The following is a 288,358-nucleotide window of genomic DNA, read 5'->3' as shown; positions in this document are numbered from 1 at the left end:
GGGTCCCCCCTCCCTCCAGGCATTGCGCCCGCTGGGGAACAGGAGGGAGAAGAGTGATATGATCATGGCCCTTGTGGAGCTGACACCATGGGCAGAGAGAAAAGGCAAAGGTGCTAGATGGAATTGAGGGCGGGTCATGGAGAAAGTGGTGATTTCTCTAAAACATCATTTTAAATTACTGTGTAGTACTCCATTCTACGGATGAACATGTAACAATTTATTTAGTTAAGTTGTCCCTCCGTCTTTGGAGGTTTGGGCTTTTTCTATCTGGGGGGGCAGCTGATGGCTGTTCTTTATGCTCCTGGTGGCTTGCCAAGGGGATACACTCTCCCGGGCCATCCCATTATGGGGCACAGGGGCCCCGCATGGACCAAAGGGGAGCAGGGTGTGGAGCTACCTCCCTGCCCAGGCAGACTCAGCCCAGGTCGGCCCCTGATGTCATGGAACTCTCTCCAGCAGCCGCTGACTCGCCCATGAACTTCTGCTCCAACATTGAGTTTCAGCCTTACCAGGAGGTGTGCAACCACCACATGGGTCCATTTATGGTTTTAAGTAAGACAAAATGTGTATAGCTTTTAGGACTCCCCCCTTTGACTGGCTGTTTTGATTTTCTAAGAAGCTCAACACAGATGGTATTGGGTGAGGCTTCTCTTCTCGGAAGACTTCTCCATACTATGCACCTCCTGTGTGCCACACACTAGGTGCTTTCTATGTGGTACCTATACACCTTCCAGTTAATTATTATTCACTCCATTAGGTATAGAATACATGGGGATGATCCTGGTGGGGTTGCTTCCACGTCTTTCCCCAAGTGTGATGGACAGTGTTCAGCACTGGAGAACAAGAGGTTGCGTGGGAACCCCTGGTCTCCCACCCAACCACTGCCTATAGGACCTTAGGCAGCCTCTTTCTCTCTCTGGCCTTGGAAGTCTCCAGGGGAAATAGAGGGTTTGTACTTGTCATAGTTATCAACTGCTGCATAACAAAATGCCCCTTAAAAACAAGGTGGCTTAAAACAACAACCCTATTACCTCACAGTTTTGAGGGTCAGGAATCCAGTCATGGCATTGCTGGTCCTCTGGCACAGGGTTTCCCCCGGGGCTGCCATCAAGGTGTCATCCAGGACCGTGGTTATTCAAGACTCAACTGAGGAAGGATCCACTTTCAAGTTCATACACACGGATGTTGGCAGGACTCAGTTCCTCTTGGCTGCTGGGCAGAGACCACACGCCTTCAGTTCCCTATCACACGAGGGGCTTCTTCATGGGGCAACTCACAATATGGCAGCCAGCTTCATCCATGTGAGCAAGTGGCAGACAACAAGAGAGAGCCTAAAGACAGAAGTCACAATCTTCTAATCTCAAAAGTGACATCCAATCACTTTGCTTATTCTTTTCCTTAGTGCAAGTCTTCAATGCAGCCCATGCCAGGGGTTGGGGGCTACATAGGGTGTGACTGCGAGGAGGCTGTCACTTCAGAGACTGCACACCGTGGCACAAGAGCTCTAAGGCGCCTGCCAAGTTCTGGAATTCTTTGACAGCAAGTTCTGCCAAAAGATTGGGTCAGATTGATTGAAGTCCCATGGAAAGATCTGGTTGATGAGTGAAGACATACATCCCAGGAATGCCTCCTCCCTGGCTCTACCATCTTCTGTGAGCAGTGGGCTGTGCTTGTCCTTGCTGCCCCCGGCCTCTGCAGGGTCCCTATTCCCTCCGTCCAGAAAAGGCCACAGGATGCAAGTAACTGGTGGTGGGGGCACAGGCTTGGCGGACCTGCTGCCATCTCGTGAGTGGCAGAAACTAGGAAATGTCTCTATAGTGAATTATTTCAAAGGAAAGAGGGGTAAAGCCAAGATGGATCATTCAAATGTCAAAACTGAAGAGAAAAAGCAAAGAAAAGAAGAAAGAAGCCACCTAAAAATCTATTGGTAAAGAAGCACCAGTCAGGACGTTGCACAGAAAATTGAGTCCCCAAGAGCCAATAACTCAGTGGCTTCTGATCATGTGCAGCACGTACCTGCTGATGGATGTGCATGGGACAGAGCGACCCTGTCGCCCTGTCAAGGACCCTGGGTAACATCCTGCTGCTCTCTCTGACTCTCGGCTCTTCCAGGAGCCATGTCTACACAGCCATTCAAAGAAAAGAACCAGGTAAGGTCTGGTGATCTTAAAGTAGACTTGCAGGTGACACTGGCCCAGGCACGTGAAAATGCCTACAGTGAAAATGAACGCAGCCACCAAGAATGCCTACACGCTTTGGGGCGTCTGGGCGGCTCAGTCAGTAGAGTGACCGACTCTTGATTTCAGCTTGGGTCATGATCTCAGGGTTGTGGGATCGAGCCCAGCATTGGACTCCATGCTCAGTGAGGAGTCTGCTTGAGGATTCTTTCTCTTTCTCCCTCTCCCCTCTCTCTGTGTGTTCTCTCTCTCTCTCTCTCCATCTTGTGAGTAAATAATCTTTTTTTAAAAAAGAATGCAGGGGATCCCTGGGTGGCTCAGCGGTTTAGCACCTGCCTTTGGCCCAGGGCGCGATCCTGGAGTCCCGGGATCGAGTCCCATGTCGGGCTCCCTGCATGGAGCCTGCTTCTCCCTCTGCCTGTGTCTCTGCCTCTCTGCCTCTCTCTCTCATATGGGAGGTAATAAGTAAAAATCCCCTGAAAGTTAGCATTGCTATGTATTTATATGCCCCACAATTCACAAACATTTTAAGGTGATTGCTTCATAGGAAGCCTCTGGCTCCAGTGAGCCTGGCTAGTGACGATCAGAACTTGTACCTGTACCTCCTAAGCCAGACTCCACAATAAAGGGCCCACCCCATCTTGCCTGCACCCTCTACCCACCACTGATCATTTCAGAGCAGCACAACCTGCCTGGACCAATCACAGCTCTCCTGGCCCAACTTCAGAACTGGCCGAGGTGACCACAGAAGGGCAGTTCTGGGCTCTTCCTGGCTGCATGCCTGGGGCAAAGTGGGCATGCAACATCCCTGGGAAATCCCATGCTGCACTGACAAGTCAAGTGCAAGGTGACAAAGGCCTGATGGGGCTGTGGCCATGTGCATCCTTAGGAGTTGGCTCAGGTTCACCGTCCAGTCGGAGGGCTTGATCTAAAGGGGCTTCCCAGTGTGTCCTCTGATTAACCACAAGGTGCTAACCGGAGTGATGGGAGCATGTCACCACCTGAGGGCTGGGCCTTTGTCCTCTTCACTCCTGAATCCCAAGTTATTACCTCTGGCAATAACTCAGTAGCCATGTGTTGAACAACAGAAATGAGAATCTCATAGTCCAGTTGGTAAACGTGCCATAAGTCAGGAGACACAGCTTTCAGGCCTTCTTGGAACCTTCCACATGCCCCTGTGTGCTCTGATGTCTAAGCAGGTGCAGCAGGTACCTTCCAGATTCAGTGGGCCACAGACTCCTTTCAACTGAGAATCTTGTAGAGCATGGGTTCTACAGTCTACAGCCACAACCACATCTCTCTTTTTATCCTCATCTGAGTCCCTCTTGAGAAAAAGAAGACAGACAACGTAGGTTCATGGCTCCAGTTCAGGCAGATTCTCCCCACGTGATGTCAAAGACATCGTGGGGCTCTTCAAATGTACATTCTCCAGGGAGCAATCCCAAAGAAGGAGGGCTGGACAAACCCTGCCCAAGTCCCAGCTAAGGCTCTCATTGGCACATCTCGGATCACATGACCATCCCGGAACCCACACTAGGCTAGAGAATGCAGCGTTCTGATTGAGCAGGCGGGTATGATCACATACCCAGTCTTGGAACCCAAAGTCAGATCCATTTGAACCTCAGGAACCATAGAAAGATTTCAATCCTGTCACCAGAAAAAAAGGGACAGAAGTAATGCAAGGTGGGGAAAAAAGGGAACACCCCCAAACATCTACATTGGTACTGGCCGATGGCCAGGCTGGCCTGGGTTAAGATTCTGGGATGGGGGTTAAAGTTCCCTATCCTACTCCCTCCCTTTCCCCCCACCCCCAAGGATGACCGTGTATGGCGATGAGGATCACAGGCTTGATTTGGGGCTAAAAGTAGAGAAAATGAAAATGACACATCATTGCATTGAACCTTCACATCAGCCCTGAGAATTAGGTACTGAGATTATCCTCATTTTACAGATGTGGAAACTGAGGTTAAGAGAGATGAAGTCTGGGACACCTGGGTGGCTCAGTGGTTGAGCATCTGCCTTTGGCTCAGGGCATGATACAGGAGTCCCAGGATCTAGTCCCACAACAGGTTCCCTGCAGGGAGCCTGCTTTTCCCTCTGCCTGTGTCTCTGCCTCTCTCTGTGTCTCTCATGAATAAATAAATAAAATCTTTAAAAAAAAAAAAGCGAGAGAAAGATGAAGTCATTTGCTCAAGAATGAAGCTGTTATGCAGGATGTGTGTGTGTGTGTGTGTGAGAGAGAGAGAGAGAGAGAGAGAGAGAGAGAGAACACGCTGCAGGGGTAGCAAATCAACAGAAACTCAGGTCTGAGGCTGTGTAGCTTCTAAACCCCAGTGCTCTTTCTGCACTGTGCCCGCAGCTCCTCCCCGGAGAAGAGGGGCGCATCAAGAGAGGCCGGATCCAAACCAGAGCCTGCAAGGGGTGTCTGGAGGCCTCAGGCCCTGCAGCACCACTGCACGTGGGCTGTGACTCAGGGCACCAGCTGCAAAATTGGCAGAACGGAGAAGGGGAAACTCTGCCTCTTTCTGGCCAACCAACCCCTCCTCTACATTGCCCCCTGGGGGTAGGGGTGGGGGCTGGAGCACAAGAGGATGGAAGGCTCTGGAACTCCTGGGGCATCTGCTCGGGGGCACATGGCTATCAGGAGCTGGTGCCCAAGGAGATACAAGAGAGGAGAGAGAGGCACTGACCCTGAGCGAGCACGCGAACAGCCCTGGGCTTGAGTCCCAGCTCGGCCCTTACTGTCAGGGTGACCTTAAAGATATTCCTTAGCTTCTCTATGCTTCGGTGATGGTGTCATTGGTAAAATGGAGATAATAGTACTACCTCTGGTGCAGAGTTCTTAACAAATATGATCCTGAATGTAATGTGCTTCACATATACTGAATGTCTTTTCAATTCCCCCCTGAATCACCTGAGAACATATGAAGCATCTTTCAGAGGGTTTAGAAACTTCCATGGTCCTTTGCCAGGAAGACCACTTTGGGACAGGTTCCTTAGCTGGCCCCTTGACCAAATGGCCTCTTGCCGGGCATCAAACATGAGTTCCCAGAGGGTTCCCAAAGCGACTCCCTCTCATGGGCTACAGTTTCTCCCCTATACTCAATAGAGGGGTTGGCCTTGGCCAACCACCCTGCTGGGTTTGTACCCCTCTCCTGCCCCAGGTCTCCGAGGCACTGAGAGGGCAGCCGGCCTGGGGCACAGGGTCAGAGCACATCCTATCTCAGGGACTGGCTGTGCTTAGAGGCTCTGTGAAGACGCTTCCATTCCTTCCTCATGACTGGGAAGTGGGGCACCAGGGCAGGACCTCGCCTTCCCGATGCTCATCTTAATGTCCAGTAGCCTGGCAGCTCTGAGGCAGGGCTGGGTGGGCCAGGAGGGTGTGGGAAGGGGTCCCTGAGGTGTCGCCTTGGCCTCCTGCCAGGCGCAGGCACCGCAGAATGACAGCAGCAGCTCCTCCTCTTGCTCCTTCTGGGGAGTGGGGAGCCCAGTTCCGCCACCCCCCCCGCCCCGCTCCCAGCCTGCCTGCGTGTGGTAAACGCTTGTGCAACTTGGCAAGGAGGTCCCAGCCAGCGAGGTTCCCAGGGTGGGATCTGACTCTTGGAACAGGCGAACCCCCGCCAAGAAAGTGAGCTTCGCAGTGCAGCGTGGCCAAAAGCAGGAGGTCGGGGAGGGGCTGAACTCCATCCAGGGAGTGCTCCCCACCCTTGGCTGGTCCCAGAACACCAGCACGGTGGAGAGGGGACTTCCAGCCAGTCAGGGCCACAGCTTCCCCCCACCCACACCCTGGATGGGATTTCAAAGCCAAACCCAAGAGGGGGGTCCAGGGAGGGGGACTCGCGCCTTCCACCAGGATTGCTTCATTAGTGGTTTTGCATTGTTAGAAATCTCTTCACTGGAGGCCTGGATTGCAGCAACATGGGGCTTTAATCTGGGCTGGGCACGGGGACTTGTGGTCAGGAACCCCAAAAGGAGAACAATTAATATCACCAAAGCTGGTTCTTCTGTCAGGCTCCATTTCCCCTTGAGCCCCCATCAGCTCATGTTCTGGAAGGCTCAGGAAGAGACATTTCTCTCCATTTCTGCCACCCTCTCTCTTGGCCTCCGTCACATGCAGAATCATGAGCTTTCCGTCACATGCTGAGAGCGAACAGAACCCAGATTTGCTCACTTGACAAGACCTAGAAACCATGGTGCTAAAATGTGGCCTTCAGCCTGTCAGCCCCAAAGAAATCACTGTTCTGGGCCTTGGTTTCCTCACCTATAAATGAAGGGGCTAGAGTCATGCAGTTTCTTTTTTTGGATTTTGAGCCATGGCTACTTTGACCAGGTGACAACTTATAAGAAGGTTGGACCTATGGTGGCTGGACCAGTGGGCCAAACCTATGCTCCCACCTCCTGGAAATGCTTCCTCTCCTTCTGTATCAGGCCATCACCTGGACCCCGGTTTCCCTCAGCCTCACTGGCTGCCCTTCTTTGGGTCTGCTCTGCCCACTTCCCTTCATCCAAACTCATCCCTAACCTGCAGTCTGATGCCTTCAGACCTCTCAAAGCAGTCCATCTGGTCTTCCAAAAACCATACAGCTGATCGTGAACCTCACCTACTTCTAGGAACTGAATTGTGTTCCCCCAAACTTCGTATGTGAAGCCCTATCCCCAAAATGATGGTTTGGGAGGGCAGGCCTTCAGGAGGTAATTCGGTTTAGAAGAGGTCATGAGTTGGGTCCTTCATGAAGGGATTGGTGCCCCATGAGACACCAGAGAGCTGGCTGTCTCTCTGTGTCTCTACCACATAAGGTCACAGCGAGAAGGTGGCCATCTGCACACCAGGAAGAGAGCCCTCCCCAGGAACTGAATCTGCCACCACCTTAATCTCGGACTCCCCAGCCTCCAGACCTGTGAGAAATAACTGTCTGTTGTTTAAGCCGCCAGCCCACGGCATTCTGTTATGACAGCCTGAGCTAAAACACCGCTGAGAAAGCTTCAGCCACTGTCTAAACTCTCCACGCCCCCCCCATTCTCCCCTGCACATTCTTGGTCCCAACTTTGTGGGTATGTATGCTCCAGCCAAACACCCCAGTCTTGCATCCCAGGCAGGGAAGGTGTTTCTAAAGTGACTCCCAGTGATCAGGGGTCACTACTTCTGGGGACTCAGGGCCTATGGAGTCCCCACCCCTTGACAGTGGGCTGGACCCAGGACTCCCTTCTAACTCTCTAGGCAGCAAAAGTGGTGGGTGTCACTTCCAAGATCAGGTCATGAAGACACTGGCTTTTGTCTTCTTCTCTTACCTGCACATTCTGATGAAGCCATCTGTCATGTTGTGAGCTGTCCTGTGGGGACACCTACATGGAAAGGAACCAAGAGGGCCAACCTCTAGGGAGGAATTAAGACCCTTGGTCCAACAGCCCAGGAGGAAGTGAATGCTGCAAAAACCCAGTTGAATGAGCATGGAAACAGATCCATGAGCCCTCAGATAAGCCCAACCCCAGCTGTCAGCCTGACAGGACATAGGAGAGACCCAAAGCAGAGGACCAGGCTTGTCATGACCCGATTCCTGACCCTCAGACAATAGATGCTGTTGTTTTAAGCTGCTACTTGGGGATGGGTAGTATTTGTTATGCAGCAGTAGCTAACCAATACACCAGGCTTTGCACATGCTTTGCCTTCTGCCCAGGACACTCCAGCCAGGCTCATCCTCAACAGGATGGCTTAATTTTCACTGGCCATCAGGTGTCACTGTAATCACCACTTTTTTTAGTCCCTCCCCCTCCCTCCAGAGTCCTGTCTGGTTTTCTCTCAATGTTTACCCTACCTGACTGTAACCACTCACCCTTTAGACTGTAGCTCCTTAAAGACAGGGACTCTACCCACCTTGTCTGTTACTGTGTCTCCACAGTCTTGCACAATGTCAAGCTCATAGTACGTGCTTAGTAAACACTAGGGGTATGAATGAGTGAAACAGAAGGAAAGAGATGCCCAGAAAGACCCAGAGATACTGGTCTGGGAAACTCCCAATAAATGCTTGGGTCTCTCCCCAATAATACCACACAAACAATTATATTATTTCACATGGCTTATCCATGAATAATACTTACATAGGCTATGATCATAAAGAATTAAATAATGGATTTTACCAAAGCTTGCAATAAATTACTGAGGGAGGTTGGAAGGAAAGGCTGCCCTGTGTTTGCATGTACATTTATATGTGTGCATAAAAGTTAAACCATCAGGAGATGGACCATGGATTATGAATAAAACAAAAATCAAGAACTTCTAATACAAGCAAATGATTTACAAACATACAAGTAGATTAGAAGCAGCAGCAGAAAGAAATAAAAATGCTTCTGAGAAGCAGAAAGGCGAGGGGCAGGAGATTGCTGGTTTTTGATAAAAGCTCTGACTTTCAAAGCCACATATATCTTTAATAGACATTACATACATCTCAAAAAAGTAAATAATGAAGGAAGAAAGAAGACAATTTCACAATGTCAAAGACAATAAATAACATATAGTGGGTAATGGGACTGACTGGTGTTGGTGGGATGCTTCTGGAGATGGGGTGGCCACTGACAGCCACTTCAAGTTGGCGATCTTTGAACTTAGCCCTACCTGAAAAGGAGTTGGCCACGTAAGGTGTGGGAAGAGCATTCCAGGCAGAGCAAACAGCATGGACAAAGCCTCAGAGATAAGATCACACTTGGTATGTTCAAGGAGCAGAAAACCCAGTGTGTATGCTGTGTGGACAGCAAGGACGGGAGTTGGATTGAATTAGGAGAAGAGAGGGGAGGCCGTATGAGGTGATGTCAAGAGGCGGTCAGGGAGGTGGAGCCTAGAGGAGACACCAGAACTGGAGAAGCTACACAGGATTTTCAAGCTTTCAGACAAGCGTTAAAAGCCATGGGGCCAGAGATCACCAGGCAGTGAGCAAACATCAAGCAAAAAGAAGACATTCAGACAGGGCACCTGGGTGGCTCAGTGGCTGAGCTTCTGCCTTCTGCTCAGAGCATGATCCCAGGGTTCTGGGATCGAGTTCCACATTGGGCTCCGCACAGGGAGCCTGCTTCTCCCTCTGCCTGTGTCTCTGCCTCTCTCTGTGTCTCTCATGAGTAAATTACTTAATTAATTTTTTAAAAAAGAAGAACAAGACATTCCCCTGTTTGTAACCCACGCTGATAAATACTAGAGAGATGAGCCAACAGCCCCTAATGAAGTTTCATAAATCACTTTCCACTGCAAGTTTATCTTACTTTTTAGATTTCCCATCTCCTATCAATTCACTCGCTAGATGAGCAGGTTGGGATCAGAAATACCTTTAGAAACACAACTCATTGGCTAATTATCCACCCTGACCCAGAGCCTCATTAGCTCTTTCCCCAGTGCCCACAGGCTCAGCCTCCCCTGGATCCTGCTCCACCTCTTCACCTCTTGACCTTCTTTAGTTTTACTAATCTATACTCTAGAATTCTCTTTCTTCCACCTTCTTAGGAAACCAGGTGCTTAAGACACCTGTTCCCCCTTGCTTCAACTGCAGGCTCCCACCTCCTGAGATCCAAATCCTGCTTTGGGGGGGGGGGGGTTGATACCCCTCCCACTGAAATCCTAAGCTTAGCATCTGAGTCCTCAGCCCTGTCTGAACCCTGGATGCTGCTTCCCAGGACAGGTCAGCCCTTTTGATAGAAAAAAGTGTACTGGGCAGCCCCGGTGGCGCAGCAGTTTAGTGCCGCCTGCAGCCCGGGGTGTGATCCTGGAGACCCGGGATCGTGTCCCACGTCGGGCTCCCTGCATGGAGCCTGCTTCTCTCTCTGCCTGTGTCTCTGCCTCTCTTTCGCTCTCTCTGAATAAATAAATAAATAAATAAATAAATAAATAAATAAATAAATAAATCTTTAAAAAAAAAAAAAAGAAAAGAAAAAAGTGTACTGAGAGCATAGGCTGGGAGCCAGGTGTAGGTCCTCCTCCATCACCCCCTGGCTATGGGAGCTGTGCCTCCTTCCTCTTCACATTTGGAGGCATATCTTGATCCTGAGGGGCCTATTCCATGGGACAAGCTGCTCTCAGCACCTAGCCTAGGGTTGCCACACAGTAATGGCTCAAAATGCTGTATTAAGTGAATGAATAAAAAAGCCCTATTTTCATCCTACAGTTAGAAATGGGGTACTGGGCACCTGGGTGGCTCAGTGGTTGAGTGTCTGCCTTTGGCTTGGGTCATGATCCTGGGGTCCTGGGATCGAGTTCCACATCAGGCTCCTTGCAGGGAGCCTGCTTCTCCCTCTGCCTGTGTCTGTCATGAATAAATAAATAAAATCTTTTAAAAATGGGGTACCAACTGAATTTTATACTATGGTATGAATAACTGATATGTTAGAGACTTTTTTTGTGTTTTGAGCTATTCTTTAAGGCCCAGCCCTGGGTCTGCCTCCCCTAGAAAGCCGCTTAACCACATCATCCCACAGGGATTTCTTTTTTTCTCTGAATGCAGATCTCCTGAGTGAGCCAGTGTCTACAGTACTCATAGACGGATTTATTCACACACATCCAAAAAACAGACAACAAAAAATACTATGAAACAAGCTTCCTTTTCTCAGCAGGACGGAAATTTCTCAATGGTGGGATTAGATCTTCTACCCTATAAAAATGCCCGGTTGAAAAAGCAGGAGACTTAAGTTCAAATCCCGGCAATACCACACACTACTTTGTGACCTTGGGCAAGCTATTTATCCTCTCTGTGCCTGTTTCCTCATTGATGGAGTGGAGAAGCATTATTAATTTCATGGGCTCTTCTTAGGAATGACTATATAACTGCTTTGTAAACTGTCAAATGCTGAACAGATGTTAATTTACTAATTGTGATGAATAGAGTATTCAGGTTGTTCATAATTTTAAATATTTAAATAAAGAGCTCCCAACCACCATAAGGCTGAGATTTCACCATGGGGCCTGCCCTACCCTCCAACTCATTCACACCACCCAAGGAGGGTGGCCCAGAAGGAGGGAAGAGTTGGGGAAACCAAGGCCCCCAGAGAATATGCTGTTCTTGACCATGGGGCGGAGCTCGGAGCTGTACCCAGACATCCCGACTGCGCAGGCGGGGGGCCAGCAGGGAAACTGCTCCTCTGATGTGGCTTGGGGTATTGTTCAGTTCGGGGATTTTGTTATTTGGTGTTTTGTATTTTTATTGCTGTTGTTCTCTTTCTAATCCTAATAACAGAGGCAAGAGGAAGCCTGGGCAGAGGGAAGGCATTTTTTGGAAACTCTTCGGGAGCTCTAAAAACCCCACCCCACGACTGGCGGGTCACTCTGACTTCTCTTTGGTGGAGACAGGGATGGAGTGGGGGACAGATCTTGGCTGGAAGCCTCCTACAGCATAACCAATCCTCTTGCCCACCCAGGAGAGGCTGGCCTGGGAGGCAGCTGTCTCCAGGGACTTATCGATCATCCATGCCTAAATTGTCAGGATGGAAGGCACCTTCACCAGCTTCCAGTCCAGCACTTTCCAAAATGGGTTCTTCAGGAACCAATTATGCTGGATATTAACATGTGTTGTACAGAAGTAGCATACCAGAGTCAAATGCACTCAAAAAATGCTCACAGTCAAGTGTATCCTTTTTAAGTGCAGGACTTCTCAGAATCTTAACATTTGCACATGTGATGTTCTGACTGTCCAAGAAAGGGGCATAGGGTGTTATTGACCAAAAATTTATTCAATTTGGTTAGTATTATCTTTGTGTGTGAGGATCATCCAGTAGCTTGACTGCTCTAGGTGAGGCAAGCATGCCAAGAATATGTAGTTTATTTCTCTAAAATTACTCTAAATTCCCTTATGAACCTGTGCCCAGTGGGTAGAAGGGAAGAAGAGAGGAACGGAAAGAGAGAGTGAGAAAAGAGGAGAGGAGAGAAGGAAGCTGAGTTTCGTTCAGTCTGGTTTAAAACTCATTCCAATCCAACCATCTTAACACTTAATTAGGATCAACTCACTCACTACTCATTCTTTTCAATTCCTGCTCGACTCTCCCTACTGCCCCCAAAGTAGTGGCTGGGTGTTTGGGGAAGGGGCTTAAAACCTCCTAGCATTTGGGGCTGGACAAAGAACCAGGTCCTTTGGAGGTGGGCCAGCTGATGCCCCCCAAGGTCCTGTCCCACTAAGGGCTGCTCTGGACCTTTTCCATGGTCAGAGCATCACTTCATATTCCCTTTGAACCAACTCACAGTTTATTAACAGAAGTACCTATTTTGACCTTGTCCTAAGCAATAATATCCTCAATATGGCGGGTTCAACACATGAGTTATTTTCTGTTGAGACCCATTTAAATTAATAAATAACAATTTTCTTAAGTTCCCAGAGGTGCCATCCAAACTCATTTCATAAGGCACTAGTGATTCAACCCCTACACTCAGGTCAGCACCGATCTGGACTATTTTTGGTATTCTAGATATACTAGCCAAATAGAAATTTTGGGCCTTCAAATTCTTTCCACAAGGACTGCCTCTGCACAGGTACTTGCCAAAAAGAACTACTAATGCGATCCCAAAACTCTATGATAGCTGATCAAACTTGAGAAGCTTTTCTGCAGGGGTGGCAGTGGAGGGGAATTACATTGCACAGCACTGCAGCAAAATGCACCTAAAATCTTCTTTCTCTACCCTCTTCTCTACTCTACTTCTCTACCCTCCCCCTCGGCCCTCTTCCTGGCAGATGTCAAATTCCTTGTCCAATTCCACCTCCCCCTTCTCCCAAAAATCAGCCTTATTTTTTTTTTTTAATTAAAGCTTTTCAAGGGACACCTTGGTGACTCAGTGGGTTAATCAATTGACTCTTGATTTCGGCTCAGGTCCTGATCTCAAGATTTTGCAATGAGCTCCATGTCAGCTCCAGGCTGGGCAGAGAGCCTGCTTAAGATTCTCTCCGTCTCCCTCTGCCCCTCCCCATTCCCTCCCCCCTCTCGTACACTAAAAAAAAAAAAAATTAAAAATAAGAAAGCTTTTGAAGACTCTCAGCTACACAGCTGCCCTCTGATAGCTCCCCACCATCCCTGGACAGAGCATTTTGGCCAGTCCTCCTTTTATCCACCCTCTATCAGAACTTCACTTGTGGGGGAGCCCCAGAGCATAGGACCCCTACTTGGAGCATAAGAAAAGAAAAGAGGATGGCAAAACTCTTCTTTATTTTCAAATCCTTGTCACTCAGAAGACCAAGCCCCAGAGGAAATAATATGATAACTACAAGGTTAGCCATGAATTGATGGCAAAGCTGGGACTCATTGCTTGACTCTGACTCTCTTCCCCAGCAGAGGTAGCGAGGCTGTCCCAGGCCCGGCAGTGGGGGGAACCTGGGTTTTCCTCTCCAGGAAATGAAATGACCTTCTTTCTTTCCCCACCCCAGTGCTTGCCTGAGCCCTGCTCTAAGCCCCCCACCTAAGAAACAGGATTTACAAGCCAGCTGCTATAATCCCTTTAAAATGAGGTTTGGGGACTATAGGGACTCTTTGGGCGTTTCATTTTTTCAAAACAATATTCCTGGCTCAAAAGCTAAGATTTCACCATTCTCAGGGGAGTCAAGACAAAGGCTGGCCAGGGCAGCCCAGGGCCCAGTCTCCCCTCGGGGGTGAGAGGACACCCCCCGAGTTTCTCCTTGGGGCTCCTGGGGCAGGCCTTGTAAGGGTAGGTGTTATTGCTCCGTGTGAATCCAGACATCTCTTTCCAGTGCCTGCCACCTCATTGCAGAAAATATCTTCCTTACCAAAAACAAATCACCCCTTTCATTCTTAACCATGAAGCTTCAAAAGTGAAGCCCCTGGGAAAGGTATCTCACTTGCTGAAATTAGTTTTTTTTTTTTTTAATTTTTTATTTATTTATGATAGTCACAGAGAGAGAGAGAGAGGCAGAGACACAGGCGGAGGGAGAAGCAGGCTCCATGCACCGGGAGCCTGATGTGGGATTCGATCCCGGGTCTCCAGGATCGCGCCCTGGGCCAAAGGCAGGCGCCAAACCACTGCGCCACCCAGGGATCCCCGCTGAAATTAGTTTTAAGGTTTAACTGATCGCTCATCCTTTCCTGAGAGATTTAGTCTCAATGGGAGCACGGGAGGAGGCAGGCGTGGGCCCAAAAATGGTGGAAACCCACCTAATGTGGAAACGACGAGAGCTGGGCGGGGAGGAGGGGGTGGGGTGAGGCCACCTAAGACAACTATAGTGATGTGTTCCCTCTACAGAATTCTGAAGACCCTGACTCTCTAGAGGTTGTGTGACCTGGGGCAAGTCTCCAACTGAGCAGTGCTCTGGGGTCTAAGCTTCTGCCTGCCAGGCCACCCCTCTGGATAGCTGTTATAATGAGCCACTTACAGTGACTACCTCACACAGGTTTGCCCAGGACTTTCCTGGTTAGTCCCAAGCACACAGGGCAGTTGTTTGCCCTAAACACCACCCACCTCCACTCTAGCCCTACCCTTCGTAGCTGTATTGCCCGGTGAGCCACAAGCTCTGCAGGTTTGGGTGAGGCTCGGGACTCTGCTTTTTTTATTTTTATAATAGATGTTTATTTTTACATTTTTAAATTTTATTTAAATTCAATTAACATATAGTATTTAGTAGTTTTAGAGGTAGAGTTTTTCATCAGTTGCATATGACACCCAGTGCTCATCACATCACGAGCCTCCTTCATGCCCATCACCCAGTTACTCCATCCCTCCACTTCCACCCCTCCAGCAACCTTCAGTGTGTTTTCTATGATTAAGACACTCTTATGGTTTGTCTCTCTCTGATTTCCTCTTGTATTATTTTTCCCTCCTTTCCCCCACGCTTCTCTGTTTTGTGTCTTAAATTCCACATATGAATGAAATTGAAATCATTTGATAATTGTGTTTCTCTGACTGACTTATTTCGCTTAACATAATACCCTCTAGGTCCATCCACGTCGTTGCAAATGGCAAGATTTCATTTTTTTGATGGTTGAGTAATATATATCTCACATCTTTTTCCATTCATCTATTGATGGACATCTAGGCTCTTTCCCTAGTTTGGCTATTGTGGACTTTGCTGCTATAAACATCAGGGTGTAGGTGGTCCTTCAGGTCACCACAGTTGTATCTCTGGGGTAAATACCTAGTAGTGCAATTGCTGGGTCATAGGGTAGCTCTATTTTTAACTTTTTGAGGAACTTCCATATTGTCAAGAAGTCCTAGCTTCAGTAATCAGACAATGAAAAGAAAAAAAGGCATCCAAATCAGCAAAGAAGAAGTCAAATTCTCACTGTTCGCAGATGACATGATACTCTGTGTAGAACACCCAAAACACTTCACCCTCAAATTGCTAGAACTCATATAAGAATTCAGCAAAGTGGCAGGATATAAAATCAGTTGCATTTCTATACACTAATGATGAGACAGAAGAAAGAGAAATTAAGGAATAGATCCCATTTACATTTGAAGCAAAGACTGTGCATTTTTCTCAAGCTCCTCAACCAGGGATTCTTATCTCCAGGCACTTGGGGAGACACTGACTTATAGGAGCCTCTAGCAAGACACAGAATAACAGCCATTTACTGAGCAACCCCTCAGGCATGCATGCCTGGCACTGGGCTGAGTGCTACAACCCTCCACACAACCCGACAAGGTAGATATGGGGCAACTGAGGCTCAGAGAGGTTAAGTTACCTACCCAAGGTCACAGAGCTAGGAAGTGGAGTTCAATTCCAGGGCTTTCTCATTCTGGAGCCCAGGTCATTAGTCTCAGGGATCAGCAAACTTTTTCTATAAAGGGCCAAATAGTTAATATTTCTTAGCTTTGTAGGCCATCAGAGCTTTGTCCCAGCTGCTCTCTCTTTGGTTATAGCCTGAAGGTAGCTAGAGACAATACATAATAGAGTGGACACAACTGTGTTCCAATAAAACTTTACTTATAAAAATAGGCAGCAGGTGGGATTTGGCCCATGAGCCATACTTTGCTGATCACTGAAGTAAAGCTTGCCCACACACCATCACCACCACCACCAGCAAAACCGAAAACAAGAACACAAAGATAATTCTGGTTTGTCTCACATACCTGCCCACCATATCCACAGATACAAACCCCCACTTTCTCCCCGTGGGCCAGAAGGTTTCCTTCTTTGAGGGGTGTAGACCCAGTCCCTGGGGCAGGCACACAAATATGAACGTCTCCCTGCAGAGGCCTGGGTCCTCAAGCCACAGACAATTCTCTCAGTGTCCTGGAGCACGTCATGCTCTGCCCCCAGCACATCTCAAACCCCGAGGGGCTGGATTCTGGATCAGAGTCACCCTGAAGATGCAGAAACCCAGAAAATGATAAACCCTTCGAAAGCTATCATCACAACTTACAGAGAAGGTCTGTGGCTGCTTGCCAGGCCATCTGAGAGGTGAAGGACCAAGCCTCAGAAGCCTCCTGCTTCCCCTGGTTCTACCCGGGACCGCAGTAGCTGGGGCCCATGGCCAAGACTCTGCAATAAAGGCCATGTGACCAACAAAGCGGTGGGGCCTTTTGCCGTGACCATCACCTCCAACTGCCTGCTAAGAAGCCCCTGAGTGGAGAAGTAAGTTGGGTCTAGGGAGTTGCAATCATCCTACTGTGTTGGGACACTGCAGAAGGGAGCATCTGGTCTTCAGGTCCTGGGCCTGGCGCTGGGGAGGGTCGCCTCTCCTGCTGGAACTCATCTTTCACTTGTCTTGCATCCTTGAGGTCTGCCTCAACTAATGCCAACATGGTTCTACTGTTTCTCCGTCCCTGGCAGACACTGGGGCCAGACGAGAACATTCATCCTGCCTGCCACCCACCCCACCTGCCCTCTCCTCTTCTCGCCCCTTCGAAGAGGTCTTGCCAAAAGCCCAGAGGACACGTGGCCCAGTGGAGGTTAGAAGCTGAGACAACAAGGCCTGCTGGGCCCTGGCAGGGCACAGTTGGATCCCTGCCCATGTGCAAGGAAGGTGTGTCTGGTGCTATGCTCCATCTGTGTGTCCAGATGTGTGTGTGTGTGTGTACATGCACCTGTGTGTATCTAGGTACGTATGAACAGCTCATGTATGTGCGTCTGCCTACGGATGGTTAAGTGTGTGAGTGTGTGTGTGTGTTTGTGTGTAGGAGGCAGAGAGAAAGCCGTGTACCCCTGTGTCAGCCCTCATAGAGGAAGGTTTGAGTGAGCAGAAGCTGTGGCTCTGAAGAACCGGGTTCTGACTCCTGACCATCCAGTCTCCTCTTGAAGATTCCTGGCTCACTCATAAAGACTGGGGGAGAGCATCATCTCAGCCATAGCCCTCTGAGCACCCCATTTCCTCCTGCAAACACCCTATGAGTAGAGTGATGGCAATAAATGGCCTCCCTCAACCTCCATCCTCTGCACTGACTTTGTAGCAACTCCCATGCAGAGCGGGGTCTGAATCTCCCCTTGAACCCAGGCTGGCCTGGGACTCTCGCTTTGGCCAATAGACTGTGACAGAAGCGACGTCGTGCCAGTCCGGGGCTAGGCCTCGGGAGGCCTGGCACCTTCCATATGCTCCGGAGGAGCTCAAGGGCAAGAGGCACGGCCTTGCACCCGCGGTGTGTGAGGTGGCACGTGCAGCGTCTGCGTACACATGTGCCTGTGGTGATGCGTGTGGTGGCAGCCGAGACCAGCCCGGCTCTGCTCCCGGTCATCTGCCCACCGAGCACCTGAGGACCCAGCGAAGAGGGGCAGAGCTGCCCGCTCGGCCGCAGGTGACTGCAGACACGTGCCACCAGGACAAGAGCCACCAGCAGAAATGTGGGCTCGCACGAAGTAAAAGTCGTTTGTTTCCAGCCACCGAGTTGGGGTATGACAGCCTCCTGGTGGGGTGGGTATCATTACTCTCCCCTTTTACAGATAAGAAAATCAAGAATAAGAAAAAACTTCCCAAGGTCCCACAGCTTACACGTGAACAGTGGTGGGGTTCAAACCCCTAACATCGGGTTGCCGGGCTCAGGCTGCCCTCAGCAAACACCACGGGCCGGGGGGCTTACACAATGGAAATTCATCTTCTCACAGCGTGGGGACTGGGAGCCTGGTGATCGAGGTGCCATCAAGATAGGTTTCTGAGGATGCCTGGGTGGATCAGTGGTTGAGCGTCTCCCTTTGGCTCAGGGCGTGATCCTGGGGTCCTGGGATCGAGTCCCACATCGGGCTCCCCATGGGGAGCCTGCTTCCCCCTCTGCCTATGTCTCTGCCTCTCTGTGTGTGTCTCCCATGAATAAATAAATAAAATCTTAAAAAAAAAAAAAAAAGATTGGTGTCTGGGGAGGCCTCTCGCCTTGGCTTGCAGAAAAAGAGACAAAGAGAGACAGAGACCTCTAGGGTCTCTTCCTTTCCTTTTTTATTTATTTATTTTTCTCTTCCTTTTCTTGTAAGGACACTAATCCTACTGGTTGAGTGCACGATCCTTATGATCTCACTGAACCTTAGGGTCCTATCTCCAAGTTCAGTCACATTGGGGGGTCAGGGCTTCAGCATATGAATTTGGGGAGCAGGAGACACAGTTCCGTCCATGCGAGGAGCTAGCCACTACACCAGACCACCTCTACAGCCATGGCTCAGGCCACTGGGATGCATGATGACCTCCGCTCTGCAGGCGGAGGGAGCAGAGGGCCCACGGGCTGACCACAGGCTGACCCCGGGCTGCCATGCAGATCAGGAGCCCAGCAAGGGGACCTCCAGCCCTGTATGCTCACAGCAGCCACGCCAGCCCCCAATGTAGAACTGCCCTCTTCTGGATCTCCAGGGGCAGGGACCTCCTTGGGGACAGAGGCCACAGCCCCTCCCCTCTCCATCCCCACATCCTTGTGCTGAGAGTGGAGAAGGAAGGATGGAGTGGGGAGAGGCTCTGACTCCAGAACCTATGGCCTTCCCTGGGGCATGTTCTGCAGGTTCAATACTTAAGCCCCCGTCAGGGCAGGGGTAATCCATTTGCTAATCCGCCCTTGACCGAAGCCCTTCCTCTTCCTGCCTCGCTTCAGACTCTTCAGTTGGCGTTTCCTGGAATCAGCTTCCACATAGACCTTTGGTACTGGGTTCCTTGTCTCTGGGTCAGCTTCTGGGAAGCCTATACTAAAACTGAAAGACCTTCCTACCACTCTGGAAAGAATACCTTTTCCCCTCCGACAGGCTGGCAGGAGTCGGTCCGGACCCTGGTGATTGGCAGAAGCAGGGATACTAGACACAAAAGCATCCTCTAGAAGCTCCGGAGAGACTGACCTCTGCCTAACTGCCTTGACCGAGTCTCCAGACCCCCAGCTTGGGCATAGCTTAATCTTCATCCTGGGTCATTTCCCACATTTTGAGGTGTCTCCCAAGTGGTCACACTCATGGCCAGGAACAAGCAGGACCCAGCTGATGGTGCTGGAGGCCTTGCTTCTTAAGACTTTCCTTTGTGTGTGGAGCTGCTCGTTTACAGAACCATAAATGGTACCACATCCGGCGAGCATCTCCCTTGCCCCACCAGGTCCTGCCAGACAATGGAGCCTGGAGTTTCTCTTCTCGAAGGAGAAAGGAAAGTTTCAAGATCCACTTGTTCTTTTGTCCCCCTGGGGCCCTCCAGGGCCTCCCTGACCATCGCCCAATAAATGAGGACCCTTCTACCTCAGAAAAACCCTCCAAATCTGCAAAATGTCCAGAGTGTACTGACCCTGCACCCATCCTGCTGGGCCCAGCCCTCAGCAGAGTCTGCTCCTGGGAAGGTCTCCCTTCTGTGGTGGCCTGATTTTCTCAGCCCTGCCGGAGACAGCCAGTAGGTTTCTTGTAACTCCATTTCTCAGCCCATGTCCCTTTTTAACATCATAAATTTTTTTTAAAGGCAGGGGGTGGAATAAGGGGGGGGGGGAACAAACGAGCAACTATAAACAAAACATAAAAGTTGTTTAATGGACAGCATAATGAGGCCGCCAGGAAACAGCCTGGCAATGATTTTTCCCTGACATTTCACCTATTAAATTATGAGCTTCTTAAGGAAGAGCTCAGATTTTTTTTCTTCTTATTCAGTCAATTAAGATTCTTTAATGAAGAACAAAGCTGCTATTGTCTGAGCTCTATGTGGACCCAAGTTCCTTGACAGGCAAATGGTGGTGCTTGGGGTCGGGGGTGCTGGAGGTAAAGATGCCTCTTGATTTGGGGGACCTGGTGGTGAAGTCCAGGCCAGAACCCAACCTCATAAGCCTTTCCTCAAGCGTCTGATGCACTGCCTGGGTCTGTCTCTGAAGTCCAGACTGGGGCCTAGGAACAGCAGGGGAACCCCTCAGGTGGGGTTGCATGAGAACATGGAAATATCTAGAGCAATCCAACTGCTTTTGGGAAAGTCTAAGCTGGTAAGCCAAAGGGTCTTGAGCTATAATCCACAAATTCTGATACAAGCCCTATAAAAGGGGGTAGGGGATCCCCATTTAACAGATGAGAAACCTAGGTTCTAAGAGGTCAAGTCACTTGCCTGAGGCCAACCAAACATTGTGATTAGGAGGCAAAGTCAGGATTCTCACCTTGTTCTCAACGTTTTCAAAGCCCACCTTCTCTTTCTTCATCATTTGCGCTGCCCACATTGGCACAATCCTAGGGAACAGCAGGACAATGTGAGTAGCCCGCACTCTGGGGCAGCACCCAATGGAGGAGGCAGCCCCAGCCTCCCTGTGCTAATAATTCTCCCCATTGGTAGGGCTTGAACCCACCTCCTTTCCTACCCAGTACCCCCTCCCCTCCCTCTTTCATTCTCCTTATAAATCTGTTCTCACCTCCTTCATTCACAAAGAGGTGTCAACAGTTATGAACTGAATAAAGTTGAACTCCTCCCAGGAATATTTATATCTTTTTTTAACTTTTTTAAAATAAGATTTTATTTATTTACTCATGAGAGACAGAGAGAGGCAGAGACCTAGGCAGAAGGAGAAGCAGGCTCCTCGTAGGGAGCCTGATGTGGGACTTGATCCCAGGATCCTAGGATCACAACCTGAGCCAAAGGCAAATGCTCAACCGCTGAGCCACCCAGGCACCCCAGAATATTTATATCTTGAAAAGGATAAGGACACCTGGGTGCCTCAGCAGTTGAGCGTCTGCCTTCGGCCCAGGGTACGATCCTCTTCTCTTCTCTTCTCTTCTCTTCTCTTCTCTTCTCTTCTCTCTCTCCTCTTCTCTTCTCTTCTCTCTCTCTCTCTCTCTCTCGTAAATAAATAAAAATCTTTAAAAAAGAAAAAGAAAAGATGAAAGTCTGAGACTTAAGGCACACAGCCATGATAAGAAAGTTCAAACTTGGAGTAGATTGCAAATGGATAACTCCAGAGCTTTTTTGGCTGCTCAGAAAACCCATACGGGTCCTTTCTGTAGGCCAGTCTGGGAGTATCCACCGAGGACAGTTATGGATCCCAGAGGGGACAGCTTACATTAGGCTTCCTGAATCATTGGGGTCCATGTGCCTCTCCGCATGACTTTGACACCTGACTCACCATTGGAGCTGGGACTCCACCCGTTGAAACCTTCTGAGGGACCTGCTTACCCCACCCCACCCCCAGTCAACAGCCTCAAAGGTAGGTACAGCAGGTGGGCTAGGGCCATTCAAACATTTTACCCACCCAAATACAGAAAGACGGTGCCTTCCTACAATCCAGAGACCAAAGTTTGGCCACTTACCCCTTACAAGGCTCCCACCTGGAGCCATAACCTCCAGAAAAGGAGCCACCACATATTGACTGCTGGCCACCTGCCAGCCCCAGAGCCAGGCCCCCTACTCACTTGATAACACTGATGAGGTTGCTGCTGTAAGCTCTTGACTTATAAATGAGGAAACTGAGTCTCAGAGCCATAAAAGAACATGCCCGAGGTCACACAGGGCTGGGATTCATCCCAAGTCTGCGTTGGCTGGAGCCCCCAGACCTCTCCAGAAGCAGCAAAAGACAGGCCTGACCTGCAGTGGGAAGGAGCGGGTGCTCCCTGGGCTTAGCGGAGGGGGCCCCACCCATCCTGAAGACAAGGATCCAGGCGGGAGGAAGTGGGTGCCCCACTGAGGACACCTGCTGTTTTCTGCAGCCCGGTTCTAATTCCTCTGGTGCAGACAGCACCCCACTTCTCCTTCCGGGAACTCCTCATCTTTTAATCCGGGTGGAGCAAGCTGAACAGCCGTCATTGGGCACTTGACCCAGGGCACTTTACCCAGGCCTGGCCAATCAGGACACTTCCTCTTCCCAGGCCCCAGTGATTGGTCCAGGGAAGGGCGTGTGACCCAGTTTGGGCCAATGAGAGTCAGGCCTGAAACTTTTGCTGGAAATATGAGAAGGAGGCAAGCTTTCCCCGGTTGGGTTTCCTAAGCTGTGGGAGAGACAGCCTGGAGCTGCTGGTGGCCACCTTCCCAGCCTTTAGGAACGAAGCAACACCGGAGAAAGCAGAGCCAAGAGATAGAGAAAGACAAATTCCTGCTGATAGAACTAGAGCCCCAAATAGGCTGCAGTCCGAGGATCAGGTTCATCAACCTGAATCAATGAGATCCTCAGACTTCCCTGCCCCTGACCTAATGGTCCCAGATAAAATCTAGGAAATTTGAATTGCAGGCAAATAAATAACTTTTTAGAATAGGACTATCCCAGATATTGTAGGAGACATACTTATACTAAAAAAAAAAAAAAAAAAAAAAAATGTTAATTATCTGAAATTCAGATTTAACGGGGCATCCTATATTTTTATTTGCTGAATCTCACAAACCTTCCCCAGCTCCACAGGTCCACTGTGGAGGAGCCACACTGTCCATCTCCTGCCAAGTCCACTCCGAAGGCCAGGGCATAGCTGTGACCTTTTCCCCCTACCCCTATGCCATGCCAGGCTTTGCTGAGCAAAGTGTACCCCTCTACAGATGAGAAAATTGACAGACAGGTTAGCTACATTTCACAATTACAAGTAAGTGGCAGAGTCCAAATACAGAGTAAATGGGAGAATTACATCACTGATGCTGAGACCAGTGATCTGCCCATTACGTCATGGCTGCCTGAGATCTTGGTCAAGACCTTGACCACTTTCACCCTAGCCCTACCTTATTCATCATCCACAGACACCTTAGCCTCAAGAGGAGGCTCCCAATATCCCCTAAGAGCCAGTGGCATGATGGGACAAGCCATGGGTTGACCACTAGGTTGATTCAGACTTTGCTTTTTAACACTAGAATGATGCCAGACTAATCACTTCTTAGGTGGGCAGCTCTTATTCTGCAGGGGCCCTCTCTATTAGAGCACCCTCATCCCATTCCACAGCTCATGAGGGATGATCTCAGTGCTCAGCTGATCCCTAGATGACGGAGATGGGCACAGGATCCACACCTGCAGACCATGGAACCTCCGCTCTGTAGTCCACAGTGATTGATCCAAGAATTGGGCCTCCGTAGGGCATATCAGAGTCCTTTCGTGAGATTTGGTATATAGATGCTGGAAGAGATCCATATGGGGTACCTCCTTAGGATCCCAAGCTGTCAGCACCATGCATACCTCAGGTTTCCAGAAGTTATCTTTTCCAACACAGGGAGAAAGCCTGCCTGAGAATGAAGACACATAGAGGAAAGCAGGGTCAAGAGGTAGAAGAGAGATAGACATAGAGCCCCTGGATCCAGCCATACCTGAAACCAATGAACCCTGGAATTCCTGATTACAGGTAAGCAGGGCAGTGACTTTGGGGGTTCTGAAACCTAGATCTCGGGAAATCTAAGCCAAAGGCAAGGAATATCAGGACCTGACTACTTTTGGGGATATGTTCTTTGCGGGGGGGGGGGGGAGTAAAATTGTATCTTCTTTATTCTACATACTTTAATTTCAGAACAAAATAAACCAAAAAACCCACAATACATATCCAAGCCCCTTGTCAAATATGGGAAGAGATAGGGCTTAAGGCCTGGGTATCCTTCCTCAGACAAAGACAGGAGGAAAACCCCACTAGACATCAGGAGAGGGAACCAACTGAACTGGGGTCACTCAAGGGCTGCCGGGGAGCCATGGGGACACTATGCAGAGGGCACACATTAGATTAGTAGAAACTAATCTACTTCCACACAAGAGGCATCCTCCTCACCCTCAAGGGGCAGATCTCGTCAGGATCAGCACCACCAGGTTCCTCTGCTGTCACTTCGTCTTCCGCTGTGCCCGGCCTCGTTGGATCATGCAGCATATGTGGTTGTAGTGAGTCTGGACATCCTCAGGTGAGAAGCCAGAGGACAGCAGTGCCATTTCAAACAGCAGCACCACCAGGTCCTTGATGGCCTTGTCCTCGTCCGCTGCCACCTTGGGGCGTCTCTGCAATGGGATGACCAGGATTGATCTCCAGGGGCTTTTTGGCCATCACATAGCCCACTGTCCAGTTGTCCTGAAGCACCTGGGCTCCCATGACCTGCTCCATGTTGGCTATCCAGCCATAGGTGCTGGTCACAATGCAGCAGGGTGAAGACACCAGCCTGCTGGACATTGTCACCTTCTCAACCTTCTTACCCAAGAGGGGAAGTGTTCTTTTAAATAGAACTATGCAATCTTACTTTTCAAGAGATCCACATACTTGTTTTTTACTTTTCCAACTATGAATTTTGTCAAAATATGGGGGTTTTGTTTATTGTTTTAGTTTAGCTGTGCCATAGAGAGCAAGGAATATTTTGAAAGTCAAATATTGAGGTAGAGCCTCTGGATCCATAGGGTCTGGAGATGACGGAGAGAACTACCCCAGGAAGAAAGGGGCACAGTACCCCGGGGCCTGCCCACTGCACATCAGAGGGAGCGGGATGAGGGAGACAGATCCGTGAGGCAGAAGCTATAATGTCCTTTACTCATGATGCCTGGGTAACCAGTGCACCCTTAAGCTTCCTGCAAAACCTTCTCTCAGGAAAGAGCGCATCCCACTTATTTTCACATTTTAATCAAAATAGAACAACCCCAACCCTCTTCCCCAGGAAGCAAGTCTGATCTCCAGCTCTAATAAATGGGTCGGCATGGGGACAAGCAGTGTCAAGTCTCAGATTTGGTCGTGGATTTTTTTTTTTTTTTTTTTTTTTGATAGAGGGAACTTTCCTTGGAATCCTTTGGGGCAGTGTTTCTCAGGGTGTAGCCTGGGGCAACTTGTAGGATAGCTTTCCAGGGAGGCTTTAATTCTGAGGCTGATTCCTGGGCCCTACCTCAAACCCACTGGATCAGAATCTTTCAGGATAGGACCCAGGAATATGCATTCTAAATCGGTGCCCACCCCCCCCACACACACACACCCAGGTGATTCTTTGAATATTTTTGAGACCTGCTAACAAAAGCCAGGATCAGCCACCTCCCTGCCCAGGTCTACACCCTGGCTGAGGTGAATGTGATGATAGAAATAAAACCCGAAGTGACCACATGAGAATGTAATGCCTTGGAACCATGAGGCTGTCCTTCCTTTAGGCCTGGGATCAACAAGGTTCATTCCATAGCACAGTTTCAAGATCCCAATAGAGAGTGTGCTTGATTGGAAAGATCCAGGAATCTGGAACCTGCTCCCTTTGGGAAGGGTCTGAGTTTGGCCCCAGCTCTGACACCAGCTGAATGTGTAATCCTAGGCAAGTCCCTTCCCCTTGTTGGATCTCAGTGTACAGTTTGTCACACAAGGAGGTTGGACTACAGCAGCCATTGTCAAAGTCTTGTTTTAAGCATAGTAAAGCCTGACAGGAGCCCTGATTTGTAAAGAGGACTTAGTCTGATTGAGGCAGGGCTGGAGCTAAATCAGACTTCCTGTTCCTTTCTCTATACATCATCTAATGGCAAGTATTCCAGCTGATTTGATGATTCCCAGTCTCCTTCTGTCTCGTGGCTCTGCCAACCCAAGCCAGCAGGCTTTGTCCTCATGGTCACTACTTGTTGACCATCAGCAAGCCCACATTCCAACCAGTGAAGGGAAGGACACGCCCCTTCTTTTTATGGGCCCCTTCTTATGGCCCATAGTTGTACACATCCTTTCTACTTATGTCCCCTTTCCTCCTCCCTGGCAGGATCTCATTTTATTAGAGGTATATCTACCCCCTCCCTCCGGACAGCCCTGCCTCCAGTTCCCAGGATGTATCCTCAGTGGTCTAAGCCAACCACTGTAGTCCCACCCCCCTGTCGGGATGGGGTCAGACATGGGCCTGTGTCTCTGGCCAAACAGACTGAGGAAAACCCCACTGGGGACCCCTGGGAATGGTTTCTTCAAAGATTTACAAAGCAGAAACAAACAGTTAAGGGATACACTCTTATTCACTGGCCTATGTCCTGTCTGCCTATGGTGCCTGGAATGGCTGGTCACTTTGACCACCATGAGGAGACTTGCCTGGAGGATGCACAACAAAGAGGTCTCACTCACTCCACTGCAAGCACTATGCAACCTCAGGGCATTTGCACACACAGTTCCCTCTGCCAGGAACACTTTCCTCAGATCTCACCGAGGTCATTCCTCTACTTCATTCAGGTCTCTGTTCAAAGGCCAGCTCCTTAGAAGAGCTTCCCTAACTTCTCTCCCCTCTATTACTCTACTCTCTTGTTTGTTTTTTAACAGCTCTTATTTGGTATCATGTTATTCATATAATACATATATGTACACACACAATGTGTACATATAATATACACACTGTGCTGGGTGTATAATACATTTACATATATATAGTTATATATATAGTTTATAGTTATATATAATATGTGGATGTAATCATATGTCACATTATATATATACAGTATATAAGATATACATTGTATGTATGTGTGGTTGGGTGTGTGTGTGCGTGTTTATCATCAGTCTTTCACACAGGAACATAAACTCCAAAAAGACAAGGACTTTGTTTCTCTCCCACCATAACCACAGGGCTCCGGAGAGTGCCTGCCATACAGACGGCACCCAGTAATATCTGATGGTTGACCAGGGGAGGGGAGGAAGGAAAGAAGGTGACCAATGTTCTTGACGATGCTGTGGAGCCCCTAAATTAATCAGTCCTCAGTACTTCTCATGGCTGGTGATAATAAATATTTCTCTTTTTTTAAGATTTTATTTCTAAGTAATCACTGCACCCAACATGGAGCTTGAACTCATGACCCTGAGATCAAGAGTTGCATGCTCTACCAGCCAAGCCAGCCAAGTACCCCAATATTTCTTACTAAGTAAGTTTAAGCCGGTAGATTTGGGGGTTCCTGACATGCAGCTGAAAACTCCCTATTTCATGTATCTGTTCAGGTCCCTCTGTCTTGGATGCCCTTCCCTAGGGAGCCTCCCTGTTGGCCTCCTCCCCTTCCACCGTTCTGCGCCCTTCCCAGAGTGCTACAGTGAAGAGATTCAAAGGAAGAGGGGTGTGTGTGTGGTGTGTGAGCAGCAACATAAGAGTCATATCCCAGTTGAGCCGCTCACCAGCTCATGACCTCTTGCCAGTTACTTGGTTCTCTGACCTTCGGTCCTTTCACCTGCAAGAGGGAGTGGCAGTGATAACAGCCCCCACCTCGTGGACTTGTGGGAAGCATTCAGCGAGGTCATGGGGGCACTTGAAAGTCACCTGGATTTGGGGCGAAGGCCCCTCCTGACCACTCTCTGTCCAGTGGCGTGGCATGGACTTCCCTCTCTGCCTCACACTTCACATCTGTCAGATGGGAACAATAGCAGGACGGATGGATGGAAGTGAATTAAATGGAGCGATGCGCATCAACTGCTTGGCCCAGTGCTCGGCACATAGTAAGTGCTAAGTAAAATGTTATTAGGCGCTCTCAGGTGCAGCCCTAAACGTTCCCTTGGGAGGATGCAGGGACCGCAAAACCCGGCACCTGCCCTCAAGAGGCCACAGAGGATGGGGCTGAAGGGGTAGGAAGGGTCAGCTCTTGGGGAGTGTGCCCAGAATGGTCCCCAGGAGACCTGGAGGGGTTCATTTCTGACTCTCCCCAGGAGATGGCTGCCTCCTTCCCTCCAGGGAAGGAGTTTGCACTGGGAGAGACTCTTACCCAGGTGGGGGGCCCAGGAGCCCCACTTAGCACTGACCTTATGAAATTTCAGTCCCAGGTCAGCCCCCTCCACCACCCACAGGAAGTAGCAGAGGCCATTGGCTCATCCCTCCCCCGGCTGGTTCTAAACTGAAGGCATTAGGTTCGCTAATCGCCTGTAATCACCTTGTTTGAATTAGCATGGCAAGTGCTTCCGACTAACGGGTCTGTTATTCCAAATAACCCTCGGTGGTTTTAATTACGTCCCCTGGAATGCGCGGCCTCCCGGCCCTCCGCTTTATTAGGGAAAGGTCCTGTAAACCCAGGATGGGGCGTGATTCCTGACCTCCCCTGCACAGACCCATAAAGAGAAGCAGGAGAAGGTATTTTACCCGTCCAGATGCATAATGCTCCCTTAAGCTCTATTTTTAAACCCAGCACAGGATGGAGGAGACCCCAACGCCTGTCCCCTGCCCCACTCTTGGATTCCATCTGCTTCCAGCAACCCACAGGCTGCGGCCCGCAGAAAGCCCTCAGTCCATTCATTTCGATTTGGTTCGGGAGCATGCCATCCCATTCTTTTTATCCATACTGGATTTTCTTGCTCTGTTTGATGTATGCCAAGTCTGGACAGTCATTATTAACATCACTTCCTCTTACAGTTGAGGAAGAGACACAGAGAAGTCATGACTAGCTCAGGGGCATGGAGTAGAGCGGCACTTCTCAAACTTGGGTGGGCACCCCAACACCTGGGGGTCTTGTTAAGATGCAGGTTTTGCCTCAGTGGGTCTAGCATAGCAGCCAGGGATTGCTCATCTCCAACCAGCTCCCCAGTTCAAGGAGCACACTTTGAGAAAACAAATTGCCATCACGATGGCTAAAGAGAAGGAAGGGGACACGGTGGCTCCTCTCCTGGCCAGGCACTGTGCTAGGCTCTTTACAGTCTTCACCGCTGTTTCATGCCCTGGTCAATGCCACATGTCACCTCGGGACAGAGGACCGTTTATTCCCACTCCCTCTGCTGAGGGAGCTGAAGATCTGAGAGCTACAGGGTGGTTTTCCAGACTTCCTCCAGTCCCAGGCCTTGGTTGGGAACCTCTGGGGTTGGGATCTTGGTCATCGGTGGGGTGGGGCCAAGGAAGGAAGAACTGATCCCCATTTCCTAAGAGAGGCGGGCTACCAGGATTCAGAGCTCTGACTCTTTCCTAGCCTCCTGACCCCATGTCTCATTCTCCATCCAGTGGTCTTACCTGCTTGGTGGAGGCCCCTTTTCACCAGGGCTCAGCCCTGCAGAAGGGGTGGGAGGAGGAAGAAAATATCCATTCTGTCACCAGATATTCCCCGGGCCCAGGGCCTGGCACATCAGAAGCCTTTAATATGTACTAACTGACTAAAGAAGAGAATGAGAAAGCTCCTCCTCCAGCCGCGACCTCAATAAGATGCTGGAAATACAGCAGTGAGCAGAGTAGACACTGCACCTGCACCTGCCCCCACAGGGCTTACCATCTGGGGAAGTTGGGCAGAGTCTAGGGGCCAGAACTGAAGGTTATATCTGAGCCCTGCGCCTCTTGACTCTCAGGCCTTATCCCATTGCATCCTCACAGCCACCAGGTGAAACGAGTGTTAGTGTCTTCATAATTGAAGAGACTGAGGGTCAGAGAGAGTGAGCCACTTGCTTGGGATCACACAGCCAATGTCTCTGCCATTTGACAATGTTTGAAGCTAGGGCTCTGGACCCACAGGCTCTGTCCTCAATGTAGACACCAGAACCAGGCTGGGGAGGGAAGGCTTCCAAAGTCTTCAGGGTGGAGCCAGCCACAAAGGGATGGTTTTATTTAATGGCATGGGAGTGGGGGACATGTTCTCTGTCCCCACCCTGACACCACAGTGAACCTTGAACTGCTAAATTGAGTGAGATGGGGCAGGGCAAAAGGTGAAGGGAACTTGCTCGCAGCCCACGGGGCTGGGGAAATGAGCTAATTAGGACCTTTCAGCGGTGGGCGGCCCCAGCTGGTTCTGGGTGGACACAGTCCCCCTTGCCCTGAGTTCAGAGGGTCAGCCCTGCCTGGGGACCTGGACTGTCCTGTACCTGCCTGTCTGCTCCCCTGGTCCTCAGGTGCTGGAGCCACAGGAGGAAGCTTGGACCCATGCACCCATTTTCATCCTCTGCTTTGCAGATGCACGGTTAGCTTGGGGCTGGTGATTTCCCTCCAACTCCCTGGTTTTATTTTGACCTTGCCCATGAATCCACTGACCTGGACAGGAAGCTCTGAGGTAGCTGGGACACAGAAATGAATCTGTCCAATTTACCACCGGCTCCCAGGCACCAGCTTGAGGCATAGCAACCAACAATGGGTGTTCAACAAAATTTTCTTTGAATGAATTAAGAAAGAAATTAACTGTGTAAATCACAAGGGTGTGTGCTAACATTTTCTGGGCAGTGTGGGAGTGACTTGGTCTGGTTTTGCTTTGACAGGATTGATTCAATCAGCACTTACTGGTCACTGTCACTGTCTCTGTACTGGGCCCCTGGGAAGTCAAAACTTCAATGAGTCCCTGGGGAACCACCATCCAATGAATGAGACATCACCGGTGCTATTTTCATTTCTCTACATCCGTCATAGAGAATCAAGAAAGGCTTCTCAGAGGAAGTGGCATTGAAACACATCCCTGAAGGAAGACTAGAATGGATCAGATGGAGATGTGGGGTGGCCATCAGACGCCAAGTCCTCAGCAGGAGGAAGGGCTCAGAAATCTTGCAGGTTGCAATCAGGAAAGAACATCCCTGCATGGCTCAGACCATGATATGGACATGAAGTCCCCATCCAGTGGCCTTGGTTGACAGTCCTTGATACAAGGTTTTCAGGGAAACAAGGGAAGTACTCATTTAACTCAGAAAAGGGACCCAAGGGAGATGGAAACTAATGTTTATTAAGTCTCTAGGTAGGCCCTGGTCATGGGTGGGGAGTGAAAACAGACAATGCCCTGGCTCTCTGGGAGCTTCTATTGGGGTAAATTATGTCAACTACTCACACGACACACAGTAGATACAAATGGGGGTGGTGGCTGCAAAGGGGAAGTACAGAGTGGATCACAGAGGGAGCCAACCCAAAGAGAGGTGTAGCTGATGCAACAGCCATAGAATAGCTGGAATGCCCTGATGTTTGAGCTTCTAGACTTCTGGGCCAAGCGCTCAGCCCAACGCCTGGCCCAGCGAAGGTCAACAAATGGTAGCAAGTGCAATGTTACTGAGGCCTCACTTCATCTAGACCATAACTATGCAAGGAAGGCACCATAATGATTCCCATTTCATGGATGAGGAAACTGAGGCTCGGCAGGCCCAATGCAGGTGTGGGACAGGGCTGGGAGGTGAACCACTCTCCTCCACAACACATTGCTTTGTTTCCCCAAACCTAATCTGGGAAGGGGGGCGTGGGGAAACCATGGTGCCTCAGTCTCATTCACAGAGAACCGAAGAGTTTATCAACAAACCCACAAAGTCTTCAAACAAGGCAATGAGCAGCCCAAGCACATGGTGGCTGCCCAACCAAACACAGCTTCACAGCACTTAGAACTGGAAGGGGTCCCACAGAGAAAGTGGTGCAATAATTATTCTTTTCATCCCTCGGAATTTTTTTTACTTTTCTAAGGGAGTGGCTGTTAAAGGGACCAGTAAGAACATAGGTTGATGTAGGAAAAAAAACAGGGTTAATAGTTATTTTAATTATTACTGCTATTATTTACTAAACTCTGTAGGGCTACAGTGTTGCCAAAGTCTCAGTCCCCAAGAAAGTCAGACTGTCTAAATAAGGGGACAAGACAGAAATGTCTGGATGTCCAGAAAGTTAAATAATATAAGCAAGAAGGAACACTTTGATCATAAAAAAAAAAATCAATCCATTAATGATAAATGGAGTGGCTCAGCCTGAACCCCAAGACTGGAGTTATCACCAGTACTGGATAGAGAAAGGCTCCCCATGGAAGGAAGGACATTGCTAGGTTTTGAAGGATGGGGAAATCTTGATGAGGGGGTTGGGTCAGGGGGGCCTTAGGAAGGGGCCCACCTCCTAAGAACAAGGTGTTATTTTTATCAAGGAAAAAAAATCCCTCTTTAGAGGGTCAGTGGACAGAAGAGCAGAGAAAGGCAAGAAGAGAATGCCCTTTGCCTTCCTCATCCATCCAGAACTGACATGCCTGGAGAAAGTGGCCTCCACTAGCAGGAAGGATGAGCAGCTCCTTGGCTGACCATGGCAAGATTTTGTTGTTTTTCTAATGTTCTCCAGAAGGCCTGGTCTCACAGAGGAGAAATGCCGAAACTGGCTCAAAAAAGTAAAAAGTGGGGCTTTCCACTTAGAACAAGTTGAAAAATCTACAATTCGGAGAGCAGCATGGCTCCTCCTGGGATGACTCGATCATGCCCTATCACGTAACACTTACTCAGCTCGTGGCCCTGGCCATGGCTGCAGCCCTGTGCCCTCTGTAAGGCCCTGGGGTCCAGGTCGCCAGGCCCGGAGGGCTTGATTTCTCTCCTTCCAGGCCTCAAGGTCTCACCACAACTCCCCGCATCAGGTGAGAAGCACACACCAGGTCCAAAGACCCCCTGCCTCCCAGCTCCCTGGCCACCCCACAGTCACAGTGGCCTGGGACCAGGGGCTGGGGAGCAGAGATCCGGCCTCTGGCCCTGCCCTGTCCCCCTCCCTGCAGCCAATGGCACCAGCAGGCAGCGAGCGAGGGAAAGAGAAGCGTTTGAGTCAAACCCTTGCGTATCAGTTTTGATTTCAACTGGAATCGCCTCCCTGGGCTGGATTTCAAAAGACAGCGTTACTAATGAGAAACACACAAGTTCTTGAAATGAAGTTAACTTCTTTAAAAAAAAGAAAAAGAAAGAAAGAAAGAAAAAAAAAGGCTTTTCTTTGGCTCTGTTGATATATATTAGAACCACATTGTCTAAGACAAAAAAAAAAAAGAAAGAAAGAAAGAAAGCCGTTCTGCTTCTGAACAGAAATACGGGAGTCCTTACTTTAGAAGATGCCGAGAGGCTGGTGTCCCAGCCCATCATATCTTTCTGGACTCAGAGGGCTATTTTCGGTTTTGTTTTTCTTTTGGGGGGTTCTGGGGATCTACAACTTCAATTTAAAACAGAAAAAGAAGAAGGGATGATACAGAGTGTCTGAAGTGGGCAAAAATGAATGCAAATGGGCAGTTAGGATTTTTTATAAGCACTCCTTAGCTAACTATTTTCCAGAGAAGCATAGGGTCAAGGAGAGACATGAGTTTATGGCCTGGCCTGTCCCTTTCCACTTCCTGGGCCCGTGTGACCTGGGCAAGTCACCTCACTGGGCATATTCTGAATATTCCAGGGGCTCCCTCCTTTCAGAACATGCGAGCAGGCCTCAGTCTAGCCACATCCTGCTCCATCCACATGGGCCCTTCTCCAGAAAAGCAGTGTGGGCTCCCAGAAGGCCCTCCAGTCAGGGTCAGGAGCTCCACTCCAGTTGTCACTAGGGAAGTGCCTTTCCTGCTCTGTGCCTCAGTTTACCCACTTGTACCAGAAGGGAGTTGCATGAGATGACCTCCGGGGTTTCTTCCAGACACGATGGTTTACCAGTCTGAGAAGAGTTAAGATGCCATCTGGCTTTCAGATGCCCGACAGGAGGACTTCTGGAGGCCGGGCATCCCCACTGGACCAGCTCAGAGCCATGGGCATCTTCTGCAACTTTCTCAAGCAACTGGGCTCTGACAAATGCTGAGGTAGTCAGAAAAGGGGTGGCGGGGTCCCCATCCTAGCAGGGCCTACAGGGGTGAAAGAGGCAATTACGCAGCCAACCAGAGCTTCACTCCCAATGAAGTGTGTTCTGTGTGATACTAAAACACACTGCAGGGGGCCCTCCTTTCAGTCTAGAGGGATCAAGGCCAGTCCTGATGAAATCAGGCTCAGAGGAGGGAACAGGGGTCCCAGCACACAATGAGGGGCCTATTTTTGGTTCCACGCAGCTTTGATCTACTCCTTCGGTGTCCCCCTGGGCCTTCGTTCTAAGCAATAGGACCTTTGCCTTCTGTCAAAGTGGCCTGAGGACAAAACACATGCACTCCTCGCCCCTCTGCTCTGCCCCAGCACGCTGCACTCCAGGCAGGCTGGAGCTCTCTCTCGAGGTCTCTGAGCCTTCTGGAGCTTTTGCAGCAACCAGAAGAAAGTGGGGGAGAAGCGGCCGACATCGCAAAGGGCTCCTGATTACCCTGGCATCTGAAATCTGGTCCCAGCCCTGCCCCTCGCTCAGCTGGCTAGTTGGAGGTCCTCCCCTCTCTGAACCTCAGCTCCCCAGCTGTGAGATGAGAATGCCTACCCCACGGGCCATTTTCAAGGACCAGCTCTGTCTGGGAAAGCTGGTTTTCTCTAATGAGAGTGGCCTTTATTCAGACGCTGGTCAGAAGTCGCACACTCTCTGCTGGCCTAGAAATTATCTAGAGGCCAAGTCAGGAGTTGAGTTAGGAGTTGCCCCCAAGAAACCCATCTTGGGCTTCCCATCTTGACAGGCTCTTCTGTTTCTCAGGCCGGGCCCAGCCTGGGTCATCTCTGGGTCAGGCTGCAAACTTTCCAGCAGCACCTCTACCTCCCGGTGCCCAAAGATAGCCCAGATACAGGCGGTAAGGCGGGGTGGGGAAGACCACAGGCAGGACGAGCCTAGTGCATCCAGATGTTCTGGCCCAGGACCTCACAGCTGCCCCATCTCAGGTGTCTGTCCTCAGAGTCAGGGGTCTTCGGAGGTCAGCCGCCCTAAGAGGGTCAGTCAGCTGGGCCAACACCAGCCTCCCCCTCAGCAGCTGTCCCAGGCCTGGCTCCTTCCCATCTGGGGGACTTGTTTTTAGCCACAGCCAGACCCTGACCCAAGCAGCCTCGAAACCTTTCAGTCACCTTGAACGAGGAATGTTTTTTTCATTAGCGTCTCCTTCTCTGCTCCCCTCCCTAGCCCCCCAAAGAGGCCCCCAAGCTTGAGCTTCCTCTCCTGTCTCTGCAACTTCATAATATCCCCAGGCAGCTGGAAGAGAGGAGGGAGTGATCTCAGCCGACAGCCATGCGCAGCAGCCCCCGCCGCCCACCCCGACCCCTCAGCTAACAAGCTGGTGTCCTCCCCTTCGCCCACAGTGGAGACAGCACCGTGCTGCTTCTCTCCTGCGAGGTCTCCCGGGAGCTCCTACCCCAGAGACCAGCTCTGGGGCGGGAAAGGCAAGCACTGTTCCATCTGCCAGGAGTGTTCTCAGACACCCTCCTAGTTAATCCTCCTCGTCCCCATTGAACAGATGAGGAAACTAAGGTGTCCCTTTCTGACTCTTCTCCCAGAGTGCAGAGCTCCCTGGGTGGAGGTGGGGCTGGTCCTGGGCTCTCCAGGGCACCACCTAGAGAGACGTGGCTCTCTGGCTGTCTCTTGAGCCCCGCCAGGCCCTCCCCCTGATGCATGATGTCCCCACCAGCTGTTCTGCGCCTGTGCTGACCCAACACTTCACCCGCCTCTGCTCACCACCTCTGTCTTCCTCTCTCCTTCCTTTGGAAATGCTGACGTTAGATAACAACAGAAACTCTCCTTTGGAGGAAACTGATAGGCATGTGACCTATGGAGTTGGAAGGGAACACATTTTACTTTTTAAGAAAGGTAGAGAGTATATTGAGAGCTCTTTGATATAATTTGTTTAAAAAAGTTTTCGATTTGTTTAAATTATGAAACCACACACTTAAAAACCTAAAATGTGGGTTATTGTTAGAATCTGCAACCTCATTGGCAAATTATTTCAAGTATTTTTCTATAATCACTTTTTCCCCTAAATAAACACACTTTGAAAACAAAAAATAAAAAATAAAAAAGGTAGAGAAGGAAAGAAAGAAAGAAAGAAAGAAAGAAAGAAAGAAAGAAAGAAAGAAAGAAAGAAAGAGGAAGGAAGGGAAGGAAGGAAGGAAGGAAGGAAGGAAGGAAGGAAGGAAGGAAAAGAAAGAAAGAAAGAAAGAAAGAAAGAAAGAAAGAAAGAAAGAAAGAAAGAAAGAAAGAAAGAAAAGAAAAAGAAAAATTTGCTTTGCAAACATTTAGACTTTGGTGCAAATTCTGGCTCGGCCACTTTACCGGCTTCACGATTCTGCACAAGACACTTAATTTCTCTGAGAGCCAGTCCTCTCTTCTGTTAAACAGGTTTCTTAGTAGCTACATCCAAGGATTTGGAGGAGAATTAAGTGAGAATCACAAGTGCTCAGAAAGTATTACCTATGATGATTAAAAAGAAGGAAACCGAGGGAGAGAAGGAGGGGGAGGAGTTCAGGCATTTGAGTCCTACAGCAGACTCAACTCCACTCCGCTGCCCCAAATTTTGCCTCCCCGGCCGACATCAGGGATGGGGGAGAGGCAGCAAAGCGTGATGCTCGACAGCTGCACTGTCCTCCACGGCCGTCAGTCGCCACACAAAATTTTAAAGTTGATTTAACTCAGTTCCTCAGTCACACAAGCCACGTGCCAGGTGCTCGGTAGCCACATGTGGCTGGTGGCTCCAATAGTGTGGCAAAGTCCCAAAGCACAGACCTGGTGCGTAGGCTCTGGATTCAGATCCTGGCTTGCCATGTTATAACCATGTGACTCTGGGTGAGTGGCCTCATTTTCACCTCCTTCGGTCTCCTCATCTGCAAAATGGGGCTGCTACCAGTATGCATCTCCCAGAGTTGTCCTGAAGATCACCTGAATTGATATTTGGAAAGCACGTCAGCAGCACTTGGCACAGAGTAAGGGCTGTTAAATAAAATCATATTACAGAAGGGGCACCTGGGGGCTCAGTGGTTGAGCATCTGCCTTTGGCTCAGGGCGTGATGCCAGGGTCCCGAGATCGAGTTCCACATCGGGCTCCCTGCATGGAGCCTGCTTCTCCCTCTGCCTGTGTCTCTGCCTCTGTCTCTCTGTGTCTCTCATGAATAAATAAATAAAATCTTTTTTTAAAAATAAGATTACAGATCATGAAAGTTGGCATTCTGTGTCCCTACGTATAAATGTCAGAAGTATGACTCTCGCGCATAGACAAACACACCTCAATGCTTACCGTATGCCAAATTCCATACCAAGTAATCATGCATATGTCATATCCCCTTTCATTTTAATGCTTGTGCATAATTTAAGTAACAAATATGAACTAAGAGAAAGGAGGGGGAAATTGTGTCAGAAACCAGAGATCCAGAAGGTATAGCAACTGGCCTAGATCTTACCCAGAGCTTCCTGGTGGCCAAGGTAAAAAGGAAAGCATGATGCATTGCTCTGTTCCTTTTATTTGATGATCAAAAGAGGTTGTGCACTTTCTTTTATACACGACTTCATTCAAAAGGAAATCTTGATGTGTATGTGCATCAATGTAGATTAAAATTCTATGATTAGACCTCTGGGCAAATTCCTAAGTTTTTCAGCTCCCACACAAAACAGAGAGCTCCAAATCCCACAGGTGGGTAGCCTTGTCTCCCCGTATCCTCTGTCCCAAAGAGTATTGGTCAATCCTCCTGTTCCAGAGTATTCTAATAATCTCTGAAGTGTTTCCACCTGGCCCTGACCCTCACCCCCAGGCCCCATCTCATGCAATAAGCACTATGTGCTTCAGCTGAAGCATAAGCTGGCACACATGTGTTCCTAGCACAGCAATCACCATAGAGACTGGGAGGCCTTTTTAGTCATGGGATCCTGTAGTATGGCCCATTGCACATCCAGAGGAAATGGTTTCACAGAGACTCAAATTTCTTGCCCTCGGCACAGAGTGAGTCAGTTGCAGGACCTGTCCTGGATGGCAAGAATGGCCATGGCAGCGTCTCTGAGGTCCAGAGATCGGTGCCAATCCTGGGCCGTGCTCATGCTTCATCTGCCTTCTGCCCAGGAGTGGGCATTGAGCTGTGGGCCGCGGGGGCGGGGAAGAGCCTCGGGAGATGCAGGATGTGGCTGCTAATGAGATTAGCTTCAAACTCATGCCATCCCACCCTGCTCTGTGGGGATGACTGCCAGTCTGCCCGTCTCACTAAATACGGTCTGCCCATCTCCTCCCCGATGCCCCACACCCAGGCCTGGCAGCCTAGCAAGTGGGGAATGGACTGGCATCTGGAAGCCTGTAACGTGGCAGAGTCAGGTTTACAGAGACCCTATAGGAAATGGCTGGGCCCGGGATCAGCCCAGGACTAGCCCAGGTGCTGCTACCACCCCAGGAGCATGGGTGGCTTCTGCAACAGCCAGGCACCTGCCCCGGCCGGTGACCTTCCTTCCTGGGTCGCCGTCCTCCCTGCTGCCCATCCCAGTGGCTTTGGCTAAGCTCTGCTCTTACCTACAAGCTAGCCAGTAAGAGGAGCCTCTGCCCTAGCGATAAGCCTACTTGGAGAGGGAAATTCGTCTTTAAATATGGAAAACTTCATGAATTTGCATGTCATCCCTATGCAGGGGCCATGCCAATCTCCTCTGTGTCTTTCCAATTTTAGTGTGTGCGCTGCCCAAGCGAGCACAAGAGAGGGAACTCTGGAAGCTCAAAACCCTCCAAGGCCTAGAGCAAGGAGACAGGATGCTGAGGGAGGGACAGGGGAGCTGCTTTGGTCCAAGGTCTCCGTAGTGGGCAGTACTACGTCTCTGCAAAAGTCATCTGTTGAAGTCCTAACCCCCATACATCGGAATGTGACTGTATGTGGAGACCTGTCTTTCAGGGGACAGGCAAGGTAACATGAGGCCCTACTGGGTGGGCCTTACATGAGGCAGGCAGGACGCAGCAAGCACAGAGGGAAGACCATGTGTGAAGACGGCCGTCTGCAAGCCACGGAGAGATCAGAAGAAACCCACCCTGCCAAAACCGTGAGAAAACTAATTTCTGTTGTTTAAGCTACCTAGCCCTGGTGTCTGGTTTGAAAGCCCAAGCAAACGGATACGCCCCCTACCTTGTCTCCCAGTAAATTGGACCACACACCCCAAACATGGCCGCCAAGTAAATCTCATCAGTCAGGCTGAAGAGAAAGACCAAGCCCACACTAAACGTGAAGGCCTACGTGTGCCGGCCACATAGACGTGACCTCATTTAACGCCCCCAACCCTGCCGGGCACGGTGTGGGCCTCCTCTCCCCACCAAGGAAACAGAGCCCCTCAGAAGCAAAGCACCTTCCTTCCCCGTCTGAACTCACATCTCTCTGATTTCAAGGCCTGAGTTCTCTTCACCAGTTATGCTGACAGGCAGGGGGCCTCCTGAGTCAGAAGAACAGAAACAGAAGTGGGGACAGCTGGCCGGCCACAGGGTAACAGAGGGGACACCTGGGGCATCTCTCCTCAGGTACTCCTGAGCTCAGGCCCTCAGGCCATCACACTAGGGCAGCCTCCTGCAGCCTCCCCGGGAAAGCCCAAAGCTGTCCCTTCCTTGCAAGGAAAAGATGCCCTAGGAAGAAAGAATAAAAGCAGAGGAAACCAGACAGAGGATTGAAAAAGAGGACACCAAGGTGGGCCAGAACCAGAGGAGAGGGGACCCCTCTGTCCCCAGCTGGGAACACCCCCTTCTACTTCCCACGCACTCCCAAGGGCGGCTGGCAGCACCATCCTGTAGCAACCAACACGTATAAAGCTCCTACTGTGTGTCAGGCACTCTAACCCTCTCTGCTGCTATCCTCTCCAGAGAAGAGGAGAAAGCAAGGTGCAGCGAGGTCATAAGATGCCCAAGGGACCACAGGTAGCCAACAGTAGGATGAGACTTCAGTCCCGGTACCTGGAGCCAGAGTCCTATTTCCAACCATTCCCCTGTATTTTGGGAGAGCCTCTTTTAGCAGTATCACTGTTCTAGCTGTAAAGAGAAAACCAGGTGTCTTGCTGCACAAAGAGGCACTCTAGAAGCTACCAGTCATTTCCAACCTAGCATGAGTGAGAATGTACTCCCTTTAGCAGGGCACACTGGAGAGAGGCAAAAGAGGAGAGTCCAAGGGGAGAGGCAAGCACTCCCAGAGGAGAGAAAAGGGCCCAGTTCTGGGGGGGCCAAAGCCAACTTGCAAGCAAAGCCTAAGGTCTTCCACCATGCAAGTGCCAGCCCTCTGCAGACAATGGGTTGTTTCAGGGCGCTAGTCCCCAGCAAGATTCTGGGGTGCCCCTTCCTGCAAGCAGTGCTGAAGAGCTAAGCTCATCTGCCTAATAAAGGTCTTCTGAAATGAAATCTATGGCATAAAGTGGTAGTCATCGTAGGAAGACCCCCTAGATTCGTCAAGCAAAAACTATGACATAAGAGGGGGTACTGTGGTGTCCACACTACGTTAAAAGTCATCTGTGTGTTATCTGTACATACGTATATATTGATATAGGGAACGTCCGTTCACCCTTCTTTTGGTAACAGGGTCCTGTTTTTCTCTCCGGGAACACCCTCTTCCGCGTGCTCCACCGGGTACTTTTAAAATCTTGGGATATGGGGCGCCTGGGTGGCCCAGTCGGTGAAGCGTCTGCCTTCGGCTGAGGTCGTGATCCCAGAATTTCCAGATCGAGCCCCACATCAGGCTCCCTGATCAGCAGGAAGTCTGCTTCTCTCTCTCTCTCTCTCTCTCTGCCTCTTCTCCCGCTCATGCTCTCGCACACGCTCACTCTCTCTCAAATAAATAAAATCTTTTTAAAAATAAAATACATAAAATGTCGGGATACCTTACAGTGAAGTGTACATCTTCAAGTGTCAATTCAACAGGTGCTTGGGTACATACACACCTGTGTAGGTACCCCCAAGTCAAGATATAGAACATTTCCAGCTCTCCCGGAAGATGCCCTGTGCCCCCTCAGTCAATCCTACCCCCTAATCCCAGAAATAACCCTCCTCCGACTTCGATCACAGGGATGCGGTCCTTGCTGGGCTGGGTGCTCCTCTGCACACTTGCTTCCGAGCCCCGCCCCCCGGGACACGTGACTTGGGCCTGACCAGAGCATCACATTCCTCTAATGGGTGATTGGCTCAGGGGTTGGTACCCACCGGCAGGCCCTGTTTTTCACACTGATGCAGGTGGGAAGAGGGTGTGTAAGTACCTGGGGCTGTAGGTGCCCGGAAATGGCCAGCGGGACAGAGGACAAGGCTGAGAGATGGAGAGAAACTGGGGCTGCTGTTTGAGGCCCTAGATCAAGCTGTCCACCTGAGCCAGTAAAATATTTCGCTTCCCCAAGTCACCCTGCCAAAACACGAGTGGATGCACACGTGCACCAAGACACGATGAGAAAGAATTGATAGCAGGTGCAAATTTGGTCACACTCAATTTTATTTAAAAGAGTATGGCTTCCTTTACTGTTAGGACAAAGTCTCGGCCATGATCTTCACAGACCCCCCCAGATGCCTCTGCTGCCTCTCCATGAACCAGTCACTCTGACAACACTGATTTTTCTCCCTCCTGCCACAGGGCCTTTGCATAGACATTTCTTCTTCCTTGATCACTCTTTCCTCCTATCTTCACATACTTAACAGGTCCCAGACTCCACTGTGACTCCTTCTACAAAGCTTTCCCAAGCCTTCTCATCAAGGTCTCTTTCCCAATTTCGTGCCTTCGTATGTCTCCTTTTAAATGCAAAACACAGTTGAATTTTTACAGTTGTGTGATGATTTCATATCTCTTCTGCACTCAACTATGAGTCCCGGATGATCACAGATGACATCTGTGTTTGTTCACTGTTGCCCTCCCGGTGCCTGGCACTCACTTAGTAGGTCTGAAAACAAGTCAGTATTAACTGAGTCTGCTTGGGGGGAGAACAATATTGAAACACCTTCCCTCTCTAAGTTGTGCATATTTCTATAGTGTTCTACTTCTTTGAGTGTACCTATTATTTTTGTAATCAGAGAACAAATAAAAATTTATTTTTATAGGATGAAAAACAATGGTTCTTCCCCCCCCCCCCCCAAGACCCCATTGGCTGGAGGCATTTGTTCCAGCATCAAAGTATATGAGAAATAATTCTCTTAATCTTTTTCATATTCACACACATAAACAGACACCATGAAACTAATGGACAGAATTAGTTCCCTTTTCAGTTTTGCCCCCATAAATTTTTCTAAACCTTTGGTGCCTGTTGCTATAGGTTTGCTAGAAGCACCTCAGACAATAATATCAACTGAAAAACTCAAAGGCAGGTTAGTGTTCTGTGTCGGGATTTCCCCCTGAGCACTTGTGCTCAGCATCGTGATTTTTACTGCGTGCATCTGGGGAGTCATATCTTCCGCAGCTAAAATGATTCCTGATTCACATGATGGGATTAAAGCTCCATGATCCCTGGAGCTTTTCCATGAGCTTCAGGACGTCCAGGTGCTTGGCCACCTGGTCACAGATGAAATGATGCAAAGCTCTGCCCAAGTCAGGAAGAGTGGGCTGAACATCAGGGAATAGTCCTTGGGCTTGTTGCTCATTCATTCTGTGCTCTTGAGCAAGTGCTTCTACTTCTCTGGGCCTCGTTTACCCACCTGTAAAACAGGAAGGATGGGTGTGATCAGACCAGTACTTCCAAATTTGATTTTGGTTAGAAACTTTTTTTATTTTATTCTATTTTATTTTATTTTAGCTTATTGTTTTTAAAAATTGTTTTTTTATTTTAAGATTTTCTTTATTTATTCATGAGAGAGAGAGGCAGATTACAGGCAGAGGGAGAAGCAGGCTCCATGCAGGGAGCCCAACGTGGGACTTGATCCCGGGACTCCAGGATCATGCCCTGGGCTGAAGGCAGGCGCTAAACTGCTGAGCCACCCAAGGATCCCCAAAATTGTTTTTTTTTAAGTAAGCTCTACATAGGGCTTGAACTCATCATCCCAATATCAAGAGTCACATGTTCTGGGAAGCCTAGGTGGTTCAGTGCTTGAGCGTCTGCCTTCAGCTCAGGGTGTGATCCCCGTATCCCGGGATCAAGTCCCACATAAGGCTCCCTGCGTGGAGCCTGCTTCTTCCTCTGTCTGTGTCTCTGCCTCTCTTTCTCTCTCTGTGTGTCTCTCATGAATAAATAAAGTCTTTAAAAAAAAAAAAAGAGTCACATGTTCTGGGCACTTGGGTGGCTCAGTGGTTGAGTGTGTGCCTTAAGCTCAGCTCATCCTGATCAGCTCAGGATCCCGGGGTCCTGAGATCGAGTCCCGCAACAGGTTCCCCGCAGGGATACTGCTTCTCCCTCTGCCTATGTCTCTGCCTCTCTTTCTGTGTTTCTCATGAATAAATGGATAAAATCTTTAAAAAAAATAAATAAATAAAAGAGCCGCATGTTCTACCGACTGAGCCCGCCAGGCCCCCCAGAGAGCTTATTTCTTCTCTTTTTTTTAATTTAATTTTTTTTGGCTTTCTTTTCAAACAAAAGCAGAAGCCAAAGTTCAATATACAAATGGATAAAAGCAGAATGACTCTGTTTGAAGTAGGAATGTGTCTGACATCCGTCTATTTGCCAGTTTTTTCACCTTCCTGCCCCCCACCCCCAACACTTGCATGCACACCTGCACATACATACCTGAGCCTAGAGTTGCATACATATGCACATGCACACCTGCATATACGTGTGCACACACATGCCCACTCTCATGCACATGCACACCCACTTACATGTATGCAGCAACAACCTGTAGGACACTCCATAGAACCCCCAGGATGTGAGGGCACCTGGTCTATGAGTTACAGACTGGACCATCTCTTTCAGTTCTGATACGCCATAGATTTAATGAGATTTTGCTTATTTTGATAATTAACTGCCTGATTCCCATCTTTCCCCAACTGGATTTTATTTTGCTCTTTCCCACATCAGCTATTTAGGGAGTCAGTGAAAAGGACCACATGGCAGACATTGCACTGGGAAGATGGCAGCTCCCAAGACCAGCATGGTCCTGGAAGGACTGTAATCCTAAACCAGCAATGGCACAGATGGCGTGTGACTGTGACGACAATGCTAGCAAGAGAAACTCCAAGGTGCAAGAGGCCACGTGACCCCAGAGCCCCACTGCGCCGGGGACACATGACCAGCATTCAAGACCTGAAGGAAGAACAAGGAGGCCAAGAGGAGAGGAAGAGCCTCAATGCAGGAGGAAGGAAGGCAGCCTGTGCAAAGGCCCTGAGTCAGAATCTTAGCACATTTGGGAGCAGATAGAGGGCAGAGCCTTGAGAGTGTTGTTAGGAGATTGGTCTTTTTTCTTTTTTTAATTTTTTAAAATATTTTATTTATTTATTCATGAGAGACAGACAGAGAGAGAGAGAGAGGCAGAGACATAGGCAGAGGGAAAAACAGGCTCCATGCAGGGAGCCTCCATGCAGGACTCGATCCCGGGACCCTGGGATCACATCCTGAGTCAAAGGCACTCACAACCACTGAGCCACCCAGGTGCCCCAGGAGGCTGGTCTCAATCCTAAAAGAAATATGAGGCCCTGAATGACATATGAACCTGAGCTGACATACAACCAGACAGCAACATTTCTGGAGCTCCTTCTGTGTGTGGCCACTATTCTACATCCTGGAGGTAAAACAGTTTTTAAAAAAAATTTTTTTAAGATAAAAACTTCTGCCCTCGTGGAGTTTGTATTTTAATGGCAGAGGGAGAGACATAATAAAAAAAATTAAAACAGGTCAGAGGCAGGCAGATCTGGGCTTTTGTGGGGCCTAAAGCTTATACAGTTTGGGGGAAAGGGCAGACTCCTTAAGAATGAAGAATTATAAATATCAATTTTGGTCAGGGCCTTGGAAGCTGCTAGTGCAGGGCTCTGAGGTATAAGCACCACCAGTTTCATGGAAAATCCACCTCTGGTCAGATCAAGGTGATGGAGAAAAATCAAGCCTACAGTGGCGACAGGGGGAATGGGGAATGTTGGAGGAAGGGGCTGCTATTTGAAATGAGGTAGACAGACAAGGTCTCACTGAGAAGGTAACTTCTGGAAAAACTAGAGGAGATGAGGGATCCTTCTGGGGTTTTGAGGGAAGAGCATTCCAGGCAGAAGGAACAGTGCTTGCAAAGGCGCTAAGCCAGAAACCTGCCCGGAAGGAGGCCAGCATGGCCAGAGCAGAAAATCAGAGGGGGGCGGAGGGGGAGATGGTCGGTGAGGTAACTCAGGCCAATGGGGTCAGCCTGGCATTGACCAAAGTCATCCCATGAGGCTCCAAGGCGGGCAGCAGTAGAAACCCAGAGCCCAGGCACCAGGCTCGTTGCAACGGAGAGCCTGGAACAGAGAGACACGGGCACATTTCAAGAGCTACTTGACGGCAGACTCAGGGTGGGGGACACCTCGTGCACTGCTGAGTGGGTGGCTGGGTGGGCAAAAGGAACAGGGAAGCTGCAGAAGAAATCTAGAAGAGCGTGGAGAAAGGGGACAGAAATCTTGCTGCATCATTTGCTCCCACCCCAACCCGGTGAGAAAGGAAACCCAAATGTTTTTTGACAAGTTAAATTGTGTCCTTCCGTCTGCAAACGTGACTCTCTCCTCAAGTGGTTGTTTATCATCTTCAAAGATGCCAGGGCCTTCGCAGGTCAGCCACAAAAGGCCTTCTGTGCTCCCACCCCAGCCGGCCCGGGGCCTGTAAAGCCCCCCTGGGGGCGGGGGGAGCAGCAGATCCTATTTGAAGAAGGCAAAGTAACCCTGACGTGGGCGACGCCGGCGGAACACTGGGGCATTGACCGAGCCCCGGGTTCTCCTCTGCCAGCCCGGGAGGAGGAAGGTGAGGGGCGGAGGGCGGAGGGCGTGTGGCTGTCGTCCTGAGGTCCGCGGTTTGGGTGGCAAAACAGACCCGGGGATTGAGCGGGGCCGGGCGACTTAATCGGTGCGGGGTGGCGGGCAGGCAGCCTGGACACGGCCCCAGGCCTTCTGCTCCTAACAGTTCACCTTTCAGGACCGCCTGCCCCCCTGAACAGGCTGTGACGGCCCAGCCCGGCAAAGCCGCCAGCCATTTACGTCTTCCAAGGCTGGAGACCGCTTGCCGCCTTGGGGGAGGAAGTTGGGGAGGGGGGTCCTCACCCTCCCTGTTCCAGATGGGGAAGGGTTCCTTGGAGATCTGGGTTCACAGACCAACTCCTCAGAGGCTCAGGGGTCCTCGCCTTCGTTGCGACCTGTGCACTAGGACAGTTTACCAGGGGGCCAGAGACCTGGCTTTGGGTCCCAGCTCGGCCACTAGGGACCTTGGGGACTTGACCTCTCTGAGCCTCACTTTCCTGGTCTATAAAATGGGGATAGTACTATAATGCCACCTTCCAGGACATGGGGGAGGATTAAGTAAGGGCCCAGAACAAGAAAGTCGGTAAGTGGAGTCCGGTATTATTATTTACAGACCAAAATTCAAGGCTATTAGGCTGACACTCACAGGGACAATGACCCTGAAGATTTTAGACTATAGCTGGAAACCCGGGACATGTGGGCGCTCTACCAAGGGGCCTCAGCCTCCAGCTGATCCAAAATCTGAAAACCCAAACACTTTGGGAACTCCTTGTGACTAGCAAAGAAAGACTCTTCCAGCCCTTGGAGGATGGAAATGGATTAAGTCAGCTTGGAGGCAGGAGGTGACAGGCCTTGGCGAGAACGGGGAACACCCTTGGGAGGTGACCAAAGGCTCGTGTCCATTGTAGGAAGACCGCTGTGCCCAGAGAGAAGCGCTCCTTCCAGAGCAAGTCAGGGCAGTTCAGGACTCCAGCTCCAACCTCCAATCAGGGAAACAGACTTGCTGTTAAAACTGACAGTAATAACCGAGCGGCCAGTTCCCATCTGGCTTCGAGAAGGGCTCATTGAATGAGCGTGAGGGCCAAGCGCTCCGCTAACTTGGGAAGAACATGATTAATGAGGCATAGCCCTGTCTTTGTAGAGCTCACGAGGCCTAATATATTCTGACCTCCCCCATGAGTTTCTACAAATATTATCCTCTTTAATCTGAAAACCACCTTAGGAAAAGGCATGAGGAAAGGAGTTCAGAGAAGTTGAAGAGCTGCCCCGAGTCACCCAGCAGGCGTGTGCAGATACCTGGCTGCTCCCTCCCACCACAGTGTCTGGGGCCGTCCCACTCTCCTCCTGGCTCTCGCTGCAAGCTTTCCCCACAAACCCCCTCTCCTGTGTCCCCGAAAATCATATCCAGGCATGCTCTGTGATAAGAAGTTTGAGGGAAAGTGAATTCTCTGTCTCCACTTCCCCAGAACCAGTGCCATGCCCCTCCCTTCCACCTCAGCCACTCGCCCTGTGGGCTTGGCCCAGGACCAGCCCCTCCCAGGGGACACCCCAAGTGTCTGTCACTCCGATCCCACGGGGACCCCTGCTCAGGCCTAGCTCAGAGCCCCCGGGCCTCCGCTGCCATCAAGCACGCAAATCAAACCCAACCGTGACCCAAAACCACAGTGATTTTCTGAACCTTGAAATGAACACAAACCTTCCTGGTTTCCAGAAACTCAAACCCAGTCGAAGGTTCACACCTCCTGAAGGCAAAGCCAGCCAACAAACAAAAAACATAACATTCAGAAGGGATCCAAGCCCAAACATTAGCTCCCAGAACAGTGTCAGGCCAAACGCAATGCCCCCAAACTTCTGGTCATGGTTTCCAGCCTTTGAATGTGAGAAGGAGGGTACTGAGGAGTCAGACCAAATGGGGGCTGGGGGGCAGCGCCAGAGACAAGGGTGTGGCAAGGTACAAAGAGGAGGCCTCTCTCAGCCTCAAGGTTGTGTGCTAGAGACTTCCCTTGTCTGTGGGAACAAATGAGGTGAGTCCTTCCCCCAGGAGGTCCCCTCTCACTCCCCACCCAGAGGGGGAGGGAGCAGAGAAGTCGGTGAGGAAGGCTGCCCCTGAGGAGGCATCTTCCTGGCATGGGCTCACCTCACCACGAAGCCCAGGCGATGGGGCTGGACCCGGGTCCTCATCTTGCAACCCCCACTCCTGGTCACCCCAAGCAGCAAAAGGTATGGAGGCGGGGTGGTGGGTACCAGAAGACCTTCATCCCAGGTGACATCAAGGCCCCGCCCTTGAGGACTGCCATCCGTGCCTGAGGAAATACCCCTGGGGAGGCAGGCGAGGGCATGGACTTAAGAAATGGCTGGAGGCTGGCCAGTCGGCACTACCAACACATGAGAGGCTCCCGATGGTGAGCTTTCCCGCCATGTCCTGCTCTGCAGGGACAGACCCAGAGCTTTGGGAGGGAGACAGAAGCAGTGAGCCACTGCAGAGGGATCTTTGCAATGCCGAAGCTAGGAGGCAGAGAGAGAGGCCTGGGACGCACAGAAGCCAGCAGGTACAGAAATCACCAAGCCTAAAAATACGGTGCCGACATCGGGCCAGCAGCCTGAGTTCGTGGTTGGAAGCCGTGTGTCCCTGTTCCCTGACTAGGTGGCTTTCTCAGATCCCCGTGCATGGGAAACCAGACCGCTTACCTCCTGGGCATGAGTGGGGAGGCTGGAGCTGAGTGGGAGGCGAGGCAGGGAGGCTCAGAGGCCATTGAAGGATGAGCTCCTGTGCAGTGAAGGGGGGAAGTGGGAATGCCACCTGCTTCCACAGTGGCTAGAGGGTAAAGGGGGGCTTCCCTCCACGGGGGTCTAGAAATGGGATGGAACCAGCTGTCTTGATGACCAAACACTCTGCCAACTTAGGTTTCCCTCAGTCCAGGCTCAGCCCTTTCCTGAGGGTAGAGAGCCATTCTACTGGTGAGATGACCTTCTGGAAAGTTCCTGGCAGAAAGTAGGTGATATAGGGCAAGCCGTCGGGAGTCAGAATAGGCTGAGTTCGAGCCTTCACTTTTTTTCTGTGTGGTTTGGGCAAGTCACCTAACCTCTCAGTTCCTCCAGAGGCCCCATCTGTAAAATGGGGGTAATCCTGCACTGCAGCCCTGGCCGGAGGACGAAATGAGTTTGCGCATAGAAGGTGCTGGCACATGGTAGGTGCTCTAAGTCTTTTAGGTCACTCCTGGAGAGGTCACTCACCCCCAGAGGCTTTGCATCCCAAAGTGCTTACCGCACCCAAGCACCCATGCAAGAGCGCAGGTTGTCCCCTGGGGCACAGGCTCCGAGCCGGGGCGCTTCGGCCTCAGCCAGTGCCCGACACGGGTTTCAAGAGGGCTCTCACCCAGCCACCAGCTAAGGCTTGTTGAGCCCCTCCACGGAAAAACTTGGATGGGCTGGAAAATCCCAACTACAGTTACATTTTCAAACCTTCTCACAATCCAAATGTCAACACCAATCGAAACAATATGTTTATTTGCAGACCTCCTGCCAGACCGGATTAATTTCTACAGGCTCAAAGCCCATTTTGGAACTGTAATGTCTCAATTTTACAGATGAGAGGAGGGAGGAAAATAAAGCCAAACCCTTCTTTGCCTTCTTGATTTGGGAAGCGCTGGGGGAAGGAGAGCACCAGGGCAGGTTTTGCAGTTGGCCCCGTCCCCCCGTCCCCCGGAAGATCCCGTCGCAGCATCCTGGGTACATCCCTTCTCTCTCCTGACCTCTACCTTGCAACTTCCTTCTCCCTCGGCTCTGCCAGGTTCCCAATTTCTCTGCCCATTGGGGGCCTGGCAGGGTGGCAGGTGGGTGGGGACACTGAGCCAGGGTCAGGAAGACGAAAGCCAAATAGAGGGATGAAATATCTCAGAGCCCCAGGGTTCACGTGGGCCCCAGATGAGCTAGGTCCTGGTGTGTGGCTTTGTAATAAGGGGAAGAATTTCTTGAGTCCAGACACGGGGCCCCACTGGCAGAGGACCCAGCCCTGCCTCAGACGTCCTGGCATGTGCTAGGCATTATGTGGGTGCGTTATACCATCTGGAATGCTCACAGCAGCTTGGCAAGGTGGGTGTGGCCACTGTGCCCATTTTCCTGACAAGGACACTGAGGCTTGCCCAAGATCTCCAGCATGCACATGGCAGAGTCAGGGTTGGAGGCTGGTCTGTCTGAAGATCTTGTCCTTTCCAGCCCTGTAGACAGCAGCAGCAGAGGAGTGGAAGGGAAGTCTCCTGGGGAAAGCTGGGTTTGGGGTGGCTTTCAAGCTCTCCCTGCCTCACAGCTAAACGGGCAACCAGTTTCCCAGGATGAGAGCAGAGGAGGCCGGACAGATTGGACTCTGAGTATTGTTCACTATTGTCCAGCACATTCCACTCTGCTGAATATCCAACTCAACCTGGCTGAAAAATAAGTTTAATTTAACGTTGCCCTCAGCAAAAGTCAGATTCTAAGGCCTTTGTGAGAAATATGTGAAGTCCTATCCGTGGAAGGGCTGTGGACACTGCTAGGGTCTCCTCCCCAACTGCAAGCCCCACCATATCGGCCTTCCTGTCCACCCGTCGAGACACCTCCCCTGCTTCCCCCATGCTTTTACCCCTGGAAAGCATGTCTTTTGTTCTATCTGGTGTCCTATGTAGAGGTTTACACGTCTGACCCCACACAGGGTCAGGTGAGGGACTTGGCCCCCAGGAGGCGCTCAGAAAAATCTGTATTGAAGGCAAGAGTTGAGAATGAAGATATGCCATCACCATGAGGAAGGTGCCACTATTTGCTCCCATTTTAGAGATGAGGAATTCGAGGCTCAGAAAGACAAACTCACGTGCCCCAGGTGCCTCGGCCGGTAAACAACAGTACCAGGTTCATGGCCCGAGTCTACTTGACTCCAGAACTGTGTTCAGAGTCAGAAACAGTCAGGACCCACCCCCAGGACTCCTGCTCCACTGGCCACTGCAGGACTCAGACAAGGCTTCAATCAAGTCAGGCGGGAAAGTCAGCGAGGCGGGCTGGCCTGCCTCTCTGTGTGTCACAGGCACATCCAGAGGGGGCCCCCCCGACAGGTTCCAAGGACCCAGGTCATGGGACTTGGGCTCCCCGAATGAACACCTAAGCAGATTCACTTCAAATGGCTCTCACCCTCATTCCCTGCTGGGGAGGTCAGCCCCCCACCCCCACCCCAGGCCCAGGCCAGCAGAGGGAAGTTTTCTTCCCCACAACGGTGGAGGGCTATGGAGGGAGCAAAAGAAACAATAGGGAAAGCTAGAAAGTGTGTGTAGCACAGCCCTGGAAACTTTATCCTGGCTGGATCCCCCGTCCAGGGGGCCCCCGCAAGGAGTCCTGGAGCCACCCGGCAGAGCCAAATGCAAATCAGCAACGGAGTGGCAGGTCCCAGGCAACAAATGGGAGGTGGTCTGTGCAGACCCCGTGATGGGAGTCCCGGGCCCCCCGCCAGGACGTTAGCCCTCAGAGAACACATTTACACCAGAGGACCAAGGTCCACGTATTCACCCCCTCGCTTATGTGTGCACGCTCCCTTTCATTCATTTTTAGAATTATAAACAGCATGAGCAAAAGGAGACAAAAAGAAAACGAAAACCCACTCATGATCCCGCCTTTTAGAGATAACTGCTGTTACTACTTTGGTGTACATGATTCCAGATTATTTTCTTTTTTTTTTCCAGATTATTTTCTATGCACGTTTGTTTGTTTGTTTGTTTGTTGACCTGATTGTTTTAAAAATGGGATCGTCCTGTTGGAAGCTGCTTTGTAACCTACTCTTTTCACTTTACTGCCTAAAAATGATTGTGTGTGCCCACACGCTTACCCAAGCACACAAAATTTCTGGAAGGATATCCGAGAAACCATTCGCTTGGTTGCTTCCAGAGAGGGAGACTGCAGATCTAGGATGGGAGAGAAAGTTACTTCGAATGTCACATATTTTTATTTAGTAAGCACTTCCGAAGTGTTTAGTACGTGCCAGGCGCTGTTCTTCTAAGCGCTGTGCAAATATTAATCCATTTCATGGACTTTAAAAATACTTCTGTCAGGTTTCCGTTTCTTACCAGGTGTATGTGTTACTTTTGTAATTTAAAATGAGTTTCAGGTGTCAAACTTAGTGAGCTAGTGAGCGTCTCTCCACGTCAAATAATATCTATCAAATAATATCCGTTTACCTATCACCTCTACTCACCAGTGGCAGTTTTCTATGTGGCATTGTCCTGGTCCAGGCCCATTTAAATGACTGGCCCCAAGATGGAGAAGACCAGACTCACCAGCTTCTCTAAAAAAGGACCAGAAACAGAGAGAAAGAACATCACCACCAGCGGACAGCCACGTCTGCACATGCTTTATAAACCGAAACCCTTCTACATCCTTGAGGCAAACAAGGTAGCAGACAAAAGCCAGACAAGCCACGTTGACTTACTGAGCCTCAAACCAAAGTGACCCAAATTCTAATTTTTTAAAACCAATATCAATGGAACCAGAGCTATTTGCCTGGAAGCCCCAGAGAGCTGCTCGAAGCAGGACCAGACCTCGGCCTGTTTGTAAGTATTTTAATTAGACTATTCCTTAAGTCTCGAAGAAAATCTACTTCAGAAGCTCAAGACCCTGCATTTTTCAGCTTTAATGACATTGTGGGGCGTCACTGGCATAGGTTGGGCTCAGGGTTCAGACCTGGAAAGACCTGGGTTCTGGGTGACTTTTTTTTTTTTTAAGATTTTATTAATTTATTCATGAGAGACATAGAGAGAGAAGCAGAGACATGGGCAGGGGGAGAAGTAGGCTCCTTGCAAGGAGTCTGATGCAAGACTCGATCCCAGGACCTGAGCCAAAGGCAGACACTCATCTACTAAGCCACCCAGGTGCCCCTCTGGGTGACCTTAAATGGATTAACAACCATTCTGAGCACCAGAGTCCTGCTCCCAGGGCTGTTATAGGCTTGAATAGCCCTAGGAAGAGGGTCCCCAAGAAGCCGTGGCCCTGGAGTGGACTTTGCCACTCGGTGAAATCCCCAGTCATTCTGAGACTAAGCCCAGACCCAGCCAGAGTAGCTGACGGCACCCCCAAAGCCCTGTCCCACAGGCTTCTTCAAAGCCCTTCGGAAGCCCGGGCTCAGAGCCTGGACGCTACTGCCTCATTCTCAGCCCTAAAGGTCATGGGAGTGGGAGGGAAAACAGTGCCCACCATCCCCAACTGATCCTTCCCTCTGAGGTCACACCTGCCAGCCTTGAGCTGCCCATTCCTGATCGCAGCCTCAGCCTCGTTGACATCAGCACTAGAGGCACTTCTCCACTGGGAAAGAGGCCCCAGCATGACAAAAATGGAGCCTGGGGCTTGGCCTGGGGACCACGGGTAGACCCCAACTACCATACACATGCTCACACACTGCGTGTGTGGAGGGACCATCTCCCGTCACTGAACCCTCCACTGGCAGCCACCATCCAGCTCAGCCAGTGCCCATCTACTGTTGCTCTGCACCAACTTTTGTGCACACACACACACACACCATCCCTAACCAGGAGAAGGAAGGAAGAGGGGTTGAAAATCTGTGCTCTGGTGCCTCTGCACTCCCCTACAGGGAAGCGGCCCAGACCTTCCAGGTGGGAACAGAGTCTTCTAAGGGAGGACGGTTCCCAAAATATGCCCAGGGGGCCACATGAGCGAATCCAGCACCCTGGCATGGAGCCCACCAAGCAGTTCAAGACTCTCAGCCTCTCCTGGAGACCCGCCAGCCAGGGGCTTGGGCAGACCACGAGCAGCACACTCTAAAAAGGTGTTTATTTTTAACAGGCTTCACTAATATCATGAGCCCCAGCACAGCACAGGAAGGCCTCACAACAGAGACCTTTCCCTGGGGGCAAGAGTGTCCCTATACCCTATGAGGGGCAACCAAGTCAAAATCCAGGCCCAGCTGTCTAGCTGTCTGCTTGGAGGGGAGAATAGAAAAAAAAAAAAAAAAAACAGTGCCACAAAAGAAGCCAGCAGCACAGCCCCCTGCACCTCACCTCTCTCGCTCCTGGAGGCCAATCTCTCTGCGTGTTCCCGATCTGTGCTGGGGATTGCTGGCAATTAGACATCAAAATGTGAGCTGACCTCAAGTCAGATCCATCTCCCCAGCCTAGCAGGGAGAGAGGGGTCAGGGCTGGGGTCTGGTCTCAGGCAGCAGGTCCCATCTCCTGGAACTATTGTGACAGCTCAGGAAAAGGCTTTTACCTGAAACATGGTCCCCGACCTCAGGAAAGACTTTGATCACTGTAAACTCCCAGCGAAAACCCTTTTTTATACATCCAGGAGTCTCCATGTCCCCATCAGCCGATAGGAGACAGGCCCTCCAAGGAAGGTTCCGGAACTCAGAATGCTCCCACAGAGCCCTAACTGGGGAATGAGTCCCAGGGAAGCACAGTTCACAATTGCTGAAGGCGTCCAGCGGGGTAACACCGTCCCCAGTCCCCACCCCCACCCATCCCAGCTCAGCCTGCAAATACTTCGAATTCTTCAAAATTAGGAAGGCCAGTCCCCATTTTGACCAAAATGCAATTTAAGACAAAAAACCCCCAGTCTCAAGGAGACACCCACCCCCACCCCAGGCCCCTAGGAAGCTGAAACTCTGGCCTCTCTCTTACCAGCTTCAGTTTGCTGGGGGTGATTAGAGTGCCCCATTAGCAATAATAATAATAATCCGGAAAAACTAATGCTACCTGGACATAGCTTACCAACCTGTAATTTAGGGCTGTTGATTTCTGGGCTAGGCAAACACAAAGAATGCCGCTTTGGCCTCGCCATTAATCTTCACAGCAGATGTGAGTTTTGTTGCTGAACATGAATGAAAAAAAAAAAAGCGCTTCCATATCGAGCCGGGGCTTGGGTCTGCTCTAAAATGCATACACAATTCATAATGATGCATTTGATTAATGGTAAATGAGCATGGAATTCTGAGGGCCGACCCATGTGACGGCCACATTAGCACCAGATGAAACTGTCATGTGGGGCGATGTGACAAAAATAAAAAATAAAAAACCCAGAGCGAGCCACTTCAACGGAGAAACCAGGGCCGCGTGGTGGCCAGAGACCAAATTTTCTGCGAATTCTTTTTTCTTTTTTTTTTTTTCCGGGGGGGCGGTGGGGGGAAAGCAGGAGAATTAAACTGCAAATGAAAGAAGGAAGAAAGAGAAACGATTCCAATTTGCACTGCGAAGGTGCCGCGTAGAGTGAAAAAGGGAGATTCCCATGGAACAGTTTGGATTTCTTTATGTCTCCTATCAACAGGGGTGAGCTCAGAAAGCCAAAGGGGATCAGAGCGGGGGAAAGCGGTGTCTTGTGATCCTCTGATAAGCTCGGTTATGTCACTGATGGCCGGGAAGGCCATTGAAAAGAGGACCGAGCTCTTAAAAGTTTCACACGGTGGTGCCGAGAACCAGAAAGGCGGGCAGGCCCAGCGCAGCGCCCGGGGTCCCCGGCCTTTCCATCGCCTGCGCTCTGCTGGGTGTGGAATGTCTCCAACCTCAGCCCCGGCCAGTCTTATTGAAAACATTCTCTTTTCCATCAATAATACCTCGAAGTTCTTTATTAGCAGACTCCCAGGCAAAAGCTGACATATTTACAGCACGCCGTAAACTTTACGTATCTACAACAATATTGGAGGGGAGAGAGAGAGAGAGCCCCTACTCAGTGACCACGACAAATCATTCAGACTTATTAAAAATGACCAAGTGGGAGGCTAATTGTCCCAAAGAGAAGGACTCCTGACCACTCCCACCCCATCCAGCAGCGAGAGGAGCGTTAACAAAGATGAAAAAAGTATGTTTGAGGATTGGAAACATAAGAATCCATATTTTTAAAAAAGAAGGGGGGGGAGAAAAGAAAAGAAAATCCAACTGATATCACCGTCTAGGCTGAAGGAGAAACCTGATCTTGAATGGAATGGTTAACATTTGGGGCTGTTTGGAAAGAATTGCTCCAAGCTGTTTTTGCTCAAAATGTATAGATTTAAGGTAAGAAGCTCTGTGTAGGTCCCAACCACTCTGGAAACAAGTCCCCCCATTACTTTGCATCTGACAAAGGTAGGGACGAATTTTGTTTTCCCTTTCTTTAAACTGGGTAGCTTCGCTGGTTTTAACTTGGAAGCGCGCTAGAAAAATATTTACTTGTCTCGCTCTTTTTATCCCTCTGCCAACGTGTTCTCCTGTAAGGATCGTGTTTTTCTCTCAGCTCTCTTCACCTCCTTTCCTCCTGCATTCAGGCCAAGGAAGTGTCGACCCAGGGACCCGATGCTATCCCAGCCCGTGCTCCCCTAGAGAAAGTACGCCAACTTTATGGGAATTCATGGAAGGGGAAAATTATATATATATATTTTTATATACCTATATATTTTATATAGAGATATATATATTGAAATCTCAAGGTTCCCAGTGGAGGGCACTGAAAGAGTGCGGGCCCCCCAGTCTCCAAAAGTCCTAGCCACAAAGAAAATTGTTTGTTTTGACGAAAATAGGAAGAGATGCGTATTTATTTGGGAGGAATCCCATCAGTGGTCTTCTGGGAAGTATTTGATTTTTTCGTTGTTATTTGGCAAATCCAAAGAGGGAATTGGGTATTCATCTCAGCTTCTGTTTCCAGCCCTTTTGTTAAATGAGTCTCTCTTCCCCCTTGAACTTTACATTAAACTGTTTTCCTCGAGGAAGCAAGAAAAGGGAGGGAAAAAAAGGAAGAGAACATTTCCAGTGCTAGAAAGCATAAATATTTCTTCAGAAGAAATTATTAAAGTTATCTCAGGGAGGAAATGAAAATAATGGTGTGAGAGAAGGGCGATTTTTAAAAGGTTTTCGGACGCTGCACTTGAACGGAAAGACTTTGGAAACTCGCATTAATAACTGGCTTCCCTAGGGCTGTTCATTTGCAGGAATCTGCTCCTCCGGGCAGCAGGCAGCGTTTTTAAAGCCCTCTTCAAAACAGATGCATAATTTTCTAACTTTCACAAGTGGATCGTCACACACCTTCACGGTTTACAAATAAAAATTAAAAAGTAAAATCGGAAAGCAGGGTTTATTTAAACCAGAAAATTTATCTTCAGGTGAAAGTCTTTGATAAAGAAATCTATATTAAGAGTTCTGTTTTTGAAGGCAGTGGTTGGTGCAGATGAAAATGCAAATGGGCGACAATAAAATGTCATCAGATTCTTAGACTTTCACTGTACAGAACATCATCAAAGTCGCTCCATATGTTAACATGGTTTTTATATATCTTTTGTATGCAGCATCAATTTAATTTTTATCAACAATGACAGTCCCAATCTCCAAATATTTGTGTCAGGGGCAGGAAAGGGATACGCACCCAAAAATATCCTCAAAATTATATACTGATGTCAACACCACTCTTTAGAGCTGTTATGTTTTTGTGGTTTTTCTTCTGTAAAAACATCTCTTCCCCGGGCATTTGGTCCATACCATATCTATAGATGAGTTGGGTTTTTTTTTTGTTTTGTTTTTTGGTTTTTGGGGTTTTTTTGTTGTTGTTTTTTTTTGCCTTGCAGTCATGGGGACCCCAGCCTCTGGCTGCTCCGACAGCAATATCTTTTAATTTGTTCTTTCAACCTCGAGGAAGCCATACTATTCCTTTTTCGCTCGGTCTGTGCTGGAAATGAATTCCACAATTTGCAGAGTCCTCGGCATCCCTTATCCCGTAACAATACAAGATGTGGAAAATGTGCTTAAGATTGAAAATCGCATTTTCAAAATCCAAGCGTTTCTCTTTCTAGACTTTTGCTAAGCAGCTTATTGTACAAATCCAGGTATTGCTTAAATATCTCTAGAGGTTAAAAAAGAGAGAGAGAGAGAGAGAGAGAGCATGATGTACTATTTATTATATTTCATTAGATAAACCTCAAAAAAGTAAACATTTTCTCCCTTCGATTCACCCACTGCCTGTTTCAGATTTTAATGCAATGATATGTTTTTTCAGGATCTTGAATATTTATATTTCAGAACCTAAATATCTTTATTTAAACCATACAGTCTCAATCTCCCAAACCCCGGATTTTTAATATTTTGGCGACTGAAATTTGGCATGTTTGAAGGTTTGCCTCTCTGCAGAAGTCTCTTGTTATCCAAAGTAGAAAAACAAACTAGGGGCAGATTATAAACTGCCCAACGCTGGCTGCTTACACAGCAAAAGCACCACAGCCGACCCCCTTTACGCTCTGCCCCGGGGACAATGACTTTCTTAATAATAAATAAGGAAAATGTAAAATGTTTTCTTTAAATTAAAAATCGAAACGAATTGTTTTAATGAATATCTCTGGTTATGAGGGAAAAGCATGCCTTCGTGTGTACACTTTCTGAAGAAAAATTTCCTGTGTGGTTTTCCCTATGAGATCAAAAGGAACTAATTAACTTTTCTATAAGGTAAACAAAACTTTAACTTGAAATATCCCCATGAAGTATGTGGGAAGTGAGCTTTTGTGTGAGTGAAAGCAAGAGGGAGGGAGAGAGGGAGGGAGGGAAGGAGGGCGGAGGGAGTTGGATTTAATTTTATATTTGAAATTGTCTCATGCTCAGAAGGTATTGGAAACCCCGTGTTGTCCAAGAGTCAGACTTCTTTTTATTGCCCCATTACCAAAATGATATTTAAATCAAAGGCTGAAACGTTGCCAAGTTCAAATCCCCCGAAAGATTAATAGGGCATTGTTCTGTTCAGAGAAAATTGGTTCTTCTTAGAGTCCCTTTAAGAAGAACTGGGTGTGTGAAGGAGCACGAGGAAAGAGTGTGGGAAAAGACGAAATCTGGAAAACCGGCCGTGGCCTGAGTGGGAGGGTGGCATACGGAGAGCATCTTCAAGAGCACGGACAACCACTCACCCCATCCCCAACCAGAAGTCACTGGGGTCAAGGGGACCAGGCCCCCGGCTGGAGCCCCCTTTCCCGGGGACTTGGCTCATTTTCTCAGGTTTCAGGGACAAACAAGAGCAGGAAGCAGCCCTGGGGGGACCAGGAGGGTCTGCAGGGCTGGGCCCCCCTCTGGGTGCTGACCCCTGGGCTGAGAGACCAGAGGGGCCCCTCCCGCCCCTCCCGGGAGGAGCAGCTGCAACCAGGCATTGGGCCCCTCCCAGGACAAAGAGTCCTTGGCTGGCTTCGGGCAGGCCGCCCAGGACCAGGGCCCCCTGGCCGGGCCTCCTCTTTGCCCTTGCCAGCGGAGGGACAGGCGGCCAGCCCAAGGGACAGAGATTGCAGGAGGCAGCCTGTGCTGCCAGAAGGGGCTCCTGCTGGAGGGCTTGGCGAGGCAGGAGACCGTGGGCACCTCCACTGTCTGCCCTCGGCCTCAGAAGCCCCAGAGCAGAGGCGTGGGTGACACACATCCCTCTCACACACACACACTAGACACCCACCTCTGTGCACCAGCCCCGCCAATCGCCCTTTATGGGTGCTTTGTTGATGAGGCTAATCGTTGTCATAACAGCTAATGTTTGTTCCTGAGCTTCCCAGGTGCCAGGCTCTGCGCTCAGTGCTTTACTGGAGAGTTCACAGCAGGAGGTGGGCAGTGCTACCCTCATTGAGCAGATGAGGAAACGAACAGAGAGCTAAAGTGACTCGCCCAGGGGCACCCAGCAACTTACATGCAAGGTCCCTGAGCCTCAAAGCTTAGCGGGATGTGGTTGTGACAAAGCCCAGTCCCCCAACCCCACAACCCCAGCTTAGTGGCCAGGATCTAGGCAAACAGCCTGGTTCTGTTAGGATAGGAAGGGTCCTTGACCAGGCCGTGTGCCTGGACTCTTGGCTGGGGTTAGAAGGGGCGGGGGGCACACCGATGTGAACCCCAGGGACCACCCCCAGGGGACATCTGCACCCCATCCCTGTGGCAGAAGCACGATCCACCTGCATCAGCCCACAGGTGTATGCTGATTGTGTTCCTAGTGTCCAGGGACTCGCTTTAAGTTCCTTTATTCATTCATCCAACACCTAAATCCACAAACCATTTCCTTTTGTGCCAGCTGGCCGGGACTAGAGACCACCCCTACAAACCATCCCTCTCATTCACATCAGGGGAACTCTCCTGAGAGGACAAAGAAAGGTGGGCTTCTTGGGGAGGGGGCGCATCGCCAGAAGCCTATGTTGCCTCTGGTGTAACCCTTGGAAGAGGCCAGAACCAGCATCCTTCCTAATGGCATACCAGAAGAGAGAAAAAAGAATCCCAAGCTTGAATACCCCAAGTGTATCCTTTTTGGCTCTGGAAAATAACTAAATCCTCATAGAAGAAGAGAAAGGGGAGAGGTCAGGCAGGCAGTAACTACAGCCTGGGTTCAACAGCAAGACCAGCAGTGATTTTTCCCTGAGGCCCAGAATGGGAGTTAAATCAGACCACCATTGCCACATCCTGGCTGTGTGACCTTGAGCAAGTTGCTTTACCTCTCTGAACTTCAGCCTCCTCATCTGTGAAATAGAAATCATGCCAGCTACCCATAATGAGATAAAGTGTGTTCAGGCGCGAGTGGTCAGCTTCCCAGACCCTTAAAGAAAGCACTTCCTCTCCTTTCCCCATCCTCACCTGGAAATAATCTCCATCCCCAGACTGCCCTCGTGTATCTAAAATCAATTACTGTTTCAGCTCCAGGCCTTTTAGAAATGTCTAGTTGTTATGGGAAGTAGTGTCCTTGACTGGAGGCCCTGAGTCATTCACTTGTTCAGTGAACACCTGCAGAGCACCGACCGCCATCCCATTTGTGTGCTCGGTGCCCTGGAGCTCAGGTGCAAACAAGTCAGACAAGGGGCCGCTCGTGTCGTGGTGGGCCAGGCCGCAGCAAGCCGGTGGCACGTGGAGTGGGTCCAGTCCCAGACAGGCCGTGAGCCACTTGCCGCTTGTGTAAAGCAGTGGGTCTGCTCTGAGGCGGGTGTGCGCACTCAGGCCTCGCTCCACTGCCTGGCTGCCCACGCCCCCAGGGCAAGCCCCTTCACTCCTCTAAGCCTCCATGTTCCCAGCATTTCATTAAGGGCCTCCCAGGGGGCAGGCCCTGTACTGGGCTCTGGGGGCAGAGCACCCACAGGACCCAATAGCCCCCTTTGGAGTCAAGCAGAGAAGACGGGGTGGATGAATCACTTAGTTATGAGAGGAAGGACGAGAGCACAGCCCTCCTGGCTACCCGCTTCTTCTCCCCCAACCTGTCCCCCAGTGAGCTCTAACTCAGCCACACTGGCCCAGCCCTGTCCTAAAGAGAAGTGCCATCGGGGAGGAGGTGGGGGCCTGTGGAGCACATGGGAGGCCTCTGAAGTGGAGGCTGGTGCTGGGGACCATTCAGTCCCCCTATATCCAGGAGCTGACACTCAGCCTAGAAGGCAGAAACAAGGGGCCATGCACCCCAGATGCTTCACAAGAGGTGCTTCCTCCCATGTCCCCAACTAGATGGAGACAGAGACAGCCCGGGTGTGATTGACCTGAAAGGGGCTTGTGACTCTAATCCTAACTCTGCTCTCCTTAGAGGGAGCCAGAGACCTTCCTCCCTCACCTGCCATCTGCCCCGCGCTGCCCCCTCACTCCCCAGGGTGGCTATGTTCACCTCCAAATTTGGCACATCCCCCAGGCAGGGAGTATGGAGTATATCGTCTTCCCGTGGCAAGGCTCCCACTGCCTGCATCCAGAATCTCGTTGGCTTCTGGTAGAATCAGCTATGTGTGTATATTATTTATGTACAAACACATATTCCTCTCTCTCTGCGCACGCACATTTACATACACACACCCTGCGTAGAGTGAACACTGAGTAAATATTTGCTGGATGGACCTGTTGAAGACATATATGTGTATGCATCTGTGATGAGTAATCTATGCATCCAATGTGCATAAAGAGATAGACACATATGGTTTTATATACAAGGTTAGAGATCAGTTTATATGAGTGTATATACATCCATAACTTTATTTCCAGTTGGCATCAGGCTGTCGGCTGGCATCTGGTATAAACTAACTGTTCATTCATTTGGTACAAGCATGTAATCTGTGTGCGCGCAGAGTGAAAAATACGACGGATTTTTCCCCCCTTCTTCTTCAAAATGTTGAATATACAACTTGTGATGCTTTCAATAGAGCTTACAGAAATATCAAGTTTTAACCTAATTGTTAACTTGGAATTTCCAAAATTAACCATAAAAAATAACATGGGGCCGTCGGTCCCCTCTCCCGGAGCAGCCGGGGAGCCCAGCTCTGAAGAATTACTGTATTTAAACACACTGGAGTCAGATTCCACTGCTGTTTACTGAACCGCTTCAGACTTGTGTACATTATTCCATTTAATCCTCACAACACCCTGAACTAGGTTTTATCCTCACTGGAAGGGTGCTCAGCAAGGCCTGGAGAGGCTATTGACCGGCACAAGGTAACCCCGCTTGGGAGTCCGGGGCCCCTTTGTCCCTTCCCCGGGGGCTGCTATAACAAAGTACCACAACCCGGGTGGCTTCAGACAGCAGAGGTTTGTTCTCTTCCAGTTCTGGAGGCCAGGAGTCCAAAACCAAGGGGCAGCAGGGCCATGCTCCCTCCAAAGACTCTAAGGAAAGAAGCCTTCTCTGCTGCTTCTAGCTTCTGGCGGTTGCCGGCAATCCCTGCTAGTCCTTGGCTTGTTCACGTGTCCCTTCCGCCTCTGCCTCCCCTACGTGCCGTGTCCCCACTTCCCTCCGCTTATAAGGAGGCCGGTGGTGGGGTGAGAGCCCACCCTAATCCAATCTGACCTCATCTTAACTAATCACATCTGCAAAGGCCCTCTAACGATTAAGGCTACATTTGCAAGTTCTGAGCGGACGCGAGTCTGAAGGAGACACTGTTGAACCCAGTCCGGCTGGAAGGCGAACCAGGTCTGTAGGACTGGCACTCGTGCCCTTGCCGGTATAACGGGACCTTAGTGGTCAGTTGCCCAGACCCTTAAAGAAAGCACTTCCTCTCCTTTCCCCATCCTCACCTGGAAATAATCTCCATCCCCAGACTGCCCTCGTGTATCTAAAATCAATTACTGTTTGATGGGGACCCAGGTCTCCCATCTAGCGGGTGGAGGGAGCAGCAGCACCCTCTGGCGGAGCCTTCCGTTGCCCTCTGGGTCGGGGTTATTATACGCAAGCAAGAGCAATACTAGGAAATAGCCTTTCTTGAAAGTGTGGCCTTGTTGGGGGGGCGGGGGCAGGGGGGCGCCTTGTGCATGTGTCTGAGCTCTGGGGCCTGGGTACTGGGGAGGCCAGGGAGGAGGGCACATGGCCCTCGGTGGCAGCTGGCCTCTGAGACTTCTGTCTGCTGCCCCATGGGTCCCATGAAACCAGCTTCCTCCCCATGCCTCCTTCCTGTCCCCTTCCAGCTGCTCCCTACCGTCCCAGACACTTGCTCCCCTCTCCTCTGTACCACATCCGGGAAGCTGCAGTGAAGGCCCGCTGGCTCCAGGAGTCCAGGGGTCAGGGCTGGAGCAAGAGCCAGGATGGGCACCCCCGGTGGACCTGGGCTCATGTAGGGAAAGCGTGTAGCTCCAGCCTCCACTGCCACCTAGGAAAAGCAGAAGTCTGAAAACTAGGCAGGCCTCACGTCCTGGGTAGAGACATGGCTACCTCCTGCCTCTACCACAGACACCAGTAGACTGACAGCCACTGGCCCCTGGAGGGGCCCATGCAACAGTTGCTCTAATTATTTGTGGTGTCGTCACATTGGTATTAGCATCCGTACTAGCCATAGGGAGTGGGTGCCCCAGAGACCAACTGCTGGGGCCTGACTCCTGGGCCTGGCGCTCACTAGCTGGGTGACTTTCAATAAGTTAGCTGATCTCTCTTTGCCTCGGTTTCCTCTTCTGTAAAATGGGCATAACAATAGTATCTACCCCAAAACATGGAGAAAATTGGCAACTTTCTGCACATAGACTGCCTGCTGTAGGGACGCCTGGGTGGCTCAGTGGTTAAGTGTCTGCCTTTGGCTTAGGTCATGACCCTGGGGTCCTGGCATCAAGTCCTACAAAGGGCTCCCTTCGGGGAGCCTGCTTCTCCCTCTGCCTGTGTCTCTCATGAATAAATAAAATCTTAAAAAAAAAAAAAAAGAATGCCTGTTGTAGCAGTTAAGTACACGTAACCCCCTATGGCAGCCACCAGCATCATTATGGTCGCTACCATCACATTATGATTATTATCACCATAACCTGACTGGCAGCGAGACAAGCGAATGGGACAGATATTCTGGTTCACAGAGTCACCATGGTGTCCAGAGGCAGCATTACTCTCACGGGACCAGATTTTTTACAGAGTGGACACGGTTGTAACTCACTCACCCCCAACACCAGTGGTCCCCTCCCGTCCCCAATGAGCTTGGGACTTAGGCAAGTCAGCTGGCCTCTGGGGGCCTCGGCTTTCTCATCTGTAGAGTGGCCTCCTCCCTTCACACACTTGTGTGGAAGGAAGGCGAATGTCTGTCACCGTCGGCCTGTGGGCCTCTTCACCTCAGGTCATTGTGTGCGTGTCCGATTCCTCCCATGTGAAATGGGGTAACAATTCACCCCCACAAGACTGTCAGGAGAGTCAGAGACAGTGGAGGGCCCAACAGGCAGTAAAAACAATGAGCCACGGCAGGTATTATTACTTAGGATCAGGTCACCTTTGAGGTAAACCTGTGGAAGCAGCAGGTCATGGCCTCCAGGGCCAGGAGCTCTGGGTGTCGGAGTTAAGGGGTCACTGTCACACAGCCTGCCTTCCCCTGGGCCCCTAGAACCCTCCAGTCCGCCACACCTACTAGGGGGTCAGGGGTGGAGCATCAAATAGGGAGTTTCAGGCCAGGACCAGGCACTGCCAAGCCTGGGGCTTGGTCCCTGGAAGGCCCTGAGGGGAGGTGGGGGGAGGACGAGGAAGCAGGCCTCTAAGGGGGGGGGGGTGCGCTCATAAATTCATTTGCAAGTAATTTATGGCAACCAAGTGTAACACCTAATACCTGCCAGTGTGAGAGGTTAATGGGAAAGGTTAAGGGGCACAGACCAGCTGATTTATGGTACCGGCCAGGGGCTTTCATCCCGGCCCAGGCTCTGGCTCCAGGGGCTCAGCCCTGGAGGAGAGGCTGAGGGAGGGAGCAGGCCAGACTGAGCGGTTGGTGGGGAGGCCACTGGGCCAGAAGGAGGGTCTGAGGAAGAGTGTGCTGGAAGAGGGGGCGGGGAATGGTATAGAAAAAAAAAAAGCCAGAAGGAAGAAGGAACGAGGTGCCCGGTGGCACGAACCCTGCAAGGCAGCGGTGACAGGCTGTTGCTGGAGGCCCAGAGGCTTGTCTGTGACCTTCACGGGGTGGGTTTCAGAGCACTGCGCGTGCATCGCGTGGCCAGGAAAACGAAGTTTAACCAGTGCGTTCAGGGATGTGAACGGGGGAGCCATTTATGTGCACCGAGAATAGGGCCGCTGACAACTAACTTCATCCACAGAGTATTACAGCCCGGAGCCAAGAGGGACCTGCTGGCTCTGCCACCAGCTGAGAGTTGGGGGTCTTGGTTTCCCTGCCTGTAAGCGGCAGTTGTGGTGTCTACGGTCAAGGACATTATCAACAGATAACCTGGCACCGTAGGTGACCTGGAGAAGGCGAGGTGCAAGAGTTGGGTCTCAGAGGACAACAAGTGCAATTTGTTAACGTTAACAGCAAAAAGAACGACGAGTAGCTGGCATAGCCACCGGTCACCCCCTGGAAGACAGATCACAGGGCACCTGGGCAAGATCCCAGGCTGGACCCCTGAGCCGGTCCCCGGACTGACCTTCTAAAAGAATCAGACTGATGTCAAATTCAAGAAGATGAAATTAAAGGCTGAGAGGATTTTTGAGACCCTGCTGTCCTGAAGGGCAGAGCCAGAATTCATGGAAAGCCAGGGCAGGGTCACCACTGGCAGTTGTTGCAGTAAGAAACCCAGACCCCCACTCGCCCAGCCCCTCGGAGCTCACAGAGCACTTTCCGCCCACCAGCCCATGCAGTCTTCCCTGTGGAAAAACTGGGCTCAGAGAGGCCGAGTGACTTGCCCAAGGTTGCACAGCCTGTCAGTGTGTACGGAGCCATGCTGAGAACCCAAGTTTCTTGAGACCAAGTTTAAGACTTTCTCCTTGTGCCCAGTGCTTTAGTTGCAGAGATCCAGGCACTTGCTGTTGTTTGCCAGAGGGCCCCAGTGCTACTCGCTCTGGGTGGGGGGTTGGAGGAAAGCTAAGGGCAGCCTCAGTGGATGCTCCTCACCACCTCTAGAATCTCCCCCTCTCCCCAAGGTCCACCACCAGTTGCCTGGGTTCTTCTGTCTCTGCTCTCAGCTAAATCCCCATAGAGGCCAATTTGGGTTTTTCTGAGCTGGTCTCCCCCACACCCTGCCCTATCCCATAACAAACTCCAATTCCCCAAAAGTGGAGGTGGGAAGCTTCTCCTGATTCAAGCCTCCCAGATGCTCCTGGGTTATCTGATTCCACTCCCAAGTAGGGGCTATGTTCACAGTTTGGGGCTGAGCAGTGCTGGTACCCACCCCCTAACACACACACACACACACACACACACACACACGTGCACACACACACAACTTCAGTGAGAGCAACCTCCTACATGCATATGAACACACACATGTGCAAACGTATGCACACACATAGAGAACACACCTGCACAGACACCTTAACTCCCTAAAGCTAAGTCATCTCCTAGCCCCTCTAGTCCCAGAACCTCAATCAAAGAAACATTGGCCAGCATCCAAAACCAACTTAAAATCCCCTTAAAATGTTTACTGCAGGCTCACAAGACCGGGGAGATTCTATTCGTAATGCGTAACACCAAGACCATCTGAAAGACCCTCGCTCTCCCCTCAGGGCTCCTAGACCTGGCACCTCCACCCCCCTCACCCCTGTCTCCCTTCTCTCCTGACTGCAGAGTCTCAAAACCCCACTCGCCCACCCCTAGCCTGTCTATGATGTTCCTGCTTCCTATGTCTCTGCAGCCTTTCCCACGTAAGCACGACCACTTTGTCTGGCTTCTTTGCCATTTGTCCTCACTCTGCAATGCCTCTGATCCATGGTGGGTAGGGGTGCGGGTGGGCCAGAAGCTCTGAATACTCAGGCCTTAGCATTTTCCACATGCATGCACAGGGGCACATGCATGCATGCAGTCCCATGAGTCTCCTTGATAGAGGCTCCATCACCCTCTGCCAATTCCTGGCCCTCAGGGCATCCCCACCATGTATTCAGTCATGGACCTCACACCTGCCTTCTGCACCCCTGGTTTCAAGGCTGCAATACTGATTTGGGGGAGAAGAACCAGGTGGGGCATCCCAAACCCTAATCCAGTTTCTGCTTTGCCCCTTTCCTGGCTGTGTGACCCCAGAGAGGTCACTCAGATTCCCTGGGAGGCCATGAGCCTACAAGGCGAGAGGTGCACAGCCTTTCTGGCCAGATCCAGACTTGAATGCCAGCTCTGCCACCACTTCCTTGCTGTGTGTCTTTTGGCACATGGTCAACCTCTCTGAGCTTTGATGCCTTCATTATAGAATGTCCACAATGATCACAGCCTGAACAGATTCTGTGAAAACTAAAGAACACATGATGTTGGTAGGATTGTGAATAGAAATGCTTGGGAAATGTCTCTTCAAATACAAGGGAAACAAATTTCCCTTTTTGACCAGGCCTTATGTTTCCAACTGAATATTCACCTTACAGGAAGCCAGGTGGGCAAGGTTAGGTGGTGTAGGGTAGGACTGTATGGATTTCAGTCGAATATTCCAGAGATGGAATCTCAGGTCCGCCCATCCTGTGTGCCCGTTGTCAAGGCTCCAGGCCAATCCTCTGTGTCATTTGTCTTATCTGAAAAATGAAGATTAGCCATAGTACCTTCCTGTAAGATTGCTCTGAATGAAGGCATCCGTTCATTCCAGTGAAAAATAAAATAATAAAATATTTACCGAGCACCTGTTCTGTGCCGAGCACCTCTCGGCACACTTGGCCCTGGAGTATGAAAAACACCTGAGGTCCCTGGCATTTTAATGTGGAGACAGGGAGTAGACAGGTACACAAATAAATAAGCCACATAGTGACAGCTAGTGATATGTGCTCCAAAGAATTAAAGCAAGGTAAGTGACCATGAGTCCCAGAGGCGGTGAATTTGGTGAATTTGCATTGGGTGCCCCCAGAAGATAGAATCCCTGGGACAAGCTGAGAAATGGGTCTGATTCATCATAGGTGCTCAATAAATGACTCTAACTATTGATTATTATTACTCTGGGTCAGATTCACAGCTTGATCAGGAGATGCTCCTGGGAGTTGATGGAAATTCTCCTGAAAGAGCAGGTCTTGCTGCCCTATTTGGCAAGGGAGAGATGTCTGAGGTATGGCCCAGCTAGGGTAAAGGCCTGACTTGCTCTAGCTGCCATAGTGTTTCTAGAAGGTCCTGTATCATCTCCTCCTCCAGCCCCCACCAGGCTGTCATTCCCTCAGGCAGAGGCTGCACGCCAGCGCCCTGCTGCCAGCCTGGACTTGCACTTCAGAGGCCAGGACCATTTGCAGTGGGTTTCATGGGGTGTAAAGTACTCAGCACCCATTAAAGCTAGAGGGGTTGTAGGCTGGGGGCTAAGATCCTGCCTAAAAGGCTCAGAAACACTTTGGAAAGAGCCAAAGATTTGCAACACTTTGGGAAAAGCCCGAATCTCTGGCTTTGCCCTGGAACTGTTTATCTCAGCTTTTAAATGTCCTGGGCCAGGCTGAGAGTTTTGTCAAAAGGAAAAATGTAGGGGCGCCTAGATGGCTCAGTTGGTGAAACAACCGACTCTTGATTTCAGCTCAGGTCATGATCTCAGGGTCCTAGGATCAAGCCCAGCATCAGGCTCTGCACTCAGTGGGGAGTCTGCTTGGGATTCTCTCTCTCCTTCTCCCTCTCCCTCTGCCCCTCCCCCCCACTCACATGCACAATAAATAAATACATAAATAAATAAAATCTTCTTTTTAAAAAAAAGGAAAGATAGAGCCAGGATGAGTGAGGTATCTCCCTGAGAGGTCCCCAGTATGGGCAATGTAGCTCCCACTCGTCCATCCACCTGTGGCAGCTAATAGGCACCATCTGTGTGTAGGCCCTGGAGAGGCACCCGGAACATCAGGTATAAGGTATCCACTTGTCATCTACTTGGGGTAAGGGAGGAAAGAAAACATATTTATCAAGTGACCCTGACCCTTTGTGTACCACACCTTCCCATCATCTCCTTTCGTCCTCAGAGGCATGTATGAAGGCCAGCATTATCATCCTCATTCATCAGATAGGAACACAGAGGCCCAGAGAGGTTAAGTAACTCACCTGAGGTTGACCAGTGAATAAGTGGCAGAGGAGGATTCAAACCCTTGATGAAAGAACAGTTTTCCTCCACAGAGAAAGTGAAATAAAGCAGCCTGGAAGAGACTACTTCTCCCTTCTGGGGAGGGGTGTGGAGTAGAGGTAGGAGAGGAGGAACAGGACCCCTGCCCAAATTGCCGACCATGCCCAGAGATCTGGGAGTGGCAGGTCGACAGCCAGATCATGTCTCATCCTAAAGAATGAAGATAGAGTACTTACCTATGCCAATCACCCCCAGGAACTTTCTCAAGTAATCCTCTCTCCTCCTCCCCAGGACCCAATTACTAAAGTTACTGCCAGTTTGCAGATGAGAAAACTGAGGTCTCATGCCAGTAGGTGACACAGTGGCAGGGACTCCAGGGTCTGACCCACTCACTACCCATGTGACTCTCAACCACTGAACTGTGTTAAATGCTACCCTCCACGCCATTGTGGCACTCTGCCATTCACAAGCATGTTTTCCATTCATTATCTCCACTGAGAATCTGAGCAAGCCCTGGGGATGGGTCATCCTGGAAACCCAGGCTTTGACCAGTGGCCCCATGGGAAGACAAGCAGAGGGTGCCATGAGGTGCTGAAAAAGAGAGGCTGGAGGCAGGAGACTCCTGGGGAGGCCCCACAGCTAAAGCAGCAGGTATCATCAGGACCCCTAGCCCCAACCTCCAGAAATCAGTCACCACGTCTTGGCAGTTTGGAGTGGCACCTCACCTTTCATTTCCACCTGGAGGCAAAGTAAGGGACCAGAAGGCCTAACTGACCTCTCTTCTGACCTGTGTCTGGGCATAAGACGGTTGGAATACAGCAACTTGGAATGAAAAGGAGGCCAGAGCTGGTTTCCATATGATGTTCAACTATTCAGATCTCTTTTTAAAGCAGAAAATAAGTAACTGCTCCCAAAACAGCTGGTTTTGTGAAGGTAGCTCAGATGTAGTGAAACAGAATTCTCTGGCCGGGCTACTAAATTCATGGATCCATTCATTCATTCATTCATTCGCTCAACATTTTTGCCTGATTGCCTTCCAGCCCCAGATTGTATTACAGGTGGTAAGTGGATAGAATGAATACTTTTCAGGGAGAGTTGTCCAGTGGAGAACAGGTGTGGAGGAAATTCCAGAAAATGAAGCTTCTGTGCCTCCGAAGCTGCTAGAGGGAAGAGAGAAGAGCATTTCAGACAGAACATATGGCCTGGGCAGAGGAGACATTCCAGAAAACCCTCTGGGGACCCAGATTGGACCGACCCCACCAGGGCCTCACCCCAGCTCTCCCTAGAGCTAAGGCCACTGGTGCTTCCTGATAAGGTGTCATGATTTCCCTCCTTCCTTTCCAAGTGTCAGCTCCCCAATTTGTGGGGATTTTATTAAAAACACACAGTGAATGGCTAGGAAGGAGGAGGCATTTCTGCATTCTCTCTTTCCCCACCCTGAGCCCCTATGCTGGCTGGAATGTTGCCATCAAAATAAACATTAAATACGAAATGCTAGAGCTGAGTTATGACTTTTGAGGGTGCTGGGAGAAAAATTTATAGCAACATTACAGTGTTTTGTTAGAAATCTCTTAATGCACCAAAATGGGAAGGTGTGTGTGTTTTTTATTAAAATGTTACACTCTATAAATCCGATCTGCAGGAAGGACACAGGTGACGGCCCAGGGACTCAGCTGAGGGAGCTGTCACTTCTATCTTTGGGGCCATCCTGTTGCCTAGCTCTGAGAATAACTCTCCCCAGCCCTGCCTGATTCCTCTCCACACTGCTCCCCTTGGGGGGGTGGGTAGGGGAGGGAGGGAGAGAAGCTTGTTTCTTCTGTCACCACCCCAGGAGAAGCCACAAAGGAGTGTGAAGATCTTTGTGAGATTTCCCTCAGGGTTTGACTAAAAGTTGCAATTTTCTTAAAAGGCGTCTCTGAGCCAGAGAGCCCCTACAGGGTCTTTATGAAGCTTGTCTGACAGGGCAAAATTTCCTGTTGGTCCATTTTCACAAATTTAGATTCCGGCTGATGCTGCATTTTTCAAGGGCTTCTTTGTCAAAAGGCAAAACCAGTTTCTGTCTCTAGCCTTCTGTTCTGGAATGTTCTCCCTCAAAAGGGTAGATGATATCAAGGGGGCAGAAGAGTGGGTCCGTTTTCTTCTTTTAACCGTGTGTGTAGGGAGGGGGGGTCCCTAAGGGAAACCATGGACACAAGTGTGGCCTCTTTCCCCTTTGCCTTCCTGACAGCGACATCGCAGGATTCCCTTGCGATGAAAGGAATTAAATCAGAGACTCCTGGCCTAAACAGCAGTCTGGGATGCCCTGACATTGTATGCAAAATTGGGTGCGCTGAGTGAAATGGTAGCCCCCAGAAGGTATCTCCAGGTCCTAACCTCTGGTACCTGTGAGTATGACTGTTTTGGGCGGACAAAAAAAAAGATGTTTGAGATAATCCTGGATTCTCCAGGGGGATCCTTATTCCAGTGGCAAGTGTACTTATAAGACACAGAAGAAGAGAAGACACAGGGAAGGTCATGTGAAGATAGAGGTGGAAATGGGAGTTGTGAAGCCACAGGGACCCTGGAGCCATCTGGAGCTGGAAAAGGCAAGGAAGTGTCCTCCCCAGAACATGGCCCTCAGGACTCATTGATTTCAGACGTCTTGCCTCTAGAGTTGTGAGAGAATAAATTTCTGTTCTTCTAAGGCACCAAGTCTGTGGTCATTTGTTATGACAGCCCCAGGAAACCAATGTAACATCTATCTGCATCTTTCTAGAAAGAGGATCCTTTGCTTTCATGCGATTACCACAGCGGCTGCCCTCAAACGGTTAAAAGACACCGCTGTGAAATGTTTGTATGAAACTGTAAATGCAGAGTCCCCAATCCTGCAGAATGACGATGGCACCTGTAATTTGGATGAGCAGGACCAGCAAGCACCTGTTACCTGGGCCTGGTTCTCCAGTGCCCTGTTTCATAATCTCTTACACACACACACACACACACACACACACACACAAACACACACACACCGGTTCCCTGGGTTCTAAAAAACACGCTATTCCCACCTCCTTGGCTCCGCAGTCCCCTGAGATCAACCTTGCAAATCATTTGAGAAACTGAATTTCTTTGAAAGGCATTGAAAAGGGAAGTCGTGGAGGTACAAGGTATGGACTCCTGGCATCTAGTTTGTCTGCCTACTTACAGCTCCATTCTGGTGACAGAACTGAAAAAAGGAAAATATAGGTCCTTTTAAAGTGATGAAAAGGTTTTGGAACTAGACAGAGGTGGTGGTTGTACAACACTTCGAATGTACTATATGCCACTGCAGTTCACTTTAAAACGGCAAATGTAAGAAAATAAATTAATTAAATGGCTAATTTTAGGTTATGTGAATTTCACCTTTTAAAAAAAAAGAGAAAAATAGGCATCCATGTCTACTCTAGGTGCAATAATTAGCAAAGCTCGTTTGGTTCCCTACCTTTATCTCCCAGAAACGGAAACCATGCCAGCGTGGCGAGCGAAAGGGTGAGTCCTGCCAATTATTTTAATTTTAAAAATTTTTTTAAAGATTTTATTTATTATTTATGATAGACATAGAGAGAGAGGGGCAGAGACAAAGGCAGAGGGAGAGGCAGGCTCCATGCCGGACCCATGCAGGACCGTGCCCTGGGCCAAAGGCAGGCGCCAAACCTCTGAGCCACCCAGGGATCCCGCGGCCGATTATTTTAAAGGAGACAAATCCTCAAAGGATTTGACTGGCCACACACGGGGACCAGAAGAGTCCCTAAAGGGCGAGGCACGTGGTCCCAGGACCGGACCGGGGGAGGAGGAAGAGCCCCGGGAACCTGGCGACCAGGTCATCTGAACGCGATTGCACACGAGGTCACTGTAACGGCAAGAGCCGCGTGTTCCTCCAAGCCGGGCAAATCCTGCCACTGTCCCAACTACGAGTAAGAGCTGGAGTGGAGGGAGCCCCCACCCTCGTGGCGTCTTCCCCAGGAAACAGCAAAGAGCACGCCCATTTCACAGCTGGGGACACTGAGGCGCGGAGACAAGTGACCCAAGGCTCCAAGATCGCGCGTCTGCGCGCAGATCGGGGATTAGCAACCAGTTCTGCCCCGGCCCGAGAGCCCGCGCGTTTTCAACCAGCCCCTGAACAACTCGACCCCAGCCTGGAAACGAATTCAACTCAGAGAAAGTAGCGGAGGGGTGCGGCGCCCGCGGGGACCGCAGGGCGGGCGGAGAGCGAGCTCGGCGCCTCACTGCGCAGACGCGGCCGGGACTCTGGCCCCAGGCGGTGCGGCCGCCCCCTCCGCGGGCTCTAAGCTCCCCGGTGTTTGGGGGCGAGGCGGCTCCTCTTCCAGCCCGTTCGGCCTCCTTCAGCTCCAGCCCTGGGGCGAGGACCCAGGGAGAGCGCGTTGCACGGATCCGCGGCTGCGCCCTCGGGGGCCTGAACCGGCATCCAAGAAACTCCGGGAAGGTGCCACCACCGCGGGGCCTCGCCTCCGTCCCCTGGTGGCGGGCCGAACCCGGCGCAACGCCCTAGATGTGCTGTGTCTTTTATCCTGACGCCTGCCCTTTGGGTTTTCCAAGTCCATTCACTCCAGTACCGGGGGCGCGGAGTCGGTGCCGCCCTAGGTTCCCCCTAGGGCTAGGTGTTGGGGAGCCACCCGGCCGCGCTGCAGTTGGGCCCTGTGCTCTCAGCGGTGAAAGCCCCCACATCCCCCTCCCCCCTCCTCCCTGGGCTAGGGGAGGAGAGGTCAACTGGAAGAGAAGTAGTCCCAGTTTGCCCACAGCTGTGCGCGCCCGTTGGGGTGTGCCCGGGGGAGTGCGGTGGCGGCGAGGCCAGCTGTGCGCCCCCAGGTCCCAGGGAGGGAAGGACCGCAGGCAGGGTGGGAATGAGAGGGTCCAGGTCAGGCCTCGGGCGTCCTCAGATACCACCCGACGACTTGAGGACGTAGGGAGGTGGAGAGGCAGCTAGTGAGCGCAGGAGGCGAGAGAAATGGAATAACCACCACCGCGGCCTAAGCACCTACTATGTGCCAGGCACTGTGCCAAGCTCTGTAACCGTCTCTCCTCCTTCTCTGGTTTCTGGGGTTCCTCAAATACTTCTCTCGGCATTCTCCACTGCCCTGCCCTCCCCTCAACCCTTCCTCCCCCTCCTGCCTGCCAATCACAAGCCTTGGGATTATGCGGATCAGAATGTGCGCTCTGGCTGCCTCTTATGACAGGTGCTAGGGCCAGGATCCCTCCCTCTGGAGAGGCCCGAGGCCTGGGGCTGGCCAGTCAGGGGGGGAGGGGTGCAGGGGAGGCATGTAAATGCCAGCTTCCCACCCCCACCCCAGGACGGTGAGGCCTCGGCCCACTCTAACTGCTGGGACAAAGATACCAGGCCAGGAAGCCCAAGGCACTGAGCTTGGGGGTCAGCCTGACCTGTTGTGGGCAATATGACCTTGGGCAAAGGGTGTGACCTCTCTGGGCTTCCACTTCCCTGGCAGTAAACAGGGGCTTACACCCTACCTTACAGGACAGTGGGGAGCTTACAAAAAGAATCAAAGGATGTGAGGGAGCTGCTGCTTGAAGGGCAAGGTGGGGGGGAGGAGCTTGCACTCCCCTTAACTCCCCTTGCGCGCGCGCGCGCGCGCGCGCGCACACACACACACACACACACACACACCACATAATTTCCACCAACCACTGGCACCAACTTCGGAATGGCAGGACTCTGGAAGCTGTGAACTCCTTTGGCCTTTTCACCCCCGGTGCTTTGAGAAGAACCTGACCCATCCATGGAGGAGCTGTGGCCAGAGAGGAGGATGAATATGGCCCATTTCCCCAAAGGTAGAAGGACAGAAACCCCAAATGGCCATTTCTGCTTCTGTAAGGCTGAGCTATGATGTTAAAATAGCAGATTCTCCAATATGGAAAGGAGACGATTACTGTTGTTACTAGAAAATACCTTAACTGAACATGATCTCATTTACTCTGTACAGCCATCCTGTGACGTGGCTGCTGTGATCACCCCCATTATGCAGAAGAGGAAACTGAGACTTCCAAAGGCAGTCACTTGGCCCACATTACGCAGCCAAAAAGGGCAGAACTGGGATTCAAACTTGAATCCGAAGCTGGGCTCTGAACCCCTGATGGAATTGCTGTCCTAGCTCCCTCCTCCCTCCACCTCCCCCTTCTCCAGCCCCAGGGACCTCTCCATCACTACCCGCAGACTCCCCAGCCCAGCTCTGTCTCAGAGAACATCCAGAAGCCTTCTCCCACCATCCTTGAGCATAACACTGGGGGAAGTGGGAAGTGTTGGAATTGGAGTCAACACAGTTGCCACTGGCTGCCCCACAAACTCTTGGGGCTGGCAGAGGGGGTAAGTGGACAAATGAAACCATAGAGGAGGACTTTGGAGGCCAGGGCCCTGGAAATTGAGAAGGAGGAGAAATGGAGTTAGGGACCCTGCTTCCCCTAGTGATAGGAGCAGAGTGAGGCGGGTGGGTGAGGGACTGGGGATGTGCCAGGAGGTTTTGGCAATGGTGGGGAACCAAGGGAAAAGGGGGGGTGGCCCAGGGTGGAACTCCAGGATCCCCAATGGGAGAGAATCAATATGCCAGCTCTTTCCTGCCCCCATAAAAGCCTGCCCCTTTGCCTCTTCTGGCTCCAGTTTGGTTGTCTGTGATGGGGGAGGTAAAGACCACCCTCACTGGACAGGAATCAGTCCGATGCTCCCAGGAGGAGCATGTGGGCCTCTCTGGTGCAGAGTACAGGTCTGAGGACCAGAGAGGACTTTGGGGAAAGCCCAGTTTGGTCCCAGGAGTCAGCTCTGCCCAGACCAGTGGAGTTTAACCTGCTGGGGTTAAGGACTCCTCTGAGACTCTGCTGAAAGTTTTGAACCCTCTCCCCAGAGACAGGTAAGGTACACACAGTGTAAGGGCAGCCTCAGATTCCTCTGGCCATCACCATTGCCACTTCTTTCCCTACATTGCTGAAGCCTCCATTTTCCCATCAGAGAAATGGGCACAGAGTTCCTAGTGCTTTCCCAGAACTCAGGCTGAGCAGGACAGATCCTCTCCTCCCAACAAGCACCTCAAGAAACTGAGGTTTCTGCCTATGAGGTGCTTCAGGATCCCTGTGAATGTGAGGGGAGTGTTTGGGCCTCTGTCTTCCCAGGACCAGTCTTTTCCAGCCACTTTTTGAAACCTTAAGGACTGACTTCCAGGAGAGAAAGGACAGGGAGAAAACAAGGGCCAGGGGGCTTAATCCAAACACCTGGTTGGGGGGTTGGCTAATAATGAGGCTTGAGAGAAGTGTTTGCAGGTTTAAATTAGCCAGGGGTGCATCTTGGGCTGTACCGGGAGCCCAGAGGAAGCCTTCTGGTTCTGACAAGGTCCCCTCCGGATGGGGGATGAAGGCGGTCGGTCGCCCCGGCAGAGTGCAGACCCCCTCTCACCAGCTTTTGAGCCCTATTTTCCGCCTGCTCTGGCCCTCAGAGCTCTCTCCCCCGCCTTGCGCTTGGGAGGAGGAGGGCAGGGAACCGGGCTGCGTCGCGGGGCCTGCGCCTTTCCACGACGGGAACCCAGCCCGCGGGGGCGACGTCGGGGCGCGGGGCGCGGAGAGCGCGGGAGCGCATCTGGGTGGGCAAAGGTGCGCGTCCCGGCTGGAGCAGGCGGCGGGGCGAGTCCTTTGTGAAAACCTCCATCCTTCCCCCTGTTACTTCTTCGACGCCCAAGACCAAGTGTGAGCGACGAGAATTCTAGAACGCCTCGCTTATCCGGCCCCTCGGGAGGGAGTTCGCGCCATTCTCAGATTAATGCAGGACAAGCCCCTGAACGCGGGCTTCCTTTCCACCCCTTGCTCTCCGACCTTATTAAACAAAGTGCAGGAGGTGGGGGAGGTGGTTGCTCTCCAAGACCTCTTCCCGCACCGAATTCCGGCGCGTCCCCAGCCGGGGGTGGAAGGGGCCCCGGGGGCATGGGAAAAAGCGAAGCACTGAAACTCGGGGTACAAAGCCCTGCAGGAAGGAAGGGCAGGCGGGGACCTGGTCCCGCGCCCCTCGGACTAGGTCCTCCCGCGAGCTCAACGCTCCTAGGCCACCCCGCTCCTTCCGCCCGGCAGGCGGGTGCACCTGGGCGCGGACCTGCGGCGTCCTGCGCCCCGCGGCCTGGAGAACCTGGGCGGGGCAGTGCCACCCTCGTGCCGCCGTCCACAGGGTGCAGGTGCCTCCGCGTCCCTCCGCCCTCGGGGAGACTGGGGCGGGGTCTGGGACGCTGGATGCTCGTGGGTCCGCGCGCGCCGTCGCCGTAGGGGCTGCGGATCGCTGCGAGTCCCTCCCAGCCGAGTCCACTCCTATCGCGCACCTTCAGCCCTGGAGAAGTGAGAGCCTCTCTGCGCGCCCTGGAGCCCGGGGGATCGAGAACCATTCGACCCGCCGGTCCCCAGAAATCTCTGAGAACCAGACTTTGGTTACAAAGGTCTCCGACGACAACGAAAAGTGATCAGGAGCATGCGTTCTTTTCTTTTTTTTTTTTTTTTTTAAGATTGTATTTATTTATTTGACAGAGAGAGAGAAAGAGAGCACAAGCAGGGGGAGGAGCAGGCAAAGGGAGAGGGAGAAGCAGGCTCCCCGCTGAGCAGAAAGCCCCAAGCCAGGCTTCATCCCAGGACCCTGGGATCACCACCTGCTGAAGGCAGACACTTAAATGACTGAGCACCCAAATGCCCCAGAGGCATGGGTTCGGATGTAAGATGACCTAGGTTAGAATCAAATCCCCTGCTTTGCTGATGACACTAAGCAATTGCTTCACTTCTCTGTGTTTGGATGTTTTAATCACTGTAAAATAAGAATAATAGTACCACCATGGGGCTATTGTGAGGACTGCAAAGATCTCAATGTGCAAGAACTTACTTAAAACAGTTGTCCAATACATTATTGCCAATACTATGTTATTTCCAGCGTGTGAGGCTTGTGAGCAGGTGTCTGGAGGGACAGGAAGGGATCCTGTGCAAAATTCATAAGATTCTTGCCCTCCCCAATTTATATACTGACTCTTCCTGCCCATTCTCCAGGTGTCCAAAACATCCTTTCATCGGCCCCAAACTTCTGAGCAGTCTTTGTTGCCTCTTGCAATCTGAAGAGGGGCAACTTGGAGCCAAGTAGTCTACACTCTCGCTGAGGTGGGTATGCTCCCTATTTTCCTCAAGCTGGAAGTTGAGGCTAGGGGCAGTCAGGAGAAGTCAATTAGAAGATAAGTTAGTTGGCCACCCAGGGCTAGAGTGCCCGAGCCCTGAGCTCCACTGTTTGTCCAGTAGGGGTGAGAGTGCAAAGGGGGGGGGAGGACGAGCACGGAGGAAAGCTTAGACCAAAGGGGAAGCCTCCACATCTGTCCTTCCCTTTATTTTTTTATTGAAAGGTTGTATTTATTTATTTATTTATTGACACGGAAAGAGAACACAAATGAGCAGAGGGAGTCTAGGCAGAGGGAGATGAGAATTAGGCTCCCCCCTGAGCAGGGAGCCCCAATGACTACAAAGACAACAACCCAACAACCCCTTGTTGTCAGGCAGGCTGGATCCCAGGACTCTGGGATCAAGACCTGAGCAGAAGGCAGACCCTCGACTGAGCATTCCAGAAGTCCCTGTCCTTCTCTTTGAAAGAAAGGTGTGTCTGCGGTGACTTTCCCCAATCCAGGACCTTCTAACCAACTCAGTCTTACATGCCTGATCTCCAGATTTCCAGTCCCACAAGGACTGAGCAGTTGCCCTCTAATGCTGGAGCATGCTCCCCTGCTATTCATTCATTCACTCCTTCAGGCATTCATTCAACAGATATTACTGAGCAGTACTGTGTGCCAGGCACTGTACTTCCTACTGGGGAGAGAGTAGCCATGAACTCACATTCTAGTAGGAAGACAGACAACAAACCAAGTCGATCAACAAATGTGAAAATCATGTCGGATCAGCATAGATATCATGGGAAAAAAATAAACGGGCAGCTGTGACCGAGCAGTAGCTGGGGTAGTGAAGGAAGGTCTCCCAGAGGAGGTGACCCTAGGCACTTGGGCTTGACAAAGAAAGGCTTTTCTTCAGCACTTCCCCTTCCCCAGCTGTGTGTGGAGCCCTCCAAAGGGGGAAGCTGCTTGCAACCCTCAGAGGAGGAGTTTCAAAAGGTAGACTAGAATAAAGGGGACAGGTGAAATGTGCCTGCCAAGGGGTGGGTATGCAGGACTTAAAACAGAGAGCGCTGATGATCTGCATCCTTCCTGGTGTGTAGTGAAATAACTGGAAGCGCAGAGATGTGGCCAAGCCAGGCAAGTTAAGGTAGTCTTCAGAGCTTCAAGACAAAGAGCAAGCAGAGGGAGCATTAGCTGCAGGAGAAATAACCCACCTAGAAGGCAGAAGCTAGGGCCAAAACCTGGCTTCAGTGCCCTCAGAGTTGCCAGATGGCTGGTAACCCTCATAGGGGGAAGTGGGTGGTAGTGGCTTAACTTTTAGCAATGGAGGGAGGGAGGGAGGGAGGGATGGACAGATGGATGGACTGACGGATGAACAAATGATTGAACGCACACAGAAATAACGAGCTACGCTTATCACTGTTCCCTCCTGAAAGGTGTGTTTTCGGAGGGGCTTAGGAGAGGGGGTCACTGGTGGTTTTCAGGAAGCAAACAACACACCCAGCATGTTTTCATCCCGACACAGGCAAACCCACATGCAAGTACATGCTTCCTCACTTACACGCAGGCAAGTACTAACTTCTTCTGAGTCCATCCATAAGATAAGATACAGTGTAGAAAGGTAGAAGGCTCTCATCTTGGTTCCAAGGACGCAGGACCTTGATGCACCAAAGGGATTCTAGTTGAAGGCATCAAATGCTGTGCCCAAGTGCCCAGGGTTTGAGATTCCCCAGGTAGCTGGGGAAAAGTCTGATTAATAAGGCACTAATGAAACAGGTGATAAAAGTGCGGATGGGTAGGTGGTGAGAGGCAGTGCTCAAAGAAAGCTTCCTGGAACTGGGTAGGTTTTTTGCATTGAGAGCTGGCAGCAGCGCAAAGGTTACTGGAGAATATTGTATAATTGCAACCGCACCTGTCTTATACCCATGCATTTCAATGCTCATGGTCTTCCCCTCATGTCTAAGCCTGGAATTGAAGGGGTGGGGGAGAAGTAGAGGGAGGGTTTGCTGCCAGAAGTAAGGTGCTTGCAGGCAGCTTCCGGGTGCATGGAACGGATAGCCTGCTTGCTTGGCACTCCTTGGCAAAAATTCACCCCTAAGCCTCTGGGCCACATGCCGTTTTTTCGTTCATTCATTCAACACACATTTCATGAGGACCTATGCTCTATCAAGTCCCGTAGTGAACAAAACAGGCCTGGTCCCTGTTTTGAGAGAGGTCACTATTCTTGGGCAGCCCCAGAGAGGTTGGCAGCTCTTAATTTTGTCGCTTGATTCCTGAAGGGGGAAGGGAGAGTAACTAGTTGCCAACAGCTCTGGCTTTAATATTTTATTTCACAAATATCTGTGAGGCACCAGGCATGGCATATGCTGCCCTCTAGGAACCTCTGAGTAGTGAGGTCAAGATTCGCCCTGACATGCGCAACCAAGAAAACAACATGATCCACGATAGAGACTCAGCAAATGGGAGCACTAAATACCGCCAGGAGATGAGAGAAGGCTTTCGGGAGAAAGGGACCCTACGCTGGACCCCAAATCATTAACAAGACAAAAGCCCTGAGAATGAAATTGAGGAATTACAGGTAGAGGTAACCCCTAAGCTACAGGCAGAACTTGGCAGGTTCTAAGAACTGAAAGAAGTTGGGTGGACAGGAGCATTTGGGATGATGGGAGGCTTATCCACTTTTTACTATCTGAGGTTGGAAAATCAGATGATTTCTTCGAGTTTCAGTCTATCCATCTGCAAAATGGGTAGGACAAGATGAGCGTTGTCATGTTGTTCTGGGGTGGCAGGCAGAATGATGTTAGGATGGCTTCTGGCACAATGGGTGCTCAATAAATACAAAACTACTTATATCTGTGTGGCTGATGTCTGCGGGCCAGAGAAGCCCGGGTCCCAACGGGCGGCGGGGGAGGGGTTCGGATCTGCACACCCCTGGCCTAGGTTTTCGGAATATCTTTATTAACGAGCACTTCAAGGTAAGCCACGATAGAAACCAGATGTGGGATAGAGCAGTCGGCGGCAGAGCAAGGAGCAGAGATACCAAGGGAGTGGGGTGGGAATGAGGATTAGCCTGGCTGAAGTTCGGGGTAGAAGCACGACCCTCCTGGTATTTTTTTCTTTGGGGGGAACTTAGGCACAGAAGATTAATTTCTGACCCACATCCCTGGGTCCGTAACACTCAGGCCCTCTCTCATTTTACTCTGCCCCTCCACCTCTCACCCCATCCGGCTGCCTCGGAGGTGAGTCCTCAATCCGCAGACTTCCCCTGCAGTTTATCAAAAGCTGCTCTAAGTGGTCTCCTTGAAAGGAGTCATTCCCCAGTGGGAGACCCGCTTCCTCCCTTCTTTGCCTTTTCGCTGTCTCCATCCCCACTGGCATTCCAGGACCGCGGAGGGACTAGCCCCAGCATGGGTTCCCAGGCAGCCCCTGCCAGGTGACCGACCCCTCTGAGCCTCAGTTTGTTCATCTAAAACTGGGGATCCCAACCTCCACCCCTCACAGTTGTTGTGGGGCAGCGCAGTGGATGACCAACCCTGGGGTAAGGGTGGACGCACCCTAAAAGTTCTACTCCCTGGCTGTGGCTGGCCCTACTGCCCTGAGGCGCGCGTTGCCGACGGAAACCACAGCCCATCAAATCCAAGCCATTGGTTTTACAGTCGGAGACAGTGAGTCTAGAGAGAGAAGAGGCTGCCTCACCCTTACCCCAAGCTGTGTGCAGGTGACAGCGCGACGACGAGGCGTGGCCAGCAGGTCTCCAAACTCCTTGTTCTCAACCCCGTCAGTGGAGAATCCCCTGGGCTGGGCGCAGACGTGAGGAAATCATGGCTCTGTCCAAGGAGGGGAGGGAGGGGACCGAGCTCTACAGCTTCCGTAACCTGGCCCATCAAGGTTTTCTCCGGTATTTGAGTGCACACAGGCCCCTCAACACCCTGACCGACCGCCCTTATAGGGGAGGGAAATAGTTAATAAGACAGAAAAGTGGTGGCGCCCAGAACTCCCGCCTCTGAAGTATGCTAAGTTCCTAAAGGGACCGAGAATGGGGACAAGGATTTGGAAGCAGAAGAAGAGGCACCAGTGGGAAGGCCCAAAGCTGTGCTGACAAATTCGAAGGGAAGTGTCCAAAGGACCCACCGGCAAGGGGAGGCTAGCAACCCTTCTGACTTTGAAAGTGAAAACTTGTTAGGTGTTGTTTTTTGTTTGTTTCTTCTCTCTTTTCTTTTCTAATTTCTTTTCATCTGTCGCTAAAGTCTAGCATGCCCTCCTCCCCTAAGGCGAAAGCTTGGACCCGCCAGTTCTCAGCCTGGTCTCAGGAATCCTGGGGGGGGGGGGGGGGGGGGGGGGGGTCGGGGCGACCTCTCCCTCGGGCCTAGAATCTAGAATCGGAAAGGCCCTCCGGCGCCTCCGGGTTTAATCCCCAGCGAGCGAGTTAGTAGCATCTCCTTAAGAGAGAGGGAGGGAGGAGCAGAGGGTGTTAGGAGAGGAGGGAGAGGGGAGTGGGTGGAGGGGAAGAAGGAGAGAAGGAAGGAGAGAGTGTGGGGGGGGCGGGTGAAAAATTCACTCTCCCTCTTTCCCCCCCTCCCACTTTAAAAAATCTTAAGAGGGTTTGGGAGATCTGGTCAACTTTCTGAAACATCTGAATCTTCTTACAGCCCTCCGTTCTTTCCCTGGGCCAGCTGTGGGGAGGGAGAAGGAAGAGAGAGGAGGGGAGAGGAGAGAGGGAGAGAGAGAGAGGAGGAGGAGGAGGAGGAGAGAGAGAGAGAGAGAGAGAGAGAGAGAGAGAGAGAGAGATTGAGACGTGGAGGGGAGGAGGAGGGAGCGCAGCAGCCCGCGCGGCGCGCAAGGCCACCGCCTCCTGCCTCTCCAAACTCCCGGCCGAGGCGCGCGGTGGCGTCCTCGCGCTCTCGCTGGCGCCCGCGCAGGCCAGGCATGAATGCTGAGACTTGTGTCTCTTACTGCGAGTCGCCGGCTGCTGCCATGGACGCCTACTACAGCCCGGTGTCGCAGAGCCGGGAGGGCTCATCGCCTTTTAGGGCATACCCCGGCGGCGATAAGTTCGGCACAACTTTCCTCTCGGCCGCCACCAAAGCGCAGGGCTTCGGAGACGCCAAGAGCCGGGCCCGCTACGGCGGCGCGGGGCAGCAGGACCTGGCGGCCCCCCTGGAGGGCGGCGCCGGGGCGCGGGGCTCCTTTAACAAGTTCCCGCCGCAGCCGCAGCCGCAGCCGCAGCCGCAGCCGCAGCCGCCGGCCCCGCAGCAGCCGCAGCCGCAGCCGCAGCCGCAGCCGCAGCCGCCCGCGCAGCAACCGCATCTCTACTTGCAGCGCGGCGCTTGCAAGACTCCCCCGGACGGCAGCCTCAAACTCCAGGAGGGCAGTGGCGGACACAACGCGGCCTTGCAGGTCCCCTGCTACGGTGAGTGCACGTGCGGCGCGCTCAGGGCCGGGGAGCCCGGGCCCGGGGCTGCGGAGCGCCGCGAGCCCCCTCGGCTTGCGGGAGGCCGGACGCTGCGGGCCGGGGAGGCGCGGGGCCGCGCTGGGGGGCTCCGGGTCGGAAAATAGGAACCGACTGTCCCGAGGGGACCCCGGGGTCCGTCCCGCCGCCGTCATCTCCCTACGCCGGGGGCTCGGAGCGTACGGGCCGTGCAGCTCGACCCCGACCTCGCCGGTTCCCCAACCCGCTGGCTTAGCGCTGCTCACGGGGCCGCCTCCGAAGCGGATGCTTCGCCCGGCTCGCGGCGTGCGGCGGCCGACAGGGGCGGCGCGGGGCTCCGGGGCTGCCGAGGCCTCGCTCCCCGAAGGCCCCGGGGCTCCCCCGGCCGTGCTGCAGGTGGGAGCGTCGCAGGTGCCAGGCCGCTGGGAGCCCGGGGCGCAGTCGGCAGAGCGCGCCCCGGATGCCGCCCGGGCGCGGGGCCCTCGACGCCTGGAGCCGCCGAAGACCCGAGTTCTTCCCTTGCGCACACCCCCTACAAGCCCCGCTCGCGGTGGAGAGCAGGCCCGCGGGCGCTCCCGGCGCGTTTCTCCTCCGCGAACCAGGCTGGCCTCGCAACAATGGTTAAGGACCGACCCGCAACGAGGCAGGGAGCTGCAGAGCTGCAGGCAGCGCAATACTGGGGAAAGAGGGAAGCTTCTGGGTCCTGACTTGGGCCCACAGGGAACCCGAGGCCTAAATGACCTCCAGGCCCCCTTGAGCTTGCAGGCGGGAGGTAGGCCTGCGCCCCTGGAGTTTAGCAACCATGATGGAGGAAAGGGCAGCCTGAGGCCGGAGCAGCTCCGGAGCCTGGGCCTTCTTGCCCATTGAATCAGGATTGACAAGCCCCGAGCTGGCAGACAGAAACCCAGAAAGGAGTAAAATATCTTCTCTGGGCTAGGAGCCCTGAGTACACACTCTCCCTGAGGCGTTGGCATTCAGGCAGGGCCCTGGAGATGAGCTGGTCCTGACACAGCAGTGGCTTTGGCTGTTTTAGTCCAGGAAGGATGGAGAGACACCAAGACTGGGGACAGACATGGGACATGGGACATGGTGGAGGCCTTGGTGGCTAGAATAGGAAAACAGCCCGTGGCAGATACTTGCTAATATTCACACTAGCTTTGCGGAGGCTCAGAACTAGTTCATTAGTGGCTGTTGACACAAATACTTACACAATCATACACTTGACTACTACACACACGCACACGCACAACCTCGTCCTCGTGAACCAACATAGTCACACACCAAATACACTCACTCATGAGGCCTCACACAAAGTCACACACTCCCAAAGCCACAGGACAGGCCTGAGAGCAGATTTAGAAAGATCCAGTGGCCTTTCCCCATTTCCTCCACCTTTCCTCCCCACCTTCCCGTTGAAATGAGATCAGGCACTCAGATCACAGACATTTGCGGCTCCACACAGGTGCTCCTTCCACACTGGCGCAGGCAGGGGTTGTCAGGTCCTGTCAGCAGGCACCTGCCTGCCCATGCTACAGACACAGGCTCCCTCCTCTCTGCTTTACCCAGGCCCCTCCTGGTCCCTGTCACTGGAGACTATTAGGTGGGGGCAAGTCTCGGCCTGGAGGACTCATGGAGGTCTATTGTGCAAAGCCCAGGGCCTCATAGGCTTTCTCTCCTACTATGATGGATTTTCATGTTTGAAAGAAATTCCCCAGTGAGGCTTTTGAAGAGGAAGAGACATTACAGAAGAAGAGGTCTCTAGCTGCTTCCAAACCTCTTGTTTGGAAGATGTTTTCAGGTCTAGGAGGAAGAGGAAAGGGATGGCCCCCTCTGGGCACCCTCTCAGAGCCCTGCTGGGCTCCCACACACCAGCCTGGCCCTTCCTCCACTTGCATTGACCAGTTGAACCAGTGACTCCTCTAAAGCTCCTTTCCTCATAGAGATAACTGGGTAGTCAGTGCCCCCCACCCCCCACACTGTGAGAGCCAACGGCTAGTCTCCTCCAGGTTTCCCCCTAAAAGCCCCTGTGCTGTTGGGGACCTGCGGACGCTCTGAGGACAAGCTCTGGGCAAAGCCACAGGCTGCAGGACAAAAGGCAGCCCAGAATCAGCAACAGGACCCCCAACTCCCCTGCTGCCTGAGATGGAGGCACTGCTCAGGGCAAAGCCACAAACAACAAACAGTTCTGTTTATTCTTCTCCTAGCAGCCGCGGCTTCTCTGGCCAGGAGGAGATTTCTGGCCCTTGCAGAAAGATTAGGCACATGAAGTCCAAGCTGAGAAACCAAGACACCCAGGGGTTGGGCTGCGCCCTTTACAGAGGCAAGGAGGAGGGCCTCTGGAGTTGGCTTTGTCCAAGGCCAGCAAGCAGGGAAACTGAGGCACACTTTGGTGGCAGGTCTCCCCCACACTTGGAGAGTGTGGGGTCAAAAGGGGGTAAATGGAGTTCAAGGAGAAAACCTTAGGGTGTTCCCAGGAGCTCAGGGAATGGGCAGAAGCAGACAAGGCCTCAGCGATAGGCTCCACCGCGGCTGCTGGCGGTCTGATGGCAGGTAGCTTGGACCCTGCAACTTCCCTCGGGACTCTGTTGGTTCCCGGGCTGGGAATCCCAGTTCTCCATCTGCCAAACTGCATCAGCGAGAGGCGAGGCCCCGGAGAGCTCCTCCGGGAGTGTCCAAGCGCCTCTGGCCGAGCGAGGTGTAGGCCTGGGGGGCTGCGCCAGGGCCACGCTGAGAGCGCGCCGGGCGGGGAAGCCGCCTCTCGTCCCCCAGGGCCCGGCCTCCTGCTTCTCGGAGCTCCCCGAAGTGGAGGTGAGAACTCCTCTAAGTCCGCTGGCGTCCCTACTCCTTCCTGGGCCTCCGTTGCCCCATCAGTACTGAAGTGCCGCGAGCCAGCTGAGTCCGCAGTCCGCTCCGGGTGCGGGTGCGGAGATCATTGCAAGTCTACGAATGCGACCCACGGGTGCACGCGCGGCAATCTCGGCCTCGCTGGGCTCCGTCCCGTGCGCACTTCAGCCTTGCGAAGTCCTTGCTGGTCCCGGCCCGTCCTTGGGCCCGTGGGCCCCCAGCAGACACGCCAGGTTGGAGACCCGACTTTTCTCAGCGGCACAACGAGCGTCCTGGTCGCCGGGTGAGAAGTCCCGCGCCTCGCCCCCAGTCCCGGTCGCCGCTGCCGCAGCAGCCGCATCCCCAGGCCCCAGCCCTGTGCCCCGGGAAGCTTCGGGGAGCAGCCCCGCGCCCTCCTCTTTCGCTTTCGATTCGGTGCACGCAGGTTTTCGTTGCTAGCTAGCAGCTGGCTACCTTGCCATCCATCGCGCCCCCCGCCCCCAAGAAAGAAGCGCTCGCAGCTCAAAGGTCTGGAGACCCGGGCCAGGCCGGAGACCCCCGGGGCGTCGCCGAGGGGCGCGTCCCGGTTTACCGAATTAGACGCAATGTGTGAACGCTAAGGGTATTTCTTTCCCCGCACCGGCAGGATCCACACACCACCAAATGTGTCAACGCCGCCAGGGTCGTAGTCAAAGCCAGCCCAAGAATCAGCGTGCGGTTTCGTAGAAGAGAAAGACGAAAATAAGACAGCGAGGAAGGGACAGGGGAGAAGCAGGCAAGAACCTGTGGCGATTGTAGGTTGGTGGAGAGAAAACTTCAGCCTGGGTAGCTGTGCGGTCGCCGACCCTGGTCAATTTTGGAAGAGGGGGCAGAGAAGGAAAATGCTTTTAATGTAGTACTTTGTTGATTTCCATAGCAGTCAGCAACGCGAAAAGTCCGCCGCAAATCACCTTAACTACGAAAAACCAAAGGCCTGGATGAAAGGTTTAGTATTTTAAACCAATCGATTTGTAGTTTTCTTTATTATAATTCACGTTCAGCACAGTACACAGCTAAGGGGAAAGTTCGAAGAATTGTTCCGTATGTGTACACCCGTGTAACTACCGCCGGGATCACGATACAGACACATATATGCAGACGAAAATTTGGGGGGAAATTTTTTTGGTGAGCTGTTTTAAGAAATGTTCAGAAAAAGACTTCAGAGAGCTGGAGACACCTTGAATAGGGTGACCCGATCTGCCGGGACATTTGCACTACCCGGACTGCAAAACGCAAAACGAGGTGGTTTACCAGCTGCCCCACAAAACTGGCTGCAGCGGTTGGGCTGCCCCAGACTCGCCCAAGCCCTGGGCTGTGCAGACTGCAAAACCAAGCCCAGGTAGGAAAACGCGTTAAAATACTGTGCATAACATTTCGCCAAAGTCCCTAAGGACTTTCGTTTTGGAGAGCAGCTGGGCACACTTTTCCGGGGACATACCTTTATCTGGGCCTCAGCCGCTTTCTTCCTGCCGCTGCTCCGCTTACGGGGCTTTGTTTTGATGGAAAATTGAAATACTTAATGGAAGTACGGTGGCCTTTGCAGCAGTGGAGGTGAGGGGAGGCTGGAGTCCGGAGCGAGAGCGCTCCATCTGGGTTCGGGCTCATCCGCAGCCCAGGGTGCCCAAAGCAGCAGGCAGGCAGGCGGCGGGGAAAACTGCCTGCCAGGAGCAGCCCCGAGGCCCCGAGGGCCGGGGTCCGGGAAGGGGGAAGCCAGGCTTGGTGGTACGCGGCATTTTGTTGCAAGGAAATGGGAGTAGGGGAGAGATTCTGTGACAGAGTACTTGGCTCCCCACACCCTAAGCCCGCTCCCACGCTCCCCTACCCCCCACCGAGGCCCAGGCACAGTTTTGGGTGGGGTGGTGGGAGCCCGGTTTTGGGTCTGGATGCAGCCTGCCAGGCGCCATCTGGCCACGTGCTCCTCCCGAAGCTACGGGTTCTCCGGCGTCGCTAAAGTGACAAGCCGGGCCATCAGATTAGGAAACCAAGACAGCTCCGTGCTGATACTGCTCAGTGAATTCAGGGTTTAAGACACCGGGTCCCCTTGCTCAGCAGCCCTGGGCACCACGCGCCTTGGGACTGGTTTGGATTAGACCAGTGAGAAGAGGTCCCTCTTCCAAACTGTGCCCTTTTGCGGAAAGAGGAGGCACCTCTCTCCAGTCAGCAATCCCTCCCAGCCCCAGGCGGGTGCTTATCTGGGATCACAGTTATTCATGGCCGCCAGGGACCTCCCCTCCTGAGCCGAAGCCCCCTAGAGCCATCTCTGGCTAACAAATGTGCAAATGGGCCACACCCCCACCTCCTTGCAAGATTCTCCTTCCTCATCCAGTCAGGGGTCCAGGGAGCCTGGATCGGCAAATGCTCTGTTGCCTGACAGCCGGTCTCCCTACAAAGGCTGACTCAGTGGTGCGATAGAAGCCTCCCCAGTGTCCAACGAAGTGTCCTGGGGACCCCAGACCCGCCCACCGCCCCCCATCATGCCTAGTGCATTCATTACCTTACCAAAGACCATTTTTCTATCCCCATCCTACCCCGCAGGCGCCTCTGCCAGCACCGAGGAGGAGAGGGAGCAGTGGGAAGAGAGTTGAAGTTTGGCGGAGGGGAGGTTCAGAGGAGCAAAAGCCTGGGGATTTGGGTGGCGATCCGTGGCAGCGAGCAGTTTCAGATTTTGGCTGGAGAGACAGATAGAAGGATCACCACGGAGCTCCACTGCACCCGAAGCGCCTTTTTGGAAAGGAAGGTTTTACTGGGAAATACTAGTGAGATGTGTGTGTGTGTGTGTGTGTGTGTGTGAGAGAGAGAGAGAGAGAGAGAGAGAGAGAGAGAGAGACTGAGGCGCTACCACCCGCCAAATACCTGTCTTACCAGGCCACCTCACTGCCAGGGCTCCAGTACGCACCCAGGCTCTGAGCTGCTGGATTCGGGCGCTGCTGCATGTTCCAGAAAGAGGGAGAGTTGCGCGTGCTTCTTTGGATTCTGGAAGCAGGTTGCCTTAGAGCGGATTCTCCCTCCAAACTGGGGACCGCGGAGCGTGGGCGGCAGCCCCAAGGCCTTTGCAGATGGACTGCTGGTGACTCAGGCTGGGGCAAAGCAGCTGGTTCTCTGCACGCTCGGAGGGCCCTGGTGGAGAAGATTGAGAGTCTGTGGAAGGCTTGGGGTTTGGGCGAGGATGCTGAGATCCAGCGTGGCACCCGTGCACAGGGCAGGGCGACAATCGGGTGTAGACCGCCTATGGTCTCCACTGCTGTGCTCTCTACTCCCTGCGTGGCCTTGGGAAAGCCCCTTCCCCAGGCTCTCCTGGGTCCAAATTTGTGAAACGCAGGAGTTTGGGCAATTTCCAAAGGCCCTCTAGGGGTTTCTGGGACAGTACCAGTTCGGGGTGGCCTTCACCCCATTTCCCTGCCCTCCCCTCCCCTTTACATACTTTCTCGGAGGGAGAGATTGGATAGAATGGACAGAAAATGCTTCCCTGGAAGCAGAAACGGGTCTTGAGGGTTCCCAGAGGGGAGCTAAGGGGTGCAGGGGCAAAGTGAGCTGCAGTCCAGGATAAGTGGGCAGGTGGCCCTGAAGGGCCCTGGTTTAATGCAGGTTCTAGACTCTAGGCTTGGGCTAAAAATATGGAGAGGAGCCAACTGGGGAGCGGCTTGGCCCCACAATGGCCAGGCTGCAGGGGAAGCCCTGGGCTCCCCAGCCCCTCCTCCAGCCTGCTCACGTCCCCTATCTCCACTCATCTTCCCTGTCTCCACACTTACTGAGCACCTACTACGTGCCAGACTTTCTCCTAGGACAAAGTGCCTGCCTGTTGTCCGATAGCTTAGGTCCTATCTTTGGGCGTAATCAATGTTTACTGGCTGGAGGGATGATGGGGAACTGGTCTCTCATTCAGAGTGTGCTGGAGCACAGCTATGGGTTTTATGAGCCTGTGCCCAGCGTGACCTCAGCTGGCATGTGTCCCGCCCATAGTCGCTGGGTCTGGGTCCTGCTGTCCACATGTGCTTCAAGGTATGGCCATGTGGACTAACTTATGTGCCCTCCTGTGTGAAAGACGTGCCTGTGCCTGCTGTACCCTGTGCGGGGGAGCTGCATTCATGTTAGGGGGAGCACCTGTGCCTTAGGGGCACCCCTCTAGGCCTCCTGTGGCAGGCATAGAGTCAGCTGCCAGAGTCACTTGTGGGAACACAGCGACTGAGCGCCTGTGCTTCAAGGCCTGTGGCCTGCCCAGCCACTGATCGCAGTCCCCCCCCCAACCCTCCCAGGGAAGGCTGACTCACTGAGTGGCAGGAGAGTCCCCATGTGGCCAGTAGATGCAGAGCCCTGGAGTCTTCCTGGGGCCACGAAGCCCAACCACACCACCAAGAGGCCTCCTCCAACCCCTCACTCTCAAATATACCCTCTGTGTAGCTCACTGTGGAAGAGAAACCACCGTGGATGCCATCTTTATGCACATTGCAGGTCCTGTTTAGCAGATGAGCAAATTGAGACCCAGAGAGAAGTGGAGCCCTGTAAGCAGGTTAGTGGGAAGGCAGAAAGCATAACTGGGTTTCCTTCCTTCCGCTGCTGAGGGGTTGGGTGAGGAAGGGGTTGAGGGAATATCTGCAGGGCTCGCCCACCCTCTCCCTTTGCCGTAACCCCTTCTTCAGTAAGTCACACACTCACTGTGTGAGTCACACATTCACCCCTCAAATAGGGCAGGTGCTTGCAGCCCCACTCCCCTGAGAGAAAAAGGCGGACTCCACCGTGAGAGCCTGTGGAATCAGGGCAACAGTAGAGTACTGTGGAGGTCCCGTGGGATTACAGGGACTCATCCCACCTGTGACTTGGCTGGGACTCCGGATTGATGCAAGGCTCTGTAGGACAAATTTTCTTCCCTGAATGGTGGAAACCATGCATGTGCATGCCTGAAGGAGTTTGGTGAGGCCACATGACCAATGTCCCTCTCTCTCGAAGAGCCACCTGCCCAGCCCGGGGCATTGGTCATGTCCAGGAGCCTTGGTTCCCCCCCACCATATGCAGCGGATCACATTGTTGGGGAGGGTGTCCCACCCAGTGTTGGAAGAGACGCCAGATGTCTGCTGGTTCAAATGTCCTGTTTCACAGACAGGGGGACTGAGATGCTGATTCTACTTATTCATTGCTCTTCAAACTTTGCCTTCACTGCACCAGGCCTTGTGGGGGATTCTGAGAATCACAGGACGTGGCCCCTGCCTGCAGATCTAGAGTAGGAGGAGGATCAGTGACTGGGGCAAGTCCAGTTCACTGGGGCTGGTACTGGGATGGGGAAGCCCCAACTCAGGCAGTGGGGCATGCATGGCAGGAGGGGCTGTACACGTGAGAAGTCCTCCCACCCCACTCCCAGGTGAGCCTAACCTTGCCCAGTTAAGGGAAGGCTCAGAGATGTTGGGGGAAGTCAGAAGTTGTCACGGACTCGCTGGATCTTCTCTGGTAGCTGAACAGCTCCAGGCTGCCTCGTCCTCCTTTTCTCCCTCCAAGCCTTCTCTGGAGAGCAAGAGATCTGAGTTCAAGTCTTGGCTTTGCCCAGAAATGTGCCTTTGGAACTGTCCCCTATCTCCATGGTTTCACTCAGTCTTCTCATTTATAAATTGAGGCCTTTAGGCCTGTCTTTCCTGGGAGGGAGGAGAGTGTGGGGATGTGAGGGTGCAGAGAGGTAGTGTGCCTGCAGGTACATCCTGCATGGTCAAGTTCTCTGCTGGGAAGGGTTGAGAGCCCCACCCCCTCACACTATCCACCCTGGAGGGCACTAGGGTGTGGCAAATGATGGCAGGGAAGTGGGGGGTTCTAATCAGGTTTCAGAATGGGGATGGAAATTCTGGGGCCTCCCAGGTATATGGACCCCTCAGTGTCCATGGATCTCCCTGGCCTGCTCCGTGGCCCCACCATCCAGCCTCATGGGTGGACAACTGAGCTGGAACAACTTCACGCCCCCACTGTCGAGAAGGAGCAGGAAAGACAGGCGCACAGCTCCCCTACATAGGTCCCCATTCAGGGCCTCAGTCTCCCATCTGTAAAACCCCCACATGACACTAGACGATTTCTGAGGCCCTGGCCTTCTGTGCTAGTCCGGGCCTGGGATTAAGGCACCAGGAGAGAGGTGAATGGTTCCTCCAGGATCCTCAGATGGCCTCGGGGCCCCACCACTCTGCCTGATTCATTGTACTGAGAGAGGCCCCTCTGGAAGCAGAAGGGTAGTCCGACCCACCAAAGGGCAAGTCTGGGGTGCCTGGCCTGGCTTCCTGCCTCAGTTTTCTCATCTGCAGGACAGGGATAAGAATGAAGTGAGTCTGGTGGATTGTGAGGCAAAAAGAGGGGCTTGAGTGGTCAGGACAGAACCTCTGTGCTGCTGATACGGTGTGACAACCCACAAGTCCTGAGTGCTCCTGTCCATGCAACAGGCCATGTACCAAATCTTGTGTGTGATTTCATTGAACCCCAGTCGATTGCTGCCCCCATCAGATAGATCCTCCTGCCATCCTTACTTCACGGGTGCAAACAGACTCGGAGGGATCGAGGACCTTGCCCTACGTGAGACTACTAGGAAGGGAGAAAGTAAGTTCTGATGCCCAGAGGCCCCGAGAGCCTGAAAAGCATCCTTTTGTAGCATGATCCTGATTAGAGTTGAGGCTACGCTAACCCTATGAGATTGGAAGACTGGGTTTTACAGATGTGGCCTCCAAAGAGCTCTTCCCTTCTCCACATAGGAGGATGCAGTGGGTGGGGAGGTCAAGGGTGGGCTTGGTGCTCGGCAGGTAAGAGTTCCAGACCTGACTCTGATCATGGGCACAGCTTCTTCACCTGTTCATGTGTCCTGCTGAGCATCGGTGAGAACAGGGGCAGCTGGGGGGTGGGGGGCGGGTAGGGCAGCAGGACACAGGTACACAGGTGCCCCAAACCAGCGTTAGGGATTTCTCATTGAGCTTCCAGAGGCCCCAGGAATGTACCAGAAACTCTGGTCAGGGCAGGGTGGCGCTGAAGACCTTGCAAGGAACCAACAATGAGCCAGTCTTTCTAATTCTCTCTTCATTCCTCCTGCCTTTGAATCCAGACCTGGGATGAAAACCCAACTTCCAGTTCTCTAGCCCCCTGGCGCAAAATAGCCTATTCCCCACAGGGATCCCTGCAGAGCATGGGGTGTGGGAGCAGAGAGGCCTTAGGTAGCCCTATTTTGTAGAAGCCTGGAGTTCTCTCAGACCCCGCAGTTGGAGGGACACCCCCTTGCCCCACTGTTTCCCCTTGGCTGTCACAAGCCAGGGGCCAGGTCTAGAGAGATGAGTACCCTCCCTCCCCACCTGACTCTTGTCCCCAGATCTCCCCATTCTCTGCAATGAGTGCTAGGGCCCTCCTACCTGCGGCCCCACTCCCACCTGCCCCCCATTCTGGGCCCCTTGTCCTCCTAGCCTACACCCCTGCGGGCCTGAGACCCATCCCCCAAACACACGCACACACGCACACACACGCACACACATAAGGGATACAGTTCTCTATTCTGGCCAGGATGCCCTCTTGAGCTCACAGCCCAGACAAGAAAAAGCATTTAGACCTGAGCCTGGGGTGTGGTGTAGTCAGCACTGGGGGGGCAGCCATGATCACAGTGCACCAGGCTCTGCGGGGGTGGGAGGGGGGGCGGGTGGTGTGGACAGAGAGGCCCAGGGCTCCCTCCTCCCCCTTTGTAGAGAGAACTGGGCATAAACACACCGCTGTGGGACGTGTGCTGGCTGCCCCAGGCCTCTCCTGTCCACAAATCCCCACAGGCCTGAGCCTGCGTCAGGGAGGTGTGGGGCATCTGGCAATGAGTGAGCTGACCCCTGACCTCAGGGACCCGGAGGAGCAGGAGCCAGAGTCCCCAGGGAAAGTGTGGAGGGACTGGGGCTCTGTGGGTCTGGATGTTTGAAGTGGCCTTGGGGAGCTCGAAGAGGCGCTCACGCTGAAGGAGCTGGAACTGGCAGCCTCGGCTCAGCAGGCGCAGGGCTTTAGTTGGGAGAGGACCCGAGGTGTTTGGGAAGGAGCGAGCCTGGCCCGTGGGGGCCTCTGGGCATTGCAGCGAGAGGCCCAGAGCCCAGGCTGAGTGTTCTCTGTGCTACTCACATGGCCGTTATAAAAATTCCAAATCTTCCTAATTAAAGGATAGTTTTTTATTGTGGCAAAATAGCACATAAAATTTACCACTGTAACCATTTTAAGCGAACCATTCCGTGATGAGTAGGTGCCTCATGGAAGCGGAATCACACAGTAGCTGTCCTTTTGTGTCTGGCCAGCTGTAGATCTTCGCTGAAGAAATGAGGATTCGGGTCTGTTGCCCATTTTTGGGGTTGAGTTGCTTGTTTATATGTTGTTGAACTGTAGGAGTTCTTTATAGGTTCTGGAGAATAATCCCTCGTCAGATACATGATTCGCAAATATTCTCTCTCATTCTGGGGGTTGTCTCTCACTCTCTGGATGGTGTCCTTCGGATGCACAGAAGATTTTAACTGGATTAAATCCAGTTTATCAATTTTTGTCTTTTGTTGCCTGTGCTTTTGATGTCACATCCAAGAAATCATCGCTAACTCACGTGTCGTGAAGAATTTCCCTGGTGTTTTCTTCTAGGAGCTTTATCGTTTCCGCTCTTACGTTGAGGTCCATTCTGAGTAAGGATCCAACTCTTTATTCTTTCGCAGTTAGATATCCAGTTTCCCCAGCACCATTTGTTGAAAAGACTGTCCTTTCTCTGTGAATGGTCTTGTTGTCCCCTTTGTCATAAATCCTTTAGCCATATATCTGAGAGTTTGTTGCTAGGCTTTCCATTCTGTTCCATTGGTTTGTCTGTCTGTCCCTGGCATGGCCTTCTGAGGTGAAGTCCAGAATCCCAGAATATGGGGAACCTTAAAAGTCATCCTGTTCACCCCCTTTCCTTCAAGCTAATGACTAACCAGCCAAAGAGATCCAGCTCAGGGACACATTTGTTTTCCAGGAACCAGAGTGGGTAAGAAGGGGTGGAGGGCAGAGCCATGGGCAAGAGTGCCAGAATTATGACTTTGGCCTCTGGCTAGGCCCCTGGAAGTTTAGAAGTACCAAGTATGTCAGCTGACCCTCCTGTGAGGACGTAGCCTGAGAAAACTCTCGTGTGCTCTTAGGGTCTACACTCCATTTTGGACTCCTGAGAGCCCCAATCTGGGACTTCTTCATTCAGTAAGAGGATCCCAGTGCCCCCTTCTGGTGGAGCAGGGATGAACTCCCAGAGGGAAGCCAAGCCCCCATCCACCCCAAACCAGCTCCATGCTGTTGGCCCTGTATCTTTAATTATTTTCTGTTTGATTCCCATGAGAAGGATTTGCTAAGGGGGCTCCCTTGTGAGGCCGGGGCCTCTTATCTTGCAGTGCCCCAGCCCTGGTGACTAGACATAGACCTGCTCAAGCCTGGTGTCCCAACTGGGTGCCCCAAGACGGGGAACAGGCACACTCCCTGGTATTCTTGGAATCATGTAGAAACTGTGTGCGGCCCACGACTAGGTTCACAGGCAGCCCGAAGCTTTAGATGCCGTTTGTTTGGGGAAGCTGGTGTGTCAGGACCTGGGAACAGATGTCAGCCTGTACAGCTGAGGGGCCTTGGGCAAATAAGTTGACCTCTCTGCCTCAACTTCTTTATATGTAAAGTGAGGATAAGTCTACTACCTACCTTTTAGGAATACCATGAAAATTAAATAAGATAATATAGGTAAAGAGCTTAGAACAGTCCTTAGAACAGAGTAAGTGCTCAATAAATATGAGCTGTTATTATTGCAAGGATTTTGCTGGAACCCTGACTATGCAAGGCTGATCAGAAACCTTGATAGGTAGTTACAGTTGACTTGGATAAATCAGATTGGAAATTGAACAAATGATTACTGAATCTACACTGGGTGGTTGACAAAATCCTTTAAAATATGGATGAGTGATACAAGGAGTAGAGGCTGGCCGACAGCCTTAGCATGGGGACAGGACAGGGAAGGGTCAAGGAGGGAGAAGAAGGGCACCCCCACGCCCCTCAGAACCTACAACTTGCATCTCCCCAGGTTGCTGTACCTTGTACTCAGGCATCAGGAGCTGGAACATAACTTTCTTTCTTCCGCTTCTGAAAGTCTATTCTCTGTGTTTGTCTGACGGCATCAGACCAGGAGGTCCCCAAGGGTGGGATTCGAGTGTACTCATTTCTGCGTGGGCTCAGGGCTGGACACAGAGAATGTCAGGCTCAGGGCCTGTCAGGGAGGTTCTGCACCTGCTCTGGACCCCAGCTCACCCAGCTGTGAGTAGGGGAGTGGTGGTGAGCATCACCCACGGGCCAAGCCTGTACTGGGCTCTAGCACTCAAACCCCTCAGGAGGTATTAGTACTCCTAATTTACAGATGAAGAGGTGGAAAACCAGCGAGGGCCAGGTGCCCAAGCAGCTCTGCTTGAATTGAACCCAGATCTCCTGAAGCCATAGGGACTTTTTCTCCTCCACTCCTCTGCCCATAAGGTTAATGCTTATGGCCTTGGGGACCTCATGCCCAGGAGCCCGTCGGGCACGATCAGTCATGGGGGAGAGCTCAGTAAATTGTGGAGTGGGGTGTGCCAGGGGCAGGTTTTCAGTATACAGCACAGTCTTCCCCTCACCCACTACAGTGATGACCACAGATCACTGTAGCAGGTGCACAGACCCCATCTCCCTCCTGCTTCCAGAGTCATCCTCAGAACCAGGCCAGCCCAGCTCAAGGCCCCATCTGTGGTAGCAGCTCCGTGGGTGAGGAAGGAGCCAAGCAAACCCCACCCCCAAACTCATGATAACTGACCACATGTGGACCAGCCTCCTTGTTGGTTCAGCATCAATGCCTGGACCAGGGTTGAAGGGAACTGCTGACCTGGAAAAAAGTTTCCTGAGCTGGGGCAGGTGGGTAGACAGTGAGGGCCAGGCTTCCTCCCTGAGGGCAGGCAGCCTACTCTGGCTTTACCTAATGAGCCCCATGGGACTCAGCCCCTCGGAGATCTACAGAAGTCAGCTTTATGCTACACAAAGTACATTCTCACTGTTTTATAGGGTGTTTCATCTCCCAAGAAGTGGTAACAGGTAGAAAAGAGATGAGCTCATCACATACCCTCTGCAGATTAAGGTTTTCTTGGTAGAAGGTGCATGCTATGCATTTTATTTTATTTTTTATTATTTTAAAAAAGATTTTATGTATTTATTGGAGAGAGAGAGAAAGCATGTGAGCACACAAGCAGGGAAGGGCCAGAGACAAGCAGACTCCCCACTGAGCCCAAAGCAGGACTCCATCCCAGGACCCCGAGATCATGACCTGAGCCAAAGGTGGACCCTTAACCACTGAGCCACCCAGGTGCCCCCCTCCATCCATTTTATTTTATTTTATTTTTAATATTTTATTTATTCATGTGAGACACACAGAGAGAGAGGCAGAGACACAGGCAGAGGGAGAAGTAGGCTCCACACAGGGAGCCCGATGTGGGACTCGATCCCAGGACTCCAGGATCATGCCCTGGACCGAAGGCAGGCACCAAATCACTGAGCCACTCAGGGATCCCCCACACCATCCATTTTAAAGCAGAGATGTCTTTGAAAACTTTTTCAGTCCCGATGAGCAGAGGTCAATGAAAGGACCATTCTCCAACCAACACATAAATATTGGAATATTGAGGATTATTGATACTTACCTACTTCCAAATTCCAGCCATTTAGATGGAAACGCTTATCAACAGCTTAGACACCAGTATGTTCTAGAAATTTTGAAATCTTAACCATCTGATAGTTATAAAGGTGGAACTTTTTTTTAAAGATTTTATTTATTTATTCATGAGAGACAGAGAGAGAGAGAGAGGCAGAGACACATGCAGAAGGAGAAGCAGGCTCCATGCAGGGAGCCCGACGTGGGACTCGATCCCAGGTCTCCAGGATCAGGCCCCGAGCCAAAAGCAGCGCTAAACCGCTGAGCCACCAGGCTGCCCAAAGGTGGAACTTTTTGAAGCTGAGATAGAATAATCTTATCCATCTTTATCAATCTCAGAACACTAACTGGCAGGCTTACAATGAATTCAGCCATCAGTTTTCCTTTCTTGCCCAAGGGGAGATAAATCTTCTTGCTTTTTCAGTTTATAAATGATTCTTTAGGTTTGAATAAACACACTTGGAGAAAGAAAACCCTTGATTTTGGTGGAAGAAGCAGTCTCTGCAGGCCCACGTGGTCCTTCCGCTGAAACGTTCATTTGTTTAACAAGATTAATTCAGTGCAACAGGTATTTGCTGGGGGCAGCATGGGTGACAGAGCACAGCCAGATGCCTTCCCTGCCTCTGGTGAGGGTCCCATCCAATGACAGAGGCTGCCCTTCTTCTCTTGCGATGCTTTGTGATGAGCGATTTAATTGGTAGGGGCCCTTAGGGAAGCTCAAAGAAGAGTATGGCAGGGAATTCACGGGGAGGTGGTGATACCAGCCTGGGAAGGTGACTTGGGGCTCACCCAGCTCAAGGGGCCCAACCCCGCCCTGAATTGGCGAGCTCAGTTCTCTGTGACAGCAGCTAGTGGTACATTTCTGGAATGGCCCCTCTTGCCACTGCCCACCCCGGATGCCTTTCGGATGATACAGCGGGTGGAAGGCACTGGATGTTCTCACTGACAAATTCTTGAGCAGTTAAACATTGGGGTGCCCGCCTAGGCAAGTTGTCCAGATGTCACCAAGAGCGTACGGGGGAGTGAGGATTTTATAAGTAGTTTACAACTGACCCGAACTTTGTCATCAAAGCAGTGGTTAAAATTACAATTCTCCTTTCTCCGTTGTGCCTTCACGTTGCAATGTACCTTAGGCTAAAACGTATTTATGGAAGGTCTTTCTTTAAAAAACAAACTATAGTTTTAAGTAAGTATTGAACAAAATAAATCTAACATCTCATTTTTACTGTGGTTTCAAGCGTCTCAGCCCATGGACAGTCTTTGTTATAGATGTGGGAAGTGGGCCCTGATCACAAGGGGACAAGTGCAGGTGGGGTGACTTGGCATGGCTCCTGCAGCTGCCCTGGCCTGACTTGGCCCCAAATAACCACTGTATTAATTTCTCCTGGAGGACTCCCTCTGGTAGAGAGCATGCTGTGTCTCCGGCAGGGATATGCATTCTTGCACTCTGCTTCATTCAAAACTCACAAACGTTCTGGGGTGTGGACAGTATTGGCCCCACTTTACAGGTGAGGAGACCCAGGCACACAGAGGCCAAGTCACACCCTTCAGCAGCAGAGCCACAGCTGGCTTGGGAGCCTTCCCCATAACCTACTAAATTTAGAACTCCCTCCATTTCTTGGGTAGGGAAAACCGACATTTCCTCATCTTTTGTTAAGTGCTAGCAAAGCGTGGCTTCAGGCCATCAAATTGTTGCCTCAAAGCCCCTGCTTTATAGAGATCTGGATTGGCCCCTAAAAATATCCCCCTCCCTTGAGGGCTGCCTGGGTGCCCCAGCTCTGTCCAGCACCCTACGCCGTAATCAGTGCCTCCCTCACGACCGTGGGCCTTTTGAAGGAAGGAGTTCTTAATCAGGCTTTGTATTTCCACCACCGGGAACTTTGCGCAGAGCTGGTCCTCCAGAAATGTTGCTGAGTGAATGAATGAATGAATGAATGAACGAACAAATGAATGCGTGAGTGAGTGAAGCAAATGATTGGCAAAATCAGAAATCAAGTCTGTCCGACTCCAAAGATTTCTCATTCATTTCATTTCTCCTGGGGCAGGATTTAAGCTTCTCCATTTGGCCTGCCTTAGGTCTGAAAAGTGCTATGTCGGTGTCTCCGGTGTCTCCGTCTCCGTGGGGGGTGGCTGGGGATGCAGACTTTCTCCCTGTTGGGGAGGCGGGATGGAGGCTCAGAAGGGCTCTGTGGGAGATGTTGAGGGACAAGCCCCAGGCTGTATGGTTTGGTGGAGGTGGAGAGGAGCAAAACGCAGACAGACCACAGGGCTGATTTGAAGTCGGGAGACAGAGATCTTCCCCTAACAGGCTGTGGGATGGCCCAGAGCCTCCACATCCTCCCAGTAAGGTGTGTGTTTTGTGGGGGGGAGGGCGTGTGGTCTCCAAGCTCTGGGGCTTCTAGCTGGGGTGAGGGGAGGGCTTGGGAGGCTCCTTCTGCTTCTCTGGCAGCGACCCGACCAGCCAGGCCAGCTCCCTGTAAGGTGCCAGGATCTCCTCCAGCCATGGGAGGCCGAGCTTGGGGTTGAGACCAGGGCTGGGCTGGAAGGGAGGAACCAGGAAACTTCAGTGTCCTTGGGAACAGCTAACGGAGCAGGGGGTGAGTTCTGGCTGAGGTCAAGACCCCCACCCCACCATACCAAACATCAAGAGTGTTCATAAGTGGGCTTTTCATGAAATTAGTAGATGGGTTGGTACCACTCAGAGGGATTATATGATTGCTTTTATTATTGTCCCCAGCCCTGGGGGGAGGCTCCCGTCTCAGACTCCTCCATGGTAATTAATTAGGACCTGCCTGGCCTGAGAGTTAGAGGTGTCCTGTTTTACCATAAAATGTAGCATGTCTTTGGTTTTCAACATTCAGTTCAAGGCCACACCATCACTGAAGCCTCCCTGGACCTTTTCAAGCAAAACTGACCATCCTCCTTATAGACCCTGCTGTGTGCAGGATGCAGGGCTCTTGCCCTTGGGCCCCAGGACAATTAACCACTGTTACCCATCTGTCCTCTCCATAAGGCCACGACCAAGGGGAAATGGTCCATAAATGGACACCTGAGTGGACCGAGAGATGAGGGCGTGGCAAACCCAGACACGGTATCAAGAGATGATGAGAAAAGGAATTTGGGGGTGGAAGCTGAGAGGTGGAGGGGACCTAGCCCTAGGTAGAGTGAGCCAAAACCAGCACACAGGCCCTAGGGAACACTGGCTAGGGGACTTATTTTTTTTTTTTTTTTTTTTTCAATTTTTTGATTGTGATGAAAGAGACCTGTAACATAAAATTTACCATCTTAAAACTATTTTTTTAAGATTTTTAAATTTATTTATTCATGAGAGACACACGAAGAGAGGCAGAGACAGAGGCAGGGGAGAAGCAGGCTCCCTGTGGGGGCATGATGTGGGACTTGATCCCAAGGACCCCAGGATCACGACCTGAGCCAAAGGTAGACACTGAGCCACCCAGGTGCCCCATTTTAAAACTATTTTTTAACTGGGGAATAATTAGCACCTGAACTATTTTTAAGTACACAGTTCAGTGGTATTAAATATGTTAATGATATTGTACAACCATCACCACCATTCATCTCCAGAGCTCTTCTCATCCTGGAAAAGCAAAACTCTATACCCACTAACCACTAACTTGCCACCCCCTCCCAGCCCCTGGCAACCACCGTCTATTTTCTCTTGTGAACTTTTTTTTTAAGATTGTATTTATTTATTCATGAGAGACACACAAGAGAGAGAGGCAGAGACATAGAGGGAGAAGCAGGCTTCCTGTGGGGAGCCTGATGCAGGACTCGATCCCAGGACCCCAGGATCACGCCCCGAGCCAAGGGCAGATGCACAACCAGTGAGCCACCCAGGGGCCCCCTCTCTGTGAACTTGACCACCCCAGGTACCTCACAGGAGCAGAGGCTTTTCTGTGACTGGCTTATTTCACTTATCAACCTGTCCTCAAGGTTCATCCATGTTGTGGCATGGATCAGAATTCCCTTCCTTTTTAAGGCTGAATAATATTCCATTGTAGGGAGAGACCACAGTTTGCTTATCCATTCATCTGCCATGCACATATTTTAGCTATTGTCAGAGGCTTTCTTATAATTCCCTTTTCTTCCCTTTTTTTTTTTTTTTGAGACAAGGAAACCTCACTCATTCATATCAGTTGTAAGCAAGGTGAAATTATAATGGCCTCAAAAAATAAAGTACTTCTTTTACTTTTAAGTTCCAACGGTAGCTTGACCTCGGCTAACAAAATATGCCTCCTACAGATCTTAGAAATGCTGCTAGAAAAATCACGTGCTCCGATTGGGTCACCAGGCGCTTCCGTGGAAGTGAGGGTTTTCAGAGGGCTGGAGAAGCAAGGTTCATTCCCAGAGCTGACATCTGCCTTGGGATTTTGCTGTCGGTGTGCAGGCCCATTTGTGAAGGCGGGGATGGCAGTGGCTGCTAAGGACACTCCTTCACACACCCTGTTCAAATCCCTACTGATGCTGCCTTCAGAAAAGAGATTCCTGTGTAAGGTGGTTTCTTCCCATTCACACCCACATCCTTTTTTTTTTTTTTTTTTTTTTGTAGTCCTAATCTTTTTTTAATTTAAATTTTAAATGGAGGTATAATTAACATAGAACATTATATCATTTTCAGGTTTACAACATAATGATTTGATATTTGGATATGTCAAGAAATGATCGCCACAGTAAGTCTAGCTAACACCTGTCACCTTCCGTAGTTGCAATACAGTTTTTTCCTTGGGATGAGAACTCTCGAGATCTACTCTCTTAGCAATTTTCAAATATATAATACAGCATGATCCACATACTTCTTTTTTTAAAAAACTTTTTGTTTGGCCACAGTTTCAGACTAAGAGAAAAGTTAGAAGCAGGGGACAAAGAATTGCGGGTCCCTATTGCGCCAAGTCTTTCTGTATTTGTGTGACCCTCAACCCCTCTTGCAGGCTCTCTGCATATACATGCATGTACTGACTTACACACACACACACACATACATATTGTTTCCTTGCACATTGCTTAAAAGGGAGCTGCACACGCATAACCCCTTCCTCTGAATCCTTCCGTTTTTAGAGGAGAACAAATGGAAACAAGACAGTGTGCTGGGGAAAGGATTGATGGGGTGCAGGCTGGGGGATGGAGGAAACCCCGAAGCCGAGGTCCCAAGAGAAAGGCATGGGTCCCCATTTGAGATCCCAGATGTTCGAAGGAGTTGTCTCAGGGCTGGCGCTGAAGGTGGGTCGGTTGATGAGAGGAGCATCTGAGAGGGGCCGCTTCTTGGGACTCTTGATCTTGTTCTTTCCTCTTGACCTCATCTCCTGGCTGCCCCATCCCAGCCTTGCATGGAGCCTCTGCCCCCCAGAGGCTCTTCTCTGTCCTGCAGAGAAGATGCCCCAGGCAGGAGGTTCAAGCCCTAGCTCTGCCTCTGACCACTTGTAGGTTCTTGGATGAGCCACTAACTCCCACAGGCCGCAGGTTCTGGATGCATTTCACACGGTGGCTGCGTGGTGGTGGCCTGATGGATGATGTCCCAGTCGTGGGTCCAGCACGAGGCCCAGTCACTGGTTTTTCGGGAAAGCACACTGCTAGTTCCTTTTCCTTCTTGGGCCCTGGGAAGCCCCCTTCAGCCTCTGGGCCCCAAGAAGACCAACCCCCAGCCAGTGTGAGAAGGACGAAGAGAGCTTCTGTGTGCGGGTGGCGCAGCGGTCGGGGGCTGCTTCCCCTGCCCCTGTGATGCCTCCCCCCATCCAGGAGAACCCACAGACGAGTTGGCAACAGATCTGCCCACAATGTAGAAAGCCAGCTGGGCGAGAAACCACCAGGCGTGTTGGGGGGCCTTTGCTTGGCTCCTTCACCAGCAGCTAGAGGACCCAGATTCCCCAGGGTCCCCACCAAGGGAGGTGGCTTTAGGAAATAAGCCACCACTCAGTTGCTGGTGACATTCAAGGAGTCCTGTCTCTCTGCGTCTCTGTGGAGTGAGGACGCTCATGAAAGCCCCCGTGTGGGAGTTTTGAGGGGGTTGATTTCAGTTGAGAACATAAGAACCCCCAGAACTGGAGGGGAAATGTGCTCTCTGGGGAAGGGCAGGGACGCATCTCGTTCATCTCTGCTGTGACCCCCTTGTGGTGCCAGGATAGTGGCAGACACATAGTAGGGCCGGAGAGCTGCTTGTTTGGCAAACCCTCTCAGGTGGGGCATTGGTCTTGGAGCAAACTTCCAGAAACCTCCTCAAGGCTTGGGGGGCCCTGGGGACCACCTTCTGCCCCCAAGGAACTTAATTGGGACTGCAGTGCCTCCTGGTGGCAGGAGGAGCAACTGCAGCCTTGATCCTGGCCAGCTGGGAGTGGGGCTCTGGAACCTTCCAGCAGGCAGGGGACCAGGGAACTCGCCTTGTGGTTGAGCGTTGTGTCCCAGGGCCTGGGGACTCCCCTCAGCTGTGACTTCCCAAGGAGAAGTGCCCCCTCCATAACTCCGTCCCCACTCCCTGGCAGGGAGCCAGGCAATATTTGTTGAAATGAGGACACAGAGAAGCCAAAAGGTCTGTGCAGGGCCATAGCAGCAGCAGGGTCACCTTTGGTCCTTTGTGCCCTGCCCTGTGGCTAGGTGGGTTTTTCATCCCACTCTCCTGCCCCCATGCCACAGCCACCCCATAGAGCAGTGTGTGCTGACGGATCAAGGCCCTCCTGGGTCTGCAGCCCAGCCCTGCGGCCTGGGTCCCTCCCCTATGAGTGCCCTTGGTCACCCCCCAGCAGGACGTACAGAACGAGCAAAGGCAGCAGGAGCCCAGGCCTGGGTCAGGACCCAGCGGTGCTTCGGGGAGGCCCTGCTCTGAACTGCTCACACTTGAGTGGGGGGTTCGGAGGGCAGGTACATACACAAGCACTGGAAAGCAAGGAATTAGTATTCAAGAGGTAAGTCCAGTCCAGGGGTCATCCTTGCCCTGAATCTTGGGAGTCCGGTAAAAGCAGTCCACAAAAGAAGGAATCTAACAGAGGAAAGATTTAACTTTGCTAGTAATAAAAATGTAAATTCAATCAAGAGCTCACTTTTTTTTTTTTAAGAGCTCACTTTCATTTATCACACTGGCAAAGATTTTTGAAACACGATGACCGCCACTAGCCCTGAAGCAGGCAGGCATGCAAGTAGCTGAGGAACCGCCGTGGCTCTGAAAGACAGTTTGGCCATGTTTATCAGAGACCTTCCAATGTGAATAGGCTCCAGTTGAGTTTTTCTAGTTCTTGGAGCTTCTTCTAACTTATTCACCATGATGCATGAAAGATTTAACTATGACGATGTTCATCGCAGGCCTGTTATAATTTCAAACAATCAGAAACCCGGTTGCTCAGCAGTAGGGGATTGGCTAAATAGAGCTTGTCTTTCTGGTGGAATAATAGGGAGCCGTTAAAAATGATGTGATGGTAGAAGAATAGAGAACAGCATGGAAAGATGTCCTGGATATTGTGTTAGGTTAAAAAAGGCGTAGGAAAAACTGTGTCCCCTGGGTGTGTGTTTATGTGTGTGTGTTATATGGTTTTTTTTTCTTGGTTTATCTTCACTTAGCTAATTGATTTTTTAACATTTTTCCATATGGAACATGGATAATGATTATATTTGTGTGGTGTTCTGGGGGAGTGAAAGTGGGTCTGTGGGACTAGAATCGAGATGGCGGGTGAGAGGAGGTAAGTCTATACAGCAGGCAAACGTTAGTCCTGTCTGGGCAATCATAAATACCACAGTAAGTCTGATTTGTAAGGTTGGCATATTTAGCAAACAAACAAACAAAAAACTAAACAAGATTTTTTTTAAAAAAGCCCTAACAATAAAACCAAAATGCTCCGTTAAATTTGAATTTCAAAGTAACAAGGACAAATTTTTACTTTCAGTATTTCCCAAGCAGTATTTAGGACATATGTATATTAAAAATCATTCATTGTTTCTCTGAAATTCTAATTTAACTGAACACCCTGTGCTTTATCTGGCAATCCCAGTGAGAGCTCTGGGGGCTAGGGAAAGCCTTTAGAGAAGGTCACAATATAATCAGATGTGTGTGTCTGGTTGTATTTGAGGGTGGTGGGCCTGACAGCAGAGAAACTCATTGGGAGGTGAACGTAAGCCTGTGGTCTGGAAGCCTCCAGTGCCCAAGAAAACTCAAGAGGTTTGGGGCACCCAGTTTGTGAGGACAGCGCCCAATCCCCACCACAAAAGTGGCCTTTCTCTGAAGCATCCCTACCCTTCTCTTCTTCCATCCACCCTTATTGGTGCTCATCTCTCACCTCCCAAAATTTCACGGCAAAGTCCACCACCCTATGAAAGCAATCATGATTTGGGATTCTTCTTGGGGTTTTTTTTTTTAGAGATCTTATTTATTTATTTATTTGACAGAGAGAGAGAGAGAGAGAGAGAGAGAGAACAGACCTCCTGCCAAGCGGGGACCCTGGAATCATGACCTGAGCCAAAGGCAGATGCTTAACCAACTGAGCCACCCAGGCGCCCCTATCATTTGGGATTTTAATTGCTGCTTTCAAATAGTATTTTAAAATGATTAAAGCAATTCTTGTTCATGGTAGGACAAATAGAAAATTAATTCAGACCAGAAAAGATAAAAGGAACATCAACCCATATACCTATATTCCCACCTCAGGAAACTTCTAGAATTTTCTAAGGATAGATACTCCATTCTCCTTTTTTTAAAGATGAGACGTACTTACTATAACAGGAACATTCTGCCAGATGCTAAAATGCTGTTCTTTTAGAACATCGGTTTCATTCATTGGCTCATCAAATGTCTATTGAACACCTACTGCCTACCAGCCACAATTAGTAGGCACTGGACAGGGGTAGACAAAGCAAATATATTCAGATATACTCTCCGTTTTATGGAAGGCAGAGAGAGACAATAAACAAAGGGGAAATATCCCAAATAAATACACAATAATGTGTGCTAGATGCCAAGAAAGAAACAATTTGCAGAATAAATATCAGGAAGGATCTTCTATTTATGAAAATAACATCCTTTGTTTAACCAATCTCCTATTACTGGGCATTTTGGTTATTTTTGGTTTTTCCATATAATGAACCTTCTCTCCAGCTTTGTGCCCTTTGTGCCCATCCATAATTCTTTCTTTAGGATAAATTCTGGAAGTGGGATTTCTGGGTGAAGACATGCAAACTTTTCATTCATTAGGTTTGTTTTGGTTTGGTTTGGTTTGAGTTTTTCTCTGATATACTGAAACACAATTGCATATTTTTCTGTATAGTGTACATGCCTTTCATTTTTACAATAACGTGCTGCAAAATTAAAATCCGGGGGGTGTATAGGTTTTCGAATCTTCACAGATTCCTGTGCGATTCACGTACTTCCCACCACAGCTGGGGTGCAGGATGGGTCCGCACCCCGGCCCTGTGTGGTCAAGCCCTCCTCCCCTCCTCCCCCCCAGCCCCTGGCAACCAGTGATCTGTTCTCTATCTTCAGGCTGTTGTCTTTCCCAGGATGTCATATGATAAATAAGTGGAGTCATACATATGTAAATTTTGAGTCTGGCTTCTTTTACAGACCATAATGCTGCTTTTGAGAGTTACTTCATGCCATTGTCTGGATAATACCTCACTCCTTCTATCTCTGAGTCCTATCCTCTTGCACAGAGGTTCCAAGTTTGCTTATCCATTCACCTGTTAGGGGACATTTAGGTTGTTTCCCGTTTGGGATGATTCTGAGCAAAACTGCTGTAAATATTTGCAGGCAGGTTTGGTGTTTTTCCTCTGAAAATAAGTCTTCGTGTCTCCCGGGCCAATGCCTCGCAGTGGAGTTGCTGGGTCACATGGGGAGCGTGTGTCTAATCGTGTAACTGCTGCTCGGTTTTCCCACCAGTGACATGGGAGTTTCCCTTGCTCCTCAGCCCCGTCATCACCTGGTGCCATCGGGTTTTCCACCTCCTTTGCAGTAGGTGCGTGGTGCTCTCTCCCTGTAGTTTGCATTTCCAGGCTGGATGATAGGTGGAGAGACTTTTCATGCTTTTTTGCCACCTGTATGTCTTCCCGGGTGAAGTGTCTATGTAGATGTTTCATCCACTTTTTTGTGTATCTTTTCCCTTTTCTCTTTTCTGTTAACTAAACCCCACACTTTATTCAGAGGTCACTGGTTTTTTCCTGATGTCCCTTTCCTGGGACCCAATCCAGGACACCACAAGTAGGCCACAAGTCTCCTTACCCTCCCGTGGTCTGTCTGTGACAGTCTCTCGGACCTCCTGTGTTTTAAGAGACATTTTTGGAGCTTGTGTTGGGGAGCAGGGGTTCAGCTACATCACCTGCGGGTGGCTGGCCTGAGCACCTGAGCTCCACCTCCTGCCGTCCTCCGCAGATGGGCAGCTCCCCAAGGGCAGGGACGCGCTGGCTGCCTCTACCCGGTGTTCGTTCCCTGAAATGTCTCCTTGGTTACTGCTGCCCCTTCGGCATTATTTATTGGGCCCGGAGCTAAACCAGGGACGTCCAGGCTGAGCTCCGGATGGAGCCCAGTGGCAGATGAGGTGGGCTGGGGACGTGATCAATGGCTCACCTTTAACCTTCGCCCCTACCCCCACACGACTGTTTGGACAGCAGTGGGTTTAGTCGGTGCCCTTTAAATAGCATGAAAGGGCCTCATGCTGGCCTGTTTTGTTTAAGGAGATTACATCGGCGCTGTGCACTCTGCCACAGGGTGTGCGAGGCCAGCTCACCCGAGAACAGAGCGAGCCGCATGTCCCCCACAAAGCAGATGTTTGGAGGAAAAATAGATGTAATCAAAACCATGGAGGATAAAATTACTCAGACCCCTTAGACATACACTCCATATGCATGGGCCTGTGCGCAACTACACACACACACACACACACACACACACACACACACACCGCTCCTATGTCCATACTCACCTATGTGTGTCTGCAGAGTAACGCTCACTTGCACAAATCCCCCGTACACAGCAGCACACATCCTACTTGTGGGCCTGCTCGCTGCACAGACCCATCTGCAGGCAACCACACATGTGTTCCCCACACCCATTCACAACTGCAGACTGGTGCCACATGCCCGAGGGCACCCATCCTCGCACACAGAACCAAATACACACAAAGAAGCCTCCAGCACCCTCCCCGCTTCAGAAGTACCCTCTCTTGAAATCACAGTCATGAAGAATTCTAAAAATTTAAAAATCACAGTGACTTTCAGAAATCTCTCAAAGGCTTCTGTATCAAAAAAAAAAAAAAAAGGTTAGACGGGACTAGTGTGACATCACCGGGCTGAACCAGAACAAGCAGCAGAGGGTAAAGGGAAGGAAGAGAGGTTTTCCATCTCTTGTATTTCGCGGAGTTCCGGCAGAGGTTGGAGGGACCTTCTGGGGCTCCTGACTAGGACTATATCCTTGAACCAAATGCTTCTACTTCATCAGAAGTGGCTGATGGAAATATGTACCTAGGGCTGTTCGAAGGGCATGCCGCACCATCGTGGCTGCCATTGCATGCAGACCTTGGGCGGGGCAGCCATGGATTCTTCTTGATGTTTTGTGTATGCACATGACTCGATTCCTCTGGGCCGTCTGGGGTTTATATCCACATCGGGACATTCCATTGGGAAGCTGCAGATCGGAATTACATGGTCTTGGGCCCCAGAACAGGACAGAGCCCTCTCAGGAGAGGGGCACCAACATGGTGCCAGGGCCAAGTGCATATGGAAGGAAGGGCGGGGGAAGCCAGACCTGCAGGCAGGTGGCCTGGACCCCGGGGGCTCAGATACTGCTCAGCCTCGTGCAGCACGGTGCTCTCGTCCCTGAAGAAGCCTGGCCCTGAAGCAGGGCAAGCTGAGGGTCTCCCAGGGGCCTTTATCCCACTGTGGCCACGTGGTGAGGATGGAGCTGGCTCCTGGCAGATCTGGGAGCCACTTTGGGACTGGCTTCCCTGGACGTTGAAATTCTAGAGCCTCTTCTGTGAATGCCACCTCTTGCTTCTCCCCCTGTCCCCTGACACCCTTCAGTGTCTGTTGGCCTTCTCCCCCTCCCCTTCAGCCAGTCATCCCCTCCTGCTCCTTCCGCTGCCAGCTGTCCGTGGAGGCATTCGTGATTGCAAACCTCTTTTTCACGTATCCTACCCACCCATCTCCTCCTCGTCTGGCAGGATGAATTGGCTCATTCATTTGTTCCACAGACCCTTTCTGCGTGCAGCCGGCTCACAGTAGCAGATAAAGGTAGCTGGACAGAGTGAGAGCCCGTAGTATTTGGTTGCTAGAGTCATTCACTTATTCTTCAGCAACTTCTCACTGTACATCTGCCATCAGCCCCATCCTGGGCTCAGCCCAGAGTCAGCGACATGAGTTTCCAACCCTTGGGGAACTGAGGTTCTCTAGCAGGAAATGGACACTCGGGGCTTGATTAGATACTAGTCAGAAACCCAGGCAGGAACTGGAGAGGCTGAGCAGAGGATAAAGGGATCCGTAGGGTTGTCGCAGTCTGGGAGGACTTCCTGGAAGAGCTGGCTCTTGCCTGGATCTTGGAGGTCAGCTTGCAAGGAGGGCATTCCAGGCAGGTGGCCGGGGGTGCAGGGGAGGGAGACCAAGGGGGTCCGTGGTGACCTTTAGGGTACTTCCTAAAGTACCCGTGGTCTCAAGGGTACTTCCTCGTGAGTTGTGGGGTCCTCTGTTTTCAGCGGCTGCCTTGTTGAGGAGGGCACTGCAGGGCGACTGGATCCTGACCAAGCACCCAGGCCTGGGGCCACCCGCCTGACTCTCCACCCAGCTCCTCAGGATCATATGGTTGGGGAGCAAAGTGCTGGCTTTGCCCGGGGCCCAGCACCACCCCGCAGCCCATCCCTGGCACCTCCTGTGTCAGTCTTGTTAAATGTGGGGCCGCCTGAGAACAGGAGTCAAAACCACAGCTGTTTAGTCAGGACAGAGGACTCGGGGAGGTGTGGTGGCCATCCCGGGAAGGGCCCTGCAGAGCTGGAGCCGGGACCAGCAAGCCACACTGTCCGAGAGACAGACATGGGCTGGACCTCAGGATGAAAGGCCCGGCTGTCACCGCAGCCCGCGCGGCAGCACCTGCTGGAGATTCTGCAGGTTGGAAAGAGTTTGCAATAGACCCCCTCTTCACCCCGAGTCTGGAATCTTCGAACTGAGCCCCTGAGAGGGCCTTGGCTTGTTATTCTGACCCATCAGGTGGGCCATGAAACCTTGGGGAATTGTTCTTTGTCATTGAAACTAGAGACCCGGCCTCCAGATTTAAAGCAAAATGATCAGTAGTGAAGACTGAGGTGAGGAGGTTCTCTTCCCTCTTCTTTGAGGAGCTGAAGCATCCGTTTGCCAGAATTCCTTCCATCCCTAAGCCTTCCCAATTGGCTGACGTTTGCCTGGATGCAGATAGGTCCCCATACCTGTCCCCTCTTCTCGCCACCCCACACCCTCAGGGAAGGCCCCGGTGGTGGCTTGGGCAGGAGGAACACTCCACTGGGCTGAGGCGGTGCCACAGCCCTGCCACCCCCCGCCCCCCCGGCTCCAGATGGGGCACAGCCGCTGCATTTGCAGAGGAGACTCTGTGATGTGAGAAGAGTCATCCGAGGTGACAAGCACCTCATGGTAGAGCTGGGGCCAAGAGCGGACCTCCAGCTCCTGTTCCGGTGGCCTTTGTGCACACTGTGCTGTCTCCCTGTTTTTCCCCCACTCCTTGGGTCTCAGTGGTATGAGAAACTGGATTCTTACTTCTCGCCATAGAAGACTGGAGGCTCTGCTGTCTGCCCACTGGCTAAGACCAGACCTAGGTCAACGCGGAGCGGCTCCTCTCAGGGGCCGTGTCTTCCCCTCCTCATCCTCAGGCTGGTCCTTCTGCCCCCAAGAGGAGCAGAGCAGGACTCCTCGATTATGGGAGCTCCCTGCATTCCTCTGGCCCTACCCCGTCTCCCCGGGAAAAGGCCCCAAGCCACAGGGTAGGAATAGAGGATGGATCCAGGACCTAGAGGCCGTGCTTTGTCACTTATTAGCACACATTCCCTGCTCTCTCTGGCGTGAGCTTCCCACCAGTTAAAACTAGGAGTTTGGGCTGCTCCCTACAACCCTCGGTTTCTGTAACATGCAGCTCCCCGTGCAGCCCGGGCCCCTGTTGCTGTGCGGGGTGGTCCCCGTCCCAGGCCGGATGCCAGAGGACACTCTGAGGGTCTGTGGGGTCATGGGATGGGGCCTGGAGATCAGTGCAGGAGGGGCAGGGGCTGCCCCCCAGTCTGGCCTCCAGGAAATTGCATAACAGAGATGTTTATTTTTGGTGAGGCTGGGTGGGATTTCTTCTCTTAAAAAAAAAAACCCAAAACATAAAACTTGTTTGTCTGCCAGCAAGATAAATATCTTTGCTGAAAGCTCTTGGCCCCACTGCCAGCTGCAGTTTGCATAATGTTGTCACTAAAGCCGTGGCGGTCTGAGTGTGCCCCAGCTCGCGTGGGTGTCCCCCGCAGGAGGCCTGGGGGCCGTCGCCCTCCCCCTTGGCATCAGCGTGGTTGGTGGCCTCCAGCAGTGGGCTCCAGGCACTCACCTCCACTCCCTTCCTCGGTGCCCTGGAGAGAGAGGTGGGATGCCAGGCTGATGTCCCTCCCACCTCCCCAGCATCAAGAGAGCCCCCAGGGCACACAGAAAGCTACGGAGGAGAGCCAGCCCGAACCCTCAGCCCCCAGGACGTGGACGCTGTCAGGGGACCTGAGCGGGAGGCACAGTCCTGATCCTTCGTGCCCACCGCTTGGACCCCTGCCCCTCAGAGGGGCTCACACCAAACACATGTGCTGGTGTCAGTCGGAGCCTGTACTTGTGCTTCTCAGAGGCTCCCCGGAGGCCTTAACTACTCTGTGCTTGCGCCCTGCACACGACCGCACTCCACGGGAGTCACGGGCCCCGAGAAGGGCTCCCACGCGTCTCCCAGGCCAGCACCTGCACCCGTCTCTGCACACGGATGCTCTGGGGAGGGTCTGCCTGCTGGGAAGGCGTCTCCAGGGCCAGAGCCCCCTGCTGCTCGGAAGTCCATCCCAGAACTGGGGATACTATTACCAGCAGCAACCTACGCAGCCCACACCGCCTGTGCTAAGGGCTTTGCCTGGTGGCCTCCTTAATCCCACACCACCCCAGGAGGGACATCCCACAGGTATCTTCATCCCCATTTTATAGGTGGGGAAACTGAGGCACGAAGCTGATAAGGGAACTGTCCTAGTACACAGCTGGAGTGCAGTATGTATGGGATTCATATCCTTCACTGGCTCCAGAGATCGTGCTCTAACCTTGATTCTTTTTTTTTTTTTTTTTTCAATTCATGAGAGACACAGAGAGAGGCAGAGACACAGGCAGAGAGAGAAGCAGGCTCCCTTCAGGAGCCCGATGCAGGACTCGATCCCAGGACCCCAGGATCACGACCTGAGCCTAAGGCAGACGCTCAACCACTGAGCCCCCCAGGTGTCCCTCTAACCTTGATTCTGAGGCCAGTGTGTCTGCCCAGGGAGCTCACTGGGCCATTTGGACACAGACAAGTTACTCCCGCCCCCACCCCGCACCCCCGCTGGCCTCCACGTCCTCACCCCTGACTTACTTAGATCCACCGCTCCTTTCCAGCGCTGGGCAACTGGGAATCGGCCCGCAGAGCCGCATCCTGGCAGATGGAGTGGCGGTGCGCCCAGGCCGCCAGCTTAGTGTGAATCTGCCGGGGCGCTCGTGTCAGCGTCCCCGGGGATACAGGTGGGGACGCAGGTGCCACCGCCCGGGCTCCTTAGTGAATGCACCACTTGCCTGGAGGAGGCAGGGCCCTGTGTTGGCGGTAGGTGAAGCCCGGGGAGGGGGCGGGACGTGACCCCTGGCGCTGGATCCTTGGGGGCAGGGGGTTCTCCACACTCCTGCTGAGCCTAAGCGGGACCAGGCCAGGACAGGAGGGGCATTCTGCCTCGATGCTGCCTTCCTCCTCGCCGCTGCCCCACCGGGCCAGACGTGGATGCTGAATTAGTTTTCCCTTCCCCCGGAGTCTGAGGCACTGGGTTGGCATTCCCCATATCCAAAGCAAAAGTCCTGGCAAAGGGAATCCTTCTAGAAGGAGGAGCCTAGGGTCAGTGGGGGTGGGGATTCAAGGTCTGAGAGATCAGATTGGCTGACCCAGAGTCATATTATGCTGGTGCTGAAGGGGGTCCACTCTGAGATGATGGCAAAGAGGCTCAGAGATGGAAATGGATCTGCCCAAAGTCACACAGCATGGTAATGGCAAGCCGGGATTATGTATTTTTCTTTATTGGAGTTCGATTTGCCAACCTATAGCATAACACCCAGTGCTTATCCCGTCAAGTGCCCCTCTCAGTGCCCGTCACCCAGTCACCCCATCCCCCCGCCCACCTCCCCTTTCACCACCCCTTGTTCGTTTCCCAGAGTTAGGAGTCTCTCATGTTCTGTCTCCCTCTCTGATATTCCCCACTCATTTTCTCTCCTTTCCCCATTATTCCCTTTCACTATTTTTTATATTCCCCAAATGAACAAGACCGTATAATATTTGTCCTTCTCCGATTGACTTACTTCACTCAGCACGATACCCTCCAGTTCCATCCACGTCGAAGCAAATGGTGGGTATTTGTCATTTCTAATGGCTGAGTGATGTCCCATCGTATACATAGAACCCAGCTTCTTTATCCATTCATCTTTCGATGGACACCGAGGCTCCTTCCACAGTTTGGCTATTGTGGACATTGCTTCTATAAACATCAGGGTGCAGGTGTCCTGCTGTTTCACTGCATCTGTATCTTTGGGGTAAATCCCCAGCAGTGCAATTGCTGGGTCCTTAGGGCAGTTCTACTGTTAACCCTTTGAGGAACCTCCACACAGTTTTCCAGAGTGGCTGCACCAGGTCACATTCCCACCAACAGCGCAAGAGGGTTACCCTTTTTCCACATCCTCTCCAACATTTGTGGTTTCCTGTCTTGTTAATTTTCCCCATTCTCACTGGTGTGAGGTGGGATCTCATTGTGGTTTTGATTTGTATTTCCCTGATGGCAAGTGATGCGGAGCAAGCCGGGATTAGAACCCGGGCCTCCTGACCTCAAATCCAGTGGGACGCTGAGAGGGGAGTGGCTGAGGGAGGGCCCTGCCCCTCCCTTCTCTCTTGCTCAGTTCAGCCACTGGTTTCTGACCTCATTTCCTCCCCCCTCCCCACCCCCAGCCAAAGAGAGCTCCCTGGGTGAGCCAGAGTTGCCGCCCGACTCTGACACCGTGGGGATGGACAGCAGCTACCTCAGTGTGAAGGAGGCTGGAGTGAAGGGGCCCCAGGACCGGGCCAGCGCCGACCTCCCCAGCCCGCTGGAGAAGGCCGACTCTGAGAGCAACAAGGGCAAGAAGCGGAGGAACCGAACGACTTTCACCAGCTACCAGCTGGAGGAGCTGGAGAAGGTCTTCCAGAAGACCCACTACCCCGACGTATACGCCCGGGAGCAGCTGGCCATGAGGACAGACCTCACCGAGGCCCGCGTGCAGGTCAGTGACGGCGCCCGGGGGTGGTGGTGGGAGAGGTGAGGGCCTGCCATCGGGCCAGTGGCCAAAGCTGGGACTACCTGACCGTCCCTCAACTGCACCACCAGGGCTTTCTTTACCCCAGTCCCTGCTCCAACCAGAGCAAGTCTGCTTTTATCTGCCTGAATACCAGGCCTCTTGCTCTGGAGGGAGCAGGGACAGAAGAAGGAGGGCCCCGGGGGAGGTGCAGGAAGCCGTTAGTGTATTTCTGGGCTCTCTGTGGTATGGGCGTTCAGGCCCTTTCACAGAGGAGAAGATAACTCATCTATGCCCTCAAAAGCCTATCTCTTAGGAAGGAAGCAGGATAAACCTAAAAACATCCACTGCAGTCCAATGGACAGAAGCAGAGAACAATCCAGCTCTTCATTTTGCCCAGGATGGCTGCCTCCTCCTCCACCATCATGGCTAAACCAGTAGCCCCCTACCACTATCCAGCCATTGAAACACCCAACACAACACAACCCAAACACCACAGTCAACCCAGCCTGACATGGTTCAATATAATCCAACAGAACCCAACACAACACAACCCAAACAATGCAGTCAACCCAACCCAACACAGCTCAGCACAATCCAACAGAACCCAACCCAACACAACATAACCCAAGCCAACACATTCAACCTAACACAACCCAACTCACCTCAAACCAACACGATACAACACAAGCAAATCAGGTCACCTTCTATCACACTGTCCTGTTTTGTCTTCTTTATAGAATTTATGACTGGCTTAAATTATGTTTGTCTCCTCTCACTACAATGTGAGCTGCTTGAGGACAAGTACTGTCTGATTGTTCATCACTGTATTCCTACCAATTAGAGAAGGCTGAATTCAGAGTAACAAGGGCAAAAGATAAATATCTGTAGATTGGTGGACCTCCTTTGTCCAGAGAGGTGTGTCCTCGCATGAAGCTACAGCAAGAAAAGAACCAGAAAGGAAGCAAAGACCTCTGAGAACCCAAAACTCGGGAGACAAACCCATGCTTTAAAGCTCGGGCTTCAGCTTCACATAAATAAATGCCATGCTCAGTCTACTTTTCCAACCAAGAGCATGTTAGAAATGGCAAATAAAGTGCTTTCAGATAGCAGCTTTTCCCCTCCAGGAGGCTGGGTAAGTCAACAGCTTGAGAGCAAAGAGCAGTTGTTGGTTTTTTGTTTTTTGTTTTTTGTTTTTTTTTAAAGCAACACATCTCAGCTGGGCTGGCCTCAGCTCAGAAGTGGGTTCTGTGCCAGGACAGAGCCTTCCGTTATCCGCAGGCCCCAAGGGCGCCCCCTGCTGCCTCAGTTCACTAGAGAACCTTCAGCAGAGTGTCCCGAAGGGCATCAGTAAAAGGCTCCTCAGTCTCAACCATGTTCTCTGTAACAAGGCAGAGCAACTGTAACATAGTCCAGAGCCGTTTTCTTTCAAAATGGATCATGCAGAAAAGGACCAGCAATAACCATACATACGTGGCCATCCAGAAACTGCAGGTACTACCCAAAGCGAACCGAAGTCGGCTTATTTAGCCAGCCACAAGTTCCTGGGGTCGGGCTACCCCCTTCTTAGTCCTGTCCAGTGCCTGCTGAGTGGTTGGGGAAGAAAGGCAGAGCATCTGAGGCTCAACTGTCATTCCAGAAGCTTCCACACACCAGCTCTGTTACTTGCATCAGGATAAGCCACCATGTGACCTCATGTGCCTCAGAGTCTGGACAGGAACCCCAGAACCTGGAGGCCTCAGCCCAGCCTGTGAATTGGGAGGAACCGAAGGAGACGGTGAAGAAGGGGGCAGCCAGTTGTGGGACATTCCTGTAGGCTCCGGGTTGGCGTGGGATAGACCTCTGCACATCCTCTGCACAGTGCGTGTTCCTTACAAGGGGATGGGAGTGCCCAGGAGTAGAATTCACTTAGTATCAAGAGAAGGATGGCTCTTCTAGTACAAAGCATGGAAACGACGGTCATGTAAAACATTTCTGAGGTGCCATCACACAGCCAAAGCAGAGTGTCCCCTCTGCGTGCATGCACACATACCCATTTATGCCAACTTCCATAAAGGCATTGAGGCAGCTACGATTAAAGACTTAGTTGCATCTGAAAACAAGAACAATGTCATGAAATAGGAAGGTTATTACCTCAGACGTCTAGGCTAAGAATCATCGTTGCCACTGAGCACGAATTTCAACCCCGAGCTTCCCGGCAGCCAAGGCAGAAAGGGAGATGCTGACATGTCGCCTCTCTTATCATCCAAGGAGAGGATCATGAGAGTATAGAGTGTTAGCGCTGGAAAGGATCATCGGGTCCTCTCATTTGATGGTAAGGAGGAAGAAGCCCACAGGTGGGACGTGATCACCTGTGGCCAGGTAACTCAAGAACGGTGACTCCGTGGAGGTGCTGAGACCAGAATCCAGGACTCTTGAGTTCCCGCACAGTGTTTCTTTTCTTTAGTTTGCTGTGCCAGGACATGGGCCATATTGTTCTGAGACTTTTCTTTGTATAAAGGCAGCAGGGTGGGTGGGATCTCCATGTGCGTCAGACCTCTGGATCGAGCCTGGCAGTGCCCTGAGGTTTGGGGGGAGTGATGGTGGAACCCCCTGCCTGCCTCTGCCGAGTTTGTTCGGGGCCCGTGCTCAGCTGGTGGGAAGCCAGGTGCCTGGCGTAGAGTGGCGGTGGGGACAGGGAGGGGGTGGGTGGCTCCAAGATGGACCTTTCCTGGGAAGAAGCTTGGGGTTTGGCCCTGCTCCAGGGGCTGCAGGGGCCTCTCTCTCTGCTGTCTGGGATTCCAATCTCCGCAGCTGGTGTCTGAAGACAATAAGACAGAGGCCTCCCCGCCCTGGGCCACCCCGCCCTGGCCCCAGATGGGCTGCGGTTACTGAAGCCCCCGCCAAGACGGTTGGTTCCTTGGGGAGAGGCCTGTGCTGAGCAGGCCCAGGCCAGGGTGGGCCGGGAGCGGGGTGGTCCTGGGGCGCGACATGCAGACGGGAAGGCTGGACCTCGTGGTCCCCTGTCCCCCTTAGGGGTGTCCCGTGGAGCCAGGCTGGGGCCGCAGAGCCCCGAGGCACAGAGCATCTGTGGGTAGCTCTCGGAGCGCCAGGCTCCAGGGCCCAGGGATGGAAGGACGGCCGCGCCTGACCCCCGAGCCTCCAGCGTGAGCTCAGAGGGGCCTGAGGATGCCCGGCCGCCACGGTGGATGGGCTGATGCCCCAGGAGGCCGCAGAGCCACGGGGCTAACGAAGCTCAGGCCCCGGGGCAGGAGAGCTCCAGGCCTGCGCAGGGAGCAGGGCCCAGAGCTGCAGGCTCAGGAGGAGGGGTTGGGCGCTTCTGCTGCCCCCCCACCTCCCCATCTCTCTGGGTCTTTAACCCTCCTCCACTCCCATCCCAAAGACAGCGCTATCTCTGCGGCCCTCCCCCGCCACTGTCCGCCCAGATAACCCAGCACCCCCACCGCCGCTCCCCCACATTCCATCCCCCCCACTCTGCCCTTCCTCCCACTTCTGGGACCCCTGAACAGCACCCCTGCCCTGTGCTGTGCCCGCCCCCAGCCTGTCCAGAGCCTGAGTGACACCTCCAAGGTCACCCCTCCACCTGCTGCTCTGCCCTCCCCCCCATGGGGCTCCCTGCAAACCCCCCACAGTGGGGGCCACGGCGACTTTTCCTCACCCTCTCTCCACCCTCCCCACCCCCCGGAGAAAGACTGGAGCCATATATCTTGATGCCTCCAGTGGGCTTCACCCCTCCCCCTGGCGTCCCCCCCAGCAAACCCTGGGAGGCTGAGGAAGGAGCGGAAAGACGGAGCTAAGCCTGCAGGAAATTAAACATGAAATGAAAACAAGCTCCTCTGATTCATTCTCTCATCCTGCCCCCTGCCCCCCATTCCAGGCCACTGATAAAGGGGGATCCCGTTTCAGCGGCGCAGAGAGGAGACCCGATCCGCCCTTGGCTCTCGGCAGGCGGCCGGGGGCCCGACCCCAGGAGCCCCTGGAGGGGACAGGCCGGCAGGCTCTGGAGCAGGGGCACTTTCAAGACGGGGAGGCGCAATGACTCTCAAAGCCATGCCAGCTTCTGTGTGTGTGTGTGCGCACGCGCGCATGAGTGGGTGTGCGCACGTGACACTTGTGCCCACACACATGTACCGCTGGGAATAGGGAGGGAAACTGAGGTGCCGCCCCACGCTCCCCCCCGACCCCAGCCTCCCACACTAACACGAGACACACACACCCCAGCTTCTTTGACGTCTTTTAGCAAAAGACAGCAAGAAAGGTCAGGAGCTATAAACAAGTGTGAAGTCCTCTTAAAAGCCCTCGGACAGCATTTCTCACCTCTCACCTGCTGCTCTGTGAGGCACCACCCCTGTGAGGACACCTGTACAGATATCGGCCCCATTTCCCAGATACAGAAACCGAGGCCAGCGGCCATGCAGGAGCTAGGACGGGGCTCTGCTGCCCAGTACAGCAGAAGCCAGACCAGGCGGAGCCAGCTCCTTCTCCCTCTTCTGAGGATGCTCCATGCTCTCGGCAAGGCTGCTGGCGGGGAGCCGTTGGGGTGGGCCCACTTGTCCCTGAGTCCACCGGCAGGTGCACTTCCAGCTGATAGAAGCCCCCATCTGGGGATCTGAGGCCTGCCCTTGACTCAGCCTGAAGCCACTTCTGGTCTGGAAGCTGATCCCTTCCCTTCTCACACCCCAGATCCCAAATCATGGGCAGGGGTGGCAGGCCCCAAGTCCAGCTCTTGCCCACAAAGCTCGGGAAAGTTCTCACCTGCCGGAAATGTTCTTGCACAGGGAAAGGACCCAATGACCCCCACTCCCCATCAAAGACCACGGCTCACACGCCTGGTTCAGGGACCACCGTCCCCCTCCCAGGTCCCCAGTTAAGGCAACGCCACATCTGTCCCTGCTCAGGGACAGGTGGGTCTTCACTCCTCCTCAGTCAGGCCAGATCTCGCCGTGGCCACCCCTACCGAGCACACCATGGGCAAGCCCCTCACCCGGGCATCAAGGCCCTCCACAATCTGACCTCTGCGTCCATCATTCTTCCTCTCCCACCACCCACCAGCAGGGCAGCGCGACCTCCTGGGGTCTCCTGAGTGGGCCCTGCTATTTCTGCAGTCAGGCCCGGCCCAGCCTCCGCCTCCACGAAGTCATCCCTGAGGGCCTCTGCTGCTCGGCTAAACCCCTGTTCCCCACGGGACCTTTAGCACAGGGGACTTGAGGGGGGAGGCTTGCCAACACGAAGGCTGCAGAGAGGACTCAGGCAGGTAGGAATTCTTATTCTGGGCCAATGGACTGGCCCCAGGGAGCTTGTGGAAGATGATAGCAGGGGTGTGTGTGTGTGTGTGTGTGTGTGTGTGTGTGTGTACGCGCACGTATGCGTGAATATCCAGAAAATGACTTTCCAGAGGAGCCATCACAGCTTTTCTCAGGTTCCCCTCAGGTTCCCCTTGGGAGTCTGCAGCCCGAGGCAGGTTGGGCCACATTTTCCGGGGTCGGTTAGGTGACTGCTAGGATGGCCAGCGTCGCGTTGTGTGGGTGTGACACTTGCCTGCTCTGTATTCCGAAGTGTGGAAAGGTGAAGTCTGGCCCAGGGTCCCACTGTGGTTAGTTGGGGGTGAGCTGCCTTCCAGACTCTGCACTGATGATTCTGGATTGTGAGGCTGGAGGCTCAAGGCTGAGGCAGACCCTTTCTGCAGCCCCACGGCCCAGCCCGTGCGGTGGAGGGCAGGGGGCTCCAGGAAGTACCGTGTGCTGCCGACCCTTGTGACAACTGCTTTGTCCTGCAGGTCTGGTTCCAGAACCGGAGGGCCAAGTGGAGGAAGAGGGAACGTTTCGGGCAGATGCAGCAGGTTCGGACCCACTTCTCCACGGCCTATGAGCTGCCCCTCCTCACCCGAGCGGAGAACTATGCCCAGGTGAGGCCCTGCCCCAGCTGCCGCCGCCAGCCCCCAGGCCCTGGGAATGGGCACCTCTGGGCCTAGCCCCCTACCCTTCACCCCGAGATGGGACTCACCAAGCCTGGAACAGGTGTGCACATGTTCGTACCAGAAGGTGGGGTGCTGGGACCGTTTCTACCTAGCCTAGGTAGTGTTGGCCCAGGCTTGGCTGAGCTTCAGGAGGGACATGCTGGGACAGAGAGGGTGGCTTTCTCCTCTGCCATTTTTACCACTTTTGCTGTGGGCCTCAGAACCCAGGCTGCATGAAGACCGGGGCCTCAGGAGCCATTTGGAGTGTCTCCTAGGAAAGCGAAGTCTCGAAAGCTGGGGGGCACAGGGCAAGGCTGTAGTGGCCATGTAGGTCTGGGTCCCCAACGGGCTGGCCTCCGGCCCTTTCCCCAGCCACGCGCCCTCTGAGCCTCGGTTTCTTCCCTGGAAAACTGAACACAATGCAATACCCACCCAGCTCTTTCGTGAGGTGGTCAAAAGGCCGAAATTAGACAACGCAGGAGTACTTTAGGGACCAGACAGTTGGATAAAGGTCGCTCTGCGGCTCTCAGCTTTCTGAAAAGGCGACCGTGTCCCGTCCTGTCAGCCTGTACCCATTCTAGTGGCATTGGGGTCTTCAGTGGGGATGAGAAGTAGTGTGAGGAGCGGCCGATACCCGGGGCACTTGAAGAGGTGTCTTTCTAGCTAAGTCAGCTCCTCACACCCACAACCTGCTTGGCAGAGGTGACCTTTCCCTCTGCTCAGGCCTCTCGGTGGCAGTGGCAGCGTGGCGTCTGCCTTCAGCTGCAAGCCCAGCCGCGCCCAGCACTCAGCCAGCGGCACAGGCCTCCCTGCTTCCTTTAGACCCACTGCCCCAGGGCCCTACTGTCCCGCGGCTCCTGGGCGCCCCACTCAGACCAGCTCTGTCCCCCACCCCCTCCAGGATTCATGGGGCAGGGGCAGAGGTCAGGCCTGGGGTGAGGCTGAGGAATGTGGGGTGTCACACTCATGCACACACACACACACACGCACACACACCTGGTCCTCAGCTCCTGCTGCATATTTTCATCTTTCTTCTGGCTCCAGAGGATGGGCCTCCAGCCTGGCTCCTGGGTCTGGATCTCTGCTGCCCAAGAGGAGGGAGGGGGGCAGAGGACCAACACAGGGTGCGCTCATACCTCCCGCCTGCAGCACCACCTATCATACATGCTGGCCTCTTGATGGAGGGAAAGGGAAAGGCCCCTGATTCCCCAGCACCCCAACTGGGAAGGTGGCCAGGCCAACCCGCAGTGGCAATGCCCTGTGGGAACTGGGGGCAGAGTTCCCGCCTCATTGGGCCTCCAAGTGTCTTTCCTGAGTGGACTACAAACTCTGGGTGGGGAGGGGGAGCAGGCCAGCAGGAGCTGCTTGAGCACCACCAGTAATCACGGCTGAGAGGTCCTGCTCACCCTGCCTGCCTCAGGTGTGCCTCCAGTCCACCCCCACCTGCTGCCTGAGCATCTCCCTCCCTCTCTCTCTCTCTCACACACACACATAAACACACACAGACACACACACACACACACACACAGGCCTGTGGATATCCAGGCTGGCTCTATACACCCACTCACGGCACTTGCCTCATGGCCTCCTGAGGTGGCCCGTGAGCCCCTTCCATTCTGAATAAGTTCTGAAGCCTCAGGAACATGGGCCTTGGAACCTCGGCCACTGGGTCTCACAGCTGGGAGATCAGGCCCCACGGCCCAGCCCTGCCCCCTCCACGCCTCTGCCCACAAGCCCAGAGCTCTCTGAGTTCAGGTCTGCTCCCCTTTCTCAGGTACCTGGGATGCCCCAGGCCCGGTGGGGAGCCACAGGTCAGTAAGACACAGCTGCTGACGTTAAGGGGGCCATGGAGGGGGAGACAGAGTCTGCCCCCCGCACCTGAAATTCAGAAGCCAGCTGGCTGGGGCGGGCCTGCCCTCAGCTGCCGGACCCTTGATGGAGTTTGGAATTCAGTCCTGAAAACAGAATTTCTAACAGCTGGGAACAGAGGAGCCAAAGCCTAGAACCCCAACCGTCCCAGGTCTGGACGGCCACGAAAATTTTGAGAGGCTCCCAGGTGAACAGTCCAGAAGGATGAGGGGCTGGTGAGCGGGGCGAGGTCATCCGGGGTGAGCGCCCCCCTCTGCGCCCCACCCCTGCCAGCCTGTGACAGCTCTCCCTTCGCTCTCCGCAGATTCAGAACCCGTCCTGGATCGGCAACAACGGGGCTGCCTCGCCGGTGCCAGCCTGCGTGGTGCCCTGTGACCCCGTGCCCGCCTGCATGTCCCCTCACACCCACCCCCCTGGCTCGGGGGCCGGCGGCGTCACCGACTTCCTGAGCGTCTCCGGGGCGGGCGGCCACGTGGGCCAGACGCACATGGGAGGCCTGTTTGGAGCAGCGGGCCTCAGCCCGGGCCTCAACGGCTACGAGCTCAACGGGGAGCCGGACCGCAAGACGTCGAGCATCGCGGCCCTCCGCATGAAGGCCAAGGAGCACAGTGCGGCCATCTCCTGGGCCACATGACAGGGCAGCCCCCGGCCCATCCCCACGCCCTCCCCCACCTCGGGGCACCGGCCACGCCCACGCTTTCCAGGCCCCCAGCCTCCCGCCGGACTCTCCTCTTAGGAACCTGGCCTGGGCCAGGGGCCTGGCCCTCAGCACTTTCAGCCACCCCAAGTGTGAGGCCCCGCCGGCCGCTGGGAGGGAGGGGACAGCCGGTCCCGCCCTCCCCGGTACTGAGGCCGAGGCCCCTGCTCCCGGCCCAAGGCGGTGGAGGAGGCCAGGTGGCCGAGGTTTACAGCTTTGCATCCATTATAAGCTGAAGACCCCCTCTCCCCACTGCTGCTCCTCTGCCCCGCCCGGCTTGAGGGTTGAGGCAAGGATCGATCCCCATCCAGGCCCAGCAGCGGCCACGTGCAGCCACGTCCGTCCTTCCCTCTGCTGTGTGGTCCCCTGGTCACCAGGCCAGTGACCTGTTCTTCAGAGTCCTGCAGAGTTGGCCTCCTACCCCTCCCACCCCCTTTCGTCCTCCTAAAAGCCCCCCAGAATCCAACCTCCTGGACCCAAGACACCTGCCTCAGCCTCACCCACCATGCCTGTGCCCAACCTACCTGGAGGGATGGACAGAAAGGACAGGAGCTGGAGCTGAAGAATCCTGCTGTCAGCCAGCGATGCTGGCACCTAGGAGAGCGGACAGTCCCCGAGGGGGCGTGTTTGAGTTCCCTTGCACCCCGAGATTCTGCATCTTGGCAAACGCCGCAAGGGGAGGACACACCGCCCACTGTAAACACAGTGTTGGGAGAAGAGAAGCTTCAAGAGAGAGGAAGAACTTCAGGGAGGTGTCTGGGAAGGGACAGGGGCTCAGGCACACACTTCCACTCTCCTGGCCACCCGACACCCCACAACCAGCAGGATGCCTGTTACAGCAGGCAGGTCTGGGCAGCTTTGTTCTCCAGCCAGCCAGGCCCCTGGAGGAGGACCTGGAGACGCTTGTCCCGTCCCCCATCCACTCTGGTCACTTGCCAGGGCTGCTGAGCAGTGTCCTGGTGTGGAAGGACGTAAACACGTCAGAACACACAAGCGGGGCCTGAAGTCGTGTTGGCAGAGGGGGCAAGAGCAGCGTGCAGAATTTGCTGACGGAGGGGGGCCCACCCTTGGCCCCTCGGCCCTTACACTGCCTCAGACTGCCTGTCCCTCATCAGCCATCCCAGGAGCGGCACCAGATCTGCCCAGAGCCTTCCTCAGTGGGTGCGGGCTCCTGATCTCCCAGGCGAGGCCAGAGAGAGCCTGCTCTTGCACTCCTTCCCTAGGGAATCCCAAAGCTCAGCTCCCCCTCCAGCCTCGAGAGGGCTCTTGGGCTACGCTCCCCTGGTCACTCGCCCTGTTCCAGGTGGGGACAGGGGGCAGGATGCTGTCCAGAAGCAGTTTCCCTGCCTGCAGGAAGGGGCCTCCTTCCGGGGTGGAACTGCACATCTGTCCCATCTGAGATGTGAGGCTTGAGTTTTGGCACCAGATCCACCTAAGCCTGTGGCACAAGTACGTGCCCTCCGGGGAAGCCTTCAGAGGCCGAGAGGCCCCTCCAGGCAGCCGCTGGGGAGAAGTCCTCGCCCTTCCCTACCTTCTCCCTTGATCCTGTCCGGGAAGAGGGTGGAGGCCAGCAGCCTTGGGGGCCTGCACGCAGGACAGCCCGTTGGCTTGGGTGGAGGGTGGGACGCTCAAGGTTTAGGAGGAATCCCAGTCCTCGCCTCTGCCTCGTGTTCTCATGTGCCCTGGAGGCAGGACTGGGGAAGGATCTGGCTTTGGGCGCCCTTGGTCAGAGTCCGACCCCTCTGTGAACCGTAGCTCTAACATCGATCTTCTAGAAGTGAAAAGCATCTTGGACATGGAGTTAAATGTTGGTTTTTAAATGTTCCCTATATCTGAGGATCTTGGAAGGGCGCTTAGGAAGCCTCTTCCAGTTCTGAGGTTCACTGAAATAACTCAGGCTCCCCAAATCTAGGAAGGGGAAGAGAGAAGCATTTAAGGCTGGGAATAGTTCCCAGTTTTCCCCTTCAGGGCGCTGGTGGCTGGCAAGGACAAGGGAGGAACCCTCACCATACGTTGTGTTCACCCAGGAGGGGGTCAGCACAGTGAGGTGGAGACCCCAGGAGAGCCCCGGAGGAGGAGGGGACCTAGAGAACAGGCTCTAGGCGGATTCTTCTGTAAAGGACCCTGGGTGCTCAGTTCCCCTGTCTGACTGCTTTCTGGCTGGGCTAGACCCAAGTCAGATAAATTTCGACAAAAAAGCCTCTAACAGAGGGAAGCCCTGTGGCCCACCACACAGCCAGGTATTTATGATTCAAATGTCGGCATGAACCGTGCTGGATCACCCCCATGGGGAACTGCCTGCCCCAGCCCCCCAGGGCCTGCCCAGTCCTCTGAGAATCCTTGAACCTAGGGCTGGGAGGGACTTGGAGACCCTGTACTTAATAGGATCCCTTCACAATGGAGATGAGCAGGTGCCCGCCCGGGGAGGCCAGAGTGGGGAGGACCACCCGAGGAGTGGGGCGCACAGGTGGTGGGGCCTCATGCAGCATCTCAGCTCTCTGCTCGAGGTCCTCCCTCTCCTTGGCCTTCCCTCGGGTTCCTTCCCAGTGGGTGGCTAGGCCCAGGCCCGGGAGGGCAAGAGGCATCCCTGGAGCACCCCGCAGGCTGTGGGGGCCCCTCCAGGGCTGGCTGGCTTCCTGGGGAGCAAGGTCTCAGGAAGGCGGGCAGGGAGGGGAACCAGGCAGGCCCGTGGCTCAGTGCTAAGCAGATAAGCTACAAGAGGCGAGGCTTCCCTTGGGCTACTTGCCCCAGATCTGCACCGAGACGGAGGTGCGAGCCTGAGGGAGCCAGCCACCCAAGGGCAGCCTCCTCGACCCGGGAGAGCCTTGACCCCAGCTGCGAACTAGGCCGCGCGGCCAGGGCCTGACCCCAAGGTGCTGCTACCGCCCTCAGCTGCCCTCAGTGCTCCCGGGGCATGGGAGGAGAGGGCTCTGGGGGCCACAGAGAGGCTTGTCCCCACGTCTCCAAAGGCACCTGAGGGGACAGGGGCTCTGTAACCTTTCTTGAATCCTTTCTACTATACTTGATTCTTGGCTCTCACCACCGCGCCTCCAGCTCCAAGAAGCACGGTGGCCCGGTCGGTTCAGAGACGCTGCAAGGGGATGGGGACAAAAATCGCGAGGTGGGTCCCCAGCATCCACTGCAGTAGCCACATGGGGCCCAGCTCCAGCGCCACCCCCCCACACACACACACCCTCTTTCTGGCGGGGCAGCCAAGAGGAGCTTTTCCATGAAAGCTACCACGTACCATCCCCAGGTGGCCGCTCTGTCTCCGGGGCCAGGTTGAGGGGAGACCATCTCGCAGGACGCTCTGGGCCCCTGTTCTCCCCGGTGTGTCAGGGGCAAAGGCAAACAAGACTAGCTGGGGGAGGATGGTTGGCAGACTGGCCCCCAGGATAATAATCCACGCCCCTGAAAGAGAAAAATGAGAAGACAACGAGAACCCTACTTGCAAAGTCACAACAACCCCCCTTCGCCGAGGATGCTGGAAGGAGGAAAGGCATTCAGGCGAACCACACGTGGCCTGATCTCGCCCTCCCCTCACCCCCCACCGCCCCCCCCACTTACACACATAGAGCTAGGCCTTTATACTACTGATTTTGAAGGACAGCTTTCAGTGCCTAATAATCTGTTTGGATGTGCAGTGGTTGAAAAGAGAGCTGAGCACTACAAGGAACGTGAACCTCAGCCAACAATGACTGTTCTCATTGTAAGATATTTTAACCCTGTATAAACGCAACTTTTCCTTTAGCTTAACGGCCTGGGGTGGAATATTAAAAATATATATTAAAAATACGTTAAAATTTCAGAAAAATGTATAAAAAAATGAGGTCAGTTCCATAAAGTTTTACTGCCTATACCACCATGTAACTACATTATAGCAAAATATTAAAAGAATCGTTTCTTGCCTTTTTAAAGTAAGTTATTGCACTTACATCTTCTTTGGGAGGGGAGGAATCTTGGCAAGAAGGGGACCTAGGGCCAAGGCATGGGGCCAAACGGCAAGCGGGAGCAACCGGGCACTCCGGAGCACCCTTTGCTGGGCACAGCCCAAACTGTCTGTTTGGTTGGTGTTTGCAATAAACTCCTTCTCCTCCTCTCAACTGGAACCTGTCTGTTTTGTTCCTGACTTGTGACAGATGAAATGTGATCAGAGGGGCCTCTGAAATCTCACATTAATTGAAGTCGGCAAAAAATACTAACAGTGCCCTTTTGAACTGCTGACACAGAACAGAATGGATTACCAGGGCTAGATTAACAACAGGTGGCCAGGGCTCCTGCACGGAGAGGGGGGTGCGTGGCCTGCGAGGGTCTGGGACAGCCCCCCTTCATCCCAGAGGTCCTGCCGGCACAGCCCGCAAGCTGCGAGGGACCAGAGTCCACCTCTCAGGCAGCACAAAGGGTCACAGCAGCTCCTCTGCCCCCCACCATCTCACCCCCACCATGGTTCGGGTGTGCTCAGCCCTGCCCATGCCCGGAGGTCTTCACGGTGGCATAGCCAGCCCCTCGGGCACTGAGCGCCAGTCTGGACTTCCAGGGGCTGTCCTGCAAGCAGAGAGAGCCGGGCCGGGGAGGTCGGGGCAGGGAAGCCTGGCTGCTTGGCCCAGAGCACAGGACAGGCTCTACTCCTCAGCAGCTGAGGGAACGTGCAGGAGATGTGGCCAGATGATTTTTACAGCAAACTCTAGAAGCCAATTACAAAGCAGGGAGGGCCCACAGAGTAGGTGCTTCCTTGCTTTCCGACACGAAGGTGACTCAGGGAAGAGGCAGTTGGCCTCCAAGGGACCCCTGTGTGGGGAGGGGGAGCAGCTCTCACATCGTGGTGGGCAAGAAGCCTGTCCCTGACCAGGTCACCGGCGCGGGGGATACACACAGGCTGTAAGCGGATGTGGTGCAGTGACATAAAGGACGATGATCGTCCCCCAAAGAAAGACATCCCCCTCTGGTTACCAGCTGGGCATCCACCAGGAAGGTCTTTCCCATCCTCTCCTTCCAGCTTTTTAAGTGTTGCTTTCTCAGAGCCACAGCTCAGATCTGGTACCTGCGGTGAATGAGGTCATATTCAGTGTAGACCCAACCTGGTTTTAGGTTGGTCTGGGCTGGGCATTTTTGTTGTTGTTGTTGTTGTTGTTTTAAATATTTAGTTATTTATTCATGACAGACACACAGAGAGGCAGAGACACAGGCAGAGGGAGAAGCAGGCTCCATGCAGGGAGCCCGATGCAGGACTCAATCCTAGGACCCCAGGATCACGCTCTGAGCTAAAGGCAGACGCTCAATCACTGAGCCACCCAGGTGCCCTGGGCTTTTATTTTTGAAGAAGACACCTCTTGGGCTCGGTCAAGGCGGCACTTGGAATCTCCATCCCCAGTCCCTGCCGAGTCCCCGGGCAAGAAGCAGAGAGGGAAGCGCCATGGGCTTGGGTGCTGCCCGGTGCCTCCACTCTTGGCCATGAGAGCTGAGCACCCCGGCCTCCTGGAGTCCAGGTGAGTGCTACGGCCCAAGCGCGGGTGGCTTGACAGGGTCATCCAGGGGACCTGGGGACCCGGGGAGGCGAGGCCAGAGGGCCTTCCTCCAACAGGACCACGGCTCCACCCTTCAGTGCCGCTCACTGTCCCCCACGCCCCGTGGGGCCGGTCAGTTGGCCACATTACCGGATGCACCGTCTATTTAGAATGCCCGCACCCCCACCACCGCCAGCCGCCTGCACCCGGGGAACCCCTGTTGGTTCTCCGAGGCTCCCTCCCAAGGGCGACACACCGTCTGTGAAGCTCTTCCTTAGGTCCCGGCCCCCAGCCCTACCTCCACCCAAGGTCAACTACTGGCCCCTTGGGACTCCCGCAGAGCTGTTGCTAATACTGTTGCAGCACGTAGTCTACACGTTGTCTGACGGCCCCACGGGCCTAAAAAGCTCCAAGGAGAGACAGGCTGGTTCTGTTCACATGTGGATGTCTCAGAATGTCCTCAGTTGAGGAACCGAGAGAATAAATGGGAAGATGGGAAGGAGGTGAAGCTCTGGTTCATGAGGGGGGAAGGGGAAGGTCAGAGAAGGGATTCACATAGAGGTTGCTGGGAGCCGGCTCAGGTCCCCGGAGATCAGCCAGGAGGGGACTCAGAGCCTCCACCTGGCCATGGGCCTTGCCCACCCTGTCTCTCCAGCCGTCGAGCGCCCTCGAGGCTTGCCAAAGCCAGGACAGGGAGCCCAGCCTTTTAGTGTCCCTGGGGTTGAGCCAGCACAAGGCCAGCTCCCCAAGATGGCCCGGGGGTCTCATGTCTGAGGGTGCTCATCTCAGACCTCTTCTGCTGAGGCTTGAGCTCAGCCCCTACTGTTCAAGTCACCCCTGGAGAGTCCTCATGCCCCCTAAGCCCTCCACACCTCCACCTGCCTGGATTGCCACGGCAATCCACACGTGCCCCCCTCGTACCCCCTCCCCCGCCACCCCCCCCCCCCCCGCCGGCAACCCCACAGAAGCTGCTCGCACCTTCAGCTCCTCACACCTTCAGCTCCTCACCCACCCCACTACCCCAGATCATGCCACAGGGAACAGTGCTGCCCTGGGGGCACCGCAGGCTGGCTGTCCATTGATCAGCAGAACCCCCAACGTAGCTGCGGGGGAGCAGGGTGGTGCCGGAGCGGCGGCCCTCCTCCTCCCACAGGCCCAGACTTGCATGCTCAGCTGCCGAGGAACAATAGGCCCTCCACAAACAGCCCGTTCCCCAAAATAGGGCCACTGCAAACTGTCTGTGTACTCAGAAGTAAGATGCATGCCAGCTCCAGAGACAATGGGGTGTGAGAGTTGACATTTTCCCAGGAATTCTGTGATTCCAAACAGATTTTTTTTTTTCCAGCTCAACACAGACCAACAGGCTTGAGGAAGGCAAACTTCCGAAAGGAGCTTCAGTTTATGACCATGTGCACACCATGTGTTAAGGTGTTGCCTTAAGGAGTTGGGAGCAAACCCGCTGTGGGGCCTGCATGAGATCTCCCTGTCGGGGCCCGCTGCAGATGCCACATCCCTGGGGCTTCTCCGTGGTGGCGTCTCAAGCCCCTTCCTCATCCCTTCTCCGTCCTCTACTCGCAGTGGATCTCTGCGACATCCAGGCTCTGCAAGAAAGACAGGAGCTCCTGTTGCTGTGACCGCAGGTCAAGCTATTACTACGAAGAGACAGGAAAGAAGTGCATGGGTGGGCAGGTGCACGGGCAGGACAAGGGACGGGATGTGAGCCGTCATCATCCTGATGAAGGAAGAAACACAAAGTGGCCCGTATCGCCTCTTGAGATAGGTTTGGACGGAAAGCTCTGCTCAGATGAGAGCGTGGGAAGGCACGGGCCTGGAAGCCTTGTGGTAAAGTGAGGCACAGGAGACCCAGGTTTGTTTGTTTGTTTGTTTGTTCTTTAAAGATTCTATCTACTTATTTGACAAAGAGAGAGCACAAGCAGGGGAAGCAGCAGAGGGAGAGGGAGAGGGAGAAGCAAGCTCCCCACCGAGCAGGGAGCCCGACATGGGACTTGATCCCAGGACCCCGGGGTCACGACCTGAGCCCAAGACAGCCATCCAACTGACTGAGCCACCCCAGCGCCCATAAACCCAGACTTAACAACTGATTTTGCGACCTATTAGCTCAGTTATCTCAAGCCCCCTCCAACTTTCCGCTGCTTCACCTGTAAAATGGGAACAACCAGCTCTCTTGCTTTTCTTACAAGGTGGTTATGAAGTCAAAAGAATAAGACATTTGTTTTTGTTTTTGTTTTTTAAGATTTTATTTATTTATTCATGAGAGACACACACACAGAGAGAGAGAGAGAAAGAGAGAGAGAGAGGCAGACACAGGCAGAGGAAGAAGCAGGCTCTGTGCAGGGAGCCCGACGTGGGACTCAATCCCAGGTCTCCAGGATCAGGCCCTGGGCTGAAGGCGTCGCTCAACTGCTGAGCAACCCAGGCTGCCAGAATTAGAGCATTTGAAACTCGTTCAGAGCTAGCTGTCCAGACAGGGGGAGTCATGCACTCAGGTGTCTGGGAAGTTGCCATACTGGGAAGCATAAGAAGCCCCGATATTGGACTGAAAAGGGGGTGCCGGGGAGAGAGCTGGTGGGGAGCAGTGTATGAGTGTGCTCAGGCTGCCAGCACAAGACACCATCACACTGAGTGGCTTAAATCATGGTTCTTTTCTCACAGTTCTGGCGAAGGCGAGAAGTCCACAATCAAGGTGCTGGCACATTTGGTTTCTAGTGAGGCTTTGCTGCCTGGCTCGTACACGGTCACTCTCTCCCTGTGTGCTCACATGGCTTTGTCTCTCCACTCGTGCAGAAGGACTTCTGGTGTCTCTTCCTTTTCTTAGGAAGACCCAGTCCCATGGCATTAAGATCCCACCCTTAGGACCTCACTTAACCCCTATTACTTCCTCATAGGCCCTGTGTCCGAACCCAGTCACGCTGAGGGGTGGGGTGGGGGTTAGGGCTTCAATACAGGAATTTTGCAGGCGGACACAATGCAGTCTCTAACAAGCAGGGTGGCTGGTGTGTGACATAGGAGGGGAAGGCACAGAAATGACGAGGGCTCCTCCTCCCCACACTCATGACCCGGAGGCTCTCAGCAGGTCCCAGCAAGTTCCCAAACGGGCCCAGCAACATCTCAACTCTGAGCCTTGTCGCTTATGTCCCGAAGTGGCCACGTGCCATTCCTAGCCCCTGCTAGGAATGCCCGCTCCATGCCATCGCCAACCCAGACCCCAAAGCGGCTGCCAATGACCAGCCAGCTCTGATCACATCCCTAACCCTAACAGGCAACGGAGAAGCCTCTGCACGGCCTACATGTAGACATTTCAGCTCTTTTATTTAGGCCTAAATGCCTACCCAGCCTCATCTTTTCTAATGCCCCAACCCGGACTCCAGGTTCCTGCAAATCCAAGACATCCATTACACTTTCCCACCTTTTAAAAAAATGATTTTATTTCATAATGATACGTGTGCTCTTTAATCTCCATCCCCTATTTCCCCCACCGACCTCTCCCCCTGGTAATCATCGGTGTGTTCTCTATAGTTAAGAGTCTGTTTCTTGGTTTGCCCCCCACTCCGTTTTTCCCCCTTTGCTCATTTCTTAAATTCCACATGAGTGAAATCACATGGTGTTTGTCTTTCTCTGACTCACTTATTTCACTTAGCATGATACCCTCCAGCTCCATCATTGCAAATGGCAAGATTTCATTCTTTTTAATGGCTGAGTAGTATTCCATCACACACACACACACACACACACACACACACTCCACACCACCTCTTCTTTATCCATTCATCAGTCGATGGACACTTGGGTTGCTTCCATAGTTTGGCTATTGTAGATAATGCTGCAATAAACACAGGGTTGACTGTATTCCTTTGAAATAGTGTCTGCATTTTTTTCTGGATAAATACCCAGTAGTGCAATTCCTCAATTGTAAGACAGTTTTATTTTTAATTTCTTGAGGAACCTCCATACTGTTTTCCACAGTAGCTGCACTAGTTTGCATTCTCACCAACAGTGCAAGAAGGTTCCTTTTTCTCCACATCCTTGCCAACACTAATTGTTTCTTATGTTGTTGGTTTTAGCATGACACTGAGAGGTACGAGGCGGTATCTTATGGTAGCTTTGATATGCATTTCCCTGATGATGAGGGATACTGAGCATCTTTTCATGTGTCTGTCGGCCATCTGTATGTCTTCTTTGGAGAAATGTCTGTTCATGTCTTCTGCACATTTTTTTAAAAAAAATATTTTATTTATTTATTCATGAGAGACACAGAGAGGGAGGAAGGCAGAGACATAGGCAAAGGGAGAAGCAGGCTCCATGCAGGAAGCCTGATGTGGGACTTGATCCCAGGACCCTAGGATGACATCCTGAGCCTAAGGTAGACGCTCAACCACTGAGCTACCCAGGTGCCCCTTCTGCACATTTCTTAATTGGATTATTTGTTTTGGGGTCTTGGGTTGTATCAGTTCATTATATATTTTAGATACTAACCTTTTACCAGATAGGTCATTTGCAAATATCTCCTCCCATTCCATAGGTTGCCTTTTAGTTTTGTTGATCGTTTCCTTTGCTTTGCAGAAGCTTTTCAATTGGGTGTAGCTCCAATAGTTTTTTTCCCCCTTGCCTCCGGTGACATATCCAGAAAACTATTGCTATGGCTGATGTCAGACAGATTACTGCCTGAGCTCTCTTCTAGGATTTTTATGGGTTCAGGTCTTACATTTAGGTCTTCAATCCATCTTGAGTTTATTTTTGTGTATGGTGTAAGAAAGTAGCCCGGTTTCATTCTTTAGCATGTGGCTGTCTAGTTTTCCCAACATCCTATTGTATATTCATTCCTCCTTTGTCGAAGATTTATTGACCATATAATCATGGGTTTTATTTCTGGGTTTTCTATTTTGTTCCATTGATCTATAGGAGTCTATCTTTGTGCTACTACCATACTGTTTTGATTACTACAGCTTTGTAATATAACTTGAAATATGGAATTGTGATGCCTCCAGTTTTTTCTTTTTCAAGATTGCTTTAGGGGCGCCCAGGTGGCTCAGTCAGTTAAGCATCTGTCCTTCAGTTCAGATCATGAACCCGAGGTCCTGGGATAGAGCCCCCCCACTTTAGTCTCTCTGCTCAGCGGGGAGTCTGCTTCTCCCTCTGCCCCTCCCCCCACTCATGCTCTCTCTCTTTTGTGCATGCTCTCTCTCTCTCTCAAATAAATAAAATCTTTAAAAAAAAAAAGATTGCTTTGGCTATTAGAGGTCTTTTGTGGTTCCATACAAATTTTAGGATTACTTGTTCTAGTTCTGTAAAAAGTGTTATTGGTATTTTGATAGGGACTACCTTAAATCTGTAGACTGCTTTAGTTAGTATGGACATGTTAACAATACTCTTCTAATCCATGAGCACAGAGTACCCATTTTTTTGTATCTTCTTAATTTCTTTCATTAATGTCTTGTAGTTTTCAGTATGTGGGTCTTTCACTTTCTTGGATAAATTTATTCCTAGGTGTGTTTTTTGGGTTTTTTTTTTTTTTTTGGTGCAACAATAAAATATAGTCCCATTATAAATTGATTTTGTATCCTGCAACTTAATTGAACTTATCAGTTCTAGTTTTTTTTTGGCAGTCTTTAGGGTCTTCTATATATGGTATCATGTCATCTGCAAACAGTGAAAGTTTTATTTCTTCCTTACCAATTTGGGTGCCTTTTACTTCTTTATGTTGTCATAGCCAACAGAGCCACAGCATAGCCTAGCCAATTGCTGTGGCTAGGACTTCCAGTACTATGTTGAATAAAAAGGGTATGTGTGGACATCTTTGTCTCGTTCCTGACCTTAGGGGAAAAGCTCTCACTTTTTCACCGAGAGTGATGTTGGCTTATGGGTTTCTCATATAAGGCCTTTATTATGTTGAGATACTTTGTTCCCTTTAGATACTCTGCAGAGGGGTTTTATCATGAGTGGAAGTTGTACTTTGTCAAATGCTTTTCCTGCAGCTATTGAAATGATCATATGGTTTTTATTCTTTCTCTTGATGTGACATATCACATTGATTGTTTTGCAAATATTGAACCACCCTTGCATCCTGGGACCAAATTCCACTTGGTCGTGGTCTATGATTTTTTAAAATATATTGTTGGATTTGGTTCACTAATATTTTTTTTTAAGATTTTATTTATTTATTCATGAGAATGCACAGAGGAGAGAGAGAGAGGCAGAGACACAGGCAGAGGGAGAAGCAGGCTCCATGCAGGGAGCCCGACGTGGGACTCGATCCAGGGTCTCCAGGATCACACCCTGGGCGGCAGGCAGCGCTAAACCGCTGAGCCACCGGGGCTGCCCTGGTTCACTAATATTTTGCTGAGGATTTTTGCATCACACTTTCCCATCTTCTTGTTTCCTTTTACTCACCTCAGATCAAAGGGCCTACCCCAACTTATCAACACACCCCTATCCACTTAGTGTCCATCTCCACCTATTAATTCTCCAAAGCCACCTCAAGCGCCACTTCCTTCCTCAAGTCAGAAGTGATTACACTCTCCTTCCCTAACAATTCACCCTTAATTGTGCACTTATATAGTAGATAGGATTATAAGTGACTTATCTCCTGTATTTATTAATTCCACTTGAAGGTAGAGATGGTATCTTCTTCACCTATTTATCTGTATCACCTGGCAAAACATCATAGCTAGCATTTAATGTTAGCTGGATGGCTGGCAAGTCTGCATTCCACATCAAGAACATATCAGAAAACACTAAATTAAAGCAATGTCCTGAGGCCCTAAGCAAACATCCAAGTTAAGAAGAGAAAGGGATACCAGTCCACGACAAAACCAAAGAGCTGTGAAAGGTGACAGTATTTCATCAACACTTTAAAAATAATCTTTTTTTAAAGATTTAATTTATTCATTCATTCATTCATTCGAGACACAGAGAGTGGCAGAGACATAGGCAGAGGGAGAAGCGGGCTCCATGCAGGAAGACTGATGTGGAACTTGATCCTGGGACCCCAGGATCATGCCCTGAGCCAAAGGCAGACGCTGAACCACTGAGCCACCCAGGCATCCCTAAAAAATAACCTTGAGGTATAACTTGCATAATCAATTTTAAGTGTAGAGTTAGATGAGTTTGGACACACACACGTAACCATCACCATATTCCACCAACCCCAAAAAGTTTCCTTGTGCCTCATTCCAGTGAATTCCCAGCCTCAGGCAACCACTGATCTACTCTACCACGGTAGATGAGTTTTAGCTTCATCAAAGTTTTATATATTTATACGTGTAAAAAAACATACTGTATGTACTGTATGTATGTACTCATTTGTGTCTGGCTTTTGTTCACCTATTTTGGAAAATCATCCATGTTGTGTGTCTCAGTCATTTCTTACTTTTATTGCTTAGTTGTATTCCATTGTGTGGATGTACCACAATTTGTCCATCTGTTGAACATTGGAGTAGTTTCCAGTTTTTTGGCTATTCTGAATAAAGTTGCTATAAACATTTGTGTCCATGTCTTTGTGCCTCCTGTTTTTTTAAATACATTATGCAAATTATACTTATTTATTCCTCCCCTATTTTTTTAAAAAAGTTTGTATAAGATTGGTATTATTTCTTCCTTGTTTGATAGAATTTAACAGTAAAACTATGTGGGTTTTTCTTTGAGGGAAGTTTTAAATTGTGGATTTGATTGGTTTAACAGATTTAAGACTATTTCTATTTTCTATTTCTTCTTGAGGTTGTTTTATCCCTTCATGTCTTTCAAGGATTGTGTCCATTTCACCTAAGTTGCAGAATTTATCAGTATAAAGTTGTTCATATGTATTCCCTTTTAATATTTTTAGAATATGTCCTCATTTTGATTCCTGATACTAGTAATTTATCTTTTTTTTTCCCATGAACGGTATAGAGCACTTATTGATTCTTTCAAAGAACCAGTTTTTGTTTGATTTTTCTCCATTGTCCATTTTCCATTTATCTCCACTCTTCCTTCTTTCTTCACTTTGGACTTAATTGGCTCTTCTTTTTCAAGTTTCTTAAGGCAATTTCTTAAGCTTAGATAATTTAGTTTTTCTTTTTCTTTTTTAAAGAAATTTTACTATTTAAGTCACCTCTACACCTAATATGAGACTCAAATTCACAACCTCAAGATCAAGAGCCACATGCTTTTCCAATGGAACCAGCCAAGTGATCTGATTTTAGTTTTTTACCGTGACCATTTCAAACTATAGATCTCCTAATACTCCATCACACACACTTAGATACATTGTGTTTTCATTCTTTTTTTTTTTTTTTAAGATTTTATTTATTCATTCATGGGAGACACAGAGAGAGAGAGAGAGAGGCAGAGACACAGGCAGAGGGAGAAGCAGGCTCCATGCAGGGAGCCCGACGTGGGACTCGATCCCGGGTCTCCAGGATCAGGCCCTGGGCCAAAGGCGGCACTAAACCGCTGAGCCACCGGGGCTGCCCTGTGTTTTCATTTTCATTTAGCCCCAAATATTTCTAATTTCCTTTGTGTCTTTATGAACACATGCATTATTTAGAAATGTTATTTCGACCTATTGAGGACTTCCACAGATACGTTATTCAATTCCAATGTGAACAGAGAACACAGTTTTTGTGTTTTCCTCAAAATTTACTGAGACTTATTTTATGGTGCCATGCATTTGTGGTGCATGTTGCATTTATACTTAAGAATGTGTAATCAGTTATTAGTGAATGAAGTGTTCTGTAACTATTAAGCCAAAATAGTTGATAGTATTATTCAAGTCATCTGTATCTTTCTTTCTTTTTAAGATTTTATTTATTTATTCATGAGAGACACAGAGAGAGAGACAAAGACACAGGCAGAGGGAGAAGTGGGTTCCATGCAGGGAGCCCGATGCAGGACTCGATCCCGGGACTGCGGAACCGCGCCCTGAGCCAAAGGCAAATGCTCAACCACTGAGCCACCCAGGTGTCCCTCATCTGTATCTTTAGGATTTTTCTATCAACTTGTTCTATTAGTTACTAAGACAGTGGGGAGCCTGGATGGCTCAGTTGGTTAAGCATCTACCTTTAGCCCAGGTCATGATCTGAGTTAGATGAGGGGATGGAACCCTGCTTTGAGCCCCGCATCAGGCTCCCTGCTCAGTGGGGAGTCTGTTTCTCCCTCGGCCTCTCCTTCTCCTCTCATATTCTCTAATAAATAGTCTTTTTAAAAAATTATTAATAGAAGAATGTTGGAACATCCAAATATAACTGTAGATTTTCTTTTTTTTTTAAATATTTTTATTTATTCATAGAGACAGAGAGAGAGAGGCAGAGACACAGGCAGAGGGAGAAGCAGGCTCCATGCAGGGAGCCTGACGTGGGACTCGATCCACGGTCTCCAGGACCACGCCCCAGGCTGCAGGCGGCGCTAAACCGCTGCGCCACCGGGGCTGCCCCAACTGTAGATTTTCTTGTTCACTTTCAGTGTTGGTTTTTGCTTTATATATTTTGAAGCATCGTATTTCAGTGCCTAATTTAGGACTACCTGTTTTGTCTTCTTGATGGATTCCTTTATCATTATGAAATATTCCTTTTTCTCCCTAGCAATATTCCTTTTTTGAAGTTAATTTTGTCCTGTATTGATATAATCATCTCCACCTCTCTTACGATTCATGATTGTCTAGTAAACTCTAACTGTATTTTAGTGTTTTCCTTATAGAATTTGTTTTTGCTGTTTAATTCAAAATTATAATCTCTACTCTTTCATTAGAATGTTTACATTTATATTCAATGCAATTACTGATATATTTGGGTTTAAGTCTAGTATTTATTTGTCCTGTTCTTTACTTTTTTTCTTTTTCTGCCTTTTTAATTAAACATTTTTCTGGAGTTTCACCTTCAATATTGGCCTATTAGCTATGCCACTTTTAAAGTTCTTAGTGGTTGCTCTAGGGTTTACAATATGCATCGTTAATTTATCACAGTCCATCTTGCAAATACTTTCCCAGCTTTCTTCCGAACTCACCAGCAACTCTTCAGTCTCCTTTTCTAGGTTTTCCTTTTTTCCTCTATCTATAAATGTTAGAGTGGACCTAGTAACCAGGCCCTGGTCCTTTTCTCTTCTCTACCTATACTGACTCTCTGGGCAATCTCATCTAGTCTCATGGTTTTAAATCCCATCTATATAGTCAGTCTTAACTTTTACCCTGAGCTCTAGATATCTGCTTAAATGACACTACCACTTGGATGTCCAAAAGGCATCTCAAACTTAGCATGTGTGAAGTAAGGCACTTGATTTTCACTCTCAACACTTGAGTGCCCTCACCCCTGCATAGTCGACATAGTCCAGCTAATGGTATCACTCTGGTACTCAGGACAAAAACCCAGGAGTTGGCTGTGAATCCTCTATTGTTTTCTTCTCCTACATTCATCAGGAAGTCCAGTAAGACTGTATTCCCAGTATAACTTCTTACTGACTCTGCTACTACCATCCACGTCTAACTAAGCCACCATCTCTCACTCAGGCTCCCTAAAATAACCTTCTAATTGATTTCCTTTCTTTCATTCTTGTTCCATGTAGCCTACTCTTCACACAGTAGCCAAAATGATCTTTTAGAAAAATACCAGATATCATTGCTTTTGCTTAAAACCTTCCAGTGTCTTCCCATCACACACAAGAGAAATCTAGAATCCTTTTGGCCTCCATGGTCCTAACATAGTCTGGCACTGGCCTACTTTTCTGGTGTCACCTCTACCATGCACTCCACACTAAATACACAGGTGTTCTTGCTGTTCTTAAAAGAAGCTGAGCTTGTTCCTGCCTGAGGGCCTTCGTGCTAGCGCTTCCCTCTGCCTGGTACCCTCATGGTTCACTTCTCAACATTTACATCTGTGCTTAAATGTCACTCTGACCAACACATCTAAAATACCTCCTCCTGCCCAAGCTACTATCTCTCCTTACTTTATTTTCTTCACAGTATTTATGACTATTTGAAATTATATTCCTTTACTTGTTTTGGTTATCTTCTTCTTAGAATGTAAACTTTTAGACAAAAGTGGGCATTCTGTTCTGTTCAATGTAGCATCCTCGCATGAAGAACAGTATCTGGTACATAGTAAGTGCTCAACAAATATGTATTGATTGAATGAATCCATCACATCAGGCTTCTTAGTCTTTTTGCTTTTTGGTGTTTTTAAAGATTTTATTTTATTCATGAGGATACACAGAGAGGAGAGAGAGAGAGGGGGGGGGGGGGGCAGAGACACAGGCAGAGGGAGAAGCAGGCTCCATGCAGGGAGCCTGACGCGGGACTTGATCCCGAGTCCCCAGGGCTGTAGGCGGCACTAAACCACTGAGCCACCGGGGCTGCCCAGGCTTCTTAGTTTTTAAAGGAAGAGAATCTTTAGGAGTCAGCAGACTAAAAATACTTGAGTGAAAATTTACTTTCTCTTGGTCTCTTCTCTGAAAGTGAATTAAATTTTGTTGGCACAATTTTATTCATTAGCAGACTTCAGGTTCAGGTTATGTCTACAAAAAGATTTCTCTACTGACTTACCAGGCTAATCCATCCTGAGGAGCAAATGCTCTTCAGGCCAAGTTCTGATAAAGCTGTGTCCTGCCCATAATCTCACTGGGTACTTTTGATGTGTTGTCAGAGCCTGAAGGAGGCAGAAATCACTCCTTAGGAAGTCCTAACTCAGAAGGTTTCCTAGTTCTCAGACCTAGACACAGCATGTGATACACTGCACTGGACTGCCAGATGTTCCCTTTCTAATCCAATGTTGTCCTAGGTCAACCTCTCCAGTAAGATGGTGTGGCCATGGGACTAAAAGGAGCATCAATCTGATATTCATCCTTATAACTTCTGAAGAAAGGTCAAGATACAATTAGCAAGTGGAAGATGCTATGAGAAGAGATGGGGGAAAAAAAAATCCCTGCAGCTCCCAAGAACTGGAGAAGATGGTGTTAATGGAATCCTCATTTGGCCAAGTTGTCAATACGTTGAACCAAACTGGTGACAAGAATAAAGCTGTTAGAAGTTATTGGGACTATATCCAGAAAAGAAGAACAGAGAGTAGGCACAGGGTAGGCAGAAGGGAAGGGATGAAGTAACCCTTCAGGATCTACTAGAGAAAGACTATTGGAAATCCTATAGGAGCTGCTGCCACCAATGCACAATTTTTGTTAATTACCTCAATTGTGGCTGTTATCCCCTTAATGAGAAACACAACTTTACTTCTAAGCAGGCAGTGAGGCTGGCAGAAAGCTGAAACCTGAAAATCAGCAGATACAGGGCTGCATACAGACCTTACTATTGAAATTAAGCCACATCCAAAACACAGGGGTAGGACTCCAAATAGCTTCAGACAGCAGCCAGCCATGCAGGGCCCTCACCAGGCACCGGATGGACGCTCTCTGGACTCGTCAAGAGGCCCAGATCCCAAGTGCTCATTTCAATAACATAAGAAAATAAACATGGGGCTTATTTATAGCACAGGAAAGGGACTGGGGCAAAAGAACCACTCATTTGGTAATCCACCCTGACGGGGCCAGATAGGATCCAGACCCCCAGGCTCTCTGGTAACAGGGTGAGCAGAAATAGGGGCCGGAAAAGGGTCAGCTGCCAGCATCACCAGGTATAACCTTGTAAAGGCCTTGGTTAAGAGAAGGGGAAAAGATCTCATACGTCATTCCATCTTACCATCCCAGGCCTAAGTGCTCTTGCTACCTTGTTTCTGGTTGAAGAAATGAAGGGACAGGAGTGGACTCTCTCAAGGCCAAGGGAGTCTCAGAGTTCAAGGGAAGGTGCTATGAGAAGAGGAAATGAAAATATCCTTGTATCCTCCAGGGACCAGAGAAGATGGTGTTAACAGTCTTCATTTATAGCTAGGATAAAACGTATGTGTCAAGTCCCAGGCCACTGACAGGCTCCCACCATCTTACACACCTCAAGAACTCCCGCCAGAATTGGAGCGCCTAGAACTCAGAACAGTGTCTTATTCAACTCTCTATTTCCTAGACCTGGCACAGAGTCTAGCAAAAAGTGTATTTTGATGAATGAATGATTAGAAAACCCTAATGAAAAAAAAAAAAAAAAGAAAACCCTAATGACTGAATAAATGGCTCTCTTATCCCACCTGGGTCAGTAACTAGCCAGTTGTCCTTCAGTTGGCATTGCCAGAAAATGAGACGCTCCTTGAGTTTATTCTGGGGCATAGTTTCTAGTGATATATAAGTTGGTGGCTATAAATAAAAGCCCACGTAGACATATTCTGAAGGGAAGACTCTTATGGTAGCTTCCATAGGAAAACCCTCTATACGGAGTGGCTGGTGGTTTGGGGCTAAGACATATGGACTCCAGTCCCTGCTCTGTTGGCAGCTCTCACCCCATGTGCAGCTCCTGAGAGGTTGCAGACAAGATGGAGCTTTGCTGAGAAGCCTCTAGTAGACACAGCTGCCCGAGAGCTCTCGAGAGCCACGCAAGCATCCTTCCCCTTCCTCCTCTTCTGCCTGACAGCTCTGTACCCTTTAGGGGGACTGGGAAGAAATGCAACCAGGGGCCCAACCAGTGGGGAGTAGAAAAAAAAAAAAAGAAAAAACTACCCTGGAAAGGTTGTAAATTTGTGGAAGCAAAATACCAGACACAGATGCTCGGTGACTCAACTGTTTCTTGAGAATGAAAGAGGCCTGGAAAGTTGGGAGCCCCCCCCCCCCCCCCCCCCCCCCCCCCCCCCCCCCCCCCTCCGTCCTGTAACCTTCCCTGTGTCAGCAGCAGTGGTGAGCCTGAAACGAAAAAGCCATGGCACAAAGGTACCTGTGCAGCCCCACAGCCCTCCCTGGGAACCTGGAAGTCACAAAGCCTGAGGCTGAAATCCCTAACAAGTCCATCCAACTTTGACAAAGGTAGATGAGAGGCTGTGGGCTGAATTTAGAATGTTCCCGCCATAAAGGGAAGGCAAAACCTTAAAACTGAGAGGACAGTCCTGCCTAACTTTTCTCCACCAGGTCGATGAAGCCCGTTCACAGATTGTCAGGCCGTGCTTGGTTAGTTGGCACAACGGAGCCACAAGCTGTACCCGATTTTACTCAGACACAGGAAATGGTGGGTATCTAAGCCCTGGAACAGGAGCCCCAGAGCTTAGAACTGAGCAGGGCTGAGGTGAGTAGACCGGCCCCTCGGTTTCATTTGCCTGCAGGCCATGCAGCCAAAAGCTCAAGTTGCTTCCAGAGTCTTCCTGGATGGCAGCTGCCTGCCAATACATTGAGCACTCCTGCCAGAACACCTCCTCAGGAAATGGCCGAAGAGGCTTGGGGCCAGTTTTGCACTCTGTCCCCGCCTCTCTGTACCAGGGCTGCTTGGGGAGCAGCCTGCTGCAGCAGCTTCTGCTGCAACAGGCTACCTGGGCCACAAGAGACGGGAAAGGGAGCCTACCCCAAAAGAAGCTAATAGCCCCAGAGCAAGTGGGACCCATCAGGCTCAGGATGGGTGGCTGATGGGAGACCTCCAATAGCCCAAACCTCTCCCTCCCAGCTGGGCTCCCCTGGGACCCTCCGACTGGCCAGCCATGAAGTGTCACCAGACTTGAGCCACTTTCCAAGTGGCCTCTGCCTTCAGCTACCTCTTAATTCTACTGTCAAAGGGTCTTGAATGTTACCCCAGCAATCACAACTTTAGAATCTGTGGCTAGGAACCTGTACCTCTCAGTGGTAGGAACATTCCTGCCAGGGACCATCCCAGGAGCTGCTGGGGGCACACAATTATTAGTGGCTCCTTCAGCAAATGACAGCAAAGAGGCAGCTTGCCCTTTCCGGCTCCCAGTCCTGGTCAGCACACACCAGTATGATGCTCACTTCCTTTCAAAGACAGCGGAGAAACTAGCCCCCAAAACCACAAGTTGGCAGCACAGCTGGAAGTACATAAGGCCTTGGCAGAGAAGCCAGGTAGTCGGAGTCTTGAACTTCATGACACTGAGTATGGAGAAGAGACAGTATCGCATCATTTGCAGGAAAGAACCAGAGGTGCTGAGAACAGTAGTAGTTATTTTCCTCTAATTTTCCTTGAGAAGGAGGTTCTTGCCTAAACACGTGTAAGGCTTGCTAAATACACGAGATAAGAATATTAAGAACTATGTGATGGCAACCAGTGAAAAAGTGTTTCCAACCTGCATTCCAAGCTGGCTCATCCCAATTAGGTCCCTGGGGGCAAAGGCAAGTGACTCAGTGCACATTTGGGCCAGGGCCAGGGCCAGCTCAGGTTCATCTTCTGTACAGGCCAGCAGGATGCAATTTCTTAAAAAAGATTTCTTAATCTAAAACCAGCTGTTGTCTGTTGTAGGCCAGAACATGACATTTTAATTAGCATTATTGTTCCGCTTCTGAAACCAGGCTCTATGGCATCCCAAGGGCAGATGATCCCAGCCCAAGCTTATGGGTGAGGCTTGCTGGTGAGCAGCTTAGAAATACAGAGAAGGGCGTGGAGTCCCCAGCCCCCTCGGAATCCATGAATCATGACTGCTTGCTATATTCCTGCCCTGAATTTCTCCTTGTGACCTGCACCACCTGTCTGTCCATAGGTAGAAACTTTGAGGTTTCAAGTGCCTGGGATATAAATACTCATTCCATACTGCAAGTCGTTTCATGCTATGTTGCTGGATCTAATCTGCAATACTTCTGGGGGTTGTGAGGTGCCTTACATGGAGTTTTAATGCCCTGAGAAGTCCAGTGACTCCTAAGAAGGTGATAAAGTCATACTAACACAGCTCCCAGGGGCTCCCAATCATCTTGGATTGAAGTGTTCCTCTTCCAAAACCAAAGGGCTAACAGAGTTTTAAAAAAGAAAAGAGAAAGAAAACATTTGTCCTCAGAGAGGGAAACCTGGATTACACACCAGCCACTAAGGCAGTGGATTCAGTGACGTGAAAAAGAGCAGAAAATCTCAGGGGCTGAGGCTGAGGGGACAACACGCATCCAACGTTGGCACGGTTCTCAGCTGCCAGCAGGGATTTAAATGTGAGGACCAACCCCACCACCCACCCTGAATCTTGGAAAACAAGCTAGGGAACCCCAGGAAGGGGGGCAGTACTCACTGTCTGTGACAGCAGAAAGCCCCTTCTCTTGGTTTCTATTCTACCACCCCCAGCCTCAGCCTTATGAATATGAGACTAAGTGCCTTCCCGTGTCCCCCCCCAGCCTTTACCACCCCCACCCCCAGCCTCAGCTTTATGAATATGAGACTAAGTGCCTTCCCGTGTCCCCTCCTGGCCAGAATATAATTATTCAAATCAACAGTATTTATTGGGCACCAGTGTTTGAATGCAACACAATGGACAAATCACAGCTTCCGTGTCCACACCTACAGCCTCAACAGGGAGATGGCACTTCGTCCTTTCTAACACAACAGTCCAGTGTTCTCACATCTCATTGTGAGAGAAGATGAAACTCTCATGATTCCTGTTTTTCAATTCTGCTACTTCTTGAAGTTTGTTTTGACCTCTCAAAGTCTATGGGAACACATCTAAAGTGACTCTTGTTAAAGCTACGAGTTTAAAATCTATAGCATAGTAACTATTCACCTTCGTGTCACTCGAGAACAATGGGTGGTGTATTAGTGACTTCGACTGGCACACAGCTAGGTTTCAGTAATTATAACCATATTCCAAGCAAATTGTTATGTATTTTGTGTTCTGGGGACATATGTTATGGCTAAAGCCCAAACTGTGGCTAATCTTAATATTAGAGCCAGATAAATCTGGTTCGAATCCATAACATCTAACATTTGCCAGAGTAGATTTGTTCATCAACGGGGCTTAAAGAGGTATAATTCACACATGTGCAGTATTACTAAATGCTGAAATTTAACGATTTAAATATACCAGCAACTATTGCAAAGCAGTTGTTATAGTCGCATTTAACATTAGCCAGAACCTCCCTGGCTAACATTAAGTTTACACTGAAAGAATGAGGGAAATTTTGGCATCCCCTTGGGGTGGGGGGTCACAACTCCCTCGACATTTACAACATGGCACCAGCTAGAGCATCAGAGTATGGCTAGGAGAGGCCCTGTGCTTTCCCAGAGAACACCTATAAAAAAATCCACTCATCTAATCAAGAAGCAAACAGATTCCCTTGGGAGGTTTTCGAAGACATCTTCTCTTAAATTGTTTATGGTTTGGGGATGTTCTACTTGATGCACATGACACCAGATATTCATCCTGGCTCCATATCCTCCTAGACACGGACGGTAGACTGGAATTAACCAGAAGATGGAGTTAAATATATTAAAAAAAAAAAAAAAGAAAGAAAGAAAGAAAAAAAAAGTTTCTTGGATTACCAATAATCAGCATTTAAGACATAGTATAAAAAGGAATAAAAAATTATTTTAATCATATCAAAAAGCCAAACCAAAGAGGAATGGTTCATGGAACTTACAAGATCCCAATTCAGTACTCGGTCCTCTGCCTACACATGGGTCCAGTGTCCCAGGACCCAGGGCATATGTCAAATCCCACTAAGATGTTGGGATTTTGCACCAAATTCTTGGTTTGACTTTTCCTCCTAAGAACTCAATTGATTTGAAGTAGCTAAAGGTAAGCTATGTACGTGGCTCCCAAATCTAATATGGCCAGTAGGTTGGTCTTCTCCAGTCTTAGGGGCAGTGACATCTCCTCTAAGATTGTCCTATTGGAATTGCAAACAAAGGGCGCCTGAGATTGAGAGCATGCCACAAAGACTTCCATTTGGCATATTCAACAAGAGCCCACTGGAGGTGATAAAAAACACTAGAACAGGGTGTGCACCACTCAAGGTGCTTAGATGTTCTCTTTAGGTTCCGGTTCTGGTAGAAGCAGGTTAGGTGTCACAAGTCCAGCACATCAGTTGAAGATCCCCCACACCCTGATATCAGAGTGTCGGGGAGGCTGTGCTCTCCTCCGTCCAAGCTTAACATTCAGACCCCCCGCCAGGGGCCTGTTTCATAAGCTGCCGATGTTGGGGAAGCTCTTTAGTTTCTCAGGAAAGTCATCTTTGTACAGGACAGGGTCTGCTCGGTGCTCCACCACCTTAAGAGGCATTGTTCCAAAGACTGAAGCAAACTTGTTGATGCACTCAGACCTGAGGGGTTTGGGGAGGGGAGGCAGGTGATGGATGAGAGGGGAAGGGGGAGGAAAACAGAGAAAACGTTCAAGAGGCTGACAGATGAGAGCAAAACACATCCTATTCAGCATCAACAAAAGACATCCAAGCATCCTCAGGCTGCTCCCAGGTTCTTGTAAAAGGTAGGGAGGGTGTGGGCAGAAGAAGGGATCTGGGGGAGCTGTGACTATTGTTCAGGGGGAGAAAGTGAACCAGGGATGCTGTCTGGAGGACATGGGCCCGCAGAGGTCAGAAGAACTCTTCCCCTCCCCCTCAAATTCCAGTCATTCTTCCCCCTCTGTACAAGCAGGCCTCAAACCAAGGTGGATTAGCTGTCAACCATTCTTAACCCCATCTCCGCCAGCTAAAGAGAAGGCAAAGGCTGGAGAGGAAAAAGGCACCTGGATCTGAGCTTCAGCGAGGACCGTACACCTGGAGCAAGGAAAGGTAAAAGAAAGTAATGGGCAGTGAGCCTCACCTCCAAACAATAAACCCTGCACTCATTCAACCAATTTATTCACGGTGATCCTAGAACTGCTGGCCAGCTGAGAGCTGGCGTCCAGTTCCCTTGTCAGAATGTGTGGGGACATGGGGCTCAGTGATAGAACAGGCCATAGGCTCTGCAGGAGGGGAGCCGAGGGTGCCCCTGCCGCCATACCACTCCCTGAAGCCGGTGAGCAGCCTCCTCCGAGGTGAGCAGGTCAGGCAGGCTGGTGGGAAATGGTTCTGGTCAATCAGGCCAACTGAGTGTGACAGCTGGGAGGACGCTCCAGCATCCAGACCAGAGGGGAAAAACAAGCCTGTAAACATGGCTTTTGAAGTGAAGGGGACCTCCAGGATGGATTTCAGAAGGGTCAGTACTGTCTCCCCTCAAGTTGGGCCCAGGCAGCCGAGAGCTACGGTAAGAACAAACCCATTAGGCAGAACCATTAACCCAAGAGGGGCTGGATTTCAAGACACAGACGGGAAGTCTCCTCTGTCTTGAGATACTGGAAGCCTTGTTTCAAATTATTTTAATCCACAAGTTTTTGAATCTTTGGAGCTTGAGGAAGAAATCAATTAATAAAGAAGCCAGTCATCAATTCTCTTCTCTTGGTCATTATGTTTCTAAAAGAATGTGTTACCGTGTCATTTGAAGCTCTTCTGGCTAATAATACCACTGTCCAGCACCACAAAGCGACAACTACTATGTATCATAGTTCCAGGCTATGTACAAATGCCCTATGTAGATCAGAAACTCACTCCACCAACCAAAAATGCCACAGGGTAGGTCCTATGATCATTCCGACTTTACACTGGGAAGACTGAGACACAGAGAAGCTAAGGAACACGTCCAAAGGTCAGATAACAATAAAAGGCAGAGCCAAAGCCAGGCAGTCTGGCTCCTGAGACTAAAAAATCTTAATTATGAGATGATATAAATAAATGTATTTATGAACATAATTCCAGAGTCCAAATGGAGAGGCTGGAAATTAACCACTGTTGAGTACCTACTATGTGCCAGACAATTTAAAAATATGATTTCATTGATTCTTTAAGGCAGCCCCCTTGAGGTGTCCAAGGGCTGGTTTACAGTAGATTCCTATTAAGGGCCGAGCAGTGAAAGCTGAGGCCCAAGGCCCCAGAGTGAAAATGATGCAAGAGCTGGGTCTCTACACTGGCAGGAGAGCCTTTGTGTTTTCCATCACACTACCATAACTCGCAGGTAAGGGACTTTCCCTCCTGCTGGCAGTCTTGTGAGACTCAGGAGGTGGGCGTCCAAGGGGATCCTGGGAAAGTTGGAGGAATCTCCACAAAGCAGTTACTGAGCAAGCACAGTGACTTCCCTCTCCTCCAAGTAGAGGGTCAAGGTGGCGGCAAAGTCAGTCTCTCCAAGGTCTTACTTTCAGGAGCTGTCCTGCCAATAAACATGTACGGATTCTTCCAGTTTCCGGTCATCACGCCCGTAGACTCTGGCCAGCAAAGCCCAGCCTCACCCAGCACAGGTACCAGTGAGCACACATTAAAGAACCATGGCTCTTGGCAGAGGACAGTGGCTCCACAGCCTGTTGGAGAGTACCAAGGACAATGCCTCCTCTATATCTAGATCTGCCAACAGGGCCGAGCCACAGGCAAGAGGCCACTGGGGGCTCAGGCCAGCTGACTTGTTGACAGCTGCCCCTGGCTAACCCAGGCCTCCTGAGTGCTTCTTTCTCTCCACACAGCCACTGGAGAAGCCGCTGGCCACTGAGTGGTAAAGGTCCTTAACTCTCCTGCCAGGTACTAACAGGGTTTCCCACTCTCTTTTCACACAGGAGATCTAGGCTGGGCAACAGGTTGGGGTAGATGGTGATTTTGGCTGGTTGCTGGAGGCTCACCTGAGTTGTTCCATCAGGGATCCAGCCATCCTGTCAGTAAATGCTCCCTGGGTTGGTTTTCTAATCTAGTATGAACAGGCTCAGAAACGCCAATGTCTACCTCTGAAGTGCTGGAAGTGTCTGTGGGAGAAAGGACTAACGGTTTTCTGTTTTCCTTGTAAACACATACAATTACCTAAAGTAACCTGGAGCCTTTAGGACTAGTGCTGGAGGAAACTGGAAGGAAACTAATGTTGCCCGGCATCATGCTACAGGCTGTCCAATATTATTACTGCATTCATCTCCAGCACATAACACAGTGTTCGGTACAAAGACGCTCAATAGGTATTTGTTGAACCCATGAATGGACACTGTAGTTTGATAGATATTAATATATCTATTTTAGGTGATGAAAAGACCAGAATTCAGGATAAGGCAAATCAGTTTTTCTAAGTCAGACAGCTACTAAATGGCAAACCCATAATTTGAACAAAGATGGGACTGATTCAAAATACAATGTTCCTTTTCTTAAGAGCAGCACTGTCTGTCTGCCATATTGCTTTAGCCTGGTGAAGCTACTAGTCAAAATGAACAGTTACAAAGTCTTCTGGTTTTCTGGTTTGTAAAGAATTAACAGTAGATCCTGGAAATGGATGCTGGGCAGTAAGAGCTACTCTCGGACACAAACGAGATTTCTGCTTCAAGACCCCAAATATGAGAATAAATAAACTTATTAAACCATAAGACCTAACAGAAGGTCATAACTTGCAAAGCGGTTAACTTCTTTCACTGTTTTGTGCAAAATGTGAATTCTGGAAAGTGAACCATTAAAAAAAAAAAAAAAAACCCACAACCCAGCAAATGAACAATTCTTCAGTTGTAACTCCATCTCTTGGTCTACCCAAGATGGCTTAAATCATACCTTCCTCCCTCCAGATTTAAGTGCCTCATTTAATCATTTAGTGATTCAATCTTTAATCCAAACAGTTTTGCTCCCAGTTTCTGATTTCAAGACTGATTTCCTCCGTTCCCTCTCAAATTTCTCCAAAGAGTATTCTACATTCACTAACTCCACTTCCTCACCACAGACTCACACTCCATAACCCTTAAGCCCCATCACTTCCTGGCATTATTTTTTTCAAGGTCACCACTGACCATTCATGTCAAAGACCTTTTCCCAGTCTGCGTGTTCCTTGCTCCTCCCTTGCTTCTGTGCACTGCAGACCGTGGTTCTCTCATGGCCTCACCGTGGCTGCTTCTGTTCTCAGTTACTCGTTCTGTCTCCTAAATGTCAGAGTTTCTCAAGATTCTGTCCTTGCCTTTTCTCCAGTCAATGGCCATCCCTGGGCAGATGTCTCTTCAATATCTACCTTTGTTTTCATCTTCTTCCTGAAGGTCTAGTTCCACATTTCCAAATGCTTGCTCCGTATCTACATCTCCACATCTGCCTTATTGCTCTCCAGCTTCAGCCATGATTCAAATCTCCTCCTGTCCTCATTAATCACACTGCTGAAGGTGCAACCATCCACACCACTTCCTCCCTTAACTGGTGTCTCCTCTGAACTATATCATTCACACTGCTGATGGTACCACCATTCTTCCTGACTTAACATCTATGCTCCCACCATCAATTCTCTCCCCATAACCTCAAGTTCTAGCATATCCTCCTTTGCAGAGAAAAAAAAATCTCTTACAATTCAATCCATCCCTTCCTTCCTACATGCAATTTAGTTCAAGCTTTCCAAATTTGTTTTCTTCAATTCCTTCATCTCCATTCCATTCTGTACACTACTTCCAAATGAATCTCAAAACAATACTCTGATCAAACTCCCCTGTTCAAAAACCTTCAATGGTGTACCAGAGCCTAAAGAAGCAAGTTCAAACTCCTTCACTGGGTAGTTCTTTAGGGTATGGCACCAACAGGCCAGAATTCTACACTCTAGCCAGACTGGACTCCTAACTGTTTGCCACATACACCTTCATCCTGCTGACTGGAACCTTCAAGCACCCATTCTCCCCTGCCTGGGATCTCTTCTTCTTGCCCAGGGATCCTAATGATCTTTAAAGACTGACTTCAAGAGCCATCTTTTACAAAATTATTCCTAGTAACTGCCCTAGCGAGAAGTCATTTCTCTTTCCTCCGATCAATTATAACATTCGGAGCCTCCCTTATGGCACTTATCACATATAGCTTTGGATTGTTACACACACGCACACTTACATGTGTGTGCATATATTTGTCGTTGTTAATTATAAACTCTGACAGAATCCGATTCAAGCCTAACAACATCTGGGTAGTCACCTAATCTATTTTCAAAAGCCTATTCCCAAGAGGAAGCCCCCACCTCTCCCTTAGATACTTTCTTCAATGTTTAATAATAATAATATCTAACTTAAATCTCTCTCACTGCATGTTAAGTCTCTTTACATCTGCTATCTCGGTGGTGCTCCAGAATGGTTTGGCTTTAGCATGAACTTCCAGGCCATTATCAGGCCAACTTTTCTTCCTAAAATTTCTATCTTATACCATATAAGCTCACCATTTTCACTCAGCCCAATCAATTATCCAATTGCTTCATGCTATGAATTCTCCCAAACACAAAGAATGGAGGTAGGTTTAATAATAATTTCAAGTACTTCAATATAACCATAATTGGGGTCTCTTCTAAATGAGCTGTGACAGTTACTATCGCTGCCCTTGGCTATGTAATTCCTATGATACCAGTGACAGATGTTTCCAAAATCACAATAATGTATTATTTCACATGACAGTTGATAAAAGTCATGTCATTTGCGTAAGATATTTATATATGAAAGGGTAAAGGATTATTTAGAGGATAAGAATAAAAAATAAGGAAAAAAAGCATTATAGAAGAACTCAGGCCAAGTGAAACAATTTTTTTGTACAAAAAATCCTCCAGGCATTAAGGACTTTAACATGGCTGATACACTTCAGAAATGGATGCTGCAAGAAGATCCATCTGAGCCTTCTGGAAACCCAAACTAGATATCTTATTCCAAAAGGCTACTCTGACATTCTCTGAGTGCACTCTGGTCCCTTGACAACAGTGCACCTGGATGTCCAAGCTTGCTGTCCCATGTAAGAATTAGGTTTGGTTCAGGAGATGCCAAGCTGGGGGATCTGTGGGATACAACTGAGAACAATTAGGTCTACTATAAGATTATCATGGTCCTGAGGGAAGATGTACACGCCTCTCACTTGTTTTACACTCACCTACAAGGCTCAGTATCACATTCCACAGAAAGGTGTGCTTGATGAGTAACTGACCAAATTGGAATAAAAGGAGTATTTCAGAGCTGCCCTCTTCTTTTCTCTCTCTCTGTAAAGAGCTGTGCTTTCAATTCTGTTCTTGGTAGGTCAGGAAAGGTAACTTGTCTCTGGGTTTGGTTTAATGCTTTCTAATCAAGCTTTTATTGTCACATGGAGATACTATCCAGAAAAACAATCTAGTATTTTCTTCGAATTAACTATCTTCCACTCAAACGACTGTGGATAGTTAAATGCTTAGTCCACATGGAGAATCCGACTTCTGGAGCTTAAGGCCAGCTATATTTTTAAGACTCTTCCAGCCATTACAAATTGAGTGAGTAGCATTCCAAATTAATTCTTTGGGTGACCTGGGCTTGAACTAACCCAATTCCCACAGTGCAAAAGGAGGTGACTATGGCTACCAGCTGCTGTCCTTATATCTCCAACAAGTCCCATAAACAGGACCAAGGCAGGAAATGGGGATCAGAGGCTAGGGCAAACTTCTGGTTAGAGGCTCACTCACCTCTCCACCATGTGCGTCTGGTCAAGTGAAAGCCCATCAATGGCTGTGCACTCAGGACACTTGAATTTTTTTCGTGGTGTTACCTGCCAGAGAAATAAAAAAATATACCTGGTTGTTAGTGCCAAGGACAGTAAAATCATGTTTGTGACACCACTGTGCACAGTGGTGCATCTGCTCTGTAAGCTGAGCTGCTTACTCCTCCCGCACGTGTGCATGCGCATGCGTGTGCGTGCAAGCGCACACAAGCGCGCGCGCACACACACACACACACACACACACACACACCTCTCACCATTCCTCCATTCAATTCTGTCTGGCTTGGCCAACAGCACAACTCACAAGGGCCCAATAAAAAAGGCTTGGAGGGCTTTTGCCTTCTGTAACTGGAAAGAAGTGGTGATGACAAGCTCCTTAATTCCTGTTTAATGACTGTTTTCTCACTGCCAAGGTCCTTGTATAAACACCATTTGTTCTTGCAGCCATAAGGGCGATGAAATACAGCTTCCCATAACTTTCACCGTAACCTTAGTTCCAACAGGCACTCTTTTTCCTTCTTCCAGCTAATGGCAAATGCTATGAACAGTGCCATGCTCTTGAAGATGTCAGGTTATTTTGCAATTCCCTTCGATCAGGAAAAAATCCAATGGTCCCCTCACCCTTGGAATTCTTTTCCCTGACTCTCCCTCTTGCTCTCCCAAACCTTAAACTTCTAATGATTTTCTAAGCAAACCCAGGGAGACTGTTATCCTAACCTAGTGAAGCTAAGTAAACAATAGAGAGGTGGGGGGGGTGGGTGAGGAGAGAAAGCTAGATAACTAAGGCCAGGCTAAGAAGCACACAGATGCTGCAACGACTGTCCGGAGTAAGTAAGCACAGCTAAAAATATCTTGAAGCACATCAAAAAGCAATTCTGGAGATAAGAGGGGTTCCTTTAAAACTTAGTTTCGTGGTTTACATGCTTTACTTTCTCTTGCAGTGACTGCTGACTGAGTTAGAGGGCTGCAGCAGGGTGAGGCCTGGGCCAAGTTTACAGAGCTCAGACAGGGACTCTTCCTCTCTCCCTGGTCACTCCACTTCAGTTTAATTGGGCTTCTCCCATCAGTTCATAGCATGAAAAATCAGTGGGGAATGCCACACCACGCTTCCAATGTAAGCTTCCAGTATGCAAAGATTCCAATACAGAATCTGGCCTAGAAGCACTGCCCATTTTTATATGGAATTCTAATCCAGAAGGAAAAAAGGTTAGGATGATTCTACTCATTAAAAAAAAAAAAAAAAAAGTAAACTCTTTGTTTCTGGGGATCTGGTTTGAGCAAAATCTATGTTTCAGGAATAGACACCCATTTACAGATAAAGAGATACTCATGTGATCCTTTTTTTTTTTTAAGATTTTATTTATTTATTCATGAGAAACACAGAGAGAGGCAGAGACACAGGCAGAGGGAGAAGCAGGCTCCCTGTGGGGAACCCGATGTGGGACTGGATCCCAGGATTCCGGGATCACACCCTGAGCCAAAGGCAGATGCTCAACCACTGAGCCACCCAGGCATTCCCCCTTGTGTGATCCTCATGTACTCTCAGCTTTTAACACATGATGGAAAAGGTGCTTTTAAAAACTGGTGATTGATATTTAAAAACAATGTTTAGAAAAACTACAGTTATAACTGTACAAGGTGTACTATCTTCACAATGTCTTTTTTTTAAGACTTTATTTATTCATGAGGCATAGAGAGAGGCAGAGACATAGGCAAAGGGAGAAGCAGGCTCCTTACGGGGAGCCTGATGTGGGACTGGATCCTGGGATTCTGGGATCACGACCTGAGCCAAAATCAGACTCAACCACTGAGCCACCCAGGTGCCCCTCTTTAGTGTCTTTAAAAAATAAAAATCAGCTACCTTAAGAAAGATGTAAGTTGCATTCTTTAACAGATCTAGATTCCAAATCAGCTTTGAGAATATAATTAAATTTTTAAAACATGATTTGTAGATTGACCATCACAGCCTTTATCTCTGATACTGGAGATTAAAAACTATAACTAAAGAAACCATATAGAAAAAGAAAACATGTTTAAATTATCAAAGCCTAGCTTCAGTGTTAAAATGTGACTACATCAATCATAAAATCTTAAAGCTGGAAGGGAGCTTAAAGTTCATATAATCCAATGCTTCAATTATACTTATCAGAACTTCTCAGGCCCAGAGAAACAGAAATTTGCCAAAGATCACAAAGTTAGTGGCAGAGCCAGACCAGGATGTCTTACCTTGATGACAGCTTTCCCTGTGACGTTAGCCACCAAGAAATTCATGGCAATGTCTTCACAGTTCATATGAGCATCCACCCAGTTCTTGATATCCCCAGGCATTTTGTAGGTATATAGATAATTAAAATACTGTCAGGTGAGACAAAAAGAGGAAAGATTCAAATAGCACTGTCCCATGGTTGATAGTCAAAGGGCAACTTACTCATGGCGTGGAGACAAGCCTTCTCTCCTAGGATTAACACAAGGCTGTAAGAAATATTAGAATGCTTTTGGACAGAAGACAAAGAATCTTTAATACTGTCATTCTTTGAAACGTCACCTATTGTAGAAGAGAGACAGGTTGTGAAGCCCTTATAGAATGCAGGCCCTTCAAGCTCATATATCCTATGTTTGATAAATAAAACATCAGCCAGAGACACACTACACACTGACCTCTACTCAGTTCTTCACCTTGAGCCACTGTACTCCATCTTATGTTCTACTTTCTGTCCACAGATTGCAAATAGAAACAGATAAACTCATGGTAGACTGACACTACAAAGGTGTGCACTTTTTAAAAAAAAATACAAAATAAGGCAATTTTTTTTTTTAAGATTTATTCATTTTAGAGAGAGAGAGTAGGTGTGTGTGTGCACAAGCAGGGGGAAGGGGCAGAGGGAGAGGGCAAGGGAGAAACAAGCAGGCTCCATGCTGAGCACAAAGCCCAACATGGGGCTTGAACCCTGGACTCTGAAATCATGACCTGAGCTGAAATCAAGAGTCAAACGCTCAAATGACTGAACCACCCAGGCGCCCCCAAATGAGGCAGTTTTGAAGCTGCCATAACCTACATGTATGAGATAGTGCAGAAATTCATGGACAGGGGGGAATGTACACAATATATGACCATAAACCCCAAGAATTATAAACTTATTCAATTATTGCTAAGAACAAAACCCATTTCTGGATTGAGAGCCCTGAAAAGTACACAGCAGCAGTGAGAAACCAACATGCAATCAATATAACACGATTCTGTTAAATTAACTACACTGGGCCGGAGAGAGAAGCAGATGTTCTCCTGACATCAGTACCTTGTACAACTGATGACAAGGGACAAGGTATTATAGTCAACTCAACCATACACTCCCAGGAGCACTCTACCATCAAACTGAATATTCTAAAGTCCAAAGCAATTTCAACCTCTCCCTAATAAAAAAAGTAAAAAATATGAAGTGATGATTCTCAGAAGAGAGGAAATACAAAAGATACAAAAGGCATTTCAACCACAGTGGTCAAATCATAGTGAAAAGAGATCCTTTTTCAAGTATCAAACCAGCTCAGTTTGATTTTTTCCCTTTTTTTATATATTTCATGCAAGACGAGTTATGGTAACAGTTTTATATTTTGTTGATGGGAATGTAAATTGGCACAAACAATTCTGAAGAAAACAGACATATATATAATCTTAAAACCTCTACAAAATGTTCATTCCCTTTGATATAATTCCACTTCTAGAAATCTATCATAATGATCACAAGTACAAACAGTTATGAAAATGGATACTGATCACTAAGCATTAGAAATTAAGCATTATCTAAAATAGCCAAAAAAACCCTGAGACAATCTAAATATCCAGTGATAGAAGAATAGTTACACATGATTTATGGATATTAGAATACCATATTAGCAATTATGTTATGAAGGAATGGTGATGTTAAAGGAACTCATAATACATGCAAAAAGCAGGCTAATGAGAATGTTTACACAGAAGTATATGTAAGTAAGTTTTCTCCAAAGGCAAATTGGAGAAAACATTTACACAATAACAATGGTTATCGCTAAGTGATAGGACTACAAAGAACTTTTTTGTATGTGTGCGACTTTTCTTATAAAATTTGTTATGGATTTTCCCTATTTTCTATTATGAGCATGCATTATTTGCATAGTAAGAAAAGTAACAAAAACCACACAACATAGCCTTTCTTTCTTTAACTGAAGTATAGTTGACACCCACTACAACATGGCCTCTGTAAGCTCTCTGAGTAGGACATTTTTTCCTACACTCGGCAGAAATTCAATTGGGCCACGCAGCACAAGTGTCATGCACGCAGTTTTGTCACTTCAGACCCACATGCCCCAGCCTGGCATGCCCCTGCCCCACCCCCAACCTTACCTTGTGATAAAAAGCTGCCCCCGTGAGCACCATGGATACCTCGTTGGTCCACTCAGATTCATACTTCCACTTACTCATCTCGTGGTCCCAGAGATGCAGACGACCTGGGTAACCCACTAAGCGGTCAGGAAACTCCCGCCAGACCTGAGGGGAGAAACACATCCACAATCACTTCCCAGTTCAGACAGTGACCAGGCACAGTGCTACGTTACCCAAACGGTACAGACAGACTCCCCAGAGCCAGATCTTGACCAGCTAAGGCTGAAATGGGCTTCTGAAGATACTGCATTAAACAGGGGCTAGTTACTCTGTCAATATTCAAAGTCAGATGTGGATTCTAATTTCCTCCAAATCCCCCTGCCATTGCTGGGAAATTTCAAGTAATGTAGTAACGGCTCACTAAATTGGGCCAAGGTATGCAATCTCTTAACACATGATTATAGAAACAGGTTCCATTCTTAATGTACGCACATGTGAAGAATACATGGATACATGGACTCCTGCAACTTGACGGTCCTCGGTTGTTGTTTTTTTTTTTTGAAGATTTTATTTATTTATTAGAGAGAGGGAGAAAGAGAACAAGTGCACAGTGGTGGGAGAGGGGCAGAAGAAGAGGGAGAAGCAGACTCCCCACCAAGCAGGGAGCCTAGGACAATGGGATCATGCCAGAGCTGAAGGCAGACACTGAACCAATTAAGCCACCCAGGTGCCCCTTGACTGCCCATATTTGCATTAAATTTGGCCATTGTGAAAACTTAGTCTCTGTTTCTAAAGATTTATTTATTTAGGGAGAGAGACTGAGTGAGTGAGCGAGTAAGCAGTGGAGAGGGGCAGAGGGAGAAAAAGTCTTAAGTGAACACCACACCCAGCGCATAGCCTGACATGAGGCTCAATCCCATGACCCTGAAATCATGACCTGAGCTGAAACCAAGAATCAGACACTTAATTGCACCATCCAGGTGCCCTAGAGAGTCTGTTTCTAAAAAAAACTTTTTTAAAACTCTAATTCCCTAGAGAACACAGCCATCCTTATGACCTTTTAGAAGCCGCATGTAGAAAGAATGTGTCTGATTCTATAATCTATAACATACTGAAAACAAAAACTTGATTTCCATATTTGGGAAGGCTCTTAGATACAGTTTTGTGAAACAGAATCTGGTATACTGGGGATGGGGTACTCCCAATACTTTCCTCATGTATTTCTGTATAATTTAGTTTAACCTTTAAAGAGGAAGTTCATGCCATTAAGAAGTATGGACAACTTAGTAGTTGTTCATGGTGCCACTTCTCAGCAACCACGATTCCTCATCCTTTACCAGGCCCCTAAACAACAGAACTCCTGAGGGTCCAGTCCTGTGCCCTGGTCTCTTCTTTAAACAAGTTGAATCATTTCAGCTAGTTTCAATCATTTTTAACACCTTCTATAATCTACTGATCTCTAAATTCGTTTAGCCCAGAATGTTCCTGAGATAACCAACTACTCAATATCTTCAACTGGATAAACAATAGGCACCTAAAACTTAACATGTCCAGTGCATGCATACTCCTGAGCCCCTATCCCCAGATATGCCATTCTCTTAATCCTCTCCATCTCAATAAATCGTCTACCCAGACCGCCCCAGCCCAAAAGCCACTAGTCAGTCTTTATTCCTCTACTTCTTTCTTCCCCACACCCCATCCATCAGCAAGTTCTGCTGGCTCTACTTCTGACCACCTCTCACCAACTCTCCCAGCCCACTCTTGAGCTCAACCCACCATCATCTCTCACCTAGATTGTTGTTAATAGGCCTCTAACGCCTGTCCTTGCCTCCACTCTCACCCTCCCAAACCATTATTTCCACAATATCTCTAACAGGACTATTCCTAAAAGAATATTAGAATACAGATGGTCCCTAACTGGCAATAGTTCAACTTATGATTTTTCGACTTCACGATGGTAAAAAAGTAATATGCATTCAGTAGAAACCTACTTCAAATTTTTTATCTCTTCCTGGGCCAGCAATATGTAGTATGATCCTCTCTTATGCACCGGGCAGTGGCAGCAAGCTGCAGCTTGTCCGCCACACAATTGCCGACAGTCAACAATCAGTACACTTAAGATCATCCTGTACTCAGACAACTATTCTGTTTTTTCCTTTCAGTATTAAAATAAATTACATGGGATACTCAATACTTTAATATTATAAAATAGGCTTTGTGTTAGATGATTTTGCCCCACTTTAGGTTAATGTAAGTGTTCTGAGCACATTTTTTTTATTAAAGATTTTATGTCTTTGTTTATTTCAAAGACAAAGACGGAGAATGAGCATACAAGCAGGGGGAAGAGCAGAGGGAGAGGGACAAGCAGACTCTGCACAGAGCCAGATGTGGGGCTCAATCTCAACTCTGAGATCATAACCTGAGCTAAAATCAAGAGTCAGATGCTTAATTGACTGAGCCACCCAGGTGCCCCAACTTACAAGTTTACCGGGGAACCCTCTGGTAAGGTGAAAAAGATCTAGTTGAGGGTATCTCAACCAACAGGGTGTGTGTGTGTGTGTGTGTGTGTCTTCATTATATATTTATTTTCATTATATATATATATATATGTTATATGGTCATATGCTACAGCAGACAGATGCTTCCCCAACACCCACATGTCACTGAGTCCAGGGAGGATGCATCATTGCTTTCCCAAGGGCAGAGCCATGTGCCAGCACCTCCTGCCCCTTTTGTAGTTTGCTAGGGATACTGTAACAAAGTCACCATACAACATGGCTTAAAACAACAGAAATCTAGAAGTCTGAAATCAAGGTGTTGGCAGGGCCCTGCTCCCTCTGACAACTATAGGGGAACCATCCTTCCTTGCTGCTTTCTAGCTTCTATGGCTGGCTGTCAATTTTGGGCACTCCTTGGCTTGTAGGTGCATTAGATGCATCTCTCCTAACCTTTGTCTTCATACAGCCTTCCTCCCTCAGTGTGTATGTGTGTGTCCAAATTTCTTTTTATAAGGGTATCAGTCAAAGTGGATTAAGGCCTACCCTAATGACCTCATTTTAACTCCATTACTTCTAAAGAGATCCTATTTCCAAATCAGGTTTCTTAAGGGTTAGGATTTCAACATAACTGTTTAGGGAGACACACTTCAACCCAACACCCTCCAAAATCGTCAAGAATTGTTCCACCCCTGAAACAAAACAAAAAAATGGATTCCCGCTGACCAAGAATAATAGCCAAACTCCTTAACACCCCCTAAAGGGCCCAGCCAATGTCCAACCTCTCCTCTCACACCACATTCTCCCACATTTTGGTGGCCTTGCTGTTCTGGAATCATGACCTCTTCATCTATTTCTTCGACTGGAATGTTGTCCCAGCACTTCAGAAAGCCAGCCCTTGCCCATCAGTCAGGTCTCTGCCTAAATGTCACCTCCTTTCAAGAGGCCTTTTCAGACTTTCCCACCCAAGGTAAACACTGTCTCCCTCCCGGCCATTATTCATCACATCTCCTCCCTGTCCTTTCCTCCACCAAACTTCCAATCTCTTGAAATTGTTTCAGTTATTTATTGTTTCCTTATTTATTACGTATTTTCCTCCCACAGAATTTTGTCTCCACGAAGACAGAGGCTTTGTCTTATTCACTGTGGTTTCCCAAGCACAAAAAGCAGTGCCCACACAGGACAGTGTTCCATAGGCACACGTGGAACGCAAGATCTCAGGAGGCAAAAAAGCGGACAATAAAGAAGGGCCCGAAGAGCCTTTCTCTTTCCCTCGCAGGCAGAGCTAGTGTTCTCCTTAATTCAGAAAGGAAGTCAATGACAGTACTGATCAACGGTTACCATTAATAATAATGTGATCTCCTTTGCGTGTGAAGATCACAGTAATAATTCACTATCGCTGAAGCACATGTTTTAAACTGCTTTTCCAGAAGCGGGGAAGCGATATTCGCTGTCATTACACCGTCCTCCCCAGTCCTCCTGTGATCATTCACATGCCTTTATGGGATATCTAACCCGGGTCTTGAGCATGGTCTGGAGTTTCCTTTGTGTGACACCGGTTCACCTAACAGATCTCTCAAACCCACAGCCTTGGCCTCATTAACACCATGTTGTACCCAACAGAGTTAATCAGCCACAGCCACCATCATAAAAGCTGCAGACAAACGAAGCCATGTCGAACATTTCCTCAGATGTGTGAGGCTGCTGCTGTGTTCCTACTCTAGGTTTGGATTTCAGTAGATTAAAATAATATACTATTACGGTTTTACAGAGCCCAGAGCAACAACATAGCATGTGAGCCAGGGCTTCTGTCTGGTTTGGGGGCCTGGGCACATGCCATCAGATGCACTGCCAGTTTCCTTCTGTTAGCACCAGGCACCTGCCTGGTCCAGTCACACTGGTACCCACTCTTGGCTTCCCCTCCATGGAATTAAAGAGGTTCTGCAAGGGTCCAGGCACAAGTAACTACACACGACCCACTGAGGTGGGCTAGCTGGGGGGAGGGTTGGGGGGGGTCGGATAGAGAGGCATCCATGGGTCACACCCCTGATGGACGGAAGCTGCATTCTCCTCCAATCCATAGCTATTCTGAGGCAACACAGCCCTCCAATCCATACACTCTGCCCCTGTTTGCAAGAACCATAATAACATCAGCTCAGTTTTAGGCCAAATGCTGTTAGGATTTCAATCTTCTTCCTATTAGCTGAAGCCATTTATCAGACTTCTCTCCACAGGGACTTAATTGGGTGGTGCTGGGTCACAAAATGCTAAACTCCGCTGTTCGAAAAGCCTCCGAGGTGTCCTGGATTTCAGATTCCTTTGGAGCCGTGAGTGAGCGCTGTTCCTCACGCGGGGCCTCTCTGCCCTTGACTTACTCCAGGCAGCTGGATACAATCAAGATACCATCCTTGTCACTTCATCTATAACTCTGCAGCTGACTACGGGATCAAAACGGAGTGGAGCTGAGCAGGATGGGCCCTCTCTAATCGAGCCCCAGTGTAGTACGAAGTCGATTATGTAGACAGTAAAGCATCTTCCCAGCCAGAAGAGCAAGAACTCAAATTCCACCCCCTCTCCTCCTGACTATCCACCTCCCACTCTAATTCAGCTTTTTTCTTTTTACCTCAGGGAAATGCTCTGGGGTCAGCCTTTTGTCATTACTAACAGATGCCTTTATATATTGCAGCGCGGGCATCTAAAACTTCACATTAAATCCCTAGAGCTCTGTAACAGTGCTCCACTGGCTATGCGCAGGTCACTGTGCCACTACTCGATTGTTTGCCTGTACTGTTGAAGTCCTCCGTATACACCAATCTCATGTATTTTTAATCATGCACAAGTTTGAAGACAGAGCCTCTATTAAAACTCTATGCCTTAAAAAAAGAAAAAAGAAAAAGAAAAAAAAAACTCTATGCCTTAGTTAAGGGCTTAGCAATAATTTAATGGTCTTTACATTTGGGGCCTATTTCCGTATCACTCTTCAAATGGAGACTGCAACAACATAATACCATGCTCTAACTGCTTCCTTCCACTCTGATGTTTACAATCTTGGTCCTAACCACTTCTTATGGAAATCTGCTCTTCTCTGGACTCCCAACTGCCCTCCCTGAGCTCTCTGCAGAGTTATCTATTCTTTTTCTCTCTTTCTCTTCTTAAACTTCCAAGGTCTTCTGTGGCTTCCCCATGCTAGGTGATCAAACTAAGATCTTCTACCTTTGTTTCAAAGGCAAAAGAGGCAACCTAGATTACATGCTACAAAAAAGTGCACCATGCGGACCTGGTCAAAGTGGATGATGAAGGACTAGCTCTGCCACTGAGGAGTTGTGCAAGCAACCTGCTCAGGTTGCCCTGCTTTCATTTTGCCATCTGCAAAAAAAGGGGTTGGATTAAGTGACTTCTAATGTCCTTTTAGGGATAAAATCTTATATATTTTTCCTTACTAAGAAACTAACTCGTCAACTGTGATCAGTTGCAAGTTACAAGTTTCTAAAGTACATGGCCTGCATTATTTAACTTCGGTTTAAAATGCCATACACATATGGGTACCCAATAAATGTTCCTGAAAAGAGGCTAGCTAATGCACTATATTCTAAGCCAGCTCAGAGAGTGCATTTTAAACCCCGGGTGTGTGCTAACCATAGTCAGATTCAGGAAACAGACCAGGGAGGGGAGAAGGGGGAAGGTGTAACAACAGGTGGTGCCCATCTGGGATATACAATTATGAAATCATGGGTCAGCTTTAGGAGAAAAGTAACTCTCTGAAGTGGCTGCTATAGTCATCACACTTTCAAAGGCACGGTTCCACTGGGATATTGCTACTGGGTGAGAGGGATACCATATGGATCAGTATTCAGGAGCCCAGAGACAGACTAAGGAGTGGTGAGGGAAATGCAGCAAATACAGATCCAAGGCGCATCAAACCAGGCCAGGGTTTCACCTCTCTCCCTGGTGCATGCCCCCTGGGTTGTGTCAATCCCTAACCATCAAAGTAGAAGAGAACTCTAGGAGCCAGCCTGAACCCTGTGGTCATGCGTGCCTGGGTCAGCAGAGGCAGAGCTGCAAGGAACCCAACTTGTGAATGTCTTTGAATTAGTGGCCACTCTTTCCCCAGGCTTGTCTCGCCTGCTGCCCAGATGGGAAAGGGCAAGCTGGCTGCATTCCAATTCCTAGCCAGTTTTAACAGAAGAGCCAGTTATCAGATTCACTCTCAGCCCTCTGGGAACAGAACTCACCTTTTATATTTGGCATTTCCTGAAACAAAGTGGAACGGAGAGCTCCAGCCTGATTGGCCTTATTTTCAGCTCATGCTTTTAATCACACTGGCAGTTGGTAGTTTTTGTCAAGGGGGTGCTTTGCAAAAAGCCAAAGAGCCTCTGTCCATGCCTGAGACACAATGAACTAATTGCTAATGCTAGACATCTAGTGCAAGGGAGCCCTGCAGGTGTCACCCCGAGTTCCCTAATGCTGATTGGTTTTGACAAATAGATGTACACACTGTGCTAAGTATTAAGATTTACCTGTTAGATCACTTCAGTCTGCCTGAGAAACCTTTCCAACCCAAGACAGGGGTCTGCTTAAAATAAGCCACACAGGAAAGCCAGGATCATGGAAGGCTTCTGGGATTTGGGCAGCAATCCTATGTGCCCCCATCTGGCTGAAGGTTCATGCCTTGGTTCCAGGAGACATGCTCTCCATTCCTTTCAAGTTCTTTCTTCAGGCTCAGGGCAGTGATGAAGGCAAAAGAGACAGGCTGGCATTGGCCAGAGTTGATAGAGGAATGTGTGCTGTTAGATCTTGCAGTGGTCACCACGATCCAAAAGGCACTGCTAGAGAATGTGGTTTGAACACCTTCTCCTCATCCTTACTTGTGCCAGCTCACCAGATGGTGCAACCAGGTGCCTTCTGCAGATGGTAAGGAGAAGATGCACACTTCTGGCCTTTTGGGCTGCTGACCCCTGCCCATGACACCTCAGAAATTTGCAGCAAGAGACCATTTGGAAGACAGAGCTCATTCAGTCTGGCTCCCTCATGGTACAGATGAGGAAACAGAGCTAAAGAGGAACTAGTTCTCCTAATATCACACTCTTACTTCAAGTCTAGACTCAGACCTAACTCCCAGGCCAGGCATCTGTTTGTGAAGTCATGGGATTCCCCACTCTTCTGAGTCTAAAAAGCACCTCAGCTCCCCAAGCTCAGTCCCTCACTTGGGAAACAAGGTCAGGTGGGAATGTCTGAAATCATATTCAGAGTTCATGTTCGCCACCAGTGCTTGTGCAGACACAGGAAGAGTCAATTGTGCACACTGTCCAAGCTGAAAGTAGAATGGGGTAAGGAGAGGAGGTGGGGAAGTCCACAAAACCCTTTGTTCCCCCTTGGTACTTGTCTTCTAAAAGCTAAAGGCTCTCCATGAATGCGGTTCCCATTTGGAAAGAAAGCCACATGCTCGCACCATTGAGAGAAGGAAGTCCTGTCAGCTGTGCACCAATCTAGTGGGATCCTACATGTGACATCCATGGGCCCACTAGAATCTTGTAATCTGTGAGGCTCCAGGACAGAAAAGGAGATACAAGCAAAAGGCTGCTGAATAAAAGATTAAATTTAACCACTATTTTTTGTGAGGCAATGAATCTCCCGAGAGATAATAACAAAGGAAGGACAGACGTGAGTTTGAGGCGACAGGAGAAGGATGGGATGGGTCACGACTGGGTCGTGGGTTTTCCAATCTTGCACTCCTTAAGACCCACTAAACATGAAATCATTTGTATTTCCATAACCCCAGCTCTGGGGAAGGGGTACAATTTCTAAGTCTGGTCCCAGGGGATTGTTCAATGAAGTTAAAAGAAGAATAGTGATCATAAGTCAAATAGCTACTCTCTTTAAATCCCACATGAGTGGAAACAAAACTTTAGTAAATAACCATGACCCAGCCTTCAGAATTTCAAGTTGATTTTGGTGAGGCTCAATTTAAAAGATCGGGGACTAAAGATCTGAGCTCTGTCCAGCAAGGGGGGGAAACTCTCCTTACTTCAAGTCACTGCCCTGGTGACTTCTACCACTTGCAATCAGGGATGCTACTACAAAATGGCCAAAACCCTGTTTCTTTCTCACTGTGCAAAGGGAAGAAGTAGCACTGACCATAAACTCTGTAATCCTGGCTAAAGCATCAATGCAGTTCAAAAATGATTATATAATGAGTTCATTCAGCATAATGCCCTCCCCATACATCTGCTTAACCCCCATAATCTCCTAGTGGGTAATCAAGCAGTTGAGGGAATCTTTCAAATTATTTATTTATATCCCAAGCATTTCCAAAAAATGACTTGGGGTGGCTTACAATATAAGGGAAAAACTAGAATAAAGTCCAAACTGTCAAAAGGAAGGATGTCCTCAACAGCATTTTTTTTAATCCAGAGCTGTTCCATCTACCTTAAAAATATTAATCCTAATATCAAGTTTTAGAAAGGCAATTGAACAGCAAGCTAAAATCATCATTAAAGCTTAGGGAGAGAGAGATTTGATAGTCCTATTATTAATTATTTATGCATTCAATTCAAAGATACTTACTGAGCCACCACTATTTTTTTCCATTAAACATTTTGAGATAATTGCAAATTCAAAAGCAGCTGTAAGAAATAAATGAACAGAGCTTCACCCAGTTTCCTCCTATGGCAATAGCTTGCAAAACTAGTGTGACTTTACAACACAACATTGACACAGTTAAGATACAGAGTATCCCTGTCACCACAAAGCTCTTCCTGCTGATCTTTTAGAGACATCCTCCCCTCCATCCACAGGCAACCACTAATGCACTAATGTAGTCTCCATTTCTGTAATTTTATAATTTGAAGAAGAGGACTATGTAAGTGGAATTACATAGTATGCAACCTTTTGGGATTGGCTTTTTTCACTCAGCATAATTTCTTAAAATTATAAATTATTTATTTTGCAAGAGAGAGTACACACAAGTGCACACAGAGGGAGGGGCAGAGGAAGAGAGAGAGAATCTCAAGTGGACTCCACACTGAGCATGAAGTTTGACACAGGACTCAATCTCATGACCCTGAGATCATGACCTGGGCTGAAGTCAAGATTTGGATGTTTAACTGACTGAGCCACCCAGGCGCCCTTCACTAGGCATAGTTTTTAGGGACAGTTTTACACTTCAAAGAGAGAATACAAAAATAAAGCAAAGATCTTGTTACTTAGGAGCTTACCATTTAGAAAAGCTAATGTCATTTGCATGAAAAGCTAGAGATGAAAGAAAGCAAGGATGCAGTTGAAAAAGCACCCCCCCCCCCAACAAAGAGTTAAGAGGATGGTAAGATTACTTCTGGGTTGGGGTAGGAAAGCAGGGAAAAAGGAACAAGCGGATAACAAGGAAAAAGTTTTATGGATTTCATTTTAAGAACAAAGTTAAATTACAAAGTGAGGGTTGAGAATCCCATTGTCCCAACCAGGTAAGTAGTTAGTATGAAATTATTCTTCCCTAGGTGTTTGGCAGGCCAGCAAGCAGACCTCTATTTGGATTCTCTCACTGAATATAGAACACAGAATCATTTAACTTTGAACAACTCCTTATAATTTTACTCACAGAATATATATATATATATATATATATATATATATATATATATGAAAATCCAAGGTCCAAATACATTAAGTTCGCTCATTCAGTCAATATTTACCAAATATCCACTATGTGTCAAGCACTAGGCATAGAGTAGTACATAGGGCAGACACAATCCTGCCTGAGTGGACTGCTCTAAGTTAGAGGAGCTCTGCAATCCAGCCCCAGAGATCTAGGCCCCGAGTGTAATTAGCGGCCTGGCTGTACAAACGAGTAGAGTGTCAACGTGAGAGCCGCAATCCTCAAATCTTCAATCTCAATCTAACTCAAAGGCTGGTTGGGAACCTAGAAATTAATGCTGCCAATTCCTGATCCTAACCAGTCAGACAGTAGCAAATATACCGCGATCACGATTAATGAGAACCCCAGGCACCAATTTTCAAGCACCAAGAAATGAGTATGACCTAAGAGGTGAGCTATAAACATCTCTGGTCCACCTTGCCTTCTAAAGACTCATTGTTCCCAGTCATGACAGTTCTAAAGCCAGCAGACTATTCGGATCCTTAAAGCTTTCTTCTTATTCTTCCAAAATGTGCAATTGCTCTTTAATGCTGCAGCCATCAGCAACCACTGCCTCAAATTCATGATCTCACAAGCAGTTTTACAACTGGCAATGAAGGATACGGCTTCACGTTGGGGAACAACATAGAATGTTCTCTGGAAAGCTACAGACGCTGTCCCCCTGAGAGCCCCCGGAGCCGGAGCCGTTCACAGCCTGGATGCCGCCTCGGCTTTCATTTCCCCTGGACCCATGCCAAGTCCTGCCCACACACCTCCCTGAAGCAACTCTATCAAAATCAAGGCAGATAAGCAGCCCATGCAAGACAAATTCCCCATATCCCCAAATCATAAGCTGAATTCTGAAGCTCTGAATTCCTGGAACAGCCAAAGCCTGTAATCAATCCCAAGAAGACAACAGGCAGCTTTTGGAACAATAACCCTCGAACATATGGATCCTTTCAGGTTGGAATATCTTTGCAGCTATCTCCATTTGAATGGGGGAAGGGAAAGTATGCATATTTAAACCATCAAGTGTATGGACACCTCTTTAAAATAACTATCCCACATCATAAGTATCAGTTCTTGAGGAGTGGGGCTCCAAAGCCAGGTGCGCCTAACCTGGCTGCAGACAGGAAAGATGCTGGGGTACAGTTGGGGGGCACGCAGCACCTGGAGTAGAAAGGTGGGGAGAGCGCTAGTACTGCCTGGCGCAAACAAAGTAAGCGCTTATGGAAAACATACTGAAACCACTCACCTGACTTATTTGGGATGGAAGTCTGTGAGGAGGAGACACTCTTGGATGATAAGATACACCAGCAGGAAGCATGTTCCCGCCTCTTCAGGACAGGGAGCATTTGATGTTTCATTAATGGCTAGGTAAATAAATTCTGAGCTTGTAATTTTAATTTGCTCAGTGGGGAAGAAAAAAGCGTCACTCTATTGTAATTCCCAACTGGGCACTTTTTTAAACGCTCAGATGTCACTTCAAGGTTCAGCATACATATTCGATTTCCTCCCCTTAATATTTGTTTGCCTTATTCTCCGGCGGGGACTGGGTGCTTTAGAAAAGTTCTGAGAGGTCAAACTTCACTGCGGCTCCTCTCAGCACCTCCATGGGCTCCTGGCGGCGGCTTCGGGGGTCTTCTTTCAGCTCTTGCTGTAGCGGTGGCCCACGTGCACTGCTTCCCCGGCTCCCGGGAGCCTCAGGTGTAAATCAGTGCAAGCTGGAGATAGGATAGACCTGATAGATTCCCCGGTTCTCCTCCGGGCTAAAAACAAGGAGCAGCAATAAGAACACCCTAGAGAGAGAACTCTCTAAGAAAGAGCCACCCACCTCAGACCACACTCTTCCACATGTCTCCTTGGACAGAGGCTCTGATCATACTTTCTGGGCAGAGGCGCTCACTGAAATGGGCTGTTTGGTCCATTCCTCTTCTGAAGACAACAGTTTCCATAATGCCCATTCTTTGGGTACATAAGAAAATTGAAAAATGGAAGACAGACAGATGTCTTTTTCAAGGTTCAATATTGTGCTGATATTATAGCCATGCTCAGGAAAGGTACTATCACTCACTCAGATATAATAGTATATAATATATAAAGTTCAAAGAACTTACAGTCATCTACTTCTCTAGATACTTAATGAGGAGGGCATATCGTACAAGTCATAAGACTTGTGTAATTCTCAAAAGCTCAGCTCTGGCAAAATGGCTCTAGGTATACTGTAAAGCTGTAGTGTCAGACCCAGCACAAATGCTGTGACCCAGAACAGCTTTGGCAAGGTTTGAGTCTTTGCATCCCAAAAATGGGGCCAGCTCACTCTGAATCCTAGTGCTAGTGGTCATGTGGACAGTCCATCATTCAGGGGACAGAAAGAAATGCTGGAATCTCTCAGTAACCCACTGGATCAGATTCTGTGAAGGCTCAAAGATCTAAGTCAGCCAAAAGGTTAAAGAATGGAAATCTACAGTACTGGTTCTTTCTGAAGGCTGAGACACTTCAAAAAATTAGATTATCCACCCACTACAGGGATATCCCTTGCATTCTGGGCCTCCTTTAGGGACGCCCCCTATTTATTAGTTGTGGCTATGTAAGAACCAAGTTTCTTGGAGCCCTGGATGAACCCAAAGGGTAAACCTGCCTGAAAGCCCATGGCAGGATGAGACAGGCACTTCCATGTATCATCAAGAAGAACTTTTCTGAAGACAGCCTCCTGGATTCCCAACAAACCTGAGCACATCTTCAGATTTAGGACTCTGGCTTACATCTAGGAAGGAAAGCAGTTAATTTCCTATCAGAGGGACCATAACCACAAGTCTGCGAGAAACAATCTTTAGACCCAGTCCAACACTTGTTTTACATTTATTTGCTCCTCAGACCCAGTATCTGTGGCATTCTCACTGGCAGAAGGCTTGGAGAGAAACGAACATGCCAGAGATAGTCATTCTTTTTAAGTTGTCTGCTGGCTTTTACTTTTTTTCCCTTTCTCTTTTTTCAAAGATCCCATTTATTTGAGAGACAGTGAGAGAGAGAGAGAGAGAGAGAGAGAGAGAGAGAATGAGCAAGAAGGGACCAGAGGGAAAGGGAGAAGCAGATTCCCCTCTGAGCAGCAAGCCCAACACGGGCCGATCCTAGCACCCTGGGATCATGACCTGAGCTGAAGGCAGATGCTTAACCAACTGAGCTACCCAGCCACTCCTCTGCTAACTTTTAGAAGAGGTGATTGTTGTCTATTCTATGATAGGCTGTTTTCACCTCTCAGCTCCTCTACCGAGAAGAGAGAAAGTGGGATAGTTTACTTAGAATCACAGATCATATCTTTCTGCTCTCCCTGGAGTATATAGGTATGTCAAACCTTACTAATTCTGTTTAAAATATAACTATTACATAGAGCCTCAGCTCTGGAATTCTCCAATTAGCCAAGCTCCCTCACTGCAAATTAAATGTGAGCTATAGTAAGCCCGTCTTTTCCTTCTATTTGGTTCTTTCATCCATTTGAACCTTAGGTCTATTGACTTTCCACCTCCATCTACCCAGCTTTCCCTGTCTTCAGTGTCTGTTGTTTCAAATTCGCTTGGACCAGACACCTTTTTATAAACCTATAATACCTCTTTACTGCCTTAATCTTTTCAGCTGGCCCTATATTGCCTGACCAACCTAGTTTCCAGTGTTAACCCAAACACAACTTCCACCCTCCTCGTATCAGTCTGCTTCTCACTGCCTCATGTGACCATACATAGCACGCTCATTCTCCTATTGACACCTTTCCTCTTGGTTCTTCTTATACCAGGGGAACCTGCTCAGAAATGGTGTTATGTTCTCCAGAAAAAAAGTGGGGCATTCTATGCTATTTTGCTGTCTTGCCATGATTCAGTGAATACTTGTAGTCAACAACTATTCGTTGATACTTGCCATTACCTTAGGTTGTTGTGAACAAAATAATATAACGAAATTCTCATAATTTATTAGCACACAAGAGCTTCAACCAGCCTCTGCCAGCTACAGGATACCCAGGCAGTAAGAGAAAGGCATCAGCATTTTGTGTTCCTAACAACACACAGTCATTCTAAGCCAATTCCCATCCCCACATGAAGTACTGACTTTATAACCAGTATTATTAGCCAAGAGCGTTCCACATCTCTCAGGTGAAAAATGTTCAACACTTAAGTGCTACTAATAATTTTTATGGTTGGAAATGAGGATCAAAGTATGAAAGGAAAAATAAATTCACGGGTTCATACACTCAGCCAAGTCTGCCTGGCTCATTTTCTGCCACATGTTTTAAACGCTCTTAAACGCGGGGGAGGGGAGGAGGAACAAGTTGCATTTTATTTCCCAGCTCTTTAGGTCTGAAGTAAAAGCAGACAGACTTGAAAAAAAAAAAAAAAAATCAAACACTCAAGTAACACTATACACTGCTACTGCTCCCCCAGGAGTTCCTTGCAAATGAGTATCAAGAACTCAATAGATACTTTCCTGGTAAAATACATAAACAGATAAATAAATTATCCCAGGCTGAAAAGAATTTCCACATCTGGTAGCTCACTAGAGCTTGTCAAACAAGTCAGAAACACGCAGGGCCAGAGAAGAGCATTCTTTCGCTCCTGATTTCAGGGCTGGAAAGGGAATGTAACATTTCCCAAACTTTCTGCCTTCCAACAGGGAATATGACCCATATAAACAGGCAAATGACCCCTGTGTTTTCTTCCAATTAAATAAATAATGATCCCCAGTATTAGGTCTCGAATCCAAATGTCTGTAGGCTCAAATCACAGCCACTGGAAGAAAAAAGCTGTCTCCTACATGGCCTGGCCTCTCCTCCCCCAGGCACTCGCTGGGGTGTACCTCCAGAGGAACGATGCCAATTTCACACCTTAAAGAAGTAACCTCGGTTTCCTAAGTCATAAAACATCAGGTGACAGGATGATCTCTAAGGCCCCTTCACATTCTGACACCGTGTTTCTTTTACACAGCCTTCCAGTGGGAATGCTGGGGACAGTCACCAGGCACACAGCGATCCCGAACCTCCCACCCAGTCTACACACCTCAGGAGATGAGGTTAGTGTTACCTAGCCGTGCGCTAGTAAACCACCTTCTGGAAAGGGGTTCTGGAGTCCACTCTCTCCTACCTCTTACATTAGCCCCATGCTTCCTTCTCTCACTTCAGGCAGCATGCAGTGTGCAAGCTGCCCTTTGGTCTGTGCTCTGTGTTCCTTAAGCAAGCCCTGGAGCCCATTGCTTTAAAGTGGTCCCTGGACATCGATGCTTCCACCCCTCTAACAAAAGCACTGCCTTAAAATGCTCTCATGTTTATGAAAACCATGCTGGAACTCTGTGCCTGAATACATGTGAGGCCTCAGAAGAGGCATCAGCAGAACCACGACCAAAACAGGCCCCAGCTCACCTCTTCTCTGCTCTGGCTGTCCTCTATCAAAGTAACTGCCACATTCTCCCTTCAACTCCTGGTGTGTGGCTGCCCATCACCTCCGTTATACAAGGAAGCAAAGGAGTTTGCCACTTTCTATGCACAGAAGTTTGACACTTTTTCACATGGAACTACACTATACCGGTCTGCCTATGCTTCAGATTCATTACACCCAAAGGGATTTCAGGAAGTCATCTGGTCTAGTCTTCCATCTCCTGGCACCACTAGTAAAACCACTCTAGATACTGGAAAGACTGCTGGCTTCCTCTTTCTGAAAAATTCCCGGATGGGGAGATGCTTCTGTCTCTCCAGATTTCTCAAAAAATTCTTTGGAGCCACAGTAAGAAAGGTCTGTTGCATGGTTCCTCTTTGGTGCCCACATATTAAATGTTTAAACTATTTTTTTTTATTTAAATGAGGATAACGAATTTACTACAGAAATGATAAAGGCCATGGGGGAAAAATAACAGAAGAAATGGAGATGCCTATTTTTGAGAAGAACAAGCAGGGCGATATTTTGATTCTATTAAAATTTAAAGTTTACAGAGAAGAAACTGGTGATGACAGCGGGGCGGGGGCGGGGGGGGAAGATGTGGAATGGGGAAAATAAGTGATGGGGATTAAGGAATGCAGGGTTTTTTTATGGAAGAGTGGAATGACTAATTATATTGTACACCTGAAAATAATATTACACTGTATGTTAAATAGCTGGAATTTAAATAAAAACTTCTAAAAACTTAAAAGTGCCAAGATAACTAATCTTACCTAGATGACCTCATAAGATCATTAAATCTACAACCGCAGGACTTAAACTCTTTTTAGGTGCATGCAGAACACTTACCAAAACAGACCTTTCACTAGACCATATAGTCACAGTAAATTTCAAAACAATGAAGCCGTATAGAGTATCTGACCACAGGAGAATCAAATCAGAAATCAATAAGAAGGGACACCTGGGTGTCTCAGCAGTTGAGAGTCTGCCTTCAGCTCAGGGCGTGGTCCCCGAGTCCCGGGATTGAGTCCTGCATCAGGTTCCCTGCATGGAGCCTGCTTCTCTCTCTCTGCCTGTGTCTTTGCCTCTCTCTCTCTCATGAACAAATAAATAAAATCTTTTTTTTTAAACAAACTATTCTTTTTTTTTTTTTTTTTTAATTTATGATAGTCACACAGAGAGAGAGAGAGAGAGGCAGAGACATAGGCAGAGGGAGAAGCAGGCTCCATGCACCGGGAGCCCAACGTGGGATTCGATCCCAGGTCTCCAGGATCGCGCCCTGGGCCAAAGGCAGACGCCAAACCGCTGCGCCACCCAGGGTTCCCCAAATAAATAAAATCTTAAAAAAAATCAACAAGAAAAAGATAACTTTAAAAATTGGCAAAATAAAAAAAAATTGGCAAAATAAATAATATACTTTTATATGACTATGGGTCAAAGAAGATATTACAATGGAAATTTTAAAACATTTTAAACTTAAGGATAACAAAAATATGACAAATCAAGACTTGGGAATATGCCTAAAGCAGTAATTACCCAGAAATTTAGAGCTTTAAATGTATACATTGGAAAAATAAATATTGAGATCAATGATCTAAGCTATCAAACTGAAAGACTAGGAGAATAACAGCAACTCAAATTCATGAAGGCAGAGGAAAGTTAATGAAAGACAAAACAAATAGGTAATAAGGAAAAATTAACAAGATCACAAGCTGATTCTTTGCAAAGATTATGGCACTGCTATAAAAGGACTGACCAAGATGCTGAAACACCAGGAGTGAAAAAGAGAACATCATTGCAGATCTCCCAGATTTGAAATAACTGTAACATAATATCCTGACTTTACAGCAATACATTTTATAGTTCAAATGAAATGAAGAGATTCCGTGAAAAACATAATTTATCAAAACAAACACAAGAAGAAATGGTAAGTCTGAATAGTGCTGGAGACATTAAAAAGACTGGGTCTGTGAGGAATGTGCTAGAGTGTTGGCAGAGAACAAAGGAACACCGGATGGGTGGGGCAAGAGGAAAGTTATAAATATCAACGACAGGGATCCCTGGGTGGCGCAGCGGTTTGGCGCCTGCCTTTGGCCCAGGGCACGATCCTGGAGACCTGGGATCGAGTCCCACATCAGGCTCCCGGTGCATGGAGCCTGCTTCTCCCTCTGCCTGTGTCTCTGCCTGCCTCTCTCTCACTGTGTGCCTATCATAAATACATTTTTAAAAATTTAAAAATAAATAAATAAATATCAACGACAGTCTCAGGCCCAGAGACTGTAGCAGCAAGGAGGCATATCTTCTCCTTTCCTTCTCTCTCTCCTTTTTATTTGTGCCCATTTGTCTCCTTTTCCAATTACTATTTTACATAATTACTGCCACAATTTCCTCAGTTTATACAATACACATAAATTTATATAACTTACTCTTTGGGGACACCTGGATGGCTCAGCGGTTGAGCATCTCCCTTCAGCTCAGGGTGTAATCCTGGGGTACAGGATCCACTCCCACATCAGATTCCCCATGGGAAACCTGCCTCTTCCTCTGCCTATGTCTCTGCCTCTCTCCGTGTCTCTCATGAATAAATAAATAAAATTTTTTTAAAAAATAACACTCTTTGGATGTCTGTGGTTTCTTTAGTTTCTCGAATCTGTGAGTTTAACATCCTTTGCCAATTCTGGAAGTTTTCAGCCATTATTTTTTCAAATATTTTTTTCAGCACCACATTCTTTGTCTTCTTCTGGGACTCCGATGATACAAAAATAGTATCTTTTGTGATTGCCCCACAGGTATCTGGCGCTCTGTTATTTTTTTTTTTCAATCTACTTTCTGTTGTTTGAATTGGATAATTCCTATCGATTTACCCTCAAGTTCACGATTTCTTTCCTGTGTCTCCATTTACCAACCAAGCCTATCAGTAAGTTTTAAATTTCAGTTTCTGGGGGATCCCTGGGTGGCTCAGCGGTTTAGCGCCTGCCTTCGGCCCAGGGCGTGATCCTTGAGTCCTGGGATCAAGTCCCGCATCGGGCTCCCTGCATGGAGCCTGCTTCTCCCTCTGCCTGTGTCTCTGCCTCTCTCTCTCTCTTTGTGTCTCTCATGAATAAATAAATAAAATCTTAAAAAATAAATAAATAAATTTCGGTTTCTGAAATTTTCAGTTCTGAAATTTCCATCTGGTTGCTCTTCATACCTCTGTCTCTTTTCTGAGACTTTCTATTTTTCCATTTGTTTCAACAGTGCTCATAATCACTTATTAGAGGATCTTTTATGATCACGGTTTTAAAACCCTTGTCAAATAATTCCAACATCTGTGTTATCTTGGTGTTGGTATCTGTTAACTGTCCTTTCTCATAAAAATTGTGACTTTCCTCAATCTTGGTATGATGAGTAATTTTGTTTTTTGTTTTTTTATTATTCATGATAGTCACAGAGAGAGAGAGGGGGCATGGGCAGTGGAGAGAGGTGGGCAGGGAAAGAGTCTCTGCTCCTGTTAATGCAGGGTGAGGGTGGTCAACAGGGCTCTGCATGACAACCTCCACAGTCACAGCATCTACTTGGCAGGAGTATGAATGGCTTCTTTCATGGTATCTGCATGGCCTAGAGTGGTATAGTCTTTAAAAAGGCTCGATCGTAGGGCTGCCCTCTTCCCAGTCCTTGTTTTTTTGTTGTTGTTGTTTGTTTCTCTCTGTGCCTATGTTATGGCCTTCTCTAGTACTGAGGCTGAGGTTATACAGGAGAATGGTAAAGAGGGAGAGAGGGAGAGAGAGGGAGGGAAGGAACCAAGGAAACTCATTGCTGGGCAACCCTCAAGTCCTGAGGTCCCTAGCCAGCCTGACTTCTTTTTTGAGGAACAGGGTAGAATGTGCTTATTCAAGCTCATCCAGAAGTGGAAGTCTATCATTTATTCACTAAGTTATAGGATACTCAAGTAGACTTGTGACTAAATTTAAGAAGGAATTAATAATTACCCAGAGATTGATATGACTATTGGGACTTTGTATCTTCCTTTTTGAGGGAGAAAATGGGAGGTCTTTCTATGTATGAAGGATAGTTGCAAACGTGTAGAAGGGTGTGAATGGACACAAGTAACCAAAGGTGGGCAGGCGGTGCTAGTTATTAAGTTATCGTCTTGAAGCCTCAATTCTCGTTTCTAAATTCTGTTTTGTGATGCTGGGGCCAAGACTGCAATTATTTCGCTTTTGCTAGGTTCTGTCAATGGGGGCACTAGAGAGACACTGGAGAAATGAAGGGAATTATTTCCCATCTTGCCTGCTTTTCCCAGCGGTGTGGCCTTTTACCTCAACAGGAGATGGTTCTAGGCATTTCCAGCATTCCAGAACCAGCCTCATCTGGACCCTCAGAACTACTAACAGAAACCAACCAGTGGCCCTCTACCAAGGTCTAAGGCACAGCGCTGGGGGAAGTGGGGTGGACTCTCTTCCAAACATGTAGGTTCTAATGATCCCAGCCACTTCCCTCCTTTCCCTTGTTCCTCGAGTCCTGGAGTTATTGCCTCTTTACACTTTCAGTGTCCCCTTTTGCTGTCTCAAGCTAACACCCTGTATTAGAAATTTCATATATTAAATCCATTCTACTGAAACAACTAGTATGGACTCTATTTTCCTGACTGATATATTCTTGTTTGTGACTATTAGAATAACATGGAAAATGCTCAGTTGTTTTCATCTTCACCACACAGAGATTTCAACAAATGGGTCTGACTGGTACACAGTCAAAAATAAGAACAGCTATATAATGATTATTATAATTCTATATAATTGGTTTTCTCTATGAGCTCAGTTATATAATGAAATTTTTTTTAATTTATTTTTTTTATTTTTTTTTTTAATTCTTATTTATTTATGATAATCACCCAGAGAGAGAGAGAGAAGCAGAGACATAGGCAGAGGGAGAAGCAGGCTCCATGCACCGGGAGCCCGACGTGGGATTTGATCCCGGGTCTCCAGGATCGCGCCCTGGGCCAAAGGCAGGCACCAAACCGCTGCGCCACCCAGGGATCCCTATAATGAAATTTTTATAGGTGACATGGTACAATGAAAATACCACTAAACTCAGTTTAAGCCTTATTAGTGCCACCCACTAACTGGGTGGCACTGGGTAAGTCACTTACCGGCTTTATGTAGCTTAAGGATGGGCCTTACCCATAAGCAAAAGAGAGCAAGCTAGATTATCTCCAATTTTCTTTCCAATCTAAAACTATCACTTTATTCTCAAGAAATCACCAGTAAAACCATCTAGGCCTGGAGTTTTCTTTGTAGGAAGATTTTGATAACTTCAGTTTTTTTTTTTAATTTTTAAAATTTTTTTAAAGATTTTATTTATGTATTCATATGAGAGACACACACAGAGAGAGAGGCAGAGACACAGGCAGAGGGAGAAGCAGGCTCCATGCAGGGAGACCTGGGACTCGATCCCAGGTCTCCAGGATCACGCACTGGGCTGAAGGCGGCACTAAACCGCTGAGCCACCCAGGCTGCCCGATAACTTCAGTTTTTTAATAGTGAATTATATACATTCCATTTAATTTTTATGTAAGTTGTAATTTTCAAAGAATTCATACTTTCATGAAAATTTTCACAATATTCTATTAATATTCTTTTATTAATGTCTCTAGGATCTAAACAATCCTCCTTTAATTCCTTTTCATTCCTAACATTGATAATTTATGTTCTCTCTCTCTCTCTCTCTCTCTCTCTCTCTCTCTTTAGTGTTCTGGCTAGGGGTTTATCCATTTTGTTAATCTTTTCTAAAGGTCAATTTTTGGATCTGTTAATTTTCTCTGTTGGTTTGTTTTTCTACTTCACTGGCTTTATTAGCACTTATCTTTGCTCTTTCCTTCTAACTTTGCTTTAGGTTTAATTTACTCTTCTTTTTCTAAGTTGTTAAAGAGGAACGAACTTAACATGATTGCTTTTAGACCAATCTTCTTTCTTAATAAAAGCATTTAATGCTATAAATTTCCTCTAAGAACTACTTCAGTTGCATCCCAAAATTTTTTTAAGCATTAGAATGTACTTTACTTACAATAAAATCACCAATTTTAAGTGTTTTGACATAGTCATAAAACCACCATCACAACCATAGTATAGAACATTTCCATTGCCTACAAAGTTCCTTTCTATTCTTTTGATGACAATCCCATCCCTCTACTCCTGGTAATATAGTTTTTTCTACTCTAGAATTTCATACAAATGGACCCACACAAAACATACTCTTTTATATCTGCCTTCATTCTCTTAACATAATGATTTTAGGCTTTTCCATGTTGCTCCATATATCAGTAGTTCATTTCTTTTTCTTGCTGAGTAGTATTCCATTGCATAGATTTTCCACAATTTATTCCTTCATTTGTCCACTGATATATATAGTTCTCTATCTTATGAATAAGGCTATGAACAATGAGTACAAGTCTTGGTGTAAAGACGTATGTTTTTATTTATTTTGGAGGCTGCATCACATGTGAAGTATATGTTTAACTTCATGAGAAACTGCCAAACTGTTTTCCAAATTAGTTGTACCAGTTTCCATTTTTACCAATAACATATGAGAGTTCTAGTTGCTCCACAGCCTCATCAACATGTGGCATTGTCAGTCTTTTAAGTTTTATTTAGCCATTCTAGAAGGTAGGTCATGGTAACTTTTTGTGCTTTTATTTTAGAATTGCCCTAATGACTATGATGTGGAGAATTTTTTTATATGTTAGTTTATATCTACACAATTTCTTTTATGAAGTAACCCCTCAAACCTTTTGCCCATTTTTTTTTTTTTACTTCTTTGTTTTTTTCTTATTGAGTTGTGAGAGTTCTTTATTTTTTGGATATTTTTATTTTCTATTTTTTCTTAAAAAAAAAAAAAAAGATTTATTTATTTGAGAGAGAGTGGCGGGTGGGCAGAAGGAGAGACTCTCCCAACTCAGAGCTCAATTCCAGGACTCTGAGATCTTGATCTCAGCTGAAACCAAGAGCCAGACACTCAACCAAATGAGCCACCCAGGTGCCCCTGTGATAAAGATACAAGTTCTTTATCACATGTAGGTTCTGGAAATATTTCCTCCATTATATGACTTGCATTTTAATCTTCTTAGAAGTGTCTTTTCAAGCACTGTTGATTTTGAAGAAGTCCAACTTATCCATTTTGGTTTCTTTTATAAGTCATCTACTTGTCTCCTATTTAAGAATCATTTTTATCCTAGATACACTATGATTTTTCTCCTCTGTTTTCTTCAAGAAGTTTTATAATTTCAGTTCTTACATTTAGGACTAGCTAAATTTTTATATATAGTGTGTGGTAATGGTCATGATTTATTATTATTATTTTTTTTGACTTAAGGATATCACATTGTTCCAGCACCACTTAGTGAAAAAGACTGTCCCATCTCTCTTGAACGGACTTGGGTCCTTTGTTGAAAATTAATTGACCATACATGTGTGTTCTATTTCTGGACTCTTTATTCTGTCTCACTGATGTATATTTCTAAGTTGACAATAATACCCAGTGTCTTGATTACTGTAGCTTTTTGTTAATTCTTAAAATAAGGTAGTCCTGAAACTTGCTCTGCTTTCCCAAAATTGCTTTGGCTTTTCTTCAGGTCTACTGTGTTTCCATTTCAATTTTAGAACAAGTTTGTTAATTTCATTTTTTTTTTTAAGATTTTACTTATTTATTCATGAGAGACACAGAGAGAGAGGCAGAGACACAGGCAGAGGGAGAAGCAGGCTCCCTGCAGGGAGTGTGATGTGGGACTCAATCCCAGGTCTCCAGGATCATGACCTGAGTCAAGGGCAAATGCTCAACCACCGAGCCACACAAGTGCCCCCAAGTTTGTCAATTTCAATTAAAAAAAAAAATAAAGAAAGCCTTCTGGGATTTTGCATGGGACTGCTTTGAACCTACAGAGGAATACGGAGAACACTCACACCTTAGTAATAGTTAAGTCTTTGGATAGATCCATATGGTCCATCTTTCCATTTATGCAGTCGCTCTCCAATTTCTTTCAGCAATGTTTTATGGTTTTCACCGAACATGTTTGGCACATATTTCATTTTTCAAGCATTTCATTTTTTACACTTTTGCATGAAGATAATTTTTATAGCTTTTTTGGAAATATAGTTGATATATAATAAACTGGATCTATTTAAAGTGCATAATTTTATATGTTTTAATATCTGTATACACCAGTAAAATCATCATCCCAGTTAAGATAATGAACATCTCCATTTCCCCTAGTTTTGTTGCCCCTTTGTTATTCTTCCCTCTTGCCCTTCACAGCTTGACCTTCCCTACTCCTATGCCAGGCAACCACTGATCTTTCATTCACTAAACATTAATTTGCATTTTCTAGAATTTCATGTTAATGGAATCATAAAATATATTCTTTTCCATCTTGCTTCATTCACTCAGCATTATTTTTAAATACATGCATGTTGTTGTATGTCTCCATAGCTCATTCATATTTATTACTGAGTAGTATTCTATTGTATAGATATACCAGGATTATTCATTCAAATTTGATAGACACTGGGTGCTTTTCCTCCAGTTTCCAGCTATCACAAATAAAAACTGCTATGAATATTGGTGTATAAGTATTGTGTATACATATTCTCTTATTTCTCTAGGGTAAATCTCTATGAGAAGAATGGTGGGGCCATATGGTAGATGTATGCTTAACATTTTAAACTCCAAACTGTTTTCCAAAATGGCTGGATCAAGATTATGGATCATGGGACAGTACATAGGCAGGCAGGCCAGAATAACTTATTTCATATCTTTCACATGCATTCTGGTAATAAAAATTTGCTTATTCATCAAATATTACGGAGTAACCCTGAAAGGAATAAACTGGATTAGTCATGGACGATATAGCAATGAACAAGACAGCCATGATTCCTGCCTTTGTGGGGCTTACATTATAGAAGAAAAGCAGACACTAAACAATATACTTTACAATTAATTATTTGCTTACAAAGAGGCAGAGAGTGCTCTGAACCTAACCTAGTCTGGGAACTCTCTGAAAGCTTCCTTGAGATAGCAACATTTGAGCTGAGTACTGAAGGATGAGTAGCAATTAACAAGAGAGAATCCTAATACTCTGTGCTAAATACAAGAAAGTAGCTCTGGTTCCAACCTAACTCCCCTAAGATGTAAATTTTTGTTAACAGATTTGTTTATTTACTTAATCAGTCAGGCTCCTCCCAATTCCTGCATGAAATAGTCTTAGGCTTTGGGAAAAAAAAAAGAAAAAAACAGGATTCGGGAGCACCATCATCTTCTGTCTTCTGACTCAACACAAAAATGGGTATCCTCTCTAGAACAGAAATGTCCCCTCTGAAAAATGGAAACAACAAACCACCTTTCTCATGAACCATGGTGGAATCCTGAGGGGAATCTCAAGACTAATCATAGTAGCTGCCATTGTAGCAGTTACTGATACAATGTCTTATAAAATGTCTTAAGTGCAAAGCACACTGCCCACCACATAGAAAGTACAGTTCCTGAGCATTTTCCTTCCATGTGGGAGGCACTGTGTAACTTTCTAATGTACATAATAACCTAATGAAGTCACTATCATTACTGCCACTTCATATAATAATAAACTATCACCCAGAAAGATTAAATAACTTGTCTGTGGTCATTAACTGGTCAGTGAAAGAGTAGAAGGCCCAGAGCTTTCCTAACATTGTCCATTATATTAATTACTATGCAAGAAATAACTTTTACAAAATTACCCTAAAGCACCAATAGTAGGGATGTCTGAGAAACCTATTTGTTTACCTTAGCCAAGATAATTCTGTGAAAGACAACAGATATGCTCCTGGCTCTTAGTGTGAATTTTGCAAACCTGTGGTCTCTGACAGGATAAAACCCGCCAGGGAGACAGTATAGTGTAGACACACCGGAACCTACATTCCAACTCTTCCACTCATTAGCTGTGTGACTGCAGGCAAGATACCTAGCCTTGCTACACCTTAGTAAAGAAGGAGAAAATAATAACCATCTTGCAGGTTTGGAAAAAGATCGTTGAATAATGTCTGTAAACAGCCAAAACATTCACTGGAATATGGAGGGTAGTTATGAAAGTTTTCCTTACACAGGATCCTGAGAAGATTAATGGAGATGAGGTGTTTTTCTTGCCCACCACTCCTCTGATATGCAATTATTTCCTTCAAGGTGACGTGGAATCAAACACAGAACATTAGAGGAAAGAGGGGAAGAGGCGTGAAATAAACTCAAGATTGAAAGAAATCCCAGGTTTCAATATACCTGAGTATCAAAGTTTCAACTCATGGTCGAAAGGAATACATAGTCTTTCTTTTACTAGACATCATTTAGTCCAATTGAAAACATTGAAGAGGGAGCACTCTGTCCATCTTGGTTATATCATTCCAAATGTTCCCTTTTCCACCTCCCTTTTACCACAAAAATAAACAGGTAAGTATAGTCCAAAGCCACTATATGCAACAAACAGAGAAAACACTGGCAGAAAAAATTGGTCTTTTTGCCAGAGTTGGCTAGAGAAACAAGTAGGTAATTGGCTTTCTTAAAAAATGGGAATGATGGTGTGCTAAAAATCATCCAATACCCTAGATGTGATCATGTAAAAGATAACTCTGTGAATGAGAATAAACCCAAAAAGATGATGTATGTTTTATTAGACACTCTCACACATTTCGCTGGCCGGTAACTACATTGACCAACTGTGTCTCACATCAGCCTAGTTCACAACAATTTCTTTTACAGTCAAATGGAGCTACATTAAAAAACAACAACAATAACAAACCAGAAAACCTGGTGGTGATGATGTTGAGGGGGATTCCTATTTCTTTCCCCTCAAAATCCACCTTTATTTTAAGGGTTAGAAAATAAATTTCTCTCTCTTTTTTTTTAAAGATTGATTTATTTGAGAGAGAGCATGTGTGAAAGTGGGGGGAGGGACCAAGAGGAGAGGGAGAGAATCCCAAGTGGACTCCCTAAGCACAGAGCGCAACGTAGGGCTAGATCCCACAATCCTCAGATCATGACCTAAGCTGAAACCAAGAGTCAGACGCTCAACCAACTGAGCCACCGAGGCGCCCCCCAAAATAAACTTCTATAATAAATATAGAATACACAAAATGTATTCATTTAGTAAAATCTGAGTACCAAAGGGCTTCATAAAATACAACTTCATTATCTTTTAATGAAATCTGAGTACCCAATGGTTTTTTTTTTTATTAACTTTTATTGGTGTTCAATTTACCAACATACAGAAAAACACCCAGTGCTCATCCCGTCAAGTGTCCACCTCAGTGCCCGTTACCCATTCCCCTCCAACACCCGCCCTCCTCCCCTTCCACCACCCCTAGTTCGTTTCCCCGAGTTAGGAGTCTTTATGTTCTGTCTCCCTTCCTGATATTTCCCAACATTTCTTTTCCCTTCCTTTCTATTCCCTTTCACTATTATTCATATTCCCCAAATGAATGAGAACATACACTGTTTGTCCTTCTCCGATTGACTTATTTCACTCAGCATAATACCCTCCAGTTCCATCCACGTTGAAGCAAATGGTGGGTATTTGTCATTTCTAATTGCTGAGTAATATTCCATTGTATACATAAACCACATCTTCTTTATCCATTCATCTTTCGATGGACACCGAGGCTCCTTCCACAGTTTGGCTATTGTGGCCATTGCTGATAGAAACATCGGGGTGCAGGTGTCCCGACGTTTCATTGCATCTGAATCTTTGGGGTAAATCCCCAACAGTGCAATTGCTGGGTCGTAGGGCAGGTCTATTTTTAACTCTTTGAGGAACCTCCACACCGTTTTCCAGAGTGGCTGCACCAGTTACCCAATGGTTTCATATACAATTTCATGATTTATTAGAACCTCAAAGTCAGCAAACTCTGAGTCAGCCAGAGAAAATGGCTGCCCCTCTCTCAGGGGCAGGACGAGTGTAGGGGACAGATTTCACCACTTTCCCCGTGCTGGCTGAGGCTAATTGATGCATACTCTCTGTTCTGCTTGGGTCCCAGGCCTCTGCCTGCCGCAGCCATCAGGCCTCTCCCGCACATCCTCCCTGACAGAGCTCATCAATTCCTATTGCCTCTCACCAGGCCTCGGCTCTGGCACTTTCCCCTGGGGAGACCTTTACTGGTCTCCATACTTAACCCCTGAACCCAGCCTCATCCATCAGCCACACTGAATGAACGGTGATAGAGAATGTTTCTCCCTGAAGACAGGCGGCCAGCCTCTCCACTTAAACCTCAGAGAGAAAGCCATCAACCGGGTCTGCTTTCTGTTTGTCAGTGCCGCCAGCTTCTTCGCTTACTGACGTTTTTATTGTTGCAGTGCCCAGCTGCTTGAGTCAGGGGAAGCACTCTTCAAGGAGACATCAATTAAGTGCTCGTTACATGCTATAGATGCTCTTTTGAAAACATCCCCTGGGGCTCTCCCTGGGAGTTCCCAAAACGAGTGGAGGGCACAGTTGTCATTCTGCAAGAGGGTTTCCCCCAAGTTTTAAAGAACAGCTTCATAACCCACGCTCCTATGCCACACCTTTAGACTCTACTAGGATTTAGAAACTATGACTTTAGAGAACGACACAGAATACTCTTCATCAGGAAAGACAAGCAACACTAGGCAAGAAATATCAACTATGTAAATAGACCGTTTGAAACCTCCTTACCTCATAACCAAACTGCAGCTCGTCAGAGGTCAGCATGATGATATCATCATCGATAGCCAGGACAGCCTCCGTCTCGATTTCATCATATGGGAAGAAACGGTTACTCAGCTTGTTTTCAGCAGTCCTCACAACTTTTAATGGAACCCGGATTTTGGGCCAGAGAGAATCTAGGGGAAGGATGGGGAACAGGATGAGGCATGTATTACTCTTCTAACTCCTGTGAGGAGATGAAATGGTAAAAGCACATCACATATGAGACGAAACTTCCTTCAGTGGCTTCCATTAAATCTACACGTATGACTGTTCAAGGGGGTGTTCTTAGAAAGGCACTGTTATAAAATTTGGTAAGTATTTCTGTTCTCTCTAAGTCCTTGCAACACTTCTAATTCTCAATACTATCTTCACCAGAATGCACAAATGGCTTCAACTCACAACTGAGACAGAGAAGCCAAAAGACTTGCCCAAGATCATGACAACAACAAGAGGGCAGGAGTCCACACAGTCTCATTCTCAGGCTCATGGTTTAATATCACAGCTCTGCACCTCCCAAACTACCTTCATTGAGGTACACCCCAGCTCAAGACATGCCTCCGCTTTGCTGGCAATTACAAAGCATGGACTCTAGATGTCCGCCCCAGTGTGCCAACCTCCACAATGCAATCACAGATACCAATGCTGCTCAAATCCACCCCTCAAAAACGGTCTCCTTGTACAATGTAGGTTTCTTAACTTATAGCACGTTATCCCCTCAACAGCCCCTTCTCTCTGATTCATTGGAGCTGGTTTCTCATCACGAACAATTTACAGAGTAAATATCAAATTTCTACGTCCAATTATGTGGGATTTTTCTAGTATACTGAAGAAACGCCAACCCATGACTTGCCTTACATTTTTTCCCATTCTACTTTGAAATGATTGAAGTGATTCAACCGCAGGTTCCTTATTTTAAAATGTTGCATTTAGCACAGCATGAAATTAGTACCTCTTTAGTACAGTACCCTTGTCCATAAACGTTAGGGTTCTTTACAGAGGATAGTTTGTTCTTCACACAACATTTGTCAAATGATGATGGGAAAGCTAGGTATCAGACTGCTTCCAAGAAGCCCATCGTGTAATTGTGGAAAGATCTAGTTTGCCTGAGTCTTGCAGCCCCAAAATGCCTGTGGCCATCCCAAAGTCACAATACTAAAGAGAAGTATGGGGAGGGAGAGTCAGAAACGAAAAGGCTGTCTGTACTGCCTGCAGATGAAATATCTTACTTCTGTCTATTTTATAGTATATCCAAGGAACACATTGTTGGGACGCCACCAGGGTCCCGGAAAAAGCCTGCATAAATGGAGGCCCTGTAATTAAGACATTCCGTCTTAAATAAGCACAGAGCCTAAAACAGCGGTCAACTCCAAAAGAAGCATGTTTGGAAAAAAAAAAGATGGAACACCAAAGAAATAATCCTAGGGGCCACTGCTTTTTAATCAATAACAGTAGTTAATTATAGTTTCATCCCTGGCTCGAAGCGCATAATTAATCAATAGCTTTGGAATAAGGTAGATAGGAACAGGACTCGAGACTGAAGACTATGTTCCATGTTACCTATGGGGTGTCAGCAAGTCCCTCTCACTGTCTTCTAAGAATAAACGGAGTGGGGGAGGGCCTTTATTAAACAACTAATATATGGCACACACTTTGTGGGTGCAATGTTATCCAATCCTCCTGACAACCTCCTGGGGCAGGAATTATTGACAAAGCAGTAGTTACAAGGCTCTGAGAGATTAAGTAATTTGGCAGGGGTTACAGAGCTACTAAATGATAAGGCCAGCGATTGAATCTAAGTCTGTTTAGCATCAAAGGCCAAACAGAACATGTACCATCTACTGCAGTGTGAAGACCTCATGCTTCTCTAGACCTGGGGCAAAACAATGAAGCTCAACAGGTTTTCCAACAGTCATCCTTATTCTTGTTTGCTTCCCCTCCTCTTCCAAATAAATGCAACCCCTGGCCATAAGTCTACTTTCCAAAGTCTTATGAAACATAAATATCTAAAACACAAGAGGTTATAGCTCCACCTACTAGACTAGACCACCAGTTCTGAAACTTTCTGGTGTCAGGATTTCCCAAAGAAGCTTTCTCTGGGATATGCGCGTACTCACACACACATACACAATTTATTTGTATGAGAAATTAAAACTGAGGTAATTTTAAAACACAAGAATACACAAGCACATCCCACTAGCCAATAGAGTGATGTAGCCCATGTCATGTAGCCTCTGGAAACTTCTGCCCCCTTGTGAAAGGATAAAGAGTGGGGAGTGGAGAGGACTTGGCATTATTATGAGGATAATTTCAACTTCAAAGGCCCCCTGAACGGTACTCATGGATGTCCAGAGGTCCCTGAACCACACTTTTGAAAGGTTTTGTGTTCAGAGTTAGGAATGGTAAGATGGGAAAAGTTCCAAGAAGCTGGAAAACAGGTGGGGGGGAGTTACGAGGACAGTACAGGTACTTGAATCCAGGATTTCTACAGAATGTTTAAGGAGATTAATGGCACCAGTTTTCAATGTATTGCCTCTCAGCTTCAATTTCACCCATCACTGCCCTGTTTCTCATACTGGAACTAGATCCAGTAAATATTTGCCCTCCACCAACTAGCTTGACATTAGGCTTTGCCAGTAGAGGGTGCTGGAGGGACACTTGGGAAGGAAGGGGGTGCTTTTCTTCCTGGTTCAGGAGTGCCTCTTTAACTTCTTGCTCCTACAGTACTTGACCAGAAGATAGGCAGCAGGGGCACTTCTCTCTACCAAGTTTAAGTGGCATCCTCAGGGCAGTTCTGTGACAGGTCCTGCAGACACCACCAAGAGCAACTAGCTGAGCTCCTTCCCATGGGTGGTTCCCAGGGAGCTCCACCGAAGCCTTCAATTTTCCAGCAAGCTCAAGAACGTGCCCGGGTAGCTAGTTTCCTGTTGAATTTTGTGGGTACTGAAGGGGGGTAGTTAAGTTTGTTTGCCAGAGTTGGCCTGTGGCACCTCAGCAAACTTCACTATGCAGCGGGCTACAGTCATATGCTGTCCAACACAGTCTGAAACTCAGAGCTAGCTGGGGAAGGGACATTCCCAAATTTATTTCCTGCTGTCTTTACAGTTTATACCCCTTAGTCACCAATCACCTGTTACCAGTTAATAATTGTTTCCATTAAACCTTTCTTGTTCTGGTTACTGTGTGGTTTCTGTCTCCTACCTAGGCCTTGACTAATACACAGGGTATCAGGAGGGCTATTAGATGAAAGGGGAATTTTTCTCTATGACATATCTCTCAAGTTAGAACCATGACCAATGGCTGGGTGGAAGTTACAGGACAACTAATTTAGACTCAAAATAGGCAAGAATCTTCTGATGGAGGGATGCCCAGCTGGCCCAGAGGAGCATGTGATGCTAGGTCTCCAGGTTATGAGTTCAAGCCCCATGTTGGGTGTAGAGATTACTTAAAATAAATAGGGGAGCCTGGGTGGCTCAGTTTGTTGAGTGTCCAACTCTTGATTTCAAGTCAGGTCATGATTTCAGGGTCGTGAGATCAAGCACCACATTGGGCTCTATGCTCAGTGGCGAGTCTGCTTGAGGATTTCCCCCCGTCCCCGCCCTGCCTCTCACCCTGCTTGTGCACATACTCGCTCTCAAATAAACATTTAAAAATAAACAAATAAAAATGTTTTTAAAACGAATCTTCTGATGGAGAAACAGATTAAATGAAATGATGAAATGCCTTTATCAATTTAATGTGTGCTTTTACTTGAAATGTACTAACTTAGGTCAAATTTCTACTTGACATCATATGAGAGACCAAACAGGACGCCTCTGAGGTCCAGGATTTCATGAGGCTGTAATATATCATAGAAAGAACAGTTTTTGGGAAGAGCTTTGAATCCCAGGTGTAGTACTTACTAGCCATGGTATCTTTTTTTTTTTTTTTTTTTTTTTTTTTAATTTTTATTTATTTATGATAGTCATACAGAGAGAAAGAGAGAGGCAGAGACACAGGCAGAGGGAGAAGCAGGCTCCATGCGCCGGGAGCCTGATGTGGGATTCGATCCCGGGTCTCCAGGATCGCGCCCTGGGCCAAAGGCAGGCGCCAAACCGCTGCGCCACCCAGGGATCCCCTAGCCATGGTATCTTGAACGAGTGAATCACTTTTAACCTGTTTCTTCAACTATGAAGATAGAATAATAATGCTATCTTCCATGGCTGACTGTGAGAATGAACATGAATGCACTTAGCAGTACAGTGCCTGGCCCAAAGGAGACATCCACTAAATGTCAGCAGTACCTTCCTTTGAACATTTGTGTCTATTTACTGAACCAATGGACTTCTAAACCTTACGTGTAAGGGTGGCAAAAGTGGTACATGTTAGATCTGGCACATTACTCTGATGATCCAGTGGCATGCCCCCAGCTAGTACCTTCCATATCCACTTTCACATAAACAGGATCCCTGCCAATAACCTTCTAGAACTGAGACAATGGAACTCACAAATGAAACAAAAGAACCTGGAACCTTTTCCATGTTAATCTCACAAAGTAACAAACAGATCTTTTTGCAATATAAATACAGAAAATAGGCTAGCTGCTTTAGTTAAGTGTGAACATTCCTCTACCCTGGATGGGATTTGGACTTTCACTTGGCGAGTGGATACAGCATGTTCAACCCACAAATGAGTTTTCCACAGTTACCTATACCCAAAGAATTACCTGCGACAATCAATATCCACAGAGAACTAACTTGGCCCTGCCCTGTAAAGTCTTTGATAGGGAAGTTTTAGAATGATGAAGACCAAAAAGGATGGCATGGGGTGAAGAAGGAAATGTGAGTTCTGAGGTAGGCCTGGGTAGCCAAAAGCCAGGGCAAAAGCAGTCTCCACCTCAATGGTCAGCTGCACCATCATTACCACAAGACAGCGCTCTAAATAGAATTTCCAGTTTTTTGTTTTCACATTCTCAAATAAAATAGGCCTCCAAGAAAGGGAACTACCATTCTCTCAGGCTTTAGCATTCCTTCTGTGGAGAACAGAAATCAAATTACTGTAATTACTCCCTGTCCTAAAGCAGGTAATACCGATTGTTTAAAAACTTAGGACAGAAGCATGTGGTGAGAAAGAAAAATATGGGTGAGAAAAAAGAACTTTTTCCCCCCTTCCATTAGTGTTTTCAAAAGAACAGATTTACTTTTCTGTCTCTGAGTCCCTGACAAGACCTAGTTCTACATAATCCCAAATAAGAGAACAGACAAACACGATGATTTTCCTACCGCTAAATGGTAATTTAAGTGGATACAGTGGGCCTTCCTGTAAGGGGCATGAGCTCTGGATCCACAGAGAGCTGTGTTCATTTCTGGCTCTGCCATTTGCAGCTCTGTGATTCAGGCAAATTACACAACTAATCAGGGTTTCATTTTTTATAAATGAGAATGAGAACAGCTTCCTTGCAGGTCTGTCATAAGGATGTGATAATATGTGTAAAGAATTTAGTACAGTTCTATTCCTGGGATTTAAAAGGTATATAATACATGGTGATAAAAACATCATTTCATCTTTATCTTCATAAAAGAGTTCTTGTAAAGCCTTATGGCCTTCACTTCTCTCCTGACAACCTGAGGAGGTGTACACAGAAAGCTGTGAGGTAGCCCCTTTAGGGTATGGAAGGACACAGTTCATAGCCAGAGACCTTCAGGCTCTAATTCCATTGCTGAGGCCAAATGGGGTCTCTTTTCCCTTACTCCTTCTAAATTCGAAGTGAAATTCTAAATTCTAAATGTATTCAAACTAAAACAGCATAGCCTTGTACCCTGTGTCTCATCCTGTGAATCTGTAGCTGGCAAAATAAAAATGTCACCTTCCATCCACACAACGTAGTCTGAAAAACGGGTTTTTTTTAAACACATTGCCGAATTTATGAAAAACAAACAGCTGAGCCAGGTGACCTGATAACTTCACAGTTAGGAACTTTAGCCTAGCTTGAAGGAGAAAAAGAACTCCTTGTGTTAAGGATTTTTTTTAAATGTGTATTGATTAACGGTTTGCTCCATGTTGGGTGCCAAGAAAGATGTGAGCAAAGAGAATTTTTTCTCCAACTTGGCAAAGGTACTATAAAATTATCAGGTTGACTGCAGATGACCTCACACCCATCCTGGCAATCACTGTCACAAACACAACCACAGATCAATAAAATAAATGGCCAGATTATCTCCATACAAACCTTGAGCTCACCTTAGGAGTGCTCAAGCTGCTTGGTGTACGGAGGGTCCACATGACCTTAATTCCTCATAGTCCCTGAATTCAGCTCAAAAGAAGGCAGCTGTTGCTTCTACTTCTCTGTTGCCTCCTCTGGAATGACCATCCTGACACATTCAGCCCAGGCCATCCTGCCTGCTAACAACTATGAAAGTCATAATCTGAAGCTAGGGAGCTCCTGAGGTCAATTCAAATTTAACCCTGAAATCAGCTAAAACAGAAGGCTGAGTTAAACCTATATGAGATGTACAATGTAATAGCTTCCTTCACAGGGAGGCCGGGGGCCAAGTCAAACAACCTCTATATCCATCAAGTTTGGAAATTGAAGAGTTGGGGAGGAGGAAAGCACTGGCTTGCCTTTTTTTTTTCTGACAGAGCTCAAAACCAATGTGACGAAAGCTCGCTGGAAATTTCTATTGCTTAGTCTAAGTATTTACTTAAACTTCAAACCCAGCAATTTAGACTTGAATGTAACCAAAAAGAAAAAAAGCATTTGGTTGGAGAGTGAAAAAAAGGCGTTGGGGGGGCAGGGGGTGGTCTCTGCCTGTATGAACCCTCCCAGCAGCAGACATATTCACCACAATATTTATTTTAGTAAATGTAGAGAAAGTGAAAAACATCACTTTTGCCTCTAATATTTCAAAGCCTTGGACTTACTTTTTAAAAAATATATATGTGTTACTAATGCCATACATACAGATTCAGATGGCTTTGCTGGCATGAGGGCCAGAGCTGACAGCCCCATTTACCAACTGAACAAACACCGCACAGAAGATTAAACATGGTTCATGCTCTCCCCAAACAACCACATTGCCAGAGCCTGAGCATAGACTTAAAAACCACTGCTAGAAAAAAAAAGCTGGTTCAGTCTCTAAACGTGTCAAAACTGGGGCCTCGTCAGTTGAGGGCTTGCTTTCCTCCCTGGAGCCAAAATATTTCAAAAATAAACTAAGCTCCTGGTCATAAAATTAACCACTACATTTTAGCAGGGTCCACCAAAAATTAAAACTGAACACCCAGCTCCAAAACCTAGGTTCGTGCTACTGCTCTGTTACATCAGTGTCTGGGCTTTGACCAAGAAGGCAGAACACGGTTTTTCCCTTCTCACCGTCTGCGATGATACTTGCCCCAAAGAAGTGACTTGAATTCACAATAAATCATTCACCTGAAGCCTGAAGTGGCTAACCAAGGTTTCGAAGGAAGGAGAAGCCTCTTTTGCATGTAGCTCCAGAATCTGCATCTGTGCCTATCTGGGCGGGTGGGATGCTGATAGGCTCCCTCTGAAAGCTGGCGGCCCCTGTACCTGGGAATAGACGCTTGAGTGTGAGTGCAGCACAACGCAGTGGGCTATTCCAGATCTGAAGAGGGATACGCAGCCTTCCTTCTCAAAACACGACTCATTCTTTTTACGGGAGACACTACAGAGCAACACCAAACCATCTGATTCACTTCCCTCCGAGCAAGCTGGCCGAGGCCCTCTCTGTGGCCCTCCCCATGGGCCTCCCTGCACAGCTCCTGTTTATCGCTGCCTTTCCTTTTCTTCCCGTCCAGTTCTTCCTTCTCCTCTGTTCCTTATTTTCCTTCTATCCCTTTCCTTCTCTTTTTTGAGAGTCAAATAAATGAAACAAATAAACAAAAACCCAGAAAATGAGATGCCGGGAGGAAAACAAACTTGGCATAAAAAGATAGTTAACAGGAAAAAGTACTGCTCTCTGGAGCGTAAAACAGGACTTTCATTGAAAGCAGCCATTTTGTTTACTCAAACTATGGCTCCCTAAATAGAGAACGCATATGACTCCCTCAGAGAACAAACATTTTCCCACTAAGGAAAATTTCTTAAACATCTCAGGAGGAACTAAAGAATTTTCTAGGGGCAAACTCTGATTTGTCTACAGAAAATGTTCTTTTCCCTGCCTAAACTCAGAGACCCACTACTGCCAGTCTCCAAGGTCGACTATCCTGACTTCAGTATTACCAATGAAAAGGGAACAGCCATAAAAAGTGCAGATACTACTGTCAGGTAATAAACTAGACCTTATCGGTGACAGTGGTGCACATTACAAACTTCAAACTCATTCCTTGCTCTAATCCATCAGAAACTTCCTGGCTTTAATAGGCTATAAAGGGCAGGAGCTTTGAAGTCCCTGGGATTAGGATCAGTAATAGACAGACTGAATGAGAAACTAAATGCAGGTGGAACATACTCTATGCGTCCTGAATGAAAAACAAATCCAATTAATCAAACAGTCCTCAACCCTAGCTGCCAGCGCCAGCCAGCAGCTTACAGGGGTGGCCAAGGCAAGGGACAAAGCGATTAAGGATGAACCAATGGGAACCTGAGTGAGCACTCACTTTAAGGAACTGATTCGAAGCCTGAACAGGGCATCTTCCGCTGACTATCCTAATTAGAAGTGAGGCCATCCTCTTTTTTTTTTTTTTTTTGAAGAAAAGTGCAGTATCAGAGCTGAGATAAGGAAAGAGAAAACTAATGCCTTTTAAACTGAGTTTTCCTATAAACAAATCAGCTGAGATGGCTGAGGGAAGCGGAGATCTGTTTTCCCAAGGCTGCTGGCCTTTGATCCCACTGATTCCTAAGCTCTCAAACACTCGTGGCTATAGCACATGCCATGGGCTTGGAGTTAAATGGGCCACCCTAGAACAAGAATGAGATGACTGAGAAAACTGGGGTCACACTGCCTTAGAAATGGGATTGTTGTTAACAAAGGAGGAAAATTCATTTAAACCTAAGGACGCAAATAATTTGGCCATCCAAAATCGATCCAGCTGAGAGTTGCACTAACACCCAAACCAGGCCTTTCCTGAACACATCATTTTCCCACTCTTCTTACCTTCTGGAGGATTTTTATTCTGGTTATTCCAGACGACTAGCAGCTTGGATAGACTGGGCACCTTGGACACCTCAGTGATGACCCGGAAGAGGCTCTCTACTCGGTCATAGGTGAGGACAATGGCGGTGAAACCTTGCGACTGTGGTGGGATCAATGGGAGGAAGAGCGGGTTGCTCACACTGCCCCACTTCTGCAAGGCAACAGAGTAGTGGGGATTAGAGAAGGATCTAGTAACAATGGGGCTGATCTCTTTTTCACCGCTGTCAATAAATTAGAACATGGGAGATTTGGTGGCTTTTACCATGACAAACCCAAGAACTAAAGCAATTATTCCAAGTCTTCTATTCTCCAAACTTTAGCTCTGAAGCCACTAAAACAGAAGCAGAGACTTTCTGTAGCTGAGAAGAGATTTTTAGTTAAACACAGCAAATTAAACACGTACACTGATTTCCAATCTCCCTCAAGCCCACTCAAGTGACAGTAGATACAAAATACAAGTGCACAATGACAGTGAAATGAGAGAAAATACAACACCAGATGAGCAGTATCGATGGGCTTCAGAAAGATGGGGAGGGACAAGAGAAATGGCAGCAGTAGGGCAGGAAAATGAGGGCAAGAGGGAAGCTACCACACAGAGGGGGCCCACAAAGAAAATAAGTCCAAAGTGTTGAATGTCACAAAGGCTCATAAATAAACTCAGTGGGAACCTAGTGGGGTAAGAGGAGGGGCAGGGTTGAAAACAGGAAGACTAGTTAAAAGTATGTAGAAGGAGCAAAAGAGACCCAGATCTACAAATCTCCCCTTCAACCAGCCACTCAGCCAGAAACCTCTTCTTGTTGCCCATCCCTGCCAGTGGAAGGAGGTATATCCTCTGAGGAACTGAAGCTCTGGATATGGAAACATGGCCAGAGCGGAGAGGACAATGCAGGTGAAGGTCTACATTCTATTTTTTTTTTTTTAAGATTTTATTTATTTTTTATTTTTTTATTTATTTATGATAGTCACACAGAGAGAGAGAGAGAGAGAGAGAGAGGAATAGACATAGGCAGAGGGAGAAGCAGGCTCCATGCACCAGGAGCCCGACGTGGGATTCGATCCCGGGTCTCCAGGATCGCGCCCTGGGCCAAAGGCAGGCGCTAAACCGCCGCGCCACCCAGGGATCCCAAGGTCTACATTCTAAATGATGAGCCACCCAGCCTTCTTCCCCTCCAGGTCCCCAAACGCTGGCAGCCACATGGCTAGCTGGCCCTTCCACTCTCTAACAGTGAAGCCTTCCAGGTAGGAGGCTCACCCTCACACATAGAGCTGTTTTCTGATCAGGTTCTCAGTGCTTCCTTGGTAATCATGAACAGATCCTAGAATCAATCATTTCAAGAACATCTTCAGGACAATGACAAAAACCAAATGGACATATAGAAAAGAAGGAACTCAGAGGAAACAAAGACAATAGAAGGAGCGGAAGGAAATTAAAACAACATCAACAACAAATTATATCCTCAGGAAGAGATTTTTTCATCCATGAAATAAGAATAAACTGCTATTTTTATTTAAAAAGATCTGTCAAAGAATAGGAAAGAACTCTTGGACATTAAAAATATGATAGCTTAATTAAAAAAAATTGAAAGGAAAAGGTAACATATTCCAGTCTCATGAACAAAAAGGCAAGATGAAAAATAGAAGAGAGAAGATGAGAAAACCCAGGAGGTCCAACATCCACCTAATAGGAGGTTCCTGAAAAAGAAGACAAAGAACACAGAATAAGACTATCAAAGAAATTAAATAAATTCTTAGGACAGAATATAGAAGAGACATGAATTTTCAGATTGAAAGGGCCCAATAAGTAATTAGCACATTGAATCTGAAAAAAAAAAAAAAAGCAAAATAAAACATATCAAAGCACATCACTTCTGACACTGGGAAGAAAGAGTGAGAACATATAAAATGCAAAAATCTAGGCAATGAGTTCTCAGCGTGAGTTCACTCTACATTCTTGCAACTTCTCTGTAATTCTGAAATTTTCTCAAAATCAAGTATAAAAAGTAATGAAAGAAATTCAATTTCTTTGCTACCATTAAAACATTAAGTAACTTTTAATGCAGTAATACAAGCAAAAATACTTTGGTACTGATAAGATTGTTAACACATTGTTATATTTTAAACAGCTTTTTTGAGATATAATTCATATAATATACAATCTTCTCATTTAAAGCAGAAAATGGTTTTTGGTATATGACATTTCTTTTAAACTGTAGTAAAAACAACACGAAACCTGCATTTTAGCCATTTTTTTTTCATTTTAGCCATTTTTAAGTGTATAGTTCAGTGGTATTAATTATATTCACATTGGTAGGTTATTATGTGAAAAGCCCAGGACTGAACTTCAGCTCTGCCAGAAGGTGGCTAAACATGAAATGTCCTGTCTGTTATTCTGGCTGCTTATTCTCTTGTCCTCTGGGATTCCCAAGGTCCCCCATCAACTTCACCCTTATCACTGATGGACACCCATCACCACGTAGAGGACAACAGCTGTTTGCCAGATGGAACAGTGTGGGACAGGAAATGTACACAAACACATGGAATCCACATGGGATGGGAACTCAAGAGACTGAATGGGATTCCAAGAGTCCTAATGTAATCAGGATATTAAAGCCAAAATGTCCACAACAGGCCATAATTAGATTTCACAGCCATGAGACACAATAAGAAAGGCTGTCTTCTCAGTGCTGACTTTCTGGTTCCATGACCTCACGCTTTGACTTTAAGCTGCAGTCTCAGGAATGCACCTAGACTTTAGCACTGGTACCTTAGCATCTCATCACATCTGTAGGAACCCCTTTTAGTTTTCTACTGCAAATCTTATTCTATTTTCCTGATCCTTATGGAAATGAAAGTCAGCAAGTAGCCCTGTGCTCCAGACACAATTAATCTTGAACCCACACGGCATCTCACCATCATCATCCCAATCCACTCATTTACTCCTCCCAAAACAATACTCTCTTCTGCTTGAAAAACACCACGTTAAATGGAAATGACACAAAAATAGAGTTTTTGAGGATTGGTGTTAAATACTGCAATGTGTGTGAAAGCTTTACTGAGCACTAACTAACTCAGGCACCAGGCTATACAAGCAATCTCTCATCTGAGCCTCACAACAACCCCCAAGCCAGATACGGTTACTCTCATTTTACACATGATGAAACTCTAGGGTTGAAAACACTGAATGATGTCTAATCATTTGCTTTACCAGTCAAAAAAAGAAAGGGAGGGAGAGAGGGAAGAGTGAATGATGTTATGATGTTCAAGGTCTGGCTTCAGAACACCCAATGATGAAGGCCCATGGCCCTTCCTCACACCCTCCTACTCTGAGTCCAAGGCAGGATCAGCATTTTATAGACTCTGGAAACTGGAACTGTGGGGAATGCTAGAGTTTATTACTTCTAACTCTTCTCTGAGACAAAAATGCTGGAAGTTCTTTATCCTTGATAATCACATATGGGCCAATAAGATAGAGCCCACCCCAAACACAACGATTTCAGAAAGTATGTGTACTAAAACACACCAAATACATAACATTGACACAAAGGAAACACGTAAATTAAAAAAGGTAAATACACCTCTAACACAGAAGGAAAAACTATTAAAACTCCAACAAAATGGGGTCTGTTCTTTGGGAGAAGTGGGGAATGCCAACACACTCAAATGCCTGGATGACATTAAAAGGAGGAGAAAGTTCCCTGAGAGATGCAAAGCTGGGTTTCAGAAAACGAATCCCATGGAATTTAAACACAGGCACCCCCTGAAGGGCATCACAGCTCTGATTTCAAGGCCTTGCCAGGAGAAGGAACCAGACTCTCTGGCAAGAGGACCGATTTGGTCTCATCCCATTTGCCAGCTCCATTCGGGAAATGGATGACTGTGGAAGAGGAGGAGGAGAGGTAGGAAGGGGTAGGTGGGAAGCAGACAGTCACTTGTCATGGTGCTCAGTTTTTCCATACTACTCACTTGCATACCAGATAGGGCTGAAAACTGGGGAATCAGAAAAGACAGTGTAAGGGGGAGACAGAGCAGGCAAACGAGCATAACAACAAGGTCTGAAATTCTACCAACACTTCTCCATAAAATACAGATGTTGAGATTTACACAGACATAACACAGAAGCTGTGTTATTTCTTGGGACACAGGCGTGGTGCTTTACTGTAGGATATGCTGACAGGGTTGAGGCAAATGACTTCAAAACAGGGGTTGGCCTACTTGGGGTCAGTTTGGGAATCACATGTCCTTAACATGAATCCAGGCTCTTTAACTTATCAGCTGTGTGATCTGGGAAAGGCGCTTAACCTCTCTTGCACCTCAGTTTCCATAATTGTGATAATGCTACTACTTTTCCAGGTATGATAAATAATGATAATAATACTTTCTAATAATGTTAATTATTAACATTTTTAAATTATTATTTCTTAACAACCCATGGGTTGTTAATGAAAGTAAAGGGTTAATACATGTAAAGTACCTCACACTACAAGCATTCGATAAATGGTAGGCAATGGTGGATCTTGTGGGAGTAATCGTTTCTCTGGGCTTTATTTTCCAAGTTCCTACAAGTGGGATGGCAATTGTGAGGTCTCTTCTAGCAACAAGTCTAAATGAAATCCTTCTTCCTTTCTACATTGACCTTATAATGCTTTAGGGTGCTAATTTATCTGGATTCTCTACCTCTACTTCCTCTCCAAATACACTGTTTTTTATTTTCCTCTTTTCCTTCCTAGTCTTTATATTTTATCCTGAAAGCTCCATGAAAGCAAGAGCCATAACTGTTATAACAGTTAGTACCCAGCCAGTGCCTAGCACTACTCAATAAAAACCTGTTTAAAATGAGAAAGTTAAACCCAAATGACCCAGGTCATGTTCTTTCTGCCCTCTTTATGTATGGGTGTAGACAGGTGATGTACACTCAAATGACTGATATCATGAGTGCTGAAATAATTTCCAACTTAGTTCATTTTAAAGCACTTACCGAGAATCTTATTGTGCCAACTATTCTGAAGAAGTGCAGGATGAGGATATTTAACAGAGTTTGATTCTAGGCCCCGCCATTTACTAGTTTTGTGATGTGTAAAGCTTCTCCTGTATTAATTTCCTCATATGTAAAGTGGGAACCATGATGGTACCTATCTGCTAAGGTGATAATGACAAAATGAGATCTGGCACGTAAGTAATGAGCAGACGGCTCAGCTCAGCACAGAGCTGAATGAACTGTAGCTTAAAACAAACACAAAAAAGTCCAGTTCTCCCCATTCGTATTCTTCTTACCTGCCAAAACACTGGCATCAGCCATTCAACAATCATCCCTACCAATGGTATTTCTGGTGCTCATTCACTCAGTCAGCATTTCCTGAGCACATACTATACACCTAGAAGAGTGTTACAGATGCCAAGACAAACACAGGCCTTCCCCTCAACGTGTTCATAATCTGGTGGGGAGGACAGCTAAGTAGAATAACCAGTACTGTCACAAGGTATTCAAGTCCCTTGGGAATATAAAGGTCTACACGGTGGCCTCTACTTCCCTGGAGGAGATGAGAAGGGGACCACTGCGTGGTCGGCAAGAGTAAGCAGGCAAGTGCTCCGAGCAAACTGAGCAGCCCTGCTCAGAGGGGCTCACAGGACAAAGAGAGAAGGAAGGAGAGTGGAAATGAGAGGGACCGGCCAGGCAGGCCAACTGCCACAGCAGGAAAAGCCTTGAATGAGGGAAGGTTCTTTAAGTCACATGATTAACTTTGTGATCAGTTCTTTCTCGTAACTTTCTTTCCCTGATTATTGTTTTACTGTTAAGTGATCATGGCTACCTTTAAGTTCTATTTCAAAAGAACTAAATAGGAAATGCTGATCTGCAACTAGGCTTCTGTGCCAATTGCCTTTTCCCTCCTCAAACATAATCCCATTTGCCTTTGGAGCACAGTGACAGCGTGGAGAAAGGCAGCTTTAATTGGGGTATGTGCCTTCACATAGACACTCCACTCCACTGGGCTAAGGTCAACAAACTAACCCCCAGAGAAAAAAACTTAGTGGAGAAGGACATTTCAAAAACAGCATTTAGTCACCTCTGAAATACCTTTAAGAACTGACCCCCTGCTGACTGACCAAAGAGAGTGTCTACAGTCTGGGACCTCTTGACCCCACTTTCTGCAGGAAATCAAGCAAATTTAAACCTCCATAATTTACTCAAGACTCTAACTTCTGCCAGGGAAAAGGCAAACAATGCTGGCAATTAACTCTGTTGCCTGATTAGATCTCCATCACGGCAAGATAGGGCATGAAACCAGGCACCCAGCCTGGTGACCTGAAAAAAAAGGCAAAGCTCACCTATTACACCCGAACTGTCCAAATCTTGGTTATCAATAATACCACTTTCAAATCTACCCAGTGAAGCTGTTCACTCAAAGATGGGAGGAGAAGTGTGTATCATTCTGACAGAGCACTGGCATTTGGCCAAAATACCTTGTCCATCTCTCGCCCATCCTCCCAAACTTCACTTCTCATTCCCACAACAGATATTCATTATAGAAGCTTCAATAAGAAATCCAGATTGTTAAACTGCAATCACATAAATGTAATCCATAGTAGCTACGATACCAGCCAGCTTTAGGAAAGTTTCTTCATATTGCTTATTCTGGAAAGCCCTGGTCGATGAGCTAGCAGTGAGCAGACTACACAGCAAGAGAGTCGTGGGTTTGGGTTTCAGGATGCCTGAAAGAAAGGCCCTGGGAGGCTAGGCGTAGTCAGCTTCCAGTGCAAAGGGATTTCCTCCTTCAAGAAAGAAATTCAAACTCGAACTAGGTGTATTTTTAGCAATCTCACACAAAGAAGGTTGTCTGGCCCCTTCCTGCGATCTTGTTTTGCCTTTTTGTTTTCTTTTGTTTTAGTTGAAAGGTCATGGAAGCCCTATATGAGCCTAACCAAAACCATTCTAGCCAGGTTACCTACCATACAGAAAGTGGAGGAAGGTAGGGAGCAAATAACCTTTGTCAAGCATTCTGAAATGTCCTTGCTGGAACTACTTGAGGATTAGAAAATCAAGAGTGAGGAAAAGCACATTCCATTACCAACTGAAGGGCTCTTTCAACCTAAACCAACTAAACTCCAGACAGAAGAAATCAACCTCGAAGCAGGATGGTTCAAAATTTAATTCCTATTATTCACCATATCAGAAATTTTTTTAAATGTCACTATGTCTAAATTCATGTGACAAAAAGAGCACTAGGAAAACTGGAGTGAACCCACATTTGCTCTCACTGGAGGTATCTGCCTAAGCAGAAAAGTGAGAATTCAGAGGAGAAAGGAAAGGAGAGGACAGGCTTGTTATACAGAAGCCTTTTCAGCCCCTGGTAATGAGGAGTCTTACCTATCCCTACCTTGATAGAAAGGGCAGTTTTCCTGCTTGTTTTGAAGTTATCAACCCCTACCTCAATGTGGTTTCAATTATGAATTACCAGACTAAAAGGGGGGAAAAGCTTTGATTTATTCTTTTTTGCTCCAATTATGCATGATGTGTTTCCACTGAAGATTTTGAAAAGTATTTCATCATGCCTCTCATCCTGAAATGGTCAAAGGGCAAAACCAAAAGGAGTTAACCCTTCTGTTTCTCCTCTAGGTTCAGACAGACTACCTACCCATGGATATAGGGCAAGGCCTCTGAAGCAAACAAAGCCAGGAAAGGGTTAAGCATTAGCATCGTATTACTAACGTGCATAAGGGTGGTGTCCCCTGTCCAAAATGGTGAGATGATATTTATGTTAATGGTTACTGGGAGATTTGAAAGGGGCAATCAGTAACGTGGCCCACGTTACCTTAGCCATTAAACCTCTACAGCCCCAACTACTGGCAGCACACATGCCACTGGGCATGCGCTGTCTCAGGAAAGCAGAGAGGCACGGAGATCTAACGCCCCTTTTCTAGCAGGCTCTCCTAGATGGAGGGAGAAAAGATTCGGCTGCGAGTCTGAAGTCTATTCGTTGCATTATATCTCTAATTCATTCCACCCACAAAAAATAACTCATTGTTCACAAAAAATAACTCCAATGGCTAAATTTCACTGACTTCCCATTAAATAGATACATGAAAGATGAAGAAAAAGCAAAGGCTAGAAATCCCCTCCATGCTGCAGACTTAACTAATAAATTATCAACTTAAAATCCCTATAACTGACTTACATAATTTGTTCATATATACGGTGGAGCTGGGAATGAGTCTAACCACATCCGAGGTATCAGGCACTGTGACTCGCTGACATCCAAAGAAACTGAGCCAGAGACACTAATTCAGGTCACAGGAGCATGGGGCAAGGAACTTCTCCCAGTAGTCTGCCTCTCTTCTTCTAGAGGAGCTTAAGGTCTTCTCTATCTTCAGTGTACCTCAGTTTCATTATGATGATCCTGCTTGTGGTTTCTAGGTCTTCCTGAATCTGAGGTCTGCCAACATTCAACAATTCTGGAAAGTTCTCACAGCTATTGCCCTTTCAAAGGGTCTCTTTCCACTCTCTCCATCTTCCCCTTCTGGAACTCTGATTAGATTTTGTGCTTCTGTTTTCCATATCATTTCACTTTTTTGTCTCTTTGGGCTGCATCGGAACAGTTTCTTTGAATCTAATAATCTAATCTAATCCAATAATCAAAGTCCTTGAAGGTATGTTTCTGCTGGTCTCTCAATCATGATATTGCCTTATTTCTCTATGGTCTTGTGGATTTTAACTGTGAGCTGTTCATTTTCCTTAGACACTTTATTTGTAAGAATTATTTGAGGGATCCCTGGGTGGCGCAGCGGTTTGGTGCCTGCCTTTGGCCCGGGGCGCGATCCTGGAGACCCGGGATCGAATCCCACGTCGGGCTCCCGGTGCATGGAGCCTGCTTCTCCCTCTGCCTGTGTCTCTGCCTCTCTCTCTCTCTCTCTCTCTCTCTCTCTGTGACTATCATATATAAAAAAATAAAAAAATAAAAAAAAAGAATTATTTGAGACCTAGATGGAAGATCAAGTACTCAAAAGAGGGTCTGAGTCTACATCTGCTGGTCAATATCAATTCAGGGCCACTTCCTTTTTTTTTTTAAGATTGATTGAGAGAGAGAGAGCAAGCACACACAAATTGGGGGAGAAGCAGAGGGACAGGGAGAAGCAGGCTCCCTGCTTAGCAGGGAGCCCGATGTGGGGCTCGATCCCAGGACTGCACCCGTTTTATGAATTTGGACTATAAACCATGTGAAGGTGGCTTGTAACTGTATTTCAGCAGCAGGATCACTACAAACCTATTTCTCTTTACCCTTTCACTGAAAATACAGTCTTTCAGTTTTCTGGCTCCTCCAGGAAGCTCTTTTTAGATTCCCCAGTGTGCACAGGCCATAGCCTTTCCATCCTATCCCCTGCATAGCAGAAGACCCAGGTCACAAAATGGCAAAACTCACCACAGCCAAAGCTGACCCTGGCTCCTACTTGCCTGCCAGAATACCAAGCTTCACTCTGTTTAGTGAGTCAATGAACATCTTACTTTCATGCCAGCTTAGCAATAGGTTAAAACTGCTTTATGATACTTCATCTAGTATGTCAGTTGTTCAGATGGGAAGGTCATTTAGCATATCTAATCCATCATAAAACCAGTGACAGAAGTCTTTCTCTATTCACACTGTCAATCTAATTATTTACTGTTGTGTTTCCCATTTAATTGGGGTGCCACGTTTGTGTGCAAGATAAAAACACTTATGAAAATATGGCAATATAATAGATGGAATGATGGGCTGAGAATCCTCTTCAGATTCCATTTCCTCTTTTATAAGATAGAATGATGGAGAGGTGGACCTTAAGTAAGTCACACTTCTTTCCTCTATAAGAAAAGAGCTAATAGAATGTTAACTGTTGCGGTTTTAAGTATTTAACAACAGAAAATACATAATAGAGCCTATCTGGGTACAAAAACAAAAGCCATCATCCTGAGAATTTCAATTTTCCCTACCAGGGTCCTATCTAATTCTAAAATTTGCTTCCATGTGATAAAGTATTATACTAGCAGCCTTATGTGAACAACACTTTACTTTTTATGATGCTATACCTCTTACAAAATGCTTCCACGTATATTATTTTATTAAGATCTCATAATAATCCTGTGAAGTAAGTAAAAGCCCCATTGCACAAATAAGGGTAACAAATTTCAAAGCACAAGATCAAGTTAATAAATAGTCTTGAAACTCAAGGTTTGATTCCAAAATGTCTTCTTCAGTGGTCTTGATTAGTCTTTAGTAATCAGCTACACTATTCTTCTGAAGCTGTTATTATCCCTAAACCCAGTCCTACAGATGAGCAAATTGCTGCAAAGAGAGATTCTGTAAGTAACCTCAAATCACTCAGCTCATCACCAGGAAAGAAGGGATTAAAATGTGCAGTTCAGGAATTTCTGAGCTATAGTTAGCTTACTGAAGACTCACAGGTTAAACCCATCTGAATCCCTCTCTGAAAATTCCAGCTATTATCTGAGTTTTAGCTACTTCAATTTTTTCTTTATATAGAACTGAAATTCACATTTGGCTAAATGCCCGCTCTCTTCTATAAAGCCAAACTACTGTCAAGAAGAGCAGAAAGGGTTGCCACTGATTGCTTTTCAGGTAGTAGAGGAAAAAGTTGACATTTCATCCTCCTTTTGCTTGGAAAGGAAGCCAATCATTTATAAGAACCCTTGTCTGGCTGTGGCTTCCATCAGTGGGATGGATAGAAGCCAGTTAAATGGCTCAACATAAGCCATATTAAAAGAATTTGGAATGAGGAAAGAGTGGGTTCCATATGCTGATACTTTTAATAATTCATGAGTTATATCAGTCTGCAAGTAATAAATTTCACTAAATATATCTATGGTAAGATAGTTTAAGATACTGCTAATCAGTTAAGTGGGTGAATACAATAAAATAGGGGCAAAAATAACATATCATTAATTTTATTGGTTCATAATTCGATATATTAAAAATAACAGTTCAGCTGTTGATAATTCAAAAGACAGGGATTATTTTTAAAACATGGTCTTTAAACACACAAACATCATCCTTGCATCTGTAACTTAATAAGTATACTGAAAACTCTTCAGTGAAAAAGCTAGTGATTTATTTGATTCAGATAAACAAGGCTCATCTGTAATCCAAAGCATTCAAGAATGTCAACACATTCTGTGCTGAAAGTGCTGAAACCACCACTTCTCACAAGAGGTAAAACAAATTTCTGATTTCATCTATCTTATAGTTGAAATATTCTGACAGAAAGAGAGGTTCATTCTCTGGCCCAGGATAAAAATATTTGCTGGCTAGCTATATATAGTATGGAAGAAGACTTCACCAGCTTTGTAAACAGAAACTCTTGAAAAAAAGATTTAGTCACAGCTTATGGCTTCTAAGCCAACACACCAACACAGGTATGACCAAGAAAACCAAAGTTTTTGGTGGTTTTGAGCTGACAGGAGTATACCACCACCATTCAAGATGATACAATGTGGAAAGGATCACCTCTACAATGCAGTCATTTCTCAATTCTTCATTTCTCTGGAATTTCAGTAAGGCATATGCTTTGTCTACTTTGTTTTATTTCCACTTCCTACTGGAAAAAAAGAAAGGCAGGAACCTAGAAGGGCAAAAAGAACAGGCCAGGAGACAACAGTGGACAAGAATTTAACACATTTTGGGAGGTAAAACAGATGAAGTTTCTTGCTATATAATACACAGACACCTAGGATAGAATATAACTCCTTTTCAATAGATAGCTGAGGCCACAAGAAATGGGAAATCCCAGGCACCAAAACCAACAAGAAAACTGCAATTGGGAGCTGAAAGTGTAGGGGTGGGCGCTGTGGAGCCCTGTGGAGGGCAGAGGGAGTTGCTGGGCAGGGTGACATAGGGATTTGACATCCACTTAGTCAGAGGCACAATGGCTCTGGGCACAGCAAATAAGGAAACAAGAAATGAGGCATGCACACAAAGACAGAATCCTTCAGTGAAAAGGTGGTCCAGAATATCATCCCCTCATAGATGGAGGCAATAAAAAATATTTATCTTTTTCAAATTGAGTCTGGGTTGGGATGCTTTCAACAGAGACTAGCCCTCATACAGGTTTGGTGTTTACACAAAATTGACAGGGATCCCTGGGTGGCTCAGCAGTTTACGCCTGCCTTCAGCCCAGGGCATGATCCTGGAGTCCCAGGATCAAGTCCCACATCAGGCTCCCTGCATGGAGCCTGATTCTCTCTCTACCTGTGTCTCTGTCTCTGTCTGTCTGTCTGTCTGTCTGTCTCTCTCTCTCTCTCTGTGTCTCTCATGAATAAATAAAATCTTTTTAAAAAATTAAAAAATAAACAAAATTGACATCGGTAGTATGGAAACTTCCTACTGAGAAATTAATAAGTGATTTGTCTCCAGCATAACTTTGGAACACCTAACAGAAGCCAAAACAAACAAAAAACTAGAATGAACAAACCCTCTGGAGTAATACTCCCTTGCCCAGGTGGCAAAGATTACCAGAGAAAGCCTTCTTGAAGATGAACTCACATTCCAAAATTCTAAAACATGTAAGGAAACAATGCAACAAGAACAACAGGCAGTAGAAATATGACAGGAGCAGATCTTGCAAGAAATTTAAAAATTGGATAACTAGAAAATATAAAGTATCTCAAATAATTAAAGATACAAAAGAATGAATTTAAATCATAGTTTTTTTAAAAAACACTATGAAAAAAAGACCAGGCAGACAGATTTGAACGATAACAGAGTTTCTAAAACTAACCACTGAAATTTAAATCTCAATGGATGGGTGAAAAAGAAATCACTCACAGCTGAAGAGAACAGCAAAATCGATGTGAAAAAATTATCCAGTGTTCCATACAGAGAGATAAAAATGTGGAAAACGTGAGGGGGAAAAAACCTGAAAGACATAACAACAGGATGAAGGAGGTCTGACATGTATTTAACAGGAAAAGGAAAAATAATAATCTGTAAAAATGACAAATATTCAAAGAGTAAACGGAGGGTTTTCCAAAACTGATTAAAGACATGAGAGCTCATGGGATCCCTGGGTGGCGCAGTGGTTTGGCGCTTGCCTTTGGCCCAGGGCGCGATCCTGGAGACCCGGGATCGAATCCCACATCAGGCTCCCGGTGCATGGAGCCTGCTTCTCCCTCTGCCTATGTCTCTGCCTCTCTCTCTCTCTCTCTGTGACTATCATAAATAAATAAAAATTAAAAAAAAAAAATTAAAAAAAAAAAAAAAAGACATGAGAGCTCAGGTCAAAGACAAAATAATCACTCTCAAAAGCAGAAAGAGAATGGGAATTACAGAATCACCATTTAGCAACCACTATAATAATTGATTCAGGCAAGAAATCATCAGTGGATACTACAACCAACTGGGCAAAGTTTGAGAAGCAGCAGGGTATTTACATGGTCTCAAAGCATTTCCCCACAAGGCTCATTAAAAACAAAAACAGTAACTTTACACTGGAAAAATCCAGCCAAAATCTGTGATTGAAGTTACCATCACTAGTCATGGGGCAAATTGACATTATGAGTCCTCCAATGTGATGCATTGAGAACATATTATTTTTGTGATATTCTAGTCAAAAATTCATAATTTGAATTTTGACAACTTCAAATTGAATGCATAAATTGATACAAAAGTATCTGGCAAATCCAAATCACAAAATAACTAACATGTTCTCTTAAAAAGCATCAATGTCATGCAAGGCAAAGGAAGACTTTGAGAAACTGTTCTAGAGTAAGGAAGCATGACAACTAAAGTAATATATGGTCTGGAATTTTCTTTTGCTATAATAGACTTTAGGATAATTGACAAAATCTAAATAAGGTCTGTAGATTAAATAATATTATATCAATGTTTATTTCCGATGACTTTGATAACTGTACTGTGATTCTTTATGAGAAGCATTTGGGAGTAAAGGTGTGTCATAACTACAACTTTCAAATGGCTCAGGAAAAAATACATAAATAAAAATGTGTACATACACATATATACAGAAAGAGAAAAGAATAGAGAGAATATGTAAAATATTAACATTTGACAAATACGGTATAGCAGGTACAGAAACTATTATTTTTGGAACTTTAAGTTTGAAATTATGTCAAAATTTTAAAATTTAGAGAATTTTAGGGCTGTTTAAACAAACAGCAGATAGAGCAATATAAACCACCAAACAAACCAAAAAAAAAAAAAAAAAAAAGCTAAACTTTCCAAGGATGACTAGAAGAATCATAAATTAGAGGTCCTAGGGAGCACCCAGGTGGCTTAAGTCAGGTAAGTGTCTGACTAAAGCTCAGGTCATGATCTCAGGGCCCTGGGATACAGCCCCATATCAGACTCTACACTTACTATGGAGTCTGCTTGTCCCTCTTCCTATGCTCCTCCCCCCTCCCACACACTTTTTCTCTCAAATGAATAAATAAAATCTTTTTTAAAAAATTGTAAGTACTAGGTATCTAGGAAGAAGGGACTCTGAAAACAGAAATAAGGAACACTGGTTCCCAGATCCCTTAAACTGACAGGCACAGGCAGGCCAACAATCCTCTCCCAGTCCTCCCTTCCCCCCCTGCCGCCTTAGCAGGAAAAGGGAAGTTTATCCTCTGGAGAAAATGAATGAGAGAGACTCCACAGTCAGAGACCCGAGGCACTGAAGGGAGGGTGAGGCACCACGCTGAATATGACGGATTAAGTAATCATCTATAAAATAAAAAATGAGAACCTGTCTCCTTCCCCGCTCCACTCAGCTCCCCAAATGTTTGCAACCCAGACACTACCCATCCTCCCCCACTCCTGAAGGCAGAAAGATTATTCTCTGCATCAATGAACCAATCCAATACAAATAACCCATGAATACTGACATCTGGGCAAATGATTGGGTCTCCATTCTCTTAGCCTAAGTAAAGCCCATCAGTTGATAAGCCTTACAGAGAACTCCCAACCAGCTTTCAGAGTCTCACTTTTAAATAAGACTGCGAAAAACATCAAGTATTTGAAAAAAGTTACCAATACGAAAGAAAATAAAGAACTGAAAAAGGAATTCAAAGCAAACAATACAAGGAGCTAAAGAAAAAGAAAAAGAAAATCACAGTATCTTAAGAGAGAAAGTACTATATCCTTACAATAAGAATAGGAAGCTATAAAAAAAGATTAATTAGAAATCAAGAAAAAGGGGTACTTGGGTGGCTCAGTCAGTTAAGTGCCAACTCTTGATTTCAGCTCAAGTCATAATCTCAGGGTCCTGGGATCAAGCCCTGAGTCAGGCTCCCTGCTAAGGGGGGAGTCAGTCCACTTGAGGATTCTCTCTCTCCTCTCCCTCTGCCCTACCCCTTGCTTGGTCACTCTCTCTCTTTCTCTCTCTCTCTCTCAAATATTTTTTTTTATAAAACCAAGAAAAAGCTTAGAAATTAAAAGTAAACAAATTTTTTAAATCAGAAGACTGCTTAGAAGGTAAAATTGAGAAAACAGCTAAGAAACTAAAAAAGATAACTGAAATAAAAAGAGAGATGATAAGTAGAACAGAAATGATAAGGAAAATAAGACTCAATCTAACACATTCATCATTTAGGTTAACAGAAGTTCCATAAAGAGAAAAAAAAGAAAACATGGGAATAAAAAGAGATCTAAAACATGAAAATTTCTCACATTGGACCTCCTCCATCTCCAGCATAAGAGGGCCCAAATAAGTTTCTACTGAACAAAATAAACCACTCATACCAGGCACATCATAAAATTTCAGAACACAGAATTTCCCAAGAAGATAAAAATGTCACACAAATTAGAATGACATCTCACTTTCTAAAATTAAAATGGGAAACTTCAAAAACAATGGAACCATCCTTCCAAAATTCTAAAGAAAACCCATTTCAACCAGAAGTTTACACTAGTAGTCCAGTTATTAATCAAATGCAAAATAGAATAAATACATTTTCAGACATGAAAATTTATCTTCCAATGGTCCCTTTCTCCAGAAGCTGTTGGAAAAAATAAAACAAAAAAAAAAAGAAAGATGTTAGACTCTGGAAACAAAGAATTCAACAAAGGAGAGGGAAAAAAGGGGGGAGTTCCCAGAATCATAGTGAACTGAAAATTTAGGATGACCACTGCATAGGAGACCCAGGGAGCAATCAATCCAGACCAGAGCTTAAGATGAATTGCTATAGGAGAAAAGGGTGGGAGGTAAGGAGTGGGGGGGGGGGGGGGGGGGGGCGGAGAGACAAAGAGAATGAAAAGGAAGAGGAAGGGAAATCCTATAATTTACTTATGTTTGACCATTTTACTCTTGTTGGAGAACTGAGTAAAAATCAGTTAATGATAGAACACGGAAAACTAAGAGGGAAAAAAGCAGTTATTAACTCCCCGGAAAATAGAAAGTTGTACAAGAAAAAAAAAAAACACATAATCATGGTTTACCACTTTGTTCAGCTAAAAACACCCAATAAATACTGCTTCAATGAAAAATGGTGATACAGCCCCACTGGTAAGATGGAAGAAAGGAAATGTGTAAAGAAAGAGGAGAGAAAAGAGACAAAGTACTGACCCAAAGGAAGTAAAAAGATAATGTCTATGACTGAGAAATTAAAAAAAAAAAAAAGCACCCTAAGCATTTGATGGGAAGATAGAAAGATAAATCCCAGAGGAAAGCTGTAAGAGTTGAAAGTAGTTGCCCCTTGGGAACAGGCCTCAATTTTAGTTATATGCTTTATCTTACCATTTGAATTTTGAACCATACACATATTAAGCTCTACAACTTTTAAAAATGTAAAACTAAGAAATACAGCTAAGATAAAAAAGAGAAGCAAAAATCAAGAATCAACCACTAGTTGGAGCAATGGGGAAATTTTTCTACTCTGCAGCTGCAACAACCCATTTATTAGAAAATTATACTCAAATATTCATTAATTGGGAGGCATGTAACTACCATAGGATATTAGAAATGAAAACAAAATTCATTATACTGATGTTTTAATACCTAGCAACTATTACACCTATACAACTTTTAAAAAATGTAAAACTAAGAAATATATTTTCCTAGTAACTTCTACTATTGAATCATTTAAGCACACATCAAGGGAGAATTAAAATGGTCCCCCCCCCCCAAAGGGGAAAGAGAATATGTGCTAATAAGTGATAGCTGGGGCAAGTGCCAAGGATGACTGTGCCAAAACACTCAATATGTTCTTATTTAATCTGCTGCCAGATCAAGCATCCACAAGACTCCAAAAAAACCATTCTAGTCACTGCCCTCCTACCAGCTATATGATGTAAGGAAGTAGTCAGGTTTTGATTCATGAAAGCAAGAGCCATAAAACTGGCCTCTATAAAAGCAATGGAGGTAGGACTGTATCCAGGGAACCAGCATGTGCCAATTCACCCACCGCCACCACCACATTGGCCATGTATACATGGCATGTGTGACATAGGTGTATGAGTCTCTCTCTATTAGGAAGGATACAGGGTGTTCACGCAAAAAATCTAATGGACACAATCATCTCGGCCACACCACCAAGCTCATCTTTTTATTCCTTACACACCCTCCCCATCCGGATCTGGCTTGTGACCTCTTGTTTTTTCCATTTTCTACTCACCATCCGAGTGAGCCAAGTTCTTTGCTTGGGGCCCCAGATCAAGCGCTTTGGATCTTCCTGCATCTCTCCACCCACAGCCCTAACTTAGCTTTCTTTATTCCCTAGCTACTCATGACCTGAGACTTTCTAGCCAGTTTCTACAGAACAGTTTGGTGGCAAGGTCTACACAAACAAGGAAAGGTTTGGAATTCATGGTAGTGTACTGGAGCCATTGTATAACTGTGATCCTACAAATGTGATATCTCTAAAAACAAGACTTCAAAAAGCTTACACGTATGTGCTTAAAATTCAAGCTTAAATTTCCAAATTCCATAGATACTTTAGTCATATCTAGGCAGTGGGAGGAAGAAGAGGAGAATAAGCCAAGCAGGCCTCCTGGGGGCAGGGTAGGCTTTCAAATTCCAGAGAAACATTCCACAACCTGGAAGTTAAAGGGCACGGAGCTGAGTTAAACAGACTGTTAACATGGTATCTCTTCCACTCAGAGCTCTGTTTCACGCATGTGAGCTGGCGCTTCTTCAGCCTGCAGAGTGATTTATTGCTTGATAGTGTTTACCGCTGAGTGATATTTTCAGCTGCTTGTACAACCACAACATTGGTGAGTGGGGGCTGCCGTCTGGACATCTCGGTGCAGCCAGCCCTGAGTACTTCATGGGGCCAAGACAGATGCAGTCTGAGCCTTCCTTAGATGCTTTGGATCCAGGCCCAAGAGGTCCTGAAGAGGAACCGGGCAGGAGGAGAGGGAGAGCCTTCTCCAGTGGGTGAGTTAGGACACACACAGTGAATCAACCCCACATCAAAGTACAGTCCCTGGACTAGCAGCACTAACACCATCTGGGAACTTGCTAGAAATGTAAATTCCAGGACCTCACCCAGACCTACCCAGTCTGTGACATGGGGTGGAATGGCAGCAATCTGTGCTTTAACAAGCTCTCCAGGAGATTCTGGTGTGTACTAAGTATGCACTCATCTCCTTGAGAACTTACAGGAGCTACCGGCAAGCTTGGACACCCTTTACCTGCAGCTCTGATTGCTGCTCCTCATTGGGTGAAAAGTGCTAATCAAGTGCTCTGATGCACACTCCCCCCTACCAATCCCTTACTGAGACTTGGACGTGAGGCTCCTAGAAGTCGAGATAAGTATATAATCCTCATTTGTGGTCTTGCTCGCAGCTAAGTCGCCCCTCTGGCTAGATTTCACAGTAATAAACTCTTGTTTTTCAACCTCTTTCTTATGTTGGGTACAATAGTCCATGTTAAGCCACTTCCCCATTTTCCTCATCAATTTCTGTGAAAGGCCCTAGGATCCCTGCTATCTCTCCTTTCTACTCTAGGTCCAATATGGTCAATGCACAAAAGGGAAAAATGTGACTAATCACGTCTCTTGATTAGTGTTATTTAGGATAGCAAATTTAAAAAAATACAGTGTCCCTCAAACGGGACTGGGTATATAAGATTATGACATATTGATAAAAGGGGGTACAACCTTTCAAATCACATCATAGAAACATGACCTGGGAATACATTCCAATCTCCAACATAATTTTAGGGCCATATTATGTTGTTTTTTAAAAATTGTCACTAAGAGGATATGGTTTTGGTGGCACATGCCAGAAACCAAAAACTCAGCCGAATGCATCCCCATATCACACTGAACTCACTTGCCTCCATTTCTGTCCTCCAGACATACTCACATTTGGCAGAGAACCAGAGGTAAGGCAAGAGAGGGTAGCTGAGGAGCTCCCCCACTCCATCGGCTAGGCCCAGATGTAAGTATGTACCTGCCACAGGTAAGACCACAAATGACACTAACATTAGAAGTGATACAGGTGTGGAGTACTTGGGGAGATGATAAAGTTTTACTGATATTTGCAAAAAAGGGAGAAAAATGAAAGCATGGAGAGACCAAAAAGACAGTGAAATTCGGGCAGCCTAACCATGAGGAGCTAAGAAAGCAAATCGGTAAAAGCAAACTCATTGTCCACACATAAGGAACCTTAACTTGCTGAGAAATTCCTTCCAAGGACAAGAAGCAAAACAGAGGGCCAATCTCTCCAAACCAGACAGGTCTGCTACTTTAAAATTATGCTCAAGAAATTATTTTGTCAAACTTTTTCAAGTTTTGAGAGTGCAGCACGTGGGTAATATAACCTTCCTCCTACCCAGTTAGAGATAAAATAGGCAAATGTCATCTGTGACACAAACACTTGGGGGTTTTTTGGTTTGGGGGCTTTTTTTACATTAAACTAAGGCAGCAGCATCTGGCAAAATAGGACTCTCTGCTCTCACCCCTTCCTCTCTGCTCTGAGCAAGCTGAGTGTGTGGCTGGCTAGAGCCTCTGAGAGCACTGCTTTGAAAACATCAGACCAACCCTTGATTTACCGACCAAGATCCACACCTACTCCCACCTCGGGATGTCTGATATTGTAAATTTGATGGAATCTAGAGGGGAGACTCCCCTGAAGGCTGGGCTCACGGTAATCACAACTAGAGTAGGTTAAATATTTCCAAAGGGGAGGGGAAAAGTTAACTGTAAATAAATCAGTGCTACTCAGACCTCCTGTCAGTTGCCTTCACTGAAGATGCAGAAATGTACAACCCACTGCTTTAAATCAGGGCTCTCAGCACCTGAGCTCCTAGAAATGTGGTGAGCACTAAATTAGCCTGAAAAGAACAATTTAAGAAGCTAAAATAAAAACAGAAGCTGTATTTTCCAGTTGCATATCCAGATTTAAGCTTTTTATACATCTTTTTCAAATTGACAGTCCAGCACCTTGACCATTTTGTCCTATATTAAAACACATCGATTTCAAAACTACAGAATTTAAGGTACTGTTTTTCCCCTGGCTCATAGTCTTATGAAACACAGAGAACGAAAATACCAACCACCTATTCTTATTAGACTTTTCTTAGAGCTTTACTTAAAGTACAGAATAAAGTCCCACCCTTTCCACACCTTCTGGCTGGGTCATGACCATCCCATCTAAACGAATTCCCCTGCAGAGGAACAGGGGTGGTATTCTTCGTCCCAAACTTATGCCACATACTTGGAATAGTGGAAATGCCTCAGCCTAGAGGAGGAAGCTCAATGGCTCCTACAAAATTCTATAAACAATTCAAGATAATCAAAAGATCTAGGTTCTCACTTGTTTAGACAACTTGCCAACTATATGACCTTAGACAAGTCATGTACTGTGAGTTTCACCATGACTATTAAGATGGGAAAAGAATCTATCACTTTCCCCACCTTCCCAACAGGGTTTACATCAAATGAAACAGTGGATATCATATTAGCAGGTGGGTGAGTCCTGGATGGCTCATGTCCTGGGATCCCAATGTTCCTCCTTTCCCCTGTCCTTCCCTCCCTCCATCCCACCCTCCTTCTGTCATTTATACATCAAGAGCCTCCTGTCTGAATTAGAATGTCCTGGGTAAAAAAAAAAAAAAAAAAAGAATGTCCTGGGTATTACAAGAAATACCAAGATAGCTCAGAAATTCCTTTAAGGGTTTAAACTCTATAGGAAACTGTGTTTCCATGCATGTTAAGCGATAGGAAAGAAACACCTATAACACGCTCTAAGAGTTACAAATTGGAAAAGATTACTTCCTATTTAAGGCAACCAGAAAACCTCAAGGAGAAAGGGGTATATGAGCAGGTCACTGAAACCTGGATAAAATGTGGACAATCAGAGGTGACAGTGGAAAAAAGCATCTCAGCAAAAGGACCAATAGTCACAAAGGAACAGAAAAGGGAAAGCATGGAGCATACATAGGAAGGACAAGGTTGTGTTGCCAGAATCTAGAACTCCCTGAAAGAGAAAAGAAGGGAATGAAACCAGAAAGACAGGCTGGAGCCAGACTGAGTTTGGACGCCAGTATCACCCTCACCCATGACCCCCATGTACCCACTCCCTACCTAGATAAAATGCCCCATATGTCTCACTCCCCCTAACTACCCTCATTTGCCAGTTAGCACAATCACTTCTGCCTGCCATCCCTCAAATATGCCCCATACTTCTCACCTGGGCTCCTGAAACTGGGCCTTGCTCCTACCCTTGTCCTGCTGCAAGGGATCCATTTTCCATGCTGATGTTTGACTCTCCATACTGAAGGCATGGAGAGCCCGAAATCCCAAAATGCAATCTCCGTCCCAATTTAAATTACCCACAGCTAAAACACCAACACCTTTGAGACATTGGAGGTGTTTGGGGTTTGGGGCCCTCTCCAGGCTTTCTCTTCTACCCCTCCCTCATGAGCCTCCTTCAGTCCTGCCCCACTGACCTCCCTGAAGTTCCTTAAACTTGCATGCTCCCCAGACCCTCTACACCTCTGAATTTGCTGTTCCTTCTGCATAGAACCACCATTCCCCTTTCTCTGACTAGATAACACTTCCCTTCTCTTTAACACTCAGATCATCATTTAGCCTTGTGCTGGAAGTTCTAGTCAATGCACTTAGATAAAAGAAAATAAAAGGTTCAAGTACCAGAAAAAGGAGGGAAATTTAGTATTGGTACATATGATTGTATAGGTAGAAAACACAAGAGAATTAACATTTTAAAAAGTGAAAAAACTGTAGAATTCAGTAAAAGAGTAGTTAACAAGGAGCACCTGGGTGGCTCAATTGGTTAAGCATCTGCCTTGGGCTCAGGTCATGATCCTGGGGTCCTGGCATCAAGTCCCACATCAGGTTCCCTGCTCAGCGGGGGGCCTATTTCTCCCTCTCCCTCTGCCCTTGCCTCCTGCTTGTGCTCTCTTGCACTCTCTCTGTCAAATAAATAAATAAAACCTTTTTTTAAAAAGTAGTTAACAAAATTTATATTGAAAGCCAATAATGTATCTTTATACAATGGTAACTGGTTAGAAACTATAATATCAGAAAGCATTCCTTTATAGAGTATAAGAAAGGTAAAATATCTTTTAAAAACTTAATCTGGAATTGTGAAAGACTGATATAAAAACTACTTCAAAATTCTACTAGGAAGGGATGCCTAGGGCAACCCTGGTGGCTTAGCAGTTTAGCGCCATGTTAGGCTCCCTGCATGGAGCCTGCTTCTCTCTCTGTGCCTCTGCCTCTCTCTCTCTCTCTCTCATGAATAAATAAAATAAAATCTTAAAAAAAAAAGAAAAGGAAAAAGAAAAAGAAAAAGAAGGAGAAGGAGAAGGAGAAGAAGAAGAAGAAGAAGAAGAAGAAGAAGAAGAAGAAGAAAGAAAAAAGAAAAAAAAAGAAAAAAGAAAAAAGAAAAAAGAAAAAAGAAAAAAGAAAAAAGGGACACCTGGGTGGCTTAGAGGTTGAGTGTTTGCCTTTGGCTCAGGGCATGATCCCAGGTCCTGGGATCGAGTCCACATCAGGCTCCCCATGGGGAGCCTACTTCTCCCTCTGCCTGTGTCTCTGCCTCTCTCCCTGTCTCTCTCATGAATAAATAAATAAAGTCTTTTAAAAAAAAATTCTACTGGAAAGATAAATCTTGCTTCCAGATAGCAAGACCCATTGCAATTTATTTTTTTTAATTAATTTTTATTGGTGTTCAATTTACCAACATACAGAACACCCAGTGCTCATCCCGTCAAGTGTCCCCCTCAGTGCCCGTCACCCATTCACCCCCACCCCCCGCCCTCCTCCCCTTCCACCACCCCTAGTTCATTTCCCAGAGTTAGGAGTCTTTATGTTCTGTCTCCCTTCCTGATATTTCCCACACATTTCTTCTCCCTTCCCTTATATTCCCTTTCACTATTATTTATATTCCCCAAATGAATGAGAACATACACTGTTTGTCCTTCGCCGATTGACTTACTTCACTCAGCATAATACCCTCCAGTTCCATCCACGTTGAAGCAAATGGTGGGTATTTGTCGTTTCTAATGGCTGAGTAATAGCAATTTAAATTCCTCAAAGGCATGGATCTTCTCTGCTTTGTTCCCTAATACAGTTCAGGTACCAAGAACACTGTTTAGAAAGTAGAAGCTAGTGAGAACTCAATATATACCTACTGAATGAATAAATGCCTAAAACAATCTAAAAATTCACTGTGGCTAATAAAATACGAAAAGGGGGATCCCTGGGTGGCGCAGCGGTTTGGCGCCTGCCTTTGGCCCAGGGCGCGATCCTGGAGACCCGGGATCGAATCCCACATTGGGCTCCCGGTGCATGGAGCCTGCTTCTCCCTCTGCCTGTGTCTCTGCCTCTCTCTCTCTTTCTCTCTCTCTGTGACTATCATAAATAAAAATTTAAAAAAATAAAATAAAATAAAATAAGAAAAGGATTTGTACATGTACTCCAGGAGAAACTGACAGAGATATCAACCTTCCACCTGAAAAACCCAGTTATAAGACCATTTTTTACCTAACAGCACAAATTCAAGTACTCAGGGTTACTGAAGGCATGGAGAGCCAAATAACCAAAATATTTTTGGTGGAACTATAAGCAGGTATAGTCTTTTGAAAGGGTAATTTATTAATGTCTATCAACATTCAAAATATTATTTCTCAGCTGAAATTAATACTATTCAAAATGTATATATTTTTCAGCTGGAATTCTATAAATATATTCCCATATTTTAGCAAACATATATGAAAATACATCTTGTATTACTATTTGAAAATGGGAAAAAATAAAAGCAATCTAAATTTCTATCAATAATAGATCTGTTATGTAAGACAGACCTAAAACAATGGAATACTTAAAGCCATCCTTAGAGCTAAAGGACACCTATAGAGAATGAAGTGGAAATAAGTCCATGATCTATTCCTATTACAGTGAAAAAGGCAAAATACTGAACACCATGTGTAACGTGATCTCATCTAAAAATTACATTCGTATGTCATACATGGATAGAAGCACTCTGGAAGGTCACCTCCAGTGATGGATCCAAGGGAAAAGAAAGACAGAAGGAAACTCCCTCAAGCACAACAGAAAGGTGTCTGTTTTTGTTGTGCTGGATTTTACCACAAGTATGTATTTCCTTCCTCTCAGGACAACCCATTTCAGGCAGTGTCCCAGCCCCTCCCAGCAATGGTGCCACCTCCCCACTGGCACCGTGGCACTCTGGACACCACCCTATTACAGGACTTCACATACTCCATTGCCTACTCACTGATTTTCCAAGTTAGCAGAGAGCTCCTCTGATACGAGGGACTTGACTTCTTTTTCTGCATGCCCAGCCCCTGGTGGGGTGCCTGACACACAGTTACCACTTAGTAGTGGCAGGAGGGAGGGAAGGAGGATCCTATATGAAGATTAACCAGGCGGTTGTATACACACTATTTAGAGAAGGTGAAATCAGGAGACCAGGAGGGCTGGCCAGAAAGATAGCACTGATTAAAATGAAGAATGGACTAAAGTCTAGTTCTCTTACATGAAAGCCTTGAGGCCTATGGACAAGGCAGGCGGGTATGATCCAGTGCAGCTAGGAAACAGTAATTTCCAGTCCCAGAGCTCCAGGCATTTTCCATGAGAAAGAAGGTGTGGCCACTGCCACAATCCCTACAATGCCACACTTGTGGCCTTATGACCCATCAAGCAAGGAAGAAGTCCTGAGAGCAGCTTCCGACCACCCCAACTGTGCTGGATACACCCAGGGGCCTCAGCCGATCTGGAGCAAGTCTTGACTATAGCCATCCATAATGCCTCCAGGTCCCTTTTGCTGATTATTTTCCTCACACAGTGAGGGCAATATTAGTTGAAATCATCTATGTAAAGCACTTAGCACAGTCCCCGGCAAAGAGTAAGCACTCAAAATATAAGCTATTCTTATTAAGCTGCTTACAGGATCTTTTCAAGAGTTCTAAGCACCACAACTGCAGAAATCATCAGGAAGTGTTTGATTTCCAACAAGAGCCAGGCCTCCCCATTTATCTCTGCAATAAATAAGCATACTGTCTTCCTAAGCACATTTAAAACAAACTGGAAGCTGCTGCTTCTGTATTTCTTACTTTTGTTATCATTTCAAAATTAAGCTGACTGTCGACTAGCACACTCTCATGTCAGAAAGCTAGTATTTAAATAAATAAACTTTACACACTCAGTACGTCTTTCTTTGTCCCATCTTGACATCTGGACCATGGCTGACATGGTTAGCACCGGAATTCACTCACCACAGTGGGAGGGTCATTCCATTCTTCATAGGACAGGGCAGCATATGGATAGATGCGGTCATTGATAATCTGTAGAGTGGCCAGGGCAATGGCTTTAATTGACTGAAAGTACGCTTCCCAGAACCACCGTGCCTGTAAAGAAAACAACGCTATGTTCAGAGAGCAAAGCGAGACACAGTGGAAGAACTAGATATGCTCTATCACAGCCAGCTCTGGGTCTGAGTAATTCCTTTATTCCCACAGGGAGGGAGCCTACAGCGAATGCTCCCTGCTGTTTAAGCCAGCTGCATCAGGAGTGTGCATTTATCAAATGGAGTCAAAACAGTGTGAGCAAGTGAAATGCACATTGGGTTCAATCTGGATATAAGAGAAACCATATCTTGATGAAAATATCAACATGTTATACCAGAATAAGTTATAGTCCTTTTTTTTCTTACATAAAGTGCACAAACCTTAAGTGTACAACTAAACAAATTTTTAGGTATGTACATACTCGTGACTATTACCAAAATAAAGATATAAAACATTCCAGGACCCCAGAAGACTTCCTTCTATCTCCCAGGCACTATCTCAATCATCCAAGAGTAATTATTATTCTGATTTCTATCGTGTCTGCTACTGAATTTTCACACAAATAGAACCCAAATGGTATTTACTCTTTTGTGTCTTCTTTTATTAACGTTTAAGTCAGGTTTTGGTATCAAGGTTATGCTGGCCTCATAAAATGAATGGAAAAGTATTCCTTCTTTTTCTATTCCCTGAGACATTTTATGCAACTATTCTATGCAATTATTTCTTTCTTGAAAGGTTTAGAATTCACCCGAAAGCTATCTGGGCAAAGTGTTTTTGGATGTGTGAAGGTTTTAAATCATGGATTAATCTTCTTTCATTGACACAGGTTTATATATATTTTAATGAGTGTGTCAGTTTCAAAAAGTATTGAGGAATGTGTTCATCTAAATTGTTAATTTTTTAAAAGATTTTATTTATTTATTCATGAGAGACACACGGAGAGAGAGGCAGAGACACAAGCAGAGGGAGAAGCAGGCTCCATGCAGGGAGCCCATTGTGGGACTCAATCCCAGGACTCCAGGATCACGCCCTGGGCGGAAGGCAGGGGCCAAACCATTGAGCCACCAGGGACCCAGGGATCCCTAAATTGTTAAATTTATTGGACTAAACATGTGTTAACATCTATTCAATGCCTGTAGAATCTGTAGTAATATATCTCATTTAATTCACCTTGCATTTGGTTTCTTGAGACTGAAGTTTAGGTTACTGATTTTAATCTTTCTTCATTTCTAATATATGCACTTAAAGCTGTAAGTTGACCCTTATGCATGATTTTAAAAGACTCTTACACAATTACATACATTTTCATTATAATTTAGGTAAAAAAATAATTTTTTATAAATATATCATTTAATTTCCAAACACTTGGGAATTTTTTTATTTATCTCTGTTACTGACTTCTACTTTGATTGCACTATGGTCAGAGATCATGTGTTATTTCAAAATTTTGCCCTTTATTCCCGACCACATTTAAGCTTTTCTCTGTCTTTGGCTTACAGCAATTCACCTATGATATACCTAGGTGTGGCTCTTCGTATTTATCCCACTGAGAACTGTAGAGCGTCTTCACTCTGTGGTTTGATGTCTTTCACTGTTTTTAGAAAACTCTTAGACAATAGTTCTTCAAATATTAGTTCTGTCACACTCTCTTCTCCTGGGACTCTACATTTTCACCATGCCCCATCTGTCTCTTATTCTCTTTTCTATGCTGCCATCTGGGTATTTTCTACTAATTTTTCTCCTGGTCCAATAATCCTCTGTCCTGTGTATGTGTCTGTGTGTGTATGACTCAACTGCTATTAAACCCATCTATTGACTTCTCAATTTAGTTCATATATTTTTCAGTTACGGAATTTCTACTGGACTTTTTAAAAAAATAGATTTCTTATCTTTGTTGAAATTCTATTATTTTATTGAGCATGGTTCCTGATTGATAACTCTAATATCTGAGTCATCTGTGAGTCTCTTTCTACTATCTGTATTTACTCTTCATTTTGGTCAACTGGTTTCCATTTCTACCTCTTAATTTTTTATTGGGTACCAGACATTCAGTATTTAAAAACTGCAGAGGTTCTGGATGGACCAGATATCTTCCTCCTAAGAGTATATAACATTCTTGTAGAAGACACAGAGAATGCACTTTAATCCTCAGTGGTTGGTTTTAAGTTTTGCTAGGGCCAAATTTTTTTGGCCTTTCCTAACTCTTGCAGGTAGCCCTTTGGAGCCTTCAGATAAAGCCTGGGGTATTTATCAGGACCCCTCTCTCCTGGCAGGCCTCAAACACCAAACTCCATCTCACTAGCACTATATATGGTTGCTAGAATGTTTGCACAGCTTGTTAGGCTCCCAGCTGCTTCTTCCTGCGGGGAGTCTTGGGAGTCTTGCTCTGATCACGTGCACCTCAGGAGCTGGCAAACACTTCAAGGAAGACTGCACGCCAATTTCTGCTTCCTTCCCTGTGGTTCTCGTCTTACTAGGATACTGTCCTTCAAATCCTGGATGCTTTGGGACAGCCCCTTATTCCAATCTCTCAGCCCGATGGGACTGCTGCTTTCTGCTCAGACTCCAGAGGAAACACAGCTCAGTGAGCTTCCCTTCTCTCAGGAGCCATGGTCCCTTAAGCACTGACTGCACAGATTGCTCTTAAATGCCTCTATACTGCTGCTTTATCTATTTTCATAAACTTTTATACTTCTTCTTTCCCTGGCTTGAGGGTTACTATAATACCAGCTATACTGTCACAGCCCGATACAGTCTTTTGAAAGAAGCTGGTTTCTTGTCCAAGCAGAGTTCAGATTCAGTCCCCAAGAAAGCAAGATGCCGGTCTAGGTGACCTGTCTGTCCAGCTTCGTTCAGACCTGTGATTCCACTCAAAATCAGAGGCTACGAGAATTTCTGCAAGGGACTGAACATGTGAAAATGTAATGTGAGAAATTCGAAATACAACCAAAACAGGTGGAGGAAAAAGATGCTTTCTAGTCTACACCAGCCAACTTTGGTTCTGTTTCCCAAGCAAGTCCTCCATTCATAAGGGAAAGCCTGCAACACCTGCTGAGGTGTGTGATGACTAATCTCCCCATGAAGTATAAGAGGCAAAGCCTCACAATGAGAATTTCTCCTACTCAAGGAAAACCTGACACAGATTTGTCAACCAAGGGCATCTGGCTTATGCTGTCTTGTAGTGTGTCATCTGGGTATGGCCCAGTGGCTGGATGGCTGCCTGCCACTGCTTCTTAGATATACCCTACTACTCACTCCAATCTCATTTCTGCTTAGTCATGTTGCTGCTGTCCTGCCCATCATCTAGCTGAAATACTGACATTTTATGAGACCTGAAAGAATCTATCTTCCCTGTGAAGCCTTTACTGATCACCCCAAATACCAACAATCTCTCTTTACCAGGAAATCCCGTAGCACTTAGAGCCTTTATAGGTTGTTTCTGCTATTACTGTTCTAGAATGGTTTTCCTGTTACTTCAGATGACCACTATTCTCTCTTCAGCTAGACCCTGAGTTTCATGGATGTGGAAACTGGGGGTCTTGGTTTTTGTTTTATTAGCCTCCTTGTAGGTGTTAGGATGACCTGTTGCAAATGCATGTTTGTAGGCATGATCTCATTTGCTCTTTAAAATCAGCGTGTTGCTTACCTGGTGCAGTTTCATTTTCTATATAAGGAAACCAAGATACAAAACTTGTTAAGTGGCAGGGTTACAATTCAAACCCAGGATCTTTCCCAGCCCATTCCAGAGTGCAGGAGTACCAGCCACACTGAGGTTTAGGAAACAGTCCTTCCTTAAGAAACTGAAAGGCGTAAAAATTCACTAGGAAGCAAGAACCCACACATAAACACATACATCTTCAATATTTACCCACTTTTCCACCCAAATGGGTCCATCATATATTCTTTGATTTTAAATCACATCCAAATTAAGCTACATTCAAACTTAAGCACTCCAAAGCTTTATGTTCACATTCAATCACCATGGAGACAGCAGCCTTTGGGATTTAAAGGAAACAATGATTGGTAACAAATCCACCTAGCATACCAGCCAAAGGCACAACTGTAGGACAAAGCTTCTAATTTAAGTTGTCTCAAATCATCTCGCCCTGTCCACCAAATTGTAATTCACTTATAAAGGAAGCAAGCCTGGCCAATAATCACAGCTCAAGTACCTCTGCCTGAGGATAAGTGAACTTCTCAAGCTTAATTATTTCTGCAGGACCTCGGTAACACCTTGTAATATTTAGAAGGCATTATAATTTACGGCCCCTCCAGGACTCAATATCAGCCACTCATCGGCAGAGAGGAAGGAGTTTCAGCTACGCAGGCAATGCAGGAAAGCACCGCTGTTCCCATCCAATAAGCAAATACTTATTATGTTTTGATTTCCTTTTATCCCCTAAAACATGGGCCACATTTATCACTTCCTGAAATGCTAAACGAAGGTCTCTTCAGCAGCTACGCAAATTCCTTAGTCACTTAACCTTGTGGAAATTGCACAGCTGAAGACTTAAGTCACAGATGCATTGGTCATACCAACATAATCTTGAACAAAGCCTCTAACCTTTCTTCGTTAAACATATGCCACCGTAATTTTATAAAACATGCAGATTTCACAAAAAAAAAAAATGCAGATTTCAAAGCATAAGAACCACAAAGTTCCTAATGCTTTCAATCATGAGAATTCTAAAGTTCCAGAAGATGTGGTTTATGTATACAATGGAATATTACTCAGCAATTAGAAGCGACAAATACCCACCATTTGCTTCAACGTGGATGGAACTGGAGGGTATTATGCTGAGTGAAATAAGTCAATCAGAGAAGGACAAACTGTGTATGTTCTCATTCATTTGGGGAATATAAATAATAGTGAAAGGGAATATAAAGGAAGGGAAAAGAAATGTTGGGAAATATCAGGAAGGGAGACAGAACATAAAGACTCCTAACTCTGGGAAACGAACTAGGGGAGGTGGAAGGGGAGGAGGGCGGCGGGTGTTGGAGGGGAATGGGTGATGGGCACTGAGGCGGACACTTGACAGGATGAGCACTGGGTGTTTTTCTGTATGTTGGTAAATTGAACACCAATAAAAATTAATTAAAAAAAAAAAATAGGGATCCCTGGGTGGCGCAGCGGTTTGGCGCCTGCCTTTGGCCCAGGGCGAGATCCTGGAGACCCGGGATCGAATCCCATGTCGGGCTCCCGGTGCATGGAGCCTGCTTCTCCCTCTGCCTTTATCTCTGCCTTGTCTCTGCCTCTCTCTATATATATGACTATCATAAATAAATAATAAAAAAAAAATTTAAATAAATAAGTTAATTAATTAATTAAAAAAATTTAAAAAAAAAAGAATTCTAAAGTTCCTAAAGATCAGGAATTGGCCCAATTTAAAGCTTTCATAAGCAAAAAGGTATTTCAAATTAAAACTGCTACCTCAGTTTATACATCAGTTAACTGTGATTAATTTCTTTGGTTTTCAGTAACATAAAGCTAACAGAATGAGCAGTAGTAAGTGTTTAAAGGAAGCCAAGGCAGTGTTGTAAAAAAGCTATGAGCATGTGGAACAATTCAAATTACTTAACCTCTCTGTGTTTGGTGAATCTGCAAGATGGAGGACATACCACCTATCTTACGAAGCTGTAAAGATTCAATGATGTCTATAAAGCTCCTCATTCAGTACTAGTGCAGAATAGATGATGAGAAGATGTTAGCTCTGTCCTCAATACTTACATCCACCCTGTCCCCTTAGGATCTTAGTCACTTACATTAGAACACATTCAACACTACTTTGAGGATGAGAATGGACGGAGGGGAAGAAGAGAGAATGGGACCCCAATGTTGCACTCCATTCATCTTAATTCTTGAAGACAGTAAAGAAATCCAACCAGTCAGAGACGAGAGTTAGAAATAATAAAAACACATCAAATGGGAGTGACAGAAGTTTGTACTGAAAAGTTCAAGAACCAATAACATGTCCCTTCTAGGTAATCTCCTAGCTTCCAAGGAAGAGGACAGTACTTCTCCAGGAACCAGGAGAGTGGGAACACATCTGGTTTTGCTCACCACGAACTCCCAGCTTCGGCACAGTGCCTGTCAGAGAGGAGGCAGTCAGACACTTGTTGAAAGAGCAAATCCACTTACCACTACTCCCTCACAGGCATGAGGCACCACAGGCATCTCACGGAAATTTCCAAATCTTTTAAGTACCAACCCATCATTTAACAACAATGATCACATCTTGTATACAAAATGTTAAAACATAGTGTAATGGGGACATAGATTTGAGGGAAAAGAAGGCAAACCTATTTGGAGGTGGGACAGCAAGGCAGAAATAGGACAATAGTGTCCCTCACATTACGTTTAGTACAGACTAGGTACAAACTCTGAGGGAAATAAAGTTTCTAAAACTATGCCATGTAAGTTTGCTACCTAGGAGTGGTCAAGATATCTAACAGTCCAAAGTTCATATTTAAGAACCCCCACTACCCCAGAGTCATCCAAGAGCATCTTCATCCCAAAAGTACAATGAGGGCTCTCCAGTGCCCTCACAGTAACCAACTTTGCCCTGCCCTTCTCACCAGAACCTCCTGAATGTGACCCCCATCAATGGTCTCCTTTCAGCCTGTTAAAGGAGTTTCCTAGTGAAAACCACACACACACACACACACACACACACACACACACACCAAAAAATAAACCAGCCAGTTATGCTTCTGTCCTGAATTCCAAGTGGTAGTAACACTGTCCAAACACCTGACAATTACAAGTACCTGTGGATCAGTACTTGCTTGAATGCTGCTGTGTCCCTGCCCCAAACCCACTGGTTGGTCACAACAGAAAGCATCTGCTTCTGCTTAGGAGGTAAGCCACAAGAGAACACGGACCCCACCATAACAATGACAAAAACACACCAGATAACCCATTAACATCATAACTATCTTAGGTCCATCAGAGAGCTGTGGTCATAAGGCAATCAGGGGAGCCCGAATTTCAAAGGGTGACAAGCTCCTCTAGGAGCAATGGGGCAAATTACTCCAGCTTTGGAAGATCAGAGAAGGTAGAGGTGCTGCAGTAAAAGCAGCCAAAGAAACCAGCCAAAATATTAACAAATTCTTACAACTGAGTGTGGGTTAGCAGGACCATTTGGAAGCTCTAGACACAAGGGGAGTCTGCAATTCCCTTGCAAGCTCCTTTCTGCTGGATGTTCTTGAGAAAGATCAGAGAAGGGAAGGAAATCAAAAAGAAGTCCCCTCAGTGGCACAGGTACACACTCTGCCCATTTTGTGGACATTTTTTCATCCAAAGCAAAGTCTTAAATTGCAGGGGGAGAAGCAGGAAAACCTCCCAGGCTCAAGATGCAAACACAGAGGCCCCAGCTGTGGGAGAAGGGTAGAAAGGCAGCCTGCCACTGGGGATGGGTAGGAAGCCTTCCAGCTCCCTTCAGACCACCACTGAGGGAGGGATCAAAGCAAAAGCCTCTGCCCCTACAGGAGGGGCAGGAAATTCTCTCGAAGCTGAGACCCCTGGCAGTAAAGAACAGAGCTGCCACAGGGAAAAGGAGCAGAACCTGAAAAGCCCCACCTCCAATACCCTGGCAAACAGATCTGCCCATGACTGACACTGGACCAGGGGAAGGGAAAAGCCCACCACTCTCACCATGAACCTGGCACCCCATACAAGCAGTGGTTGTCCATGGCTCAGGGCAAAAGGCCTCCTGTGTGGCACAGGTGACGCAGGGCCTGCTGAAAGAGGAGGGTGAGGGTGAACTCTGAGGGAAATCCCAGCACCCTGGCCCCACATGGAGCACAAGGCAGTGGCTGGCCAGCGGCACCACCTGACATCTGAGGTGTGCTGAAGGTAAGCCAGGCAACAGAAAACACAAACCCGGCCTGTCATCCATTAGGCCAGTTAGCCCCGTGCCCATTTCTGCATGTGGCATTTACTTTAGGGCAGTTTTTCTACACACACTACCATTCAATCAAAATTTACCAGAAAGAAAAAAGTAAGAGAAAACAATCCACTGTCATAATATAAAGCTGTCAACAGAACCAGACCAAAGATAGCCAAGCTATTGGAACTCTTAGGGACTTTAAATAACTATAATCAATAAGTTTAAGAATCTGGTGAAGAAGGTAGACAACCTGCATAAATGATGAGAATATTCGATAGAGAGATGGCAACTACAAAAAAATAACTAAATAATATGCCAGAAATAAAAATGCCAGTATCATAAATGAAGAATTCCTTCGACTAGCTTCTCAGCACACTAGAAATAGCAGGGGAAAGAAATGGTGAAATTGAAATGGAAAGTTATCCAAACTGAAGTGCACAGAAGAAAAGGAACAAAAGAAAACAGAGATCCAACAGCTGTAGGATGGGATCGAATATTCTGATGTGATGTGTCTGTAACTGGAGTCCCAAAAGAAAGGGTGGAAACAAGGCAACAGATATATTTAAAGAAATAATGGCTAAATTTTCCAAAATTAATGAAAAACAACAAAACACAGACTTGAGAAGCTCAGAGAACCAAGACATTAAATAAAGCATTCACCTTCTCCCTCAACAAGTTAAAGGAGCAGCCATACTCTTAAAGATGCAGAATTACTTCTGTATTTTTTTTTTTTTTTTTCAGGAGACCTGAGCTATGGGAAGCTTCCCCTTGACACACTAGCATCGAAGGAACCATTTATTTTAGGTTCAGGGCTGGGAGATATTTCCAGGCCTCAGGGATTAATTTCTCAAAGCTGTGTCTGAAGACAAATCTGAAAACTTCCGAAGTGATTCCAAGTCTTTCCAAACACACGTACCAAGGCTCATTATCTCCTTCTCATTGGTTTGCTGTGACAAAATGTGACACATGAGCATTCCTGCCTTTCCCAAACCTTCTGTGCAGCACGCTCAGGGCTAGACTGACTCCTTCCCTCACTACCTTGCTGGAAAGGTGAGAGTGCCGGAGCAGGGGGCCTGATGCCCTTCCTGGACAACCTCAACACATCCTGGAGGCAGCAGGCACAGGCTCAGGTCATCTCTACCTGGCGGCTGAAAAAACTCAGCAGTGATGTCACAGTATAATCCAAGCATCCTAACTGCTAGTTGAGAGTTACTGTGAGCTTGCTGGCTTTGTTTTTTCTTTTACTCCATTTTTATAAACATAAGAGTTACATGAAAAATAATACCAACCAAAGTGCTCAGAGGCGCTTCTCATGGACTAAAAGCTTTTCTAGAGTAAAGGAAGTTCACGAACATGTGGTCCACCTTCATATAACAATTCAACAAACAATAATAAATAGAATTTACTTTCTTTCAAATAAGAAGAGATTTGTGAAGCAAAAAGGTTAATATACCTAGGATTTATCAACACTACATTTTTTCCTTTGCTTAATAAAATATTTATTTTGTTAACTTCAGTGCATTTAGAATACCTTAGAACAGAGAACACAAAAGGGTTTTTTTCACTCCCTTGTTCATGAGCCACTTTATTTGCCCTCTCCAGCTGCATCCTCTGCCTGAGAGTCTGATAGACACCTCTGGGGCACTTTTCCACCAACCAGTACAGCTTCCCAATCCAATCATCTCAGTTACCTGAAGCGGCACTGCAGGAGCCCACATGTGCCATGTTCACTGGAATTTGACAAAACCACAGATCTCTGTTCACGTAACAGCAGAGGCCATTTCGCAATTTTTTGGTACGCGTTCATCTTTTTTTGTTTCATTACCATGCAAAGTGATAAATGCTTTTGCTTTAACTTTATTCTGAAATAATGTGAGGCTTCGAGAAACAACAGAGGCACAGAGGGTTCCCGAATATCCCTCAGCCAGCTTCCCCTGACATTACCATCATATAAACCGGGTATAATGGCCAAACCTAGGATGTTCACATGTAGTTAATTCCCTTCACTAACAGACTTTTCTTTTCGGATTTCCCCAGTTCTCCCATAAGATCCTTTTCCTGTTCCAGGACCCGGTCCAGGAGACTGCACTGCCTTTAGTTGTCACATCTCCCTAGTCTCCTCCAATTTAAGACAATTTCTCAGTCTTTCCTGCTCTTTCATGACCTGGACACTTTTGGATAGTACTGGTCAGGCATTTCACAGAATGTCTCTCAATTTCGGTTGGTCTGATATTTTTTAACCATGAGACTGAGGTCATGGATTTTGGAGGATAGTCCAGAGGTGATGTCCCGTTCTGTTCCCATCATACAGGGAGACATATGCTACCAACATGACTCATTACAGAGAAGTGAACTCTGATCACCCGGTTAGAGTGGGTCTGTTGGCATCTCCACTGTAAAGCTGCCATCCCATTCCATATTCTATTAGATTAGAAGCAAGTCACTATGTTTGGTTTGTTTTCCCAGGGAGGATAATTAAGCTCCACCTCCTAGAGAAAGATGTATCAAAAACTTTCACTATTATTTGAAAAGATTAAAAACTGTAAAATTGTATTCACTGGGTATTACTCTTCTTTTTCTTCTTCCTTCTTCTTCTCCTTCTTCCTTCTTCCTCTTCTTCTTCTTCTTCTTCTTCTTCTTCTTCTTCTTCTTCTTCTTCTACCTAGTTTATGGACATATGGTGTGGCATTCTATTACAATCCTTAAAACCATGGGGATTTGTGGCTCATGGAAATACTAAACATTTTCTTTCCCCATTAATAACTTCACTAAATAAAAAGCTGACATTTGCCTTAAGTGTTAAGTGGATGCCCAATCATATATCTCATCTATTTAAAAGAGGAAAACTCATAGCTACTTTTTATTTAAAAACTCAAAGATGAGGGCAGCCCTGGTGCTTAGCAGTTTAGCACTGCCTTCTGCCCAGGACGTGATCCTGGAGACCCGTGTCCCTGCATGGAGCCTGCCTCTCCCTCTACCTGTTTCTCTCTCTCTCTCTCTCTGTCTCTAATAAATAAATAATCTTTTTTAAAAACTTAAAAATAAAAAAAATAAAAACTCAAAGATGAAATCTACTGACCCTGCAAATATTTCTAAATTTCAATTGCTTCTAGTCTCATATTTAGCTTCACTCTGATGTACACACAGAATTACTGTTCAAAATTAAAGCACCCAATTTGATCATTTGGAAAAAAATGAAACAAAGAAAACTAATAGAATTAATAAGAAAAAAGGAAAAAGAAAGGAATTTGAAAAGAAATCCAAGAGCTTTCCATAGATTGGCTATTAAGAAAAGTCTAGAGAATCAGCTAAAAACCTATCAGAGCTAGTAAGGAAATTCACTAAAGTAACCAGGTACAAAATAATTTTTTTTAAATAAACAAAACAAAACCCCAAACTGTTAAATCTCAGCAATACTCAGCAAGATTTTACATATACAGAGCGTGGCGGCATGGCCCCTTCCCTTACCCCAACTTCTCATAGTACAGATAATACTTAGTCCTCATGATAGACAATAGTTGCCTCCCCAACATCCATTATCTTCCTCATTTTTACTAACAAAACCAACTTAAATATAAATAGTCCAGCCTTTTTTGCAGCAATGCAAAAAAACGTGCACTTTCCTAAATAAAAAGATAAAGTCTTACTACATGAAGCCTTCTGGCCTTTTCCCTTGGCCCTCTCTCTTCTGCTTACCTGGAATGCAAACACGACTGGTTGGGATTAAAGCAGATGTATTGTAACTGAAAAGAAAATGTTAGCATGCTGAAGGTGATGGAGCAGAAATCCAGAAAGAAACCTGCTTCCCTGATGGTATCACTGAATCATGACACCTCTCCTGGATGACCTAATTCTGGGTTTCTTTCAATGTGAGACTTTTAAACCCTGATTTCCTTAAGCAATCGTTAGCGGAGTTTTCTTTTACATTCATCTAAATATTCTGTTACTGTCCTCTTACATCAAAACCATAAATATGGGCTTCATTACCTTAAATACAAAATCGATAATTATTTGCAGATGATAGGATTTTATATCTAGAAAAATCAAGAGAATCGGCTAGAAATCTGCAAAGTAATTACAAAATCCAGGAAGGTAAATAATTATGAAATAAGCATAATAAAATTAATAGTTTGATTCTACTTTTAGCTAGATTACAGAAGATCACAAAAGACCACCACCTACACCCCAACAAGAAAACATTTGACAAAGTAAAAATCTGAATTTTCTTAGAGCACAATCATTTGTATTCTAAAACCTTGTTAAATTTACCTACTAGTACAGTGCTTGTAGATTATTTTGGTCTTTCTGAGTATATAACCATGTCATTTCCAAATGAAGACCATGTTAACTTTTTCTTTTCCAACTTTTATGCCTTTTATTTATTTTCCTTTTGCACTACCTAGGACCTCCAGTAAAATACTGAATACGAGTGCTAAAAGTAAGCATGCTTGACATGATCACAATCTTAGGGGAAAGCATTCAATATTTAATCAGTAAGTAATATGTTAGATGTAGATTTCTCATAAATCTCCTTTATCAAATTGCAGAAGTTCCTTTCTATTCCTCATTTAGCAGAAGGTTTTTCTCAAGCATGGCTGTTGAATTTTATCAAATGATTTTTTCCTACATTTGAAGGATGATCAATTGGGTTTTCTACTTCATTCTGTTAATGTGGTAATTTACATTAACTTTTCAGCATCAAAAAAAAAAAACCTTTTCAGCATCAAACCAACTTTACGTTCCTGATCTCACTTAGTCATGAGACAGTATCCCTTTTTTATATGCTGCCAGATTCAATCTTACTATTTTGTTTAGGATTTGTGCATTTGTGAAAGTGGGATAGCTGCCTAGCACCAAAAATTATAAGATGCACCATTATTTTATAGAACACTAAGAAAGAGAAAGAAAAAGCATAACACCAAATTGTAATACAATCCTGACATCGGAGATTTTAAAATCTGAAAAAAAAATACAGGACGGAGAATCAATTAAATATGGCATAAACTTTTTCACTTGACCCTCCCAACAATCCTACAGTTAACGTATCTCCAGTTTACAGACAAGAAGACCAGGCTCAGAAAGATTAACGGTAACTTGTCTGTGGTCACAAAGCTTTTAACTGACAGATCCAGAACTCAAAACCACTTCATCTAACTCTGAAGTCCATGTTCTTTTCATCATGGATCATGGTACTGACGAAACCACAAGCTGCCTTAAAGGATAAATCCAGAACTGCAGCTATGCTTTGAATCAGGTTGGGTTTAACCTGTTAAGGTTTATCTCCAATATAAGTTTCTCTGAATGTCATTAACTAAACAGAACATGATTCTCAATCACCAAGGCAGTATCATTAATAATACCACATGTTCAAATTAAGCGAGAGAGGCCTTGTATATTTAAGAATGATTATGTGTATGAAAGCAATAGTTCTCCCAGGGAAACCAGGGATTGCGCTGTATAATTAATGATGTATCAGCTGGAGGACAGCCCACGACGTAAGGCTTTTTTTTTTTTTTAACTTAAGGCTTTTGTCTGTAGTATCAACTTTATAAAGGTAGTAGGTAGAACAGATTCCAATTTATTCTATTCTGCCATTAAATAGGAAATAAATGATGCTAAGTCATTTAACTTTCCAGATCTCAATTTTCATACCTTACAATTGACAGGATTACATGATGCTTAAGGGCTCTTCCACACCTGAAACTCAGAGAGATGGAAATTCTAAAAAATAACTGAAAAGAAAGGCAGGACAATCCTTCAAAAGTCCTGTACCAGAAATGAAGAATGCCTATGACCATCAGTATGGGATGGACAGGGCTGAGGAAAAGACCTCTGAGCTTGAGGATATAACAAAAAAAAAACTAGAACAGAATATGCAAGGATTATGGGATATGGGACAACCATAAAAGGTGTAACATACACACAATATAAATACCAGGAAAAAAAAAAAAAGAAAGGAAGAGAAGCAGTATTTAAAGCAATAATGACCAATTTCTCCCCAATTAATGTCAGACACCAAGCCACAGATTCAGAAAACACCAACTGGGATAAAGACCAAAAATAGTGCTACATCATACTAAAACTTCAGAAAAATCAAATATTAAAAAAACCTGGAAGAAGAGAAAAAAAACCCTTCGCCTCTATAGGAACACAAGGAACAATTACATCCAACTTCTCCTCAGAAATATTTAAAGTGGGGATCCCTGGGTGCCGCAGCGGTTTGGCACCTGCCTTTGGCCCAGGGTGCGATCCTAGAGACCCGGGATCGAATCCCCACGTCGGGCTCCCGGTGCATGGAGTCTGCTTCTCCCTCTGCCTGTGTCTCTGCCTCTCTCTCTCTCTGACTATCATAAATAAATAAATAAAAATTAAAAAAAAAAGAAATATTTAAAGTGAAAAAAAACCACCACGCTAGAATTCTATACTCTGGAAAATTATCCTTCAAAAAGCATTTTTGAAAAATAAAGAATTTCTCAGACAAACAAAAACTGAGGGAATCTGTTGCCCATAGTCCTGCCTTGCAAGAAATGTTAGAAGAGGTTCTTCAGCTAGAAGAACAATGATACAGGTCATAAACTTAGATCTATATAAAGAAAGGAAGAGAATCAAAGAAGACATAAGTGAAGATAATATATAAACTTTTATGTTTCTTATTCCTAATTCACCTAACAATTTGTTCAAAATAATAACAGCAACAACTGTAGTCCAATATGTATACTTATATATAAACAAAATGACAACAATGATACAAGGAACAAGAGGAGGGAATTAAAATTATATTGTTAACATAAGGTACAGAGAGTCCCCTAGACTTAAGGTGGTTTGACTTATGATCTTTTTTTGACTTCACAATGGTGTGAAAGCAATATGCATTCAGTAGAAACCGTACTTTGAATTCTGAATCTGGATCTTTTCGCAGGTTAGCAGTATGCGATATGATATTCTCTTCTGATGCTGGGCAGTAGTGAGCCCCAGCTTCCAGTCAGCCACAAGATCATGCAGTAAACAATCGATACATTTACAACCATTCTGTTTTTCACTTTCACTACAGGATTCAATAAATTACATGAAATACTCAGCACCTTAATATAAATATAAAATAGGCTTTGTGTTACAAGATTTTGCCCCCCCTGGAGACTAATGCCCTGAGCACGTTTAAGATCATCCAGGCTAAACTGTGATGTTCAGTAGCTTAAGTATATTAAATGTATTTTCGACTTATACTTTCTTTCAACTTACAGTGGGTTTACAGGACATATCCCCCATTGTAAATCAAGGAAGATCTATACTTCCACTATCTCTGAAGCAGAAAAGTGTTAAAGTGAACTTGGATTTGATATAAATGTATAGGGCAATCTCAAGGGCAACCATTAAAAATGTTTTTAAAAAGTTAAGTGCAACTGATATGCTCAGAAAGTAAAGAAAATGCAATCATGTACTCAGTTAAAACCACGAAAGACATAAAAAGTGTGCAAGTCTGGGGTGCCTGGATGGCTCAATTGGCTAAGCAACCAACTCTTAATTTTGGCTCAGGTCATGATCTAAGGGTCCTGAGATGGAGCCCCATATTGGGGTCCATGCTCAGCAGGAGTCTGCTTGAAGCTTCTCTCTCCTCTCCCTCTGCCTCTGCCCCTTGCTCATGCTCTCTTTCTCTCTCCCTCTCTCTCTCTCTCAAATAAATAAATCTTTAAAAAAAGTGTGGAAGTCAGAAACAGGAACAAGGAACAAAAGCAACATATAGAAAACAATAATAAATATGGTCAATATGCATCCAACTATTTCAACAATCACTTTAAATGTTAATGGTCTAAATATAACCATTAAGAGACAGATTGTCAGAGTGGTTCAAAACCAAAACCTACTGTTTATGTCTATGAGAAACCCACTTTAAATATAATGACACATAAAAGGGGCGCCTGGATGGCTCAGTCAGTTAGCATCTGACTCTCAATTTTGGCTCAGGTCATGATCTCAGAGTCATGGGATCGAGGCCCATGTTGGGCTCCATGCCGGGTGTAAAGCCTGCTTAAGATTCTCTCCTTCTGGGGATCCCTGGGTGGCTCAGCAGTTCAGCGCCTGCCTTTGGCCCAGGGCGTGATTCTGTAGTCCCGGGATCAAGTCCCATGTCAGGCTCCCGGCATGGAGCCTGCTTCTCCCTCTGCCTGTGTCTCTGTCTCTCTCTATGTCTATCATGAATAAATAAATAAAATCTTTAAAAAAAAAAGATTCTCTCCTTCTCCCTTTGCCCCTCCCCCGCCATTTGTGTGCACTCTCTCTCTAAAAAAATACGTGAAAAATAAAAAACAAATAAAGAAGAATAAAGAGGACCTTCGGGGATCCCTGGGTGGCGCAGCGGTTTGGCGCCTGCCTTTGGCCCAGGGCGCGATCCTGGAGACCCGGGATCGAATCCCACATCGGGCTCCCGGTGCATGGAGCCTGCTTCTCCCTCTGCCTGTGTCTCTGCCTCTCTCTCTCTCTGTGACTATCATTAAAAAAAAAAAAAAAAAAAAGAGGACCTTCGGCTCAGGTCTTCATCCCAACGTCCTAGGATCGAGCCCCATGTCAGGCTCCCTGCTCAGCAGGAGTCTGTTTCTCCCTCTCAATCTGGGAACACACTCACTCTGTCTCTCTCAAACAAATAAAATCTTAAAAAAAAAAAAAAAAAAAACAAAGACACATAAAAGTAGAAGGATGAAGAAAAATATACCATGCTAACACTAATCCAAAGACAGTGGGAATAACTGTATTAATTTCAGAAAGAGTAGAATTCAGAGCAAGGAATTACATAAAGAGGGCATTACATAATAATAAAGGGATCAATACTCCAAGGAGACAATAAACTTTCCTTAATTTGTATGCACACAGTAAAAGATCATCAAAATATGTGAGGCAAAAATTGACAGAACTTCACGGAGAAACAGATGAATCCACTATTACGGTTGGAGACCTCTATCAGAAACGGACAGATCCAGAAGACAGAAAATCAGTAAGGACACAGTAGAACTTCACCATACCATATAAGACTACTTTCTCCAACATCAGCAGACTACATATTTTTTTCAAGCTCACATGGAACATTCACTTGGACAGCCACCTTCTTGGCCATAAAACATACCTCAACAAATTTAAAAGAATAATAATGCCAACTCTTATGCCACAATGGAATTAAATTTGAAATAGTAACATGGTGGATACATGCCATTATACATTTGTCAAAACCCACAGAATGCAAAGCACCAAGAGTGAACCCTACTGTAAACTACTGGGCTTTGAAAACTTGCTTAGAACCTTTCCCCTCGGCAGGCTGCAGAGGACTTACTCCTTGAAATCTAACTTTCTCCACTCCTAGCATCTCTGTGAAGCATCTCTAAATGTAACGCGGTCCTCCTAGCCCTGAGATGAGGAGGCCTTTGTCCAATCCTCCAGCTATGTCTCCCAGCACACTACCAAGAGTTTCTGGAGGACAAAAGGGGTGGCCCACAGCCCTGCATGAATATTCTTTAATACACAACTTCCTCTTCATGTAGCTTACTTCTACAAGTCCTCAATCTCATTCTTACATCCAGAACTATACAAGCCACTCACTGGAAGGTCAGGTAAGCAAGCAAGGACTCCCACAAGGACTCATATCCTAGCTCTGCAACAGAGCTGGCTAGGAAACCCCCACAGGTGCGCACACAAGCATACCTCACCCACTGGAAGCACAGATTTCCTTCTGTTCATCTTCAGCCCAGGAGTCAGGTTTACAGGCAATGAGTAAAGACTGAGGACACAGTTCCCACTCGTAGTTACCAGAGAAAACAGCCACACCATATATTCTTCAATAATCACAAAAATGCAAGGGAGAAGTCTGAAAGCTAAAGTCCAGGGCAATACTTTCTGATGGCAAAACAGGGTGCCCGCCTAAGTTCAGAGTTTTTCATTATATAAGGTGTCTTTTTCAAGGGCCAACATCTATTTACAAGTTCTTTATAAGCTCACCTGGCATCATGTTACATGATTGAGTCCTATAAAGAGTTTAAAAACTTGAGTTATCAAGAGAGAAAGGATACAGAGAAAAAAACTAGAAGACAGGATGAAGAGAAGAAAATGAAAAATGGAGATTCCCAATCCCTTTCTTTCTCTAAGTCATGCAAGAGGTTAGAAAGGGAAAGTAAATGCACAATTAGGTGGAAAACAGAAATTGAAGACAAGGAGAAACAACCTATAAGCTACAAGGATGTCCCAAAAGACATACTTCTCAGTGTAAAAGTCAAGTGCCCCAAGAGAAAGGGTGAGAAAAGTGAACTGAATGCTCACCATTAGTTCTGTGTCCAACATTCCTGACCTCAAATGATGCTCATCACCATATCACCATCTAACACATATCCCACACAGAGCAATGTAAGCACCATGCAGGCGGGGATTTTCACCTGTTTTGTCCCCAACACTCCAATCTAGATCTCAGACAAAGCAGGAGCTCAGTATTCGTCAATTAAACCAGGCACTTGCTATGAACCAGGCATTGTTTTAAGTGCTTCTCCTAGATTAACTTACTTAATCTTCACAACCAAAGGACATCATCCCGATTTTACAGATGAGAACAAGGAGCCACTGAGACGTTCATGGGGGTTTACTGGTTCTGCTTTTCTCTTAAATTTCCTGATTTCATTCATGTAGTACTAGAGCACGCACTGAGCTGCTGATGAAAGGAATCAATCCACAACCTCAAGATTTCCTACCCCTAAAAAAAAAAAAAAAAAAAAAGATTTCCTACCCCTCCACGATGCTCAACTTTTCCAGAAACCTCCCTTTCCCAGCTGCATGCCTACATGCTTTTCACCAATTTAAGAGAGGCATTTAAACTCTGACCCAATACAGTGGCAGGAACAGTTAAAGTTTATCCTGAGTGATGTTGGAGGACCTCTCTGAGAATAACTGTATAACCACGAAGTTTCCTCAACAACACTTAGGGAATAGCCGTCTAGACAACATAATTCCCACCTTCGCCCTGGATCTTCCATTCATTGTAACACAGTCAAGAGTTAGTCCTTACCAGAGATTATAAAAACAAACATGATAAAATGGACACATCTCAAGGCAAGTGACTTATTCAAAGTCACATACTAAGCACCACTGGAGACAGAATAAAAGTAGATGCACACAACTACCACCTGCCTATTGCTGGTACCAGATGTGCCTTTCTCCAAGTCTGATGCTCAGTTCACAATTTCCCTGAGAGTTACTTTCTTTGGAGGTGGACAGAAGTGGTGGGGAGGGGGTGGGTGGTAGGGGAGGTGTCCCTCACATTACCTGAAAAGTAACCTTAGCTGCCCAGATGAAAGAAATAATTTCATTAAAGAGACATGTTATCTCTCAGGTCTCAAAATATAAGATGTCAAATGTACCAATAACGTTAACAAATCTGCTATAGAAAAACAATGCAGACTACAAGAAAAAAAAGGTGAAAGTCAATAAAACACAGACATCTCCTCTCTCCCAGGCCTAGCCCATTGGAAATAAATTCACCTAGCTGGCTTGTTTTAAGGGGGTAGGGTAGCAGCAAACTCTGGTTTACTAATGGATCAACAGAGCAAACTTCTAAAGAGGTTATTTACATGCTTTACAAAAGATAAACTGAGAAGCTCACTGTATCCTTAGTTTTTTGAACACCATGTGCTCTGGTTATTAGCCAAGGAGAATTCAATGCTCTGAAAAACATAGAAATAATATAGTTAAAGACCATGAACTTAACTTGGCCGAGGAGACATGGTTTCCATTATTAAAAACAAAAGTGAAAAAACAATTGTTCAACAAATATCTTCTTTATTACAATCCACCACTAAATTAACAGACCATCCACCTAATTGTGAGGCTAGAATGTGCGTGTGTGAGTTGAGGTAGGGATGGCATGGATCCTGATGACTTATTTCAGTGAGGCAACCAACAGCAGGCAGGGACAGTTATGAGAATAAATTAACAATTTCTCTTTAGGGATAGGAATCTTTTATTTTCATACACCTGTTTCCTCTGCCACATGCCGTTCCTCCTGCCCACAAATCAACCATCTTCAGTGACAGAAGTTTTATTAAAGATGAAAAATCACTTTTAGCACAAATAAGAGGTTTTCTTCATTATTAAATATTTTTAAAATTTTCCTAGCATTTTTATTTTTTTTTTTAAAGATTTATTTATTTATTTATGATAGACATAGAGAGAGAGAGAGAGGCAGAGACACAGGCAGAGGGAGAAGCAGGCTCCATGCACCGGGAGCCTGACGTGGGATTCGATCCCGGATCTCCAGGATCGCGCCCTGGGCCAAAGGCAGGCGCCAAACCGCTGCGCCACCCAGGGATCCCTTCCTAGCATTTTTAAAGTCCAGAAATGGAATGGGACGCCTAGGTGGCGCAAGCGGTTGAGCATCTGCCTTTCGCTCAGGGTGTGATCCCAGGGTCCAGAATTGAGTCCCACATCTGATTCCCTGCAAGGAGCCTGCTTCTCCCTCTGCCTGTGTCTCGGCTTCTCTCTGTGTGTCTCTCATGAATAAATAAACAAAATCTAAATAAATAAATAAAGTCCAGAAGTGGGGCACCTGGGTGGCTCAATGATTGAGCGTCTTCCTTTGGTTCAGGTCATGATCCCGGGATCCTGGGATCGAGTCCCACATCAGGCTCCCCGCAGGGAGCCTGCTTCTCCTTCTGCCTGTGTCTCTGCCTCTCTCTGTGTGTGTCTCTCATGAATAAATAAATAAAGTCCTTAAAAAAAATAAAGTCCAAAAGTTCTCAACCTAGCACATAATCCTGCACTTTTAACCTTTCCATTCCATAGAAAAAAACATGAATTGTGGATTCTCAAAATTTCAATGAAAAAAAAAACAACCTCACCTCTAAGAATCTCTCCACTGACACAACAAAACAAAATAAAAACCAAGCTTTTACAGGGCTTAATAAACTCTTTTAATTATATCCTTGTCACCCTGTTGTGATGAAAAAGTGTGACAGAAGTCCTACCTCACTGACTGGTGTCCAGGGCAGAGGCACTTCGCAAATTCTGAGTGGAGCCCACCAGACCACTTCTCTGTGTCCTGGTGTGCAGTGGAATGATGTGATGTGTAGGTGGCACTTAAAGCAGTTTATGCTTCACCCCCTTGCACCCCCTTTCTACAGTCTTACCTGGTCAGGAGCTGAGAAGTGGATTAGGAAAAAAAACATCTCAGAAGTGGAGTCCACAGTAAGGAGAGAAGCTCAATTCAATGGAGCCAATTAAATGACAGCCACTTTCTTTGGCTCTTGTACCTGATATAGACACTGAGGGACAGAATGTGATACCCCCTCAAAATTCATAGAGGAACAACATGTAAAGAAGCAGCAAGAGGACAACCACTTGCAGGTTGGGAAGAGGGCTCAGGGGAAAACCACCTTGTTGACACCTTTATCTTGGTCTTCCAGCCTCTAGAACTGCGAAAAATAAATTTCTGTAGCATAAGCTACCCAGTCTGGAGGGTTTCGTTACAGCAGCCATAGCAAACTAATACAGACATGAATAGACATTACATACCTCCCCCTTAAGACTACTGGCTGCTCAAGAACAAGAGCCATAGCTTGTGCAGCTCTTAATCATGTAGATTATCTTAAACAACATGGGCATTTTATAAATATTGTAGATTATTATAATAGAACAAAAGGTGCTCTAAACAAAGAAAATTAGAGCTTTATAAATAAACTTTATACTTTTCAGTCACATGCCACAAAGTCTTTCTAATGTAAAATCTGCCACTTATACTGTGTAAACTCAGGCCATCTACTAGCCTCTAAGGTTTGCCCTCCTGCTTTATTAATATGAGAAAAATAACGCTACCTCATCAGATTTTCAGAAGGAAGTTCCCAATACAGTGCCAAACACAGGTGTTAAAATAAAAATGTTCCCCTTCCCTTTGCCAACTGGGAAATGTAAGTTCATGACCACAGAACAAGACAGTGGTAAAATCAGTCCTGGCTCTTCCAACACCTAAGTACCTGCTAAAAAAAAAACAATCTTTGCTCTGAGGCAGAAAAAGACCTTGCCGGAATGTCCTTTCTGCTAAAGATTATCAATAATATTCTATTTGAATTCTAGAAAAACAGAGGACCTCGAAGAGTCCATTTTCTCCTTTTCTAGGCTAAAGGCATCATGAGTAGAAGAGACATTTTCTACTCAACAGTCTTAGAATGAGAAATTTGGTTTCTCACTGAAGAACCTATATTGAAATCATCTAATATCCATGGGTCCTTGGATTTGCCTCTCAATATTAAAGCTTTTACTCCTGTTTCTTATAGAGAAAGCCGAACAAATGTGGAGGGTGATCCACACCCTTTCTATGTCTCCCTGTAAGATCTAGTTTCCCTAGAAGGTCAAATGGGATCAAGAGGACAGTGAAAAGTATAACTAAGCTATCTCACAAGTGGGGGTCATCAAATCTGGCAGCAAAGATTGAATATTTGAGCCCTGTGACACTTGTACCATGCCATCTTCACCATTAATTATGAACCCAGACACCAAAGATGGCTATGATTTGCATGTTTTAGCATGCAATTTAAAAGAATTATTTCAAAATAGATGTTACTTGGAGCAAGTCAGAAGAGAAAGAGGTAAAAGAGTTTGAAAGTAGGGGAAGAAAAAAAAAAGAAACTAGGGGAATACTTTGTGAACACTTGTAGGGAATGCTTGAATGTTATGATCACCTATCCTATGGGAAACAAGAAGGGATCCAGGAAGAAAAAGGGGTACTCTGAGCCATGTTTCTTGACATATGACAGACAGCTCCTGAAATAGAAAGCCACAGGTTTCAAGTCTCAGGGGTATCACCTTCAAATATATCAATGTTCTAAGGGTGGATCAGTTTTCCCAACTGCTGACGCCCCGCTGTGAGGAGAGATCCCAAGCAAAACACAAGCCTCTGACTGGGAGCCTTTGAGGTAGCAGGAGCCATGAGGAGTTCAAAGGCAAGGCCGGCCAGTGGCTTGTACTTCCAAGAGCCATAGGGGTTAAAGGTTACTAAAGCAGGAGCCACTGACCAATAAAACTATGCTTGGTCAAACCTTCTCAGCAAAAGACTAGAGATTCATTGCTGCTGCACCATTCTCTGAGCTACCCACATCTCTGAATCCTACTATTCCTGAGGTCAGAACAGGAGCTGCTTTAGTGGTTAGCAGCTCACCAACTCTCTTTCCCAGCTACTTCCACAGAATAGCTGAAAGGTGAATTGGAACACTTTAATCAAGATCTGTCACCAAAAATAAATAAATAAGAAGACAACATGGGCCAACTACTTGTACAGGAATCTGCCTGGGGTGAGATATCCTGTGCTAAAACCAGGAGAATGCAAGCCTAAGTTTGTTTGATTAGAGAAGGCAAATGTAAAACAAGCCTCACTCCGACCAGGCACATTGGAAAGGCTTGCCCCGCTTTGATTAAGACACACACAAACACAGTATGCAAGGGGACCAAGAGGACAGATGGGAAGGCATACTTCAGGGCGATGTTCTCTCCTCTGCCCTGTTTCCCACATAGTGACAATCCAACTACAGAAAACTAAGGAGATCTTCTTTGGCAAGTCTTCTTTTTTGGCTGCAGATACTAACTGAGCAGACAGTCACATGTGAGCCCTTTCCACTGTCCCTACACGTTCACAGAAAAAGAGAAATTGAGAAGAGTATGGATCCAATGCTATTTATCACTATTCCACATGACCAGGGCACAAGAACTCTATAAGCTGCTTGCTGCTGGAAAGCTCCATCATCTGATTAAGGATTATTAAAACAAGCTCTCCTATTGATCCTGAATGGAAACCCCATACATTCTTCAAATTGGGACTCTGAACAGAAGGAAAATTTGAACTAGCTACACTTGCTTTGTCAATGGTTCTCAATTTTTCCCCTGCCCCTTCTCACCTGAAGGATGATATACACCCATGAGTAAGAGTAGCTGAGGTTCATCACAGCAGCAACTTTCAAGAGAAATTCATGTCCCTGCTCCCTGCCCTCTCCCTACACCCCTGTGCCAGAACGCAGTTAAGAACTGACTGGGAGGGGATCCCTGGGTGGCTCAGCGGTTGAGCGCCTGCCTTCAGTCCAGGCTGTGGTCCTGGAGTCCCAGGATCGAGTCCTGCATCGGGCTCCCTGCATGGAGCCTGCTTCTCCCTCTGCCTGCGTCTCTGCCTCTCTCTCTCTCTCTCTCTCTCTGTCTCTCATGAATAAATAAAATCTTTAAAGAAAAAAAAAGAACTGAGTGGGAGTTCGAGAGGTATGTGAGGTTTGAAAATCCCAACATGGAATTCTGATCCCTCCCATTGCCACACGGTGAAAAATCACTACAGTAGCTGATAAAACAGTTAAAATCTTTCTACTCTATGATTTCCAATCTCCAGGTTAGGCCAAAAAGATTTCCAAAGATTATGCTTGCTGTTATGTCATATTCAAAGTCACCTACAACTCATTAGGCAGAGATTTGGGGAATATGGATTTGTGGTTATTCGTGGCTCCAGGGAACCCACTCAGGTCCACTCTTCCCTACACACTACACCACAATCCACGAGCATGTTATTCAGACATGTCACCACTGTCTAGGTCTTCCCATTCTGGTCAAATGCCAAAACACTTCACAGATGAACTCAACCCTCTCAGTCTGCAGCTTAGAACAAGAAAAACACTCAAGGATCTTTAATACATATATAAGATCATCAAGACCCGCTCAAATTAACCTGAAAATGAAAAATACCTCAATATGCATATGTATTTCACTTATCTGAAATATTTTAATGAAAAGTATTGGAATCTGAAAGATAACAAGCGAACTGCTGTCCTATTTAAGATTTTTTTTTTAATTCATTCATAAAGGCACAGAGGGAGAGAGAGGCAGAGACAGAGGCAGAGGGAGAAGTAGGCTCCATGCAGGGAGCCCGACGTGGGACTCGATCCCAGGTCTCTAGGATCATGCCCTCGGCTGCAGGCAGCGCTAAACCGCTGCGCCACCGGGGCTGCCCCCTATTTAAAGTCCTTATCAAAATGACAAGTACACATTGAAATATAACAAATTAGCCTTAAATTACAAGGACAAAGATAACTCTATTGCCAGAAATTGTTCACATGGAGCTACATCTATACCAACCCTAACCTGATTTAGCATGAAACATCTTTAGGTGAAGAGAAATGAAATAAATATACGTGATTATAGTCTTAGAACAATCTTCCCAAGAAGAGTAGCATGGAATTATAAGATTAATTGTGCTACTATAAAGTCAAAAACTATGCCATGCCAAAAATAATTATGCAACCGCAAATCCTTCCAACCTGTGTGATGCTGAGGGAGATCGAATATATACATTCATAAATATATAATAACTATATTAATATCTATAAATATAGGCAGAAATCCTATGGATCACTTGAACCCTTACTAAAGACCTGGATATAGTGCTTTCTTTACCAAACAATCAATACTTGATAATTGACAAGTTATTATTTTGTAAACAAACCTAAATATTTTTATAAACAAATATATAACAAATTTACAAGAGCTGCATTGGGTTTCCTGTAATAAACAATTATTTCTCAGAAATGCTTCACGAACAGTCCCACTCTGTGGGAAACCAGCCCCAAGGAGTCAGACAATTTTTATATAGGGTGCAAATTAATATTTAACACTTTTATTAGAGAGGCCATTTCCTGAAGCAATGTCCCATACTGGGACTCATTACCGAGGATTAACCCATGTTAACTCCAGGGACAGCTCTCTAACCAATGCCCAAAGGAAAATGACCATCCCATCAACCCTGATCCCTCAAAAAGGCTGTGCAATGATTATTCATAATCACATATTTAGCGAGAACTTCCAATATACTCAAATTATTTATATAACTTATTCATCATAACTTAAATATTTGCAGTAAGTTTGTTAAAATTACACTATACACAAAACACCCAGCTTGATAAACTTCTTAACTAATTTAGTCCCCAGAAAATGTATTCAAAAGTAGGTCTATCGCTTTGGAGTTTGGGGCATTTTATTTTGTTTTATTGCTCGTTTGGTTTTTATACCTAATTACTCTCCCCACAGGAGCTACATGAGCAATAAAACCAACCAGTATATTTTTATTGTTTGCTCAATGAAAATCATTAATCCTAGATCAACAGCCATATAATTTGACGAACTTACTACAAAAATTCCTCCCTTTTGCCTCAACCTCAAGTGGCTATTTTAAATTGAACACACTTGCAAAACTGCTCATGTCCAAAACTCTCTGAAAAAGGAAAAATAATGTGTTTGGTGCCAAAAGGGCACGCAGCACTTAAAAACACATATCCACTGGGTTTTGCTTATCGTTACTAAAGTCTTCCTGAAGGCTTGGGTTAGAAGAGCTGGCAGATAGAAAGCACATCCTGAGGGCATATTCCACCCACCCCAGTCGCTCTGGAAATCAAGGTTGGAAAACTGAAAGGAGAAGGAGGGCAGAGATGCACTTTTTGAAACGCCTGGAAAAACATTCTGGTCAGGAGATGCCAGAGATTTTGCAGCTCCCACCAAGCTGCTGGCCTTGATCCAGGTAATGGTTTTTCCTTCCTCTCAGCTGTCTGCTGCGGGAGTTTTCCAGCAAAAAAAAAGAAAGGAAAAGTGGTAGGGAAGAGGGAGGAGTAGCTTCCAGTTCCATTCCTCCGTAACTGAGAGGGTAAAAAGGGCCAGGCATGGCAGGCTGACATTCACGGAGGGCCTGGTGTTTCCACGCAGCACTCGGGGAGGATTACTGGGGGTTAGCAATCTGGTCTAAGAGGGGCAGCAAAGCAGAATGATGAAAGTCCCTTTAAATTTGGTAAGTGATGCTGTGGGCAAAGATGTGTGAGCAGAGGCCCAGCCACTCAGGCGGCCTTTAGAAAACAGGTACACGGTAAACCTGGCTCCCCTAGCCCTTCGGGGCTGCCCAACTCACTTGCCGAACGAAGCTTGAAAACACAAACTGCCAGTGCAATGGCACTTTCTAGTCAAGGGATAAAAATAAAGGCCCTTGGAAAATCCTCTCTTGCCTAACCCTCACCGCCCTGCCTCCACCAAGAGAAGTGACTCTTCTGGCCAACGGCAGGGTTCTGGACCTGCAAAGGTTAATGATCTGGCTAGTCTTTTACCTCCAAACCGCGGCCGCCACGCTACCCCATCCCTCCTGCCTGGCATTTCTCTTCATTTTTAATATCAGAAGTTTCACACGCCTGCCGGAGCTCCTGGACTCAGCAGAAAGACCCATATAGCTGTCATCGAACTGATAAGAACTTGAAAATGACTCCGCGGGGCCTCTTTATAAAGAAGAGCCAAAGAAGCCCATAAAGAAACAGGGCAGGGGCCACGGAAACCAGCCGCTCACACTGCTTTAACGTGGCATTAAAATGAGCTACAGATTTATGGCAGTGTTTTAGCCCCTGGCCCAAATCATCTGGGGGATGAAGCTCTCGTCCCCACTCTCCAGCGGGATTTTAAATCTGGGATGGAGCTGGCCAGAGAGGAATGGGGGAAGGGAGGCAGTAGGAGGAAGAGAGGAAAAAGGAAGAGGCAGAGAGTACCAGGAAAATTATATAACAGAACTCAGTTCTTTTCAGGGAGATGAGAACAGCAGCTATTTCTGCGAGTTATCTGGCCAGTCCTCTTAAACTCTCATACAAATTCCCTTTATTTTTAGTTCTTACCCAGTGAACTCACATTCTTCAACCCTTCACCACCCAAATGTCAATTCCGATTGTAACTTTTCTCTTTAGGTTCATTTCTTTTTTAATTTTCCAGTTTAAACAATGAATAAAATCATCATTTGGCAGAGAATACATTTGAAGAGAGGAAAAAAGATTCCGTATAAGTTTTTCTCACTGGAAAGAAGAAAAAGTAATAGTACTTTATCCAAATGTGCCAGTGAGTTGTTTTTTTTTTTTAAGGCCAACTAGAGAACCACTGATTTTAATCAACCATTCTGATCCTAACAGAAAAACAGAGAGGTGAACCGCCTTCCATGCCAAGATATAGAAAGTACACCAGACCCACAGGAATAAATTCTGTTTCAAGTTTCCAAGCCCAGAAGCAAATGCATAATACATCCATGTTGGTAACTCACTGTGGTTCCTTAAGCCCAAACTCCAAACCAGAAGGCTCCTTCCAATACTCAAACTCAAACCCAGGCAGAGCAATTCCAAATAACTGCCAGCATGGAGCAGGCCAGAACCCAGATGCTTTAATTATTTCATGTCATCAATAACACTGCTCCATGGTGTTATTAGTCCTAGGTCTGAGATAAGAAAATGGAAGCTTCAAAAAGTTAAGTAACTAGCCTACAGTCACAAGTTAGCTTTTGCAGCACAGTTTAGGATTTGAATTCAGGTCTATTCAACTCAAAAATCTACATGCTTGCCACTACCAACATGTTTCAAACTTTCTGGACTGGGACCCACACTAAGAAACAAATACATTTTATACTGCAGCTCACAAGTCATCTACATGTATGGCTAAAATAGGGGTTTCTGGAAGTATTTACCTTTATTGGGTAATATGCTGATATTCTCCTTTCTATTATATTTCATTAAAAAAAAAAAAAAAGAAAAGAAAAAAGACGGGCAGCCCCAGTGGCGCAGCGGTTTAGAGCCGCCTGCAGCCCGGAGTGTGATCCTGGAGTCCCAGGATCGAGTCCCACGTCAGGCTCTCTGCATGGAGCCTGCTTCTCCCTCTGCCTGTGTCTATGCATCTCTCTCTCTGTGTCTCTCATGAATAAATAAATCTAAAAAATCTTTAAAAAAAAAAAAAAACCTGAATTTAAAATGTAATATGTTAAAAAAAAAAAAAAAGAGAGAGAATGCTAGTCATCACCCACTAAATTGACTTCATGATCTAACTAATGAATCATGACCCTCGGTCTAGAAAATACTGTAGTACTCAATGTCCAGGCTCCCCCGCCCCCACCCGAAATCATCAGATGGGAGTCAGGAGACCTGGGCTCCAGTCAGGCTCAACCCTGGCCCTAACAATTCATTCTCCAGATCACCTGAACTCTAGAGCTTATGTATCATTTATAAAATATGAGGAAAGGGTTGAGCAGTTTTGAAGGTCCCTTGCAGCTCTTTGATTTGGTTCTCAATCTCCTTAATGAATACTTCTTTTCCCTTCCATCACCCATCATTATTCTCCACTTGTCACTGACCTTCCCTGCCTTCTACTTCTCACAAAGTTTTTTGCCTTTGGTGTTCAAAGTCCCTGCTCGATCCACTCCATCTTACCTGCTGACTCTTTCTCATAGAAGCCACCTCTGGGTAGATGGAGGTCAATACCCTCCCAGAGCACCCTGTCTTCCTGAGACTACCCAGTTGTGAAGATTCCCTTCACCTCCGATCTATTCCTGACTCTCCATGGCACAACTGAATGACAGAACTTCTGGCCTTTTTAGTAGGTATATTACTCAAAGTACTCTTCCCCGGCAACCTCGGGGCCTTTCTTAAAAACAGGATCTTTTAAATAAAATCTCCCTCAACAAGCCTGTATAATACTAGGAATAGAGCAGGTGCTTAATACAGATTTATCTGATGTGTTTGCATTATGAAATTAAAGACTAAAAAAAATAAAATAATAATAATAAAGACTCTAATTCTCCTAAATTTGGAGAATATTTAGGTGGGCTGCTCTAAGAAAAGTCACTGAACTAATTAAAGCTGGCACCGTAGTAAGATAAGTGAGCATTGACAGACCAGGTTCCACACATGACTCATTTATGTGTTTGCCCGTGGACAAGGTGTGCCAGGATTGCCAAGGAAAGCAGCTTTATGGTCTCTCCATCTGGACTGTGAGGATTTAAATCTCAGAAGCTATACAAAATAACTACAAATCAGCGCAAACCTTAAAGACAGGAAAATTTATTTACAGGCCCTAGTGTACTATAAATTTGAGACAGTTCTATTAAAATGCTTTTCTTGGCTTCCCATCAGATACTTGGCAAAAGCCTTTTTCCAATAAGGTTCTTAATACTAAAGTTGGGGGGGAAAAAGTGAAACACATAAAAATGCTCTTCCTTAGGAGTTCCAATTAAATGAGTCCTTATTTTATTCTGCTTTAAACAACATACATTAACCAATCTCTTTTATAATATGGACTTATATGTTCAGGAAAACTCAAACACAGAGAATCCAGTGCCACTGAAAAGAAATTTTAAAATTCAGAATATCCCATAAAGTGACCCCACTTCAATCCCAAAGCCTCTCCCACAGGCCAAAGAGCCCAGCTTTGTGTCAGAACCACGGTTGTCTGTTTTGCAGGAAGAATTCCAGGGATCAGGTCAGTGTGTTTTGTTTAAGGGCAAGCAATCCAGTACAAAAGCAAAGATCGGGAAACAGAGCTCAGAATGACTTGTCGGGGCCGGAGAGTGGGGGAGAAAAGGAGGCAGCAAATATTTGGCATTTTTTAAAAGCTGTGAGAGTTCAGTTTATGTATATAAAAATTTTTTCAATTTCACAGGTGGGGGGATAAAAGTGACAAGCATTATAGTATTGATTCTGGAAATCAGAAGTGAAATATTTTCCATATTCTTCGTAATATATTTCCAGGGATGCATCCAGCCCTAAATGTCTCAAGCGACCACTTTTTTGAGAAGACTATCCAATAAGCAGTCATCTTGAATTATTGGCAAGTTCATCTGATTTTTTTTTTTTTTTTTTTTTTTTTTTTTTTTTTTTGCCTCAATCCAGGCCGCACAGTTCTGTGATTTGAATAAAGCTGTGGGCAGCAAAAGAGAATGTGCTCCCTGTCGGTCCCTCACATGGTGTGCGGTCTTGGGAGGATTACTTTACATGCCTTTATCCTCGGTGTCCTCACATTAAAACATTCAGATTATCTGTCTGCCTGCCTATCTCACTACTGTGTTTAAACAGTTAGCTCTGTAAACCCATGTGCTGGGGGTGAGCAGGGGTGGGGAGGTAGTGGACAGGGACAGCTATACAACTGGAGACAGACAAGACAGTCAAGCCACCCACATGGGGAACCTTCAGAGAACAGGCTGCCAAGGTTTCTAGACATCTGAGGGTTTATACCTTTCACTGAATGACAAAACACTTTTTAAAAATAAAAACCTTTTCTTACTAAGTTTTTCATTTTAATTCCAATAGGATGAACATGTAATGTTGTATTAGTTTCAGGTGTAAGATACAGTGATTCAAGAATCTATACATTACTCGGTGTTCATCATGGTAAGTGTACTTAATCCCTGTCACCTATTTCTCCCACCCCTCCCCACCCACCTCCCCTCTGGTGACCATCAGTTTGTTCTCTGTATTTACTTGTCTGTAAAAACAAACATTTTAGATAGACTCTATAAAAACTTTATATAAGTATATTATAGTATATTTATATAAGTATATTACATTAAGAACCACGATTTTAAATATATATATGTTACACAAAATTTAAGCCTTCACTTAAAGATTCAAGGGCATCACCAAGAAAAGCAACCTCTGTATTTCCTCAGTTTTAAGACACCCTGTCAATAACAGCTTTAGGGGAAAAAAACAGAAACCATATTCAATGTTCAAACTGATGGCAAGTCTCCTTTGGATGTCAGAAATCCAAAATACGAAAAACAAACATGTACTTCTTTGAACCAAGGAATTCTGCTGTCTTACAATGACGCACCCAGGATATAGTAAAGCCTGCAAAGCTGCCAGCCATATATCCAATATACTGAGAGTTCTATTTTTGAAACAGCTTTTCCATTTTTGCTGTTCACACCAGACTGGCTGATGACCCCTCTCAGAGACCCTTCATATTTGTGATTTCTAAGCTACGACTATAGAAACCAGCTAAGTCGCTGTGTTGAAATCCAAGTCTTGTTTTAGGGGCCGTCCTGCAGACAAAGTGCGTGACCTCTCTGTGCACACACACATGCACTGCTATGAGCTCTGTTTCATTCTCTCCTTTATCATAGCGAGGCCTAACTACAGTCCTGGTCGGTGAGGGTGCCACATGGCTGGGTTTTATTTTCTTAAGTAGAACTGTTTTGTCTTTTTCCTAATCAGTCAATTACATCTTCAAGTACTCCTCAGCAGCACAGATATTCGGTATACTTACTAGGAAAATATGAAGGCCAACTGGGATGGGTCAGTGTAACAGACGGAAAAGAAACTGATTTTTTAAACTCACCCAGGCTTAAAGGCCAGGGAGAAAAGAAGATGCTGACTGTTTCTGCCACCTCAAAGGCTCCCAGTCAATCGAGTACAGAGAAGAGTTCAAAGGCAAGGCAGGCTCCTGACTTCCACCTCCTAGTGTGGCTGAGGTTAGAGGTCACTGCTGGTGGAGCCACTGACCAATAAAAGAATGTTTGGAAACTCCACTCAACAGATAAACTGCAGATCCATTTACGCCTTCCTCCCTCTCCACACAAACATTTCCAACTATACAGCCCCGTGTACACCCGGCCTTCCAAGGGCCTAGGTTGCTTTCATTTCAATTGTCGTTCAAGGGTGACTAGGGATATGAAAGCTCCTTCTGATTACAGAAAAATACTCAGTCGCATACTTCTGCCTGTCTTCCAGCATAAGAAAGGTGGTGGATAGGCTTCTCCACCTTTAAGAGCTACCTCAAATGCCACCTCCCCAATAAATCTGTCCCTGACTTTAGCCCGTAACTGTTCCCTTCCATATCAGACCCCTAATGTACTTTAGAAAATGTCCGCCATCTTCTCAACTTTCTTTGTGCTTATTCCCATACACCACCAGGTCTTAGTGGCTGAGAATCATAAATTTATGATTATATCCCCTTGAAAAAAACAACACTCAATTAGGACTTCACTAAATTAACTAGTTAATTTAGCTCATAGGACGATAAGAGGCCAACTGATAAGTTGGCTTTATACTATTATATAATTCTCACCCTCTACTAATAGAAGAAACTGGTTTTTAATTTACCTACAAAGAAAATCAACAAGCTCCCCCCAACCCAGCTTGTCCAATACCATGTTTGCCAACACTCTTGTCAGCTCTCAGGAGGAGATAACTTACTTTCTGTAGGCTCTAGCCTTGTCCTTAACTTTGTGGCTGCTTCAACATCATATCTAAGGTCGGGAGGCAAATTTACTTACTTTTCCTTGTGAGGCAAAGGGTCTCTCCCTTGGTGCATCCTTATGCCCAAGTCATGATGAAGACTTTCACTGCAACCCCCGCCAGCCACACTGTGGCCTCACTTGTCCCGAGCTCTAAGCTGCAAAATGTCACTACAATACTTCCATCACCAAGATTGCACCCCCAGACCGCTGGAGCCAATCAGAAACATAGCTCTGTTCCCTCTTCGGACAGCCAAAATCCCATGCCCGGTGCTATTTCTTCCTCATCTGAAAGAACTAGTCTCTAGAGACCGACTACTGAGGACAAAGCCAGGGAGAAGTACCTTAGGATATCTTGGAAACATTTATGCCGTCCCAAGGAAAAGGAGTCACTTAAAAGTAGATGGAGACCCCTGCTGGCTGCAAGTGTCCCTGCAACTTCTCAAGTTGGTTTTCAGCTGCTGAGCAAGAAATTCAGACTATTGCTCAGGCTTGGCTCATTCTGACCTATCAACCAGGGGCTCTAAGCCATCAACTACTGATATGACAGGATTTCCCTAAAATTTTATATCTGTCTTACAAACAGATCCAAATCTGACCTCCCTAAAATGATTCACTAAGGTGTAAAAACTTTTCAGAACCAAGTGTGTGCCAAAGCCACTCCTGCCAAGATCAGGTTAAATCTATGGATGGTAAACAGAAGGCAAATGACAAGCAGATTCTGCAAAGGGTCCTAGAGAACAAAAGAACTCTCGCTAGTGTTAGATAAGACCTTCACTATCAATGGAATGGTGGTTCCCGATCAAAGCAGTGTTGCCCCACACGGGACATTTAGCAATATCTAGAGACATTTTTTATTATCACACCTTGAGAAAAGGGTGTGCTATTGGCATCTAGTAGCTAAACCTGATCATCCTTATACCTCTTTGGGAATTACTTCAACCAGCTAATCTCACTTTTGGTTGAGATCAGTCCAGTCTAGAAATCAGAGATTGAGAGAAGAAAAGAGGTCATTATGGAACACAATATTCAGGGAAAGGGGAGCAGGATTCCATGGGGCACTGCAGTGGAGAGCATTAGAAGGTCTGAAAGCAGAGAAAAGAGGCACGAAAAAGCGGAAGGAAAACTTGGAAAGGGAGGCAGAAAGTGCCAAGACTGCCTTTCTGAACAAGTTGACACAATGTGGATGCTCATCACTCAGAGAGGTAAATGGCCCTCAGGTCTAGAGGTGTGTAGCAAAGACATGGCCACTGGTCATTAATGCTGTCAAGGTCAGTGATATTCTTGCTAAGGACAAGAGGTTCACAGACTTTTTTAAAACAACTAAACAGAACATGAGAGAGGATCTAGCCAATCCCATCATTTCATAAAGGAGAAAATGAAAACCCAGTGAGCTTTGGTGACTTATCACTGTCGTATAATTCATAGGGACAGAGCCATGGCTCATATCCCAGTCTTTTGACTCCCAAGTGTATCTCTTTGAACCCAAATAACCTCAAAGTACCATATTTTAAATGACCTCTACTCATTCCATCTCAACGGATTTATGATTTCTGAGTCTGGACTCAGAAACCACCAGCTGTGCTAGTCTCAGACCTGTGGTTCCCCAGCCTGCTCTGTGGAATAATGGTATTCTATAAGCTAGGAGTGGGAGCTCTGCCCTGAAAACCAAAGGATTCTCTCTCCCAACATGATGATGGTGGGTTTTTACTTGGCCTTGTCAGACTGGAATCTTAAGATGGTGTCTGATTTGGCAGATGACTCTCTACTTAGTTAATAAATCAAGATGCTATATAAAAGAAACACCCAGAGCTTGGACACCAGAACTCTTCTTCTGTGAAAAGGAACACGTTCTTCTTTGAAACTTATAAGAACCACAGGTTTAGATGAAAAATCTAGAGCTCTCCAGATGGACTTTCTAATTGACTGAAACTCAGATAAGGCTAGTACTCAAGTAATAACTGAGAAGCTCAAACACTTAAAATGAACATGAACAGCTCTGAAAAAACAACGGGGAGGCTAAAACTCAACTGAGATTAGTTTTGTTTTTTAAGATTTTATTTATTTGAACAAGAAAGAATGCACACAGAGGGAGAGGGAGAAGCAGACTCCCCACTGAGCAGGGAGCCCAATACCCGGATAAAGGCCAGGACCCCAGGATCATGACCTGAGCCGAAGGCAGATGCTTAACTGACTGAGCCACCCAGGCACCCCTGTGACCTGTTTTCCAATCAGGAAGTCAATGTGTTTTAAAGATGAGGTCACTGAGATCCAGAGGAGGCAAATCCTTGGCAGAGGATTTGCACTGATGGCAGAGTCGGTGCCCAGCCGAGATGGTGCTGAGTGCAGGCAGTCTGGGGTACTGCGTGACATGGCCATCTCCATGGTTTAAAGCAATTAAAGAGGGTGGACTCAACACATCTGCTAATTTTCACTGCCTCCTAAAACCCTAACATGACGATTATGACAAATTTTGAAAAAAGAATACACAATCACTCTAACATCAAGAAAAAGATGGGAGAAGAGCCTCAGCAACAAAACGCAGAAGCTGAAGAGAAAAATGAACCATGGCACCTGACTCTCTGGGCCCAAGAGAGCTGCTGAGGAAAATCAGACCTTGGGAAAACCCAAGGTCATCCGCTGCAGCACCCCAGGTGGGGGCAGAGATGAGGCGGGAAGGAAGAGGACAAACTGAACACATAATCACAAAGCGGTCAGAAGGCCCAATTCCCACCCATCCCACAGCTAGGTGACCACCCTGCCCTTACCCAGAGGCCTGACACCCATTCCCTGGACAAGGTCACAGGCAGGCTCTCCACCTGGGGTGGAGGTGCCAGACCGAGAACAGAGGGGACACAGGACAGTCACAGACTCAAAGCTGAGGACCCTCCAACCCTCTCTGCCGTTCATCTCCTACAAAGATTATTTTTACAAAAATAAAAACCTTAAGAATCTACTTAAAAAGAAAAGAAACAATTAGCACAGAAACCAATTTGGGGTGGTCTTTTTAAATTTTTTTTTTTAACTTGACATTTCAGCCCAACTAAATTTCGTTCTGGACAGAGAAAGGAAAGAGAAGCAGGACTATCCAGGACCCCCAGTGGCATGCTTCAGGCCAGAAGAGGGCAGCCCAGGGGAAGGGGTATCAGAAGGAAAGAAAACCAGAAAGTGAGGCAGGGGTGCAGTAGCTGTTCCAGGGCACAGGGGCACTCAACGAGGGAGGCTGCTGGAACTGGGGACCTAGGCCAGCTGATATGACAACATTCTCCTGGGTAACAGCCACTCAGAGGCATCATCCTGAAATCTCCCCCCTTCCAGGGCTGCCTTACTCACTACAACTATCACCTGCTGAGAGAACCACCAGCCAAAAAGGTTCAGATTTGTGTCTTGAACACACTGCTACCCTACGACCCTAAAACAGAAAAATGTGGGCTTACCTCAGCAGAGCTTTTAAATCTCTCACAGTTACTATTTAAAACCTCATTTGATGTGACCTCACCTGGGTCTGCTTTCCTCTCCTCAGTCTGGTGAGTCGATAGAGTGCCTCACACATTCAGCTCTGTGGATGTGTATCCCCACCACACAGGCCACCCTTCCGACCACCCATGTCACCTCCCCAGCAAGCCTGCCCAGCCTCTTACCTGCCGCTGCATTTCTTCAATCTGCCTTTGTGGGATGCTCTGCAAAATACTGTACACATCTGACATCTTTTCTTCCGGCACGACCACGGATGCTCTAGAGACAACAGCAAAACAGTTTCTATACCCAAGGCCCTTTACACACAGCACCTCTACGGACCTGTCTCGTTGCATTCTTCTGAGCACAAACACCCACACTCCCCTTTGGTCTGCATTTCTTCCAGTGAGTGGCTCCCTCGTCCTCCTCCTCTCTCAGGGCCGACCTTCTCAAAGGAGTCCTCTCACCTGCTCTGTCTCTTCACCTCCCTCCACACCACCCATGTGTCCCAGCCATGCTGGTGCCCTTTCAGCCACTTCAACAAACCATGCTCTGCCCACCAGGGGGTCTGTGGGTATGAACTTCCTCCTGCCTGGTGCACTCCTCTGTATCTTCACTGCCTGCTCTGAACAGCAAGGACTTTTCTCCTTTAGCTATCTCCTCAAATCCATTCACTCATTCAGCACGTTTATGGAGCCGCTATCATGTGCCAGGGACTCAGATTAGAACAGTGACCAAACCAGACAAAGGCGTCTGGGGCTGAGTGCCATGAGAACACCTGCAGGAGAGCATTCTAGGCAGAAGGGCTAACAAGCAGAAGGCCCCAAGGAAGAAGAGGCATGCTGGGAATGATCTGGCAACAGCAAGGAGGCTGGGGTGGCTGGAGAACAGTAAAGATGGAAAATACCAGGAGGTAAACAGGGGACGGAGGGGCACAGCAGACAGCACCGGGCCTTGCAGGTTACAGTAAGGACTAGACTTTAACTGAACAGAAAGCCATTAGAAGGTTTTAGGCAGTGCTGGCATCATCTGATTAAGTTCCAACAGGGTCATTCCGCCTAAAGAAACTGCAGAAAGCCGGGGCAGAAGAATGGCTGGACACCATCACAAAATACAGTGGAAGAGCTGGTGAAAATGGTGAGGCCGTGGCTGGCAGCAGTGGCCAGCAGGCTAGACACGCGGGTGAGGAAGACAGATGGCTCAACGATGAGCCATCCACCAGGGCACTTAGCAGGGTTTCCCATTATGTTTGTACCAATTAACTTATTAAATCTGAAACCTGCCCCCAATCAAGACTAGTCTGTTAGGATGGAAACCATGTCTGGTTCCACACCCTGAGCACCTGGTACACTGTCTAGCACACGTGGTACTTAATAAATATTCGCTAAATAAGTACATGATCTCTACTACATGGATGGGAAAACTGAGGCTCAAAAAAAAAAAAAAAAGGAAAAATGATTTGGCAAGATCACAAAGCTAACCAGTGACAGGGCTGGTTGCCTGAACCCAGGCCTTCTGGCTCCAAGTCCAGAGCCCTTCCACCACTTATCCATTATTACAGCTACCCAAGCCGGTCTGGATTCACTCAGAGTACTGCCTCCACGAAGCCCTCACCAAATCCACTGCCGACAATGGACAATGGTGTTTGCATCCTTCTAGCGTTTCTCCTACCATTCCATCCAGCCGGGTTGTGTCTCATCACAGTAGTTGGTCATTGCTGGTTTACTTGTCTATCTTCCACCACTAGACTAGGGGCTTCCTAGAGGCAACGTTTGACCTTGATCATCTTTGTATCCCCATACTTATTAACACGGTACCCGGCAAATAAAGGGCCCCCAACAAATGTCTCCACGGGTGCTTAAAGGACTGAAAGTGGCTCAGCACCTCTCTAAGATAAAAAGAATTACACAGCCTCATCTTTCAGGCTGAATGAGGCTCCCCCTCTGTTCTGGGCTTCCACCACCCCCTGTGCCAGCATCTACTATGGCACTTGTCACACATTATTAGAATGCTTGGTTTATCTTCCCCACAAGATCCCAGGCTCCTTAAGAGCAGAGACTGCATTATTCACAGAAGATTTTCCAATAACTATGAGATGAATGAAGGTACCCAAGAATGAACGCCACTTACATTGTTAAAATACCTATGGTGGGGATCCCTGGGTGGCGCAGTGGTTTGGCGCTTGCCTTTGGCCCAGGGCGCGATCCCAGAGACCCGGGATCGAATCCCACATCAGGCTCCCGGTGCATGGAGCCTGCTTCTCCCTCTGCCTATGTCTCTGCCTCTCTCTCTCTCTCTGTGTGACTATCATAAATAAATAAAAATTATAAAAAAAAAAAAAATACCTATGGTGATCGGACAGGAAGGGAAACATCAGAACAGTTGGGAGAGGAGAAAGTAAGTATCTGAGGCAGAGTTAGCTGAGAGGTATACACAAAGGGGGCTAATTTTCAATGATCTTTAACCTTCAGAGTCCTAGGGAAATGAAACGACACGAGACAGAGAGCTCTGCTGTCCATTACAGCCATAACCGAGCGGAACCTACGTTTGTCCATCTGGGCACTGGGAATGTTTCTCTGTGGAGGCACTCCACCTCCAGCTAGTAACATTATGCAAATTCTGTAGCATCTCTAGAGTAGCGTTTCACCAGTGTGGCTACAAATCACACCCACTGAGCTTTGACGTGCTGCATTCCTGAGGGTAAGGCCCAGGCATATTTTAAAGTCCTTCAGATGAATATACTCTGCGGTTACAGTGGAGAACCTCTGCTCTTGACCAAGGGCTGCTAAACATCTTTGGTAAAAGGCCAGATAATAAATATTTTAGACTTCGTAGACCATATAATCTCTGTCACAACTACTCAGCTCTGCCATAGTAGCAGGAAAAAAAACCAGCCAGTATATAGTAACATAGTAGTAACATGTAGTAGATAGTAACATAGTAGTAACATAACCAGCCAGTAGATAATGGGCATGGCTGTGTTTCAATAAAACTTTATTTACAAAACCTGGCAGCTTCCCATATTTGGCCCAAAGGCTTCAGTTTACGAACCTCTGCTCTAGGCCACCAGACTAACTCTTCTGATGGAAAATACAGTAAAACGCTCTACAGAAGTAGTTCCCAAACCTCAGTAGGCATTACAATTACTTAGGGGGCTTTCAAAATCTAATACACACAGAATCACTGGCATAAAGTTTATTAGAAGGTAACACTCACCTCTTCCAGTCCAGAACTTCAGAGAAAGGCAAAATATAGGAGTCTGCAATGACAACTGGGACACAGCCGGCACGTAAAACGTCACTCAGTACTGCCTGGCCCAGCCGAGCACCACGAAGGACCACACAGAAAGTGGCCTCCTGCAGGAACACAAGCAGAGGCAGGGGATTACAAATCAGTTTCGCTGATCCACTTACTCTGATCACTGCAGACCATGAAGTCCTCCTGAGGGCTGAGGCCAAGCAATACTGAGACATCCTGACCTGACTGCAAATGCTACCAGATAAAAACTCACACCAGTGGAACTGGAAAAGCTCAACTGGCTGCAATGCTTCATATTTTCCACTCTTCAGTGTCATCCCAATGCTGCTACTGGTGGCATCTGAAATGTCCAGAACCAATGTCCAAGTCTTTTTCTGGGTGCTCAATAATGTGACGTCCCACAGACTGGTCCCTTCCAGCCCTAGTTGACTATGCAAACACACCATGGCACAGGGGTTGAGCCCCACTTAGAGCACTTACGTCAGCCTACCTCATAACAGAATTATTTTGTCTGGGCATTCAGGCTTTCTAGAGGACCCCCTAGAGGGAAGCTATCAACTCTTATTCTTCTACTCCTCATGGCATCGACAGTGTGCTCTGCACATAGAAGACATTCATTTTATAAATGCAATGCTTTTGAAAACACACAGATATGTTCTTCTTGGAACAATAAATCAAACAGAAAGCAAAATCTCAAAAAAATTCTTCTCCTTTCATTCCCTCAATACTAGTCCCTGTGGGGAACATTTCAGAAAATGACAGATGTACAGGAGGACAGTTACAACAGGTAAACCGAAATAAGAAACAACCCTATCTCTAACACTCAGTTTCTCCCAGTTTTTGCCTCTTCAGGAGGAAAAAATATACTTTAAAAAAAAAAAAAAAAGCCCACTGTTTCATCTTTACAGCTAGAGAAAAGGTAGGCTCAGGGGAAAAAAAAAAATGTAGAGAAACTCAATATGGCAAACTCCTCTGGGGATACATGAGAAAGCAGCAAGGGCTGAAGAAGAGAATCAGTCATGGCGCCTAGAGGTGCAGGTGGACAGCTCAGCCTGCCCTGAAGAGTCGGCATCCAGATGTGGACACACGTGCTGATAACCATTTTTCCTGTCTAGACAAAGGTTACTATAAATACTCCTGCTCACATCACCACTGTTATCAGTCAGACATTCCAGAGGAGATGCAGCACTTTTTGAGAGAAAGTATTTTAACAATCTCAGCATGGGCCAGTTCTCTTAGGAGATTTAAAAAAAAAAAAAAAGAATCACACCAGCTCCTTGCTATTTCTTCTTGAACTATTTTAAATATTTCAGGGAACAAAACTCACTTTCTCCTTTCCTAGCCCCCATGCCCTTGGAATGTCAAGCATCTTGCTTATGCTTAAAATATCCCCCAAAGGACTACTCTGCCCGTGGTTATGGAAATAGTGCCATGCCCATGACTTAAGTAAAGGACAAACTGCCAGTAGGACATGCCGAGGGTGGCAAAACAGCAACAGACAAAACAGTAACAAAAAATGAAAATCTCCCATTCCCAGCAAAAAGTGACTGTAGCCTTGTGGGCCAGCATGCCAGAGGATACAAGCTGCCACCTTAAAGAAGGGAATTTCTCTGGACGGGCTTTTGAATACAGGGTAAAAGTAAAATACTTTTGCCCACTCTGTCCATGTGATTTCTCTGCAAACCCATCACAGTTGAGATTCTGGAGTGTTACTGAATATCTGAAAGGAGCAAGAACACTCCCAGGCCAAGCAGCTCTGCACAAACAGTACACCAGACACTGACGCACCCGAGGGCCCATGTGGCTGGTAAGGAGCAGTACGTTTTCAGCTCCCCGAGGTTAATTCTCCTGGATGCATGTGGAAAACAAAGCCTCTTGCTGGGGTGCATGTTACTTCATGAAAGGGCCCTCCACCAGCTCCGAGAGAGTGAAGGACAGATGCTCACCTGCAGCACCTGGGGGTAATCGTAGACCTGGTGCTCCCGGCAGCGCTTACGGACTGACAGGACGCCCTCTGAGAGGTTGGTGCATTTATCCAGTACTAACACTGACTCCCCGTGTTTGGCCTGGATGGCTTCCAGGTCTTCTCTGTACTCGGGGTGGACGGCCATCTGAGAGGACAGCAGGAAGTAGCGCCGGGGACTACAAGAGAGCAAAAAGTGTGACTGGAACGCTGCTGCCGGCCTGCTGGTCAAGGAAAGATAAACTTGGATGTTACGCTTATGGCAGTAAGTGGATTCTCACCAGCCATCGCATCCCTCGATTTTCTGGAAAATTACACTCCGTGGTGTTGCTCAGTACTTACAGTATTATACACCATAAGAACCTAAGGTATGATTCAGTCACGTGCAATCTTTATAAATATTTTATTGGGAGAAGTTGTTCATGCTGTGAGGAGATGCTTGTCATAGGCCAAGTTTGGAGAGCACGCTATAAATACCTGTGTACGTGTGTGGAAAAAGAGAGAAACTGGCTGTTTGGAGAAGCATCAGCGTGTTATCCTAAGTTATATCTGAGGACTCAGATGGGTAAAGGAACTGAGAGCTGGCTGCCTTGTTCAAATAGGAAGAGAGGAAAACAATGGGCTAAGTACCGGCTGTAAAACCAGAGGGGGTAAAAGGACTGCTTCTGGGTGCTAAATGGCCTCCTCCGGCTCTGGAGATGCTGCAGTGAAAACAGCCCCTTATCCCCAAGCCCCCTGGACACAGGAAGACTGAACTGGTGTTGAGAACAATAAGTGGGAAAAACTACCTTCACCAAAGTAGGGAGCCACTCTTAACATCTGGATAGCAAGGATGTCTAAAAGAAAATGGAGTGAAGAAAGGATTTCTGGGGGTCTAGTGCCATTTAGATCTCCATAAGAGATGAAAATCCGAACACAACGTTAGTAAGCCAGAAGTCAAGGGGGAGTTTCAGGGTAAGTCATTCTCTCCTTGAAGGCAAGATTCCCACAGGCAGAGAGGTTACACAGCATAAACACTATACAGGTTGAGGGACTACTGCGATCACCATCAAAGAAATGAATAATATAAAGCAGGTTCCAGGAAAAAGTGAAACACCCATCAGACCAAGAAGCAGTAATAACATGAGTCTACCCCACACTAGACTGCACCAGGGTAAGTTCTGGGTAGGGGGGCCGGGGAGTGGACATACATCTCATAGGCAATGCCACCAGGCAGGCTGATACACGTCTGCACATAAGAAAGACCAAAACCAGGCAGCCCAGGTGGCTCAGCAGTTTAGCACCACCTTCAACCCAGGGCGTGATCCTGGAATCCCGGGATCCGGTCCCGTGTTGGGCTCCCTGCATGGAGCCTGCTTCTCCCTCTGCCTGTGTCTCTGCCTCTGTGTCTGTGCCTCTCTCTCTCTCTCTGTCTGTGCCTCTCTCTCTGTGTGTCTCTCTCATTAATAAATAAAATCTGTAAAGAAAAAAGAAAAGAAAAGAAAAGAAAGAAAAGAAAAGAAAAGAAAAGAAAAGAAAAGAAAAGAAAAGAAAAGAAAAGAAAAGAAAAGACCAAAACCTATACTGACCCCCATCTCTCTTCTTTTTTTTCTTTTATTTTTTTTCTTGCTTTAGGAAAAAGGAAGGGTAATTTTTTTTTTCTTTTTTTAGTTTCTTAGACTTACTTGGAGGTTCTAGCTGGAGAATGCCTTACCCATACATCCATAGCCTAAGAACAACCACTCTGACTGAAAAGGTCATCACATTTTACCCAGCACTAAGCTTCAGGTCCCAAACATAGAGCAATGAGTGGAGCAGGGCAGCGCTCCCCTTGCCAGCCAGCACAGCTACAGAAACTCCAGAAACACACAACACACCCCACATCCAGATGGCCTTCCAATCCTCAGAACCATTTCTTCTGGTAATTCCTTTAAGCAGCTGAACTACAAGCAAAGGGTACTTACCCTGCCACAGTAAAGAAAGAAAAGGATGTACACATTCCCTAAAACCTCACTGTCTTAACAGCAATCAGCCACATGAGACCATTAAAATTAAACTTAGGGATCCCTGGGTGGCGCAGCAGTTTGGCGCCTGCCTTTGGCTCAGGGCGCGATCCTGGAGACCCGGGATCGAATCCCACGTCGGGCTCCCGGTGCATGGAGCCTGCTTCTCCCTCTGCCTCTGCCTCTCTCTCTCTCTCTCTCTCTCTATCCTAAATAAATAAAAAATTAAAAAAATAAAAATAAAAATAAAAATAAATAAATAAAATTAAACTTAAAATTCAGTTCCTCTGTCACACCAGCCACATTTGAAATTCTCAATAGCCATATGTGGCTAGTGGGGTATCTAAGAGCAGAAATACAGATGATCTCCCACCGCAGAAAGGTCTATTTGATAGAGCTGCCTTCAATGGCCACTCAGATCCAGACACCAGGGTAAAGGTAAGTGGAGATAAGAAAGATATGGAATAGCAATCCATCGGGGAGCCAGTTTGGATCAGCCATACAGACTGGTTCTTCTCATCCTGGACAATTTCCCCCTAAATTACAATTTATTAAACAATATGCTGAATATTTATAGCTGAAAGTATTCCTTCTAGACACTGAAACACTTTTGGATTCTATTCCCAGCCCTAAGCCTCAATGATTTTTCTTTTGTAAAAGCATTAATTTTTAGATGGATGACTTGGTGATGGAAAGACCATATAAAAGAGCATTTACAGGGTGCCTGGTTGATTCAGTTGGTTAAGTGTCTGCCTTTGGCTCAGGTCATGATCCCAGGGGCCTGGGATCCAGCTCTGCGTTGAGTTCCCTGCTCTCTGCTTCTCCCTCTCCCTCTGCCTTGTGCTCTATCTCTCTGGCAAATAAATAAATAAAATCTTTTTAAAAAAAAAAAAAAAAAAGCACTTGCAGATCATCTCAAAGTGAATACCATCTCCCTTCAAAGTATTTCTGTAATCAAACTTGTCTGGTTAAACAAGAGAAAGACTTAAAGGCAAACTCACAAAACAAGCAGGGTTTGGGGGAGGGGGGGCTTCAAAGATTTTATTTATTTATTCATGAGAGACAGAGAGAGAGAGGCAGAGACACAGGCAGAGGGAGAAGCAGGCTCCCTGTGGGGAGCCCAATGTGGGACTCGATCCCAGGATCACAACCTGAGCCAAAGACAGACGCTCAGCCACTGAGCCACCCAGGTGTCCTAAGACAAGCAGGGTTTAAAACCACCTTAACAATAACAAAAAATAAATAAAAAATAAAAAAATAAAATAAAACCACCTTAACAATTAGAGTTACCTGGAAATGAAACAGACTGGGTTTTTTTTTTTTTTTTCTTCCAGTAAGAAAACTTCTCATTAACAAGTCATGGTGAAATCAGCCATGCATTAAGTTAGGGCCAAATGACCTTTAAAGGTCTTTCCGATTCCTAGGACACTGGTTCTACTATAGATTTCACGGGGCAACGGTTATTTGCTGGATGTCTCTGGAGACTTTCTATTTAAGTGGAGCTGCTAGCCTAAAACTGGCAATGCTCTACGCTGTGTAGAATAAGAACAGACACGATGGTACCCAGAAAGATGTCCATGCAGAAGGGCGCAAAGTGTTGGGAGTTCCGGAGAGAAAAGAGTGATTCTGCATGGCATGGGTGGGGACAGAAATGGCGCACCTGGAATGCTGAAGCCTTTCTAGGGTGAAGGATTCTACTGAGGGAAGAGCTGGGAGGTGGCCCAATGCAGAGTATGAGAGCCCTGAAAGGGTATCCAAGGTCTCTGCACTGGGGGCAGGGGTAAAAGCAGCCATGGCAATCCAATGGGATAAGAAGGTTAGGAGGGCACGTGGGAATCCCAGAACAGTGTTAGAGCCTGGGCAGGCTGAATAGGGTGCTATGTTGTAGGAAGAGGAAGAGCAATGGCACTATCACCCCAGTATGGGGTGCTGGAACCCAAGAAGGCTGAGGAGGGTATCTGCTGGGGCAACTGGGTAGGATATAGCAACAGGGGCACAACGTGGGGGACTCAGAGTCTGATTGAAGGTGAAGAGGGCATCTGTGCAGTGATGGAGGCCATGGCACCACAGAACTTTGGTTATGTGCAAGAGTAGATCAAATGTAACAATACTGAGGATAAATGAGAGCTAGATTTCTCACTGTCAGAGAACGGAGTTACAAATAAGCAAAAGGAAAAAAACAGAATGCTCCTGTAGGGCTGGATGGAGTTGCAGACAGGGATATGAATGCACGGTTTTCAATGTCCAGAGATAACACAGAGACTATCCATCTACATAGACACAGAAATAAATACAGACGTTCCTGAGTAAAGAAGGACTTTGGCTGAGTTTCACCATCAAGAAACAAAGTTGTATTTTAGATATTGGATCACCAGGGTCACTGAATCCCTACTCTACCATTACTCCATTTTCAGCATAAATGTGCAGATGTGCACAAGGGTCTAGAAACATTCCCTCTGTCTGCCTGCTGGTTCTCCCTGACCTGACAGATGGCTGATGGAGTGTGCCCATTTTAGTTTTAAGCAAACAAAATCTTAAGGTAGATTTGTTTTTCTTTTAAGGACTGAAATTACTAGTTAGGACTTTCATGTTTCCTCCCAGCAGCGCTGATATTTAAGTTTAAGCAAAATCATGCTGAGAACTTGAAGTCTCCCTCAACAGTAACAGTTGTAAACTCCCAATTTAGTTCCTTTTAGAGAGACAAGGACAAGAATTCCAGCTGAGCCCAACACAGCTGTGAGAAGAAGCTATCAATAGCAACAATCCTCAGCTTCCCATTGAAAAAATATTGAGAGAGATTTAAAATAAAAATAAAAACAAAGCTCTCACTACTCTATGTAGCCCTCAAGAGATGTGGGAATTCCCTTAAGAAGCAACTCTCACAAAGAACAACAAATCCAGAGCGTGGCCATAAGGTCACCCACCCTGCCTCCTCCCAAGTCCCTGGAAAGGGTGATGAGTCTGGAGTCTCTCTTTGTCCTTTTTTTTCCTTCTTCTTCTTCTTCTTTTTCTTTCAGAGAGAAGGGAGTGTTGCTTATGAAAGAAACATCAAACTTATGGGCCAAACTGCAAGCTGGAGGGAACTGGAGCGCGGGTCCTGCTGAGCTGAGCTGTAGAAATCCACCAATTGGCCAGCAGGGGGAGGATGGCGCCCCAGGCAGCCTTTAGCTGTCTTCCCTGTCCTCACAGATCTACTCTTCCTCCTTCTAGTTACTGGACACAAAATTCTTCAGAACCTGAGAGCTTAAGTGATTTAGTTAAAGATCTTAATTTCAGTCTAAATATACATAAAAACTAGGAAGATTAAGTTACTAAGAAAATACCACCACGATAGCAGTTTAAATCTTTGAAAGTAATCACCTGAAAAGAATTTTTACTGTTCAGAGGTGGTTAGTTCTGTTTTTACTGAATCTTTTCCTCTTGGTAGGTTTTTTCCCTAGGTCAAATTCTGAAGGGAAAGAAGAGTCCAAGCCAATATAAGAGAGCTAGATTATACTAGAGAAATTAGATAATAAAGCGAGGAGAGTTCAAGCAGTCTTTCTAAAGAAAGGCCCAGAGACAGCCATGCTGAAGGGACAGACCTGACCCTCCGGCTTGCTCTCCGCAGCACTGCTGACAGGTGGACCCCACAATTCTCTGCTGCGCATTGTGCACTGCAGAGATTTCACCACACCTCCGGCCTCCACTCACCAGATACCAGGAACACCCTGTGCAGAACAGTTAACACACTAGGTCTGACTGCCCTCCTCTGAAAGGCTGGCTCTTGGTTGGTGTTTTAGGAGAGCTCCTCCCCAGAACCCTTCCTGTGCCCAAACTGTCTGTACAAACAATATGGTTTATGTTAAACACTTGCTTTCTTTCTGGAAATCTGAAACGTTGGCACATGCCAAGCAGACAATGCGCATGTGATTAGCTCCCAATGAAAACCCGGGGTGTGGAGCCTCTAACACGTTCCCTGGTAAGCAACATTTTATGTATCTTGTCACCAGTGGTTGCAGGGGGAGTTAAGTACATCCTGTGTGACCGTGTGACACCACTGGAAGAGGACCTTTGATGCCTGCACCCAGTTTCCTCAGACTTCACCTCATGTACCTTTTCCCTTTGCTGACTAGGCTTAGTTTCCTTTTGCTACAATAAATTATAGCCATGAGTATGACTATATATTGAGTCCTGAGCTTCTCAGCAAATCATCGAAATTGGAGGTGGTCGTAGGGACCCCAACACACACACACCCTAAGTCAAAAAATTCAAAAAGGCACCACATATTGCCGAATGTCCCTGGGGAGACAAAAATGAACCTCCCTCTCGTGTTGAGAACCATGAGCCTAGCTATGCTTGGTCTAAACAGGCCTTCAATAAGGATTTGATCTGAACTGCAGTGAACTGAATTAAATAGTTTCCAAAACAACTTCAGAGGAAAAATTTTAAAAAGCAGAAGGTTAAAAAACAACTTTCAAAAACTACACAACTGGTTTATTTTTTTTTTTTTTTACACAACTGGTTTAAATTTAAATTTAAGTAAATGTTCACAGAAGCAGACTGTAGAGAAGTAAAATATTTTTTCTAGGTTAACTGACTTTTCTCCACTATTAGAGTTTTACATTATAATATCTATTAAAATGTATTTATATTATAATACCTATTTTATCAGGTGCTACATAAATATTCCAAATTAATATCCTAGATACATGACAAAAAACTTGTACCACTGGAAAGAGTACCAGCTGGGCTCACTCACATGGATCATTCTTTCTCATTACAGACATCTAGTCACAGGACAGCCCTGGTGGCTCAGAGGTTTAGCGCCACCTTCAGCCCAGGGCCTGATCCTGGAGACCTGGGATCGAGTCCCACGTCAGGCTCCCTGCATGGAGCCTGCTTCTCCCTCTGCCTCTGTCTCTGCCTCTCTTTCTCTCTCTGTCTCTCATGAATAAATAAAATCTTAAAAAAAAAAAAAAAAAAACACTGAGGCTAAAATTCATAAGTCAGGAAATGATAGATGTTGGTGAGGATGCAGAGAAAGGAGAAGCTTCTTACACTGTTGGTAGGAAAGTAAGCTGGTGCAGCCACTCTGGAAAACAATATGGAAGTTCCTCAAAAAGTTGAAAACAGAGCTACCCTACGACCCAGCAATTGCACTACTGGGTATTTACCCCAAGGTACAAATGTAGTGATCCAAAGGGGCACCTGCACCCATGTTTATCGCAGCGATGTCCATTAATAGCCAAACTATGGAAAGAGCTAAGATGAATGAATAAACAAGATGTGGTATATATATATATATATATATATATATATATATATATATATATATATATACAATGGAATATTACTCAGCCATCAAAAAAATGAAATATTGCCATTTGCAATGACGTGGATAGACCTTGAGGGTATTATGCTAAACGAAATAAGTCAATCAGGGAATGACAATTACCATATGATTTCACTCATACGCAGAATTTAAGAAACAAAACAGAGAAGCATAGGGGAAGGGAGAGAGAAATAAAACAAAATGAAATCAGAGAGGGAGACAAACCATAAGAGACTCTTAACTCTAAGAAACAAACTGAGGGTTGCTGGAGGGGAAGTGGATGGGGGGATGGAGTAAGTGGGTGATGGGCATTAAGGAGGGCATGTGATGTGATGAGCACTGGGTATTATATGCAACTGATGAATCACTAAACTCTACCTCTGAAACTAATAATACACTATATGTTAGTTAATTGAATTTAAATTTTAAAAAGTAGTAAAGAAAAAATTTTAAATCAGCATTGAACTATATCCTTTTCTCCAGTCTATGATCCTCTGTAAGAATTATTTTGTATTTTCATCTTGATGAAGATCAAAAAAAATGTGTATGGTCATAGTTTTGCTCATATTTAATGATAAATACTGCTAAGAGTTTTTCAATGTCCAAGTGTTTATGTAGTGGGCTAATGAGAAGAGAGGAAGACTTAAAATGTAAATCATGTAAAACAAGCAAAATGAAATGCTAATTGCAGAACCTAAGTGATGGGTATACAAATATTCACTGTACTGCCAGATTTTTAAAACATTGCTGTCTGGCTTTAAGAGTTTCATAAAAAAATGTCGGGAAAAATATCAATCATGCATCTGCACCGGATAAAGATAAATGATGTCACAATAGGCTAAAGGGAAGCTTCCTAGTCATTCAAACAGGAAAAAGTGGTAAAGAGAAGTACATCATCACCCCCACAGGTAAACAGCATAGGTATGCCAAACCCCCAAAACCATAATTAACTCTACACTCACCTTAAAAGACACAATTTAGTTTCTTTTTTTTTTTTATTTTTTTTAAGATTTTATTTATTCATAGAGACAGAGAGAGAGATGCAGATACACAGGGAGAGGCAGAAGCAGGCTCCATGCAGGGAGCCCGATGTGGGACTCGATCCAGGGTCGCCAGGATCACGCCCTGGGCTGCAGGCGGCGCTAAACCGCTGCGCCACCAGGGCTGTCCCACAATTTGGTTTCAAAGAAAAAGCCTCAGCTATCAAATTGTTAATGTGAACATTATTAGTTTTGTAGATTTGTTTGCATTTAATTTGTAAATCTTTTTTAATTTTGAAGTCATATAAGCACAAAGAGTTTAAATTGTTTTCCATTTGTACTTATTCAAGTTGTATTACTAAAAAAGTAATTAAAATGTAAGGGACCTTGAATAGACTAAAGCAAACAAAAACAAAAACAAAACCTTAAAAAAGAACAAAGTTCTCACATTTACCAATTTCCAAACTTACTACAAAGCTACAGTAATCAAGACAGTATGGTACTGGCATAAGGATAAACATACAGACCAATGGAACAGAATAAGGAGTCCAGAAATAAGCCAATTTATCTCTGATCAACTGATTTTCAACAAAAATGCCACAATCATTCAATGGGAAAGAACAGTCTTTTTAACAAACTTTTTTTTTTTAAGATTTATTTATTCATTTATGATAGACACAGAGAGAGAGAGAGGCAGAGACACAGGAGGAGGGAGACACAGGCTCCATGCAGGGAGCCCGACGTGGGACTCGATCCCGGGACTCCAGGATCGCGCCCCAGCCCAAAGGCAGGCACTAAACCGCTGAGCCACCCAGGGATCCCCATTAACAAACGTTGTTAAGACAACTGGATATCCACCAGTAAAAGAATTAAGTTATAGATCCTTACATCACACCACATATAAAAATTAACTAAAATATGGCCTCTGGGTGGCTCAAGTCAGTCAAGTGTCTGACTCTTGATTTCAGCTCAGGTCATGATCTCATGGGTCGTGGCATGGAGTCCCACATGGGCTCTCTGCTCAGTAGGGATTCTGCTTGAAGATCCTCTCACCTTCTCCCCCTCCCCCAACTCCTGCTCATGCTCTCTTTGTCTGAAATAAATAAACCTTTAAAAAAATTTAACTCAGGGCAACCCAGGTGGCTCAGCAGTTTAGTGCCACCTTTGGCCCAGGGTGTGGTCCTAGGGACCTGGGATTGAGTGCCACATCGGGCTCCCTGTGTGGAGCCTGCTTCTCCCTCTGCCTGTGTCTCTGCCTCTCTCTCTCTCTCTCTCTCCCTCTCTCTGTCTCTCATGAATAAATAAATACAATCTTTAAAAGAAAAAAATTTTTAACTCAAAATAGATAAAAAAAAAAAAATTTAAGGGCTAAAATGATAAAATTCTTAGAAAAAAACACAAGTTTAAATTTTGTGATCTTAGTCAAGGATTTCTTATGCATGACACCAGAAGTATAAGCAATCAAAAGAAAAACAGATAAATCAGACTTCATCAAAATAAGACACTTTTGTGCATTAAAGGACACCATCAAGATAATGAAAAGACAACTTATAAAATGGGAGAAAATACTTGCAAATCATATATCTGATAAGTATCTAGTAACTAAAATATATAAAGAATTCTTACAATTCAACAAAAACCCAATATAAAAAAAAATGGGTAGATGACAAATAGCCAAACCAATCCTCAAAAAGAAAAACAAACTGGAGGCATCATGATTCTGGATTTCAAGCTATATTACAAAGCTGTAGTCATCAAGACAAAAAAATTTAAAAGTCTAGTCAAGAAACAGGAAGACAGGAACAGACATTTCTCTAAAGAAGATAGAAATGGGAGCACCTCGGTAGCTCAGTGGTTGAGCATCTACCTTTGGCTCAGGTCGTGATCCAGGGGTCCTAGGATCAAGTCCCATGTCAGACTCCCCACAGGGAGCCTGCTTCTCCCTCTGCCTATGTCTCTGCTTCTCTCTCTGTGTCTCTCATGAATAAATAAATAAAATCTTAAAAAAAAAAAAAAGGAAGATAGAAATGGGTAACGCTCTCCCTCTAAGTAAATAAATCCTTAAAAAATAAAAAATAAATAAACCCACTGGAGTATACACTTTAAAAGAATGAATTTTACGGTAAATGAATTATATCTCAATAAAAAAAAATTTAAAATAACAAAATAAAAAGTCAACTCTAACAGAAAATCCAGAAAGTTGATCTAGGCAATAAGTTCATGAACTATTTATTCACTCTTTGTACTTGCCTAACGGTAGAAAAATATGTCAATCTCACCTTATCTAAATAACAAAATTTGCTATGTCTAAGTAAGTTAGATAATTTGGTCACCAGGCTACACAATACAACACACATACACAGGAGAGAAATTTCTTCACTTCGGAAAAGTTCTTATTTCTCAAATAATCCATAAAGGCTTCTAAGCAGAAGTTTGGGATGCTTTGCAAACTACTTTCTTAAGACTCATTTCTGGGGGCACCAGGATGGCTTAGTGGTTGAGCATCTGCCTTTGGCTCAGGTCGTGATCCCAAGGGTCCCAGGATCGAGTCCCACATCAGACTCCCCCAGGGAGCCTGCTTCTCCCTTTACCTATGTCTCTGCCTCTCTGCATCTCTCATGAATAAATAAGTAAAATCTTTAGGAAAAAAAAAAAGATTCACTTCTGAGACCAAATGCTATGTGTGAGTTTTTAAATCACACCCTGTATGACATTTCTAGTGTGGCAATATACAAATCAGTCAAGTTCATAGGTGAGCACATGGCACACAAGAATACTATCATTATCATCATGTTTGTTTAAAGCTTATTGAGATTCTGGGCAGCCTGGGTGGCTCAGCGGTTTAGCGCCTGCCTTCAGCCCAGGGCATGATCCTGGAGACCCGGGATCAAGTCCCATGTCAGGCTCCCTGCGTGGAATTGCTTCTCCCTCTACCTATGTCTCTCTCTCTCTCTCTCTCTCTCTTTCTCTCTCTCATGAATAAATAAATAGAGTCTTAAAAAAAGAAAAAGAAACTATAGAAAAGCTTATTGAGATTCTTACCATGAATTAGCCCAATTTTAAATAGACCACATCAAAAAATCCTAGACAAAATGCCCTGCTCATCCATGGTCTTTTCATTTATTCATTCACAAGCCAACAATATGAACCAATAGTGTGACAGGCACAGCGAACGTGGCAGTCAAAAAACAGACCGGGTATCAGCCTCACTGCACTTGCAAAATCCAAAATCCCAAGCAGATAGGCTGTAAGCAAGTCATTACAATATAGCCTAGTGACTGGTACACAAGGAGAAGTGGAGGCTGCTATGGGGGCATAAACCAGAAGAACCATTCCAGGGGCTAGGAAGGTGCCCCTAGAGTAAGCAGTACTCGAGTTAAAACCTAAAAGACAGCAGGTCATAAGTCTGATGAAAATCACAAAGAAGACCTCCAGATAGTGGAGAGTATTTGCAGCCCAAAAAAATGAAAAGAGCAATGCTCATTCTAGAATAAAGGTGGAGGGGGAGGTAGAGATGGGAGAGTGGTCCTGTGCCAGAGGGTCTTGAAAGACATTTTAAGAGGTTTGGGCTTTACCCAAAGGGAAATGGGAAACGAACAGCAATCGGGTTGTGAGGACAGCAAGATGAGAAGCAAGGAAACCAAACAAGAGGCCACTTCCACGATCAAGGGAGAGATGACAGTCACCTGGGGTGGGATGGGGGCAGAGGAGATGGAGAAGTTGGCAGATCTAAGAAATATTTAGGAGGGGCAATCAATAGGACTTACTCTTCTGGTATAGGAAGGAAGGGAGAGAAAACAGTGAGGGACACCACAGAAATTCAGGATTTGGACAGCTGGGCAGACAGCACTGTGCACTCACTGAGCCAGAGAAAACTGAAGGATAAAGGCCTGGTGCAAGGTGGGGAAGATGGAGGACTCCAAGCCCCTGGCCTGTAACTGAGGCTTCAGTGCTGTGGAACCCAGCAGGCGGAAACTCGCTGGCATCTCACAGCACCCCTGGCTGTACTGAATGCCCCTTACCCCGGTCCTTTCTCCGGAAGGTCCACTTCAGCTGACAGCGGGCTGTAGACCGGAATGCTGACATCATAGCCTTGCCGGTAAGTCCATGTAGAGAAGCCACCACCAGCCAACAGAGCCCTGAAAGTACAGGATTTTGTCAAAGAATGAGAAAGGTCTTCATTCTGATAAGCTCCGTGGGAAGAGATAGGAGTAACCGGGTCAGTAATAATATTAACAAAGACCTGTATTCTGAGTCACTTTTCTCTAAAGACACCGCGCTCAACATTTTACATTCACATATCCTGGACATCAGCTGCATTTGATCCCTGAGTTAACAGCTTTCTTCTGGGGTCCAAAGTAGTCTTTTCTTCTTTCTCATTTTTAAAACACACCACAGCCCAGGGGACACCCTATGAAAAGCTCCTTTGCTACCTTACTCAAATCCCATTCACCCCTCTCCAAAGCCATACCCCACTCCTCAAGACGCACAACAGCAGGAACAGACAACAGGTCTGCATGTGAAAACTGGTTACAGTAGTCACTCACCCACCCTCTGGCCTGAACCCCAGGCGACAATGGGCACAGAAAGCAGTGGCGATGGCTAAGTATTTCATCCCATGCTACACACACCCCAGCCTCTCTGCAATTCCTGCCCCAGGGAGGTCTTTTCAGTGTTGTCCAAGAGCTGCATGTGAATCGTGTGGTCTCCACCAGCTCTCACCTCCATTCCAGCTACTCGCTCCCCGTACAGGAAGCAAGAATCCAGGACTGGACCTGTAGTGCGTCCCATGCAGTCTGAATGCACTAGCTTTTATTCTCCTTAATTAGAAGCTAGGAACATACTGTTTTAATTGAATCCAGCAAGTAGTACAGTGACACTTCATCAGAGAAAGGAAGCAGGTGTATATCACACCAACTTTTACTGTTATTCTGTCCCTGGGGCCTCAAACCCATCAAAATCACTTACTGGGGCAGAGTTTTGCCAGTTCCACGTACCGCACACTCTGAGCCAAAATGTCTGAACTGAGAAACCACATTTTTTGCAATATTGATTGCTACCAATCCTCTCCCTGCCCTGATGACAACCTACATTCCCGTCTAACATGACCAGTTTAAGTTCAAAGATTTTCCAACCACCCCTGGAAATCCCAATCTGTTTATTTAAGCTTTATGAAACCAAGACTTGGTTAGTGAGGTAATGTGCAGGCTAAAAACCTCTCCAGCTGCCAGTCTACTCTGTAAAACTTACTATCCTCAGTACCAATATACGGTCCTATTTTTCCTGACTAACATTCAGCAGTGAATCCACCCAACATGAATTTGGACCAGTTCCATGACAGTAAGCAGACTGTATGGAACCCCATGACCTCTGTGCCGAGAAACAAACATGGATCCAATATACAGGGACCAAGCAGTCCAGGTAAGCCAGGGTAGTGGGTGATTAGGTAATTACAGCCACAGCCCCAGAGGAGAGGGGAAGGCACATGTGACAAGAAAGGAAGCAGGTATGTACCATACCAACTTTTACTGTTACTCTGTCCCTGGAGCCCCAGTGGTACTCTGTTCCAGAGTAGGGTGGGGGTTATATACTGGTAGGAGGAAAGCATGCAATCTGAAACACTTCTCATGTCACCGATCATCCACATGAGATCTCCACTTGCAACTTCGGCAAGACCCAGGACTGCAATTAGCCAAACAGACCTCACACCAGCCCTCCTACTGATAAGATTTTGTCTTCAAGTCCCCATATCATCATCTGCCAAGGACTCTATAACATTATAATAGAGACAAGAGTGTAAGCTTCCCTTGCTTTAGAGAACACATGTTTTGCATTGAGTGAAAAGTGCATTTCTGAAATGCACATTGTTTTCCTATTCTGTATCCCAAAATCAGAGATCAGGTCCAAAGCTGCAAAAGATTGAACAGAAAACTTGTAGCTAAAAAACCATTAATCTGATAATCAGACTTATGCCAGGCCAAATGTTATGCCACTCAAAGTGTCCTCCAGCACTTTAAGCATGTTGCAAGCCTTCCTGGCACTAGTACATCTCCTCTGTCAAGGAGCCCTCCATGTGGCCTCACATACTCCATTGTCCCTGCTCTGGACTATCCTCAGATGTTCTCCTAGTTTTCCTCCTGAGTGTCCACAAGGCCTAAACACAGTTCGTCTGCAAGCTCATCTTTTGCTTTTCATTTGAACCATGCAGGTAATCAGGCCTGCAAACTCCTCAAATATAAAGCTTCATATTTTGCAAAAAAAAATTTTTTTAAACCTGACCAATTCTATGAGTCATCCTTATTTGTTTACTGAATCAAACTATAAAAAAAAAATATGTATGAGACAGGTAAATCTGAAGAATGGCTAGCTATTTGTTATTAGATTCCCGTTATTTTTTAAGGTGTGAAAATAGTTGTGCTATAGTTATATTTTTTTTAAAATCCTTTATCATGGAGAGATTCAAATGGAAATATTTACAGATGTAATGATGTAACACCTGGGATTTGCTGCTAGATAACCTGGTGGGGAAGTGAGAAGGAGTACAAATGAATGGACACCAGCCTTGAGTTGGTAATTACCAAAGCTGGACAGGGGGGTATGGGTTCACCACTCTAGTCTCTTCTTTTATACAGGTTTGAAATTTTCCATTAGTTAAAAATTTTCCACAAGTTAAACAAAACCCACACAAAGTTGAAATCTGTGAAAAATATGTGCAAAAAAATAATAAAAATCCAGCATTATAATAATATTACAGAATATATATGAGAAAATAAGATTGGTAAAGTAAGGCATTGAAGAGGTATAATTTGCTCCCACTTAAATTTCACACATGTGCAAGTATATATATATATATGTATATATATACACATATATATACACATATATATACCTTTGTGTATAAATCCATAGAAATACATACATGTATGTATATACATATATATATACCTTTGTGTATAAATCCATAGGAAAAAACCTAGAAAAATACATAGTATTAAAGGAGAGTGATTACCTTCCAGTAAGAGAGTGAAAATATAGGAGGATTTGAAAACAGATGTTCACATTCTACTCTTTATAAGCTTACACATTGTTGCAATCTTGTTTAAAGAAAGTACACGTGTATCACGTGTAGGGTTTTTAAATAGTGAAAGAGAAATAAAAACAGATTTAAGTAGCACAAAAGATATATATGCTGAGCAGACATTTCCTTCTGTCCTGGTCCCTGCATTTCCCCGAGTAAAATCATTCTCAAGTAATCACATCTATGACCTTAGACTTCAAGAAACCCTTGAAGTAATCTAATCTGGCCTGCCTGCCTGCTTTCTAATTTCCAAATACTCCAATATGCAACCCCTGCTAAAACCATTCTGTCCTCATGGTTCTTGCCTCCTCTGAATCCAGGAATGAGGACAAGTGATAAGAAAAACTCACAACCAGAAGACCACCTAGATTTCAAAACAAAATTCCCCACATGCACAGATAAAGGAGGACTACACTGGGATTCATTACTTGTATTGGACTGCCTAGAATCACTTACAACAATACATACACAGGGAAAAAGATTTAACCTTCCTGATCCTTAACACCTAAGCAATAGCAAGAACTTAAACTTCTTCCGGACTACTTGACACTTCCCCGCAGAGAAATGAAATCCCATTTAACATGTGTACTTGATAAAAATAAAATCCTTCTCCCATGCAAATACATATACCAAAATGTCAGCAAAAAGTGAAATGTCCCAAACAGAAATAAGCCCTTCTCAAAATACACCCAGAGCAGCAGGTGAAGACACTGCATTCCTAACAGCTTTTTCTTCCCTCCTCTGTTCCCTAAAGTATTTTACTTTCCCAGAGCAACCGAACCCATGAAACAGTAGCCCAGTCAGGAATGCTGGGACGGACAGCCAAACTGAGGGCTCCCTTCTATTTTAGTGGGTTTTCTGCAGAAACTGTGTGGCCTGACTGCCCTCTATCGACCAACATGGTTTCTACACCAAAGGTGAGGATGGGTCCTCCAGAAGGTCTCTTCTAGTGATAACTGTATTTACAGATAAAAACGCAACACTGACTCTGCGTAATCTCTTTAAGGCAAAGAGAGCTTGGGTTTAATCTTCCAGGGAAAAGTAGTACCAAGCACAGATTTTCAAAAATGATGGGGTCAGGCTTTAGGGAGCTAAGAACACCTCTGGCCTCAGGCTACCCTCTAACCAGTAACAATGATTTTAAGAGTTAAACATCAACTGTAAAAAAAAATCACTTATGGGGATCCCTGGGTGGCTCAGCAGTTTGGCGCCTGCCTTTGGCCCAGGGCGCGATCCTGGAGTCCCGGGATCGAGTCCGCATCAGGCTCCTGGCATGGAGCCTGCTTCTCCCTCTGCCTGTGTCTCTGCCTCTCTCTCTCTCTCTCTCTCTCTCTATCATAAATAAATAAATCTTTAAAAAAAAATCACTTATGAGTGAGTTCTGACATCAACTTACAACACTGCTGCACCTGGCGTTTTACCTGGGACCCCTGCCTTGAGCCTCACCTTTGTGCTGTCCTCAATGCCTTGAACCCAGTACTCGGAAAGGAACCTCACGTGGCACCTCATTCCCGAGCCTTCTGGGAAGCCTCCAGACCAAGCAGTTCCGTCAATGTGGGAAAGGGCTGATAAACACAGCAAGCCGACCTAGAATCATAATCCTGTGATCCCTGCCACTCCACACCACACATGCTATTTGGAAGGTTTCAATAGGAAGAGAAGAAGGAGAGAAGTGTGTGGGCGCAGGAGAGAAGGACCCCACTGACTGAAGCAATGGGAGTACATGAACTGGAGTGCCCTCGTTGCTCTGACACTACAGGCTGGGGGGTCATTTGCATACCTCCCTTCCCATAGTAAACTGCGGCTCTACTTTGAGCCAATGCTCCCCAGTTCAGACAGAGCCAACACAAGCCAGCCATGAACCAGGCCTTGGAGGTGGAGGTGCTGCATTAAGAAGAGCAAAACCCAGAGTGAAGGAAAAAATCCATTTTTTAAAACCCTATGCTACTAGTTGGTTCTCCACAACAGACTTAAGCAGGTCCCATCTCACTACATCTATGTCTCAAGGAGGGCAATGCCTAGGACAATTTCTTTAACAAACAATTCTGATTACATAGTGTGTCCCACTAGGCTTAGAAATATGACTTCACATGACAGAAATGGTCTTTCCTTAATCCTCAGAAAGCTATCACAGGGACAACCCCAAATACACTTACCTGTCTCTGGGGACATCCAGAGCTGTGTTATAATCTGGGGGACCTCCAGGCAACATGTTGAACAGCAGGTGGTTTGTACCTCGATCCCACCTATTAAGAAATTAAACATGTAGGCGAATTCATGTGTCAACTATGGGAAGACATAAAAACAAGAGTCAGTTACTGGATGACAAGTAGCAAGTATCCCCAAACCCAAAGAGGGCTACTTCTCAGGGGTGTAAAGTGAATTCCTAGAAACTGCAAGAGTATGTCAGACGCTAGCCCGGCTCTTCTAAAGAAAAAACAGATGGAGGGACGCCTGGGTGGCTCAGCAGTTGAGCATCTGCCTTTGGCTCAGGGTGTGATCCCAGAGTCCCAGGATTGAGTCCCACATCAGGCTCCCTGCATGGAGCCTGCTTCTCCTCCCTCTCCCTATGTCTCTGCTTCTCTCTGTGGGTCTCTCATGAATAAATAAATAAAATCTTTTTTAAAAAAGAAAAAATGGATGTGTATTTTGAGCTTGGCCACTACAGAAGTGCCTATGATAATGACATCATTTGATTAAAGGAACAAAAAAGAAACATAGAAGGCTGGTTAAATACATCATGGAACATGTGTAAAATGGAATGCTATACAACCCTTAAAATTATATAGTAAAAGGATATGAAATTATTTGGAAATATATTCATAACATATTAAGGAAAAAGGGCAGCACAAGAGTATAGAATGTGTAATCCCACTTTTGACAAAACGTGTATGTACACGTGCATATGCAGGTACTTCATACAAAAATGTATATATACATACACACGTTTATATTTTTTATACAAAAGCCACTGGAAAGTAACATCCTAGAGGTAGCACCATGCAACCAATCTCACGTTCTTCTTTTTGCTTACTTTTATTCCCAGACTTTTTTACAGTGAACATGTATACACGTAAGTAATGAAGAGGGGGGAATTTCAATATAAAAGGAAGGCAGTGAGATTTTAAATTCTAAGATGTTGGGAGCCCACAGCAATAGCACCAATGGCAAACTGCTTTTCATTGGTACAGAGGCGAGGTGCTTCCAGCACTGAATTTGTGCTACAAGTTGGTCACTCCTACACATGCCGTCCCACGAGGAAAGAACAGCTAGAGGCCAGCTCAGGGAGAACCATTCCCTCTCCATGTCCTTCCCTGTAGTTCCCCAAAGGACCTGGCCCTCGTCTGTAAACGTTCTACATACCTAGAGAGCTGGGCCAACGCTTGTGCTGTCTCTTTAATGCGAATAGTGTTCTGGTTAAGTACGTCGATGGATGGGACAAACAGGCAGGCCCGGTTGATGTCATCAGTATAGTAGTCACTGTCTGAGATAGCCATGAGCAGTTCGTTATACTCTCGGGAGATAGTGTTGCTGACTGGGACACCGAAGTCATCCACGTACTTTTTCAGAGAGTAGATATACACCTTGATTTTGTTCTTTGGGTTGAAGCCACAGCGGTAGACATCAAAACACGTGTGCATTCTGCAACTGAGATCGCCCCGCTCGGGGATGGGACTATCGGCTGGCAGCCTGACCACTGGCACGTCACGGACACTGCGCTTCTCTACATTCCAGTCACTGGAGGACTCAATGGAATGGGGCCAGAACTGAAACATGCCAGTGGCAATGAGGCCCAGCAGGACAATGGAGAAGAGGGTGATGTAGTAGATTCGGTGCTTGGTCTTCATTCTTGGGATAAGGGCAGGACCCCGGATATTGTACTTGACTGACGCACACATAATGACACACACAGCCTCTTCCTCCCACTCCTAGTTCCAGGAAGACACACAAGAAAAATGAAGTAGTTAGGGCAGCCAGTGACCCCTGAAAGGACTTTGACTTTCAGCCTACTATTTCTTTCCCTGATGTGGTTTGAGGATATCATGAAATGGAATTTGACCCTTCTTCTAAACATACACAAGTATATATTTGTATATTAAATATAACTACACGCCATATTTAGTATTTAATACTACACATATCAAATACAAATATTGATAAAGTATAACTGTGTCCTATACATATATATTTAATAAAAGCATAAGTTGTAAGTGTATGGGGCCTAGGAAGAGGGGCACTAACCAAGGAAGAAAAATCAAAAATAGAATAAAAATAGCTGTTTTGGTTTGTTTTGTTTTTAAACACGTGGCTAGGGACGCCTGGGTGGCTCAGTGGTTGAGCGTCTGCCTTTGGCTCAGGGCATGATCCTGGAGTTCCGGGATCGAGTCCCACATCGGGCTTCCTGGATGGAGCCTGCCTCTCCTTCTCTGTCTCTCATGAATAAATAAATAAAATATTTTTTAATTAAAAAAAATAAAAATAGGGGATCCCTGGGTGGCGCAGCGGTTTAGCGCCTGCCTTTGGCCCAGGGCGCAATCCTGGAGACCCAGGATCAAATCCCATATCGGGCTCCCGGTGCATGGAGCCTGCTTCTCCCTCTGCCTATGTCTCTGCCTCTCCTTCTCTCTCTGTGTGACTATCGTAAATAAATAAAAATTTAAAAAAAAAAATAAATAAAATAAAAATAAAAATAAACACGTTGCTAACATACGGGGCACCTGGGTGGCTCAGTCAGTTGAACATCCAATTTTTGGTTTCATCTCAGGTCATGATCTCAGGGTCATGAGACTGAGTGTCAAGGGGTCCATGTTCAGCAAGGAGTCTGCTCTGCCCCTCCCCCAACTCCCTAAATAATTTTTTTTAATCTTTTAAAAAAAACACTTGCCTAACATAAACTGATGCTTCGTCTGGACAAACGGACTCTTGGTTATTCTAAAATCTGTTTTCATTCACTTATATGGTTAACCCTGTGATGAGCGAGTACCTACCATGCACAGTGAAGGAAACGAGGAAGGAAGCAGGACCCCACCTTAAGGGAGCTTTTATTTTACTAAGGGAGGTGGGACAAAACTCTAACAAGATGCAAAATGTAAAAACAGCACTAGTAAAGTGTCCATAAAGTGCCAAGGGCTGTTAGAAAAGATACTCTTTAATCTTTAAAAAAAAACATATACATTGATTTTTTTTAAAAGATTTTATTTATTTATTCAGGAGAGATGGGGGGGGGGGGGGCAGAGACACAGGCAGAGGGAGGAGCAGGCTCCATGCAGGGAGCCTGGTGTGGGACTTGATCCTGGATCTCCAGGATCATGCCCGGGACTGAAGGTGATGTTAAACGGGGCTGCCCTACAGTGATGTTTTATAATGAAGGTGACAGTTGACATATTCAGATGGAAAGAAGCAGTGAAGAAAAGCCTAGGGAGGAGATCCCTGGGTGACTCAGTGGTTTGGCTCCTGCCTTCAGCCGAGGGCATGACCCTGGGGTCCTGGGATAGAGTCCCACATTGGGCTCCCTGCAGGGAGCCTGCTTCTCCCTCTGCCTGTCTCTGCCTCTCTCTGTGTCTCTCATGAATAAATAAAATCCTTAAAAAAGAAAAGAAAAGCCTAGGGAGATAAGGAAGGAGGGAAAGAAGGGGCAACGTGCTGGGTCAATTTCCAAAGACCGATGTCAACAATTCTTCACATCTTTTTTTTTTTTTTTAAAGATTTTGTTTATTTATTCATTCATGAGAGACAGAGACAGAGAGAGAGAGAGAGAGAGAGAGAGAGAGAGAGAGAGAGGCAGAGACACAGGCAGAGGGAGAAGCAGGCTCCATGCAGGGAGCCCGATATGGGACTCGATCCCAGGTCTCCAGGATCACGTCCTGGGCCAAAGGCAGGTGCCAAACCGCTGAGCCACCTGGGCTGCCCAATTCTTCACATCTTTGATGTGCATGCCACTTTTCTAATCAAAAGGTAGAATCTGGGCACTCTGGTGGCTCAGCGGTTTAGCGCCGCCTTCTGCCCAGGGCATGATCCTGGAGACCCGGGATCAAGTCCCACATCAGGATCTCTGCATGAAGCCTGCTTCTTCCTCTGCCTCTGCCTCTGCCTCTGTCTCTCTCTCTCTCTCTCTCTGTCTCTCATGAATAAATAAATAAAAAATCTTTAAAAAAAAAAAAGGTAGAATCTATTTCTCTTCCCCCTGAATCTGGGTTCGCCTTGTGACTTGCTCTGACCAAGAGAATATGACAGGAGTGACATTCTCAGGCTTTTGAGCTTAGACCTTGAGAGACCCTGCAGCTGCTCCTTTTGTCCTCTGGGAACCCAGCTGTCATGTCATGAGGACACCAAGCTCCCAGCTGAAGGTAACCTTGGGGAGATCCCAATGGAAACTGTATACAACAGACAGGAACCATGCCCAGCAAGTTCCGCTGCACACCCCTAGCAAATACATAGTGGTTATTGTTGTTTAAGCCACTAAATTGTGGGTTGGTTATATGGCAATACATGAATGAAACAGCCAATAAGCATCCCTGGCTGATATAAAGAAAATTCTTAGTCCTCCACTGAAAATACACTTTCCCTGTAGATCACAACTTAAGATCCTTACCAAACACAAATCTTCCCCATCTGATGTCTAGACACTGTGTGGGGAGGGAAGAGCCATGGGACTGTGTCACATGTCACAGACTCACCATGTCACTGCGATAAGCTGCTTCCACATGCCATATGTCAGAGTCCCAGCCTACAAAATGGTCTCATTCTACTCACTGGTTTTTCAGAAAAGCTATTCATAAAAAAGGAAATAACTGAAATGTTCATAAACCATCTTAAAGGTTAGCAACCATTTTTACTTCGGCTAAATGAAGCTCTCCCCAGTCACTGCCCACGTGGCAAAACTGCTTCCTGCCTAGCTGGCAGGGTACCGCCAAGCCTTGATTGTTGCCTTCATACCAGTTCTTGGGCAAAATGTAAATAAATAATCACCAAAGATTTCAACTCCTATCTCTTGAGACTATGAGGTGGAACATAAGAAATTTGTCACAGCCGAATGCATGAAAGCACATACATTTGAAGCTTAAAAACTATCATCTTTGGGGAATATACACCAACCATTCATATATGCTCATTGATGCCAGGACAGAAGTACAGGCCTGAGAGTGATTTCATTTTTTCTGTCATTCTAACAACCAGCTTGCCCCTGCTCCCTATTCCCTCCAGGCCCCTCCACAGTTTTGCCACTCTCTAGGTCTCTGGGAGCTAGGAGATAGGAAGTCTCAGGACAAATGCATGCAAGGAGCTGCACATTCCACTTCCCCACAGGCTCTCAAAGTATATTTATACCTTGAATCAGTGCTTCTCTAACACCCAAAGGGTGGGAATCACGGGGGCAGCTTGTTGAAACAGAGTCCTTGGCCCCAGTGCTGGGGGTGTGTACCAGGAGATCTAAAATCAGGTCACAGGGCAGCTCCCATGGCTCAGCAGTTTAACGCTGCCTTCTGCCCGGGGCATGATCCTGGAGACCCGGGATCGAGTCCCATGTCGGGCTCCCTGCATGGAGCCTGCTTCTCCCTCTGCCTGTGTCTCTGCCTCTCTCTGTGTGTCTCTCATGAATAAATAAATAAAATCTTTAAAAACAAATGAAATGGATTTTTTTATAAACAACAGGTTTTATGTTTTTATTTTTATTTTTTAAGATTTTATTTATTTATTTAGGCGATGCTAAACTGGAGCCACCCGAGCTGCCCAAGAAACCCATTTCAAATCTCCACCTCCCTATACCTCTGATCCTTTCCTCAACACTCTAACAAGACAGTTCTGGCATCTCCACCTCATTTACCACAGGCCAGGCCCTACGGTACTACTGACATCTCGAGCCAGATCATCCTTTTCTGTGGGGAGGCAGAAACAACCCCCAGTTTTGACAACCAAAAATACATCCAGACACTGCCAAACATCCCTGGGGAGGCAGAATCACCCCTACCTGAGAACCAGCGGTACAGATTGTTGTCATGTCCAAGTTCGAAGGCATCTGTCCAGCAGCCTATTAGGACTGGCTCCAGTTGCTCTTGCAAGATCATTAAATCCCAAATCCCGAGAGGATGCTCCCCAAGCAACACAGCCTCTCCCAAGCAACTCTACGGTCCCCCACCACTCCACTCTTCAGCTGATACCCTCAAGATTCACTCCCACACGTGTGCCCCCAGCTCCTGCTGCTTCCCATGAGCCACATCCTGCAACTCTTTTAGTACAAAAGCTACCTGCCCAGCAGCAGCGACTATACTTCCGCGCAACGCTGGGATCCTGAGGGAAGGAGGCAGATCTTGAGGAAGATAAGGACCATCTTGCAAGGCAAGAGCCTTCAGTGAGGTCTTTGCAGAATGTCCGGACAAAGAGAGGTGGATACTTCTGCCGGCTGAGAGGATCCAAGGAAATCTGGGAGTTCAGAGTTCTCAATGCTTCCACCAAATATCTCCATCTCAGGTCTCCCCCCTGACTTTAGCAGAGGCAACCTGCCAAGGCTGTGCATGGGGCCTCCTCTGCAGCTCTACCATAATGATTAAATTCTGGACCTGATTTTCAACAGTCTGCCATCCGGCTGCAGGAGATATGACCACAGAGCTTTCTGTCGCTCACAGTGTGCACTGGGTTGGTAACTGGCTGATCCGAGCCTGACCTTACCTCAAGGCTTGAAGGAAGATGCCAAGAGACAGCCAAGTCCATGAGCCTTATCGTTATTGTCATTGTCCATATACTGCTCACGTACTAGAGCTACTGTACTAGCCAATACTTTCCTTCTACCTGAATCCCATCCCACCCACCATGGGCAAGAGTTGTACCACTGTGATGCTAGATAGTACCAGGGGTTGTCAACAGCAGCACAGGGGTCCTTGTTGCCATTTGAGGGTGAGGGATTCCAGTTTTACAATACTATTCTCAGGGTCGGCTTTCTAGAGCCACTTCTAGCACCAACTGTCTTAGTTCACGTTCTGCCAAACTAAGAGAAAACAACTTGAAAGCAGGAAGCTTGCAGAAGATGAGTCCAGAACACCAGAGTGAGGAACACAGGAGAGGAGTCAGGGGAGAATGGATACCCATGAGGGTTACCATACTGAGCTGGGAATGGGGCTCAGTATGGGGCTCTGCAGAGCTATGGAGAACACATCTCAGAACTGTCTCGTTGAAGGATAGGAAGCTACGGCATTCATCTATTGAAACCCATCCCCTAGTGGTCGGGGGCTATTCCCAGATGTAAACTCCCATATTTGAGATATGCCTACACAGCCTAAGCAAACTCCCACAAGTCTCTGCCAAACAGCTAAGAGAAGGCAGCCCCAGTGGTGCAGTGGTTTAGCGCCGCAGGGTGTGATCCTGAAGACCCGGGATCAAGTCCCTCATCAGGCATCCTGCATGGAGCCTGCTTCTCCCCTCTGCCTGTATCTCTGCCTCTCTCTTTCTCTCTCTCTCTCTCTCATGAATAAATAAAATCTTTTTTAAAATCTTAAAAAAAAAAAACAGCTGAGAGATATGGTGAGCCCTTGAGGTATAATTAAACTATTTTAAAATGAGGGGAGAGACATCTAGGTGCCTCAGTCATTTAACGTCCAAATCTTGATTTCAGCTCAGGTCATGATCTCAGAGCTATGAGATCAAGCCCCACACTGGGCTCTGCATTCAGCAGGGAGTCGGCTTGGGATTCTCTCTCCCTCTGCCCTTCCTCCCTGCTCATGTGCTTCTTGCATTCTCTCTCCCTCTCAAGTAAGTCAGTCTTAAAAAAAAAAAAAAAAAAAAAGAGGGAAAAAGCCTTAAATGAAAAAGGAAAGAAAAGGATGAGAGATGGGGCAGGGGAGTTCCTTACTAAGTGGTGCTTTAGAGATAGAGAACCTTCTTGGTGAGCATCCATCTGCCTTTCACATATATCACAGCATTAGCCATGTTATAT

General features: G+C 46.9%; 2 protein-coding genes and 1 non-coding gene across 3 annotated transcripts; 1 reads left to right on the top strand and 2 right to left on the bottom strand.

The window, feature by feature from the left end:
* Positions 1-38,477: 38,477 nt before the first annotated feature.
* On the bottom strand, positions 38,478-38,584 carry LOC112924381 (U6 spliceosomal RNA). The gene has a single exon (XR_003235861.1). It is a non-coding gene; the product is annotated as a U6 spliceosomal RNA (small nuclear RNA).
* A 44,427-nt stretch (positions 38,585-83,011) lies between these two features.
* ALX4 (ALX homeobox 4) lies at positions 83,012-128,294 on the top strand. The gene is made up of 4 exons (XM_072758803.1): positions 83,012-83,595; positions 115,347-115,657; positions 121,446-121,574; positions 123,799-128,294. Exons 1-4 carry the CDS (start codon positions 83,112-83,114, stop codon positions 124,126-124,128), a joined length of 1,254 nt encoding a protein of 417 aa, XP_072614904.1. The 5' UTR covers positions 83,012-83,111; the 3' UTR covers positions 124,129-128,294.
* An 18,729-nt stretch (positions 128,295-147,023) lies between these two features.
* On the bottom strand, positions 147,024-282,332 carry EXT2 (exostosin glycosyltransferase 2). Its single transcript, XM_026004140.2, has 13 exons — positions 281,797-282,332; positions 280,590-280,679; positions 275,378-275,494; positions 263,066-263,261; positions 261,078-261,217; positions 258,047-258,140; positions 221,388-221,519; positions 195,666-195,855; positions 186,544-186,710; positions 158,341-158,484; positions 156,189-156,317; positions 153,928-154,010; positions 147,024-147,776 (listed from the first exon to the last, which is right to left on the bottom strand). The coding sequence occupies exons 1-13, from the start codon at positions 282,330-282,332 to the stop codon at positions 147,638-147,640; spliced, it is 2,157 nt and encodes a 718-aa protein (XP_025859925.2). The 3' UTR covers positions 147,024-147,637.
* Between the last annotated feature and the right edge of the window lie 6,026 nt (positions 282,333-288,358).

The sequence above is a fragment of the Vulpes vulpes genome, chromosome 5 (genome assembly GCF_048418805.1).
Source record: "Vulpes vulpes isolate BD-2025 chromosome 5, VulVul3, whole genome shotgun sequence".
Taxonomy (NCBI): domain Eukaryota; kingdom Metazoa; phylum Chordata; class Mammalia; order Carnivora; family Canidae; genus Vulpes; species Vulpes vulpes.
Note: the sequence above shows the minus strand (reverse complement) of the source record. Positions and strands in the feature narration are given on the sequence as shown.

What these genes read in the sequence shown, in the direction of transcription:
- EXT2 (XM_026004140.2), bottom strand. Translation starts at nt 282,332, where the DNA reads ATGTGTGCGTCAGTCAAGTACAATATCCGGGGTCCTGCCCTTATCCCA. An exon ending in CTGGATGTCCCCAGAGACAG is followed by an intron (nt 275,495 to 280,589) that starts GTAAGTGTATTT and finishes CTGTACTTTCAG; the next exon opens with GGCTCTGTTGGCTGGTGGTG. An exon ending in ATTACCCCCAGGTGCTGCAG is followed by an intron (nt 261,218 to 263,065) that starts GTGAGCATCTGT and finishes GTGTTCCTGCAG; the next exon opens with GAGGCCACTTTCTGTGTGGT.
- ALX4 (XM_072758803.1), top strand. Translation starts at nt 83,112, where the DNA reads ATGAATGCTGAGACTTGTGTCTCTTACTGCGAGTCGCCGGCTGCTGCC. An exon ending in TCACCGAGGCCCGCGTGCAG is followed by an intron (nt 115,658 to 121,445) that starts GTCAGTGACGGC and finishes TTTGTCCTGCAG; the next exon opens with GTCTGGTTCCAGAACCGGAG. An exon ending in GAGCGGAGAACTATGCCCAG is followed by an intron (nt 121,575 to 123,798) that starts GTGAGGCCCTGC and finishes CGCTCTCCGCAG; the next exon opens with ATTCAGAACCCGTCCTGGAT.